Source organism: Rattus norvegicus, chromosome 2 (assembly GCF_036323735.1).
Source record: "Rattus norvegicus strain BN/NHsdMcwi chromosome 2, GRCr8, whole genome shotgun sequence".
In the NCBI taxonomy this organism is placed as follows: Eukaryota; Metazoa; Chordata; class Mammalia; order Rodentia; family Muridae; genus Rattus; species Rattus norvegicus.
In genome coordinates, this window is record NC_086020.1 from 149,764,381 (window position 1) to 150,052,738 (window position 288,358).

General features: G+C 39.0%; 2 protein-coding genes, 1 non-coding gene and 1 pseudogene across 7 annotated transcripts; 1 reads left to right on the forward strand and 3 right to left on the reverse strand.

Moving 5' to 3' along the window:
• The first annotated feature begins 42,445 nt into the window (after positions 1 to 42,445).
• Positions 42,446 to 193,001, forward strand: Mme (membrane metallo-endopeptidase). Of its 5 annotated transcripts, XM_039101719.2 has the most exons (24): positions 42,446 to 42,642; positions 72,172 to 72,325; positions 111,871 to 112,040; positions 112,725 to 112,760; positions 138,744 to 138,905; positions 139,791 to 139,871; positions 139,974 to 140,069; positions 140,172 to 140,290; positions 141,750 to 141,815; positions 150,560 to 150,694; positions 152,402 to 152,503; positions 154,340 to 154,476; positions 154,585 to 154,678; positions 155,953 to 156,081; positions 156,933 to 157,031; positions 158,001 to 158,081; positions 158,568 to 158,671; positions 169,906 to 169,964; positions 173,669 to 173,788; positions 175,415 to 175,548; positions 175,650 to 175,715; positions 179,133 to 179,228; positions 179,551 to 179,627; positions 187,899 to 193,001. In XM_039101719.2, the coding sequence occupies exons 3-24, from the start codon at positions 111,881 to 111,883 to the stop codon at positions 187,996 to 187,998; spliced, it is 2,253 nt and encodes a 750-aa protein (XP_038957647.1). In that variant the 5' UTR covers positions 42,446 to 42,642; positions 72,172 to 72,325; positions 111,871 to 111,880; the 3' UTR covers positions 187,999 to 193,001. The 5 variants fall into 5 exon arrangements, with proteins under 5 accessions (XP_038957647.1, XP_038957646.1, XP_063137363.1 ...); XM_039101718.2 differs by lacking the exons at positions 42,446 to 42,642; positions 72,172 to 72,325 and adding an exon at positions 107,066 to 107,528; XM_063281293.1 differs by lacking the exons at positions 42,446 to 42,642; positions 72,172 to 72,325 and adding an exon at positions 107,631 to 107,790.
• Eif5-ps3 (eukaryotic translation initiation factor 5, pseudogene 3) lies at positions 59,086 to 60,311 on the reverse strand (annotated as a pseudogene).
• On the reverse strand, positions 60,870 to 60,995 carry LOC120101244 (small nucleolar RNA SNORA28). Its single transcript, XR_005501623.1, has one exon. It is a non-coding gene; the product is annotated as a small nucleolar RNA SNORA28 (small nucleolar RNA).
• Positions 193,002 to 195,549: 2,548 nt separating the features above from the next.
• Positions 195,550 to 213,855, reverse strand: Tmed2l1 (transmembrane p24 trafficking protein 2 like 1). The gene is made up of 3 exons (XM_063282808.1): positions 213,262 to 213,855; positions 198,551 to 198,656; positions 195,550 to 195,697 (listed from the first exon to the last, which is right to left on the reverse strand). Exons 1-3 carry the CDS (start codon positions 213,836 to 213,838, stop codon positions 195,550 to 195,552), a joined length of 831 nt encoding a protein of 276 aa, XP_063138878.1. The 5' UTR covers positions 213,839 to 213,855.
• Positions 213,856 to 288,358: the final 74,503 nt, after the last annotated feature.

Genomic DNA, 288,358 nt, shown 5'->3' on the forward strand with positions numbered 1-288,358 from the left:
TAATGGAAGCTATGGTCATGGTTAAGTTTTGTGGGTAAAGGATTCATAAGAGAATATATGTCATTTCTAGATGCAGCAGTCGTCACTCATGCTTTGTAGTCTTGACTTCTTCCAAAACCATTGTCAAGAGAGCCTATACATGGCTGCCCTTTGTGGATTTGGGCTTTACTTAGCAGATGATGGGAAATTTCAAACTTACCCTGAATGCATTTAAAAAATTTTTCTGCTTTAAAATCTTTCTCCTCTCCTTAGCAAAGTACGTGTTAATGCTAAAAAGTGCTCAAAATGAGCACAATAAATATGATATTGTCTTCCACTGGTGCACACTTGCCAAAATAAAAATTTTATATTTTATGGGGAATGATGAAATACAAGTAGTTAACAGATTAATCCACACAGAAGTTTATTTGTAGAAATGTGTACCAAAATATACTCAGATGAACATACTGACATAATTCCTGAAAATTTTAACACAGATTTCTGGAAACAAACAAGCGAACAAAGGTCCAGAGTAACCTGGAGTAAGCGGAGGAACCAATCAAACATAAAGACTGCGTCGGAGAGCACCTGGTACATTCCAGGCAGTTTCCCTTTTGTGTCAAAAAAATGATGAAGATAATAATAATGACACCTGTCATGGCAAAATAATGAATGAATTATTTGAATAACAGGTTTTTTTAAGAGTTATAGAAGCTGTAGTTCCAAGATTAAGATACTAACATGCCTGATTTCTTCTGAAACTTCTTTTCTTGGCTTATAGATAGCTGGTTCTTGTTGTATCCTTGCATGGTCCTTCCTGGTGTGTGTAATTCCTCTATCACTGCTTTTTATAAAGACACCAGTTATCTTGTATTAGAGCACCACCCCAATGACCTCTTTTAACTTAATTAATTTTTAAAAGATCTTATCTCCAAGTATGGTCACAGTCGGAAGTCCCAAGAGGTGAGAATTTTAACATTTGAATGTCATGTACATAGTGTAAGCTACACTAACCAATATTTCTAACAGAATACCAATAGTTTCTAGGAATGGGTAGCAAGTAGCTCAAAATTATCTAATATTTGCAAGGTTGGTGCAATATATCGGTGAGTGGTAGCTGACTGTTACACCAGACTTAGGTTATGTAAGGAGTATAATGCTGTAAAAGCTTTATAATTTTTATTTTTAAAAAGCAAAGGCAATAGGTCCACAGTTGAAGGCTTAGGAAGTAGAAGCTAAGACCATTTTTGAAGTCGCCAAAAGGATACGCCCTGGTTACAAACACAGGATTTAGAATCAGAGTTTGCACTGCTGCTTCCCCTCTAAAATAGTAACATCTGTTTCTAGGAGTCCTTTAAGCAGTAAAATAATCATGTCAAATGCTCTAGGTACTCTAAGCAAGAGTTCTAGGATCAACTATGTGTATACACAAGTCTCTAGAATGTTATACACAGCTTCTAACATTATTCCATTGGTTTATAAATGACTTAAAATAAGAGGAATAATACATTTAGATTTCTTACTGCCAATAAAGCACACACTCTATTTTCTAGCCCTTTTGGATTTTCATCTTATCCAGTTACTACACTAGATATGTTAAAATAGCACTTCTATACTCACCAGAAAAGCATTGTAACTGCTACTATATTGTTTTGTCTGAGTATTATCATATTTGCCAATGTTATGTTAAAATCAGAAATGATAAGTAATCATAATAAGGAACAGCAGCACTGAATAATCTTGATTACCCTCAATGTATTTATTATTCAATGACAATATCAAAACATACAGAGGTACGCATATTTTCACATGTTAAAATATTTTGTTATTTACATTTTGGAAAAAGTAGATTTCATTTTTTCATCATAACATATAACAGGGTAGAAGAGATGCCGTGGACTTTATTTTTAAGCAGAAGTCTCAATCAACAGCACCAGTAGAAGCCACTGTTTATTTTTACTTAATAAGAGCAAAGCAGTAAATTTGCTACAAAATCAAACTCCACTAAGTCTTATCTCAGCAACATTCCTGTACATTTCAGAATAGTTTCTCCACACTAAGAAAGGTTGTGACTTGGTAGAACTCCTAAGCCAAGTTGTAATTCTAATCCTCCCACCATCTAGCAGTGCAAACACAGACAAGCTCTTGAACCACATCTCTACTAGATGTGACTCAGAATATCTATCTTTTCATCTAAAAAAAAGAGAAAAAAGAAAAGAAAAATGCTTTTGAGGTTTCAGTGGAATTACAGGTGCACAAACACAAATGATGTAGACCATGTGTGGTCCCCTCTCACCTACTTCAGAAACTTGTCCTCAAAAAGTAGGAGATGCACAAGCATCCTTGGTTCAGTTACCAAAGACAAATGGACTCTTCTAAACAATGAAACTAAAATAGAAGGTAGCACCAATACATCTTTTGTCCTCTTGAAGCATAGATTCTGAAAGAAAATTTAAAGAAGATTAAACATGAACCAATACATGGTGTGTGTGTGTATGTGTGTGTGTGTGTGTGTGTGTGTGTGTGTGTGTGTGTGTGTGTTTTGCAGGGCACTGTGGAGTGTGAGGATAAGATTTTGGAGGGAGTTATTCTCAAGATAACACCTGACAGAAGTTCACAAAGTGATATCCCCTGGATGGGCTGACTCCTGGAAGATGAACTGACTGCTTAACCTTGTGAGCCCAGAGCTCATAAAGTAGACTCCCATTCATTCAGTGTGTCACATCTGATCTTTACCAATTCTCTGGTGAATGAAGGTATCAGAAGCAGATAAACAGTGTAAAAACTGCAGCTTACAGAAAGGAAGTCTGTGTAAGAGCGCATGGACGCTGAGTCAGCAAACTCTGACTCCCCACCCCCCCCCACCTCTGACATTGAGCAATGGTTCGATGGAACGTTGTGTTGTTATTTTGATTTTTTTCTATCACTACACATGTATTCATGGAATGTGTCTCATTCAAAGTCTAATTTAGACCTTATCAGGTATTGGATCTTGGGCACCTATAACACTTAGAGTGTCTACCACAACATAAATATATTAGAGTAAATTAGCAAATCCCACATTTAAAAGACAAACTTCTGATTTTTTGTTTTGTTTCATTTTTTTCTTTTCAGTGATCTCAGTTAATTAGTGTCTGAGTCCTTGAACTAAACTTTAAACTATTAAAGCCCTTAGAGAGCTTCAGAATCCAGGGTTGGCTACCTTTCTACAAAGTGCTAAGAGGCATACAATGTGTAGAATTGGCCCCACTACCAGGCACATGAGATCTCTGATCTCTCTGAAAAGAGTCATCTCATCATAATATAACTGAGGAGTAGAAAGCTTGACCAAAGAATCAGAAACATATGTGAGGACTAGAAACTGAACTCAGAATGTGACTCCCTAGTGTGATGCCAGTTCACTGGCTCATTGAGAACTGGCAGTAATATAAGATGATTAAAAGAAAAGAAAGAAAGAAAATTGCCAGGTTTCCCTCTCAAGTATACATCTGATTTTTATATTCGCCAAACCCAACAGAGTAAAGCAGTGAAGCCTGCTGCTGGATATGTGAAATGGAACCCACAGGAATTATTCCTCTTTTTTGTTACCTGACTTCAAGGTATAATGTTCTGGAAAACCTAAGGTTTTAGTTTATTAAACAAATGTTGACACTTTCTGGGAAACTCTGGTCTCGTGGAGTTACTATGTAGCTTTTAAACATAGCCTTGGCATAATTGCTCTGTTTTCATTCAGAGTAATCTAATCCTGGAAGTTAAATTAGACCCTTTTAGTGGTCTATTAACTTTCTCTCACCCCAAAGGGACATGTGTTCAATTTTCTTTGTGTTCCAAGAAAGAAAATTTAGAACAGGCCAGCAAGCTTCTGAGACCCTAATGGTGACCAGGGAAGAGTTTTCACCAGCTTGTAACACTGGTTTAATTTATTCCAAACGTAGACTTGATCCATGAACTAATTCTCTCTCTGCAAATGTAAACTGGTGTACTATCTGGTGTTCTTATTAATTCTCTCTCTCTCTCTCTCCCTCTCTCCCTTCTTACTTCCCTCTGCAGTCCATCCACCCTGTCCTTTCCTTTTGGTTTCTGTCATACAAAGAGAAGCATACCTTTACTCTCCCTCAGTATGCAACACAAGCCTAGGTAATTTCTTTTTATTCTCTGGTCTTCCTTATTTTCTTTTCTCTTTTCTTTTATTGAATATTTTCTTTATTTACATTTCAAATGTTATCCTCTTTCCTGGTTTGGTTTCCTTTCTGGAAACCCCCTATCCCATGCTTCTATGAGGGTTCTCCCCCACCATTCTCTCCCTGTTCCCTACCCTGGCATCACCCTATACTGGGGCATCCACCCTTCAAAGAACCAAAGGCCTCTCCACCTATTGACACCCGACAAGGCCATCCTCTTCTACATATGTGACTGGAGCCCTGGGTCCTTCCATGTGTACTTTTTGGTTGATGGTTTAGTTCCTGGGAGCTCCAGGGTGTCTGGTTGGTTGATATTGTTTTCTTCCCATGGGGTTGCAAACCTCTTCAGCTCCTTCAGTCCTTTCTCTAACTCCTTCATTGAGGACCCTATTCTCAGTCCAATGGTTGGCTGCAAGCATCCTCCTCTATACTTGTAAGTCTCTGCCAGAGCCTCTCAGGAGACAGCTAGATCAGGCTCCTGTCAGCATGTACATCCTGGTCTGGAGGAAATTCAGGGTTCCCCTTTACAGATTCTCTCAGTGCACTCTTTTGACTTCCATGAGAGACACTGCTGCTGAAGAGCCGGCCTCAGTAGCTTTCCTTAACTTTGGAGCAACATTCCATAAGCCCTTTCTTCTATCCTTGACTCTAAAGCCAGAACCATGTGGCTAAAATTGCCAAGTTCTGCTGCTTGCTGGGTGTGAAACATGGCCTTTTAGCTCATTTGTATCTTCACCAGTTTTCTGGTTTTGATGGTTTGCTTTACTGCCTAATCTTGGCTAACTTGAAACTCACTCTGTAGACCAGGTTGGTCATTATCTCAGAGACCAACCTGCCTCTGCTTCAGAGTACTGGGATTAAGGTGTGCACCATCACACCTGTTCTTAATTCCTCTTCCCTTTTCACAGTTTAATTCCTTTTCACAAGTTGGAAGCTTGGCTGGTTAGGGTCTCCCTCTGATGTCATTATTCCCTTTATTGCACTTAACATCAGGCTTTTCTTTTCTTTCATTTTTTTTCATTTATTTCTTTTATTTATTTCATTTATTTTTATTTTCTTTTTTAATTTTTTATTTATTTATTTTTTTCCATTTTTTTTAAATTTGGGAATTTCTTATTTACATTTCAAATGCTATTCCCTTTCCTGGTTTCCTGTCCATCATCCTCGTAACCCTTCCCCCACCCATTCTATGAGGGTATTCCCCTCCCCATCCAAACCCCCTTACCCTCCCCCAACAATCCCCTACACTGGGGATATAACCTTGGCAGGACCAAGGGCTTCTCCTTCCATTGGTGCCCATCAAGGCCATCCTTTGCTACATATGCAGTTGGAGCCATGGGTCAGTCCATGTATAGTTTTTGTGTAGTAGTTTAGTCCCTGGAAGCTCTGGTTGGCATTGTTGTTATTATGGTCTTGCAAGCCCTTTCAGCTCTTTCAGTCCTTTCTCTAATTCTCCAACGGGGGTCTCGTTCTCAGTTCAGTGGTTTGCTGCTAGCATTCACTTCTGTATTTGGCATGTCCTGGCTGCGTCTCTCAGGAAAGCTCTATATTTGTGTTATGTCAGCATGCACTTCTTAGCTTCATCCATCTTATCTAGTTTTGGTGGCTATATACATATGGGCCACATATGGGGCAGGCTCTGAATGGCCATTCCTTCAGTCTCTGCTCTAAACTTTGCCTCCCTATCCCCTCCTATGGATATTTTTGTTCCCGTTTTTAAGAGTGAAGCATTTGCATTTTGGTCATCCCTCTTCTTAAGCTTCCTGTGGTCTGTGCATTGCATCTTGGGTAATTCGAGCTTTTGGGCTAATATCCACTTATGAGTGAGTGCATACCAAGTGTGTTTTTCTGTGATTGGGTTACCTCACTCAGGACAATATTTTCTAGTTCCATCCATTTGCCTATGAATTTCATGAAGTCATTTTTTTGATAGCTGAGTAGTACTCCATTGTGTACATGTACCACATTTTCTGTATCCATTTCTCTGTTGAAGGGCGTCTGGGTTCTTTCCAGCTTCTGGCTATTATAAATAAGGCTGCTATGAACATAGTGGAGCATGTGTTCTTGTTGTATGTTGGAACATCATTTGGGTATATGCCCAGGAGGGTATAGCTGGGTCCTCAGGTAAAACAAAGTCCAATTTTCTGAGGAACCTCCAGACTGATTTCCAGAGTGGTTGAACCAGCTTGCAATCCTATCAACAATGGAGAAGTGTTCTTCTTTCTCCATATCTCCACATGTATCTCCACAATTTCAGACGTTAGTCCATTATTTTCATGGCATAAACATGGCAGCGGGAAGGTAGACATGGTGCTGGAGTAGAAGCTGAGAGTTGTACATCTTGATCCACAGGCAACAGTAATAAGCAGTGATACACAGGCAAGTATTGAGCATCTGAGACCTCAAAGCCTGCCCCACAGGAATGCACTTCCTCCAACAATGCCACACCTACTCCAGCAAGGCCATATCTCCTAATAATGCCACTCCCAGTAGGACTGTGAGGGCTATTTATAGTCACACCACCACACATACTAACATCAATCCCACGAGTATAATCTATCAAGAAAGAAGTCATTCATTTTCCCAACTAAAAATAAAGTTAGAACATGAAAGTGTTCTCCTTGAAACTCTGCCATGAACAATTTAGACACACACATGCACACAAACACACTCATATTTAATGTGACTATACTTAATACCATGCTTTTCTAAAGTATTGATAGGCAATTTATAAGCAATATAGTTAACTATTATGTGAAAGATTAGGTAGATGACAACATTATCATTATTTCTCCAAAACTGTATATTACATAGAACATTCATTTCACAGAATGAAAAGGGAGATACATGTTTCTAACTTCCAGTTGAAATGAATCTGCAATAAAAATCTGTAGTTAACCAAAGAATATAGGAATCCAAAGAAAATTCAAAGCTTGGGTTGGCCACTCAAAGACTGTCTTTGTTACAAGTGCCCTAAAACACAACAGGGGAAATACCACATAGTGATTTAGACCTCAGTACTAGTTTGAAAACCAAACTTCTTTTAATACTGCTGCATTTCCCTCATGGAGCCATCAGTTGTTGGGAACTAAGTCAGGCTGTGGTTTACCTCCCAAGGTCTCTCTCTAGTGTCTGTTATCACTGGCTACAGAAACAGCATTAGAAGGCCACTGTGAAATCAAGAATTCAGACAATCTGAAACTGCTTGTGTCAGCCTTTTCTTCAGGGTGAAAATAATATTCAATGACTTTCAGCATGTGTTTACCACATCTGCACCCATTTTGGGTCAATCATGAAAAAAAAGAAAGAACTGCTGGAAAGAAATGTGCTATCCATTCAAAAGTAAAACAGGGAAAGCCAGCTGCATGCCAACCCTGCAAATGGCACTGATGAGCTCTGTGGATGGCAGAAAGAGCTGCTTCAGGAAAAGAAGCTCAAACTTCTGAGCATGAAAAGGCTGAGAATGGGGATGGGATAAAAGTGCCTGTCCACCATCAAAGGCAGCTCCCAGGAGCCCAGCAAGGGCCTTTTCCTTCCCGAAAACATATACACAGTGCTTCTTTTCCATAGTGCGTATCAGTGGGTTGATGTGACGGCTACCTCTTCTTTAACTTCATTATTGAATAAAATACAGACATGCAGAGAAAACCACTCACTTCTGTTTCCATTGATTGTTCCCTGTCTGAATTTCCCCACTGCCATCTATTAAACTTTCTTCTAAAGAATTTGTCAACTATTTCTACAACAAAATAATAGTTATACATGTTAGGAAAGAGGTTTGATGAAGCAAGACAAGACCCAAGAGAGAATCTAGAATATACCATAGCTTATTCAAATATTGTTTGATGCTTAAGTTTTCTCTATATGCACAAGTAGACTAAGGAATAATTAACCAGAAAAGGTCAGGTCTCATTGTCTGTATGTGTTTTAGGACATCCATCTCTCAGAACTATGAGGAAGACAGGTCAGTCCCAAGACTCATGGGTACAAATGAGAAACCACACTGGGTCTGCAGTAGACTGCCTTCTCTGCTTTTTGCTCATGCAGTCATAATTCCAGGTTTGATCTAGCAGGGTCCAGTTACGTTTCCTTCCAAGAGATCACAAAGAGCATATCTCCCTGCTTACTTTCCTTGGGTTGGGCCTTGTTAATGAGAAGGATAAGGATATCTACATGCAAAAAGTAAATACTACGTATTTACAGACACAGTCAAAGATAATGACAGAAAATGATCATTAGTACTTTCATTTTAGGCAACTTAAATGTATGTGCTCATGTAGTCCTAAAAATAACTCTATATAGTAATTGTCATTATCAGATGAAAAAATGATATGCAAGAATAATAACTAACCCAAGGTTATACTGTTAACTGCATGGCAGAAGTCAGGATTCAATATTTTAAATCTGTATGTTACTAATGCTTTGTTGGGAAGAATAAGCCCTTTGAAAGCTAGATAAAGAAAACTATTTTTGCCTATAAATACATATGAAGAAATATAGCTATACATAATTATGCTCATTTATGTATGTATACATATATAAGCCCTTTTACATGCCTATGTGTATATAAATGTATATGTGTTTCAGTATCTCCAAAATTGTTAAGGCTTTATCATGAAATGTAGTCAAATTTCCTGGATAAATTTGTGAGAGGTAAATAAATTTTGTCATCTGTATATTTTTATGGGAGAGTAACAGCTCTAGTCACAAAGTTTTAGTGATGATTGAGTAATAAATTTGGTTATGATTTATAAACCACCAAGCACCATGAACATAGAAAATATTCTTTTCTGAAGAGTTCTTAAAGACACGGTTTAACCTAAAGCTTGACAAATACACATGAGGTTCAAAAACATGAGTAATTCCTGTAAACAATGTAATAAACATGCTTTCAAACTATTCTTTACATCACTCAATCTAGAACTATTTACTGAGCCCATTGCCTTGTGACCACATGTCTGGACAGGTACCTGTCTCTGAGCTAATTTGGGGTATTCAGTTTCTTGCTTCTAAGTCATTTGTCTCTAACTCTGCCCTGTGATAGAAATGGCCATGTTCTGCAGCCTGAGCTGTCCCTGGTCAGCATATGTGGTCTTTGTTCACTCATATCCCTCTATGTTGGCTGAGCACAAAACTGTTCCCTACATTCTCCTGTCCATATCTCTGGTTTTGTAGAGGGAGAACAGATGTCCACGGCCTATCAACAAATCTTTGTACACAGCTAACAGTATGAAATAAACAAATAGGCTGAAAGTTGTCCATTCTTAATTTCTATCATTGATGCTTTTTAAGGGATGACTTGCATTTTCTTAAAATCTACTTACGATATCTACTAACCCTGTGAAACTGTTGGGAAAATGATAAGAAACTAATTTGGTAGGATGATTTTGAGAAAAGGTTATTTTAAAAAAAACAGGAATGATGAGTTCTCAGAAAATTGTTTAGTTGGTAAAAATGTTTCATCATTAGCCTAAGGACCTTAGTTCACTATTCAGAACCCACCTTTTAAAAGCCAGACATGAGCTAGGGAATGGCTTAGTAGATCAGAGTGCTTACAGTCCAGCTGCTGACTTTTGGAATACATGTGGTAGAAGGAGAGAAACAAATCCCCAAAATTCTTCTTTGACCATTCTCCTATACTCTGACCCAGTTGTACACCTACTGGTCCTCACTCACAAACTATTTAATTAACTAGTTAATTACTATTATTTAACAGTTTTTTCTGAGATTGAAACAGTCCATCCTGCTCCTTAAAAACGAAAGTAAAAAACTCTAAATAACTTCAGGAAGTTCCTGAAACTGACCAGATTCACAAAGCCCACTCTTACCAGAAGAAGCAATAAAAGCTGAGAGTCCCTCTCTGAGGAGCAACTTGAAGACACTGAGACCAGACCTGTTGCCTTATTGAAACAGAAACCAGCTAAGCTGCCTGCAAGAGTTTAGATCAGAGTCATTTGGTAATGACACTGAAACTTGTTGAGCTGATTATAAGCCGTGCAGAGTACAGGTCCCTAGCTTTTGTGAGCTGTCACCCTTGCTGAGGTAAGCCTTAGTAACACAGCTGTCTTTGAGTCATTTCTGTTCCTGTTAGCAACCCCTGACCCATATTCCTATAAGTAATCTCATTTAAAACTCATAGCTCACAAAATCAGACTTTGGTAGTATTCATACCGTGTTGTTATGTGCTCTGTATTTGGGGTGAGTAGATTTTTATGTTGTGTTTCCCCAAGAAAAGTACCCCCCCATGCTTTCCATTTTTCATACAACAATTACCCAGGCTTCAGTGGCATGATCTTGTAACCGCAGCACTGGAGAGGTAGAGGCAAAGAGATCTCTAGGGTTTCCTGGCCAACCAGCTTAGCCTATTTGTCAAGGACATTCCTTGTGAATTGCTAGTGGGTATCTTTAGGGAAAAGAGCAATGTATCCCATTGAAAACTGTGGATTTGTTCTAATAGCATAGGCCAAAAAAGATGTCCTGTGAACTGTGCCTGCAGTGAGGAGACCTAAGTCAGAGTCATTTTAGCAGCAAGTTAGATGGAAATCTTTACCTAGATGGATGTAGTGAGATAAGTAAGAAGGGATATGCTTCTTTAGATGTCTGCTTGTTTGTTTTAGTTGTTACACTACTCTCTACATTTCTTATTTAATGCAGTCAAAACTCTGATATGTGCACAGTTTTATAATCAGATTGCCAGTAAAATAAATAAAATGTTCTTCTCCCTCTAGCTTTGGGAGCAAGCCTTTTACACTTCTACTTTACAATAGATGTCATTTTTCTTTAGCCACATAATACTCGTGACTTTGAGGATTACCTTTGTCAAATACTGATCTGACACACAAAACCATTCACCTAGACAACAAGTCAGCTTAAGTTCCCAGAAGACAGCACCCATGCCAAAGACACTGGGGGCTTCCCTCAGGCATCCATATTGTTTCCAGGGGCATTTACTTGAAAAACTAATGCATATGACTCTCTGACTTTGAAAAATCTTTCCAACTGTTACACAGCCAGCACCAAAGTATAGCAAACCGAGAGTAAGCTTTCCACCTTTGTCTTTAAGACTCTCTGAGTAAAGGAAAATTTCTAAAGTATGAGTCTTTTTCCTATAGTGTAGTTTTTATTAAAACTGAAAACCAAGGCAGGTTGCCCACAGATGACTTGGATGGTTTTGTAAAAGACAGAAACATTCATTTTCAATAGAATTAGTCCAAGGAGATCTCATGGAGCCGAAGGTCCTGATGATCTTTTCCTCTCTCAAAGGAGCCACATAGTAATCGGAACACTGGGATCCACAATGCTTAAGACCAACTCGTACTATAACTGTATCATGACAGCCTCCACACCATTCAAGTAGGTATGGAGTCTTTTGTTTCAAATAAGATAACTAATAATTTGGGTGTTAGGTTTTTTATTTATTCTTGAGAATTTAATCCACACATATCATGAAATATGTTTCACTATGTGTGTATGTATGTATGCATGCATGAAATGAAATATATAGCTACCTCTCATTTTCCTCCTCCATTTCTCCCTATATTTTCCCAACTTGTACCCTTCTTAATTACATATATTTGTCTTTAATCACCTACTAAGCACAGTTAGTGCTACCCACATGAGCATGGATGTAGGGACATCCACTGGTGTGTGTGTATCTTAGTCAGGGTTTCTATTCGTGCACAAACATCATGACTAAGAGGCAAGTTGAGGAGGAAAGTCTTTATTCAGTTTACACTTCCCCATTGCTATTCATCACCAAAGGAAGAAAGACTGGAACTCAAGCAGGTCGAAGCAGAAGTTGATACAGAGGCAATGTACTTACTGGCTTGCTCATCTTGCTCTCTTATAGAACCCAGGATTGCCAGCCCAGGGATGACACCACCCACAATGGGTTCTACCTGCCTTGATCACTAATTGAGAAAATGCCTTACAGCTGGATCTCATGGAGGTACATCTTCAGGGAAGCTCCTTTCTCTGTGCCAAGCTTGTATCAACTTGTACAGTACAGTATGGGATACCTATTAGAGGCCACAATCTCCAAAAAGAGTAACTTGATTAACTGCCAATAATTTCTCAATAAAAGATGGGGCCTTAAAATAATCTATTGCATGCTTTAGTTTCCCTGTTCCCAAAATAACAACTCTGAAATTTTATTATATTTACAAACACCTTGGCCATAAGCTTTTGCTCATTCTCCAACTAGCTCATGACTGAACGCCCCAAATACTCTAATTTAAGTTCTGTTAGGTGGCTGGTTACCTTTGCTCAGATTCCATGCACCTGGTTTCCTTTAGATCCTGCTTTGCTTGACTCAATCCTAAGAGTCATTCTGCCACTAGGTGTCTCGCTTTCTATTCTACTCTATAGGCCATAGTTTTATTTTGTTTCTTTTTTTAATTGACAGGGGATGTATCCATACAATACACAAGAGATTCTCTTTACAACCCCATCTATGCCAGAATTTTAGCTGGCTTAATCCAAGTCAGCAAGTAATGATGGGTGCTTTAAGTTAGTGAGTGTAGTGACCATGTCATATCCAATTTTTCTCGCATACTTTCCCAGCCTTTTCTTACATTCTTCATGCCCCCTCTTCTACAGTGATGGTCCCTAAACATTCAGGCATGGATTTTCATATAACTGTCTCATTTAAGGCTGAACACCCAGTCTCTGATTCTCAGTACTTTGTCTATATTTGCATCTCTCCATTGGCTACTTTCCACTGCAGTTTTTGCAGAGAGCAGATCAGGTATAAGGGTATAAATAGAAATATTTAAAAGCCAATTCAAAATCACCATTTAGCAAAATAACAATAATAGGCTCTATCACAGGACATATGACTGCCCCAGCTGTGGGCTTTTGACTGAAATTTTGTAGTACTAGGCACAGAATTCCCTCCCCTGGAGCAGACCTAGCTTCACATGCTTTGCTTTATGTGTTTAACTTGGAGTACAAGTAGAAGCTAGGAAGCTAGAAAGGAACCTGCAATGGTGGGCTGGGGGGTATTTGAAGGAGAGATGACAGTAATTATAGGAATAATGAAATTAAGTATGTGGAGTACTCCCTACAGAAAGGATTACGTAGAGGAGGGTATGGGAGTGTGCAAGAAATCAGGGTGAGCAGAGAGCAAACCCAGAGGAAAGCTGTATGAAAAGTTCCATGGAAGCCTACCATCTCACAACCCAGTTAAGAGGCATTTGGTGGGATGAGAGCACACATGTGAAGTGAAAGGAGAGGGCATGGAGCACTAAGCTGGAATGGGGGCAGAAGAATGGAGAAGAGGGGAGAGTTAAACGAAAACTAAGCGTCTATAGAAAAGCTTTATGGAAACCCAATAGTGGGTCAGCTCATTTCACAACACAGCCTAAAACAAAGTTTAAATGGGATTACCCTGCATGGGTGAGCGCTATCTCTCTTATATGAAATGGAATGTTAAATAAGATCATTAGTACAAGGCATGGGATACATCCCTCCTAGTTATTAGTTGGGAAGGCCACAGAAGTATTCAAAATAACATGGGCTATAGCCATTGCCTTTGGTTGTCTCACTGTAACTATGAGGTAAAAGGCTATTGCTAAAGATATCTCACACTTTAGCTAGGAGATATAGATAAACCATTCTCAAGCAGACAAGGAATTTTACTCCCTGCTGGTAGATTTCACAGTGCCAGCCAGTGCTATGAAGGCAGCTGTGAGAGAGAGGCCATCAGTACCCAGCACTGGACACTTTATGTTGCAATACCAACTGGCCCCAACATACACAAAAGTGGCATCACTGTTATTGGGTAACTAATGGCTATCTGATTAGTTCTAATTAGTATTAGTTTTTACTACAAGTTTATAAATAAAACTAAGAGATAATTTGTTTAGATAAACGGGTTTTAAAATATATAGGCAAATATCCAGCTTTCATTGCCCTCATTTTGGGGGGCGGGGTAATAAACTTCTTAATTTATTTAACCATTTATTTTCTTGACAGTGGCTTTAACATTCTCAGTAACTTTCCTCCAGATTTTCTTTTGAAAATATCATTTTATGTTATTTACCTTAACTTCACTGCACTGCCACCCAAATATTCAGAACCCTTTGAAAATGGGTTCATCAATATTTTTAAAGCAAAATTAAACACGACTAATAATTTCACAGAAACAGTGTATATAACCTGTCACAGGAAGAGTAGTCATATGACTTGAAAGTATTTGGCAGGTCTTGTCTGGGTTCCCAGCTTCATATCCCTGTCCATGTATTTAAAAATTAACTCTATAATTTCTTCACAGATCTAATAATTATGGAATTGAACAAACTTTTTGGAAAATCAAGATCTGACTATTAATTCTGACTAGGACATTTTTGGATGGAAAGACATACAAGTTAAGAGGAAACTATTTTGTTAAATTCACTTACTGTTCCAAGCTAATACTCCTAATAGAGGGTGAAAGACAGGGTTAAAAATGCACGCCCTGGGCTAGAGATGGTTCAGCAGTAACGAGCTCAGACTGCTCTTCCAGAAGTCCTGAGTTCAATTCCCAGCAACCACATGGTGGTTCACACATAACCATTTGTAATGAAATTTGATGCCCTCTTCTGGTGTTTCTGAACAGCTACAGTCACATACATAAAATAAGTAATCTTAGAAAGTGGAGGAGGAAGAGGAAGAGGAGGAGAAGGAAGAGCAAGGGGAGGAGAAGGAAGAGGAGGGAGAGGAGGGAGAGGAGGAAGAGGAGGAAGAGGAGGAAGAGGAGGAGGAGGAAGAGGAGGAGGAGGGAGCAGCATTACCCTAGGCATGTTCTAAAACATATTGCTAGCGGGATTCCTAAGAAAATTCAAGTATTTCAGTGAGTTGATGCTAAAAAGAGATTCCCATCGTTTAGAACCTCTGAGAGAGAGTCTCTAAGACAGGAGCCAGTACACTACAGTTACAGAGAGACACTCGACTCTTCTATGGAAGATGCTTCTCAAAAGAAATGACTCTTCATCTGCTCCTAAGAGGCAACCTGTGTGTGCATTTGTTGTTTTTGTCCATAGCTGAAGCTTCATTTACAAACTTTTAAGTGTCAGTTAAGAATAATTACTTCGTTTGTCAATTTACAACTGTCCCTCGATACTGCTATGATAATGTTTGAGCAAATAAAAATGCAGCCATGATACTTAGGGTAAGTTTGTGGGTTTCCCTGGCTCCACAGCAGCCTTCTAAGGATCGCAGCATCTAAGCATCCCACTCTAACTCTTCCCTTACCATATGCCTCTCACTTTTCAACAGCATATTGTAAAGAAATTGAAGGCAATCTGTGTTTCCTTTCTGGGCAGTTGGGAAATGGGCCAGGTTTTTTCTTAGTTAGGCAAGACTATGAAAAATAAAACTTGAGAGAGTTATTGCAATGAATCGTCAATTGAAACTCAGCTAAAAACACTGGAACGTTCAGTAACCATACCATTTTAAAGGAAGAAAAGATAATGTAAAAGTGTGCCATGAAATTTTTAGGATCAGTCATTCAAGTCAATTTTTAAAAATGGAAATGTGGGAACATTATCTTCCAGAGAATGAGTTTTCTGAAAAAGACATAATTTAAACATGAATTTCTTTTTCATAAGTGGGTAAGTTATTTCACTCAGCTTTGGAGTTTTACAATAATGCTGTATTTGTCGTTTGACAAAGTGTCTAAACTCAATAGGACCTCACAAGATCATTGGCTGCAAGATTATTGATTTCCCTTTGCTCCACAGTATGATAAACACCTTCACTGTTATAAGCGCATATTATAACTAGTGGTTATAATTATTGTACCTAATTGTGTCTCAATTACAGAAGAAAATTGCAAGGAAGATAAAAGGAAATGAAGAAAGGAAGGAAAAAAGAGAGGGAAAGAGAAAATGAACTCTAGATACCATAGTCACTCTAGTAAGGTTTAAAAAAATATCTCATTTTTAAGTCCTGAAATGGAAAATAAGTGTATTCTTATTTGCTTCTGGAAAAGTGTGTGTTTTTGTTACTAAGACCTCAGACTTTAAATTAAATTGGTTCATATTTAAATCCTAGCACTGTCATAGAATACTATGGTATTCAGTAAATTTCCAAAGTTCTCTGCATCATCTAACTTTGCTGATAGTAACTCAAGTATGAACCTTTGTGAATATTTAATGAACAAAATGTAAAAAGTCTTGGGAACATGCTCCAGCACTTGGTAAATATTTATTAATGCCACTATTGATATTAAGTACATACATATGTTTTAGTCATAAATGGATTCCATTAAAGGCAGTAGAAATGACTAAGAATTATGAAGTCTTTAGTCTTCTAGTCCTTCAACACATGGTTGAACCCGTCTACTTTAAATAACACATTGTATATAGAGTCACACTGTATTTAGAATCAAGCATCCACTAGCTTTCTTGTTTTTCATTCACTCATTTATACTGTTTTTTTCCTTGCTTTTGTGAGAGAGAAATTCTGTAAAAATAAAGCAATTCCTGTTCTGACTGAAAGAAAATCTAAGGTGAACAAAGAGTCAAACAGCATAGGATCAAATAAGCCTAGCAGTGGTTGCAGAAATCAGCTTTACCACCCCATCAGCACATTCTTCCCTGAAAACTGCTGTTCCCATAGGACCATATGTTATCACGGCTGATGTATCCTAGTAGTACTGACTCATTGGATTAAATATCAGACACTTATTTTCTCAGGACTCTGGAGATCTGAAGCCAAAGGCCAAGGTAGCATCAGGATTGGATGCCAGTCCCTGTCTTGTGGAGAGCTATCTTTTCACTGTATCTTCTTATTGCTTTCCTCCTGTGAGTATACTGGAGGGAGTACACATATAGGTTATCACTTCCACATTCTTTCCACTCTACACAGAAAAACCCGTCCTTTGTGTCATTTAAACCATAAACATTAATTTTTTATACACCTGGAGGCTGGCTAATTCTGCTTCTGGATAGTTGACTGTCAGCTTGTTGTTTCATACAAACGCAGCTGAAATACAGACCCAACTAGCTCTGTTTGGAAGGAACCTAGACCTTTCTTCAGGGTCCCAGTCTAATGACCTAATACAAGGCATAAACTCCATCCTTATGAGTTCTGTGGATCAAAATCACAGAGCATTTTCCCAAATGCTTCAGTGGAACATCTATTTACACAACTGTGGCATTGTATTAGGTGTGACACTAGTGTCGGAAGGCAGAGTGATTGCAGGAGTCTCGCTATTGCTTAATGGCCAGCTGAATTCTTGAGTTTCACATTTAAAAGACACTTTCCAAAACAACAATGCATGTGCGCACACACACACACACACACACACACACACACACACACACACACAGACCAAGTGTTTCTAGAAAACTTTATACATCATATCTAAGTCATGAACTAGATCTTTTGTAATAATCTTCTCTAAAGAAAATATGCCTTGGAGTCTTGTAGCAGCAATATATTTTAGGGATAAAGGTATATAGGTGGGACGATGACTCTATAGATGAAGAGTTTCTAAATGTGCAAGCTGAAGAACCTGAATTTGTAATCCTAGCAATGTAAACACCATGTGCATCAGTGTGAATCTATAATGCTAGTTCTTTGAGGAGGATTCTGGCAGCTAGCCTAGACTAAGCACTGAGTATGATATTCAGAGAGAGACTATGCCTCAAAAAAAAAAAGGTAAAAGCAAAAATTAAGATAGAGAGATAGCTCAGCAATTATGAGTACATCCTGCTCTTGCAAAACTCTGGAGTTCGGTTAGCAGAACCCACATCAGGCAGCCTACAACTCCAGCTCTAAGGGATCAGGTACTCATTTCTGGACACTGTGGATTCCAGCATTCTCACATGTACATACTTATACCCTACCACATGCATATACATATAATTAAAAATAAACTTTAACACCACGTGTTGATCTCTTATACACACACACACACACGTGCATGCTTGTGCTCTCTCTCTCTCTCACATACACACACACACACACACACACACACACACGCACACACACCAATTAACACAGTGCACACATACGAAATGGTGACATGGCAAGAGATGTCTTTTTAATAAACTGAGAGCTCTATTCATGGCATCTTAAGATTAGTCTAAGTAGTTGGGTAAGGATAAAATTAGATTTTTCTGTGTTCATTAGAGATTGTGACCTTCAAAACTCTCTATTTTCTAAATATACTTTTCTGTGTGACATGGTTTTCTTATAAGTTCCTGTTACCAATTCTTTGAAAACAACTGACATCGCTTAACCTCAGTTGTGAGATAAGTAGTCATAAGACATTAAGCAGGTCATAGTATATTTCCATGTTAAAGTCAAAAGTCACTTTTGTTCTGTGAATTCTGATTAATTGCCCTGATGGAGAGGCATTTCTAAGGAGTGGGGAATGGTGTCTGCAATATCTCTTCTCTTCTCTTTCATCTGAAAAGATTTGAATTAGGAGATACCCTGTAAGGTTTAAAATAGAATCTAAATCTGAGAAGCATGTGAAGATAAAGATTCTACTGAGGCATGGGACAGTTCAAAGCAGAAGGATCATCACAAGCACAGAAGAAAATGGAGCACACTTGTTACCTTAAAGGGGGGAAGAAAGCATCCATTTGTAGAAATGAGCTCTTTAACCCCAGACAGCTGTGAGCCATTTGTCACCTCTCCTAAAGCACAGCAGTATCAACCCTGAATGTCAGCCTCACAGGGTGGGCTTCCATGAAGTGAGTGCACAAAGGGAAGTGTCTCAATGACATTCTAGTTCTTATGATCCTCAGGAAATCCAAACAGCAGAAAGGCAATTCTTACAAACTCAACAGATAGCACGCAAAGGGTATGAAAAAAGACTGGTGGTGGGATGTTCATATGGCAGAGGTCTGAATATTAGGTCCAAAATTTAACTTGTTCCCTTAAGAAATTAACTTTTGTGACTTCAGTTTATCATATGTAATGGAAGTGACACATCTGATATTCAAAGAAGTCATGCAACACCCAGCTTCTGGAACATCACAGGTCTTAATATATACTATTTCTCCATATAGAAGGATAAACCATACACTGAATACTTTGATGAACTTAGAATGATTTTTTATAGTGTTGCTCTTACAGTCTGTGTGATTTGCACTGAGGTAAATATAACAGAGGTTTTCTGGGATCATATGTTGTACCCGTGTACAGTACTTTGTACTTCAAGCCAATCAAACAAGACCCAGGACTGACAGAGCAACCAGGAGTAGCCACGAAGACTCTGAGCTACAATCCTTTGCACTATTTACCCTGCTTAGTCTGCAGCCTCATCTTCTGCTCAGCCTAGAGCTCTGGTTCCCACTCTACAATCATCCACAGTGACAAAGACTATCGCCTACTTTCCCTCATTTGTTTTTCTTCTCTCTGTGCCCATGTGGAATTCTTCATGTGATCTCATGCACTCTTGGTAACAGAGTGGCATCCTCACTGAATTCCAACCTTCTGGTCGAGGTTCAAGAGGGGAATATAGATTCAGGTAACATCTATGTTGCTTAAATGCTGAAGTCTTCCTACTCCATATTGCTAGTGTCGATTCATCTTCTATCCCATGCCCATCCTAACTCTTCAGCCCACACATTCATTCAATGCTACCAAGAATAGCCATCTCAGAAAAAAAGTTTCAAAACAGATACTAAAGCATTTACTTCATCTTGCATGTAATTCTGAGTGTAAGGTTGACTGGATCTTGTGGAATTGGAGAAATATAAAAACGCTTTATGGACTCTGAAAAGGAAATAAGTAAAGGCAACAGTGCGATTATATTTGAGGTACTTAGTAAAGACAACTGAAAAGCTTATTTTGGATAAATAAGTGTGCTGTCTAGTCCTATGTCAACTTAACACTAGCTAGAGTTAGCTGACAAGAGGAAACCTCAGTTGAGAAAATATCTCCCTAAGATCCAGCTGTACCCTCGCTATCCTGCAGTTAAGAGAGTTGGCCCCAGGGTTACTCTCCAGCTGCAGCACTCTGGAATGAAGGCACCCAGGCAGTACAGTAAAGCTGGCTCTGGTGGTGAGTGTGAGTCTATCTGAGAATATAAAAGGAAGAGAGCTGTCCCTGCCCCTTGCTGGCTGTAGCATTGGGTGAGGTAGACAGGAAATGTTGGAGAGGTTACCCTGATGTGGGTCCAAGAGAACTGGCAAGCTAATCAACTCAGCTGCCACCCAGGCCCAGGATTTGAGTTGGCTTACCCCAACATCTACCTCATCGATGAACTGCTATAGCCCATGAAAAGGCCAGCTGCAGGATCTCCAAGACAACAGAATCTCCTAGAGGATTTCTCATGAGGATACTATATTGATGGTGTAGCAGAATCCAGAGGACTTGAATCAGGCCAATGACTCATTGGAATGAACATTTACATCAAGTAAAGATGTGTGGGAAATAGTGTATACAGGGGATACACTGGCACACTACAGCTTCCACAGCAAGACGTTTTATGTTTTGGGTTTTGTTTTGTTTGTGCTCTTTTGTGGGGAGGTTTCAAGGATAGAGGTCAGCTACAAAGGGAAGAGGAAATGAGTGGGATTAGGTACATAATGTGAAACACAAAATATCAATAAAAAGTTAAAAGTATAGCCAAAAATCCCAGCTGTAAGGAATTTTCTTAATTGGTGATTGATAGGGAAGGGTCAGCCCATTGTGGATGGTGCTGCTCCCGGGCTGGTGGCCCTTGGTTCAAAAGAAGTTTGAGTAAGCTGTAGGAAGCAAGCCAGTAAGCAACACTCCTCCATGGCCTCTACATCAGCTCCTACCTCCAGGTTTCTGCCCTGACTTCCTTCTCTGATGAACAACAGTAAAAACCCTGACTAAGACAATAAGCATAGAAATTGTGTAACTGTGCTTAGCTCTCCCTTTGTGTCAATTTGTAGCATTCACTTGGAATTTTTCCATGTATTTTAAGGCCCAAATGTGGGGGTTCATCCCTTTGAGTGTAGAAATAGAAAAAATAAAGTATCTTCTTAAATCTGGGTTACATGTCTAATAAAATTTCCAGTAGTGAATAAAGAGTTTGTGAATAAGTTCCAATGATACATATCTAATGGGATCTAGTGACATAGTACAAAAGTATAATTGTTAATTTATGAATTCAATATATTTTGGCCAGAAGAAATCGTCTCACCATATTCTCAACTTTTCCCATACTGACATAATTCTCCTCATCTTTCTTTGAAAAATGTCAACCTCCTTGCTACACAGAATTTTGCAGAAACTAGATATTCTCATTAATCTAAAATTCAATAGGTATTTTGTCATAGATATTACATATGCACGCACATATCTATGACAAATTAAAGACAAGCTCTTTTGAAGTGAATTTCCTCTGATTGTAACAGCCTCAGCGATCCGTAGTTGGGATTCATGGCTCCATTATCATTGTCCTGTTGATAGATGAGTGGATCTGTGGATAGAATGATCACATTGCCAGAATGCCAAACCTTCTGTCCTTTTGCAACCCTCTGCTTAGTCCCCTGTTAGCTGCTGAGACATTATGCAGCAGCCTCAGAAACACTCTAAAGGAACTTTCCCAACTCCTTCCAACTCTTCACTTTCGTGTTCCTGAGTGGAATCTACTCTTTCTTCCTTCCCATTCTGCCCTTCTGAGAGGCTACCCTGCTCAGAGCTAGAAATTCATCTCCCTTACCTTGAAAATGCTGGTCCTCTATATCCACCTCCCTGCTATAGACCAGTTTTCCTCCTACCAGCTTGTACCATTCAGTTTAGGACCACATGCCACTGCCTCCCCGGAGAAATGAAAACCTAGAGAATTCTTTCTCATCTGCCAATGAGAAATCATGAGATGAGAATGGGGTACCACATTGCATCTCATCCTTTCTCTCTCTTTCAGTTCCCTGTTTTTATTTCCTTCATTCTGTATGACATAATTACCTTCCCACATCCCAGACAGCTTATACAGGTTTCTTTCCTGCCAGTACAAAAGGGCCATCATGAAATAGATGACTTTGATTTTGTTTGCTGGTTACTGACTGGTCATTCAACCACAAAGAACTTCCTGTTTTTTCTTCTTGTTGTTTTGAGTTTTGTAAGTTGTTTAAATCAATGCTGCATTATTTTTCAAGCAGTTCTGCAGATCATGGGAAGTTCTTTTTCAATAGGTTTCATAACCTGTGACAAGCGACACCCAAAGGCCTCTTTTCTCAGATGTTTGGTATATGTGTGAGAAAATGAGAGAGAGAAAGAGAGATCTGGGGGCAGATGTAATTAATATCTTCCTCCTCATCCCCTCTGTTATCTTTTCTTCTTCTCTCTCTATTATGTCCCCATCACTGAACTTCACCATATGCCTAGCTTGGGTTTCCTCATACTTCTTGCCACTACAGAATAATGAAGCTTCTTACGTGGTAGTTGATTTTTCAAGGAAACTTTTAACATAGCCTGAATGGAAACTGGAAGGTATTCCTAAATCCAACTAGCTTCCAAAGCCTCAGAATGCAAATCACTTGCATCTTATTGGGCATGCTGGTGCTTGTGACCAATAAAAGGGGAAATAGACTTTAGTTTCTTTCAATGTTTTTATTAACTTGTTTGTCTATTCACTTTATATCCCCATCAAAGCTACCCCTCTTCCTGGTACCCCCCGTCATAAGTCCCTCCCCACATAACACCCTCCCCTTCTCCTCTGAAAAGGGGGTGGCTCTCCTGTGTATCACCCTACCAAGTCATGTCACTGCAGGACTAGGCACAGCCTATGCCATTGAGGCCAGACAAAGCAGGCCACTTAGGGGAACAAGATTCACAGGCAGGCAACAGATGTAGGGACAGCCGCTCCTCCAGTTGTTGGGGGAACCACATGAAGACCAAGTTGTACATCTGCAACAGATGTGGGGGATAGGTTCAACCTCTGCTTGCTTTTTTGGTTGGTGGTTCAGTCTCTGAGAGCTTCTAGGGGTACAGGTCAGTTGGTTTTCTTGGGGGCAGACCTAACCCCTTCAGATCCCTCAATCCTTCCCCCAACTCTTCCACAAGATGCCCCAATCTAATGTCTGGCTGTGTTTCTCTGCATCTCTTTTCATCAGCTGCTAGGACAGTTATATGAGGCTCCTCTCTGCAATCATGAAAGACTATCATTAACACTGTCCGGAATTGCCGCTTGCCCGTGGGACGGGTCTTAAGTTGAGCCACTCATTGGTTGACCATTCCCTCCATCTGTGTCCCATCTTTGTCCCTGCACATTTTGCAACAGCCTACAGATTTGAAAAATATCTTCACCAACCTGCATCTGACACTAATATGAAAAATAAACAAAGAACTCAAGAAGTTAAACACCAACAACCCAAATAATTCGATTTAAAAGTGGGATACAGAGATAAACAGAGAATTCTCAATAGAGAAATCTCTAATAGCCAAGAAACACTTTCTTCTTCTTCCTCTTCTTCTTCCTCTTCCTCTTCTTCTTCCTCTTCTTCTTCCTCGTCTTCTTCCTCTTCTTCTTCTTCTTCTCCTTCTTCTTCTTCTTCTCCTTCACTCCTCCTTCTTCTCCTCCTCCTCCTCCTTCTACCTCCATCTTCCATCCTCCATCTTCCTCAGTATCGTTTATCCTCTGCTCATTGCTTCTTGTTGGCTCCCTTTTTGTTCATATCCTCAGGAATATTTCTTCACATTAGTATTGAAACACTTGGTACTGTTTGTACCACATGGTAGCTATCAAAGTATGTTTGTTGAATGAAATGTTCCAGACACATAGCTAAGTACACTGTATGAACTGTATGAATAAAGTCATATTACTGTCATACAAGATTTACTGAGGCTAAGGTGGTGGCTATCTGTATTGAAAGTGGAAGGTGAGAGAGGCATGTGAGTCTATTTGCTTTGTTTTTAGGAACAAAGCCAAGATTCAAACCCAAGTAACTGAGCATCAAACTTCAAGTTTTCTCCCACTTCCAAAAGTGTCTAGTATTCAGGGAAACCCAACAAACTCTGTCTTGCCTATCAACAGCAAGGGATGCCATTTCCACACTTTTTTAAAGAGATTTTTCTGTTTTTTCTCTCTCTCTTTAAATTTTTTATTATATACTTCTTTATTTATATTTCAAAGGTTATTCCCCTTCCCAGTTTCCTGTCCATATGCCTCCATTCCTTCCCCTCCCCCTCCCTCATACGGGTATTCCCCCTATACATCCCCCTTATTGCCCTCTCCCATATTCCCCTGTACTGTGGGTTCAACCTTGGCAAGACCAAGGACTTTGCCTTCCACTGGTGCCTCAACAAGGCTATTCTCTGCTACATATGCAGTTGGAGCCCTGGGTCAGTCCATGTATAGTCGTTGGGTAGTGGTTTAGTTCCTGGAAGCTCTGGTTGGTTGGCATTGCTGTTCTTATGGGGTTGCAAGCTCCTTCAACTCTTTCAATACTTCCATAATTACCGCCACGGGGGTCCTATTCTCTGTTAGTTGGTTTGCTGCTATCATTGACCTCTGTATTGGACGTGCTCTCGATGGGTCTCTCAGAAGAGATCTATATCCAGTCCTTTTCAGCATGCATTTTCTAGCTTCATCAATCTTATCTAGTTTTGGTGGCTGTATGTATATATATATATATATATATATATATATATATATATATATATATATATATATATATGTGTGTGTGTGTGTGTGTGTGTGTGTGTGTGTGTGTGTGTGTGTGTGTGTATGGGCCACATGTGTATCAGGCTCTGAATGGCCATTCCTTGAGTAGCTGCTATAAACTTTGCTTCTATATCCCATCCTATGAATATTTCCCCCCTTTTAAGAAGGAGTGGGAGCATCTGCATTTTGGTCATCCTTCTTCTTGAACTTCCTGTGTCTGTAGATTGCATCTTGAGTAATTCCAGCTTTTTGGCTAATATCCACTTACCAATGAGTGCATACCAAGTATGTTTTTCTGTGATCGAGTAACCTCACTCAGGATGATATTTTCTAGTTCATTTCATTTGCCTACGAATTTCATGAAGTCATTGTTTTTGATAGCTGAGTAGTACTCCATTGTGTAGATGTACCACATTTTTTGAATCCATTCCTCTGTTGAAGGTCATCTGGGTTCTTTCCAGCTTCTGGCTATTATAAATAAGGCTTCTATGAACATAGTGGAGCATGTGTCTTTGTTGTATGTTGGAGCATCTTTTGAGTATATGCCAAGAGAGGTATAGCTGAGTCCTCAGGTAGTGTAATGTCCAATTTTCTGAGGAACCTCCAGACTGATTTCCAGGGTGATTGTACCAGTTAGCAATCCCACCAACAATGGAGGAGTGTTCCTCTTTCTCCACATCCTGGCCAGCCTCTGCTGTCTCCTGAGTTTTTTATCTTAGCCATTCTGAATGGTGTGAGGTAGAATCTCAGGGTTGTTTTGATTTGCATTTCCCTGATGACTAAAGATGTTGAACATTTCTTTAGGTGTTTTTTGGACATTCGATAATCCTCAGCTGAGAATGTTATGTTTAGCGTTGTAATCCATTTTGTAATAGGGTGATTGGGCTCTCTGGAGTCTAGCTTCTTGAGTTCTTTGTATATCTTGGTTATTAGCCCTTTATCAGATGTAGGATTGGTAAAGATCTTGTCCCAATTTGTTGGTTGCTGTTTTGTCCTAATGACAGTGTCTTTTGCTTTACAAAAGCTTTGCCATTTCATGAGGTCCCATTTGTCATTATTGATTTTAGAACATAAAACATTGATGTTTTGTTCAGGAAATTTTCTCCAGTGCCCTTTTGTTCGAGATGCTTCCCACTTTTTCTTCTATTAGTTTCAGTGTATCTGGTTTAATGTGGAGGTCCTTGATCCACATGGACTTAAGCTTTGTACAGGGTGATAAGAATGGATCAATTTGCATTCTTCTACATGCTGACCTCCAGTTGAACCAGCACCATTTGTTGAAAATGCTATCTTTCTTCCATTGGATGGTTTTAGCTCCTTTGTCAAAGACTAAGTGGCTATAGGTGCCCACACTTCTTCTCAAAACAATATACTTCCAGGCCTTACTTTGTGATATTTCTGTGGCTCCTACTGCTTCCTTGTTCAGGCCACTATTTGCCAAGATTATATTGACAAATCCTACTCTTGAACTTCCACAGTGACCGCTCCTGGGCACACCACACATTATATACCTAAGCACCCACTCATCAGATCTGATTGAAAGTCCATAGAAACATGTTCCTTAATCTCTTTCCCCTGAACAAATAGCTCAGCTACCTTGCCCTGCTCAAACCAGATCTCCAGAGAACATCTTGATGTCTTCATTCCTGCCTCTTTCTCCCATCATATCCAAAACAATGGGCTATGATAGCTTCTGTACCCCATATAACACACATGCCTCTTTCCATCCCCTCAGGATCGGGTGAGTCCAGTTCATCTTCAATATATGCCCACATTACTACTCTATTGAATGTGTATTTATCTCTCTCTCTCTCTCTCTCTCTCTCTCTCTGTGTGTGTGTGTGTGTGTGTGTGTGTGTGTGTGTGTGTGATAGGTTGTAGCTGTACCTGTGAGTACATAGAAAACCAGAGGTTCTCTCCAGGTACCTTCTATCCATTACATCTTGTTTGCTTGTTTTTTTAATTGTTCTTTTTCCAATCTGTCGGTTGGTTTTATTTTGAGACACGGTTTCTCACTAAACCTGGAGTCTAATACTTAGGCTAAACTGATTAACCAGAAATCCCAAAGATTCTCCTGTCTCCACATTTTTGGCTCCAGAATTACAGAGAAATATTGCTATGTCCAGCTCTTATATAAGCATGGCAGACACCATGAAGGAGGAGCTGCAGTAGGCAAGTAAGTTTCCTGGGGACCACCCATCCTTTTGTACAGGGTTGTAAATAAAGGGTAAATAATTTTACTATGAATATAAGAATAGCTGTTAGATGATTAGCCAGTTTAGTTGAACATGACTTCAAAGATGAAATCGATGATCTGTTTCTTGGAAAATACACATTGGCGTCAGCTGAACATAGGAAAAAACTTGCTGTTGTAGAATGACTTGCTTCAATTTTGTTAATCAATGACAAAAGATTTTTTGTTTTGGGTTACAATAAGCTTACAGAGAGAATGATAGCTTGGAAATGTATAGTTAGGTGAGTTTCAAAAGAATAACATATAATCAATACTCATGTTGCTTTCTTTTTTATTTTACTCTGTTTTTGAAGAATATGTTTTTGAGGTCATTGTTTTTAGAGAATATGTAATTTGTGGCTTTAAGGCAATCTTTTTCTTACACAGAGAACTTTTTTTCTTGGATGGTATAAAAAGGTTAAGAGAAAAAAGTGACTTGTTAGAGTCAGCTCAGTGTTTACTCCATTCACTAAATATGTATATGTGTACATGAGCCTACTCATTGGATTCTTCCCACTCCCCCAAATATATATATATATATATATATATATATATATATATATATATATATATATATTAGTCTGTAGCATCGTTTTATGTGTGTGTGTGTGTGTGTGTGTGTGTGTGTGTGTGTGTGTGTGTGTGTGTGTAAAATGGTTGGAGCTTTGCTCCATCTGCTCAGTATGTGACTGTATATGTCTCTTCATCTTACCAGTCTGTCGTTTGTCTGTCTGTCTGTCTGTGTGAAGTTGTTGGAACTTTACTCCATCCTTCAAACGTCTGTCTGTCTGCCTGTCTGTCTGTCTGTCTGTCTGTCTCTCTCTCTCTCTCTCTCTCTCTCTCTCTGAGTGTGTGTGTGTGTGTGTGTGTGTGTGTGTGTGTGTGTATTTGTGTATGTGAAGTGGATGGCCTGCTTCATCCACCAACTGTATATAAGTGAATGCCTGCTTGATATTGTCATCAACCCTCCATCCCCTCCTTGGATCTCTGAACACATTTTCAGAGCTGGTCTTCTTCAGGTACTAGAGATCAAACTCAGGTCTTTAGGCTTATGCAGCAAGCAATGTTACAGAGTAAACCATGTCTCCACATCCATTTTCCATGGCACCAGACATCTGGCATACCAGCAGAGGAGATGGCGAGAAAATAGGATGGAATGCTTAAGGGAAACCTTGAATACGTAAAGAGAATGCATCTTCAGCTAAAGAAAGAAAGACTAGCCTTCTAAGGGCATATATTCTAAACCTTGTACCATTAGTTTTTGACTCACAGAGATGATTAAACATTTCAATTTATTTATTTTGTTTTTCCTCATGTTTTCTTTCTTAGAGTTCATCAATAATGTAAGCCCATAAGAAAGATAGAAAAAACAAACAAATCAGGATACTTTCTTCCCCTCTGAGTATCCAGGACTACTCATACACCTGTTTATAGTAGGAACTCAATACTGACGGAATTCAAAGATTTAGAACACTACAGTAGGACAGAAAGCAAACCCTGAGCTTTGAATTCCAAGCTCTTATTGAACGTCTGGTTAACTGTAACTATGGGCTCCACTATTGCAGTGGTTTAGCCAGAATACACAGAGTATAGCGGACTCATGCAGCTGCCTTAGTCAATATGAAATGTGGGCTATGATACTTTCATCTGCCCAAATCAAAACCATTTGTTTTTATGATATAATGACATATGTATTTTGATTTTCAAGCATAGCTTCTGGCCCATGACTCTTTTCTAAGTATAGAACACAGAAATTAGACTTTCTCTTCCTCCCAATTTCCCAGATACTCTAATCGTCCCCATTCTTCTGTCCTCAACTGACCATATGGAAATTGTCTGACCTAACCTTGTCTTACAATAAGTTATAAGACACTCCCCATTCCAGAGAGATCTGCCTCCTACACTGGAGGAGAGAATGTTCCGGAGAGGCCACAGAGAATCTAAAACTGACATTTCCTGTATTTCACAATGACATCACCATAAAAATGCAAAGGACAGATGTCAGAACTTCAGGACAGCTGGACCTGCTCTAGAGAGTGCTTTGCCTGCAAAGGGCTTGGAAGTTCTTCAGTTCTTCTTCCATGGTTTTGCCAGGAATCTCTTCCCTGTATACTGAGATGCATCCTTTACCATAATGTAAGTAAACAAAGGTGGTTTCCTGACTTCAGTGTACTACTTCAGCAAGCTGATAGAATACCAGGGAGTCTGTGACCTGATTTGTAACGAGACACAGGACAACCTGAGGCTTGTGATTAGCATCCAAAGTAAGGGAAGGGGTAGTCCCAATTATGGAATCCTTATTCTGCTGGATTACAATATTATCTCCACCTATCTATATCAAAACTCAATTAAATCCTTGAGGGTAAATGTATTACTTACTAGAAATCTTTACATACCTTTTAATGTTACAGAAGTAGTGCTTTAAAAATAGAATATAGAAAAAAACTGGCTTTTTTTCTTTTCTTTTTTTCTGAAGCTGGGGACCTAACCCAGGGCCTTGTGCTTGCTAGGCAAGCGCTCTAACGCTGAGCTAAATCCCCAACCCCAGCTTTTTTTTAATATTCCTTATTCCTTACCAGGCAAATATTAACTAGCAGTCTTATGAAAATAGTAACTATCAGAATAATATGTATTTTTCCTTCCAATTTTTATGTATTTCATATCAATGAAAAGCCCCAAATGTCTTCTAAAATCCAAGTACAAATGTCCTTACAGACAGCAAAATATGAAGAAGTGTGAATAGACACTTATATTATGCCCTTAAATGTGCACTCAAAATTAAGGAAAGTTTTATTTCAACTAAACTTAAACTGTTGGGTGTAGATAAGATCCTTGGAGTCTGAGGGTAAAAGTGTGATTACAGAGAGCAACATGATTCTCAGGTTGGAACACCATTAGTGCCCATAAATGGGAATTGTGCAAGCAGGCATCCTGCAGAGTATGCTTTTCTTGTATACGTCTTACCTGGCAGGATAAGAAGTAACCTCCTTCGACACAAAGACAGTGTCCAGGAAGGTGTGATTGGTTCACACATAATAAATCCAACTCTTGCTTCTCAACCATCTTCCCAAGTCATCGATGCTTGATTAGTTTACATTGCTTTCATTTTAAAGCCCACATGATGAGGATGAAGTAGAATAAAACTTCCTTGTGTTCTCAGCAGTGATTTCTGTTCCCTGAACCGGTCTGGAATGACATACAATGACCACAGTCTGAAGACAGCCCTACAAAAGCAAGCATTATGTCTGTGTTCTCTGTCCCACAGCGGGCTCTAATTTTCACTTTTTATTTGCTTACAAGTTACTTCTGACAAAAGCTATATTTAGCTGAACTATGTGATTATATTTGCAAATCTGTTGCCCCCACATACATATATTTAAGAAATTGTCTCGAACAAAGCTCCACATTCAACCCTTTGTACGGAAAAGTACGGTATAAAGCAAGGAGACGGGCTATGCATGCTTCTGCAATGAGCCTTTACTTTTTAAAGTCCTATAATAAGAATGGTAAGTAAAATAGAGCAGGAAAAAATTATTTTTATCATCTGGCCTACATGTTAGATGATCTGGCAATCCAAATAGAGAAAATGCTTCAGAAAACCACCTGCCCGAGGAAGACGCTACGATAGAATTTGATGCTTCTTTTGCTGTTGTTTCAGGGTAAAGTGATTCTAAATGACTAGCATAAGCTAAATTTGGCTTTAATGATTAATTTAGACTAGAAAGAAGCTGCTTGTCTCAGAAGTGCTCAGGAGATAGAATTAGAGGTATGCTGTGACAGGGTTAGTCCCTGGCCCTTCCCTCTGATCGCTGAGTGGCCTTGAACAAATTGCTTCACATCTGAGTCTCCTTTGTAAAACTTGGGTACTGCACTCAATGATGCTCACACTGTGTGACTAAGTTCAATTCCCCTGAACACTTATAGTAGAGAGAACTATCTCCTGAAAGTTGTGCTTTGACCACACACACACACACACACACACACACACACACACACACACTATTCTAGCCTTCATTAGTAAAGCTTCTTATTGCAGCGGGCAGCAGTTAATTCAGAGTCTTAAGTGGTCAATGTGTCTAGAATCAGTAACAGCAGAGTGCTTGGAAATAATTGGGATGTCTATATTATCATATTCAAAGCCTAGCAAGCACCATAGAAGAAGAGACATGAAGAATGTAAAAGCCAGAGAATAGAGCAAGATGTCTCCCAGGCATGACATGAACCTTCCACTCACTAACTTATTACAACCATGGTTACCTGCATGACCTATATAAGACTAGGCCCACTGCAATACCTCTGTAACGGGTTATTTTGGTAGTTTGTGGCGACTGAAGGGGGCATTGCCACTTTCATTGGTGTTATAGCTACCAAGTTTTCTGTGCTCCAATAACCTCCCACTCATGCTCAGGTTAACAACCCTAATTAAACACAATGGGACTCACACACACATGCACACACACTCACACACACATGCACACACGGGGGAGGAGGAGGGTAGCAATGGACTAGCCAGCGGACTTCTTAGGAAGAAAGCTTTCAAAAGGATACAGATTATGACTGAGAACAATGGGTAATGAAAGTGACTGAAATTTATTATGTAAATGTTGGAAACTGTAGGAAATATAGGAAATGTAGAAATTTTAAAAAAAAACATTTAAAATATGTGTTAGCTTTTCTCTTTGCATCTCAAGTTGCTATTGGACTGGATTTCAAGATGAATGCATTTTCACTTATCAGAATAATTGAGTATGCCTAGACCTTAAGATAATAGACATTCAATATCCTGTAAACATTTGCTTGTTTCATGAGAATATGTTGTCTGGGTTTGGCAGGGCAGCCACAACAAGTTCCTGGATGGATTAAACATCAGGAATAGATTTTCTTGAACCTTTGGAGATCAAGGTCAAGGTGGCCTCAGGTTTTAAGACCACTGCCCCCTCACTTTGTCCTTCCACAGTTAGCCTTTCCTCTTTTGTTCTCAGTTCTTGTGTCTCTTCTTGGAAGGATATCAGTGACAGTGGGTTAGGGGACATCCATATACTTCTTCTTACCTAAGTTATTTCTCTTAAAATGCTACCTCCATGTATAGTCACTGTCTAGGATACTGCTATTAGGTCTCCAATATATCCATTTTTGAGAATGCCTACAATCAGCACCTATAGTTGAGAATCCCTCTTAAACAAACATGAGAGTTACTCAGATCAACTCTGGTATGGAACTAACAGTTCTCCTGCAGGCCTAATAAATTCTTATTAGATTAATTGATTGGGTTATTTTTATATAGGAAAAAAACTTAAGGCAGAAATTCCAGATGTTGGGAACAGGAATCAGGCTGCATTTTGTGACAAGAGGCACAGGAGCAATTTTCCAAATCCCACAGATGTGATGATCCTGTGAATGGTACATGGTCTTCTTATCTGCCAAAACACAGTTAAGTACTCCACTAACACGGTGTGGTTCTTCCTTTGCCCACATACACTATGTTCCCATCAGGGCAAATTATTTCAGTGAAAACAGAACTGTGAAGGCTGCATTGGTAATCACTGAAATCTACAAACAGGCCTGGGTTCTCTCTTGAGAGATTTTTTTTTTCTGGCCTTTCAGAGATTTGGAAAACTTATCAGGAAGTGTCTCGCCTACCTCTGTATGGACTCAGGCACACTTGTCACTAGCTGTTTGAGTTAAAGTTGCTATTGCTATGAAAAAAAAAACACCCAGGACAGAGCAAGTTGGGGAGAAAAGAATTTATTTGGCTCACACATCCACATTGCTATTCTTTATCACAAGAAGTCAGGATAGGAACTTAAGCAGGGCAAGGAAGGAGAGGAGGAACTGGTGAAGAGGCCATGGAGGAGTGCTGCTTACTGACTTTCCCTAGAGTTTACTCACATGGGGCTTTCTTATAGAACACAGGACGGCCAGCCTAGAAATGGCACCATCTACAAAGGGTGTGGATCTTTCCCATCAGTCACCAGTTAAGAAAATGCCCCACAAGTTTGTCAACATCCAGATCTTATGAAAGAAATTTCTCAGTTGAGAAATGTCCACTCTGATGACTCTAGTTTGTATCATGTTGTCATAAAACTATCCATCACAGTAGCAAAGATAAAAGCCTAAGCAAACCCACTTACTGGAAGCTGTAATCAAATGTGGAGACTTCTAGAGTTCCCCACATAAGAGGACATTTGAAGAAAAAAAAGTCACTGTGAATGTTCAGGTGCAGTGGTAGCTCATATCTGTAACCATAACACTTTGCAGACTAAGGCAGGGCATTTGCCATGAGTTCCAATCAATCTAGTGTATGGTAAAGAGTGATACCTTAGCTGGAAAGGTGGAAAGAGGAGGGGAGGACAGACAGAGGAAGAAAGTCTTTATAATAGTTTAGAGGGGTATTTGTGGATATATCCCTCTTCAAGTACGCTTTTAAGGTGTCCCACCCATCCAGATTATTGGTGTGTCAAACGAGGAATGGTTTAGCCAGTTATATTTCTTCCTTTTAGTTCTAAAAATTGAAGGACAAAGGCCTTCATAAAAATATGTAGGACAAAATGCCAGTCTTTCTTAGATTATTGTCATCTTCTCTTTGTAGTCTCACAGGGAAGCCAAAAGAAAGAAGGAAAGGAACTGGTTGTCAATATTGATTATCAGCTTGACAGTTCTAGACTCAGGAGAGAAACCTCTGGGTACATATATAATATAATTTATAGATAAGGTTGACTGAGGTGGGGAAGACTTAAATGTAGCCATTAGCATTCTGTGGGTCAGAGTCCTGGACAATAAAAAGTCAAAGTGAGTTGAGTTAAAGCATTCATCTCTCTGTGGCTCATAACTGTTGATGCTGTATGACCAATGGGCTCATGACCCTGTCATGGCAACCTTTCCACCTGATGGATTGTGTTTCAAACTCAGAACCCAAACAAAGCCTTCTTTTCTGAAGTTGCTTTTGTGGACCTAATAGTTTACTCTAATACTGGATCTCGAATCACTCTGGAAATGAAAAGGTAAGGTAGTATCCAGATTAGTTTATCTTCTGGGCATGCCTGTAAGAGATTGCCTAGGTTGAAGTAAGTGAAGAGGGGAAAACCCATTATAAATGTGGGAAGAGCCATTCTACAGACTGGAATCCTGGAGTGACTAAGGAGGAGAAAATTAGCTGAGCTTGAACATTCAATGTGACCAACCTCCTCAAGTTTCTGCTATCATCTCCATTGCAATGACGGACTTTGTAGTGTTCCTTCCCTGAGTTGCATTTGCTAGGTATTTTTTTTTTAATTAAATTGAGTATTTCTTATATACATTTCGAGTTTTATTCCCTTTCCCGGTTTCCAGGCAAACATCACCCTAACCCCTCCCCCTTCTGATCCTCCCCCCATTGCGGCCCTCCCCCCAACAATCTATTTCACTGGGGGTTCAGTCTTAGCAGGACCCAGGGCTTCCCCTTCCACTGGTGATCTTACTAGGATATTCATTTCTACCTATGAGGTCAGAGTCCAGGGTCAGTCCATGTATAGTCTTTAGGTAGTGGCTTAGTCCCTGGAAGCTCTGGTTGCTTGGCATTGTTGTTCATAAGGGGTCTCGAGCCCCTTCAAGCTCTTCCAGTTCTTTCTCTGATTCCTTCAACGGGGGTCCTCTATTCTCAGTTCAGTGGTTTGCTGCTGGCATTCGCCTCTGTATTTCCTGTATTCAGGGTGTGTCTCTCAGGAGCGATCTACATGCGGCTCCTGTCGGCCTGCACTTCTTTGCTTCATCCATCTTGTCTAATTGGATGGCTGTATATGTATGGGCCACATGTGGGGCAGGATCTGAATGGGTATTCCTTCTGTGTCTGTTTTAACCTTTGCCTCTCTATTCCCTGCCAAGGGTATTCCTGTTCCCCTTTTAAGGAAGGAGTGAAGCATTCACATTTTGACCATCTGTCTTGAGTTTCATTTGTTCTAGGCATCTAGGGTAATTCAAGCATTTGGGCTAATAGCCACTTATCAATGAGTGCATACCATGTATGTCTTTCTGTGATTGGGTTACCTCACTCAGGATGATATTGTCCAGTTCCGACCATTTGCCTACGAATTTCATAAAGTCATTATTTTTGATAGATGAGTAATATTCCATTGTGTAGATGTACCACATTTTCTGTATCCATTCCTCTGTTGAAGGGCATCTGGGTTCTTTCCAGCTTCTGGCTATTATAAATAAGGCTGTGATGAACATAGTGGAGCACGTGTCTTTTTTATATGTTGGGGCATCTTGTGGGTATATGCCCAAGAGAGGTATAGCTGGATCCTCAGGCAGTACAATGTCCAATTTTCTGAGGAACCTCCAGACTGATTTCCAGAATGGTTGTACCAGTCTGCAATCCCACCAACAATGGAAAAGTGTTCCTCTTTCTCCGCATCCTCGCCAGCATCTGCTGTCACCTGAGTTTTTGATCTTAGCCATTCTCACTGGTGTGAGGTGAAATCTCAGGGTTGTTTTGATTTGCATTTCCCTTATGACTAAAGATGTTGAACATTTCTTTAGGTGTTTCTCAGCCATTCGGCATTCCTCAGCTGTGAATTCTTTGTTTAGCTCTGAACCCCATTTTTTAATAGGGTTATTTGTCTCCCTGCGGTCTAACTTTTTGAGTTCTTTGTATATTTTGGATATAAGGCCTCTATCTTTTGTAGGATTGGTAAAGATCTTTTCCCAATCTGTTGGTTGCCGTTTTGTCCTAACCACAGTGTCCTTTGCCTTACAGAAGCTTTGCAGTTTTATGAGATCCCATTTGTTGATTCTTGATCTTAGAGCATAAGCCATTGGTGTTTTGTTCAGGAAACTTTTTCCAGTGCCCATAAGTTCAAGAAGCTGCCCTAGTTTTTCTTCTATTAGTTTGAGTGTATCTGGTTTGATGTGGAGGTCCTTGATCCACTTGGACTTAAGCTTTGTACAGGGTGATAAGCATGGATCGATCTGCATTCTTCTACATGTAGACCTCCTGTTGAACCAGCACCATTTGCTGAAAATGCTATCTTTTTTCCATTTGATGGTTTTGGCTCCTTTGTCAAGAATCAAGTGCCCATAGGTGTGTGGGTTCATTTCTGGGTCTTCAATTCTGTTCCATTGGTCAATCTGTCTGTCTCTGTACCAATACCATGCAGTTTTTATCACTATTGCTCTATAATACTGAATGAGTTCAGGGATAGTGATTCCCCCTGAAGTCCTTTTATTGTTGAGGATAGTTTTAGCTATCCTGGGTTTTTTGTTATTCCAGATGAATTTGCAAATTGTTCTGTCTAACTCTTTGAAGAATTGGATTGGTATTTTGATGGGGATTGCATTGAATCTGTAGATCGCTTTTGGTAAAATGGCCATTTTTACTATATTAATCCTGCCAATCCATGAGCATGGGAGACCTTTCCATCTTCTGAGATCTTCAATTTCTTTCTTCAGAGTCTTGAAGTTCTTCTTGTACAAATCTTTTACTTGCTTGGTTAAAGTCACACCGAGGTACTTTATATTATTTGGGTCTATTATGAAGGGTGTCGTTTCCCAAATTTCTTGCTCGGCTTGTTTCTCTTTTGTGTAGAGGAAGGCTACTGATTTATTTGAGTTAATTTTATATCCAGCCACATTGCTGAAGTTGTTTCTCAGCTTTAGTAGTTCTCTGGTAGAACTTTTGGGATCACTTAAATAAACGATCATATCATCTGCAAATAGTGATACTTTGACTTCTTCTTTACCGATCTGTATCCCCTTGACCTCCTTTTGTTGTCTGATTGCTCTGGCTAGAACTTCAAGAACTATATTGAATAAGTAGGGAGAGAGTGGGCAGCCTTGTCTAGTCCCTGATTTTAGTGGGATTGCTTCAAGTTTCTCTCCATTTAGTTTAATGTTAGCAACTGGTTTGCTGTATATGGCTTTTACTATGTTTAGGTATGGGCCTTGAATTCCTATTCTTTCCAGGACTTTTATCATGAAGGGGTGCTGAATTTTGTCAAATGCTTTCTCAGCATCTAATGAAATGATCATGTGGTTTTGTTCTTTCAGTTTGTTTATATAATGGATCACGTTGATGGTTTTCCATATATTAAACCATCCCTGCATGCCTGGGATGAAGCCTACTTGATCATGGTGGATGATTGTTTTGATGTGCTCTTGGATTCGGTTTGCCAGAATTTTACTGAGTATTTTTGCGTCGCTATTCATAAGGGAAATTGGTCTGAAGTTCTCTTTCTTTGTTGGGTCTTTGTGTGGTTTAGGTATAAGAGTAATTGTGGCTTTATAGAAGGAATTCGGTAGTGCTCCATCTGTTTCAATGTTGTGGAATAGTTTGGATAATATTGGTACGAGGTCTTCTATGAAGGTCTGACAGAATTCTGCACTAAACCCGTCTGGACCTGGGCTCTTTTTGGTTGGGAGACCTTTAATGACTGCTTCTATTTCCTTAGGAGTTATGGGGTTGTTTAACTGGTTTATCTGTTCCTGATTTAACTTCGGTACCTGGTATCTGTCTCGGAAATTATCCATTTCCTGCAGATTTTCAAGTTTTGTTGAATATAGACTTTTATAGTAAGACCTGATGATTTTTTGAATTTCCTCTGAATCTGTAGTTATGTCTCCCTTTTCATTTCTGATTTTGTTAATTTGGACACACTCTCTGTGTCCTCTCGTTAGTCTGGCTAAGGGTTTATCTATCTTGTTGATTTTTTCAAAGAACCAACTTTTGGTTCTGTTGATTCTTTCTATGGTCCTTTTTGTTTCTACTTGGTTTGATTATTTCTGAGTTTGATTATTTCCTGCCTTCTACTCCTCCTGGGTGTATTTGCTTCTTTTCGTTCTAGAGTTTTTAGGTGTGCTGTCAAGCTGCTGACGTATGCTCTTTCCTGTTTCTTTCTGCAGGCACTCAGCTCTATGAGTTTTCCTCTTAGCACAGCTTTCATTGTGTCCCGTAAGTTTGGGTATGTTGTATCTTCATTTTCATTAAATTCTAAAAAGTCTTTAATTTCTTTCTTTATTTCTTCCTTGACCAGGTTATCATTGAGTAGAGCATTGTTCAATTTCCACATATATGTGGGCATTCTTCCCTTATTGTTATTGAAGACCGGTTTTAGGCCGTGGTGGTCCGATAGCACGCATGGGATTATTTCTATCTTTCTGTACCTGCTGAGGTCTGTTTTTTGACCAATTATATGGTCAATTTTGGAGAAAGTACCATGAGGAGCTGAGAAGAAGGTATATCCTTTTGCTTTAGGATAGAATGTTCTATAAATATCTGTTAAGTCCATTTGGCTCATGACTTCTCTTAGTCTGTCTACGTCTCTGTTTAATTTCTGTTTCCATGATCTGTCCATTGATGAGAGTGGGGTGTTGAAATCTCCTACTATTATTGTGTGAGGTGCAATGTGTGTTTTGAGCTTTAGTAAGGTTTCTTTTACATATGTAGGTGCCCTTGTATTTGGGGCATAGATATTTAGGATTGAGAGTTCATCTTGGTGGATTTTTCCTTTGATGAATATGAAGTGTCCTTCCTTATCTTTTTTGATGACTTTTAGTTGAAAATTGATTTTATTTGATATTAGAATGGCTACTCCAGCTTGCTTCTTCCGACCATTTCCTTGGAAAGTTGTTTTCCAGGCTTTCACTCTGAGGTAGAGTCTGTCTTTGTCTCTGAGGTGTGTTGCCTGTAGGCAGCAGAATGCAGGGTCCTTGTTGCGTATCCAGTTTGTTAATCTATGTCTTTTTATTGGGGATTTGAGTCCATTGATGTTGAGAGATATTAAGGAATAGTGATTATTGCTTCTTGTTATATTCATATTTGGATATGAAGTTATGTTTGTGTGCTTTTCTTCTCTTTGTTTTGTTGCCAAGACGATTAGTTTCTTGCTTCTTCTAGGGTATAGCTTGCCTCCTTATGTTGGGCTTTACCATTTATTATCCTTTGTAGTGCTGGATTTGTAGAAAGATATTGTGTAAATTTGGTTTTGTCATGGAATATCTTGGTTTCTCCAGCTATGTTAATTGAGAGTTTTGCAGGATACAGTAACCTGGGCTGGCATTTGTGTTCTCTTAGGGTCTGTATGACATCTGTCCAGGATCTTCTGGCTTTCATAGTTTCTGGCAAAAATTCTGGTGTGATTCTGATAGGTCTGCCTTTGTATGTTACTTGACCTTTTTCCCTTACTGCTTCTAATATTCTTTCTTTATTTTGTGCGTTTGGTGTTTTGACTATCTGACGGGAGGTGTTTCTTTTCTGGTCCAATCTTTTTGGAGTTCTGTAGGCTTCTTGTATGCCTATGGGTATCTCTTTTTTTAGGTTAGGGAAGTTTTTTTCTATGATTTTGTTGAAGATATTTACTGGTCCTTTGAGCTGGGAGTCTTCACTCTCTTCTATACCTATTATCCTTAGGTTTAATCTTCTTATTGAGTCCTGGATTTCCTGTATGTTTTGGACCAGTAGCTTTTTCTGCTTTACATTATCTTTGACAGTTGAGTCAATGATTTCTATGGAATCTTCTCCTCCTGAGATTCTCTCTTCCATCTCTTGTATTCTGTTGGTGAAGCTCATATCTACAGCTCCTTGTCTCTTCTTTTGGTTTTCTATATCCAGGGTCGTTTCCATGTGTTCTTTCTTGATTGCTTCTATTTCCATTTTTAATTCCTTCAACTGTTTGATTGTGTTTTCCTGGAATTCTTTCAGGGATTTTTGCGATTCCTCTCTGTAGGCTTCTACTTGTTCTCTATGGGAGTTCTTCACGTCTTTCTTGAAGTCCTCCAACATCATGATCAAATATGATTTTGAAACTAGATCTTGCTTTTCTGGTGTGTTTGGATATTCCGTGTTTTCTTTGGTGGGAGAATTGGGCTCCAATGATGCCATGTAGTCTTGGTTTCTGTTGCTTGGGTTCCTGCGCTTTCCTCTCTCCTTCAGATTATCTCTAGTGTTACTTTGTTCTGCTATTTCTGACAGTGGCTAGACTGTCCTATAAGCCTGTGTTTCAGGAGTGCTGTAGACCTGTTTTCCTGTTTTCTTTCAGCCAGTTATGGGGACACAGTGTTCTGCTTTCGGGCGTGTAGTTTTTCCTCTCTACAGGTCTTCAGCTGTTCCTGTGGGCCTGTGTCTTGAGTTCACCAGGCAGGTCAATTGCAGCAGAAAAGTTAGTCTTACCTGTGGTCCCAAGGCTCAAGTTTGCTCGTGGGGTGTTGCTTATGAGCTCTCCATGGCGGCAGCAACCAGGGAAATCTGCCCCGCCCTTTCCGGGAGCTTCTGTGCACCAGGGTTCCAGATGGCGTTTGGTGTTTTCCTCTGGCGTCAGAGATGTGTGCAGAGTGCAGTCTCTTCTGGTTTCCCAGGCATGTCTACCTCTCTGAAGATTTAGCTCTCCCTCCCACCGGATTTGGGTGCAGAGAACTCTTTATCCGGTAGGTCTCTTCAGGTTCTGGCGGTGTCTCAGAGGCAGCGGTCCTCCTGCTCCTGGACCCTCCTCTGCGGGAACCCAGAGGCCGAATACAGTTTCCTTTTGGGCCAGGGATGTGGGCAGGAGTGGGCAGTGTTGGTGGTCTCTTCTGCTCTGCAGCCTCAGGAGTGCCCACCTGACCAGGCGGTGAGGTCTCTCTCCCAGGGGGTTTGGGAGCAGAGAGCTGCTGCGGGCTGGGATCTGCGGGTTTGGGACTTCCGGTAAACATAGGAAGTGCCCAGTCCTAGAGGAATTTTGCCTCTGTGTGTCCTGAGTTCACCAGGCAGGTCTCTTGCAGCAGAAAAGTTGGTCTTACCTGTGGTCCCGAGGCTCAAGTTTGCTCGTGGGGTGCTGCCTATGAGCTCTCCGTGGCGGCAGCAACCAGGAAGAGCTGCCTTGCTAGGTATTTTGAATCAGTGTTAAGGCAAATTACTAATACAGCTAGGTATTTTGTCAAAGAAAGAAGGAAAAACAACTAACTAGAAAAATCTTGTGGATCCCTTCTTATAAGGATACTATTCATCCATTTTGGACTGCTATAACAGGATACAGTCATTTCTCAGAATCCATGGGAGCCCAGCTTCAGCTCCAAGGACCTCAGAATTTGCAAGCTTAATAGATGATTAGTCCTGCGTGTAAAATACTGCAGAATTTAGTTATATCTATCCACATCCTTTTGTGTGTATCTTTTAAAAGCATCTCTGTGATTTGTAATACAATTTCATTTACATTAAAGTATTATGAAAATTGTTGTTCTACCTGCAGAGAATGACAATCAAGAAAAGAATCTACATGTGTTCAGAAAAAAAGTCAATATTCTTTTAAATATGTTTTAATCTACATCTAGTTTAATCAAAGAATATAGAAGAATAAGGTAAGCTAACCCTACTTTAAACTGGATAATTTGTAAACAAAGTAATATTTTAGTTAGGGTTTTACTTCTGTGAACAGACACTATGACCAAGGCAACTCATAAGGACGACATTTAATTGGGGCTGGCTTACAAGTTCAGAGGTTCAGTCCATTATTGTCAAGACAAGAGCATGGCAGCATCCAGGCAGGCATGGTACAGGTGGAGGTGAGAGTTCTACATCTTCATCAGAAGGATGCTAGTGGAAGACTGACTTCCAGGCAGCTAGGATAAGGGTCTTAAAGCCTACGTCTATCTGACACACCTACCCCAAGGTCACACCTCCAAATAGGGCCACGCATATTCAAACCATGACAATAATTATGTCTGTATTTTTAGAAATCACGGAGATTGTCACCTGGCAATGTAGTAAAAAACTTCTAGGTTCATGTGCATTGCCTAGATCAGTTTTCTGAGATCTCTTTTGAAAGAGCACTAATTTGATGAGCACCTAAGATCTCCTGAGTCAATCTCCTCTCAAAGGCCTCATTTTGGAGGCTAGCCTTCTGTGAGATGCACTGGATATCAGAAACAAACATACAGGCTGTAGCAGACACTATGATTTTCAAAAAGTCTCCATCATGAACTAATGACTTCTTAGAGGTCCCATTCCCTAATGTCACTATTTTGAAGGTACACTAATTTTTAACCAAGAGCACAATGTCTTTTTCACAGAACATTACAGATCATGAGAGAAACAGACTTTCTTATTCAATATCTTTATCTGCCCCTTAGCTTTATAAATCCAGTATTTTGAATTTATGGGTATAATTTGCTTTTAATAAACTTCAAATATTATAGTGAAAATGTACATTACACTACACAACTTTTGAAAGAAATCTGTTGGAGAGTGCTGACAGACCAGACAAGATTCTGAATGTGAGCTATCTGTGCCCTCTCTCAGCAGCTAGGCAGAATAGACTGGAGCTAAGTCAACAAAAAAGAAAAGTCGGTCTTCAAGGAAATGTGTAAATGACCTTAGCACTAAGATACCCTGGAGGACTGGCAGGAACAGGGAGTCCCAACAAAGTTAAAACAAAGCTCCTCCAAAGACATGACAGGCTTTTAACCGTGGGAGTGAAAATGCTGGGCAGGGAATTTACAACTTCAAAATCACTGAAAGGAGAACAGAGAGACACTCTTGGAGACAAGATTCAGAAGACCCAAATTGGGACTATGTGGAATGTGGCCATGATACAAAAGCATGTGGTTTTCAGCTTTGGAACAATGCTATGGCCCCCTCACCAGGAATGAATGCTGACTGTTGATTGTTGTTGCTTCAAGTTGAGAAGTGGGATTCCTTTGTTCAACAAGAATTTTTGCTTGCACTGGTAAGAGAGAAACTGGGATGGATTTGTGACTCGCTGCTGGGAAAAACTTTCATGTGTTCATACTATCTGACTTGGGGGCCTTCATAGTCCACAAACCCTTCACTGTAAGTAGTTTGGCTTCATCTTTTAAAACATCATTTAGTGCTTGAATTTGCTTGAAGCCCGAGAATCTGATCTTTATTGCTAGAACCCGTGTTTTTCATCCATTTCCTTACCCACATCCACATTTAATTTTCTATGTGCCATGATTTATGTTGTTTTCACAGGAATAACTAAGGTTAGTCATCTGAGAAAAAAATCAATAAGTTGTAAATAAAGGAAGACTTAAACATCATTGAGTTCACTTACATGAATAAATATTATTTCACTTTTTCTTGGTTATAGGATTACTCATATTGATATGTGACTATTTTGTTGGTATACACCGATTATATTTTTGTTTAAGCAATTTAGGAACTTGAGTATGGCATAGAATAAGGAATATTTGTCAAAAGCATACATTTCTTACAAAGATGCACATTGATATGTATATAGATTGTAAACACAGAATGTTATATAATGATGGATAAAGTGGATTTATTCATGGTACAATTACTATTGTAAGAAGTTAAGGAAGATTTGAAAGCATAGTGAAGACCATTAAGCAGCCCAAAGTATGTAATGTGAGAAACAGCCAGAAAAGTGAAATTTTTTTCAGCTGTCAGAAAACAGATCTATTGACCATGATAGCTGTCTCCAAATATTTCAGGTTATGTTATAGAAGGAGGCTCAGGTTCTCAGATATAACCTCAGGATGAGGCAGTAAACAATTCAGCTTTCTGAAAGACGGAGTGTCAGTGACACATACCAGCCAGAGTGAAAGTGTCACTCAGTGTGGATTCCATTATGGCCACCACATACATGTGTACAGAATACCGCCTATGCCAACGGTGCCTCCATAATAGTCAAAGATAAACTTTAATGAGTTTGTAATTTGATTTTCTTCTTTTATCTTTCTATCTTACTCCACACCTGAAGAATCTTACTACAAAGCTCCAGCTGGCCATGATCTTCTTTACTGAACCTCCCAAGTGATGGGATCACAGGAGTATGTCACCATATCCAACACTATGGGATTTTTATTTTAAGCTTCATGCTATACAATATAATTGAATTCTGGAGAACTGGTGAAACTTTGGATGAAACAGAAGAATCCAAGCAAATATCAAGAGTATCAATTTTTTTAATAGAAATGAATAGCAGGTGTCAGGATCTCGACATTGAGGCTGGATCTGCATTCAATAGTACAGTGCTAGCCTAGTATGCAAAAGGCCCTGGATGAAAGGAGAGGGGGGGGGAGGGAGAGAGGGAGAGAGGGAGAGAGAGAACACAACGATGAATTCTGGAGCCAAGTAGTAAGTGCTTAAATGTGATCTTCACGCATGAACATGAGGTTTGGGCAACATATCTGATAGCAATAGCATCTGCTTTGTAAAGTGAGAGTTAAACCATTAATTTGCTGGAAAGAGCTCATCCCAATGTCTGATCACAATCGGCGATTGATAAGTGATTAACAACTTGAGGATCAAACTACTTTGTCAATATTGTTCCTAAAAGTTTGAGACTGAGTCACATTTTTGTGGAAAAGAAAAAAAAAGAGCCTTTTGATATTAGTTAGCCTAATCTAGTTATCTTGGTACTGGATGTGATTTTTAGTTAAAAAAAAAAAAAAAGGCTCAGGAAGCACAAAATTCCAGGGCCAGTTGCCGATATTTTTTACCTCGCTATTCATGCATAGCTACAAAACCAACAAAATTTACAACAAATTCACTTCACTTCTGCTAGGATGGTTACTATAATTTTAACAGCATTGTTTCAAAGATAGAAGGACTTGAGGATCTGCCAGCCTGGGTTAGTGAGATAGCTCAGCTGATAAAGGTGCTTGGTGCCCGGCCTCGCCACCTAAGTTTAATCTGTAGCACTCACATGCTAGAAGGAGAGAGTCAATGCTTGTAAATGTTTCTCTGACTCCATTTGTGCACCTGCAAACAACCAAGCAAACACACACACACACACACACACACACACACACACACACACACACACAAACACATGATTGATTGATCAGTCTGGATATTTTGCAAGCTCAATGTCACCCAAACTGAAATCTTGATCATCCTCTTCTTGCATTCTTAACTGTGAAAGTCGTTAGCCATTTCCAGAATCATCTTTTGAGTTGGCCACGCTACCCCCACTTAATTTCCACCAAACCCTTCTCTTTCTTTGTAAAGCTACGGACGTCTTCTTAGAACTTCTTGATTTCTGGCTGAATTATTGTGCTCCTTTCTCAGGCTTCTGTGTCTCTCCTCCTTTCCATTCAGCCATGAAGAAGACATTTCAGGACTGTAGAGCTTACCCATTTATACTCCCTGTTGCCTATAGCCTAAGACCTGGGCAAGGCGTTTACCGATCTTTACGTTTCATTTTACCTGGCCATCCTCAACAACTTCTTCCATGCTTGTTTAGCCTTGAAGGCTCTTGGTGGTTCTACCTCCCACCTCTTCACAACCAACAGAGTACCAAAATGTCTGGCCTCCATTCATATGAGTCACCTCCTGCATGCCCTTCTTTCTCTGGTCTGAAAACCTCACATCTGTTCTATCTTTATTGCCTAACTCTAATGCCATCAAGTTCTTTGCCTTCAGCTTCCCTCCACAAAATCCTCAACACTGGACTTAGCAGCATCTTAATAGCCACTAATGTTATAGCTGACTTACAAACAGCAAAGTAAATGAATAAATGGCTCTCTATGATGATATGATCAGGTAAGTTTTAAAACAGATGATAAACCCTATTTTTATGCATCTTAATTTCAACTACTAGCCCAGTTCTTAGCATAGAGTGAGCACTCAAAGAGCCTGATGAGGAAGCATGTGAACACTTTTTATCTCAGATATATATATCCATTTTCTTTTCTAACAGCATACAAATCCAAGGCACTTCTCTACCTTGATAGAAGCTACCTATTACTGTTATTGGTTTCTCTCAATGTATTTGTGCATGCAAATGCCTTCTCATGATATATCAGTGAGTGCAGCTAAAGGAGATGAGGTCTACCAGCTAGTCAATCATTTGATCCTGTCCAAGGTCAGTTAGTCTCTAGAATCTTCCATTCCAAAAATATAAAGCAGAAAAAACAACCACAATGACAAGGCAAAAGGGGTAGTTGTATCCAGGAATTACAGCTCAGAAGACTGGAAAATGTACTGATGTGGGAGGAACTCTGGGACCGATGAGAATTACACATATCACTGGATAGGCGGCTACTTCCATGGTGCTATGAGAACTGAATGATAAAAGGAGATGGCCACGAAAAGATCTAGAGTACAGAGAACAGTGAGGGCAGGCAAGCAAACAGGGCAGGGAACATAGGCAATGATGCACTAGCCAGGTAAAGTATGATTTCATGCTCAGAAGGCTAGCCACATTCTAAAGACAAGGATACTGATCACCAGGACATGTATTAATTCTGCAGACTCATGTATTTTGGAAATTGAAGGCCCAGTTTTGCTAAGTGAAGTCTGACTGTCTTGAGAGTTTAGGTTCAAAATGCCAAGCCAAATAGAAACCTTTTATGATGATGTTAACTCTGTCTTATATACTAGTGCACCTTTATAAATATGATAAGAAAATACACTAAAGCCTTTAGTACATTAGTAGTCTTAGAATGATTATTCAACCCATTGTTTTTAAATTATATATCTATAATTTTTGTTGAAGGCGTAGGCACATGCTGTGACAAGAATGTGGAGGTTAGAGGACAGCTTGCAGGCATCAATTCTCTCCTTCCTTCCACCATATGGATTTCAAGCTCAGTAGAAAGCACCTTCACCAGTGCTTCACCATTTTGTCTGCTCTTTCAACCATCTTTAAGACTAAATTTATTATATTTTTTCTCCTACTTACAAATTAAGTTTTTCAAAAAATTTTTGTCAACTCAGAACTGAGACAGAATTATTTAACAAATTTCATTATACTGACATTGTAATAGGTCACACTGTATATATGAATTTAAGTAAAATTAAAACTCATACATAGGAATATAAACTTTTTAAAAGTCCTTTAAAGTTTAACCATCCAAATGAGTGACACTTCAGTGTTCTGAGAAGACATTCTTCAATTGGGCACTGTTTCCTGCTGGGCACTGAAACAGTCCATCAATTCTTCAAGGCTTCAGTAGACAATTAAACAAATCAAAAACTGTAACTGTGAAGCTGTTGAGAATCCTTCAAAAAGAACAGGGCAACCACAGTGAACAATGAACAGATACGCCCTTGTTCTACCTAACAAATCATTCCACCAGGGGTCAGCAACCACCAAAAGACTAATTAAAATGTTAATAGATATCCCATTAACTTTCTCCCTTGTGCCAGAGTAAACTTGAGGTGATATGGAATTTAATTACAGATGTACTCAGAGACTTTTTTTTGTCTTCCCTTTTTCAAATCTTATTCTTCTCTCATTCATTATATCTGGACTGTAGTCTCTGTTTCTCCCATTTTCCCCTTACACCTCTCCTCTCCCCCAGATTCACTTCTCTTCCATTTTCCTTCAGGAAAAGACCAAGCCTCCCAGGGATATCAACCAAACTCTCAGAATAAAAAGATAGAGAAAGATTATGCACAATCCCTCATATGGAGCTGAATAAGGCAACTCAGTAGGAGGCAGAGGGTCCCAAAAGGTGAAAGAGTCAGAGATACCCTGACATCCCCACTTTCGCTGTTAGGATTCCCACAGAAACCTTAAGAAAAAAATATCATAATTTATATGCCAGGGGACCTAGCTCAGGCCCATAAGGTCTGTGTTTGCTATTTCAGTCTCTCTGATTCTCTATGAGGCCTGCTTAGTTGATTTTGTGGGCCTTGTTCTCTTGGTATACTCAATCCCTTGCCTCCTATAAACCTTTCTCTTCTACTTCTCTCACTGGGTTTCCTGAGCTCTGCTTAATGTCTGGCTGTGGGTTTCTATATCTGCTCCCATTAGTTGCTGGAGGAAAGCATACTGATGATTAATTGAGCTAGGTACAGATCTATGAGTATTGCAGAATTATCATTTCATTGATGGATTTTTTTTGTCGTTAATTTTTAGCTTTTGGCTTGGTTGGTTGGTTGGTTGGTTGGTTGGTTGGTTGGTTAGTTGGTTGGTTAGTTGGTTGGTTGGTTGGTTGGTTGGTTGGATTTTGGTCAGTTGAGTTTGGTTCTACCATAGGTCCCTGGGTGATCCACCTTCCAGTTCCAGCCATTGTGTGGGCCTCAAGTTAAACTAGTCATTGAGTGGTCATTCCCACCATTGTCCCAGTGCATCTTTCAGGCACGACAGGTTGTAGGTCAAAGGTTTTGTGGCTGGGTTGGTGCCTCAGTCCCACCACTAGAAGCCTTGCCTGGTCACAGAACATGACTGGTTCTTGTTAGGGTCAACCTCATAGCTTCCAGGAAGTTTCTACTGCACTAGGTTTCCACATGGCCCTCCCAATGCCACCCTCCAATTTTAAATTTCCTAATAAGATAATGCAGATTCCACAAGAAGGTATTACTTCAATTAATGCATACAACAAATATGCCAATTGCCTTAAAGTCCTAGATTTCAGATATATTAAATGTGAATATGGACAAGTCCATTCCAAGAAACCCAATTTTCTCCTTAGTTCGAAGACAAGATCCACGTTTTTGAAGAACAGTTCATGGCAGAGGAGTTAAACTAGAAATCTTCCTTATGTCTAACAGTGGAATCAGAAATCAGTAAAAGAATTTGGGTTGGTGAATTCCCTCATCACCAAAGAAGCTTATCACCAGGAAATTCTTCAGTCCAGACACATGATAGGATGCACACTGGTGATTTCCTAAGATTGATTTTCTACTCTAGTTACACTTTCCCTGCCCGTGTGGCAATAATAAACATGTTATATATGCCCAAAGACCTCATTAGAACTGTGGAGACTAGATATCAATTCATCAAGAGAGTTCCTAGTTTTAGAAGAGGTGCTGCGCCTGACTGGGAATAGGCTCTCATTATTAACAAGGAAGCAAACAATTTGTAGTGTGCTTTGTGCCTTTGAGATCTGTGATTGATTAGACTTCAGGATTCTAAGAAGGAATATGACCCAATTAAGCTGGGGGTTTATAAAACACAGATGAGGGAGAACTGAGGATTTCATTTTAAACCTACCCCCTGGGGTTTTAATAAAATATGCAGCTGCCATTGGTTGACACAGGATGCCTTCTTTGTGCGTTCCTAAGAAAGCTGGACACGCTTTAAAGGGTGTAGAATGTCTGCCTTATCCCATGGGCCCATATCTGTTGGTCATTTTTGGAAAGTAAGCCTCAAACAATAAGCAAGGAGAGTTTACATTTATGTCCAGCATAACAAACAGATTTCTGGTTCCCTGCTAAGTCCACTCAATTAGTGGTGGCTGCTTTTCTGTTCTGTGTGGAACAGAAAAGCAAAGTAGGCTGGCTTTGCGGGAAAGGGCATGGCAGTTGACGTACATTTATCACAGATGATGAAGGAAAAGCACTGTCTCTGACACTGTGCACATGCTGATCTTCAGGGAGTCAACAGAACAAAACTGAGACCCAAGGATCACTTCAAGGAATTATGATAAAGGATCAAATTTCCATACCAGAAAGGAAGACATTGTAAAGTGTGTGTGTGTGTGTGTGTGTGTGTGTGTGTGTGTGAGAGAGAGAGAGAGAGAGAGAGAGAGTTACTTTTAATGTCTTCATAGTAAAGCTTTGTATTCATGCGTTCACCTGTGCAATAAATATTCATTTTTGTTTATATACACTATTTTAATTCAGAAGTAAAAACAGCCCTATCTATGGAGTACATGGTGTTTTGACACAGACTCTTAAATCAAGCTGTTTAACTTATCTATTACCCAAATGCTGTTTTGGGTAATAATACTTAAGTCTACTGCTGTACAGTTTTCAAATGTTAACAATGGTTGCCACTGTTATGTTAGCCCTAAATGTCTGTCTTTTCCTCTATTTTCCAACCTCTCACTCACTCCAGCCTAAGCTAACCAACATTGTAACTCTCTATTACGTGGAGTTCAACATTTTGAGATTCCACGCAAGTGTTAGTCAGATTTTTGCAGTTAAGACAGATACTCACAAAAATAATTTTAAAGGAGTAAAGGTGTATTTTAAGCCGTGCTTTTATCCCAGACTTGCATGCCCCTGTTGCTTCCCTTCTCTGTGCATAGTGAGGCAAAGCATTGCAACAGGGAGCCTGAGGTGGGGCAAAACCCACAGGAAGCAGAAAGATGGGGTTAGACAGGACCAGCAGCTAGGAAGAAGCTTCAAAGGCCTACCTCCCGGGTCTCCCTTCCTCAAGCTAGGCTTACGTCCTTCAGCACATGACCTGGAGAGATCATTTCAGACTTAAATCATGCAGCATGTCAATGAAGTCCTGAAGCGTACTTCTTTCAGTGTCTGGCTTATTGTGATTAATATAATGTCTCTGGATTTATCTGTGCTGTTGCAAATGACAACACTGTCTTTAAAAAAAAACGTAAGAGCATTCCACTTTATGAATCTATTGCAACTTTTTTATTCCGTTAATTTATTTTTGAGCATACAGGTTATTTGTGTTCTTCTACTAATTATAACAGCATAATTTATATACAATTTATATATAGTACATATATAGTACACATAAGCAGAAATTATAAATGGCATGTTATGTTTAATAATAAAATGATAAATAGTTTTGGTTACGTTATTTCATGAGCTTGAAGACATAACAAGAAGCAAATCACCAACACTTGCATTCTATGTGAGGAAAAACAAAAATATAGTTAAAAATTTTACATGTGTGGATGTACTAAAGGCTAAGACCAAATAAAAGCACGGTTATTGAGGTTGCCTTTCATATGAAATAGTAACGAAGGAAGGCTCCCATGAAGGTAGCTTGGGAGGCAAGCCTGAAAGGAGTGATGAGACGGTAGACCCTTGTGGAAGAGCAAGACATCCACAGAGGTGAACCCTCAGAATGTCTGAGAGACAGCAAGGGATTCCACGCTCTGCCTACTAAGGTATATCATTGGAAAAATATCAACATTAACTCGGAGAGGTCAGAGCAGCCAATGAGGATCCTGTTCCTTAGGACATTGAATGGTGCTGTCCCTCATTCTGAAGCAGAGTTATTGAAAATTCTGAGTTCTGAGTTCTGAGGACAGTAGACACCTGCACAATGAAGCAATAGGCAGAAGTTAACAGATGTCTTCTCATCTCCTTTGTCTGTGTATGTATCTGTCTATCTGATTTTAGTGCAGCATATGCACATCTGTGTGTGCCGATGTTACACATTCACGTACTCTGAGGAGGTCAGAGGAAGACATTGGTCTTTTGGTCTATAACTCTCCACTTACTTACTTCTATGAGAAAGGGTCTCTCATGGAGCCTGAGGCTGGGCTGGCAGCTAACAAGCTACAGCAATTCTTCCGTTTCCACACTCCATACACCCCATTAGCACACACCCCTGCACAGTAGTAGGATCATAAGGGGTCACAAGGCCACAATCCACTTTTTACATGGTTGCTGGGGATTCAAACTCAGGTTCTCCTGCTGCTGTAGCAAGCACAATTACTCTGAGCCGATCTTGCCTCTTTAATATTTAAATACATTAAGTTGCTTGTGTTGTAAATTTAAAATAGTTTGTGTTTTGATTTAAATCTGATTAATAGAAATTCTCACAAAACTACTATATAGGTACAATAAAGTCCTTGTTGCATAGAGGAAGAAACTGAGCAGCCTGCTCACATCTAAACAGCTAGTAAGAGATGCAGACTCAAAGGTAGGCAGTCTGGCTCCAGAGCTTGCTGGTTAATAATCTTCTGTGCTTACAGGCATCGAGTATGTCTTTAAACTGGGCAAGATCCAGCTCTAATGTTGAGAAGAAAGAACAATGAGACAGGGTCACCAATAAAGACAGTGAGAAAAAAAATGAATACGACAGGAGAACCAAGAGAAAGACAGACTAAAAACCATGAGAAGAAATTGTTTCAAAGAGGGAGAGAAAGAAACATCATGATAGTTACTGCTCGAAGGTCAGGTGCAGTGAGCCTTGAGAAACTAGCCTTGAATTTGACCACACAGTACACTAAAGGTCTGGATAAAAACAGCTTTGAGATAAAGGAAGGTTCAATTCAGGATGTGTTCATAGGATGAGAAGAAAGAGCTGGTGAATATAGACAACTCTGTGTGTGTGTGTGTGTGTGTGTGTGTGTGTGTATCTCTGTCAAGACTATGTGTATGTGTGTCTATGTGTATGTGTGTCTATGTGTATGTTGTCTCTATGTGTGTCTCTCAGTGTGAGTATTAGGGCAATGGGTAGTAGTTGAGGATGGAGTAGGAACATAAATTCAGGTTTGTAATATAAAGCAGACAATCTAATGAAGAAAAATGATGACGGAGAGGAAAGAAAAAAGAAACCTCATACTTGGCTTTCTAGTAGTTCCAAACATTTACATAGGTGTTTGCCATATAAATGGTCTGTGTCTTTCTGTGAGAAAATGGATTATAGCCTCCTTTCCAAGAATGTTATATCATACCTTCTCAGGTCTCATGTATGAGAAATTTGTCTAAACTACTGAACTCTAAATCACACATAAAGCCCAGATTTTAATAGCCATGTGGTAAGGACACTCTGACAGCTTTTGAACTAGTTTCAGAAGCCTTGATAGTCAATACCTAACATAGCTGCTTGAATACAAGGACTTTGCCAAGTCTCTCAGATATGTGCCATGTCAATCAAACTATTTGGAGAGCTATATGCAATTAGAACTCACTCCGTGCACCCCATCTACACTTGGCTATATTCCCTGTGAGACTAGTTCTTGCCATTTGTCTAAGTGAACAGGGCCCCCTCTGCTATATCTCTGTCTGGCAATAACCCATGTGATTCATTTCAATTTAATCATAGACAGTACCACTCTTTGTTTGTTTGTTTGTTTGTTTTTAAACTCCAGATTTTATTCCTCTTTCAGTCCACTCTCCAACTATTCCACATACCATATATCCTCCCTGCCCCTCCCTTCTCCACAAGAATGTCCCTATCCCACCCACCCCACCAGATCTCTAAACTCCCTGGGGCCTCAAGTCTCTTGAGGGTTAGGTGCATCTTCTCTCACTGAGGCCAGACCAGGCAGTCCTCTGCTATATATGTGTTGGGGACCTCATCTCAGTGGGTGTATACTGCCTGGTTGGATCCAGTGTCTGAGAGATCTCAAGGGTCCAGGTTAATTGAGACTGCTGGTCCTCCTATAGGGTCGCTCTCCTCCCCAGCTTCCTCCAGTTTTTCCCTAATTCAGCCACAGGGGTCAGCAGTTTCTGTCCATTGGTTGGATGCAAATAGCTACATCTGACTCTTTCAGCTGCTTGTTGGGTCTTTCAGAGGGCAGTCATGATAGGTACCATTTTTGTGAGCACTCCATAGCCTCAGTAATGATGTCAGGTCTTGGGGCCTCCCTTTGACCTGGATCCCTCTTTGGGCCTGTCACTGGAACTTCTTTTCCTCAGTCTCTTCTCCATTTCCACCCCTGAAGTTCTTTTAGACAGGAACAATTATGTGTCAAAGTTTTGATGTAGGATAGCAACCCCATCCCTCATTTGATGCCCTGTCTTTCTGCTGGAGGTGGACTCAACAAGTTCCTTCTCCATGCTGTAGGACATTTCATCTAGGATCCCCTCTTTGAGTCCTGAGAGTTTCTCACCTCCCAGGTCTCTGGTACATTCTGTAGGGTCCTTCCAACCTCAATCTTCCTTAGGTTGCCTGTTTCCATTCTTTCTGCTAGCCCTCAGGCCTTCAGTCTTTATCCCCCACCCAATATCAGATCATCTTCCCCACTCCCCTTCTGCCCCCAACTGCTTTCCCTTCCAGACCCCTTCCTCCCTCCCCTTTGTGGTTGCTTTCTTCTCCGTCCCAAGTGGGAGTGAGGTGTCCTCACTTGGGTCCTTCAACTTGTTGACCTTTTTGAGTTCTGTGAACTCTATCATGGGTATTCTGTATTTTTTTTTATTTTTTGGCTAATATCCACTTATTAGTGAGTACATACCTGGCATGTCCTTTTGCGTCTGAGTTATTTCACTCAGGATATTTTCCAGTTCCATCCATTTGCCCACAAAACTCAGGATGTCCTCGTTCTTACTAACTGAATAGTATTCCATTGTGTAATTGAACCATATTTTCAGTATCCATTCTGTTGTGGGATGACTGGGTAGTTTCCAGCTCTTGCTATCACAAATAAGGCTGCTATGAACATAGTGGAAAACATGGCCCTGTGGTCTAGTGGGGTATCTTTGGGTAAATCCCCCAGAGTGGTAGCTGGGTCTTCAGGTAGATCTAGTTCCAATTTTCTGAGGAACCTTTAGAGTGATTTCCAGAGTAGTTATGCCAGTTTGCAATCCCACCAGCAATGGAGGAGTGTTCATTTTTCTCCACATCTAGACAACATGTATTGTCACCTGAGGTTTTGATCTTAGCCATTCTGATTGGTGTTGTGTGGAATCTCAGGGTCATTTTGATTTGCATTTCTTTGATCATTAAGGACTTTGAACATTTCTTTAAGTGCTTCTCACCTATTCGAGATTCCTATGTTGTGAACTATTGGTTTAGTTCTATACCCCATTTTTTGATTGGGTTGTTTGTTTCTTCTGGTGGTTAGCTTCGGCCCCAGCCTGTGGGAGGTTCAGCGGAGACCTGAGGAGGGGCTGAAAGAATGGGGCACAAGAGGTGCAAAGGAAAACAAGTCATTTGTCTGATCAAGCTCTCAAAATTTATTTCAGGGCACTGGCTTATAAAGACAAGGAAGTGGGAAGTCTACAGGGAGCCCAAGACAAATTCATCACCATCACCACCCTCCCATTGTTCTTTTGGTTCCTGTGACCATAAATTGCAAGTTGCAGGTGTTCTAATAAGAATAGGTAACTGGCTAGGTCTCCCAGAAACAGAGGCTATATAAATGGGCCTGAAACATTCCTGAGAACACTGCTGAAACAGAGGGTGTGTAAGTGGGCTTGGCTCCCCACAAGCTTCTTGAGTTCTTTATATATTTTGGATATTAGTCCTCTATCGGATGTGGGGTTAATGAAAATTTTTTTGCAATCTGTAAGTGCTGATTCATCTTATTGACTATGTCTTTTGCCTTACAGAAGCTTTTCATGAGGTCCCATCTATCAACTTAGAGTCAAAGCCATTGGAGCTCTGTTTAGGAAATTTCCCCCTGTGACAATGAGTTCAAGGCTCTTTTCCACATTCTCTTCTATTAGATTGAGTATATCTGGTTTTATGTTGAAATCCCTGATTCACTTGGATTTAAGCTTTGTGCAAGGTAACAAATATGGGTCTACTTCCATTTTTCTACATACCTATAGCCGGTTAGACCAGCACCATTCATTGAAGATACTTTCTTTTATTCATTATATATTTTTGGTTTCTTTGTCAAAGATCAAGTGGGCATAAGTGTGTGCTTTTATTCTTGTTGCTCTATGGCAATGATTCTCAACCTTCCTATTACTGCAACTCTGTAACACAGTTCATCATGTTATGCTGACCCCCCAACCATAAAATTACTTTATTGCTATTTCATAATGGTAATTTTGTTACTGCTAAGAATAACAATGTAGACATTTTTGGAGATAGAGGTTTGTCATGGGTGCCATGACATATAGCTTGAGGACCCCTGCTTGATGAGCATTCTTTATCATCAATATTTTGTCATATATCAAAGGATATCTTGTTCAAAACAAACGTTCAAGAAATCATCCTTAATTCTCACCTTTCCACAGCAAATGCATGAGAAAATATTATTGGTTTTAAGACCCATACAATCCTTTATCAGTATAAATCTATTTTCATTACTTCATCAATATGTGAGATTTTCATAATTGCAACTACTTACTTTATGGTTTAAATTTGGAAATCACTCTAGCATTCCCATTGTCTTCCTGATTTCTCTTCTCTGGACTCTTGTTTTACAGTCATCACTTCTAGTCTTGTCCTCACTATTCTTTTATGAGACACCTTTTTTACTGGTGCTAACACCAGATTGCAGTATGCATTTTGTGGTCTAGCTGTGGTTCCAAGTCCTGCGATTCCTCCCTCTCAGAGTGTCTAGAAGCAGCAGCATACCGGGAAGCAGAGTCCAGAATGGGTGGGGTCCTGCAGGACCCCTGTGCTGCTGGGAGTGAGTGCGGGGAGTCGGGGAGGTGGGAAGGGTGTTGTTCTCCGAGGATCTTAGTGTTACAGTTCTTCTATGGAATGGCTTAGCTTCTGTGCATAACTTTATTAAGGGTGGGCTTGTACGAATACACTTTATTTAGGTAAACCAGGGGTTAATATGGGCCTTGGAGAGTGGAAGGAATTTTCAAGGTCGATGAAAATCTTTGGTTAGAGTTTTAAAGTTTTGTGAATACCTCATTTGCATGGAGAAGCATTCCAGGAATCTTGCTGGGTGGGTTCTTAAAGGAAGGCAGCTAGGGAGGAGGCTGAGGGGGGGAATCGAACTTGCTGTTCTGCCAAGGACTACAAGACTTTCCCCAGGTAGAGGGTATGGGGATTAAGGTTTTCCAGACAAGATCAGAGAAGGGGAAGCCATGCTAGTACAAAAAGTCCTCCATTTTGCACCAACTCAGAGAAGCTATCTGTTCTTGGTAGACTTCGACCTTAATTAGCAGGGTTTCCCCACACTAGGTCATTTACTACATGGAAACAAAGCTCATCTATGTAAACTCCATCCAACTTAAATGCTTGAAGTGTTGAGCTGTAGTAAGTGTTTCTTGTCCATCTTTCCAGCAAGTCTCACAGGGTCTTTAACCTGGAGAATCCCATACCTGTTCCTGCATCAGCAGCCTTAGTAGAATGTCCTTCTCCAATTGGCCAAGAACTGGAAAAGTAATCCCTGTGCACCATGTCTTCATCCAGGATACAAGACCCGAGTAGTGAAGAGAGCAGATCCTGACTTAATACAGGGTTCATATCCTACTTGGTGAAACCTCCAATATTTGTACAATCTAAAATGTACACAATGTGGGAGGGTCATTCATTAAGGAAAAGTACTATACAAATGTGCGTGCAGAGTTAAACTTTGAAAGAGGATGTTTATTTAGAATGAGAACAGAAATGTCAGCAAGTTTCTGGGCCTTGGAGACGCAGAATCCTACCTTTGCCTAGTCTTTAGGCAATGTAGGAAATGTCTTCATGGAAAGGTCTCTGGATGCCCATCTGCCGTTCTGACCCTAAATACATCTCAACTTTCCTGAAGTCCCAACATCTCAGGAAGATTCACGAAGCTGATTGCCTTTTCTTACAGGGCAGAAGTCTGTGTGGTCTTGACTGTCGCAGAAGGGGATGGAAGAAAACTGTGTGCTCTACAAAGGATTTTGTGAATTTGACACTCAGTACAGGAAACACACACACACACACACACACAGAGAGAGAGAGAGAGAGAGAGAGACAGAGACAGAGACAGAGACAGAGACAGAGACAGAGACAGAGAGAGAATGAGAATGTAAGCAAGACTGAACCAAGCTAAGAAAAAACCATAATGGACAGAGTAAAAACAGAAATGTGTAAAATGGGAAAGAATATTTGCAAACCATGTGTTTGAATAGAAATCAATCTTTACAATAATAATACCCATAAATTCATAACAAAATTGCAATATTCTAATTTTTAAATGATGTAAGGACTTGAAAGAATAGTTTTCCTAAGAACACATTTAAATGGCCAATAGATTGGTGGGAGGATAGTCAAGTCACAAATTCCTATGGAAAATCAAATCAAAATCACATTGAGGTGTCACCGTATGCCTGCCAGGATGTCTGTTATCAAAGCGTGAGGAGCCATTCAAGCCACCTTTGTTAGGAGTACAAAATAGTGCATCAGTGCAGAAGACAAGAGTTTCCATGCAGAGACAGTGCACTAACCAGCAATTCCACTTCTGCACACTGGTCAGAAAGCATTAAAAACCATCATGTCACAGAGTATTTTTATATTCAGAGCAACTACTCACCACCCAAGATTTAGGAACAGTTTCAATGTCTATTAACAGATGAATTGACAAGAAATGTGAGTAAACATAAAATTAAATAGCATTAAGCCGTTTCAAAAGAAAGAAGTATTTTAATATATAACGATACATGTAATCTTAAAAACATTATAGTGGTGATAAGATTAATAAACTCATAAAAAATACCAGCATGGGTGCCCTTTACTAGTCATCAAAGTAGAATTTGTATAAATTAAACTGGGATGGTTGACATCAGGAACTGCATGGAGAAACGGTATACTAAATATCCTTATGGAAATAAAATGGAAAAAATAGAAGAAGGCTGCATCGCATTTCTTATAATGCAAAGCTGTTTTGGATCACTAAGAATCTATAAAAAAACATTTAAAAAAAGACTTACAGAAAGATAAACAAAACTGATAAGAAAGAACAACTATGCTGAGTTGAATAGGTGTGGTCTATGGGAGGGTCACTATTAAGACTGAACCCCCCAGTGAACGTGATTGTTGGGGGGAGGGCGGCAATGGGGGGAGGATGGGGAGGGGAACACCCATAAAGAAGGGGAGGGGGAGGGATTAGGGGGATGATTGCCCGGAAACCGGGAAAGGGAATAACACTCAAAATATAAATAAGAAATACTCAAGTTAATTAAAAAAAAAAAAAGAGTTTGGTCTTATTGGAGGAGGTGTAGCCTGGTTAGGGTGTGTCACTCTGAGGGTTGACTTGGAGCTCAAGCTCTGCCCAGTGTGAACTCAGTCTCCTCCTTGCTGCCTGTGAAAGACAGTCTCCTCCTGCCTGCCTTCAGATCAAGGTGTAGAACTCTCAGCTAATTCTCGGGCACCATGTCTGCCTGGATGCTGCCATACTTCCTGCCATGATGATAATGGACTGAACCTCTGAAACTGTAAACGAGCCCCAATTAAATTTTTCCCTTATAAGAGTTGTCTTCGTCATCATATTTCTTCACAGCAATGAAACCCAAACTAAGACAGCAACTAAAACAGGTTTCTGTTACTTTGATCTGGGAGAGCAGGGTACCTACAGATCATCTTACAGGGAAATAAAGCACAACAATCATGCTGCCAAGGTACTAAAACTCTAGGGTATCTGTTTAAACCAGTGGTGGCTCGCAATCTTCTAACGCTGTGACCCTTTAATACAGCTCCTAAAGTTGTAGTAGGCCCAATCATAAAATTATTTTCATTACCACTTCATAACTATAATTTTTCTACTGTTATAAATTGTAATATCTGATATGCAGCATAGCTCATTAAAATGTTATTTTTATAGATTCTTAGCGATCCAAAATAGCTTTACATTATAATAAATGTGATACAGCCTTCTTTTATTTTTTCCATTTTCTTTTTTTTGAATGACCAAAATCAAATCTTTACTTTTTATAACTGTATAAATGTGATCCAAATGTGTCCACCACTAGTTTTTCCGAAAGAAACATGCTATAAATGAGCAAACTATAATTGCTCACTGATATGTATGAACTCCCTAGATGTCTCATTGGGCTTAATTATAGGTCACTCACAGTAATAGCTTTTTAGTATCAAGTGTAGCATGATGTTAAGTCACTTTAGCTCTTACACATACATGTTGCACTTCTGGCAGATAATGGAGAAAAATTTGCAGCATTACACTGTTAAGCTAAGTTGCATCCATCCTTTTAAATGGTGTCAATGTCAACATCATCATCCTTGTTGTAAGACTTCAGTTTCAACTTTTGGTACACTAGCAGTCTTAGAATATATCACTTCAATATTTTCATCTTCGTCTTCTTCCTCACCACCAGAAGAATCTTCCTTCGCTTCCTTCAACCATTTAATCAATGGCTCTGCTTTGCCACAAATCTCTTTGGCAAGTTCTTTTGAGACATATTTCTTAGAGGCCTTTTCTGACCAGCTGATAATGACCTCTTCTTCTAAAATGTCTGCATCATACATCTCCTTCAAGATATGTGGAATCTTGGAGATCAGCTGAGCTTGATGCATTGCTACCACATATTCCAAACCATGAAGGTGGTACCGCTGGGCCTTTTTGTTGTTAGGACAAAAATCTTAAAATGGCGCCTGTATTTCTTAATTTACTCTCTTATCTTCTCATCAAAGAGAACTTCTGTCAAAACAAGAGGGCCCATGGCTTTTACATCTAGTCTTTCTGCCTCAGCCACAATGTCTTTATCAGACAAATCAACAATGCCCTTTTCTTTCTTTTTTTTCTTAACAACATCGAACAGGATGTTAACATGCTTTTCTACAGTTCTTTCCAAATCATCGCTAAGTGTCAGACCTTTTGCATGGTCACTGATTTCATCCATTCTGGGCCTTTGAGCTTCCTCAGTTGTATCCTCCCCCCAATCATCGTCTTCCTCTTCTTCCACAGCATGTGGAGGACTAATTTCATTTGGTGGTGGAGGTGGTGGTGTCTCACTGGTGGATACAGAGCCATTTTCCTTGTCCTTGCCCTTTCTATCTTTCTTTTCTTTTTCTTTCTTTCCTGTACCAGTGTCTACAAGGAAGTGAGAGTCGCTTAGCTTTATTCTTTATGTATTACTATCAGACTCAAATCCTACCCTCTCACCATTGTAGTTCTCTGCAGAAAAAGCCAACATGATAAAACACAGCTTGGAATTCTGAAGGGAGTGTCTGGTAAGCAAGTAAGAGGACTTGTTCCTGCATAAGAAGGAAGTTCAGATTCTCAGCACTCATATGGTGGCTCACAACCATCCATAACTCCAGTCAGTTCCAGGGGATTTAATACCTTTCGCTGGTCTCCTGGATACTGCATGCATGTGGTACAGACATACCTGCCCACAGAATACCCATGCAAAAATACACTTCAATAAAACAATCCTGCATGCCTTTCATCCCAGCACTTGGGAGGCAGTGGCAAGCAGGTGATCTCTGAGTTTGAGGCCAGCATGGTCTACAAAGTGAGTTCCAGGACACCCAAAGAGATTACAGAGAAACCTTGCCTTGAAAAAACAACAAAAAAGAATTCTGAAGGTATTCAGACTTCAAATAAATTTACTAACTTCATGGCATAGATTATAAAATAAGGTGAAGCAGTACGTATTGGAGTTATTAAAGATTAGGAGGTTTATATTAGGTAGTTTCCCCCATGAATTTAAACAAAACCACATCTAAAACCAGATCAACAATTAAGAGAGTTTGTTTGAGCCTACAAAACGGCTTGTCTTACGGGGAAGAGAACACCGGAATAGGTCAGACTTTCTTCCTATAGCAAGCTCAAATTGTGTCAGACAGTTTTGTTCATCTGCCACAGAGTGTTGCATGCAACCCATTTTATTTTCATAAGGACATTTAATATACAGGTTTCTCCATGCAGTTCCTGATGTCTACCATCCCACTTTAATTTATACAAGTTCTACTTTGATGACTAGTAAAGGGGATCCATGTTGGTATTTTTATGTGATTATTAATTTTATCATCACTATGTTTTTAAGATTACATGTATTGTTATATATTAAAATACTTCTTTCTTTTAGAAACTCTAAATGCTATTTAATTTTATGTTTATATCACATTTCCTTGTCTATTCATCTGTTAATAGACATTGAAACTGTTCCTAAATCCTAGGTGGTGAATAGTTGCTCTGCATACAAAAGTGCTCTGTTACCAAAGGGGTCACAGCCCAGAGGTTGAGAGCCACTAGTTTAAACACAAGTGCAAACTGGAATATGAGTGAAAACAAAATGAAAAGAGCTCAGTTTAAAAAAGGAGACAGAGAGCTTCAGATGAGAAGACAGGAGGATATGAATGCTTTGTGTGCATAAGTGTTGAGTCAGAAATACCAATGAGCCTAGCCTGTGCAGTCTGGTTGTTTGTGGAAGTCTACTGACTGAGAAAAATTATTGTCAGCACTATAGTACCTACAATCTGGCATGAAAACTTAAATGTTCCTAAACGTTTATTAAGTCAGTTTGTCAATTTTCTTAAAATTGGATTCTGTCACATTATAGGAACTCTATTAAACCCTGATATCATTTTAAGAAAAGAGTATTTTAATTTGAGAGTCTAAGAAATTCCTTCACAGAGTTGACTGGGTTTTTTTCCTCATAGTTGTTTCTCCCCTCATTTCCTCCCTTAACTCCAACTCCACTCCCACTCCCTACTGCATCCTTCCAGTTTGCACAACCCCAGTCTACCAATAAAATATATTTTATTTCCCCTTCCGAGAAGAATCATGTGCCCTGCTCCCAGACCCTTTCTCTATACTAACCTCTTTGGGCCAACAGATTGTAGATTGTAATTTGGTTATCATTTTTTAATGGCTAATACCTATATGAGTGAATACATACTATTATTTATCTTTCTGGGTCTATGTTAGTTACTTCAGAATGATTTTTTAGAGTTTCATCCATTTCCTTGCAAATTTCAGAATGACACTTATTAAAAGAGCTGATTAGTATTCCATTCTGTAAATGAACCTCATTTTCTTTATCTGTTCTCTTATAGAACATCTAGGTTGTTTCCAGTTTCAGACAATTATTAGTATAGCAGAAGTGAACATGGTTGAGCAAGTGTCCCTGTTAGGATAAAGCATCATTTGGGTGTATACGCCCAAGAGTATATAGCTTGATCTTAAGGTAGACCCATTTCCATATCATATTTCTGAGGAACCTCAGATTTCCATAGTGGCTATACAAGTTTGCACTCCCATCAGCAATGGATGAGTGTTCCCCTGGTTCCCATACTTGCCAGCATAAGCGATTACTTGTGGTTTTGATCTTAGCCATCCTGACAGGTATAAGACAGAATCTCAGTGTAGCTTTGATTTGCGTTTCCCTGATGGCTAAGGATGTTGAACATTTAAGTGTTTCTCAGTTATTTGAAATCCCTCTATGTTTAGATATGTTCCCATTTTCAAATTGAATTATTTGATTTTTTAAGATCTAGTTTCTTGAGTACTTTATACGTTTTGGATAGGAGTCTTTCATCGGATGTGAAACTGGTAAGAAAAACAAAACAAAACAAAACAAAACAAAACAAAGCCATTCTGTTGGCTACAACTTTGTTTAATTGACTGTGTCCTTTGCCTTACAGAAGCTCTTCATCTTCCTGAGGTCTTGTTTATTGGTTATTGATTTTAGTGCTTGTGCTACTATTATTCCATTCAGAAAAGTCTTCCCCACGTGCCAAGGAATTCAAGGCAGGAAAAGACTTTCTAAATGGAAGAATGATAGTGCAGGCAAAGATTTCTGTTAATCAACATGCCTGTCTTTATGCCAATACCATGCTGTTTTTATTACTATAGCTCTGTAAGTACAAGTTGAGGTCAGGACTAATGAGATCTCCAGCAGTTCCTTTCATCATTCAGAATTGTTTTAGCTACCTTGACCTTTTAGTGTTTCCATATGAAGTTGAGAATTTTCAATTCAAGCTCTGTAAACTGTGGTGGAATTTTGATGGGGATTGCACTGAATCTGTAGATGGCTTTTGGTAAGACAGCCATTTTTATTATCGATCCTGACAATCTATGAACATGAGAGATCTTTTCATCTTCTGCTATCTTCTTCCATTTCTTTCTTCAGAAACTTGAAGTTCTTGTCATACAGATCTTTTGCTTGCTTTGTTAGAATTTCCCCGAGATAATTTATGTTATTTGAGGTTATTGTGAAACTTGCTTCCCTGACTTCCTTCTCAGTCCGTTTGTCATTTATATAGAGAAAAGGCTATAGATGTTTGTGAGTTAACCTTGTATCCAGCTACTTTGCTGAAAATATTTATCAACTGTAGAAGTTAACTAGTTTAGTTTTTATGGTCACTATATATACTGTCATATCATCTGCAAATAAAGATACTTTGAATTCTTTCTTTCCAATTTGTATCCTCATGATTCACTTCAGTTCTCTTACTGCTTTAGCTTCAACTACTATATTGAATAAATATGCAGATACTGGAAACCCTTGTCTCATACTGAGTTTAGTGAAATTGCTTGACTTTCTCTGCATTTAGTTTGATGGTAGCTATAGGCTTGCTTTAAACTGCCATTTTGGTTTTGTTTTGTTTAGGTATGTCTCTTGTATCCCTAATCTTTCTAGTACTTCTTAGATTTCAGTACTTCTTGTTGTTAGATTTTGTCAGAGGACTTTTCTGGCTCTAATGAGATGATCATGTGATTTTTCTCTTTCAATTTATGTATATGGTAGATTACATTTATTAATTTTTAGTAGGTTGAAATATTGCTGCAACTCTAGGGTGAAGCCAATTTGATCATAGGGAATGGGCTTTTTGATGTGTTCTTGGATTGAGCTTGCAAGTATGGTATTAAGTATTTTTACATCTATATTTATAAGAGAAATTGGTCTGCAATTCTCTTTCTTTGTTTAATCTTTAAATGATTTGGATATCATGGTGATTGTGGCCTCATAAAATGATTTGGACATGTTCCTTCTGCTTTTATTTTGTGCAATAATCTTTAACTCATCTTTAATGGGCTGCTAAAGTTCTAGACTAAAGCCATCTGATCCTGGATTTTGCTTTGTTTATTCCTTTAACTTTGGGAAGTGGTATCTATCTGGGATATTATCCATTTCTTTTAGACTTTTCAATGTGATGGAGTACAGGTCTTTAAAATGTGTTCTTATGATTCTCTGGATTTCCTCAATGTCTGTTGTTGTATCTTCTTTTTCATTTCTGATTTTCTTAATTTAGGTCTTCTCTTTCTGCTTTTTTAGTTAATTTGGATAAGTGTTTATTGATCTTCTTTTCTCAAAGAACCAACTTTTTATTTCATTGATTCTTTGCATTGTTCTCTGTGTTTCTATTTTATTGATTTCAACCACATGTTTGATTAATTCTTGATGCCTACTCTTCTCAAGTGTGATTACTCCTTTTTGTTCTAGAGCATTGAGATAGACAATTAAGTTGCTGGTATGAGCTCTCTCTAGTTGTTTGTTTTAATGTGGCACTTAGTGCTATAAACTTGCCTCTTAGAACTGCTTTCATCGTGTCCAATAAATTTGGCTGTACCATGTATTCATTTTCATTGAAGTCTAGAAAGTCTGTCATTTCTTTCTTTCTTTTTGTCTGTCTGTCTGTCCTGACCTGTTTTTCATTCAGGAGAGAATTACTCCATTTCCATGAATTTGTAAGATTTCTGTTACTTCGTTGTTGCTGATGTCCAAACCTGTAGTGGTATGATTGATGCAAGGTTTAATTTCTTTTCTTTCTTCCTTTCTTTCTTCCTTTCTTTCTTTCTTTCTTTTGCCCATTCTTTCTTTCTTTCTCTCTCTCTTTCTTTCTTTCTCTTTCTTTCTTTCTTCCTTTCTTTCTTTCTGCACAAGACAGACTTGTTTTGTTCAATTTTGGAGAGAGTTGTATAAGCATAGAGAAAAAGGTCTATTCTTTTGTGTTTGGGTAAAATGGTCTGTTAATATCTGTTAGGTCCATTTGGTTTATAGCATTTGTTAAGTATAGCATTTCTCTGTCCATTTTTTTTCTAGATGATCTGTCTATTGGTCAGAGTGAGATATTGAAGTCTCCCAATATCAGTGTGTGAGAATCAGTAAGCTATAGCAGTATGTTTTTTTTTCTTTTACAAACTTGGGTACCCTTGAGTTTGGGGCATTGTTGTTAAAAATTGAAATGTTATCTTGGTAGTTTTTCCTTTGATGAATTTGCAGTGTCTTTCCCTATCTCCTCTGATTAGTTTTGGTTTGAAGTCCCTTTCATTAAAGTGGAGACATCAGCTTTTTTCTTAGGTCCATGTTCATGAAATATTCTTTTTCAACCCTTTATTCTGAGGTAATGTCTATCTTTGATGTTGAGGTGTGTATCTTTGAACCAGGAAAAAGATCGTTCCTATTTTTAAATCCAGTTTGTTAGCCTGTGTCTTTTATTGATGAACTTAGACCACTGATTTGAGAGCAATCCATGGCCAATGGTTGTTGATTCCTGTTATTTCATGGTTGCTGTTGCTGGTGGTAGTGATGGTGATGTGTGTGTGTGTGTGTGTGTGTGTGTGTGTGTGTGTGTGTGCACATTTCCCTTCCTTTGACTTTGGTGGTATGGGATTATTTATTCCTTGTGTTTTCATGGATATAGTTAACCTCTTTAGGCTGTAGTTTTCCTTCTAGACCCTTCCATAAGGCTTGTAGATAAATAATGTTTAAATTTGGTTTCTTCATTGAATATCTTAATTTTACCCTCTATGGTGGTTTACAGCATTTATGGTTCTAGTAGTCTGGGCATCTAAAGTTTCTTAGAGTCTGCAGCACATCTGTCCAGGCCTTTCAGAGTCTCCATTGAGATGTCAGGTATAATTCTAATAGATCTGCCTATAAATGTTACTTGGTCTTTGTCCATTGCAGCTTTTTATATTCCAGCTTTGCTCTGTGTGTTTGACATTTTAATTATTATGTGCCGAGGGGACATTTTTTCTGGCACAATCTATTTGGTGTTCTGTATGCTCTTTTGTACCTTTACAGGTATCTCCTTTGTGTTAGGAATTTTTTTCTATGATTTTGTTTAAAATGTTTTCTGAGTCTTTGATATCATTTCTTTTCCTTTTTCTATCCCTTTTTATTGTTAGATTTGGTCTTTTCATAGTATCTTGGATTTCATGGGATGTTTTCTGTGAGGAAATATTTAGATTTAACATTTCACTGATACATCCATTTTTTATATCATATCTTCAATGCCTGAGATTCTTTCTTACACGTCTTATATTCTGTTAGTGAAGATTGCCTCTGTAGTTTCTGTTCAAATTCCCAAGTTTTTCTTTTTTCAGCATTTCCTCAGTTTGTGTTTTCTTTATCCATTCTACTTCAATTTTTTAGGTGTAAAACAATTTTATTCCTTTCCTTGAACTGTTTGTGTTTGTGTTTCCTTAAGGAATTTATAAACTTCCTTTTAAAGACCTCCACAATCCTCATACAAGCAGTTTTGAGGAATGATTCTTGGGGTTCAGCTATTTTGTGATAATCAGACCTGCTGCAGTAGGGTTGCTGGGCTTCAGTGGAGGAGACATGAGGTCCTGGCTGTCAATGATTGTGTTTTGAGGATGGCTTCTAGGATCTCGACTTTGGATGATTCTAGGTCTAGGTCATGATATCTGCTTTTGTCTCTTGTTAGGTGAGTGTTTTGTTCCTTGACTTGTTCATTACCTGGGCTTTAGGATAGTGGTGCGCTATGTACTGCCTGCTGGACTGTCTCCCTGGCCTGCTCAGCTACTGTGTTCCCAGGGTATGCCTGCTCTTGTTGAAGGCTAAATTACTGGGATAAGTTGGGGGGGGGGGAGTTTGGGGAGACAAATCTTTGGGGTGGTGTCAGAGAGAGAAGGGAACAGGGTTTCTGCTACAGAGCTGGCAATGAGAGTAGGGAATGGGACCTGAAGGAATAGAGATAAAGTGTGGATTCACCATTATCCTACCTGTTTTTCAGGGCAGGAGTGTCAGGACCGGGTGCCTGCTGTGTTTGAGGGTTGGGACAAAGAAACAAGACAAAGAAACAAGTGGTAGGAGAGAGGTTAGAAAGGTAAGATGGGAAGCAGGGAAGGCTGCCACAGGTATTCCCCTTCACAGCTGGGGATTTGACTGAGGAAACAGATCTGGGGGAACAAAGAGAAAAGAAGAGACAAGAGTATCTCCAAGTAGTCTACCTGGCTTTCTGGCAAATGGATAGCATTTGGCTATTGGGTAGCAGAGGGTGCTTGCTTGAACAGGTGGCTAGGTTACAGCAATTAGTTGGGGGGAAAAGGTTAGAAGAAAATCTGTGGTGTTCACATGAGGTGGGAACAGGGGTAGGGAAGGCTGCTCCAGTTATTTTGATGAAGAGCTAGGATGATACTGAGGGAATAGACCTGGGAGAACAGAGAGCTGGGGGGTTGGGGGGGACAAAATAGACTGTCTTCATGGCCATGCTGATTCCTCTCTTGACATTTTATGAAGATTTAGAACAATCTGAATTAGTTTCTAAGAACATCTTATGAAATGATAAGGACCTAAGATAGAAGGAATTTAGAGAACAAATATAAAATGAAAATAACATTTTTTCTTCCTAATTCATAACCAGTCTTTCCAAAAGATAAGCTACCTAGAATTTTTTATGTATTCGTTAGAGAATAAGGGAAAGGAACACATACTAGTTTATACAGGCATGTATAACATTTTACATGAAATGAATTAAATAAAAATCTTTATATTGAAAGTATTTGTTGACAAATTATGTTTTGATAATTTATATAGTTTATTTTCCTATCCATAGAATATGCTTGTGATTATTTTTTATGTGCTCCCCAATAATGAATTTTCTTTGGATGATAGGAAGAGCTGAAGATTGACCTCAGGGTTTCATACACTAGGCAAGTTTTCTCCCACTAAGATGTCTTCAGCCCTAAAACTAGATTTTCAGTTGTATGGACATGGTAGGTAACAAAAGATCACTAGTTTTTGTTTTGTCAGCTTTGTTTATTTAGGGAATATAGCAAATATCTCTTCTTATTAGGGTTATTTATGTTAACTTTTCTGTTAAGAGTTTATCAACTTTGTTTTTTCTACTATATTATATATTCTCCCTTCCTCCCTCCCCCCTCTCTCTTTCAATCTCCCCCACCCTCCCTGTGTGTGTGTGTGTGTGTGTGTGTGTGTGTGTGTGTGTATGTGTGTGTGTGTCTATGTGTCCATGTGGGCATCCTCTCACATGTATGCACATGTAGTAGCCAGAAGTCATGTCTTGTGTTTGACTCTATTGCTCTCCAATTTAATTTCAAGATTGAACTTGAATTTGCCCACCTTCCTGTGCCTCTCTTTCCTCAACCTCACCTCAACTCAAGGATTCCTGTGCCTCCAAACCTGGCTTTTCATGTTAGGTAGGCTTTTGTTGTTGTTCATTTATAATACAATGCTTAAAGTATTTGCAAAGTAGACTTATTTGTTTGTTTATTTATTTATTGTCTGTCTGTTTACCATCTATCTATCTATCTATCTATCTATCTATCTATCTATCTATCTATCATCTATCATGTGTATGAGTGTTTTCTTGCATGTAAGTATGTATACCCTGTGTGTGCTTGATGCCTGAAGAGTTAAGGAGGTGAGGTTGGATCCCTGAGAGTTGTGAGCGGTCAAAGAAATGCAGAAAGCAGATCTATGTCCTCTGCAAGAGAAGTACTTATAATCCCCGAGCATTCTCTTAAGTCTCTTAGTCTTTTAAGAAACATCACTTATATGTGACTTTTCAACTTTTTTGCTTTGTATCCTGCCAATAAAGCCATGTCATATAAAAATTATATATGAAATCACATGTTTTGTCCAGTATTTTTATAATTTTATATATAAATCTTTGTTATATTTGGAAATTATTTAAAATTAACAATATGATTAAAGTCTACTTCCCCCTAATCTGTTAGAAAATTATTCAATATTTTTTAGGATTTTATTCTTTTTCCCCTAATCTGGACTTTATAATGGACTAATTCACTAGAAATAGCTATCTCAGTTACAGCACAATTAATCATGTTTCCTTTATCTATTTCTTTTATGACCTAAACTTTGAGTATTTTCATATAATTAAATATTTTACCATACCATAAACTAGTGATCTTTTACCACTTTGCTTTTCCAAAACTGTCCTTGATCCACTTGCATGTTTACTTTTATAAATTTATTATATCAATATTATAACTAAGGAATTAGAGTATTTTATTGAGTGACTTAAGCTCACAGGCTAATAAAGCATTAATTGATTGTTTTACAAAGTTGGCTTTGCCTACATATGAAAGAGGTACTGTTTTTTTTTTTAAATCAAGGTTAATGCCTTTGGAAAACACAAGGATTTCTCTTTGTTTCCATTTTACAAATGAATCTTTTATACATTTTCTCCAGTGTACAATTGCTTCTTTCCAGGAATATGTCTTATAGTCAGGAGGAATTCCATGTTCATTTCACGGCAGTTCTCTAGCTACTATTTATCCCTACTGAGTCTCAGAAGCATTTCTCTTCTGTTTTTAAAAGAAGCTTTTTAAATATTTTCTAAAGCTGTAACCATTTTACCTGCAAATGTTGATAGTTTTGTCCCTGTTTCCTATTTCTCCAGTATCTGTCCCTTTCCCCTCCAAAAGAAAATGGTTTCATAGACTGTCATGGCTGGGAGCCCCCACAGGAGCACAAAAGCTTGTGGTGGTCAATTAGAAGAGAGGGAGAGCAGGGGACCAGAATCTGATGGATGTCCTTTCCAGGACACAAATCAGTGATCTCACTTTCTTCCAATAAGTCACACCCTCTGAAGGGTCTGAAAGCTTTAGCCACTCTGGAACCCACATCAATAGTTTACACTACAGCACAATTTGTGGTCATTTACTCAGAATACTCATTTCTTCCTCCTTTAGCATTTACATTGTTCTTCATGAACACTCTTAAATAATAAAAGTAGTCTCAGATATGATTTTTTTTCTTTTACTGTTTGCATAAGTTGGACTCGTAGGCACCGATTTTGGTATTTTGTTTTCAAATACAAGCATTTAAAGTATAAATTTGCCACTGAGTTATACTTTAAATTTTATCTCATAATTTTTATATGTTACATTTGTTATAAATCATTTGAAAGTACTTTCTAACTCTCTCTGAGAAGCCCATAAACACAGGAAGTCCAAAATGAACTCCATGTGCCTTCATCCACACCTAGTTTCCCACACTTTTATGCCCTCAAAGTCCAACTAATTCTTCAGAACATCTTTTGGTCCTTTACTTCCTAGAACATGGAGGACCTTTTAATATACGGTTTACTTTATTCTTATAAACCTAGTCTATATTTGAATATATTTGTATATACATAGGTTCTTGGGTACTGCAGCTCTTGCTGTACAATCTTTTGTGCTCGGTTTGGTCATAAACCAACTACTCTTCAATCTCTGTCTCTTTCACATCCACCCACTCATTGTTCCAAGCCTTTTCTTATTTCAAAAACTCACTCTTTCTTTCTTTCCATGTCTCTTCTAGTCTTTAGCAGTTCTTTATCTTCTTGTAATATTTTGAATCCAGATCTATTCATTACTAGACAATTTTTCCCCATTCTTCTTGCTTTCCTTCTATGTTGTTTAAATCTTTTTTTGTAGTTTGTTTTAGGGTGAAGTCCTCATTTCTCAAGTCATTTGTGAAGAGTGGTAGAAGTTTCATGAGCTATGGATACATTGACAGTATCCAGAAGCTAAATAAGATAAGAATCAATTAATCTCAAAAGTTACAAATTCACAACACCCTTTTTAAGGTTGTATAAGCTTAACAATTTTTTGGTGAACAAGAGAGGCCTGTAGGTTGGACAGAGAGCCACAAGGATGCAGTTTCTATACGATGTCACCCATGCTGTAGTGTGCTTTTCAATTCAGTGGTATTGGAATCTGTGAGCCTCTTATAAGTAACTAGTCACTCACCCATGATCTTGGAAAGTAACTGCAATAAGCCACTTGATTCACCAAGCTTGGCTTCTGTGGAATCTTTTCTTAGGTGTGTTGTTCTCCAAAGTAAAGAGGTATGTGTTCATGTTTTTTAGGAAAAACAGGCAACATCTCACCAACAAAGATATTAAGGCAAATGAAGGAAGAGAGGATGGAGGGAAAGAGGAAGAGGGGAATAAAGGAAGGAAGGAGGAGGGGGACAGAGAGAAAGAGAGAGGAGAGAGAGGGAGAGGTAGAGAGGTGGGGGGGAAGGAGAGAGAAAGAGAGAGAGAGAGAGAGAGAGAGAGAGAGAGAGAGAGAGAGAATGAGATTTTAGTGCATTATTCCTCTAGTTCCATGAAGTGCAAACCTGATTTCACAAAACAGAAACACTCAGGACATACTCAGGAACACTGTCTTCCATGTTTCTACTAGTATGGCCAATTAAGCCCAACTTTAAGCATTCCACTATTTTACAAAGTCCTCAAATCCACATTTCTCCAAACAAAAATATGGTCAGGCCTATCACAGCAATACCACAGTCCCTGGTACTAACTTCTGTCTTAGTTTGGATTTTACTGCTGTGAACAGACACCATGACCAAGGCAACTCTTATAAAGGACAACATTTAATTGGGGCTGACTTACAGGTTCGGAGGTTGAATCCATTATCAGAATGGCAGGAAGTACAGCAGTGTCCAGGCAGGCAAGGAGAGGGAGGAGCAGAGAGTTCTATACCTTCATCCAAAGGAAGCCAGGAGCAGACTGTCCTCAGGCAGCCAGGAGGAGGGTCTCAAAGTTAAACCCCGCTGTGACACACTTTCTCCAATAAGACCACACCTCCTCCATCAAGGCCATACTACTTCCAACAAGGCCACATCTCCTAATAGTGCTACTCCCTAGGCCAAGCACATACAAAGCATCACAGTGCTTCAATTCATTCTTCCACACAAGGCCATGTAGTTTGTTTTCTGTTTGTACATATGATTTAACATACGTTACAGGTAGAATGCAGCCCATCGATTCTCTTATTATCTTTTCCCAACTGTTTTGTGTCTTTCCACCTGTCTGTTACAGTACCTTTTCAACTGCAACTCACTGGATCATAAAGAGTAATTGAGTCCACCTGCAGTTCTGCAAATCCCTGGCCTCTCAGAGGACAACTGTTTGCTGTTTTAGTATACTTTGTGCTGGATCTTCAAAGAGATGTGCAGATGTGTTTACTTAAATGGTGAGTCTGATTTGTCAAACTTTACCTAGCTTTACCTACTTCCTGGTAGATAATCCCTAATTGACATGCCTGCCCCTGGTACATTGGTAGGAAATTGTTTACATTTCTTACTCTCAGAATGTCTGCTATGCTAGCCCCAAGCTAATCACATATTGCTATAACAATGTGCCTTCAAACTCTGGAAACATTAGTGGTGGTGAAGAGTGGAGAATTATGTGAACTCCTTAGCTTTTAATTAGTCTTGTCCAATATTGTCTCCAGATAGGGAAGGGAATCTTTATGGTGCCTGCCATATTCTGTTGCTTCTTTTTCTCTCTTGCCTTAGTAGAGAGGGAGGGAGGGAGGGAGGGAGGGAGGGAGAGAGAGAGAGAGAGAGAGAGAGAGAGAGAGAATATCTCTGCATGTATTCTCCTGATTCCCATTGCCCTACATTATTATTCTATACAAGCTAGTAGCTGGTGCTTTTTTTTAAATGTATTTTTAAATTTGTTTTGGAAAAAGAGAAGGATCTCTGACTTTTTTCCACCATCTTGCTCCAGGCAACATTTCCCTAAGAAATGTCACTTATTTTAAGATACAATGGATAGTTAACTTAAAAACTTGGATAAATACCTAGGAATGATTGCCATGACAATGATACCCATACTTAAGAAATTTAAATTGCCAAGATATTAATGAAGACCCTTGACAGTAATTGCTAGTAGTTTTGAAGTAGCTCCCTGGAGAATCTGACTCAAGCAACAAAAGAAGTATTTCTGTAGTTTTAGGACGCATTCATTTGTACATTGCCCCCAGAAAGGAGCCGTAGTGTCTAGTCTACTGTTCACTGTCCCACCCTACCACCATGACCCTAGGCAATGTTCAATCTAATCAAACTTTTAGATGAATGAATAAATGAATGAATGAAATGTAATTGTGATAAGTAAGATATAAAGTTAATATAGCAGGGTTAAGAAAAGAGAAAAGTGAGATGGTGTCTCTCTACCTTTCCTGTCATCACACTTGTGGGAGCAAACACTAACATTGTGAGTTGGGAAAATAAAACCATTAGAGAGCTAACTGAAGGGATGGCATCCATTGAAGAATAAGCACATGAAGGATGAGACGAGCCAAACCAAACCCATAAAAATGCCACAAAATAAGCCAACATAGAAACAAAGAGATCTGAAAATAGTGTTAGGGAGAACGGAAACCTTCATACTGATGAGCCACGTGACAAACTTCAGCATTTGACCAATTCTAAATGCAATTCCCTAATAAAAAGCTCATTTCCTGACCTCCAGGGAAGTAGGCAGGACAGCGCCCTCAGAGGCTTGAGATGATTTCATAGAGGGTTCATTTTAAATCCTTCCAGAAGAAGTAATTCTCCCTCCTATTACATGCTCCCAGGTCATTGAAAAGTAGGGCCACTTTCAAATATATATTAGAAGATGTTTCATGATCGCAAAAGTTGACTTGATAAATGTTTAAAATAAAGGATGAGTATGTCTCAGCCCACATTCATAGAAAGATGGAATTTTGTCTAAACCAGAATGATTTGTCAGCATTGTAGAACTGTAAATCTTTTGCTTCTCACAGCATGTTTATGCAATTAAGTGCTATCATGCTTTCACAGATGACAAAGCTTAGATGTAGACGGGCTACTTAATATCTACAAGGTGCCCCAAGGAAGAGACCATGAAACCCAAGTACCAGTACTACCTCATTTGTGAAGGAGATAAACCATCCTCGGGGGATAGTTTAGTTACATGTCTAATTAAAAATCCCAAGCAAGATAAGGAAAGAAGCATACCACAATGAAAAGACAGTTTTACAGCTCGAAAGTACCTGTGTGATCCTTAGATTCCAGATAAATTAAAAATGAGTTAAAAACAGAACAGAAAACTGTATGTACAAGAAAGACACGAAGCAAACAGATGATAAGTCACAAGAAGCATAAACAATTTAAAGAAACAGCACTATGAGAATCCAGTATAAGCGGAATCACCTGGATTTTGGTGGGTAGGCAATGAGACTTGAAATCTAAAAGCAAACTTGTTAATTCCTTGTTCTTTTGAGCAGAAAGTGTATCAAGGGTGGTCACAGCTTTACTGGCACTCAGGATAAGGTTAGTATACTAGGTTCTCAGTACTGCCTTAGGGTTTATTCTTCCATTACCAGATTTTTGGAGTTTCGAGGTTTGATTTACAAGTCTCACACCTTGGAAACTTGTACCAACAACAACAACAAAAAAGTATGGCTTCGCAGCTATAAGACAATTTCCTTGATCTACAAATATCCTTCCTTTAGGTTTGCTGAAATCTGTGACCTTATTATTAAAGATCTTCCTCTTCAGCTGTGTGTGTTCTTAATGTGTGAGTGATGTATTTATTGCTAAAATGGCATACTTACACTAAGCTGTTTTTTCCCCTGTGTGCATAGGAACTTAAGGTAAATGAATTAGCCTCTTTGTTCCTTAGTTCATTTATTCATAAAATTACAAGGTTAATCAGATAATCAAGGATTACTTCCACCTCTGACAGTTGCTAAATTCCTGTATCTTCGCAAGCAGCAAAACTTCTGATGGGATGAATCAGAAGCTGAGATTTAAAAAGCATAAGATAGTTGTCATAATGGTGTTATGGTAAGATTTAGGGAGGTGTTTCTATCCAGGCTGCTGTAACACAATGCATGTACTGCCACTACCTGGGTGTGTCAGACCAAAAAAGTCTGTCCCAGATACCATCATGTCAGCATGGTTACATTTTCGAGGAGGGCCATTTCCCAGGAGACAGTTAAGGCTGAAGACTCTGTTTCTCATAAGAATACTAATCTACTATGGAGTCCCACACTCACAGCCTCACCTAAACATTACCACTCAAACACCCTATTTTAATACCACTTTATTAGGAATTAGGTTCTCAGTATACAGATTTGGAGACACAACATAGCCTAGAATTAAGCTCAAATTTCAAATCTTTCCAAACGTTATGACATCTAAGTGTTTCTTGGGTCGCTAAGATCTCTGAGATCTTACAATCATTTTGGTGTGGACATTTTAACTTATTATTTCACATTTATTTATGTGTATCTGTGTGTAGTTCTATTGACACAGACAAGCCATAACACATGTGGCAGTCAGAAACAGACTTACGGGAATCATGAACTTAGGGGAGTCATGTCTCTCTACTATGTAGGTGCTGGGGCTTGGAATCAGGTTATCAGGTTTGGCAGCAAGTGCCTTTAACTGCTAAAGCATCTCAGGCCTCTAAAGATTGTTTTGTATTAACACATGTATAAAAGGTGTACCAAACTAAAAGCAGTCTGTGAAAACAAAAAGGTACAAAGGTTCTTTTATTCCTGTGTGTTCTGCAATATGAACCCATGAAGGAGCTCTCATTGTGTTCCAATTATTCTGTTACTGATTTATGGGAACAAAATTGACCTTTATATGTTGGACTTACATATTTCAACTTATTAGACCAATTTTTATAATTCTAACAATTTACTTAGAGCATATTTAATCTTTTACTAGGAACAAATCAGGCCATTTGCAAATAATATACAGTTCCATTTTCTCTTTTCCAAGTTTTATAGATATTTTGCTACTTCCTTATTGCCCCAGCTAGGGTTTCTTGATTAATACTGCATAGAAAGAGCACTAGTTAGAGTTCTCATCATGTCCTTTAATGTGCTTGGTTAAACAAAATATTAATTTAATGAATTTTAAACTTTTCATTGTTTTATTTAACATTTAGCATATGCATGTGTGTGTGTTTGTGTGTGTGTGTGTGTGTGTCTGTGCATGTGTGTGTATTGGGAGGGAGAGAGGGAGGGAAGGACGGAAGGAGGAAGGGAGAGAGGGAGGAAGGGAGGAATGCCATGGCACATATGTGGAGGTCAGAAGACAAGTTGAGGGATTCAGTTCTCTCCTCCAGGTGAATCTGGAGATCAAACCTATGTCTAGGACTGAGCAATGTCACTGACTTATGATTCTTTGTCTTATATAGTCAATATTCATTAATATTTACCTATATATTTCCCTACATTGGTCATTACTACTTTTTGTTTTCTGAGCTATGTCCTGCATTCATGTAAGAATACAATTTCGTCGTCTTCCTGGTTGCTGCCGCTGCAGAGAGCCCGTGGGGAGCACCCCACGAGCGAACCTGAGCCTCGGGACCACAGGTAAGACCAAATTTTCTGCTGCAAGAAAGCTGCCTGGTGAGCTTGGGACACAGGAAAGCAGAATTTCTCTAGGACCGGGCACGTTCTGTGTTTACCGGAAGTCCCACACCCGCGGATCCCGGCCCGCAGCAGCTCTCTGCTCCCAGACCCGGTGAGAGAGAGACCCAACCGCCTGGTCAGGTGGGCACTCCTGAGGCTGCAGAGCGGAAGAGACCACCAACTCTGCTCACCCCTGCCCACATCCCTGGCCCAAGAGGAAACTGTATAAGGCCTCTGGGCTCCCGTGGGGAAGGGCCCAGGAGCGGCAGGACCCCTGTGCCTGAGACACCGCCGGAACCTGAAAGAAACAGACCGGATAAACAGTTCTCTGCACCCAAATCCCGTGGGAGGGAGAGCTAAACCTTCAGAGAGGCAGACAAGCCTGGGAAACCAGAAGTGACTGCTCCCTCCACACACATCTCGGACGCCAGAGGAAAAAGCCAAAGACCATCTGGAACCCTGGTGCACTGAAGTTCCCGGAAGGGGCGGCACAGGTCTTCCTGGTTGCTGCCGCTGCAGAGAGCCCGTGGGCAGCACCCCACGAGCGAACCTGAGCCTCGGGACCACAGGTAAGACCAAATTTTCTGCGGCAAGAAAGCTGCCTGGTGAACTCAAGACACAGGCCCACAGGAACAGCTGAAGACCTGTAGAGAGGAAAAACTACACGCCAGAAAGCAGAACACTCTGTCCCCATAACTGACTGAAAGAGAGGAAAACAGGTCTACAGCACTCCTGTCACACAGGCTTATAGGACAGTCTAGCCACTGTCAGAAATAGCAGAACAAAGTAACACTAGAGATAATCTGATGGCGAGAGGCAAGCGCAGGAACCCAAGCAACAGAAACCAAGACTACATGCCATCATCGGAGCCCAATTCTCCCACCAAAACAAACATGGAATATCCAAACACACCAGAAAAGCAAGATCTAGTTACAAAATCATATTTGATCATGATGCTGGAGGACTTCAAGAAAGACATGAACACACTTAGGGAAGCACAGGAAAACATTAATAAACAAGTAAAAGCCTACAGAGAGGAATCACAAAAATCCCTGAAAGAATTCCAGGAAAACACAATCAAACAGTTGAAGGAATTAAAAATGGAAATAGAAGCAATCAAGAAAGAACACATGGAAACAACCCTGGATATAGAAAACCAAAAGAAGAGACAAGGAGCTGTAGATACAAGCTTCACCAACAGAATACAAGAGATGGAAGAGAGAATCTCAGGAGCAGAAGATTCCATAGAAATCATTGACTCAACTGTCAAAGATAATGTAAAGCGGAAAAAGCTACTGGTCCAAAACATACAGGAAATCCAGGACTCAATGAGAAGATCAAACCTAAGGATAATAGGTATAGAAGAGAGTGAAGACTCCCAGCTCAAAGGACCAGTAAATATCTTCAACAAAATCATAGAAGAAAACTTCCCTAACCTAAAAAAAGAGATACCCATAGACATACAAGAAGCCTACAGAACTCCAAATAGATTGGACCAGAAAAGAAACACCTCCCGTCACATAATTGTCAAAACACCAAACGCACAAAATAAAGAAAGAATATTAAAAGCAGTAAGGGAAAAAGGTCAAGTAACATATAAAGGGAGACCTATCAGAATCACACCAGACTTCTCGCCAGAAACTATGAAGGCCAGAAGATCCTGGACTGATGTCATACAGACCCTAAGAGAACACAAATGCCAGCCCAGGTTACTGTATCCAGCAAAACTCTCAATTAACATTGATGGAGAAACCAAGATATTCCATGACAAAACCAAATTTACACAATATCTTTCTACAAATCCAGCACTACAAAGGATAATAAATGGTAAAGCCCAACATAAGGAGGCAAGCTATACCCTAGAAGAAGCAAGAAACTAATCGTCTTGGCAACGAAACAAAGAGAATGAAAGCACACAAACATAACCTCACATCCAAATATGAATATAAAGGGAAGCAATAATCACTATTCCTTAATATCTCTCAATATCAATGGCCTCAACTCCCCAAAAAAAGACATAGATTAACAAACTGGATACGCAATGAGGACCCTGCATTCTGCTGCCTACAGGAAACACACCTCAGAGACAAAGACAGACACTACCTCAGAGTGAAAGGCTGGAAAACAACTTTCCAAGCAAATGGTCAGAAGAAGCAAGCTGGAGTAGCCATTCTAATATCAAATAAAATCAATTTCCAACTAAAAGTCATCAAAAAAGATAAGGAAGGACACTTCATATTCATCAAAGGAAAAATCAACCAAGATGAACTCTCAATCCTAAATATCTATGCCCCAAATACAAGGGCACCTACATACGTAAAAGAAACCTTACTAAAGCTCAAAACACACATTGCACCTCACACAATAATAGTGGGAGACTTCAACACCCCACTCTCATCAATGGACAGATCATGGAAACAGAAATTAAACAGTGATGTCGACAGACTAAGAGAAGTCATGAGCCAAATGGACTTAACGGATATTTATAGAACATTCTATCCTAAAGCAAAAGGATATACCTTCTTCTCAGCTCCTCATGGTACTTTCTCCAAAATTGACCATATAATTGGTCAAAAAACGGGCCTCAACAGGTACAGAAAGATAGAGATAATCCCATGCATGCTATCGGACCACCACGGCCTAAAACTGGTCTTCAATAACAATAAGGGAAGAATGCCCACATATACGTGGAAATTGAACAATGCTCTACTCAATGATAACCTGGTCAAGGAAGAAATAAAGAAATTAAAAACTTTTTAGAATTTAATGAAAATGAAGATACAACATACCCAAACTTATGGGACACAATGAAAGCTGTGCTAAGAGGAAAACTCATAGCGCTGAGTGCCTGCAGAAAGAAACAGGAAAGAGCATATGTCAGCAGCTTGACAGCACACCTAAAAGCTCTAGAACAAAAAGAAGCAAATACACCCAGGAGGAGTAGAAGGCAGGAAATAATCAAACTCAGAGCTGAAATCAACCAAGTAGAAACAAAAAGGACCATAGAGAGAAACAACAGAACCAAAAGTTGGTTCTTTGAGAAAATCAACAAGATAGATAAACCCTTAGCCAGACTAAGGAGAGGACACAGAGAGTGCGTCCAAATTAACAAAATTAGAAATGAAAAGGGAGACATAACTACAGATTCAGAGGAAATTCAAAAAATCATCAGATCTTACTATAAAAACCTATATTCAACAAAATTTGAAAATCTTCAGGAAATGGACAATTTCCTAGACAGATACCAGGTATCGAAGTTAAATCAGGAACAGATAAACCAGTTAAACAACCCCATAACTCCTAAGGAAATAGAAGCAGTCATTAAAGGTCTTCCAACCAAAAAGAGCCCAGGTCCAGACGGGTTTAGTGCAGAATTCTATCAAAGCTTCATAGAAGACCTCATACCAATATTATCCAAACTATTCCACAAAATTGAAACAGATGGAGCACTACCGAATTCCTTCTACGAAGCCACAATTACTCTTATACCTAAACCACACAAAGACACAACAAAGAAAGAGAACTTCAGACCAATTTCCCTTATGAATATCGACGCAAAAATACTCAATAAAATTCTGGCAAACCGAATTCAAGAGCACATCAAAACAATCATCCACCATGATCAAGTAGGCTTCATCCCAGGCATGCAGGGATGGTTTAATATACGGAAAACCATCAACGTGATCCATCATATAAACAAACTGAAAGAACAAAACCACATGATCATTTCATTAGATGCTGAGAAAGCATTTGACAAAATTCAACACCCCTTCATGATAAAAGTCCTGGAAAGAATAGGAATTCAAGGCCCATACCTAAACATAGTAAAAGCCATATACAGCAAACCAGTTGCTAACATTAAACTAAATGGAGAGAAACTCGAAGCAATCCCACTAAAATCAGGGACTAGACAAGGCTGCCCACTCTCTCCCTACTTATTCAATATAGTTCTTGAAGTTCTAGCCAGAGCAATCAGACAACAAAAGGAGATCAAGGGGATACAGATCGGAAAAGAAGAAGTCAAAATATCACTATTTGCAGATGACATGATAGTATATTTAAGTGATCCCAAAAGTTCCACCAGAGAACTACTAAAGCTGATAAACAACTTCAGCAAAGTGGCTGGGTATAAAATTAACTCAAATAAATCAGTTGCCTTCCTCTATACAAAAGAGAAACAAGCCGAGAAAGAAATTAGGGAAAGGACACCCTTCATAATAGACCCAAATAATATAAAGTACCTCGGTGTGACTTTAACCAAGCAAGTAAAAGATCTGTACAATAAGAACTTCAAGACACTGAGGAAAGAAATTGAAGAAGACCTCAGAAGATGGAAAGATCTCCCATGCTCATGGATTGGCAGGATTAATATAGTAAAAATGGCCATTTTACCAAAAGCAATCTACAGATTCAATGCAATCCCCATCAAAATACCAATCCAATTCTTCAAAGAGTTAGACAGAACAATTTGCAAATTCATCTGGAATAACAAAAAACCCAGGATAGCTAAAGCTATCCTCAACAATAAAAGGACTTCAGGGGGAATCACTATCCCTGATCTCAAGCAGTATTACAGAGCAATAGTGATAAAAACTGCATGGTATTGGTACAGAGACAGACAGATAGACCAATGGAATAGAATTGAAGACCCAGAAATGAACCCACACACCTATGGTCACTTGATTTTTGACAAAGGAGCCAAAACCATCCAATGGAAAAAAGATAGCATTTTCAGCAAATGGTGCTGGTTCAACTGGAGGGCAACATGTAGAAGAATGCAGATCGATCCATGCTTATCACCCTGTACAAAGCTTACGTCCAAGTGGATCAAGGACCTCCACATCAAACCAGACACACTCAAACTAATAGAAGAAAAACTAGGGAAGCATCTGGAACACATGGGCACTGGAAAAAATTTCCTGAACAAAACACCAATGGCTTATGCTCTAAGATCAAGAATCGACAAATGGGATCTCATAAAACTGCAAAGCTTCTGTAAGGCAAAGGACACGGTGGTTAGGACAAAACGGCAACCAACAGATTGGGAAAAGATCTTTACCAATCCTACAACAGATAGAGGCCTTATATCCAAAATATACAAAGAACTCAAGAAGTTAGACCGCAGGGAAACAAATAACCCTATTAAAAAATGGGGTTCAGAGGTAAACAAAGAATTCACAGCTGAGGAATGCCGAATGGCTGAGAAACACCTAAAGAAATGTTCAACATCTTTAGTCATAAGGGAAATGCAAATCAAAACAACCCTGAGATTTCACCTCACACCAGTGAGAATGGCTAAGATCAAAAACTCAGGTGACAGCAGATGCTGGCGAGGATGTGGAGAAAGAGGAACACTCCTCCATTGTTGGTGGGATTGCAGACTGGTAAAACCATTCTGGAAATCAGTCTGGAGGTTCCTCAGAAAATTGGACATTGAACTGTCTGAGGATCCAGCTATACCTCTCTTGGGCATATACCCAAAAGATGCCTCAACATATAAAAGAGACACGTGCTCCACTATGTTCATCGCAGCCTTATTTATAATAGCCAGAAAATGGAAAGAACCGAGATGCCCTTCAACAGAGGAATGGATACAGAAAATGTGGTACATCTACACAATGGAATATTACTCAGCTATCAAAAACAACGAGTTTATGAAATTCGTAGGCAAATGGTTGGAACTGGAAAATATCATCCTGAGTGAGCTAACCCAATCACAGAAAGACATACATGGTATGCACTCATTGATAAGTGGCTATTAGCCCAAATGCTTGAATTACCCTAGATCCCTAGAACAAACGAAACTCAAGACGGATGATCAAAATGTGAATGCTTCACTCCTTCTTTAAATGAGGAAAAAGAATACCCTTGGCTGGGAAGGGAGAGGCAAAGATTAAAACAGAGACTGAAGGAACACCCATTCAGAGCCTGCCCCACAGGTGGCCCATACATATATAGCGACCCAATTGGACAAGATGGATGAAGCAAAGAAGTGCAGACCGACAGGAGCCGGATGTAGATCGCTCCTGAGAGACACAGCCAGAATACAGCAAATACAGAGGCGAATGCCAGCAGCAAACCACTGAACTGAGAATAGGTCCCCCGTTGAAGGAATCAGAGAAAGAACTGGAAGAGCTTGAAGGGGCTCGAGACCCCAAAAGTACAACAATGTCAAGCAACCAGAGCTTCCAGGGACTAAGCCACTACCTAAAGACTATATATGGACTGACCCTGGACTCTGACCCCATAGGTAGCAATGAATATCCTAGTAAGAGCACCAGTGGAAGGGGAAGCCCTGGGTCCTGCTAAGACTGAACCCCCAGTGAACTAGACTATGGGGGGAGGGCGGCAATGGGGGGAGGGTTGGGAGGGGAACACCCATAAGGAAGGGGAGGGGGGAGGGGGATTTTGCCCGGAAACCGGGAAAGGGAATAACACTTGAAATGTATATAAGAAATACTCAAGTTAATAAAAAAAAAAATAAAAAAAAAATAAAACAGCTAACACTACAAAAAAAAAAAAAAAGAAATGTTCAACATCTTTAGTCATAAGGGAAATGCAAATCAAAACAACCCTGAGATTTCACCTCACACCAGTGAGAATGGCTAAGATCAAAAACTCAGGTGACAGCAGATGCTGGCGAGGATGTGGAGAAAGAGGAACACTCCTCCATTGTTGGTGGGATTGCAGACTGGAAAAACCATTCTGGAAATCAGTCTGGAGGTTCCTCAGAAAATTGGACATTGAACTGCCTGAGGATCCAGCTATACCTCTCTTGGGCATATACCCAAAAGATGCCTCAACATATAAAAGAGACACGTGCTCCACTATGCTCATCGCAGCCTTATTTATAATAGCCAGAAGCTGGAAAGAACCCAGATGCCCTTCAACAGAGGAATGGATACAGAAAATGTGGTACATCTACACAATGGAATATTACTCAGCTATCAAAAACAACGAGTTTATGAAATTCGTAGGCAAATGGTTGGAACTGGAAAATATCATCCTGAGTGAGCTAACCCAATCGCAGAAAGACATACATGGTATGCACTCATTGATAAGTGGCTTTTAGCCCAAATGCTTGAATTACCCTAGATCCCTAGAACAAACGAAACTCAAGACGGATGATCAAAATGTGAATGCTTCACTCCTTCTTTAAATGAGGAAAAAGAATACCCTTGGCAGGGAAGGGAGAGGCAAAGATTAAAACAGAGACTGAAGGAACACCCATTCGGAGCCTGCCCCACATGTGGCCCATACATATACAGCCACCCAATTAGACAAGATGGATGAAGCAAAGAAGTGCAGACCGACAGGAGCCGGATGTAGATCGCTCCTGAGAGACACAGCCAGAATACAGCAAATACAGAGGCGAATGCCAGCAGCAAACCACTGAACTGAGAATAGGTCCCCCGTTGAAGGAATCAGAGAAAGAACTGGAAGAGCTTGAAGGGGCTCGAGACCCCAAAAGTACAACAATGTCAAGCAACCAGAGCTTCCAGGGACTAAGCCACTACCTAAATACTATACATGGACTGACCCTGGACTCTGACCCCATAGGTAGCAATGAATATCCTAGTAAGAGCACCAGTGGAAGGGGAAGCCCTGGGTCCTGCTAAGACTGAACCCCCAGTGAACTAGACTATGGGGGGAGGGCGGCAATGGGGGGAGGGTTGGGAGGGGAACACCCATAAGGAAGGGGAGGGGGGAGGGGGATGTTTGCCCGGAAACCGGGAAAGGGAATAACACTTGAAATGTATATAAGAAATACTCAAGTTAATAAAAAAAAAAAAAGACGGAGAAAAAAAAAAAGAATACAATTTCGTGTTTCTTTTACTCTAGGGCTGTTGGTAACAGATACTTTTTAGTTATCTTCTTTCTCCTAACACTTCAGATCTCCTTGGCTCTGGTTCAGCACTTCAAGTGTAATAGGTAGGTGCCCTACTACTGATCTCTATTGTTGAGCTCACCCTCGTCACACACACACACACACACACACACACACACACACACACACACACACACACACGCCCAACCACTGAAAAGCAACTCCCCAGAAACTTTGAAGTTTGCTTTTCCATTTTATTTAGGCATCCTTTCCTCATAAAAATTTAACTATCAATCAGCCTTACTGTTAGCTCTTAGAATTTAAGATTGTTATTTCTCTCACTGTGAGCAAGCCAAAGCAATCATCGATGGAGGAAAATAATTATTTTATATAACTTTCAGTTCCAGTCAGACATAACTAGTAGATACATAAAGAGGCAAAAACATAAACAAGAGACGACACAGAGGAAAAGGTGAGCATCCTCGCCCACACACACTGCACCACCCCCTACTCAGTTAAAGTATTTCCTCTGCTCTGACTTTCAACATGGTTACTAAGTTGTTCATAGAGATAACAGGCTTCTTCCCTTCCTCCCTTTCACTTTTCTCCCTCCTTCCTTCCCTTCCTTCCTCTCCCCCTCCCTTCCTCCCTTCCTCCCTTCCTCTCCCTCTCTCTTTCCCTCCTCTCCCTTCCTCCCTCCCTCCCTCCTCCCTCCCTTTCTCCCCTCCGTCTTTCCCTTCCTCTCTCTTTCAGTGGCTTCATCCCTTTCTTCTTTCTCAGTTTTGGCTTTTGAAACTGTGATTTGAAATCTTTTACAACTTTTAGAAAACTCTTAGACATTATTTCTGAATATTGCCTCTTCCATATTCTCTGCCCTTTCTGTGGCTCTAGTGATGAATATTCACACATGATGGGTGCTGTTCCCACTCTAGCTGATATTTTTTCTCCTTTGCTAGCCTCTTGGATTTGCAGTACTGCATTCTAGTTCCCTGCTTTTCCTGAAAACCTATGTATTTGCTCAAAATTGACTCAGCCCCCCCTCTTTACTTTTAGTTGCATACCAATATCTTCATGCCTTTATTTAATATATTATAATATAATAAGCACAACTATTTTAAAATGATTTTTTGACCATTCCATCATTTATTGCAACTTGTTCTGCTTCTGGTTTCTTTAGTTTCTTTAAAGATTTGTTTCTGTTCTTTTTTTTCCTGTTCAAAGACCTAGCTATTTTTGATTAAATGCTGGGAAAAATATGTGTATAAATTATGAGATAGTTCTAAGCCTGGTGTATTATATTCCTCCATAGAAGATTTATGTTATCTTCTTGCTAGCAATCAAAGAGTAGAACCTTGGATTATTTTAACCCAATTTTAGGGATATATATCTGTGCTGAATTTTTAAAAAATATATATTTTTTTAACTTTTACTGACTCTTTGTGAGTTTCACATCATGCATCCCAATCCTGCTCCCCAGACATGTTGCAGGGATTCTCTCTCAAGTGCTAGAGCAGGGAACAGGGCCACCTCACTGTCTTTCATGACCCTAGGGTCAGCTCTTCCACCACCAAGGTTGGCTCTGCTTTTGTCCTGGTGAGGTACAGTGTCTGCTCTCCCTACTGCTGCAGCAGTGAGGGATAGGGCTAGCTGTCCTGAGCTTATGACCCTGTGGGCAGATTCTCAGAGGCAGGGGTGGGGCTGCAGTGTGGTGTATCACCTCTGTATCTGTGCTATCCTGACAAGAGTCAGAGCCAGCTTTCCCCTACTTACACCCACCCACCCACACACACACACACACACACACACACACACACACACACACACACACACCATTGCCAAAACCAGCTCCACTGTGCTGCTTGGTGGAGGCACAGGTCCTGCCTGCTCTCCAGAGAGCTGTGTCAAGTGAAAGATAAGACCTGCTTTCTGAAGGACTGCATCTAGTGAAGGGCTGAGGCTGTTATGCACAGCCTCTGGACATCCACATGGTCCCCAGTAGATGACTTGACAAGGGTAATATGAGCCATGGATATCATTACTAACCCCTGCCACTGCTTAGTGAGAGACTCCGACAAGTCCCTCCGTGGCAGCTCAGACTAAGACCTCACAATGGCCCCCGGTGGCAGAGCTGGCTGCTTAAAACAAGGTTCTCCTGTCCCCCTCTAATCTCCGGCTCCATCTTTCTTCATAATGCTCAAACTGTTTCACTTCTCTTTCTCTCCCACCTGCCTACCACATTCTTGCTCCTTGTGGTGGTTCCTGCTACATGCTGGCCATGTGACCGGCAGACCCTGGGTGACAGCCTCCATATGTGTGGTAATCGGGTTTCTATGGCCTACCTATGCCATGCGCTAAAAGGCAAATCTGTGGGTGGCATGGTGGTCCACAGGTGTCTGTCTTCCTCCTCTCATGCTGCACTGACTGAATTTAACTCTATTTGATTTAATTTTAAGGAATCCTAGGCATAAGATAACTTTGGCCATTAAGCTAAATATTAAGCTGGAATAAACAAAGGACTGCCTTCTGCCGTGCGGGACTGATTTAAGAGCAACACCAACAACAGGTGTCTCTTTGCCCATTGTCAGGGTTTTTTTTTTTTTTTATTTATTTTTGTTTCTTTGTTTGTTTTGTTTCAACTTAATAAAAGATGGGATTGTCTGGAACCTCAATTGAGGAAAATGATGTCATCAGACTGACCTGTGAGTGAGCCTGGGAAGCATTTTCTTCACGCATGATTGTGTGGGAGTGCTAAACCCGCCCTGGGCAGGTAGTCCTGAGCTGTACTGAAAAGCACCCTGCAAGAGCTCAGTTTCTACCTCCCGCTTCCTGTCTGGGCTTCTCGCAGTGACAGAGTGAAACCTGAGACTTGTAAGATGAAACAAACTCCTCCCTGAATTGTTTTGGGTCTCTTTTTATCACAATCAATAGAAATCTAAGATCATTTCTAAGAAGGTACAGTTACAGCTGTGGTGGTTGTGTGGGTTTTTTGTTCGTTTTCGGTGTTTGTTTTAACCTTAAAGCATAGCTCTTTGGAGTTTTATCACAAAGTTAAGGCCTGGCTAGCCTCACTTTTGAAGGATTACCATCCCCCCTCTCCCTTCCCCGACCCCCCCTCCCTCACACACAAACCTCTCCTGTCTCTGCCTCTTTGTCTTGTTAAACTCTGCAGAGCTGTCAAAAATACTGCTAAATTCCAGGCACTCACACAGCTCTTCGATCCTTGAGGGATATCCCTAAAGCAGAAAAGGAACCGCTCAAAGGAGAGTTGTAACTTCCTGGTTTCCCTGTTCCGGTTCTTGACACCCTGTGGCTTTGGCCATTTTATCTCTTTCTATTACTGTGTTGCTTTTCACAAGGGGAGTTTTGTTCTGACTTATGTATTGCTAAGCATTTCTCTTTCCCTGAATCCCCTAGGTTCTCTCGCTCATTACTGTTGACTCTGATGGGAACTTAATCCAAACAACTGTGTTGAGAACTGAGTCACAGTGACTCCACTCTTGTGACTGAATTGGCACTAATTATAAAAAAGTTAGAAGAGAAAGTATGACCCTGCATTGCACATGTGCCTGTTGGAGTGTGCTTTCTTGCCCTTCTGCCTTCAGATAGCACTTTAAGATGACGTTTGCCCCTTCAGCCTCATGTTTACCAGCCTCCTTAACATGAGAAGAAACGTACTCTTAATACTTAAAACCCATCTTGTCTGTGGCATTCTATTATAGCAACACAAAGTAATCATCTATCTATACATATTTTAAATTTTTCTCAATCACGAGATGGCTGAATAAGTTACTGACAAAATTGTGAGAAAGGAATATTTTGTATATTTTAAATTAAAAGAGGTCAAAGCATTTTAAATTGCACTTTAACTCTCCAAGGTCTAAATCAGACAGAAGTGCTTATTTTTTCAATCAGATTAAGGTAATCTTTTGTTCATTATATAACCGATTTTCTTATGCAAATCAGTCTTAGCAAATGTTACACCATTTCATGTGTTTCGGGAGACACAATTATATTTTCAGGCTAAAGGAGCCAAATAGGGAAAGAATCTTCAACAGAACGTTATTTACAGTCGGTTCATGAAGACTGCTGTTACTGAGAGATGGTGAGAATGTACAAATGCGGCAGCCAAAGTTAATCCCATCTCGCCACAATTTCCAGTCCTGTCACTGGAGTGACTAAAGCTTTCTGACCCCTGTTTGATTCCAGCCAGATCACTATAACACAATACCTTTGATAAGGGGATTTACACACAAGTTCCTCACAGTTATGATGGCTCCAATGTCTAAGATTAAGGTGCTGCTGATTTGGGTGTCTGGTGAAGATCTGCTCTTCACTGATGAGAGTCCATGAATCTTACAGACCACAACTAAACTTGCTCCAGTTGCCTTTATAATGATATTATCTAATCACCTTGCACAAGCCTCACCTTTTAAAACTATTATGTATTCAATCTGGCTCCAAGTCTCAGTGCTAGTGGAAAGGCCAACACTGTCATTCTAGTATCTTAGTTTCATAATGTGCAAAAGGAGAGTAATACCTAGTCAGAAATATTTTAGAGTGGAAGGAAATATCATTCAGAAATTGTTTAGCACTATGGTCATATGTAGTAAATACTTAATAAAAACAAAAACAAAAAGTCAACATTAACCATTATGCTAGGCCACAATTTATTTGTTTGTTTTTTGTTTTTTGTTTCCTTCATCTTTATTAAATTGGGTATTTTTTATTTACATTTCATTTGTTATTCCCTTTTCTGGTTTCCAGGCCAACATTCCCCTAACACCTCCCCCTCCCCTTCTATATGGATGTTCCCCTCCCCATCCTTTCCCCTTTACCTATCTCCCCTCAACAATTCCATTCACTCTCCACAGCTTTAGATGCCCCGGAACTCACTTTGTGGACCAGGCTGGCCTTGAATTCACACAGATCCTCCTCCTTCTGCTTCTTTAGTACATGCCCTATCAGGCCTGATCTGGGCCACAATTTACTAGCCTTAGGTCTATTGATATTTTTGACTAAACAAGTCTTTTTAAAATAGAATTTTATTGTACAAGTAAGATGTTCAAAGGCCTCCACTAAATTCCAGCAGCGTCCCTTCAGTTCAGCAGCCAAAAATATTGCCAGTGTACCCAAACATTGCTGTGTGTCACCTAAGAAGAAAAGCTGCCAATGAAACCTCTGCACAGTAGGTATGCTCACCACACCCAAGCGGAAATAATAATGTTAAAATTGGATTTTAGATGCCTATACTAATATACTGAGATTTTTTTGTTATTTCCCCTATCAATTTCAGAATACAATTTATCTCTATCCTAGATTTTCCCTCTGTAAATCTATATCAACAAAAACATACATGAACATGTAAACACACACACAAACACACACACATAAACATCAAGTATATGGTATACTTGGTGGTTTAGTTTTTTGTTTTGTTTTGTTTTTACATTTGAAAGAATCATACACAAATAAAGCAGAAGTCATCTCTCTAGCTCTGGTAAAGAAGATAATAAGTTACTGTTCAGCCCATGGGAGCATAAAATTGACCATCCATAACATCTTATAGTGAAGATTAAGCTTGCTAAGGGCTTTGCTTCTCCAATCAATGCCTGGACAAAATACTACAGAGCCAAGAGTACTCTTGAACATTATTGAAAACCTGCAGAGAACCGCTCAGTGACTAAAATATATCCAATGTTTTACCTCAAACAACTTAGGTTCGAATAGATAGCAACAGATGATGTGTCTGGCTCATGCTTAAGGAATTTATTTCTTAGAAATAAATTCACAACCATATTAGCCTTTGGGTTAACACAAGAGAAGTTGCTTGTGCCATGATAGAAACACAGCATACATGTGCCCAATGGAAAGAAGTTTATCCCTTGCTTTTATTCATGTCCACTACATGGATAATGAGGAACTTTATTCCATACACAGAAACCCAGCATATACATGAGTTAATGATGTGTCATATTGATGGGACTCCTCTGCCTGTTCCTCTATTCTATGATGACTTTGAACATTCACTTGGCAGAATATTCACTCTCCAGCTACTTAATGACCACCTAGGTATCCCCATCAGTTTCTGGGGTTGCTGTAACAGCACAAAAAAACAACACAAATCTATTTTCTTATAGTTGAAGTTAGTTGTTTTGGAATGTTCCCTTCCTTTCTCTTTCAGCTTATGGTTCTTGTCAGAGACTCTTGGTGTCACCCTGGCGTGTGTGCATTGCTGCATCTCCCTCTGTTCTGTCATGGCCATTTTCTCTCTAGTGCCAGCATGCCCATGTATCTTCTACTAAGAACTCCAGTGGATAAGTGAAACCTACTCCAGTATGATCTCTTCTTAGCTAATCATACCTGCAACAATGCTCATTCCAAACATAGTTCCTGAGGTTCCAGGAATGAGTTTATTTTAGGGGAACACTATTCAACAGGTGGTATGTATATGACAACCCATGCAGATGCAAACCATTGTGTTTGTGAGTGTGTTAATTAAAAATGTAACTAGTTTAGGAATTCTTTCATCACGACACATATGTAGATATAGCTAAAGTTTCACATTCCTGTTTTCTCTCTTCAAGCGTTTTCTCTCTTCCTATATTGTAGTCTGCTGTGACAATAGGTGGCACCTGGGTGGCCTTATACATGTTTGTGAAATGATATGAATTGATTCAACTTCATGTAGATCCTAAGGACTAATGGAGAGCAGCCCCTTAAACTCCAAGTGAAGAAGAGTGAAATAGGGTACAGTCACATAAAGCTTTCATCAAGACTGGAGAGATGGCTCAGCGGTTAAGAGCACTGACTGCTCTTCCAGAGGTCCTGAGTTCAATTCCCAGCAACCACATGGTGGCTCTCAACCATCTGTAATGGGATCTGATTTCCTCTTCTGGTGTGTCTGAAGACAGTGACCATGTACTCACATACATGAAATAAATAATCTTTAAAAAAGAAAGAAAACTCAGTTAATACAAAGCTTTCATCAAATCCAGGTTGTATTTGTCCTACTCTTTCACCTGGGATTGTATAACAACAAAAGAAGTGGCACAATAGGACCTCACCCAATTCAGCCAGTAAGTTGTATATTGACAATATAAGGAAAATTCACCTTCTGAGAATGGGTAGTCATCTGATGGAGCAGGCGTATGCTGAGGAAAGCCAGTCAGTAAAAGAAGCAGTCCAGAGTTGGGCACGATGGTGCATGCTGTTAATCCAAGCACTCTAGAGGCAAAGGCAGGCAGATCTCAGTGAGTTTAAGGCCAGCCTGATTTACAGAGCAACTTCCAAGCCAGCTAGGGCTACACCATCAGACCTTTCTTTGTGCTCACAACATATTTTCCCATAGAGATTATGTCTAGCTATTATTATAATTATGGGGGACTTAATTATAAATCTTTTATAAATTAAATTATGAATGTTAATTCAAATACAAAAATTGAGCCTATATGCCTCTTTGAAATTTGATTAACAAAGTCAACTTTTACAACTCATTTTCCCTTTAAAATGCTTCTTGAAGAGACAGTTCACAAAAGCGACATGTGAAGCAGGCATATGAAAAGATTCTCAATTTTATCAGTCATTAATGGAATGCCAATTAATCGTAATGACATTGCAACACATCTGCTAAATTTGATGCTAAATTTGAAAGACTAACCCAACCAGGTGTAAGGAATTGAAGACAAATAGCACTCCCAGACACTGTTGGTGAGACTTCAAAATGCTACAAGTGCTTCTGAACATAGCTTGTCAGTTAAGAGGGGATTATGGCTGCCATATTACATAGCCAGTGCATTCCAAGTGGTATTACTCAGAAGAAATGAAAGCATACACTAATGTAAGAACTTGAACATGAATTTTCATGGCAGCTGCATAGACATCATCAATATAAATAAACTGTATAAACATTTGTATAAATATACAAATGAGAGTCTAAGTATTTAACAAGAAAAAGAATGAAATGCTGCCACTTTGGAGATGAACACTAACTTAATTTTACTGGCTAGAAGAAAAAATGAAGTTTAGAAAAAGCATGTTGTGTAATTGAACCTATAGAAAATGCAAACTAACATAAGGTATCAGAAGAGCAGGGAAGGTCAGGATACAGGGTCAGTAAGAGACACGTGGAAGATGACAAATGATAACATTGTCTTGATTGTGATGATTCTTTCATGGGTCTATAGACTTGTCAAAGCTTACCACACTGGGCACATGATGATATAAAGTACAATGATTAGAAATTATATAAAAGATGATATAATTCCTCCTAAAACTTGGATATAGAAAGTTGGTCTGATAGTGTCGATATTATGACATATGATGTTTCATTTTGAAGCACCCCTTCTGACATTCTCCATTGTTATAGGCCTACCATACAGTTATTTTTTTAAGGGTTTATTTACTTTATGAGTACACACCAGAAGAGGGCGTTGGATCCCATTACAGATGGTTGTAAGCCACCATATGGTTGATGGGAATTGAACTCAGGACCTCTGGAAGAGCAGTCAAGTGCTTTTAACCTGTGAGCAATCTCTCCAGCCCCCATACATTTCGACAACACAAGTTTTACTAATTTTGTTAGCACAAGAGAAGTATGAGAATGCAGAATTTCATAACTAGGGAATTATTTTTAATGTTTTATCTGTGAATATGGGGAGAGTAGCTAACATGAGGAGCAGGGCTTGAGTCTGTGCATCCCATGTGGAGGCTAGAGGTTGATCTCAGTGTCTTCCTTAATTATTCATCTCATCTGGGGACAAGGTCTCCAACTGAACCTGGAGCTTAATATTTCAGCTGTGCTGCCCCTGAGGTCTTTCTGCCTCTACCCATGTCAGCACTGTATGTTGATTTGCTTCATCAATGCTACACAAATTAGATTTACCAGGGGAGAGGGAACCTCTATTGAGGATTCACCTCCAACAGATTGGCATGTCTTTGGGTATTTACTTAATGAGTGATTGATGTTATGCTGAGCACACTTTAGACTGTAACTTTCTAATGCTATGAGAGAACATTCTAACCAAAAGCAGCCTGAGAAGGAAATTTTGATTGGCTTATACTTCCACATCATAGTCTAACAGTGAGGGAATTTCGAGTAAAAATAGAAGAGGGAACCAAGAGGCAAAACTGATTCAGAAGCCATGGCGGAAGGCTGTTTACTGACTTGATTCCCCTGTCTTACCTCAGTTTGCTTTCCTATACAACCAAAGATCATATGCTCAAACGTGGCACCACCCACAAAGAAATGTGCCTTCCCACGTCAATCATTATTCAAAAAAATGCCGAGAAGACTTACTTACAGGCCAACCTGATGAAGGTGGTTCCTTCCAAGGAGGTTCCTGTCCCCAGGTGAGTCTAGTTTGTGTCAAGATAACAAAACAATTCAACACACTGGGTTGTAGATAGATGTGCCCAGCATTTATTTGGATACTAGGGATCCGAACTCATATCCTTAAGCTTGTACACTGAGTACTTTTCTAATCAGGCATCACTCCCCCAGCCCCCAGGCACTATTTTGAATGTTTTTTTTTAACAGCTGAATATGCAAAAGAGTATGAGTTTCTACAAATTTGTACACCCAAAGATGGACAGCCAGGAAGTCAACGTAAACAGTGAAAAGAGATGAATTTAAAATGAATTAATGTCTTTGTACATATATTGTTTAAAATGTTTATAAAGTAATCTTGAAAAACAATATAATGGAGTCTATGGTGGCCAAGGTTGGGTTTGAGGATTAGATGAACAGAAGGATTTAAAAGGTTCATGAGGTAAGAATTTAGTCAGAAACCTATTTTAGTGAGAGTCCTAAGTTGTCAAAGGTTAATTGGATGTTTTCAGCCTAGACATACTGAGGCAATGTTGAGAGCAGGCATACAAGTTCATAGGAGCATAGGCATATGGAAGGTCTTGTAAATAGAAGGAAGGTAATAAACCTGTTGGATAATTGGTATAGGTTCGAGTCCAAAGTGAGATAAAATAATGAGTACTTCTAGCTACAATCTGAAAGAAAGGGTAAAAAGGAGAGATGCTGTTTTACGTAGTAAGGAAGGTAGGGTCAGTGATAACACCGTGTTGTGGAAACAGAGAGCTGAAAGTTTGAGAAATATATGGATTAGACATTAATGAAGAATATAGGGCTAGATAAAGGGAGAAACTGAAGAACAGCTTCAGAAAGAAGAGCGAGGGAACAAGGTAGTGTTGACGGTGAACAGCTAAGAGATTTCTTGAATTTCAGAATGTAGAGCACACAAACAATACATTTGAAGGGTGATGCTCCCCAACGGCAACTGGAGGGATCATGTGATTCTTCCTGTGGTCCCCTCAAGTAATGCCAATCATTCCCAGCTAGAACACAAAATTACAGGAGATAACATGAGCATCCTGGAAAATGTTTTGTCTTTACTTTTATTAACAACTGCTTCAATAAGTTATTGGAGAAAATAGTAACACCTCAGCTGAAGGAATCTTGCCAAATTTTAGAAGAGGTTCGATTACCTTAGGCCATATTAAAGTCCTGGCACTCACTCACCTTAACCAGAGTGTCATTGGTCCCAAGCTTTATGTTTGTGACACCAGTCACCTCAGCAGAAGAACTTCACAGAAAGTCTCCCTACAGGCCCACGAGCAGCTGGAAATGGGCAAAACCAGGGGGCCAGGGAGAGCTTGTTTTGTCTCAGTAATGTATCTTCTGTTTTGACCAATAACCAGTAAAAACCAGAAGGGGGTAACAGGGTTGATCAACTCCTCTGTAATAACTGTGTGATACGGCGAAAGCAAGGGGAACAAACCATTCAATGCTTTTGGTACTGACTTCCAATTATATACAATTATGTACTAGTCAAATGACTCTTATTAATACTTGCAATTTTTTTCTGGCTTACCTTGTTTTAAAAGTAATATGTATTAATGTGCATTGCATAAGTCTGTGATATAGCATCACAGACATTAGAAAATGTTTTGTCACAGTGAAAAATGCATTCTTCTTAGGAATTAGTGCTCTGATTTTTAAATATTGTAAAAGTATAGCTAACCTTCTGTACCTTCAGATTCTACATCCATAAATCTGGCCAACAATCACACACTCAAAAATAATTTAACAATAGGAAATGATACAAATTAAAAGCAGGGCAATAATTGGATGGGGTTTACATTGCAGCAAGTATAATAAATCACAAGTAGGTGATTTATGGAATGCAAAAGGAGCCTGTAGGTTATGCACATATATGCCATTTTCTGCACAGGAAACTTGAGCATCTCTAAATTTGGTGCAGGAGGTCCTGGAACCAATTCCCACTGATATCAAAGGATAGGTGAATATACTGAAAAACATATGTACACATACAGGCATGTGTAGATCAGGGTTGACTTTACAGAATTCTTTTCATTTAGACTTGATACAGGTAAAAGCGATGATCTGAGCTGATACGAATGTTCATTGCAGGGAGGAATCCTGGATAGATTTAAAATGATGAGGCTACAGATGAACTCAAATGGATTGGTATGATATGATACATAAATAAAGTATACTACACGAGTCTACAATCCACATATATCTTTTCACTTGGCACATTTCCTGGAAGTGTTGTGGACTCAAGAGACTCTCGAAATTGATTGCATATAGAATGATAGCTTTAAGGCAAAACGCAAACCTTCCAACTCCGAGTTTCTAAGAAGTCGTGTTTCACTATGTGGCTTGTGCTGATTAGACTGTTTGGGATGAACACGTCTGCCCCAGTTGAGAGTTAGACATACAGAGGAATTTAGTTATTAACTGTGTCAACCCCAAATAGCTGTCTTCCAGATCAATAGGCAAGCAAGAAAGCAATAATAACAACAAGCCTTAGTATGCCCTTCTTATGGCTGCTGATGTGGTGGACTGAGATTCTCTTTCAGGGGCAAGACTGCCACAGGGTCTGTGTCTGAGAGTAAATTAGATGTGCATGCACCTTGGTATGTGGTGATGGTATACTGAGGGCTCAAGTCCAGCCTTGCTTGCTAAGTTAGAATTGGTTTCAGTTTAAATTGCCAGGTGTCTACCAAAATAACCTATGACACCACACTTCCAACTTCTTCCCCTGGGCCTTGCCAGCAAAAAAGTGTGAGTGCATGCCTGGACTAAGACATTAGGGGACAGTGTATCACTCCCCTAGAACTCATCTGTCCTCACGTGAGGGGAAGTGCAGCCTGTCCCGTGGTAGGGACTTTCCTGCCTGGTAATATCAGAACACATGGAAAAGTTTAGGCAGAGAGAAGGCTCCAGAGATTCCATGTTTTGGAATTTAATTTTCAGTCACTCAGTTACAGTCAACAGCTTGGCGAGTGACTGTTTTTCATATAGCTCTTTAGTGATTGCTATTTTTTCCTGTACAGCATGTAAAGTTAGGATGCTGCGCAGTCTGATTGCTCCCCTCACCACAGCTAATCATTTGATTCTGCTAGGTAACAAATATCTAGATGGTTTGTAAGATTATCAAAACAAACCTCCCATTGTTATGTTAGAAACACAATGTCTTTCACTGTACCTCTGTTACCTTAGTCACACCTCGCCATCACCACCCAATGTCCCTGTTCCAGGGAACCGGCAGAACTAATGGGACATTCACAATATCAAGACTTGAGTGAGAGCTCTTTTCATCTTTACCTTCTAAATAAATAGATTAATAAATAATAAATAATAAATAAATAATTGCTAAGTCTTCTCTTAAAAAATATCTTCACTATTTGCCTCATTTTTTCATGTTTAGTTTTGAGGAAGATTCTCCTGTACCCAAGGATGACTTTAGACACACTGTGTCCCAAAGAATGACCCAGAAGTTCTGAACCCTCTGCCTCTACCTCCAAAGTTTTGAGCTTACAGTCACATACAGCCTACTATGTCTATGTGCTGCTGAGTTTGAAGCACGGAACTAGGCATACTAGGCAAGCGCTCTACCTACTGTGTTAGAACACATTTTGTTTGATTTGATTTGAGATCAAGTCAGGCTTTGCCAGATCTCTCCAGACAAAAAACATAGTGAACATTCTGTATTTTGAATCTTGTGCAGAACTCAATTCTGGTGCCTTTAGGTAAGCCACTCAAAAACGCATTACTGGAATGTGAAAGAAGGAAGAAGAGACTTTAATAGTTTCTTGAGAGAAGGGTGTATTTTAACACCCGGAGGTGTTGAAATAAAAGTGTGTTCTAACACAGTAGGTAGAGCGCTCGCCTAGTAGGTTCAGCTCTGTGTTTCAAACTCAGCAGCACACAGACATAGTATATGCCTGTAAGCTCAAAACTTTGGAGGTAGAGGCAGAGGGCTCAGAACTTCAGTTTCTTCCTCTTTTATTTATGTTTAAAGAATCTTACCTAAGGATTACTATACTAGCTTTCTGTCCTATCTCCCCATTTTCCTACTTCCGTTTTCATCATAGGCATTTAGATGAGTGTCTCTGACTTACTTGCTAACTTTGCCCAAGATTCTGCTATGACTTTGAATTGCACACAATAAAATGCAAATGTTTGCTTCATGCTGGTGCTTCTTCTTTGTGTTGAATTGTACCCTTCTCTCAAGAAACTGTTCCTAGCTCCCCTTCCTTAGGCATCTTTCACATTCCAGCAATACCTCCTTCGAGCGATTTACCTAAAGACATCAGAATATTCTATTGAGTTCTTCCACACAAGATTCCAAATACAGAATGTTCACTGTTTTCTGTCTGTGGAGATCTGGCAGAGACTCCCCTTCCCTCAAATTAAATCAAATGTGTTCTAACACAGTTGGTAGAGCGCTTGCCTAGTTCTGTGTTTCAAACTCAGCAGCAAGTAACCATGGTAGCTTCTGTGCGCCTGTAAGCTCAAAACTATGGAGGTAGAGGCAGACTGGTGAGAACTTCAGGGTCATCCATTGGCAAGCAGTGAGTTTGAAGTCATCCTGGGGTACGTGAGACCCCTCCTGAAAAAGCATATGTCTGTCACATGATGAAACTTCCTGATGAAATGTTGCCCTAGCATATATTCTAAGTTGAAGTTTTCATAGAACTCAATTAGAAAATTACTATATTCTATTTTTATGCCTGTTTGCCCATCTCCTATCCAAGAAACTATGCTTTTTTATTGTAAAATCATTATAACTTTTGTTTTCTTTGCATTTGTATTATCACAAATAAGATTTTCTTACTTACTCAACAGTATATTTTTCTTAGAATTACCCATATTATCAATATATTTACCTACTATTGGTATTTTACATTCTATGTAGTATTCTATTTTAGGTGCATATTACAATATTGTGTCATTTCTACCATAAATAAATATTTGTATTCACTTGTTAAAATTTTGCAACAAACGTTGATGCTATGAAGTCTCAAATGTATCGCCCATGGTTTGTGTGTAACTAAAGGCGACACATTGGACTTACAAATTACATACTTTCTAGATAAAGTAAATGCTTTCAAAAGTGGGTTACTGAAGCGTAACTTTTGATTACTTGATTATAGTTTTTGGTGATTAAACCTAGGACCTTCTCTTGCTGAGCAAAAGACCTTCTAATGTTCATTTCTAATGCTTTCAACATTTTTTATAAATATAAGTTTTTGGGAGCTGGTTGAGATGTCAAAATCACTGGTTGTACTTCCAGAGGACTGCATTTGATTGCCCATCACACATATGATAGCTCACAGCTGTCTGTAACCTCAGTTCCAGAAGATCTAATAACCTTCTTCTGGCTTCCTCAGGTATCACGTGCATGTTACATACAGACAGACTTGCAGGCAACATAGACACACACACACACACACACACACACACACACACACACACACACACACACACAAAGACACAGACACAGAGTGAGAAACACACACCTGCACACACATGCAAATATGCTTACTGCATTAAAATCAGCAATTCATGTAAAACTAAATCTTTCCTGTTTAATGATGTAGGAACATAATTATTTTTTTTTCTATCTAGATGTCAGAGGTTATTTGAGGAAGTTCAAATCTTGATTTCCAATAAATAATTTATTAGCCCAAACTTTCCAGATTGTCAGAAATAATAAACCTTCATCTCTCCCCAACTAAAAGTTGATATCTAGTGCCAATTCTGCATATATGAAATACTGGGGTTCATTAAAGGAAACTTACAAGTGAAAGTCCTCAGAAATAGCCTCGGAAGTCAATTTCTGATGTTCTATGCCTTCCTGTCTCTTGACTCTCATCTTTTCTGTGGTCAGCCATAGAAACCAGAAGTCCTTTTATTCCAGCTCCTTTGAGAAAAGACTTGCTTGTGAGCAAGGAGTGTTAGGAGGAACTTGGAAACTGCCAGCCAGAAAATCTGCACAGACAGGTCTGCTAGCTTTCTCCTCTCAATCTACTATCATTAGACAGTGTCTTTGGTGTTCAATGTGTTTCCTCAAGACTCGCCATGCAAATTGAGCATAAGATAAGGAAGTCAGTCTTGCCTGAGATGGCTCAGTCTTAATAAAGGCACTTGCTGCCACTTGAATTCATTGCTCTGAGCCCACATGTTCGAAGGAGAGAACTGACTCCCACAAGTTGCCTACTGACAATACAAAGGCTTCATGTACACACCCCAACACACCCCAAAGTAATAAAAAGGATTGGCTACGTTCAATCTTTGCATTCCATTGAGTTGGTGTTACAGAGTTCTTGATTACCTCTTCTTTTGTTGCAGTGTCTGTCATGACCCCCCAAAATGGGCACATGTAGAGATCTATTCTTTGAATCCTTATTATGCTTTATTAACCCATTTTCCCTGAGTCAATTAAGCATTCCTAACTAGCAAATTATGGGATCACTACTAATAATATTGCTTTACAAATTTTGCTACCAGGTTAAAGGTTTTCTAACTTTTTCTTCAGTAATATTCTGGCTATTATTTTTTTCTTTGTTCTTTCAAACTTTTCATAAACTGCCAGTTATAAGACAATTTTATTAAACGTGTTTTTGACCAATTTGAGAAAATTTGCATTTTTATTGCTTTGAAATCTTTTGTATTAAGTATTCAGTTTTAGCTACCTGCCTCGTCTGTCAATTACATGGTCATTAGTATCTTTCTCAGAAGACTTTCTACTTGTCAGGAAGTATTTACATTTATCTTAATGATACTACATTTAAAGATACTTTCACTGAGGTTAGTCTTTTTCTATAATTTATGAAACTTTTTTGTTCATTAATTTATATGGAGGTTGGGTTGGTAAAGAGACACACACATGCTGTGGGGAATGTGTGGATGTCAGAGGACAACTAGCAGGAACTGGTTCTTTCCTTCCATCATGTGGATTCCCAGGATTGAATTCAAGTCATTAGAATTGGTCTCAGGTGCCTTCATGTGCTGAAATAGCTTGCCAGCCCCGGGTTGTTTAAAACTTGAATTTTTAAAACATTTTTTATTATATAAAAACTCAATTAACTTATTAATATTGGTGCAACAATTATATTGTCTTAGAAATAGGAGTGATGTGATTTTGTCATTATTTATTTAGTTTGTTACTGCATCTTCTTTCACTGAGGCCAGACGAGAGAGTCTGCTGTATGTGTCAGGGACCTCATATCAACTGCTCTAAGCTGCCTGGTTGGTGGCTCAGTGTCGGAGAGATCTCAGGGGTCCAGGTTAGTTGAGACTGCTGGTCTTCCTTAGGGGTCACTCTCCTCCTCAGCTTCTTCCAGCCTTTCCCTAATTCAACCATAGGGCCCCCCAGTTTCTGCCCATTGATTGGGTATGAGTATCTCCTTCTGACTTGTTGAGCTACTTATTGGGCCTCACAGAGGGCATCCATGCTAGGCTCCTGTCATACATGTCCTTTCGGGTCTGAGTTACCTCACTCACGATGATATTTTCTAATTCCATCTATTTGCCTGCAAAATTCATGATGTCCTCATTCTTAATAACTGAATAGAATTCCATTGTATAAATGAACCACATTTTCTGTATCAGTTCTTCTGTTAAGGGACATCTGGGTGGTTTCCATCTTCTGGCTGTCACAAATAAGGCCGCTATATGAACATAATAAAGCATGTGCCCCTGTGGCATGTCAGGGCATTTTCTGGGTATATCCCAAGAGTGGTATAGCTGGGTCTTCAGGTAGATCTATGTCCAATTTTCTGAGGAACCTCCAGATTAATTTCCCAAGTGCTTTACCAGTTTGCGATCCCACCAGCAATAGAGGAGTGTTTCTCTTTCTCTACTTCCTCTCCAACATGTGCTGTCACCTGAGTTTTTGACCTTAGTCATTCTGATTGTTGTAAGGTAGAATCTTAGGGGTTCTTTTTGTTTTTTGTTTGTTTGTTTGATTTGCATTTCCCTGGTCTCTAAGAACTTTGAACATTTCTTTAAGTGCTTGTTGAGTTCTTTTTACCAGTGTTTTGTTAACAATTTTCATGTCTTCATCTGTTTTGTTATCAAGGCAATATTGGTCTGACTGGATGGATTTATTTATACTCATTCTATTCCTGTTTTGTGGAATAAAGTTGACAAGTATTAGTATTTCATCTTCCTTGAGTGAGTGATGGGAGCGTGTGGGAAAGAGGACAGGAAAATGTGCAGATGAGGAGGAAGGGCTGATGCAGATAAAGGCACATGAATTGCGGATGGGGTTCTAAAGTTCACTTTTTCCCTAGTTGTAACTAACTTTTTCCCTTCCAATTTTTGGGGTGGATAAGTATATAGAAATGTAATTGATAGTTAAATTGTAAAATCGTCATTGAATCTCCATGGCTTCAGAATGTTTATGCTAACTCTGTTGGAGTTCACTGAGATGTTCGGACTTTGGGTAGGGGCAGGTGCAGGCACTTGTTTGAGTGGCTGGACTAATCTAGCTGCATAGTGGTTTGATTTTGCTGTTGTTATTTTGCGAGTTCAATGCAATGAAGTTATTTTTATAAAAATTGTTTGATAGATTTCAGTAGTGACTCCATCTGGTCCTAGGTTTTCTCTTTGTAGGGAAACTTTTAATTACTGCTTCAATCCCTTTGCTCACTGTGGCCCTATTTAAAGTATTTATATCTTCTAGATTTAATTTAGGTAAGTCATTTGTTTAGAGATTTATTCATTCGTCTAGGTTTTCTTCATACTGTTCTCTAATGACCATCTGGATTTCATTGGAATCTGTTTTTACTTATATATTTGCATCTTTTCTCCACTTACATTCTTAACTTCTTTTTCTAATAACTAATCTACTAGTTTTTTTTTATTACAGTGCTGGGTATTAAATGGAGGGTCCTGATAAAACTAGGCAAGAGCTCTAACATTGAGATATTATCTGTCCCCACTGCCTTCTTCTCCTTCCTAAATTCTTAGGATAAAGACTTATCTATTTCATCAGGTTTCTGCCTTTCTCCTTAAGGTAGAAGCATTAAGATTTAAATACTATTTTATATGCCTCAATTGACATACATATCGATATATAGTTATGCCCCCTAGTGTGATGTCAACAAGACACAGATAAAGTTCCCTGTGAGATGGGAGCCTCAACTGAGAAAATTCCTCTATAAGGTCAGGCTCTAGGCAAACCTGCAGAGCACTGCTTGATGAATGACTGATGTGAGAGGGTCCAGCCCATTGTGTTGGGCCGCCCCGTGCGGGTGGTCCTGAATTGTTTAAGATAGTAAAAAGTCACAGGGAACAAGACAGTTAGCAGTGATGTATAAGTGTACAGGTTTCTCTAGGGAACCTCTGTTGCTATATAAGATGACCTGTGCCTCTTTCTGAAGTACTTACCTAAAAGCCTAGTAAATGCAGAAAAAAAAGTCTAAATGTAGTTTTCATTTATCTGTTTTTGGTTGTTTAAAGTCCAATAATAAATTATTTGTAATGGAAGTCTTAGAATCGCATCGAAGAAGCATAGTTTGACATAAATATATGATCAATATGTATAAATATTCCATGGATACCTGAAGAAATGCTCTATAGATTTCCATGATAGAGTCTTTTAACAGGGTTTTTTGTTTTGTTTTGTTTTGTTTTTTAGATATTCTCTATATTATTGCTGCTTGTGAATCTGATTCATCAAATATTGAGAAAAGTACATTGAAAAAACCCATTACCATCATGAATTATTAATGTCTCTTTTTAGTTCTGTAATTTTTAAAAATACCTACTTTAAATGTATGCTACTGGATATATTCCAGAACTGTACAGTGCTGCTAAAATGACTACATTTCAGTAAGGGTAAATTTTAGGGGTTTTTTTTATCTCAGAAAATTCCACACTAACAATCATATATATATATGTATATATATATATATATATATATACATATATGTGTGTGTGTGTGTGCGTGCATGCGTGTATGTGTGTGTGAGACTTAACTATTTCTACCATTTTGCATTCGCTTATACTGTAGCTTTATTTTAAGTTATCTCTCCTTTTAATTTGTTTTGTTTTGTTTTTGAGACAGGTTTTCACTATTAACCCTGGGTAGTCTGGACTATGTAGAGCAGGTTGGCTCTGGGCTCATAGAGATCAGGCTGTCTCTGCCTCCAGAGTGCTGAGATCAAAGGCATGAACCTTGACTTCCCACAAGGTATATCTCTTTTAAACAAAGCCAGCTAAATTTATTTTATTCTAGTCCTTGTCTCCCAATTGGACACACTGTCCAATTACAGTTACAGCAACGGACCTATTTATCTTATTTTACCACTTTATCTCTGCATTTAGTTCATTCTTTTCTACACTTGATCTTAGCAAAAGGCTGACAACTGATATGTGCATTCTTTTCTCATATTAATTTTTCCACTATGTTCTGTTAGAGTTACTTTTATTTAATTCCAGTTTTTCATTTCTCCAAGACTTGGGCTTATGCAGTCTATTTTAACCCTTTTATGGCCCCATTAGCAATCTCTATTGTATAAATAATTAATAAAGTCTAAAATTAATATCATTCTCTTCCATCCCAACAACAAAAGGACTTTCGGATCCTGTGGCTCGCACATCACTTTCCCAGTCCTTCAGTGATCCTTTCCGACACCCACACTTTTTACAGGTAGCTTCGCTGACTGCCCTGTGCCTTCAGAGTGACTTGTGGCTCTTTTCTTAGCTTTACCGTTCCTTCTCCTGCATGAGATAGTCTATCATTTTGTTTCAGAACAAACTCTTTCTAAGCATTTTTCATAGTAAAAGTCAAATGACGGTAATTCAGGCTTTATTTCCAACAGTCTAGCTGAGATCGCTTTATTAGAAACTTTTAGCTCAGGAACTTCCAAGCCAATATTCAAACGTCTACAGTTTGACCTGATCATAAATTGTTGCAGAAAATTTTTTTGCAAACTATAGTTTTTTGGGGGGAGAAAAAAATCTACAGGCTGGCAACGATTTGAAAAGATTTACATTCTCTGGAAATGCTGAAGAAATACATGACTGGCAGCTCAGCTCTGTGCTCAGTTGGGGGTGGGGCCGGAAATGGTGGGAGCGAAGGGAGCGAATTGTTTTTAGCTCCCTTTTCCATTAAGGATATCTTCTCTCCTGCCCAGCTTACTACAGGAATGTTTGGTGTGGGTTTTAACCTTGCTCTGGATGATGCTTTGTCTGAGGTCCTCAGGTCACGCAATTCCCTTGAAAATCTAACTCTAGGTCACTTAGCTTTGGCAAGCTTTCTGAGACAGGTAGGTGGAGCACCATTTCACATGCGCACACCCTTCTGGGCTTCTGGCTTTCCCTGATTCTTTTGGCTTCTGAAGTTTCCCTTTACACTGTCCTTGGTTTAGTGGTGCAATTGGCCTGATCTCCAAACATAGTTTATGAAGCCTTATGTTCCAGACAGGAGCTGTTTCTAAGGATTTATGGTGCATGTTGCCAAGACAGATGCACCCCACTACTGGTAGCTTGCAGAAGGCCGTCAGGATTGCGACTTTCTCCCTCACTCTGATAACTAAGCAAGCAGAAGGACCTTGGACACTTTGCTCAGCCTTTGGTTTCTGTTTACTTCCTAGAAGCACCTGAGAGCTCCTTTAAGACCCTTAGAAGAGAAAGGATTTCAAACTTGCATAACCTCCTCGGAGAAAAGATTTAGCATTCTTAACAAGACCACTATGTTTCTAATGAACTTTAGTGAGATTAAGACTTGTATTAAAGGAAGTATCTGCCCATACTGTCACACGTCTGAGACAGAAGCTCAAAGTCAAAGTTTAATGATGACGTCAGGGTTTTTACTTCTTTTTGACATGGATTCTAAATTCATTATTTTTCTAGCAAAATGTTCTTCCCATAAACATTTCTCCTTCGTGTAACGAGACTGAAATAAAACGATGACATTGTTCTTAACTATTCTGCAAAGGTTTGTCATTAATAACTCTTTAATTAAATAAAAATAAAATCAATTTTCAGCTCAAAGTTGATAGTTGTAATAAGTAATTGTAACCTAGTTTCTATTGTTATCAAAACATTCTCCAGAGTTAAGGGTATTGCTCAATGGCTGCTCAAATACTTATGCATAGCAAGGCCCCAGGGTTCAAGCACTTCCTTTAGGTGAAAGATATTCTTGAATTTTGTGGATATGCTAGTTAACTTTACAAAAGAATAAGATGTTTAAAACTTCAATGAAGATGAAAAAACAAAAACAAAATCAAATGAGAAACATTCAACTAGGTTATGACCAAGCATATAAGCTTAATTTCTATTTCTAGTTGAAACATGGTTTTTTGTAATATTCTGACCAAACTTCCTTCTCTACCAAAACTTATTACTATACTAATCAGACATACATTAAAATTTTAAAGCTCCTTGTTCCATATGAGAAATTTGAGAACTAGTGCTTTCTTTCTCCCTTCCTCTCTCTCCCTATCTCTGTCTGTCTGTCTACACATACATATACACATATATTCTCAATTTGTTTTACTGTAAAATTTAGATGCTTTGATAATTTAACTAAAATATAATAAAAACACGTGTGTTGGTGAAAAACATCTAGATTTCTTCCCAAGAGAATTTGAGTAAATCTCTCTTCTGAGCATCGATCTCTGCAAAAACAATCTGAGTCAAGATGACCTGGGTTCAAATTCCATTTGAAATACTGCCCAGAGTGTTTGCCAAGTCGCCTCTGCTTATCTGTGAGAAGTCACACATCTCTGTTAGCCTAGCCAGGAGGACAAAGATGTGTTTGTAATGCCCACAGAGAAGGAACAAAGCATGGGCACTTCCGTTTGAAGGTGTCGAACTGAACTTACCCACATCAATTGAATTATTTTTTCTGGAAATGTCTTTCCATGATACTCATTATTTCTTTAATATACATTGCTTGTCTTTGTCTTTAGCTTTTTTTCTAAAAAATAAAAAAAATTAAAACAAAACACAAAGTTGGTTAGGGCAAAAGGAGTAAAACATTTTAACATTCAAAGATAGATTCAAGTTCCCGAAAGTCCATTTCTGTTTGGGTATGATCGCACCTATGGACCAAGTGTGATGTTTAAAACTTGTGATTCCAAAAAGGAGAAGGATCAGAAGGATACTCTATATGTACAACTCTGTATGTACTTGACATTGAATAACTTCACTGAAATCCTCAGGCGGGGTGGGGCAGAAAAGTTTAGCCTTTCTGAGTTTTTTTGGTTATAATAGCTGCTAAAGGCAGTTTCCGTAAAATATTTGTCTCTGCACAAAGTCAATCTTTCTTTCTTTGACAAATTCATTGCCTTGGGTTTAAGAGAAACCCAGAAACACAAATAGACAGGGGGTGGAGTGGTGGGGGGTGGGGTGGGGGAAGAGGAGAAGAGAGAAAGGAAGGAGGAAGAAAAGAAGACTTTGAAAAGATAGGAAGGAGAGTGAAGGACAAGGGAAAACAGAAAGAGCAAGAGTGAAGAGTGAGAGAGAAGCATCATGGTCTTGGTCTGTTAGAGAATGAGAGCTTGCAATCAGCACTACAGAATCCCAGAGAGACAGTGTATTATTGTCTTGAAAGCCACAAAGCTAAACAATTCCAAGAATGTCTGGCAAAGCCCTTTTGGGAAGGGCAAGGTGGGGGACTAACTGGGAGAGGGAGCCCCCTCCGCCCCTTTACTCGGTGTGACAGGATTTGGGAGACCTGGCGGAAACCTTCAGGTCACCCGGGGAACTGCTCTCGCGGCTGGTCCTGTGCGGCGAGGCGGGGGGTGAGCGCGAGGCGCGCGGGGCGCGGAGATGTGCAAGTGGCGAAGCTGGACCGAGTGCAGGCGCAAGCTGCTGAGCGGCTGAGGCGAGGGGTGAGTCTGGGGTGAGGGTCCAAGGGATGCGGGCTTCCCGGTTGCCCTCCCGCCCGGAGCCGGAGTGGGGCCTGGAACCTCCCGGGACTCTGGCCTCGTCCCACTCTGCGCGTTCGGCGCTCGGGCGCACCCTGGGGACCGCACCGAGGGGTGGGCGCTCGCCTGGGCTGGGGGCTACTCTGCCTGCGGCCATCCTGGTCGATGCGCTTATTGGTCGGGATGTGTCTGCTCAGTCGCCTCCAACTTCTCCCCAATCACACTGGTGAGTCACCGGAGAGCGAGCGACCGGGCACGGGGAGCGGGGCACCAGTGTCCCTGGGGCGCCGGGAGTCGGTGGGACGGGCAACAGGAGGACGAAGCGGGCGGGGGCCGGGACGCACGGAGCAAGGACAGAGGCCGTGGTCCCGCGCGCCGCGGGCGCCGGGTGCCTGGTCGCCGTGGGCGGAGGAGGCGTGTCCTGCGCGGGAGCCGCCACTGGGACCTGAGAATGTGGGGAGGGGAAGGGACCGAGAGGGCGACCTGGAGGAGGACCCTGCGAGTGATGTCAGGTCACCTCCAGGTTCATTTTCATAGCTTCCTGCAGCCTCCGCCCAGGAGTTCTGTTTGGTGACCGAGAGCAGCGCTGCCAAATTGCACCGGGGTTCATTTGGGGGCTGGGAATTGGCCATTCCGCTGTACAGACACTGTTTTTATTTTAAAAAGCAAGGTTTGTTTTCATTTTAGTTTCTGTCGGATTCTCTCCTCAATTAACTCACTTTTCTAGTTTTCAATTTTCTTAACCTAAATCTCTTTTCACAATCCCACCTCTTCATCGTGCTTCGAACCTTGGCTTCCTATTATATAATTCATGCTTAAATCTGCCAAAGGGTTGGCTGGCGCGGGGTGGGGGTGTTCTTTAGTAGATGGAAGTTTTTAAAGACCCTTTCTTACTTAACCTATCCCGATCTATTTATACTCTTTAAAAATGAGAGTAACTATAAACGGGTATTCCTCTGAGCCTCTCGGTCAAGTCTATTCCTTGTCCATAAGCGGCTCACATGGATTTTATTAAACTGAAAACTAGTAACTGACTTGCAGCGCCAGCGTTTGGAAGCTGCTATCGGCAGATTGGCCCTGAGGGAGTGGAGCTGCACGCCCTTGGATTTTTTTTTTCTTTTCCCTCCTTCTTTCGTTCAAGTTCTCAAAAATGTTTGTTGTGTTTTGGACTTGATGTTGTTTGTCTTGGGTTGTATAGCTACACTGAACACGAGAGCAACGTGGATGGGACTTTTCATGTCAGAACTCACTTCAGGCGAAGGAAACACCTACTAGTTAATGTGGGGGGGGGGGGCTGTCTTCTGAATTCCTTCTTCAACTTCCGTGGACACAATCTAAATATGAAACTCTGCCTCAGTTTCCATTAATGCAAACTAACTCCGAAGCACCGCCACAGGGACTTACAGACATGTATTGTCGCAGTATCACAGTGTGCTCTGACGGAAAATTGCTTTGCTCCACCTTTCTCTTTAACCGATCAGTTATCTTCCAGGTTTCATAATTTGACGTTTGCTGATGCTGATGCTTTGAAGGAAATACATCTTATACCCAAGCAAAAATAACATTGTGTTCTTTTGCTGATGTTGCCAAGTTGAAGTTTGTGGAGTTTCTTTTGAGTCTGAACTCCAGATTCTCTGTTCTCTTATTGTCTGTTTTGGCATTTGCTTTTTAGTTTAAGAGTCCCCCCCCCCCGCCCCCATGTGAAATGTTTTAAGAACCTAGGTGTGCGTTTGCTTCTCCTACTACAAGCATTGACTTTGCACTGCGTTTTGTATTCTGATCTGTCTGTCTTCACATCACCGATCTTTTAAACGTGTTTGGATGTGGTTAGATTGGATCTTAAGGTAACTGAAGATTTCTGATGTGCTCCATCTTGAGGTATTCTGGCTTACATTTTCTTATTACAAGATAATGAATTATCTTGAACTAAGTGGAAATGAAGGGCAAAGTTAATAGGAGGTTAATATTGCAGCATTTCTGCTTTTTACCAGTGCCTAAAAGTAGTACACTAAGAAAAAAAGAACTTCTGAAGAATTGCAAAATCTTTAGAAGAAAGGTTGAAGTATGAAATTTTGATTCAAAGATGATTTCCTTTGATGCAGGTAAAAAAGACTAAATATCTTGTTTACTTTACACTCTTTGTTTCCCTACAGCTACTCCTACAGCCTTAGGTACCTAACTGTCACCCTTGTCACCCTGTTCAAGGGTAAGGAGGGAGTAAGCAATAACCCAGAACTGAGAAATGCCCGCCTACTAGATTTCCCTCACCAAGAAGCTTGGTGGCGCCAAAGAGCACTTTGACTTAAACTGATCCGCGGCCACTGCTCCAAGCTTTACTTTCCAGACTAACTAGCTCTGATTGAGGCTTCTAGAAAGGACAAAAACAAAAATAAACGACGGCGACAACAAAAAGACAAAACACACAGATAAAAAAGCAGCTCTTTATTTAAACATTTAAGGGCAGTAGGGAAATCCTCAAGCAGATGTGCTAATACTCAAATTCTGGGGGTCCAGGGAACCTGTTCTTTGTGCTTACTTCTCTGTTAAGGGAGAAAGTATTAAATTTGTCCCTGTCTTCTCCTTGCCCAGCCACCACTACTATTAAAATAGCGGTACGATCAATGCAATTCTGTATCACCGCCCCGGGAGCCGCGAGGCTAAGCTAACATGAGTTACATAACCATTAAATAAGGCATTTCAACAGTCAGGTACATTACATTCCACTTTTATTGTACAGACACGGTTTTCATTGTCCAGTAAAGTATTTTTATTTGATAGTCCTTGCTTAGAATGTCATGTAATCAGGAGGACAAACGGCTTAAGACTTTGAATCCAGTTTTTTAATGACTATGTGTGTTTTATTATTGATAAGTCACTAGAGAAAACAAATCTCTACCTGCCTGCTGAGTCTCAACAATACTTCAAATTTATAGTCATGTTCTACTTTGCGTAGCGCCTCAGTTTCCATCAAAGGACTTGTAACTGTTCAAGGAAAGTCTTTACTGATGAGAACATTTCTCAGCAATTGCTTCATCTAACAGCCAAATTCTATGGTTAATTTGTATCGAGTCAAAAAAAAAAAAAAAAAAGCTAACTTGTTGTTTAAGGTGTCCTTTCCCGAAGTCATGCAGAAAGGTTGAAGTTTCTGTAAGCTTTGCTCAGCAATTTTTAAAGAACATCTGGCCTCTAAAGAAACCATGGAATCTAACCATGGCCTTATATACCCTGAGTTTTTCACCATAAATTTCTGTATGGATGTCTAAAGTACCTTTTACTTTACATGGCACTGTTGCATGCAAAATTGTGGCCAAGTGTTCTTTAGGTATTGCTTAGCTGTGTCATCTTGAGCAAGCTGATTGGTTTCGCTGTTTTCCAACTTTGGAAATTGGGTTATTAACATCCACTCCACAGAGATTAGGAGAGTGAATGTATAAAACATTAAAAATCGTACTTAACATCTAGCTAGAACTCCAGAAGTCCCACCTATGGTTAGAAGTATTAATATTTTTAATTAATTATAATTATATATTCTGCAACTGATATGCTGAAGGAGAGTTTACTTAATCATGTTTGGGTTTTTTTCCTCCTTCAATCACACAATAAACACTGATGTGGTTATTGTCTTTCCCCCTGAAATATAAGCACATTTTGTCCATTCAGTGCCCATCTTCAAGAATGCTGTCTAACCCATTCAGACATACCTTTATCTGCAGGGGAAGTAATTTTGAACTTTAAAAATACAAGTTGTTTTCAAGGTAAAATAAACTACTTTCAAGTGTTTATTCCTTTCGGTTTTTATCTGTATTTGCATTTTATATTTCTGCTTAGTCAATACTTTAAGATATTAGTCATTGATTTTCTTTTAACTTATAACAAACGTTGGAGCAAGATATGAAGTTAACCTTTAACAGTCCAAAGTTCACGTGAGTGAGCTTAAAACTTTCTTAATGATGGTTTAACAATTATTTGCTCATGACTATCAGAAGTAACGTGAGTATTTAAACAACCCTTTCTGGTAGCTTCAGTGATAGATACACATGTCTATTCTTTCTTAAGAACTCATACACCTGTGTGTGTGTCTCTGTGTGTGTCTGTTTAAGAAGAAAAAAATATAAGAAATTGGTTGGGCCTGGGACCAATCAGATTCAAATGTATGTATATTCTTTATACGTTTTGCTTCCAGCTTTAACATTTTGACTTTTAGCAAGCAGTTTCTGACATACAGGTATCCTTTCTCTGAAATGCATGCATGTGCTTTTTTAAAATCTACTTATGATGTTTTTGTATGTATATGAATAATTCACAGATTTTAGGTGATGGGAAGATCAGAAAGTCAGATGGATATTACTGATATCAATGCTCCAAAGCCGAAGAAGAAACAGCGATGGACTCCACTGGAGATCAGCCTTTCTGTGCTCGTCTTGCTCCTGACTATCATAGCTGTGACAATGATTGCTCTCTATGCAACCTATGATGGTGAGTGGCTCCCAGGCCCACCCAGAACCCAGTGCGAAAGGGGACCGACCCTGTGCGTGTCCTTTCAGCATTGACCTTGACACGCTTGGAGGATGCACAGGTTCACTTGGAGGTCAGCATCCGTATGTTAAAATGATAAACTTAGGATAAAATACACGATCCATACATTTGAGCTAAGTTATTAATTGCAAAACACATTCAGTATCTTCATGTTTGTGAGACCTGTGCAATTTTGTTTGATTAAAATATACACAAATTTTTTTGTCTAGCTTCAGTAATAGCTGCTCACCAATTACTGTTGTGTCACTGCAATTTTAAAAGTTTTCTTGAGAGTCTAAGAACTCAGATTTTGATTTTCAGAAGTTTTTCACAATAAGGATTATTAAAGACTGGCTCTTTAATGAGAAAACATGATTGCAGAATGATGAATGAAGCATTCAGCTGCTTCAATATTTCCAGAGTTTAATTGGTGAATATGGCATAACAGCATACTTTTTTCCTTTTTAACCATCCTTAAATTTAGCATTTGCCTTTTATTCTTCTTTTAGCTTTTTAATTAGTAAAAATAATATACAATGTTTAGTGTTACACTTATTTAATTGGCAGAATTTTTAGTAACAAAGGAAAAAATAACCTGGAAAATGTTATTATCAATACTTATAGATCTACTCTCTTTTTCTCTAGATGGTATTTGCAAATCATCAGACTGCATAAAATCAGGTAGGAAACTGTTTTTTCATTTACTAGTTTGCAGTTAATATATAATACTTAAAACGCAAATGTTAATGGAGATGTCTACTTTTGTCCTGCTCATGTGCATGCTTACTAAACTTATGTCAACAAAAAAATGTATTTAATAGAAAATTAATCAACTGAAATATTCTGAGAGTGCCACTGCTCTACAATGATAATGAATTATTTCTGGTTTTGTGGTACTTGCTATGGGCTTAGAGAGAGAAAGTGAACACCAGACACCAGAACAGTGAGCCTGTAATTAAATGTCAGTCGTTAGAAAAGAATGACATGCAGTTTGTGTGTGTGTGTGTGTGTGTGTGTGAGAGAGAGAGAGAGAGAGAGAGAGAGAGAGAGAGAAAGAGAGAGAGAGAAAGAGAGAGAGAAAGAGAGAGAGAGAAAGAGAGAGAGAGAGAGAGAGAGAGAGAGAGAACACAACTGTACTGCGAGAAAACAAGAAGGGCTCTTGACCCTTCTACAAGGAGAAGAAAGATGTTTCTTGGTACAACACCCTGGGATATGCTCTTTAACCTTTGACAGTTAGCTATGTTCCTATCTGGGTTTTTGTTATTCTTTAAACTTGGCAATATAATGATAGGAAATTACATTGAGGTTCTAGGCTGTGATCTAATGTACTAAGTGTGTGCCCTTTGGCAATGGGTATTGCTTTTTGAATAGATATTTTGCCCTGGGTCTTGATTGTGATAGTCATCCACTCTCCATCATGGTGTTTGACACAGGGAGCCTAAGAAGAACATGGTTGTAGACTGGATTGGAGTCATTTGCTGTTAGCATAACAGCATGCACTTTCCTGTCCAGTGGTTTTAATCAGAAACAAAAACATGTCTCTATTCCCCCAGGGAAATAACTATACAGACACACTGGTTGAGAGATGCCTAGGGTCAGTGAAGAAAAGTTAATATGAGTGAGGTTGCTGAAATTCCCATTTCCTCCTTCCCCTGGTCCTCCCATTCCTCTTTCTCTCTGCCAGTTGTACTGGCATACGCTCCTATTTTGAGAAACTTATCATTACATCCTGACCTGTAATGGTTAGTTCCTCTGTCCTTAGGACACTTGACATAATTCTTAGGTCTCTTAATCCATTTGTTTTCTGTTCTCTTCTCTGACTCTTCTTGTGTTTTGCTTTTGAAGAAGTTGGATTCTGATTATATAGGCAGATGTTTATAAAACTGTATAGGGATTTCCCCCCAGGGATCTGGCAGAGTCCTGTAGTAGGAACCACCTCATGAAATGACATTTGGTGTCTCAAACCTTACATGTGGCTTGATATTTAAGAATATGGATTTTAAATAATGTTTGGAAAGTACCAATTTGCCAAAATTTATCTAATCTTTATTCCTAACCTGGGGATCATGACAAATATAAAGTGTTTCAAGAGCATTGTCTTGGTCAAAACGTGTGAGTGTGGCAGAAACAGCCTTTGTGGTGTAGCTGGGCTTCTTATCACTTTGCTCTGTTGGGCTACAAGCTGTTAAGACACTTTCAGATTGAGAGCCACTATTTCTCCCAGGGGAAAAGGTGAGGACCACATGCGCTTCACCTCACAGACCCTCACATTTGCACTCTGCTCCCTTATGCTCTTATACATGCAGACAGACAGACAGACAGACAGACAGACACACACACACACACACACACACACACACACACACACGTGTCCATAAATCATTTCTGTCACCGAAAAGGCAAGTTCTTTTAGAAGTTGTTTCAAGTAAAGAAATCTCTAGAGAACATCTTAGACTGAAGAAAGGATTATATGAGAGTAAGCAGAACAGAGTAGGTAGAGAAAAGAAAGACAGGAAGAAGTGTGCTGAGAAAAGGAGAGTGTCCTAGTAACAATTCTACAGTCATTTTAAGTGACTTGGAAAGTACAAACCTGAGCACAGAAATCCTTTAGAATTTGGGAGGTAGGCAAGATGCTTACTTTAAGTGAAAGGAGATTCTAATGTTCTCCCAGTGTGCAGGAACTTCCTGACAGGTGCACTTCAAGGACTAGAAGGGAAAACACTCTGAGGGAAAAACTGATTAGTAAAGTCTATGGGTCTTATATATTTTAGATCTGAGCAGCTGTGATTTTGTAATGCATATAAAGTAATGTTTACAATGCATCATTTTACTTGCTTATATGTGAGTGTATGAGGTTGGCCAGACCTCAATAAAACAAACACTACTCAACAAATAACGAGTTAAGGCAAGGCTGGAAATTTTAGCTTAAAGCTATGTCATTTATCATTTATTTGACATTTAGCAGTGTGAAAAACTTAGAATTTGCGCGTGGTTCTGTAAATTTCTGTTTGTAATCCTGAGTTCAGTAACAGACTTCTTTTGTACTGTAACCTTGCTAACTAAAAAGATTTCCCCAAATCTTATGTTTTAAGTCAAAGCTTCTTTATCTTATTGCTGACATTTTGGCACGGGTAATTCTTCACATTATAAAATGCTCAATGGTACTCCCAGTTTCTAGCCACTAGACGCTCAGTAGCAAGTTGCATCTACCTACTGAAACAACTAAAAAGAAAAGGAAAAAGTCTTTGTATATTATCAAATGTCCTTTAAAGGCAGTTGCATAACTTCGGTAGGATAGTGCTGTTTTAAATAACCTGAACTGATCAGTCTTTTCATTTTATGAGTGAAATAATCACCCTCCTATCTGGTTCCATCTATATATTCCTTATACATCACTTTATATGGTACCAGAGCCTTTTAAAAGGTGTGGTGGGCAAGTGTGGGTAAACTAAAGAATTTGAAATGGAAATGACCCAGTGCAGGTATAAGGGTCCTTATAAGACAAAGAGAGCAGAGCATCTGCACCACCACATAAGCAGAGGAAGCAGAGACCTCACTGTTATAACCACAGTTTTACCACTGGAGGCTAAAAGGCAGAGTGGGTGAGTGTCCCAGAGCATGCAGAAGAAATTTAGTTTCTCCAATCCTTTGTGGCATTCAGACATCTAGAACTGTATAATAGTATGTCTGAGGCATGTAGTATTGTGTCTTTATTTGAACAGGTGAACAAACTTGGGCTAGGACTCCAAACAGGCAACATGGCTCCAGAGCCTGCACTCATAACTACTTCTCTATGCTGTTTCAAAAGAGATCAAGAGTGTTTGAAAATTTCAAAACTCTATGCTTGTGTAACAGTTTAGAGGCATAGAGGCTTCCTCTTTTGCAAGCATGTGGAGCTAAAAAATGTAAGACGATGAAGAAAGATGGAATCTAGATGGAGAAATGTTTAAATATCTCTTAGACCCCATCATAATGCAGCAAATCCAGACTAATGCAGTGCCTTCATGTGTGCAAAATGCTAAGGTATCTGAAGAGATAAAGGGAGCACACATAGGTGTACTCTGGCATTTTCCCTTTTCATATAAAGTCATCATGGTGGCTTCATCCTCTTGGCCAGATCAAATCCCAATCCCCTTCTTATAAAGGTCTCATTTCTAGACATCATAGCTCAGTTTAAGGGGATTACATTTCAGTATGTGCACCTCTAGAGGATACGTGCAAAAGCTGTGTACCAAAGAGGAGGATCCCAAGAAGCAATGTTGGTAGGGTAACCCTAAACTCTACAGAATCTAGAGAATCCGGGTTAAGACATAAGAGTCATGGAGTTCAGAAGAGAGAACTGTCCTGTGGTACAGTTCACACACTGCACAATACCAGGGAACCTCAGGGGAAAAGACCTGGAGGACATGAAGGCTTAGATGGAGCACGAGGAAAACTAGATTATAATTTGGGGCTTTCTTTTACTTTACTTCTGGGCTAACCAAGCAAACTTTGATGAGTATTTAATTACTCACACCAGAAAAGGGATGTTCTGTCCACTTGAAATATTTATCATTATTGAATTATTCAGATAATGAATTCACATTCTGATTTAATTATCATTTTTGTATGCCTTGACCTATAACCCTGAAGTAAAATGAATATTCCAATATGTGGTCATTTTTATAACTACCAGATGGTAGTAGTAACCCAGATACCTTAGCACTAACTCGCCTTCTGGCAGCAACAGGGCATCTCTGTTCCCTAAAGACCTTAGTCTTTGTCATCTGCCCATTAACACAATGAATCCTCCATGTAGAGAAATGGAGAAGTACACAAATACAGAAGGACTATAAGCTGACTCTTAGGGTATGCAAACCCTGTAACAAGCCTCTAGAGCAGATGAGGCTGTTTTATTATGTGAGTTTGAAAAAATCCTGCAGGCAGTTAAGTAAACAGAACATGTCTTGGAGCAAAGACAGCCAAAGCAGGCCTTTGTTGGTTTCAATATACCATGCAGAAACTTACTTCCAGGGACCTCTTATATGTTTCCTTAAAATGTCTCTAGTCAAAATTAACAAATCAGGATCTTTCATTTAAATCCTTTTAAAGAAAGGGAGCCAATCCCTACACACACACACACACACACACACACACACACACACACACACACACAGACACACATTCTTATCACCTGTGAAAAAGTTAAAACACTAGCGTACCATAACTTTTTAGGTGTGGCTGAGGGATGAAAATGTAGATAAATTAAATTAATCATTTAGTGTGGGAGGGATAATAGGACCTAGTAGGATTCTTTAGACTTCAAATGTCGAGTTTAGAGCTGTAAGAATCACGTATTTGTAAATATGCTGAATGTAAACTGTAGTCAGTGATTTTTATGAGGGTCCTGGCTTTATAAACACTGAGGAGTGAGAGACATAGTAAGAACTATGTGCTGGTGAAGGGAGGAAGGGTCCTGCTTTGTCTTGCACAAGAAAAGGTGGCCTGGTGCTTTCTACCAGCCCTTTTGTCTGATGTGCATTATATGTTATGAGAGAAGTTAAAAATAACATTAAAAGGAATCATAAGAAGAAAATTCCCCCAACTTAAGTCTTGAAAGTTGTCATTCTTTAAGACCATTTAGCAAAGGGGATGGGGAACTGGGGAAGAGGGTGCTAGTATTTTTATTCTGTACTTAGACTGATTGAAATCTGGATCCTCATATTCTCCTCTCTCTTTTAAAACATCCTTTCATCAGATGTACTAAAGGAATTCTCCAGAAAGACAGAAATAATACCTCTTCCAAGTGTGAGAAAAAAAATTCAAATATAAGAAGTAATTGTCATATTATGAGAATTGACCCACAAGATTACCCAATTTTCACTAGAAAACATTAGCTAGAAAGTATTCTTTGAATGGCTCCTATTGCTTGGTCAGTCATGTGCAGAACATTGGTAGTTTAATCAATGATGAGGTGCCTGGACGGCCTGAACATGTGTACATCCTGCAAGACCACATTGCTCTGTAACATCATAGCCATCTTAGTTTGTATTAATAGGCTATACAGTGTTTTCTGAAATCACTTAAAGATGCATATCTTGGAATAAATCCATTATTAACTGACTGCATTAGGATTATATTGATGAAAAATTTCTGGAAACCCAACCAAGGAGTTTAAATTATTTCAGGATTGGGTATTGGAAGCATTGTTGCCATCTCCAGAGGTTTGACTTGTAGAGATAGGTGACCATCTGTGCCAATGATCTGATACATGCCAGACTGGTGGCCCACATAGAACAGCCACCAGGGAACAGACAGCAGGGATTGTCCTCTGGAGACAGGTATGATGCAAAAGTCCTGTTTTCGGCTTAACTGATAGAAGTCAGCCAGATTTGTTTTTAACCTGTAATTATAGGCTTCTTTGTATTAACTAGATTCTTTAGTATTTTTCCTAGCCCCAACTTTTCCTTCCTAATCAAACAAATAGAAATTTATGTTACACATCTCTGAAATGCTACTGTCACTGTTTTTGCAAATTTGATAGAAACCTAGATATTTGTAGGAAAAAGGAATCTTAGCGAGGAACTTCCTCCATCAGATTGGTCTATTGGTGTGTCTGTGGGTATTTTCTTGATTATTGGTGACTGTGGGAGGGTTGAATCTACTGTGAGCAGATTTAAGGGCCATTTAAGGAACATAACTGAGCAACGGCAAGGAAGCAAGGCAGGAAACAGCATCCCCTCATGGCATCTGCTTGGCTCTGGGTTTCAGCTTGGAGTTCCTGCCCTTGCTTCCCTCCATGATGGACTGTAATTTGTAAGCCAAATAAGCCCTTTCTTTCTCAAGTTTATTTTAGTCCCAGTGTCTTATCAAGGCAACATAAATTAAACTAGGAGATCCACCTTGATTATTAGTTGATATATAATTTAGGAATAAAACCAATTATTAATTGGATGAAAAGAATCAATTCCAGCAAGAGAGATGTGCAGAAAAAGTTGCAAATTTCATTTTAAGAGAGATGTAAGTGTCATGAATAGAATAATTAAAGCTCAGTCATCTGAAAGCTTTCTGCCTTCTTTTTCCACTAAGAAACTTTTAGCATCAGAGAGCTGGTGTGTAAGTTCTGGCCACATCCTGTGTTATTGGTGGGTGATCTTAATTAAGTCATTTTAGGTTTGCTGCATTTCATTTTCCTTATCTGCAAAACTGGAATTAAAAAGCAAAGACAAATGACAGCTCATTTCATACTGCTCTTCCGGGGAGATGCACCATGGGTATAAGCCCAGGCGTATTTTATTTACCCTCTTATTTCAGGAATATAACAAATGTGACATTTAAATCTTTTCACTGAAAATCAAATAAAATTATTTTTTAAATAAACGTTATGACAGCAGAAGCATGCTCAACAAGAACGACTCGTAAGACCATAGAGAAAAAAAGAGAGAGTGATTTTGAATACTCTAATATTGAAGATGTTTTATCCTTCCTTGATATTTTCTTAGATGGCCATAGTCTAGTTTACATAGGTGAAGAGAGTGTAGGCTTTGGCCAGGTTAAAATGAGCTCAACCAGAAATGAGCACATAAGTCTACTTTCTGTAAGAGAAAAAGGAAAAAAATTAACCCAAACAGAACCTCCCAATGCCCAACCTCATTAGGAAGCCTAGCTGGTCTGTGCTCATCCATACTGACCTTTAATACTCGATCTTTCTCCACCTCTGATTAAAATTTAAAAGTAATGCAGAGGGCTGAGGCAGAAGGACAATGACTGAATCCCTTTTTCAGAGTGCGGTGTTTGTACAAGGCATATTAGCATTAGCTGGGAACTCTCAGAAATGCTCATTCCCAGGGTCTACCCAAGCCTTACTGAATTTGCTGTTGTGATTTTAGCAAATTCCTAGTATGTTGACCTGTGCCAAGAAGTCTGAAAAGCAATAAAGAAATTATGATTTCCAACTACAGCACCTTAGTAGAATAATTTGAGAAGCTTTTGAAACATGCCCATATAGCCACACATAACACTGTTTTTCCAGTTCAGTGTTCTTTATGTTAGGAGGAAAAGAAACTTAAGCTACTAAATAGATATTAATGTGCATAGGCATTGCCTAGACATTGGTATTTTTTGAAGAAGATACATCCTATTATCCTATTAATATGAAGGCAAATATTTACCTAGAGCAGGGACTAGCTTTTCATCAAGGAAGAGCATGATAAGACCAGCAAAGTCAGAGGACATGTGTAGGGCTAACACAGCAGAGTATGATGGGAACATGGCAAGACTGAGGCATTGCAAGGATGCATGTAAGGCTAAGTTAGAAAGGATGTGTATGAGGAGCTGAGGTGGTGACGAATGTGGAAGTGTTGAATGTTGGCATTGACAAGTGAGGTGATCATTATCTGTGCTGTGTAATCCATTTTAAAGTATCTAGAGTTCCTTTCTACAGCAATGGGAAATCAGAGAAGGATAAGTTTCAAATGAGACACATGATGTGTTCTTGAATACTGAAGGATCACTGTATATTTTATTATAACCAAAGAATGGCTAGGGACAGGAGCTAAGCCTCTTATTCTGATCTTGATGAGGATTATGGTTGCCTAGTTCAATATTCACATATATTAATACATAAAATAGTATATTTTTGTAGAGTTCATTAGACATAGTGTTCAGAAAAACAGGGGAGGTGGTTAAAAAAAGAAATAAAGAAAATGTTTATGACTTGGAAGACTGGATAGGTGAAGCCACCCACCAAGCCAGCATACCCAAGGAAGAACGTCTAAATAGGTAGGGCAGAATGTAGACAGGAATTTGCCTTGAAGCCATTTAAATTTGAAGTACTTGTAATTTGTTTTCCAAGGAACTTGGGGTTGAAGATAAAGACATCAGCCCATGGGTAATAAGGTTGAGTCCCAGGAAGGAGATAGCATTGTGTAAAGCAACCTGTTTGGAAATGAAAAGAAACTCTTTCAAAAGTGACTGAAAGTTCAGTAATCTAGCTATCAAGATGAGAAGTCACTCTAGCAAATGCCAAGATTGAAATGACCACAGAATATGATTGAACACAGCCAAGAACCAGAGCAAGATAATACTAAAGCAGAGAGAATAAAGTCAGGGATCCTGGTGGAAGATGCAGAAATGGTGATCTCTACAGGCAAGCACAAGTGTTTGGGGGGAATCTGACCAGCAGACCTCTGAGGCAGAGGAGTCTCCTCTTCCTCTGTTCTTCCTCTCTCACTGGGTGTGGGAGTCAGTGATGGAACTGGAAGCATAGGAAACTGAGTGGTCACCACTTCACAGTTTTGTACATAAAGAGGACAAATCTGTTCTCAGAGCAGGCTATAGTGAATGTAAGGTGGGTGGAACTCTAGAAAAGGCCGGCAATCACACCAGGATGCTGAGAAACACACTAATGTGGAGTGAAGTTGATAGTCAGGAGTGTTCAGAGAAATCCTTATCTGGATTGTAGCAGTGCTTCACGCACTGATGCTACCTGCAAAGACAGGTATGGACGAGCTGACTGCAAGGAGGGTGCCAAAGCCTTTAATAAGCAGAAATGAATGTCTCAGGAGTCAGGAGATGACAGATAAAGCAGGTGAGGCTGGGATGATTGAATGGCAGAAACCTTAATAAGTGCTGTAGAGTGCTGACTTGGTGATAATAGAAGGCTGATTTTGCTTGTTGACACTGAGTACTGTTCAAAGGAAGCCATTTTGTTTAAGCCAGAGAGCTAGAAAGAGCCTTCTAGGAGAAGGCCTGGAGATTCAAATCCTCTTATCTTCTTGGAGAAGCTGCCTCCAGAAATGCTTTTCTGATCCTCTTTTCTCTTGGGCCAAACCCTTCGTGCATCTAGAGGTGGGCTTGAGGGTGTCACTTTTCTGAAGGGAGGGGAGCATTAGCTCATTAAGACTAAGGTTTGAGAATCACAGGATGTGCCACATGATTTGTTCACACAGATTAGGGGTTTGGTTTGTGTGCTGCTGCCGTAGGTGATCATATCTCTCAAAAGCATAAGCAGCATGTCCACGGAGGATGCTGGCAGGCCTACTGCGTGTCACATTGTTATGGGACTCTGTGATAATAGAATTATTAATGATTCATTTAAATTTATCCTTCTGTACTTCAGATAAAACTTCAAAATTAATCAGAAAGTTATTAAAGTGTTTGTTTAAACATTTCTCAGAGGCATGATCACTCTTCAGAATTAAAAAAAAGAAAACAAATAGTTGTTGATTTCAGAAATCAAATTGCTCCCCTCCATTCCTCACCCCAGGAGTCTGATTACAGTGTCTTAGCCATGAAGGTAATGAAGGGGTCAGAGTCACTGTGCTGGCTAGATGATCAGGAAGCCTGATGAAAGGAATTATGAGCTAACGACTAGCAAACACCATCATTTCCTTGTTCTTTATGGCTGGATAAATCCCCATTGTATTTCTGTATCCAGTCATCTGTTGGTGGAAACCTAGGCTGATTCTGTATTGGCTATTGTGAATGGATAAATATGCACTAAATACGGATGTTCAGGAATCAATGTCGATTGCTAGCTTAGATTCATCAGGATACATTTTCAGGCCTCGCTTACCTGAAATATATTGTACTTGTGTTTTTAGTAATTGAGAAATATCTAGGATAACTGCCATTGTGTTTTGTACTGGTTTACACCCCCACCAGCACTGGATAAGACACTAGAAAAGTCCTTTTTTCTTAGATTCTAACCAGCATTTGTTTTTGTTTGTTTGTTTTGATTTGTTTTTTTTTTTAAATAATGGCTACACTGATTCCTCCATGAGATTTCCTGAGCTTCATCCACTGTTAGGCTGTGGATGTGTCTGTCTCAGTTAGCTACTGGGCTGTCTCAGAGGACAATTAAGCTAGGATCTTGTCTGCAAGCATAACAGAGTGTCAGGAACTGGTACTTGTCCATGCGATGGATTTCAAGTTGGGACAGTCTTTGGTTGGTCATTTTCTCCATCTTTATTTTTTCTTTTTCGCTGCATATCTTGTAGGCAGAAATCTAAGAGGATAGGGACACCATAGGAAGACCAACAGAGTCAACTAACCTGGACCCTTAGGGTTCTCAGAAACTCAACCTCCAACCAGAGAGTGAGCATGGACTGGATCTAGCCCCCAGCCCCAAACACACGTAGCAGATGTGCATGTTCGTCTTCTTGCAGGTGTCCCAACAGCTGGAGTGGGGCTGTTCCTGAATGTGCTGCCTGTCTGTGGATCCCATTCCCCTAACTGGGCCATCTTCTCTGACCTCAGTGAGAGAGGATGCCCCTAGTCCAGCACAATGTTCTGGGGGAGAAGGGATGAACCTCAGGATAGTCTCCATCTCAGAGGAGAAGGGAGGGGAGGAGCTGTGAGAGGGGGTGGCAGGAGAAGGGTATAGCAGGAGAAGCGGGACTGAATAAATTAATTAAAAATAGCCATGCTAATAGGAGGAGACGGCATCTCGGTGTCCTTTTTTATTGGAGCTCCTTGCAGCTACAAGATAAGGATTTTATATATTTCTTGGCTATTTGTACTTTACTTTTTGAGAACTGTCTGTCTAATTCTTTCTTTTGTATGTTATTTATTAGATTGTTTGATTTGTTTATCAATTCCCTGTCAGATGTGTACCTGGCAGTGATTTCCCCCATGCGGTCCCTATTCAGTTGTTTCTTCTGTTCTTCAGAGGCTTCCTTAATTTCACATAAGCCCATTTGTAAATTCTCAGAATTATTCTTTGAGCTCCTGAAGTTCTTTCTCAAACGTCACTGCCTGTGCCTTATCTTCGTGTTTCCCGCTATGAACTTCAGACTTTCAGGCCTTCTGATACAATCTTTGGCCTGTTGTGAGGTAACTTTTGGGCAGTGTGAGCCATAGAGTCTAGCTATTTCATTCTTTTATGGGTGGAAGTCCAGTGTTCCTAGAACTACTTGTTGACTTATCTGTTTCTATGCCTATTTGGGGCACCTTTGTTAACAGTTTGACGATTGTAGCTGGGTGGGTTTGTAGCCAGGTGGTCTGTCCCACTCAATTAGTCTGTCTGTCTCTGTGCTTGTGCTATGCTGATTTTGTTTCTGTCACTCTGTGTTATAATGTGAACTTAGGTTTTTGTGACACTGTAAAGCCTCTAGCACTGTTCCTTTTTGCTCAGAATTGCTTCAGCTGTTCAAAATTTTAGGACTTTTTGCCCCATTTCTATAGTGACTATCCTTAATTTTGATGGGAGTTACACTGAATCTGTAACTCTTCTGGTAATATAGACATCTTCAGAAGCTAATTTTATTAATTAGATTAATCCTAATCCATGAGTATAAAATACTAAGCACAGAATCAACCACAACTGATGGAGAGCTCTGAAGTAATCAATTGAAATCAATCACTTCCTTCAACCTCAAAGGTCTTGAGGGAACAAAAGAGCAATGTTAGCACAGTATATACCAGGACACTCATTTTATTTAGAGCTACCCCTAAAAGACTAAATAAGCAGAGTGAGACTGCACATTAGCTTTTGGGCAATAAAGAAAAATAGAGGAGACAGAAGTAAATAAAAGGGGAAACAGTAAGCACAAGGAGAAGTGGGGCCAAAGGAAGAGGAAGGAGAGGAACCAACAAAAATCACATCAGACGGGGGCTGGGGATTTAGCTCAGTGGTAGAGCGCTTACCTAGGAAGCGCAAGGCCCTGGGTTCGGTCCCCAGCTCGGAAAAAAAAAAGAACAAAAAAAAAATCACATCAGACAACCTGAAACATTTCTTGCAGTAGGACACTGAGGCAGGGAGTCCACAACCCCAAGCCCACCTATACCCATGGGAGAGCTTGTCTCAAGAATAGAAAACAGAAAGGAAGAGAACACAGTGCAGGCCAAAGGCAGGACAAAGCTGGCCTACAAAATTAGGAATGAAGTAAGAGAACTATAAAAATGAAAGAAGGAGAAATAGACTAAAATTTTATATCCTACACATACATATGGGGAAGGTTAAAGATAGACATTTTTAAAATGTCATTAAAAGTAGCAAAAGGTAAAATGTATAAGAAGAAGATGAAGAGAATTGATGTCCTGTGCCTCAGGAATGTCACTCACCTGAATCCAGGTGCAGAAGTACTGCATGCTTCCCCTGGCCTGGGTGGGGATGCAGTCTCTTAGCCTACTCTAATGGTAAAGAATTCCGCTCTTTGCCACCTTACTTTTCCCTCTCTGCCTGTCTAGATGTCTGATTGCCACTGAAGGAAGAGCCTTTACAATGCTTTTCTGCCTGTGTTGGTCTTTGTGTTGTTTGCCCTACAACCAGAGTATGTGGGCCATGGACTTGTCAGAGGAAGTTAGATTCCCTAGGTGCCTTTCATTCCCTAGGTCCCAAATGCATCTATCAGCAAACTTTCCATTGAGTGTCTTAGACCTTGGCACCTCTAAGCCCTTGCTTTCATTTGTCCCTCTTCCAAGGAGCCACTCTGTGGCTCATACCAGATTTCCACTCTGTAGAACACTGCACAGCTCTGATTCAAAAATTTCCCCTCTAGCAAGAGCAAATAGAACTAGTACAGACCTCTCAAATCGCAAAAGACATATTTATAATCAGACCAGTGATCAAGTCATTACTTACAAATATTTCTCCCAAAATCTCTTAAGTTATTTGGCTTAATTTTCTGGTATAATGGCTTTAATCAGATGAAATTTAGATGCTTTTTCTACTTTCTGTATTCTGAAGCAAAATGAGTTCATTATTCCACAAACACATGTATGGAGAAATTAAAAATTATTTTAACTGAAAGCCAAAAATCCAAATAGCAGCAATATATGAGACTGAAAATTGTATTTTCATCTCATTTCCTTGACTCTAATAATGTAATATACACATAGTTGTGAACACAGCTGTGACTTTCTGAAAACCATGCACATCATATTGGAGCAAGTCTCTGACAGTATGTTGAAAAGAAATGACACAAGCTCAACCTTAAAAGCCAGAATAATAAACATACCCATTTTAAAAGTAGCTGCTGTGAAACTCTGTATACTACATACCAACTAAGGTTAAGAACACAAAGTCATTGAAAACAAGTGCAAGTGGAGAGATGCAAAAAGTTGACATCATGGCGATACTCCACGTGGGGCCTAAGGGCAAGCTCAGCTTCATCAATGCAGCCTGAAACTCACTGGGTCCAAGGTCAGTGATTCAGTGTCTCCATGTCCAGTCAGCCCCATGCCTGATTTGCCTTTGACCCCCCTGCTCCCATCCTTGGGTTTAGTCTAGTCCCTTAAGGACTTCACTCCTGGCTCATTCCCCAGTCTGGCCAGTGAGTTTCTGCTGTTTCTCTGTCCCGAGAGACTGAATCTAGCTGGACCCCTCACCTCATAACCTTTACCCAGAAGCTGAAGAGCTGCAGGCTCCTTTGGGCTCCACACCTGCTGCTGGTGGCCACTTCCTTCCAGCTGCCCTTGGCTCACTCAGCTTCTTCCTGTTGTTCTCTCTCTCTCTCTCTCTCTCTCTCTCTCTCTCTCTCTCTCTCTCTCTCTTTCTCTCTCTCTCAAGATTTATTTATTTATTATATATAAGTACACTGTAGCTGACTTCAGACACACCTGAAGAGATCGTCAGATCTCATTACAGATGGCTGTGAGCCATCATGTAGTTGCTAGGATTTGAACTCAGGACTTCTGGAAAAGCAGTCAGAGCTCTTAACCATAGGAGCTGCTTTCATTCTTGATCACTTACAATCTGTCTAAACCGGTATTCCATCTCACCGGACTGCTCTGACACAATCTCCCCGAACCCTTTCATATAACTGGCAAACATTTAATAAAGAGAAGTGTTTGTTCATCAGAAGGAACAGTTTCTCTGCAGTGCAGCAGAGAAAGTCAAGGGTCTTGCCAGACCATCAGCTAGCTGCTCCTACATCTATGAATTTTAAAGTCTTAAAGAAAAGAGGAACCCATTTTGCCTTATTTAATAAACAAAAATCTAATTATGTAAAAATGTTCAAAATTTTCAGATACTGCCTATTTAACTAAATGAGCACATAAAAGTCACTTTCTATTTGGCATCTTTTATTTATGTGTGGGCTTTAGTTTATAAACAACAGATGGAGATAAGTTAACTGAGAACAAAGGATCTTTTTGGAGTATCCATTATGGACTAGTTTTTATTGTGCAGGGTGGTTGCATTCAAATCTTTATTCTGAGTGTGCTTATAGTTATCAATGTTGTTATATTCTTTGGGTCACTGCAAGATACATTCTGAGTTATTTCTCAGATATTGTGAATGCTGTACTAGGAAGAGGCCTTCTTCAATACCAGAGTACATTACATACTGCACTCAGAACTACCAGGTGGACGCTGTATGGTTTGTGCCTTACTAAAATGTAAGTTTAATAATTTTGACCTTATTCATCATCCTGTTTTCAGCGACTAACAAGGTGCATGGCACACAGTTATTAGAACTTGGTGAAATATATGCCAATGCTCCCCAGTGCCTTATCTTGAAGTCCCCAGCCATTCACCTATGCTGGATAATTTGTCAGGGCACATGATACACAAAGTTGGACAGGGAAGAGGTATTTTTAGTCACCTGTGGTCCTGTCTGGAAGTCAGGTTTCTTAGTCCTGCAAGAACCTGTAAAGGTTCAAGTTTCTGGCTGATGCATCTCCTTTGCTAGTCGTTATCTCTCTTTTTTGTCATTTAATTTGCCTTACTAACCCTTCCTCCTAAGCTAGAATGGGCCAATGAGGAAACAGTTTCAGTAGTCATGCATGTTCCTGAGCCCATCATTTTTCTGTTGTAGAAAGAGTTTTTCGCTAACCATCTACTTGGAGAAGAACTGCCATTTTCTGAAACTAAAGTCACAACCAGTCTAGGTTTCTCTCTTCAATGGCAGCTTGCTCTGCACCCATGATTCTCAATGTTATTTCTGCTTTTTTTTAATCTAACCCCTGAGTTCTCATTTGGGATGCCCTTATATAGCTAAGCACGGCTGCTTTCAACAACTACAGTCCTCTATCCCTGTCTGCCTTATTCATAAAATGTCAATTCAAATTCCTCGTTCATGTAAGTAAACTTCTATCTTGTTTCTGGGAGCACATTGCAAACAACTAACCTTAGGTGACATGTAAAATAGGTATTTTCATGTCACTTGAAAGTTAGAGAATTGAAAATGAGCCCCAAGCCTTACCAAAGAACTCTTCAGAGCTGCATGACAGACAGTGTATTACACTTTCCTTCTTGCAATATAAAGAAAATGGTCTTGTTTAAGATGAAAGCCTGCAGTTGTCTGCGCTTTGGGATAGCATCTGTGTTCCCTCAGAGGTTTACTCAGTGACACATAATATTGGGTCAATGATGGTACTCAAAAATTTTGGTGAAATAAAATGAAAAGTTTTAGAGTCTGTCCACTATTCCTGAGGAGAAATCTTTCTTTGGGAGAAGGCAAATGAGTTAGCATAATCCTTTAGGTCTTCAGTAACAGAAAAGGACTATTTACTTAGTAAAAGTAGGAATGTGGGGGGCTAAACAGTCTTATATCACCTCAGTTCTTGGCTTATTAGTAGATACGCAGTTTAACAGCACTCACTAGGGAAGAACCATTTTACCATTTGACAGCATTCCAGAAGCATCGTGACCTGGTCTGACCTCTCTTTGTGCCACTCCCTAGCAAAAACTGATGCAAGAGCGGCTGCTTTGAGCTCCTCTTGGTAATTGCATATCACTGAAGTCTGTTGGTCATCTTCGACCAACACATGACTCAAAATAACCTGTTTAAACAGGACGTACATGGGTGTGTCTAGGAGCTTGGGATCTACCCCAAGTGTTACCAAGGGAACAGGGAAGACTTTGCATGACCTTTCACAGTGTTTAAAAAGGAACATTGTTATTCATTATCATTATAAGCAAACTTGGTAACTTAGTTTAAGCGATACATTATTTAAATGACAGCATTATCCCTAATAGCTTTTTGCCAGCAGTCTTTCAGGATTCAAAATGCAAATTACACCTGGAAAAGCAAAACTATTTTTACACTCATGGCGCTTCAAGTTAACTGTAACACTATTACACTGCTTTTCTCTTTTACCAGCATGTGTTTTGGTTGGGAATTTTAAAGAAGTCCCTAGAGAAAAATTACTGTTGGCCCTCTTTTGGCTGTGAGCCATTCATTGAAATGGACTACGAGATAACCCTGAGGATTTTCATTTATTTGGGGACAACCAACTACAGATTATCATTGTAGGACCATTAAAATGGAAGGTGCTGAAATCCAGGGCCAAATGAGGTGAAAAGCTGCGTTGGTAAATTAGAAGAAAATAATCTCATCTGGGTGTCTAAGAAGACAATGCTAAGTTACATAGCTTGAATTTTCTTCCTCCATTTATAATTGTCTCTAAAGCTCTCGAGAGTTTGAATGTGTGTGTGGTCTGGATGTGTGTGTGTGTGTGTGTGTGTGTGTGTGTGTGTGTGTGTGTGTGTGTGCGCGCGCACGCACGCGCGCGCTTTACCTGGACTTATGGCAGAACAGCAGCATATGTTTCAACATTAGAACTGACATTAGCTTCAAAACATTAGAACATCAACTTCAAATTAGACTGGCAGTCCGTCTCAATTCACCTTTGCGGCATTGGGTGTATAACTCTGCTGTCCATAGATTTCTTTAAAATTAGTTACCTGAATACAGATTGTGGGTCTTAAGTAAGTCTGAACCCCTTTCCCATTTACAAGTGGTGTGACTTGGGATGCAAATAACTTATTCAGAATGCTTATATATCAAAATGACAATGAACTATTTTTACTGTAAGCAATCTAAATAATTACAAACTTAAAAGTTTTTATGAAAATGCCTATTATGAAGTTCCATGTTTGGTAAACATTGACTTCTCTTGTTGTTACTATTATGGTGATTACATTTAAATGTCATTGAAAACCCTCTAATTTTCCTTTTGTCTGTAAATCTGATGGTGTATGGATTCCAGGCTCACTGTGTATAAGCTTGTGTCTGTGTGCATGTGCAGGCGAGCATGTGTAGATGTTCATATCCATTTTGATATAATTAGTCTTCATTATCAATTTCACTGGGTTTAGAATTTCCAATTTAGACGTTGAGGCACAGCTCTGGGTGTATGTTGGAAGGTGTTTCCAATGAGGAGTAACTCAAGGGTAAGACCTGCCTAGAATGTGGATTGCCTCATCCTCACATGGGTTAGCTTCCCAGACAAAATAAAAGGTGAAAAAAGAAAAGCAGAGTGGCCATCATCTTCTCTTGACTTCTCTTCCACCATGCTGTGGACTGAACTGTTCTGCGCGCCTTCCCCACCATCCTGAGCTCAGTTTCCTGAAACTGAGCCAAAACAAATCCTCTCTTTAGTAATTTCTGTCAGGGATTTTGGTCACGACAATGAAGGGTAACTAGTGCACAGCCTACGCACTGGGTGTGAATTAGCCAGTATTGAAAAGTAGCTCTAACATATGACCATTTGACTTACTTCTTTTCTTTTTCCTTTGTAGTGATGTAAAGAGAATAAGCCTTCTTTAGAAATTGTCCTTTGAATGTTGCTCTTTTCTCAGGTTAGTGATAGCTTGAGAGCTTGACTGACACTTTCCCAAATTGCTGGCTAGCAGAGCCAGTTCCCAGGCAGCCATGTGATCACGACTTAAGTTTGAGTCTAAACTACGATGCTACATAGCTTGGCTGTATTAAATGTATTTGATACTTAATTATATTTTTCATGTGTGATGAGTTTATCAGGCTCCACTTCTAATGTAAGTCAGGGAACATTTGTATATGAAGTATAGTTATAGGCTAATTATTCTTCAAGGCAGGGCACCAAAAATAGATCTCTTTATTGAGGGCACAGAGGTCAAGGTAAATCAGCTGTGGACAAAGACTTTCCATAGATCTTCCTCAGTGTTTGAATAGTTGTGTGGCCATGCTCAGTTCTGTTTTTGTTTTTCTCAGAGTCTTCTGTATCCCAGGCTATTCTTGGACTTGGTGGGCAGCTGTAGGTTATCTTGACCTTTTAATCCTCACCGTTTGCCTACGTATTCTGAGATTGCAGACATGAGCCACCACAACAGCTTTAAGTGGTGCTAGGGATTCAACCTAGGGCTTTGGACATGCTGGGTAAGCAGTACAGCAACTAAACTATAAAGCTTCTCAGACCCAGTGATGACTTTTCGTTGTGTTCACCAATTAAACAATTGTAGGTCTCAGCATTAGATTGCATGAGTTGGAGCATAAAGAGCGGCTCACAGAAGTATTTGAACTTAAAGATAAACCAGTGTGTAGGTTAATTCAGTACCTCCACATCCCATCTTTCTTCAGCCAAAGCAATGCAAAAGCAATTTGAAGGCAGGGATTTTCTTCATTACAAATTAGAAGTAGATTGTGAAAGAATCGAGAGTGAGTGTAATGAAAGCTGATTCTTATTAGCATGAGGGTCATTTTCTTTTCAGGAATGGTCCTCTAGATTCTAGTTTGCATAGTGTTGCCTTCTAAATGGTGCTCACTTTCCATTTCCCTGTGCTCCCTGTGTTCATTTGGTCGAGGGCTAAGGTAGGGGTGCAGGGGAGGAATGGAGTCGCCATTACCTTCAGACTGTTGTCAAAGGAGGTTTGTTTTACTTAGTTTAAGTTGTCTCATAACTAATATCAGGCTTGTTGTCTGTTAATAAAGCCCTTATTGATGGGGGAAAGAAGGTTTGGTCATAAATGAATGCCTTGAAGTTTTTACATCTGCTGCTGGCTGTCCTAACTTTTCTTTGACCTCCTTTGGATACTTTTAGTGATTTCAGTTACTTTAAGTAGAAATGTTGTTTGGGACCAGGTATCAGACGGCTTAGAGCAATTTAAAAAGAACAAGCTGAGCACATATTTTTTTGCTTCTGTTCAATTCCCTAAACCCCACTTCAGGGCAGAACAAGAACAGTCAATGGAGAAAATTTGCCACAGACTAAAGAGAAATGTCTGTTTGGTGTATGTGTTATAAACAGATACCTGATCTAATTCTTAATGACAGAAAGGTTTTTTTTTAATGACATAGTAATTGGGAAATAAATGTTGTGTATACTAGGTTTTGTTTGTGTTGCTCATCTCGATCATTTTCATAACTGTTTCCCCAAAAAAAATCCAATTATCTTCACTATTTGTGAATCCCATGTTTGATAATTTGCCTTGTCACTAAAATTTACTTTTAACCCCCAAATCAATAACTCAGGCTCAGTCACAGATATTCCTAGATGTATGGAAAACAGAAGGGTGTTGCCATGTCTCTTCACACCCGTCCTCTCTGAGCCACGTGAGCAGACTCTAACCTGGGGTCTTTGTGCAGGCCTTCAGTGGCGTGTCAGGGGCGAATGGTGTATACTCAGTGAGGTCCGTACATAGAAACACACAAATCAAGCTTAGGTTCTGCTCACCTGACTATGTTTTCTAAGGTCTATGATTCATTCTACACAAATTCAGTATTGGTTTTCATACACAAGAACCACCATCAATAACAAGAATCACCCATATTTGCTTGGAAATTACCAAGGATTTATTCTCCATTCTTTTGGGAAAGGATCAATGACCTGCTAGGTAGGAATCGGGTTTAAAAAAAATGAAGCCTATGAGAAAGTACTGCCGTACTGTGTGTTGTATTCATTTGCTGCTACTGCAGTCATCCTGTAAGCTTCCTTTCTATCATTGACACTCGCCCTAGGAGTGCGTGACAAATGTGGGGGTTGTTTTTTACATTAGTGTACATATAGGACCAGAAAGCTGTCATATAGTAAGTGTTCACATATAAACATTAAAATATTGGTCACTGGTAGTGCCCTAAATCCTATTCTTAATTAGCATACTATTAATATTCTTGAAGAGCAAAGAACAGAAGGGAGAGACCATGTGACATGGGATTCAAAGATAGACCAATGATTGCCCTGCCTTTCATGTGATATTGGAGTTACAATATCTCACTGGACGAGCACTTAGCCATTGACTTACATTCCCAGCACTGCCTCTTATAAAGATAGGTGTGGCCGAGTCTTCAGCGTTCTGTCTTTTAACAGAAACCCCACTATATGTAAGCATGTCTGAAAGACTGGTAGAATGTTCTACCCAACTTTCTTCTGGGTGGCCTAGCATCCTCCTGAAATGCCACCAAAAGTGTCTCGGCTATTAATGAGGAGAGGTGATTCTCACCACAGCACAATTTGTGCCGCACAAAGTGCAAAACCAGGCTGCTGTGTGAGGCCCTGCTTGAGACACAGATCGAGAAAGATGATAGCAGACAGGAAAAACAGCATTTTCCTACATACGTCCTAAACACCCAGAGGAAACTGGATCATAGAGAGGGTATGGGCAGGAGAGAGGTAAGTATGTGAGGCCTATGGGAGAGGCCTTGGGTATGAGACACAGGTGAGGTTCCTAGCAACACAGGGGAAGCAGAAGTTACCACATAGTATATAGTGACATGTGAGTAGTTTTACACTTGCAGAGGAAACATCACTAATTTAGAAAATACTGAACATTTTTATTTTCCGATAGTTAATCTTCTGGCCCCTGTTTCTTTGTTGCCTTATCTACTGAATATTAGAACCAATAAAGAAGCCTTAAAAGTTCTGGAATCATTCACAAGACTGAAGTAATTGGTCCTACAAATCCTACAGGTCTGTGTGTTTAAATGGCTTTTGGTCATTCATTGGGTTGAAAGTACTTTTTGCTCATTCAACTTTTTGCTGAGAACGTTGGGTCTCCTTAATCCAGCGTGCCCTAAATACTGGTCAGAAAGATCTCTGTTCCCATGTGTTCCATTCACCCTTGTCTCATTCCTGCTTACTCCATGCTGCCATTTACACCAAATTCTTACTCCATCTGGATGTTCCAGGCCTGACACTTTGCCCTTTTTTTTCTCTTACAAACCTGTGACTAGAGCATGGCATGGAAAAGAGAAGAGGAGGACAGAGCAAGGACAAATAGAAAACAGTTGAGATGCAGTAGAAGAGAAGTCAATGGGAGGCTCTGCTTGTCATGTGCCCCAACATTCTGAGCCATGGAAAGCACCCCACTCTCTTTGTCTCTCTCTCATGCTCTCTCGCTCTCTTACTCTCTCTCCTCTCTTCTGTCACTCTCTGTGTCTCTGTGTCTTTCTCTGTGTGTGTGTCTCTCTCTTCCCCTGTCTCTTCTCTCTCTCTATCTCTCTCCCCCTTCCCCTCCCCCTTTCCCCCCTTCTTTCTCTCCCTTTTCCCCTCTCACCTCCTCTCCTAATATCTACTAGCTTCTGGTGCTATGAAAATTACTTAATCATTTACAACTAAATAGCAACTAAACTTTTGAATTCAAAGCAAGTCTCTCTGACTTAAAGACCAAAATGTTTCCCTAGCTTATATTCCATCTCCAAGCCACATAATATACCCTCGGTAATGAATACAGTAATTAATGACTTCCCAGATGCTAGCTGAGCTTGTTTTTTAAATTCCCTGAGTTAAATAAGTTGGGAGAATGTTACAAGAAGATTAGTTAGGGAAAAAAAATCGTGTACCATTTATCAGCCCAGAACATTCAGAATTGTCACTTATAAGAAATAAGCTCATTATTAATGGAAGATTACTTTGCTTTTCTTTATGTGACTATTTTAAAAATTAACTTTTTCATTATTGCAAAGCTAATGAATGCATATTCATCTAATACAAATTGGGAGATAAAGATAAGCAAATAATACAAAATTAAACACACCCACACCCCCTCCTCATAGATATAACTGTAATAAGTACCATGGTATCTATCTTCCTAGACTTTCAGGGGTTTTACATAGGTCTTTTTAAAACATTGTAGTGTTTCCCCTACCACTTTACATCTGCTGAACAACATTCTGTATCAATACATTTGCCCTTTTATGCTTACTTATTGAGGTTAATAATTTTGTTTGACTTTACAACATAGTTGTTTATTCAAAAGTCAGAAACTGATGCTTAATGAACCAAAAGAGCACGGGTGTGGCTGTTTGTGGACATCTAGCAATTCAAAACACAGCTCAAAACAGAAAGACAATTATACCCCGTTTAAAGGTTGTGCATGTTTTCTACGGCCCTTCTACTCACATAGCTATTGCTGACTTCAAAGGAAAGTCAGGACAGAGGAGGTCCAGAGGATAAGGTGTAAAATGAGAACCAGCTTATGTTAAGAGATTAAAGGGAAGTTCATCAAAGACTTAGCTTAAAAGTGCTAGTCTGTGACTTGCCTTGGCCTATGGCCCCCAAATATTCAACAGAACAGAACTTTCTTTGAAGTGATTAGAAGTGCTGATACTCAGAGAGATCTCTGGTCAATGGGATTTACCAAGTAGCACTGGAAGGAGCTAGCATTGTTGCCTATTCTGAGCTCTTTGCTTGTCTCTAAATGCTATTTCTTTGGGAGAGTGCAAACACTAGGATTAGAGAGACAAAAACAAAACCAAAACAATAACAACAAATTAAAAAAAAACCGCTGGCCTGAGAGTGAATATTAATCGATTTCCCTTAATGGTGATGTGTGGGAAGTTCACATGCGCTCAAGGACTGACTTTTTTGGTCTCATAAGAACAGAATCTCAATTAACACCATTATTTTTAATCAAGGTGTATGATGGAATATGTGGTATTCTAAGCAATAAACTTTGCCTACTACTCCCACTGCTCATTGTGCAAGTTTATTACTTCTTTATGATTTCTCAGTCGTCTCTGTAATCCTATGGTGTTCACATAAGCCACCCACTTCCCTAGGAGTGAAGGAGTGGACTCTTTCCCAAATGTCAGTGGCTTTTACAACAAGTACTTTCAGTTTTGAAAGCCAGAAAGCTCCAAAAAAATTGTGCATAGTATGGTTCTAGAAGATTTTCAGTTAGTGTGTTCAGAATCCACATTTCTGGGATTTTTTACCTACATGACAGTCTTCTTATTTGGGGCATTGATTCACTTTCTCTTGCAATCTTGATTTTCTTCAGAGTACAGAAAAAAATATTTTCTTCTCTATGATTTTAAGGTGTTCTTGACTTGTCTTGTTGTGTTAAGACTAGAATTCTTCTTGGGGAGTCTTGAGGGAGCAGTGTTTTGACTCCATGAGAACAGTACCATCATAAGAGAAATGGAATTAATTCCAATATTAGCTGCCATGGAGATTGTGGGGATGGTTTTTGTCAAGGTGGAAAATTCGAATTGGGCTTTTAAAATGCCTGGAATTTCAAAGGGTGAAAAATTGCAAAAGATACAGTAGCAGCAGACAGGGCTGGAACAACCAGGTCAAAGTTTTAGAAGCAGAAAACTGAGCTGCTTCACAGCAGAAACTGATTTGATTGGGTCAAATGACTCGTGTGAGGAAATAAAGACAGAAGCTTCATTAGCTGTACCAGATTAAAATATGCTGTGGAATCTGTGAGAGTGTTCGTTGTACTTGTTTTGTTTTGGGTTTTTAATGAATATAAAAGACTGCATTGAAACCTTGGCTGGAAAACACCAAAATGTTTTGAGAAACATTAATCTGCTTACAGAATGCAGGGTGGACTACAGTGAATGGGGCTGGGGCCAAGGCTTGGCGGAAAGAACATGGCCTGCCATTGAATGAAGAGTTGAAATGGAGCAGATAGAACAGATATGGAGACAGTTAAATAGGAACTGGGATGCCTTGTGGGAGAAGAGGACTCAGACCAAGTAAATAATTACACTCCATTAAAAAAGTCAGTTGATAGATATACAAAGAGATTATGACATCAGTAAAATGGTTGGGCAGAGTGTGTCCACAATGAAAAACTCAGAGAAGCTTCATTTGAACACAAACCCTGAGTGAGACATTGAGCTCAGGGGAGTATAGAGAGGGTCATTTTCCTTATAGGTAGAAGTCACAAAACTTTAGGGAAGAAGTGTGACAGGTTCTAAGTCTTGAGTCATAGAAACTGAAAGGAAACAGAGGGGGAATCCAAAATGTGGGATGAGTAGGTAGGGAGGAAACACGGAAGTATTCTGGCACACTGGGTAGGCTTGTCTTGGGGGAACAGGGATAAGTAAAAATTTAGAAAGGGTAATGGGAAGAGGATGGCTTCAAGACCAAGCTAAAGAGTTTGTCATTAACTTGAGAAATGACAAGCCACTGACATTTTTGTGGACTGTCGTGGCTAGTGCAAAGGGGCCGGTAGGGGGTGTAACCTGAAAAATGAGCAGCATATATAAGAGAGAGCAGGGGGGATGAATGAATCAGCAGGCAATGAAGACGGAAACGGGTAGACACCAGCATGGAAAAGAGGTATCAGTAAACAGGTTAAGGGATTATAGTTAGCAAATGGGTGGAACTCAATCCCGAGAGTCTGTGCTAATTATCATACATAGCATATATAGCACATATAAGGTATAAAGCATATATAGCATAGCATGGATGTGGGGAGATGGGTGTTTGGGGGTTAATTCCAAAGAGGTTTAAGAATTATACACGAGGTACTCAGCAAGCAAACATCCAAAAGTTGGATAGAATTAGGAGATTGAAGCTCAGTTGTAAAACTAATTTACCATACCAAGACCAAAAAATCCACACAGCTCATAGACTTTTTGAAGTTATTCATTAATTTACTAATTAATTAATCAATGGGTTCAGAAAGTGAAGTACTTTCAGAAGCTCACTTGAGTACATATACTCTGCTGACATAGATGAATTCTCAATTGCTCCTTTGTTTACACCACAAAACAGTTCAAGTCACTATGAGAAAGGAAGCATGATGGAATGTAGGGTGAGGGGAATCATGTGCTCTACTCCAAGTGTGGAAATATACGAGCCTTGTGACTTACTCCAGTCTTCAGAATGTAAAACATGCATATTTTACCAGTTATAGCATCTAAAAGTATGTGTCTTACACACTGTAAATACCCTGTGCTTTCACCACAGTTTTCAAAGACGTAAGAGTGAACTTCAATAACTCTCATGTGCTCACAACCAATATCGTAACAGACTCGACATAAACAAGTGCAAATCAGGCATGAATTTTAACTGCAAAACTTTGTAAGACTGCAGAGATAGCTCAGTGGGTAAAGGCTCCAAACTACAAACCCGGCCACTTGAGTTTGATCCAGACACACATTGACCACAAAGAGAGTAACCAACTCCTGAGAGCTGTTTTCTCTGTGGCTCACCTGTGTACACACACACACACACACACACACACACACACACACACACACACACACACAAATATATAAAAATGTAAGAGAAATTTGCAGAACTGTAAGCAAAATACAAAGATGACAAACTGACCTTAGATCCTGACTGAGCCAATAAATATCCATTAGCAGTCAGACTTGCATCCTTTGGAGTTTCAGGGATATTTTGAAAGGTACAGAACCCGGTAAAGCAAACAGCAACTAAAAGTTTCCAGAGTGCAAAATGACATTATGTTAACTCTAGGCCACCGTGACCACAACAAAGTAGGCCTACAATTCTTTTTTTCCTTGAAGTAGTAAGTAGCAAGAGACTCAATTATTGGAAGCCAGATTCAGGAAGACATACTAAAGAGAGCACTTAGAATGGTGGACTTGAGCCATCCAGAAATATAATGAAGCCACTATAATAGTAAAGGGAAAAGGGACTACTGACAGATGCTATCATGATGCCATCAGAATAGACTATTATTTAAATGCAGAGAAAAGAGCATCTGTCCAGCTGACATGTCCAGCTTGCTTAAGCAATACATCTTTCATTGCGTTTGGTCCTTTCTCTGGTCTTGCAGCTGCTCGACTGATCCAGAACATGGATGCCTCTGCTGAGCCATGTACGGACTTCTTCAAATATGCTTGTGGAGGCTGGTTGAAACGCAATGTCATCCCTGAGACCAGTTCCCGATACAGTAATTTTGACATTCTAAGAGATGAACTAGAAGTCATTTTGAAAGGTTAGTGTTGACTGTGTCTGTGAATTCAATTTCTCTCCTCTTACATCCATTTTTTAAAAGACGTAGCTGCTGGACATTATAAGAAATTTTGCAAAGGATTAGGGTTGATAATTTCCTCCAGGATTTGCAGACCTTCATTGAGTTACCCAGAGGGTAGTAGACACCAAAATGGATGTGTTGGCATATCTTAACATTCTTGCTTTAATTTTATATACACATGACCTAAAGCTCAAGTGATGACATCATCTCAAGTGATGGTGTGCTCATGTCATTTTACAGAAGAGCAATCTTTAATGGTTACTATCAAATCATTTCTACTGACTCCCCTACTCAGCCCTGTGCTGTGTTAAAGTTGCTAACAATTTCACCAAATCTTGTCTTCCATAAAAGTGGAGAATGCTTGGACACATCACTATCTATCCCTACTTCTCTTCTCCTTTAGAAGTTGCTTTGTACAAAAAATATGTTCCCTATTTTAATGCCTATTCAGGAAAAACAACCCATTTGGATCATCAATAGCACATTCACACAAAGAAAATTACCTTCTAGTCATCAAGAGGATTGTCCACACTAATTCCCCAATTCCTTCCTACTATTTGTTTTGTTTTTAATCTGAACTTCCAAAAAAAAACTGGTACCTGTGGCTGAGAAGCGGACGAGCACATGCGTCCATACATACCAGCAGTTCCCTCCAAAAGACTTGCATGTAGCTTAGCTAGAGGAGTAAACTCTACTTATGTTCTGAGAATGAGGACTGGATTATTCTCAAGATTTTAGAATGAAGAGGGGAAAACATTTATTTTTATTTAGAGCTATGTTGAAATGCTAATGACAGCTCCAAATCAACCATTGTATTGATACACTTTACTAAATGCTTGATTTCAGATGTCCTTCAAGAACCCAAAACTGAGGACATAGTAGCAGTGCAGAAAGCAAAAACTTTGTACAGATCATGTATAAATGAATGTAAGTGTTCTCTGTTTGTAATATGTATACATATATATGTAACAAAATATGAATAGAATATGCAGACCCTCATTCTGAATTTGTTTTCATTATCTCACAAAGCTGCTATTGATAGCAGAGGTGGGCAACCTCTGCTCACACTGTTACCAGATATATATGGGTGGCCAGTAGCATCACAAAACTGGGAACAAACATATGGTAAGGCAATTTTCTTTATTTTTTAAATTAATAATTTCCACTTTATAGTACTGCTAATGAATCACAGCTTCAGAAAATATGTTTCACCTTCTGTTCCTTTAGGTACTTCTTGGACAGCTGAGAAATCTATTGCACAACTGAATTCTAAATATGGGAAAAAGGTCCTCATTAATTTTTTTGTTGGCACTGATGATAAGAATTCTACCCAGCATATAATTCATGTAAGTATGTGCATCAGGCAGCCAACACTATCTCTAACTTGTAATGAAATTTCCATGTGTGTTATTTTCATTGATATTTGAGTAATGCTAATTCTTCCTCTCAGTGCATGAACGAAGGTGTAATAAATCCCTGCCCTGGCTCTCAGCCCTAAGATTCCATGTTGAAAGGATTTTCTTAGCTATAAGTTTTCGACACGCAGCCCAGTCTGTTGCCTCTATTTAAGATAACTCCCCAGGATCCTCTTATTATGAAAATAGCCGCCAGTTTCTTTGTATGCTTTATGCTTTGGTTTACATAAAGTAATGTAGGTCTGGAAACCAAAAATCCCTCACTAATTTAAAATAAAAATCATAAAGAGGGTTTGAACACAGTTTTCATTCTCACTGTGCTTTTAATTTCAGTTAAGATAAATAAAATACCGTCCTTTTAATGATCCTTCATGTGGAGTTGTCCTATAGCTCTTTCAACAGAACAGTGTGTGTTTGTGTGTGTGTGTGTGTGGGTGTGTGTGGGGGGTGTGGGGGTGTGTGAGTGTGTGTGGTGTGTATATGTGTGTGTGAGGGGTGTGGGGATGTGTATGAGGTGTGTGTGTGTGTGGTGTGTATATATGTGTGTGTGTAGTGTATGTGTGTGTGTGTGGTGTATGTGTGTGTGTGTGTGTGTGTGTGTGTGTGTGTATTTCCTCTGGATGGGATTGGACTCCTCAAAATTCATGGATTCCCGTCTTCATCTATGAGTGCCCTGATTTGCTATCTGCATCCATTCTAATGCACTGAATAGAAAGCAGTCTTACAAGGCAGTCAGTATGTCCACTTGTACTTATCATCAGTGCCCAAAGTGGAGCACATACACAGAACAGCAGAGACTCTCTTCTCATATGCCCAGCTAATGTCTGCTCCTGCTAAAACCCCTTCGAACACACATATCTTAGGGGGAGTCTTCTCCATGCCTCTTTGGGAGACAATCTCAAAATTTGTTGCAAAATTTACACTGGCAAATAGGTACACTGTAGTGGTTTTCTATGCCTCCATCTCCACAGACCCAAATAAACTTGGAAGAATACAACCTACTTCTACCAGGGTGGGGCAAGCAAACATGGCTTGAAAGGGACCATATTAGAATACCCAGAAGCTGGGAAGTTCTGTAAATGGGTAATTTCATAGTTCACTGGGCCAAGATCCTCCTTATATCTTCTGTTCTGAATTAAAAATCATTCTCAGTTTATTTTTAATTCTAGTTTTCTTTGGTTTCATTACATATCAACAATGAAATCCCCCAGATTATATAACTACCCATGTAGTTATCACTTACAAGTACTGTAGAAATTGTTCCTTAGCTGTTTACTTCATTTCCACTTGTTGCCCATACAAACAGTACAGAGAGAGGGCCTAGTCTATTCTATCCAAATGTTTTGTATTTGCTGAGTAATTTGTTTTCCTTGGTGTATTTTTTTTATAGTTTGACCAGCCTCGACTTGGCCTCCCTTCCAGAGACTACTATGAGTGTACAGGAATATATAAAGAGGTAAATAAAAGCAGGGGGAGAAAAGAAGCCGACATAGATACTGAGTCATCTGTGCAAATGTTTAATCATGAAAAGGACTAAAGTCAAATTTAAAACTCTTTACAATTTTTGCTGTGGAAAAGCCAAAACCAATCTGTGCTGAAGTTCCTTTGATAGAATGAACACTACGACTCAACTAGTAGAAATCAAACAAGAAAGCTTGGAATTCTGCCCGCAAATTTTGATTCTTAGTTTTTAAGTCACATGATCTATTTTTAAAATTCACCCTAAGATGTTTCCATTCATGTCTAAAGTGGATCATTTAAAGAAAACAAAAAGTGTCTGATGAATCAAATCACAGAACACTGGGATGAACAGGTCTGGTGACACGTACTCTTCTAGAACTTCCTGATTCTATTGTCAGATAACTATGTCAAAGGGATATCTGCTTCCTTCCCAAAGCACGCAAGACACGGAATCACGTCATACATGGCTGCTGTTGACCTGGAAAACATTTTACTATCTCCACCTAGCTTTCTTGCCTTAGGTTGATGAGACTGTGTTCTTGTTTCCTGATGGAAGGAGCTCCATCAGACAAAATGAACAGTCAAATGTGATTAGATGTCTGAGGGCAGGCTTTTGTCCTACAGATGCTTTTCTCATAGTTCTTTTAACACAGAAGAACTGTCTTAGCTGGGTCTGCTTTTCCTGACCCTAAAGAGTAACATTTTGATAGTATGACTGGGATCATTTCTTAGCTGAAATTAGTTAAAAAGTTGCCGTGCCTTGCATTCATGTTATGTTCAAATAACATGAAATAAGCTATGTGTTGGAGTAGATACACAGTACAGAAATTAAGAAAAGTACCTACAGCATGATACTAAAGGCCACAATTAGTAGTAAAGATAATTAAATGGAGGTAGGATATCAGAGTGATCTAGTGGCTCTGTGCGCTGCAGCTGTTGGCTTTAAGAAGTGTCAGCTGCTTCCTGTTTCGGAGTTAAAAGTGAGGGAGGAATGTCAAAGCATATCTTAATTTTCAACTCAGGACTTGTTCATATTTACAGTTTTAGATTTTAAACTGTTGTTTCCCCCTCAGTCCTTAGATAGCTTTTATTTGTTTAACATTTCTGATCTTAATCTATGCCTGGTTATCAAGGTGGTGACATTTCTTCCTTTTTCCCCTGGATAAGATTTTTATTAAGAAGAGAGTATAGTCTATGAATTTTTTTTCAGTGTTAGTCACAATGTCAAACATATGACAAACTGGCCGTTTGGGGTTTGCATCTAATGCAGATGCATTTTTACTTAAACCACAAGGGTTTTTTTTTTTTTATGTGAAAATGTGAATTGTCCATTCTGTTAGAGAATTGGGGCCTTCACTTAGTCACGCACATTTCTTTCTTGGCCTATAGATTTAGAAACTGAAGTTTGCATTTGCAAAAGTCTGTGCAGCCAGAGCTGTTCTAGTCACTCCATGGAGATAGAGCATAATTTTCCAGGTCTCTGTAGCCGTCATCTAGACGCTAGATCCTAGAGGATTTGATTCACATTGGCTTTCTTGTCTCTATAGGCATGGAAGTTTGTATTGGACTGGATTTTGTCTAAGCCACAATAACAAAAACACTCAAAATTATAGTGCGGGAAGCAAGAGATCATACGTTTCTGTCTCCCTTTCCAATCTCAAAGCAGGCAGATCAAGTGAGATAAGACACATGGGACTCCCTGAGCTCTCAGCTGCCTTTAATTTTATTGTCCTACCCTCAACCTTTTCTGGAATTCACATTAGTCTGCCAGGTCAGAATTGGCTTGTTGTGCAGAACTCATGTATAAGGTCAAAGGGAACTGGAAAAAAGGGAAGTGATGGACCATTTCCTCTAAGTTCTTAATTAATAGGTTTTGATATTTCTAAGAAAGGGTTTGCACCACTGAATATAAAAGAGGGTGGAAAATGCCAGCTGAATTTTCTCCTGATTTTCATTCTGTTGTAAATTGGATTGTTTCTTTATTTATAAGTCAGGCAGTTCAAATTTTTGTTTGTCTGAATGCTACTGATTTTGTGTATTGGCTTCCTTTTACTCTGTTCAGTTCTAACACTATTTTTGATGACACCTTCTATGCATGAGAACATCCAGTTGGCAAACACTGTCTCAGTGTTCTCTACTTCCTTTCCCACACGGATACTGTTTATTTCTTGTGCTTGCCTTAACTTTCTGGCTAAGACTTTTAGAACTATCTTGAGGAGACATCCATGTCTTTTTTTTTTTTTTGTCAAATGTATTTTATTACCAGTAGTGGAAGTTATAGGTAGTTGACAAAAAAATAAGGTAAAACATCTACAACTAAAGATATCAAAGTGCTGGGTACAAAGTACATCAGAAGAGTGATGGTGAGACATCCATGTCTTATTTCTGATCTTGGATGGAAAACACTCAACTTTTCATTGTGGCCTTTATTGCGCTGAAGTATTTTTTTTTAATTTATGCTTTTGAGAATTTTTTTCCATCACTGGAGATGATCATGTGGTTTTGTACTTTATTTTGTTATTATATTGTTTAATGTCTATTGATCAATTATTTCTGGATGATACCTGTATACTTTTTCCTGACATAAATTCACCTTAATCTTAATCCTGGTCTTTTAAAAATGTTCTGTCAAACACTTATCAGTAATTGGCTGATGACTTTACTCTGGTCATCGTCTCAGTTATTTACCCAGTGTTTTCTTTTATCTTAGTGATTTTGCCTGGCTTTAGAATCAAGTTGGGGTCATAAAATTGGTTTGTGACTTTTCTACTCTTTCTACTCTTCATGAAACAGTTTGAAAAATATTGCCACTGGTTCTCCTTTAAATGCTTAGTCAAGCAGCAATGAAGCCATCGGAAGTAACATATGTCAGCCTCCTTTTTTCTTGAACATTCTAAAATTTCAGATAGATCTAATAATATGGACAGGGACATTTGGTTTTCATCAGATGAGTTTCTCTGGAACTGGAGGGGGTTTACAGACTCCAAAAAGCAATGACAAGAGAAAAGGAGACTGACTCAGGCTTGTTGAGTCCTTTGTGAAGAGAATGCACTAAGGTGGTATAGATGAAGTACATCCAACATGAATAGATATGCAAAATGAACAGAAACACAGATTTTTTTCACCAATGCATACACTCTCATGAATAGTCTTTTGTTGGTTTATTGGATTTGAGTTCCATGAATCCGCTATGGTTTTGCACATGGAAGACACATCCACATTCTCTCTCTCTCTCTCTCTGTCTCTCTCTCTCTCTCTCTCTTTCTCTCTCTAATATATATACATATATATACATACAATATCTTCTCTTCTCTCTATATATGTAGATGGATATAGATATAGATATAACAAAAGTGTAAATATCTATTCTGAGAAAACAGGGTAAAGGGTAACATTGCCCATAAAAGATAATCATTCCCATTCTTGGAATGTCAACCAACTATCTCATATGCAAAAGTCCTCTTTAAAGAGAAATAATCTTAATTGTCTTCAAAACAAAAGACCCTCTTCAGAAAGGCCCCTGAGGTTTGAAGGATTAATTTCAAGACTTCTTTTTCTCTTAACTTTTTACTAAATCAAGGCTAATTATCTTGGCCTCCTTTGTTAATAAATTTGTAAAAATTGGCTATCATTATAAATATTTTTGTGCTGTGTACTAATGTTTATCTGACAAAGAGAATAAGTTAGGGCACTAATTCTTATACCTGCTCTATATGTACCAATGACAAGGTTTTGGACAGTCACTTCAATACTTGGTTGAACCAAGTATTCATTCAATAAATAATTAAAATAAAATGGGAAAATTCAATGAGAAGTTGAATCTGAGAAGGGAAAAGTTGGAGATTAGGAGGTATGGATTCAAATGAAACAAGGCAATGGGTACAGAGAGAAGGGTGGGAGCTATGAATTAGTTTAGAACTCTTCTAAAACTGGTAGGCTTATGAAACATGGAGGCATGTTCGGGATAAGGATAAAGGGCTTGAAACATGGCCATAGTAGATAAAAGCCAGAAAGAGATGACCCAAGGCCTCTGTGTCTTAAGTCAGAGAAAAGACAGACTCCTCTTCCCCAGTCCACTAAATTCCAGGAAAGAGCACAAGCTGAGATTTGTAGTCAGAAAGATGAGCAGGCTCAAACAAATTGAGATTAAACATGGAGGGGGTTTTACTTGCTTGATCACTCAGAGTGCAAACTAATAAAACCTGCCATGGTCTGGAGATGTTCTGATCAAGTACAAATGAGTAAAACCTTCCTAATATACTTCAGTATAACATCAGTATTTTTATTTAATAAATATTCCTTAAATTCATGTCAGTGTGACCATATTTGTGCTGTCATTGAACTCAAGTAATGCAGGAATAAAAAAGACATAAGAGAGAGGGGAACTAGTGGAGGGACAAAATGTAAATTGAGGAAATATGATACCAATAAAATGGTGATGTGATAATGAGTGGGTGAGCAGATGAGCCATTTAGATTCCATGCCAGTTGGCTTTTTAAAAGCTCTCTCTGGCTGCAGTGTGTAAACTGTACTGTAATAGAGAAGAACTCAGAGGAGGTCACTTGGTCATTTATGTGAAGGAGTATGGTGGACTCTGATGAGGGTAAGTAGATCTAAAGTAACCTGCAAGATGGCCCACTTGTTATAGCACTTTAAGCTTCTCAGCTAGTACATATGGCCTATGTAGTGTCTCTGTTTGGTGGCACTGACATACATATGATACAAGGAGAACTATTGACCTCATTTTCTTCTTTCTGGATTCCAAGAAAGAGACTAAATCCAGAGGGTACATGCATTCAATAAAACATAAAGGGCCGTTTTATTTTCAATTTAGTAAATTTGAGAGGAGAATTTTTAGAGATTGAAAGCAGTTTGTGAAAAATCTGGTTCACAGCATATACAGTAAAACATTGAAAATCTTGTATAAACTTCCAGGTTCTTTCTGATAACCCAACAACCTCAGGCCCCTACGTGATCCCCTTGGGTCCTGTGTTCCTATTTTAGAGTTGTTTTTATGTTCTGCTATGTCTCATGTCTGGTTCCTAGGAATAGTTGTGTAATTCTATACGCACAATCTCTCTGTAGATAACAAGTTTCCGCCAGCAGCTGTATGCTGCTTAATGGAAAGTTTCTGAGCCTTTTAGATGGGAAGCATCTTTCCTACTTGGTGTTACATCTTTCTTATTTAGTACACTTTGTAGGTTCCATTAGTAAACATGCATAACACACAATATTCCCCAGCATTGATAGCTAGCTAGAACACAGTTATATGACTTCTCAGTTACTTACTTATAGGTTTACATTTTGTAGATTTTCTTCTAAGGAAGGAAAATACAGACAACTGATAAGAGCTGAGTGTCACAAACGTCTGACTAGGAAACTCCTGTTCTTCAGAGGTCACCAGCAGGGTGCCCAGATGTCAGCCAATCTGACTGGAGAACTTCTGCCTCTTTCCCGGATCTGGATGTCATTCATTAACAGTGATCTTAAAGTCTGAAGGGCAGCAGTAAAATGGCCTTGCTGTGTTCTTCTTTAGCAATTCTAATAAATATCAGCGTTTTCCCAGCTTTACGGGAATCTCCTCTTCTAAAGAGCTAGTTTATAAACACCATTATCTGCTGTTATAATATGGAAATCACTCTAACCAAAGCAATAACCCATGATATTAGGATTAGTCAATATTATTTTTTTAATGTGTGGTTTAAAACCCCACAAAATTACTGCTATATGGATTTTACACTGGCTCTTGAAAGCAATTATCCCTTTAAAAATACCCTTGTCAGTGCTAGGCTGGCTTTCTTTCTCTCTTTCTTCCTTTCTTTCTTTCTTTCTTTCTTTCTTTCTTTCTTTCTTTCCTTCCTTCTTTCTTTCTTTCTTTCTTTCTTTCTTTGCCACAGAAGAGAGCTTTAATTTTTTTTTACATTTTTTTGGATATTTTTTATTTACATTTCAAATATTATCCCCTTTCCCAGTTTCCTGTCCATAAAACCCCTATCCCATCCCCCCCTTCTTCTATAAGTGTGTTCCCCCTCCCCAGCCACCCACCCCTTCCTGCTTCCCTGCCCTGACTTTCCCCTATACTGGGGGGTCCAGCCTTGGCAGCACCAAGGGCTTCTCTTCCCATTGGTGCCCAACAAGGCCATCCTCTGCTACAAATGCAGCTGGAGCCATGGATCTGTCGATGCATACTCTTTGAGTAGTGGCTTGGTATTGTTCTTATGGGGTTGCAAACCCCTTCAGCTCCTTCAATTCTTTCTCTAATTCCTCCAATAGGGCCCCAGCTCTCAGTTCAATGACTTGCTGCTAGTGGTAGGTTCTATAGTCTTTTTTTTTTTTTAACAAAGGGCTACTAGATATTTTTGGGTTCTTCTCCACTGAGACAATCCTTGATTTACTATCTCTTCAGAGCACAGCCACTAAACATGAGAGCTCATTCTTATCCCTGCCCTGACAACTGTGTTCTTCTTTAAGACCCAAGAAAAGAAAGCTAAATTTCACTTTCAAAAATACCTCAGTTTCTCCAAATCTGTATACCTGGCATCATTTGGCATTTTACATGTTGAAAAATAAGAAAAAGATAAGGCCTTCAGTTAGACTCTTGCTACAGTGGGTTTGAGTTTTAAAGATACTACAGTGTGTGTTTTAATAAGAAGTGGTGGCCATGCTGGAACACATCCATCATAGCTCTGTGTCCCGGGAGCTAGCAATCTGAGGCTTCACCAGTTCAGCAGGACTGAACTGTTGTTTCATGATGTTATCCACTAAGGTTCCACAATCATCAGATACACTTATAAAGAATAAGAACCAGATTGCAGGCTCAGCAAAGTACCTAGAAGGATTCTTCTTGTTTTCTCACATCATTAACAAAAACTTATCTCGTATAACAAAGAGAAATCTCAAAAGAATAATATCAGAAAATTCAAATTATCATCTCCTTCAAAGGCAGTAGTAATTACCTGCTGAAAGCAGATGGATTTATATGCTTTGAAATATAGTTAATTCAAAACACTACATTCTTTTTAAGATTTATTTATTTACTTGTTTGCTTATTTATTTATTTTTTATGTATACAATGTTCTACCTACATGTGTACATGTCAGAAGAGCACACCAGCTCTCACTACAGGTGGTCATGAGCTCACCATATGGTTGCTGGGAATTGAACTTATGCTCTCTGGAACAGCAGCCAGTGCTCTTAACCTCTGAGCCATCTCTCCAGCCCAACACTACATTCTTATATTTTGGACTATGTGGTCCCATTAGGGATGAACCCAGACATGTTTCTTTACTTCAAAGTGAAACAAGAACTCTGATTAGCTTGAAATGGGAACAAACTTAATTTGGAAATGACCAATACAAAATTATCATTTCATTTCTAATACCTCAGTGATTGGATTTCTAAATACAAATTCACCCCCATACTTTATCCTATTAAAATATAGACAGAAGCACTACCTAGGTAATTGTAACATTACAGTGTATCCCTCAACAGAGAAAACACACATATCCAGAGAACTTGGTCTGTTTAGCATTTTTTGAGGGTCATAGGTAGCAGAATGTTTGATTTTTGATATTCACAGTAAATACACATTTTTAAACTCTTGCTTGATTTCACATTTTCACTTTACTATTTTTTTATGTTTGATGGTGAACACCTATAAATACACATGCCTTTATATTCAAATTGAATATAATGGTGTTCTTTGTGCTTGTAGTCCTTTCGGAGGGATATGAGATTCTTCTGAAACTGAAAGTGGTACACTCTTTTAGCGCACATTGTAGCCTTCATTTGTATTTACCCAAATACCAAATCTTGGAAGCATCAAAGATTCATTCACTTATCCCAGAATTTTGTGTCAGAATTCCCCTGGTAACAGTCACTTACCTTACTCAGAAAGTTTCTGCTGGAAACTTGAATTAGGGTCAATTTCAAAAGAAATAAGAAGATCACAATGTATTTTTGATGCCGACATAGAATGAAGGCTAATGAGTAGCAGGTGACTGAGACTTAGCAGAAGTGGCATTGAATTCTCCTGGTCTTGATGTCACTGAATTCAGTTAAGGCATTTGTACAATCCTGAAAAGGTTGGTAATGCAAATAGCATATAGTTCCTGCTTACAAATTAAATCATATCTGAAGATAAGATGTAAACATATTGAGTCTTTGGAAGAGATGGTATCTAAATCTATGGCATCTAATAGTAAAACGTCAAAGTAATGAGGGTATAATGGAAAAAAAATTACAACCTTTTGTTGTTTGTTGGATGAACTCCTGAGAGCAGCCTCAAAAAAACTTAACTTGACCCAAGATGAATCTGGGAAGGTGTTCTGATAATATTTTATGAATTTGTAACTCTTCATAAATGGTTGAAAAATACTTGCATATATACATATATATACATATATATATATATGCAAAGCCAACATGAAGAAAAAGTTTAGAAAAGAAAAAGAGGTAATATGTATTTAACAAGTGCTTTACAACTGTATTTTTGTGAACACAAAATAACATTTTTAAAAATAACCTAATCTTCATAGACAAATGACCACAAATTAAAACATTTAAAGTAATATTTTATTGCTGTGTCTCAGCTATAATTAAAAAAACCTGTACAAGCACTTAGAAAATATTTCCATTTGATTGTTCTTTTTCTTCTACCAAAATTAATATTTTAAAACTTCTATGTACCACAATGACTATCAGAAGCTTCCCCAACAACATATTATTTCTTTCTTTCAGGCTTGCACAGCATATGTGGATTTTATGATTTCTGTGGCCAGACTGATTCGTCAGGAACAAAGATTGCCTATTGATGAAAACCAGCTCTCTTTGGAAATGAATAAAGTTATGGAATTGGAAAAAGAAATTGCCAATGTAAAACATATTTTTTTCTGGGATACTGAATAATGTCAACCACTTTCTGCTTCATTCCTTCCTTTCTAGGTTGTTTTAAAAAAAATCGTAGCTCTTTAACCCAGTGATAAAAATGCATAGTCTAGTAATGGGTCATTAACTTCCAGAGCACCTTTGAAACTATAGGATTTCCTGAAATCCAAAAGACACACCAGGGTTGACAACCAGTTAAGAAGCTGTGTGTGGGCCAGTTGCCTCAAAATATTTCATGGGGAGTAGGAGATGTCCTAGTGGTTCAGGAAGACACATGCAAACACACGGCAGCTTTTCTCAACAATTTTACTTTATGTTAACTTGAAATACAAAGTGTCTGTCTAGATCCTCTCTGTCCTGCTAGGGACTTAGTCAGAAGTCAAAGTGATGCCACTGATTTCTGACTCTGAAACTGCTGAAGTCAGGAAAACAGAAAGACCCAAGCAACAGAGCCAAGGGTATTTCTGCCTTTCTCCTGGTTCCAGGCAAGCCCTTGGAGACTGAACTGGCACTCTGTTCTCTGAGTCTGCCACGCAGGCATGAGCAAGTAAACCCTGGCTTCCATCAATATTCGGGGTTGTGATTGAACCTGGCCTCAGAGTTCCTTACAGTGTAAGCTATTTTCTTATGTCCCCATGTGCTTACCACTGCCATCTGGCCTCTGCAGAAGAGTAAAGAATAATGGTCATGGAGAGTGATTTTATATTTGCCCTGGCTACATAAAAACAACCTCTCCACAACCAGAGTCAGCTTGATTGGAGGAGCAACTCTGTGGAGGACATTCGATAGGTTACTTGTAGTTCTCAGAGGAAAACTGAATTGCTAGAGGAGAATTTCTCGCCCTGGGAATTGATCACACCTATGTTCTCAGACCATGTCCCCCTTGGCCAGCCTTGGCTCTACAGTGGTCACTATATTTCCTGGTACATACATTGTGTTAGGTTTCCCCCACAAGTCAACATTATTCTTGTATCACAAGTGTTTATCTAGTATTGTGCATGTTGTCTTGTATGAAGGAGATATTCAACATTGGTTGTCTTCATCAATGAATAGATACGTTAACCCGAATATTGAAGGTCTTTTTGCTCAGTTCTCATTTCATACCATCCTCTTTGTGTCTCTCCATACTTAAAATTGCCTTTATTCTTCTCAAGCACTAACTTAGGAGTTGCTGACATAATTTTATCTTTCAGACTAAGTGAACAAAATTAACTCGGAAGCAATTGAGTATATGTCATTAGTCAGAAGGAAGGGTGGTCACAAAAGTAGGGTGGCCATTTTCTTTGACCAACTTGCTACCTACCTGCTGTAGACTAAAAATTTGCTGTGACAACTGCCATAAATTATTGTAAGATCTTTTGCATTTTCCTCCCCCCAGCTTAATTTTAAGTAGAATACTCAGTTACAAAATTGAGGGCAGAAGCCAGTATTTGAGAGATAAATTGGAGACGACTATATAAAAAAGTTATGATGCAAAACAGGTGCAGACCCAACTGAACTGATCATTAGCCACAAATGTTACTTAGGTGGCTTGGACGGTTACCAAGATGTTAAAAGATTTTTGAAGAATTTTAAGCTTTACGATCTGGTTAAATTTTAATTATTACAGCAAATTATCTCATGCTTACCCTATATTTATTTTCTATCATATATGATTATATTTTTCTAAAACCACAACCAACATTATATCCGTAGGCCACAACTAAACCAGAAGACCGAAATGACCCAATGCTGCTTTATAACAAAATGACATTGGCCAAGCTCCAAAATAACTTCTCTCTGGAGATCAATGGGAAGGTAAGTAGAAAGTTTTTAAATTTAATGTGCCCTTTTCTTATACCCATCCCTGATATTACAACTTTACATTTTACTTATTAAAATAAGTTAATTTCAAAATGAATGCTAATGACACTCATCATTTGACAACATGAGAAGTCTTGAGGTAGAGAGATATTTAAAATTGATATTTCTGAATTTAAGACAAATGAGTTTCAAAGGCAAAATTTATTTTAAGGGAAATTACAAGATTTTAAAAACTGTAGCCGAAAAGGGTTTGAAGAAGGTGCATTGAGAGGCCTTTGCATTGTCATTTGGTGTGAATTGTCAAGCAAGAAGATATTAAATTTCTTTTAAATTCTTAAAACAGACTAATTTATTCATAGAACTTTCCATGTTCTCATTCAGGCCATCTATGGAAGTATTCAGAATCAAAGTTAGAAACAGAATCAGGAAATAAGAAGAAAATCTGTCTTGGAATCTACTGAAGAATAGGACTTACTTATTTTTGTTTAGCTGGTTTCTAACGCCCTGCTTTGTGCTTTGAGAGGGTGTAATAGTAGCAGTAGCAATAGTGTTTGGTCTACATGCTTGGGACATGAACCTTGTTTTTAGAAATACATCAAAACTTCCACAGTCAACATTCTCTTTGTATCAAGTCTGTAATACTGGACTGATTCTGGTCAATGTTTTGCATGAGTTGGTCATTTCTTACATACACTTATTGACGTAATATATTAAGTAAACATGTTTTGAAAGACTTGTCCAAAGCAGCAAAGGGAAGCACGTACTTAGTCTAGCACTTCTTGCACAGTAAGGGACCTCTGTATATATAGATGAGAATCTAAGAGTCTGACGCAGTTAGACACTCAGTTCCCATATAAGGTACAATAGACAAGATTCCATCAGTTAGACATTCTCAATTTAGCTGCTGCAGTTCAAGTCCCATGAGCTTCTCTATAGAGCTAAGGTGAATAGCTCAAGGCATGTTCCTCTGTCTGGTTCCTCACCATCTCTGCTATAGCAATGTTCTGTTTGCAGCAGGAACTCTGCTCAGATGCACATATCTGTGTTTGAAATGATTTTTAATTCAGATCCACTTTTAAAAAAAAAAACAGTTCATAAGGACTGAGTAGCTGAAGGGTTTTACAACCCCATAGGAGTAACAACAATATCAACCAACCAGACCCAGAGCTCTCAGGGACTAAACCACCAACCAAAGAGTACACATAGAGGGACACATGGCTCCAGTTCTTTATGTAGCATAGGATAGACTTATCTGGCATCAGTGAGAGGGGGGCCCTTGGTCCTGTGAAGGCTTGTTGCCCCAGGATAGGGAAATGCCAGGGTGGTGAGTTGGGAGTTCATATATGAGTGGAAGAGCACCCTCATAGAAGGATGGGTACAGGTTTGCAGAGGGGAAACCGGGAAAGGGAATAACATTTGAAATGTAAATAAATGAAATATCCAATAAAATAACAGTTTACATATACTGCATTTTATAGACCAATGAAGTTTTATTTTTAAAATTACATTTTTCTTCTTCTTTAAAAATATTTCTTAAAGAAGAAATGACAATGAGCTTAATCTCTAATTGTGTACTCTGTATGCACAACAGAGATGTTTTTGTTCTTAAGCGGTTGGTCTAATTCTACTATCTAAATAATCATGTTGCAGAGCTAATCAAAAGATGATTGAACCAATTGACAAAAATCCCCCAAGCACAAACTGACTATCATATTAAGCATTTTATGATGCAGCTGATGCCCTTTACTGTGTGAACTTCTAACCATACTTCTTGGAACCCAAAAGAGAAAGCCATAATTACTAAATGTTTTACGCCTGCTTTTTCCCCAGCCATTCAGCTGGTCAAATTTCACAAATGAAATCATGTCAACTGTGAATATTAATATTCAAAATGAGGAAGAAGTGGTTGTTTATGCTCCAGAATATTTAACCAAACTTAAGCCTATTCTTACCAAATATTCTCCCAGGTAGGTATGTCAGAGTGCCCACGTCCTCAAATATGCATTTCATATCAGTCTTTAGAAGCTTTGCAGCCTCATCTTTTTTGTTGCTGGGTGGTGGGTTTTTTTATACAGAGATCTTCAAAATTTAATGTCCTGGAGGTTCATAATGGATCTTGTAAGCAGCCTCAGCCGAAACTACAAGGAGTCCAGAAATGCTTTCCGCAAGGTGAAGACAAAATCTCTCTTTTCTTAAGACTTAAAGCCTAAGGAGATACATGGTTATAAATGTTTGCCATGTACTGTTTGCTAGAATGTACTGATCGTTCCCAAGACACAAAATGCCCAGGCGTGGTTATTTTGCCCTTGTGTAGGAAGAGGTCATTCTTCTTGGACTTCGTCATCCTATGCTGGCCTGTTAGGACATCATGAGTAATAGCTCTGTAAGGAGTTACCCACGATTGTATCAAAGAATACATTAATTTGTTGTTGCCAGTGTGTTTCATTCCATCATAGAGGTACCTTTCTCTTGGTTTTGATTGACTTGATTTTCAGGCGCCCATGGCACATGGGGGACATACAAAGATAGACTTCTTTGTCATTGTGTTCTGTGGGGAAGTTAGAACATCTTATCTATGCAGTCATTTTAGTCCGGGTATAAAGAAAGGGGTCAGTAGGAAGTGAAGAAGGGAAACCCTAATATACTGGTTGATGTTCTGCCAAAGAACAGCCGCTTAGAAGTTCCAGTTTCTTCACCAAAGATAAAAATCAACCAATTTTGATACAGATCTGGGATGTGGCTCAATTGTGAGCATTCCTGAGCATCACTTTTACAAAACTGATAAGTAAACAAACTAGTGAGCACGGCCGCTCACACCTCCAATGCCAACACCAGAGAGATGGAGCGGGCCCAAAGGCCAGCATCATTCTCAGCTACATCATGAATTTGAGAGTAGTCTGGGCCACGTGAGACTTTGTCTTGAATAAATAAAGACTGCAAAAAAATATATGCTATTTCAGTAAATTGCCATTGCCTAAGCCAATCCCCCTATTGATACTAAAATTTATATATACCCAGTTTTCCTAAGTAGCTGAACTTCACTTAAGCTATTAAGAGACGATATGCGTTTTCTCGTGTATATGCTTTCCTTTCTGTTCCTTTATTGAACATTTCTTCACGTTTATGTTTGTATAGAAGGTACAAAGTTGTATTTTTCTCTCCCAAAGCTTTTCTGGAGGTTATTAACTTGTAATAGCTAAAAGTTCTACTGGGACAAGCCTCTGGAAAAATACCTTGTTTGCCGAAGCCCAATTTTTAAAGTAAAGCATCCAGTCAGATTACATTTTATTGTGGCTTAGGGACAGCTACTCTGTGAAGAGAAGCAATGAGCATTGCAGGAAGTTCAGCCAGACTTAAAGACCAGCATCTTGCAGACTGTTTGTTCTTACGGTTCACCAGCCCTGCCTCCTGGTCAGATGCTATTTGCCTTTTCTATTTTATAGGCCCTTTACGGGACTACATCCGAAACTGCAACCTGGAGACGGTGTGCCAACTACGTCAATGGGAACATGGAGAATGCTGTGGGGAGGCTTTATGTGGAAGCAGCTTTTGCTGGAGAGAGCAAGCACGTGGTAATGCTGTAGCACAGCACATCAGCATCTAAACAGCACCCTAGCAGCGCATTTGTTCGCTCAGCAGCTACAATCGTTCACATTTTTTGCCTACTTTTTATTAATTAGGCAAAGAATCTGTGGATCATTACATTCCGCAACGGTACATTCCGTTGTTCTCAACCGATTTCAACTTGTACTTCTTAAAAGTCTAGTTATGTCTCTGCCTTCCCCACGGAAGTCTAGCTGTGTCTCTGCCTTCCCCATGGAAGTCTAGCTGTGTCTCTGCCTTCACATTGCTTAATTGAAAGCACTTACCTGTTTCTCAGAAGCAGTGACTTTGAAATACACTGTCATGTATTAGACTTAAAAAGTTGTCTGTTGTCCAACTGACTATTTCCTTAAATACCAAAAGAGCAAGCCACAGTTTATTTGAAATATTAGAAAATAGATAGCGTATTTTCTAATTGCTAATAAAATTAAGACAGTGCAGTGTAATGACATAGTAAAACAACTTACTAAAATGCTGCTTCTTGCTTTATTGAGCCAACGGTGACATTGAGAGCTAATATCCTATTTGTCTACAAGAATAGCAAGAACTAGCACATTTTGAAGATGATTTTAGCTTTGTGTATGTAACACAATCTATTTAACTAAAAAATTTGAATAATAGCAGTATTTCTTCAAAATATAATGATCTTATACCCATTTTTGGGGTCAGAATTCATCTGTGAATGTACATTTCTGACCATACTACTGCATCTATAAGTACAGCATGTAGCTTCATTTTAAACTGTAATAAAGAATGAATGAACTCCTGGACCATATTTCTATATTAAACTATTAATAAGCTAATATCCTTTTGCTTTGAGGTTGAAGATTTGATTGCACAAATCCGTGAAGTTTTTATTCAGACTTTAGATGACCTCACTTGGATGGATGCTGAGACAAAAAAGAAAGCTGAAGAGAAGGTAAAGAGCAGTCAGGGCCATCGAAGCAAATCTACCTGTAGGAAAAGATCAACTTTAAAAATATATAGGAAAAGTATAAACAAAAGTTGCCTAACAGCTCAGTTGGTAAATGCTTGCCTTGTAAGCATGACCTGAATTCAATCTGAGTTTAATCTCTAAAACCCATGTAAAAAAAAAAAGTAGACATGGTAGAACAGGTTTGAGTTCCGGTGCTGCTAAGGTGGAGAGGAGCATGGCTTTGAAGCTCATGAGCCAGCCAGCCTCTCGTGGAGTTTCAGGACAGTCCGAGACCTGTCTCAGAGAAGTGTGGGGAAATGGTAAATAGAAATATGTAATGGAACAATTAAAATAAATATATTTAAAATAATAACATAGAACTAATGATAAACAGTGGGTGAATATGAGGTGGATCACAAAGAAACCTACTCCTCCCTCATGCAGTTGATGTCATTCATTTAACCTGAGAGGAGCTGCAGTGACTTTGGGGAGCAAGGGGAGCATAAACACCGAAGGAACCAATATTCAGGAGTGTATTACCACAAAGCTCATGGAGCCCTTATCTGTTTTCTCAGCTGAATCAGTGAAGTGGAAAGATAATTATATCCTCCAAGATTGGGAGCACTAAATGTTACCCGTTCTATAAGATTGAAAAGTCTGGAGAGAAGAAAAATCTCATAAAATAATATTGCACATGGAGCAACGGAGCAAATGGGAAAGCTGCAGCCTGAAAGGACAGACAGGGTTAAGAGATAAATTTCAAGCCTGTTTTTATTTTTCATTTTTTTTATTTTTTTTACCTAAAGCAAAGAGCCATTGCAAAGAGCACTGGTTGACACTGTCAGGTGCTCCATTTGTAAATAGCACATCAGGTTATTTAATTGCTGGTTGTGGACATATGAATGTTTGTGTTTGAAGGCTGCGGTTATACAGATAATTGTATCTCTGCTTTCAATGTTGTAATTTTCACAGGCCCTGGCAATTAAAGAAAGGATTGGCTATCCTGATGACATCATCTCCAATGAGAATAAACTGAATAATGAGTATCTTGAGGTAAGTCTCCGCAGTGATATGTGGAGCTGGTGGCAAGGTCACTGTAGCCTGGAAAGGCCAGACGTTATATAAAATAATCTAAAACTGTAGATCCCATTTATGGTTCAACACTGATACCCCAACTATGCTTGATTTAACCTTTCTTGTCGTACGAGATCAAATAAGTATAGTATATATCTAAAATACTACAAACGCTGGGTACTGAATAAAGAGGGTGTGGTTATACACATTTATGGTATGCAGAATGATAGCAATATTGTGAGATCACCCTGACCTTTGCTTTATTGCATTGGTTATAAGAGAATACACTGAAACTGTGATTCAGCTAGGAAGAGGACTGAACTATAACATGTAACAAGGCTAATAAAAAAGCATCCTTTGTTAAGTTTTTAATGCTGTTTCTTAACTGTATTGACTTGTTTTGTAGAGAAATTATGATGGTGATGGAATTAATATTTCTCCCCAAATCATTTTTACACAATGTAGTTGAACTACAAGGAAGAGGAATACTTTGAGAACATAATTCAAAATTTGAAATTCAGCCAAAGCAAGCAGCTAAAGAAGCTCCGAGAAAAGGTGGACAAAGATGAGTACGTAGTCTATTTTCTAATTGTTCATTTTGCAACAAGGCTTCTCACTGCTCGTTCAGGCTCCGTGGCCACAGCAATGCCTCCGTCCCTTAGGAAGTGCTGAAAACACTGTGTTGTGCTGTAAGAATCCAGGAACTTCCACTGAATGCCTTTCTTCCCTAAGGCATCCTCACACTTAACTTCATCTCTCAGGTGGCTTTTTTCTAAATTTTCCTTTGACAAGGTCCTCAGAAACATCTTGGTTTAAGGTAACTAAGCTTTTAAGCCAATGCTTTGGCCTTACTCTGTCTCCAGAATACTCTTCTGCTATTAGGACCTACTTTTTCTATCAGTCAAGCATCCTGTGAGCCTCCCCACCTCCTTCTTCGATTGTTTCATGTGGCACTCTGGAGAAGCTGCACAGGAGATGCCAAGAGTGATCTTGAGGAACAGCCTTTGGATACTGCTGACGTGTGTTCCTACTCTCATCAGTACTTCACACTATTAGTTTTGACCTTTGGTCCTCAACTAATAGATAATACCTGGAGGCTGACCAGCAAGTGTGCTGACCGCTCAAACTCACAGATCTGCTTAGTTTGATCTTCTTCTCCCAAAGCCTTGAGCCCTGTAGAACTGGAGCCATCCTCAGCACCTAACACCCAGTTCAGTTGCATTTAAAATTGTTGAATTGCTGAGAAACTGAAAACTAAACGCTCCAACTTGATTTGAATATCATCTAACAAGATGCTTTATTCATTCTGTAGCTACTGTTTTAGAAAAATGACTCGTCCAGTTATCACTGGGTACTAGGAAAATAAGAGACAGACAACATCAGACAGTTTAGGTGCAGCGGAAGCAGGGTGAAGTGATAGCTGTACCGCAGGAAGGAACTGTGTCAGGAAAGACCCAACGGTACATGAAAGAAAGCCTAGTGCACAGCACAAGTGCTCAGGTTTGAGTCATTTCCAAGGACCCTGTCAGTAAAAGTAGCTCCCAAGGTCTTGGTCACTCAGGGCCAGCCTCTTCTCTCTCTCTCTCTCTCTCTCTCTCTCTCTCTCTCTCTCTCTCTCTCTCTCTCTCTCTCCATTCTTTTCCTCTGCATTAAATGCAAAGGTTCAAATATCTGACTGCACACTGAAACTGCTGGGATCATGTGGGCAACATTTTTAAAAAATTACTGATGCCCAATTCAGTGCTCCTAGATCATGAGATATTTGCTGTGAGACTGGAGCCCAGACACTAGGGTTCTTGCTAAGCACTGCCCTCCGATATGCTCTTCTGAATTGGTATTTTTGTACCATTCTTATTTCTGTATTTACAAGAAAGAAAGAAAGAAAGAAAGAAAGAAAGAAAGAAAGAAAGAAAGAAAGAAAGAAAGAAAGAGAGAGAGAGAGAAAGAAAGAAAGAAAGAAAGAAAGGGAGAGAGAGGGAGGGAGGGAGGGAGGAAGGAAGGAAGGAAGAAAGGAAGGAAGGAAGGAGAACGGAAAGAGGAGGGAAAGGAAGAAATGTTTCTCAAGGTGATGTATTTAATTTTGTGAAATTTATGAAGGCTGTAATGGCATTAAATAGTTAGGACTGAATCCTGTACTGTAATAAAAGTGACCTGTATTTCATTCCTGTTTCTCCCCATGAAAGCTTCTGACTTATGTGGCACGAGTTTTTTTTTTTTTTTTTTTTTTTTGTTCTTTTTTTCGGAGCTGGGGACCGAACCCAGGGCCTTGCGCTTCCTAGGCAAGCGCTCTACCACTGAGCTAAATCCCCAACCCCGTGGCACGAGTTTAATAGGAGAAAAGTAACCATTGTTGTCTCCTTCCTTGTTTCATGTGTCACCAGGTTCAGGACCTCAGTGATTCACAATGTCAGAAAGATAAATGTATGACTCCCACTTCATTCTTGTACCCTGAAGTCACATTCCATAGTCACACTCTCATTTCCAAACACGTGCATGAGGAATCCATGGTCACACCCATATTGAAAGGATAGGGTCCACACTATAGACTGTTATCCAATTATGTTACAGTGTTCGTTACAGAAATGCTGATGCATACAAATTTCAAGTTACCAACTACCCTAAATAAATTCAATTAACCAGGAACTCCTAGGTCATTTCTTTTCCCACTCCACGTGCTCCCAGTGCACACGTGCATATACTTTTTGAAGTCTACTGTCCTTATTACATATGACTATTTGAATCTGGCCCAAGTCCATCTGCTGAGCTCCACACTTAATATCTAGCTGATTAGCACGCAATTCTGCATAACTATATCATTAACCACACAAGAGAAACACTTTCCACTTAAGCAAAAATTAATCTTGTTCCTTGTATCTGTCTGTTTTCTAAAAGCTTGACTTTTATTCCCACCCAGACAGAAACCAGGGCCTCATCCTGATCTCTCTGGTCTGTTCTATTTCATCTATAGTGCGAACTGAAATCTCTATCCAGAGCAAAGTACCATATTCACCCACAGCTAGTTAAATATTATATAGGAATGTATAACAGTTCGGTTTAATCATCTCCACTTTGCTCCCTTACCACATTTTCTCTGGTGCTTTAATTTTAAAGACATTTTTACTTTCAATTGTCCTGTGTTTTCAGCTCATCTTCACACTGCTGTCCCCCAAGGTCTCGAGGATATAGCTTGAGTCATGTTCTATCAAATAAAACCCTTTTCTGTGTATCCTGTTGCATAGATCAGGAAATACAAATTTTTGAAACTGTCCAAAGTTCCCATAGCTCCCAGTAGCTCTCCAAAATTCCTTCATAGTCACCCAAACTTCCACCTCAGTCCGAAACACTATCTGTATGCAATACTTTAAAACAACTGTGCCCCAGCCTTTCCCTCATTGCTTCTGAACTTACAGAATCCTTTTTGTTTTCTTGCTTGTTTGTTTTGTTTTGTTGTTTTGAGACAGAGTTTCCATATATAATCCTGGCTGTCCTACGGATTGCTATGTGAACCAGGCTGGCCTCAAACTTACTGAGATCTTCTTTCCTCTACCTCCTGAGTACTGAGGTTAAAGATACGCACCATCAAAGCTTGTAGCATCCTTTCTCCCCTTGTTCATCTAACAGTAATCTCTCCATGGCTTGACTCAAATGTCATTCCCTTTATTCCCTACACCTCGGTGGCTTTCTGTTCACCCATACAGAACTGTATCTTGAAAATTTCAGTCAAAACACCAGTATAGTTTGATGTTGTTCAAGAAACTGACTTGTGCAGAAAGAACAAACCAACATTAATTATTAGAATGTGGGCCCTTTGCACATGCTGTTAGAGTGTGCAAGTGCAATAGCCAATTTGTAATAATGTTAATAAAGCTAATTTAGCAGATAAAATAAAAATGTTTCCATCTCCACATTTACCTCCACAACTGGTGAAGTTATACATCACTATGCTGTTTTCTGTTAAACAAATTTTAAAACTTAATCTCCAGGAATGTGCATGTGATATGTCCAAGTTAATCATTTGGCTAAAAAGCCCCCCTTTACCCTTGGGAACAGCTCACACCTGCAAAGAACAGGGATTTGAATAATTTTAAAACTTCATATGGTTTCTGGATGCCTATGAATATTTTTTCTTTTACCCTGATCATGATGTCTCTTGAGGGTTTGGTGCAATTGCAGAGGAATTTCAAATATGTCCAGCTCAGAAAAAATAGCACCGAACTGGGAGTATAATAAGTGCTGGCAAGATTACTTAATAACACATCTAAAATCATTTACTTCTACTACACGATTGTTCACTTAGTGTTAATAGAACAAAAATAAACCTCAAGGCCCAGGGAGTGTGTGTTCATGACCAACAAAACAATAAGATTTCCTTGTGAGGTTTTTAGTGTTGATACTGACTTTAAAATAGATTACTAATTGGTGAATCATTCTCTGAGGATTATAGCTAGAAGTCAAATAAATGATGAATTGAACAGAGTAGCGACTAAAAGCAAAACAATAATCACTGGCCTGTTTGTTATTTTCCTTACCTCATGTCTGCTGGGTTTTCTGATTGGAATAAGCAGATGACGGCAGCCTGAAATCAGTAGAATCCAAGAGATGAAAATACAAGATCAAGATTTCCTATACTTCCGTCTAACTGGAGAAGACATTTTAGAATAATTCTGGTACTTCTATTATATATCATTTCTTGGGAGGACCATGCTCAGATGGTCTAGTTTCCACAGCTCTCTGTGACTGCAGAATTGCAATGTCTTTCATGCTCCCAGTTGCAGGGCAGGCTGGGTTAGTCTTTGGTATGAGGAACACCCATTGATAGCCTATATATTTGCTGGGTTCCTATCATGTTCCCAGCATTGTGCTAAGTCCTAGTGGTTCAACTTAAAAGTAAAACAGACCGTCACTATCTGTGTGAAGTTACCTTCTTTTTTTTTTTTTCCATCTTTATTAACTTGAGTATTTCTTATTTACATTTCGATTGTTATTCCCTTTCTCGATTTCTGGGCCAACATCCCCCTAACCTCTCTGCCTCCCCTTCTATATGGGTGTTCCCCTCCCCATCCTCCCCCCATTACCATCCTTCCCCCAACAATCACGTTCACTGGGGTTCAGTCATGGCAGGACCCAGGGCTTCCCCTTCCACTGGTGCTCTTACTAGGATATTCACTGCTACCTATGAGGTTGGAGTCCAGGGTCAGTCCATGTATAGTCTTTGGATAGTGGCTTAGTCCCTGGAAGCTCTGGTTGGTTGGCATTGTTGTTCATATGGGGTCTCAAGCTACTTTCTAATCAGGCATACAAACAATGCCTTTATGTCATTAGGTAAGTCCAAAGGGTTGCATAATAGAAGAAATTTTGGTTCTTCCTTAGGATTTTATGATTGCCTAGTATTAGGAAAAGTAGATACTCTCACTTCAGTATCTTAAGGCTTTTGTGCTCAGACAAATCCAATCATCAACTGTTCTTTAATTATGGTCACTACTTTATGCAAAGCTTGGAGTTTCGCTCCCCTGAATTTTTTGTTTGATGCTTAAAGTAGAACGTCTATGGAATAAGAGAATAGTGTGAGCTGTAGAACTGAGATGAAGTGGCAGGGATGCTGGGACATTGTGGAAACTAGGCAGACCTACATAAGAAGTACTGATACTTATTTATTAGCTCTGTAGAGTTAGTCATTGAGCTTTTTTTTTTGTGGCTTTTTTTTTTGTTTTTTTTGGTTTTGTTGTTGATGATGGATGATGTTTTTTACTTTTTCCTAAGTTTTTTTTAATAATATCTATTTTTTCCTTCAAAGAGGGGTAGGGGGATAAGATGGGAGAGAAAGAGATAAGGCCCTTTTTTTCTATTCACAAGATAATGACATTAGTCACTGGACTGAAATTTGTCTATCATGTAAATAGCAATTAGGTGCTGGAACCGATAGGACATTAAGCAGATCATCTTCCCTTTCATTTAAATATATTTTCCCCAGTTATGTTACTTAGTGTATACATGCATTAGGACAAAGAGTTTAGTAGCTATGCAGTGACTCAGTTTCTATATTTGCAGATTGAAGGTACTATCTATATGGTCAGGATGATCTGAAAGACCAAGAAAGACCATGGGATCAATTTGAGAAAAAATTAATAATTATAAGAATGTAATGATCTGAGATTTCAAAAGCATTCTTCTTTTACCCACATGAGGAAGGCACACAGAAAAGTCTATTTATACTGCTGGTTTTAAAGAAGTTGCTCTCAGACTAGATGCTGAGTATTGAATACTCCCAGGGAGAAGGCTATTAATGGTCTCGTTCTTATTTTAAGCTTTAAACTTTCTCAGAGGAGCTGAAAGGAGGTTGGTTCTAAGGGTGTTTGCAGACTAGCTTCCCTTTGTCTTAAAGGCTGCTGAACTTTGGTGTCCATATCTCCTCTCCTTGGCTGCCAAGCTCTGGGTAGAAAGACATGGCAGACAAGCATTTGGCGTCTCTGTGTATTTAGGTTATACCTCCGATTCTACAAACAGTCTATTTTTGAGGACCACAAGTTGACAATTCAAAACAAATTAAGCTTACCTGACAAAACTACATTCCAGAAATGAAAAATAAATAATAATAACTATATAAAAATTAATTTCTTGGGCAGCAGAGATAGCTCAGCAGTTAAGAGCATTCACAACCATCTGTAACGACATCTGACGCTCTCTTCTTCTGTGTCTAAAGAGAGCAACAGTGTATTCTTATACATAAAATAAAAAAATCAATTTCTTACTTACCTACTTTCTCCTTTCCCATACTACCACCCAACCAAACAACCCATGCTCACGCATACCCAAACCACTGGAAGCAAGAAGAGAACACAATCTTGCTTTTTCTCCCAGGTCTAATACTGCACATAAGATGCTCCTAGGGTCTAGACTGTACACATAGAAGGTACCTTGAAGGGGCATACACTCACCATTACTGTAGAACAATAGCACTTCCATTTGTTTTGGGCTTTGTTTTCTTCTTTATGTGCATTTTATCTTCCATGTGCTATTGTCATGATCAGAATAGTTTGAGCTTTACATATAAAAGCATCTCCATTTATATAGATGCATTGAATCAAAGAGACTTAGAATTTGTATTACAACACTCTTAAATTTGAACAATATTTTATTTGCATTGTTAATTTATTTTTTCTATTGAGATTTGAGGTATTTCATAACCGACCACAAATATCAGACACTGAGTTTGTTTCTGTTGTTACCCTACTTAAGAAGTAACAAGTGATATAATTATAGCACTTCAAGTTCTGACCATGACCTGGAACAAAATGCCCTAGGCTTTTGATTCTGTATAATTCTCCAGAGTAGACGAAGGAAACATCATTAAAGATTTTGAGGGGAAAAAGGCAAAATACTACATACTAGTGCTCAGTAAGCCCCACCACCATAATTCTAATTTTATGGGAGTGTCTCATGATCATAAATAGTCACCTATTTTCTAGAAGACATAACTCCACATCGACAATTTAATATGTAAAACTCTCCCAGCGGGAGAGTCACAAACATTAATCAAAATGCAATCTTAAACTCTTTACAGTAATGTGTCAGAAGGACAAAAATGCACTAAAATGCAAAAGATGATACCCATTTTTATAAAAGCAATAAAGCTACAAGGTAAATATTGTGTGAAGTCCATGTTTCCATGTCTGTGTCTTTTAGGCAGACACTTGAAGTGTGTTGTCTGAAGCCTTAGCTTAGAACATCTGGTTCTTGTCCTCAGTATAACACATTTCATCCTAAAACAATTCAAGCTGTACTTTTCCTGGTTTACTGTTAGGACTCTTCATTTGTTCAGAGCCAAATAATTTATAATGATTATTTGTCATTACCCATAAAATACACTATTGCCACCAACTCAGAATTTACAATTAAGAAATTAACCCCAAAGTCGCTGAGATGTGAAAAATTCATAAATAACTTTTGAAGCAAAATTTGAATAATTACAAACTGTTTAATTACAAGTTTTATTGTCAGATTTGCTATGACAGTGTTGAGAATACACTGTGTTTTCTTAGAATTATCTGGGCACATCTTCTATGCTGACCCTTTCACCAACTCCAAGGAACCGTCACTTGAACCCAACTCATGTTACCTGTGCAACATATGCAAGACTCTTCTAAATTCACTACATCTCCCTATGTCCATTTTTGTCCATACGAACATCCTTTCTCTATATTTGTTAGTCACATCAATGAGAATCAATTGTTCTGTGTAGTAGTTCTGGTTCCTCCACTTTAATCTAGTAGTTCGTGTTCACAAGTATTTGCCTTTCTGGTGAGTCATTACAAATTGTGTAGTAAGCGAGTACTGTTTAATTAAAGCAATAAGATATGTTCTTGTAATCATCAACTTGTGGGAGATGTTAAAATATTCATGATTCAGTTCTGATGAAGCTAGGGAGGACTGATATGTCAGTCCCTTCTTGTGTAAAGCATTTACCGTATTAAAACAATAGCAATCACACACTAACAGGGAACGATTCTTCACCATTTCCAGTCTTATTATTCTCTGAAAGAGAAGTTTATGAAAATATGAACTAGACTGCTGGGGAGTCATGCATCATGTAAAGTTTTAATCAAGTCATTCAAAAAAAATAATAGTTGTTCACATGGTTGTTACATGCTGGTCTCTGCCAGCTATTTTTAAGACCTTAAGCTAGTGCTTATACCTGACACCAGCAATAGTTACTTATATTATGACTAATATGCTGACTTTGTACTGCTTAACTGGCAGAGACTAGATAAAGCTGATATAAATCACATTATTGGACTACTGTTGTTTGCTCCTAGAAGGATGATAATTATTCCTTGGCTGTTTCCCTGAGGTAGAATAACTAGTGAGGCCTCAAGACAATACCCATGACTGCCTAAAGTGTATGCAGGAATGCTAAATAAAAGGTTATTAGAGATCAAGCAGTATCCACTTTCAGTGGACATATAATCTATATGAGCTCACTATGTAGGAATAATACTTATGTTGCTCTAGTATATGATGATTGATAGGCACCTTCCATAGTGCCTAAGCAGAAAAACGTAAGAACAATAGCTCTTTCAACTTTCAAGTGATCATGAGACCAGTTTTGGTTTTCTTTTTTCTTTTTCCTTTCTTTCTTTTCTTTTTTTTTTCTTTTTTTGTCTCAATATTTTGTAAAGTTTTCTTTTTTTAAAATTTTTTATTGTTTATTTTATTTATTTACATTTCAAATGTTACCACCTTGCCCAGTTTCCCCTTTGAAAACCCCCTATCCCATTCCCTACCCCCTGCTTCTATGGGGGTGCTCCCCCACCCACCCACCCACGCCTGCCACACTGCCTTAGCATTCCCTTATGCTGGGGCACCCAGCCTTCAAAGGACCTCTCCTCCCGTTGATGCCCGACAAGGCCATCCTCTGCTACATATGTGACTGGAGCCCTGGGTCCCTCCATGTGTACTCTTCAGTTGGTGGTTTAGTCCCTGAAAGCTCTGGGGGCTTCTGGTTGGTTGATATTGTTGTTCTTCCTATGGTGTTGCAAACCCTTGCAGCTCCTTCAGTCTTTCTCTAACTCCTCCACTGGGGTCTCCATACTCAGTCTGATGGTTGTTTGCAAGCATCCATATCTGTCTTTGTCAGACTCTGGCAGAGACTCTCAGGTGACATCCCTATCAGGCTCCTTCAGCAAGCTCTTCTTGGCATCAGCAAAAGTGACTGGGTTTGGTGGCTACATATGGGATGGATCCCCTGGTTGGGCAGTCTCTGGATAGCCTTTCCTTCAGTCTTTGCTTCATTTTCTGTTCTTTTAGACAGGAGCAATTCTGGGATAAATTTTTCAGAAGGGTAGATGGCCCCATCCTTCAACTGGGGGCCATGCCTAACCTCTGGATATGGTCTCTACAGGTTCTTTCTCCCCTCTGTTGAGTATTTCAGCTAATGTCAACCACATTAAGTTCTGGGAACCTCTTCCTTTCCTGGCATTTGGGACTTTCGGTTGGCTTCCCCGAGTTCTCCATTCCCCATTGCTACACATCAATATTCAATTTCCTGACCCTCTGTACATCTTCTCTGTCTCCTCCAACAACTGATCCTGCCCCCGCTTTTTCCTCTCCCCTCCTCTCTTCCTCCCAAGTCCTCCTACTCTCTACCCTTGTGATTATTTTGTTCCCCCTTCTAAGCAGGACTGAGGCATCCACATTTTGGTCTTTCTTCTTCTTGAGATTCATATGGTCTGGAAGTTGTATCATGGGTATTCTGAGCTTTTTACATAATATCTCAAATGGCTGAGAAGCACCTATAGAAATGTTCAACATCCTTAGTCATCAGGGAAATGCAAATCAAAACAACCCTGAAATTCCACTTTACACCAGTCAGAATGGCTGAGATCAAAAATTCAGGTGACAGCAGATATTGGCAAGAATGTAGAGAAAGAGGAACACTCTTCCTTTGCTTGTGGGATTGCAAGCTGGTACAACCATTCTAGAAATCAGTCAAGCAGTTCCTCAGAAAATTGGACATAGTACTACCTGAGGACCCAGCTATACCACTCCTGGGCATATGCACAAAAGATTCGCCAACGTATAACAAGGAACCATGCTCCACTACGTTCATAGCAGCATTATTTATAATAGCCAGAAGCTGGAAAGAATCCAGATGCCCTTCAACAGAGGAATGGATACAGAAAATATGGTACATTTACACAATGGAGTACTACTCAGATACTAAAAACAATGACTTCATGAAATTTGCAGGCAAATGGATGGATCTAGAAAATAACATCCTGAGTAAGGTAACCCAATCACAAAAGAACATGCATGGTATGTAGTAACTGATAAGTAGATATTATGCAAAAAGCTCAGAATACTCATGATACAACTTTCTTTTCTTAATTTTCTTATATAGCCTTGAGTAACGATTCTTTATGAATTACTCTTATTTCCACAACTAGAGTCCTTATATTTGGACCCTGTGTTTTATAACCTCTAGACTCTGTGCAGACCCTAAGTCATGATGTGAACTAACAGACAACTTTACTTAAAACCTTCCTGGATTTTATTTTACAGGCATCTGAAAATATACCTTTCCTCGATTGCTATAATGTTAAATTTTTATAAGTATTTTTCTGAAGATTTATTTTATTTTTAATCATATGTGTAGGGGTATGCACACAGGGTTGCAGGTGTCTTGAGAGGCCAGAGATATCAGATCTCCCTGAAATGGAGTTTCAGGCACTTGTGGCTGTCTAATGTGGATACTGAGAAATGTACTCTGGTCCTTTGAAAGTGCAATTCCTACTTTTAACCTCTGCCCCATTTTTCTCAGAACCGTGTTTATAAAATGGGACTTGAGGAGCAATAACTTGAAGTTCATTGTTCCAAGCTAAGGTATCTGAGTTCTCAAACAGACTCATTAGGAACTAAGATTGAAAATGCTAAAGCCATCTAAGTTTCATTAGCCTATGTTTCATATACTGTAAACAGTTCCAGAATTGTTGAAACAATTTTGTATCAATGTGTAAAACTAAGTGAATCTCAATATAATTTTAGCCTACTATAGTTTCTGAAAAATGTAATAATATATTTTGAATCCATCAGATGCCACTGAAAAATTCAGTGCAAATGAAATCAACAGACTAAAGACCTGGATGTATATTGAATATTCAAGACATAAAAATATTTTCCAATGAGTTTTAACTCTAGCAGGCTAATGTTAATTTGTTGCTCATGCTTCACAGAAAAAAATTAACATTTATTTTTGTGACAAGTGGACTGAGTGAAACAAGTTAACAAGTGTTTATGTCTTCCATAGGTGGATAAGTGGCGCGGCGGTAGTCAATGCATTTTATTCCTCAGGCAGAAATCAGATCGGTAAGTTATATCCCTAAATAATTCCTTAGAGTTCCTCAGCTTTTTCAGCCCATAGCTTGCTGTATAACCAATTTTAAAAAAAAGATGTTATTTATTTATTTATTATATGTATCTAGGTGAGCACACTGTCACTGTCTTCAGCTACACCAGAAGAGGGCATCAGATTCCATTACAGATGGTTGTGAGCCACCATGTGGTTGCTGGGATTTGAACTCAGGACCTCTGGAAGAGCAGTCAGTGCTCTTAACCACTGAGCCATCTCTCCAACCTCTGTATAACCACTTTTTAATACCTCTCTAAAAGTAAATCCGATATTGAGTTATTGGTTCACGTCTTGAAGTACTTCTGGATCCATGTACCTCACTGGAATGGAAAAATTAAAATTGGTCCAAATCACATTAGGTAGTTGTTTCTTCCATAACATCCAATCTGTAACATAAATTGTTATCATTTCCTGTGTACTTCTTGAAAGTCCCTTTTAAAAATTACGCTGAATCTTAGACTTCCTGAGCATCGGCCCTTTAAAAGCTTTGGAAGTTCCAAGAGACAACTCTTCGTAAACCCAGTTCTTTTGGTAATTCAATAGCTTTAGTGGAGATTCCCCTATTATATGTTTTCTCCATTCCAAAGCTTCCAAGGAATTAAAAATGTGGAAACATCCTCAGAGCTTAGTCAGCCTTAAGTGTAAACTTGACAGAGACTAGAGTTATCTGAGAGGAAAGTCTCAATCAAATTTGCCCTATAGATGTGTCTTTGGGGAGTTTGTCTTGATTGTTAATTGAAGTAAGTGGAGCCAGTGTAATACGGTGCAATCCCGGGACATTAGGGACCTGGAGATCAGAGAAGTATGTTGTCATTCAGGGTGCGGAAGAGGGTACCATTTGGCTAAGAGCAATGATGGCGTCCTAAATTTCCTTAGCAAGACAGGAATGGTGGCAACTCTTGCACTTTGTTTAACTGACCACCTGGCAACCTGACAATGCATAAGTGACCTGTTGGTCACTATCAATTCTATGATATTTACTAGTCAAGAGGTAAAGTCAACGGAGTAAATCCTCCTTAAAAAGTTAAAGGGGGCTCCTAATCTGCTAAGCTGAACTTGAAGACTAGTATTAATATGAGCCATAAAAATCCTATCACTTGTTTTAAGAACGGCATCTAAGGCTGTAATTAAGTCAGCTGCATCTCTGTAGTTAATGTTTAGCCTTGATAGCACATTTCATAAGAGCATTTTATATAATGGGTGGATTTTAATCACAGTACATAGTGTGGGAGATAATGCTCAGTTTAAGTTAATAAAGTACTGCATATAATTTTTACACTTTCAGCTAAAAATAATCTCTTGACACTGTTTAGCTCAGGCAGATACATGTGAGCTATGATTTTCACCAAAGTTCTTCCAGGACAAAGGTTTATTATTTTTATTGTTTTGTCATTTGAAAGGGGTGGAAATGGCAACATTCTAACATATTGAAAAAGCTGGTGAACAAAATCCTTTACAGTATTTTAATGTCACCTCTGTAAATATCTAATGTTTATCCCTGAAGCCCATGAAAAGTTAGGTCATATTTACCATGTTTAAAAGAAAAAATATTTGCTACTTTGCATTAACTAGACTTTAAATTTCTTTTCTCTTTTAATTACTTAAGTTCAGGCCTTTCACTTATAGTCTTGAAATCTTGTATAGGAAATTTCCAGAGTTTTACATGTAATCTATGTTTATACTACAGATTCTTTAATGATTCCAGAACATAGTGCTAATATTACCTAGTGGGTACTAGAATTTTAAAACAAGAGTGGTAAAGTTACTGAATTACAATCATCCATCTTCATTCATTTCTAAAGGCAAAGATTAACTACCTCTGGACAACACTGACTCAAAACAATCATCACTTACATTAAATAGAGGGAATATATTTTAAAAATTGCAATATAATAGTGTATCTTCCAGACAAGGTATTATCAGGAACATTTGTTGTAAGAAGACAATGCAAAGATCTAGGGGTGAACATTAGGAGCCCGGAGAGCAGGGATGAATGATGACCAGGGAGCGTCAGAAGGTACTGTTTAACTGCAGAACAATGACCTCCCACAGCATCTCAGCAGGAGAGGGCTAGTTAGATCTGCTGCATTTTAATCTGCCTACTGAACAGAATATGAAGGTGGATTAAATTAGGACTGATGAAGGTGGAACAGGTGAGGTTTCTAAGAACATCTCTTAGGAATCAGTCATTCTTGGAATGAGGAACTAGTGTGAGGGAAGATGCTCTATCAGACTTCCCAGAAGAAGCATCAAACTGTTATTTTAGATGGATGACGTACCATCTGATCTTTGCCTACATGTGCTGGTCAAGCTTAGTAGAGGGAAAGATCACCAAAGCTCAAGAGAAGAGGTTCATTATTGGGGGTTACACACGGTTGACACTTAAGTAGAAGGGTGAACATGTTCGATGTTTGATATACTCAATTATTTGTGAGACATAAAAAATGGAGAAAGTTTTCAATTTAATATAGATGCTATGGCAAATACATGAAGGGACTCAAGACCCCATATGAAAAACAATGCCAACCAACCAGAGCTTCCAGGGACTAAGCCACTAGCCAAAGACTGACCCTGGACTCCAACCGCATAGGTAGCAATGAATAGCCTAGAAAGAGCACCAGTGGAAGGGGAAGCCCTTAGTCCTTCCAAGACTGAACCCCCAGTGAACGTGATTGTTGGGGGAACGGTGGTAATTGGGGGAAGGATGGGGAGGGGAAGCCCATATTGAAGGGGAGGGGGAAGGGTTAGGGGGATGTTGGCCGGGAAACCGGGAAGGGGAATAACAATAGAAATGTAAATAAGAAATACTCAAGTTAATAAAGATATAAAAAAGTAGTATTTATCTACTAAACTCTTTAAAGAAAATAATTTTATTCTTTGAGACTTTCATATATAGTAAATTTTAAAGGCAGTTTAGTCTATTGAAATATGTAATTATTTGTTTATAATTGATCATTGATTTAGTCAACACATTTTTCTGGGTACTAATCATATTCTAAGCTCTATCAGGTTTTGGGGTTCTAAAGATAATGAGCAAATGGACTAAAGAGTACATAAGTAAATGTGTGTACAAACAAATGAGTATCCAATCTCAGAGGGCTGGGATTTGAGGTGCCAGGCTGGGAATAAGCAAATCAGATAAAGGACTCCACCATTTAATAAGAAAATAAATAGAATTTAGAGTGATCACAGGAACCCTAATGAAAATAAAATGAGGTTAAATGATGAAGGGATACCGTTGACTGACCAATAGCTTATTTTAGATAGTATTGTGGACAGATAATTATTTCAAAGCTGGCACTGAACAGAAATGTGTATTTCTGAGTAGCTCTTCCTTCCATATATTTATACAAGGGAAAGAACTTCCTGAGTTTGGCTTATACATTTTCCATTCCCCAAACCCCTTACAGAAAAAAAATAAAATCTTAAGCGAGATTGGCAGGTGAATAGTGATGAATAAATCATAAGTCACATGCGGTGCTGGCTCAGTCACTTTGCCACCATCAATAATAAATGACTGTGTTGGTTTCTATCACAAAAGACTTTTGTTATCTACCTGAGTGAAACTGAAATAGTGGAAAACAGGGTATCAAGCATGATGCCATCATTGACAATGCCACTGATAACCTTCACAAATCTTCCATCATCTTCTCTCCTTTAGTCTTCCCCGCCGGCATTTTGCAGCCCCCATTCTTTAGTGCTCGGCAGTCCAACTCATTGAACTATGGGGGCATCGGCATGGTCATCGGACATGAAATCACACATGGCTTTGATGACAATGGTAAAGTATAGGTAACATTTTCCTTTGGCTGAGATACATCCTCCTGAGTTTAAGAATTATAATTTGTCAGAACAAAATTCCCATTTCTTTATGTAGTTAGAAGCAAGTTTAGCCACATAGTATTCTATTTAAAGTGTTCTTAAGAAACTCAAAATGTTAGTGGGCAGTAAGTAATCTGTGTTTTACATTCTAGCAGAATAGTCACATTGAGGAAGTACTGTAGCATTCCTGCACTCAGTAATGATGCTCGGTCCTCTTGTGTATGTCTTAGCTTTCCAGATTCATAGAGAGCAGGGTCTGAGTCTTAGATATACAGTCAGAAGATGTCACTCATTCAAGCCGCTCAGTGGTCCTTAAGCTGCTTGTAGGCAGGAACTTCGGTTTTGGAGGTTTTTTCATTGTGCTTGTTTGTTTTTTAATCTCATGGTCAATGTGCAATATAGAACTTTGTGAACAGTAGGCACATAGATGTTTATATGCATCCCTAAACAACCAAGAATATTTATTGTTTTAATTATAGTCAAACAAAATTGAAATAAAGACTGAAGACACGTAAAAAGGACATAGCAAAAATTGTAATGAATTTTAGTTTACTACACAGAATTCTAGAAAGCCAGAGAGAGAGAAAGGGAGAGAGAGAGAGAGAGAGAGAGAGAGAGAGAGAGAGAGAGAGAGAGAAAGGGAGACAGAAAGAGTAACACCTTAAAGAGAGATTTACAAGATATTGGTTACTCAATCATTCAGTGCAACTGTTTAACAAGTATCATTTTTCAAATGAAAACATGGAGAGACACATAACACATTGTGCAATGCTATAAAACCTAGAATTGGTGGAATCAGTGTGTAAGTTCAAATTTTGTTCCATAACCCTTTTCTTATTCACAGTATTCTAAATATTTAAAAGATGATAAAATTAAATGTCAAAACATATAAAGTATGTATGAATGTATGAACTTATTTGGAGATACAAAAAGGGAAAGATCAACGTCCTTTAAATCTGGGAAGAAAACTCCAGGAGAGAAAAGAGATGCTTCTCTTTGTGTTTAGAGTAGAGGGAAACAAGGAGTTACTTTTGCATAAAGAGCTTGGGAACATAAAATGGGTGCCAGAAAATAATTGTCGACCTTTTAAAGTCTCAGCATATCAAATTAAACAGTCATGGTTCAGAAAACATCCGGAGTAACAAGGCATGCATTCAGGAGTTTTTATCTAATAGCCTCATCTGCAGTAGCATGAACCAAGTAGATGAAGTACCTCTCAATTCCAAAACACATTGACAGATAAAATTCAAGTTTTCCCAAGGAAAGCAGGAGTCATGACAGTGAGCAGTTTCTCTCATTGTCTGCCCCATTGCATAGTTATGCACATAACAGAATTTTAGTCCTTCCCACTTTAAATTAGAGATCTCATATGCAGGGACTGAATTCTATATTTGTGTCAATATTCTTGCTATGATTTTATAGTTTTGCAAAATGCCACTGAGGAGCTGAAACAGTGAGTTGTAAGTTGTTGTTTTTTTTTTTTTACATTGGCATGTGAATCTATTTCAAGAATTTCAATTATAAAACAGAAAGCGTAAAAAAATCTTGTAACAAATCTTCTTTTTGCTACATGAATATATTACAGGCAGAAATTTTAACAAAGATGGAGACCTCGTTGACTGGTGGACTCAGCAGTCTGCAAATAATTTCAAAGACCAATCCCAGTGTATGGTGTACCAGTATGGAAACTTTACATGGGACCTAGCAGGTGGACAGCATGTATGTACCAGCATTCTTCAGAAAAGCTTTAGATATGCAATCATAAGTGAAATGTCAGTGCTTTCTATAATAATCCTAATAGGGAATCTTTCTTTAACCAGCTCAATGGAATTAACACACTAGGAGAAAATATTGCTGATAATGGAGGGATTGGCCAAGCATACAGAGTGAGTATATTTTATTTCCCATTTTGGTGAGGGGAGGGTTCATTTATCAGATTTACCCACTTCCTTAAAGCTTTTTATAAAAGACATGTATAGGCAGAAAATGAAGGCTTGAAATAGGAATCAAGAGAAAAAGTTAGCACTGAGAATTACAATAGACACAAGAAGATATAGAAACCTGGAGAGGACACAAAATATTTCTTCGGAGTGAACCTGCAGTAAGTTTCTTAGTAAAGATGTCCATGCAAGTGATTATTCTAGGGTCATTTATCAGAATAAGTGGGACCCTCAACTTCCCAGCAGGTCAGGCAGCCTGTGAAGGTGATAATCTGCATAAACTGCAGACATAACATTAAGACACAGTCTGCTCACTGAGAAACAGTTAAGGACCCGATTGTGAAGTGGCTCCAGTTACGGCCATGTAGCTGGCCCAACTATTATTTTCAAGAGTTATTATATTGTTGTTGGAATATTCATTAGATTCACAGTTAGCCTTCCATTTAAAGTTGCGTACAAGTACTTTTTTGCTTATTTTATGAATTTTATGGGTGAGTATTGTATTTACATCATTTCACATCTTCCTTTCCCCTCAACTCTTCCTGTGTCCCCAAGTCTCTCTCTCTCTCTCTCTCTCTCTCTCTCTCTCTCTCTCTCTCTCTCAAATTCATGACTTCCTCTTCTTTACTACTATCTTATATATGTATGTATGTGTGTGCATGTGTGTGTGTATGAGCACACACATGCTTGTGTTCACATGTGCACAAATACATGCAAAACCTACTGAATCCCTGTAGTGCTGCTTGCATGTGCATGTGTTGGGATTGACCATTGGGGATTGGATAGCACTCATCAAAGGACTCATCCTTATGTTGGCTGGCACTGTCATTATGCAGGCCTCGTTTAGACAACCATCTTATTTAGGTTTCATGAAGGCAGCTTCCCTGTAATATCCAGAGGGCACTACTTTACAGTAGGGGTCTGACTCTCACAGCCTTTCCACCCAAGTGCTTTTAAGAACCCTGCTTTGTCTGTAGCACCATTTTAGGTGCTAAGGATGTAGCAACACAGCTTCCATAAAGGATGTCGGTAATCGAGAATGTGAGTACGAATGAGAAGTTGATCCAGTGAATGCCAGTGTGGAAGAGAAAGTAGGGAATTCCTCAAAAGGGTGGAGGGATGGGGCTTTTAGCAGCAACAAAGAGGAATGAAGATGAATTCAAGTGTGGCTCTTGACCCTGAGCCAGCTCATGTGTGAGAGAATGAGCAGTCTACTTGAGGTGACATAAAGGGTAAGGGGTCTGCGAGAAAGAACGAGGTTTTCGCAGCTGGGTAGAGTGGTTGTGGGCTCATAGGATTCTCTGGTCATTCATCACTGCATTGCTGAGAGTAATGGGCGATCATGTCAGGAAAGTAGAAGAATCACAACAGAACAGAGAGGTGATTGATGGAGCCAACAGTGTGCCTATAACACAGCCTCTTCAAAGTTTGAGGCCTAGAAGATGAAGTCAGACAAAAATTCTAGCTGGTGCATTGCTACTACCTTGAATGTTGGGTAATTAATGCTTCTGTTTCTCACTAGGTGGCAAATAGCATGCCTTTTACCTCTCTGGGTGCTGGATTAATTTTTAATTTCATATAAGTATTCTTGAGTATTTTTCTAGATATAGCTAGATTCGCTAGAAATGGTTTGCTCCTTTTTGGACTTGTTTGTACAACTTGTTAGTTGCAACTAAGATATAAGATAATGCTTAGTTTAGAGCTAATTAATTCCCGCTACTGAGGTTAAGTCTTAACCTGTGGATATTGAGTGTCCCTATCCTTAGCCTCCTGTGCCCCATGCATTGTTATCTGTATTCTCCTTGGTGTGATCTCCGGATTAACACAAAGCTGCCTATTCAAAGGCAACCTGCTCTGATCTTGGAATTTTCTTTCAGAAATTTTCCTCCTTTAGTACTCTGACCAGTGTTGCCCCATACAGTCTATTTCTTTTCAACTCAGTGCGCCCAGCCTTTGACTGACTTTCCTCTCCCTTCACTATGCCATAATGCTCTTGGGAAAGTAATATAAACCTGCTAAAGAACTTGCCTTTGTTATAACCATCTCTCTGGCATGGTATATGGTGTGCTGTTTTCAGTATTATGCAAATCATCCTATCAAATGTTAGCCCAACACTTTGTTGATTCTGCAGCAGTCCCCTGTCACTCTGTGTCGACTTGAAGTGGTGTCAGTAATTAACAATTTTGATGATTCTGGTATCCTGCTCTCTTTAAGGAAGCTGAAAATTGCGGTAATAAAAGAAAGTACAACGTACAAATATTTATAACACTACATGAGTTTTTGCATGTAGTCACTTGCCTCTCTCCTACACTGGGAACTCCTACATGGGAAAAGCCTTCCATATATACCAAAACCTTTAGATAGTAAAGGCTCATTGTTCTATGTTAATGAAGAGAAAGAACTTAATACATTTTTTACTAATATAATTGATGAATTTCTTTATAAGAAATTAGAAAAGGCTAGCCAAGTGGCTCAGTTCATAAAGGCACTGCCACCAACCCTGACAACCTGAGTTGAGTCCCTTAGACCCACTGGGTAGAAGGAGGGAATTAGTTCCTGCATGCAAGCTGTCCTCTCAACCCTACCTGTGTACCACAGTATACTCATGTATACTCACATAACACTCATGTACACGCCCACAAATTAATTAATTAATTATATTGAAATTTTTAAAGAAATTGTACATAACCTTTCAGAAAGATTATTACTAATCCATTTGTATATTGTTGATAACAAAGCAAAATTAAATTTCTCAATAGTGAATATAAATCTTTAAGGTTTCAGAACCTTCTCTGATATCCAGGTGACCAGAATGCCTTTTACATGATGCTTTGGAAGTTGTCTATTTTGTCCTATACTGATAGGACCAGAGTAGCTGCCCATCCTTAACCTTGGATCATAGGACACTAAAGCCCTAAGGAATCTCAAGAGAATCCCTTAAACTTTTGGCGAGAATCACTCAGACTAAATCTGGTGTGAGCCTAATTTTCTAAGAGTTGTAACTAAGCTAAATAGAGCAATTGCAGATGACTCCCTTGGCAAGTCATTCCTCCAACGGGTTGGACTCACCCATCTATCCATAGAACAATACTAAGGTAAGATTCTCATCATGCATTCAAGTCATCCTTTCATAAAACTGACATGCCAGGCTCTTGTCATCTGCTAATCAGTCTCTTATTCTTTCTGACCATTTATAGATATATTCTAGACTTTTTCTTAATCCATGAAAGTGTTGCAGGTTGCCATATCTAAGTGTATTATTAGAGTCATTTAATATAAAAGGCAAATTACTTGGTAACATAGCCTTTTGGAATAGGCTTTTGTATAAATTTACAAATTTTAGCCTTTTCTTTTACTACCTAGGCCTATCAGAATTATGTTAAAAAGAATGGTGAAGAAAAATTACTCCCTGGACTTGACCTCAATCACAAACAACTATTCTTCTTGAACTTTGCCCAGGTAGTATGTCTTTCATGGTGAATAAATGTGAAAATACTTTTGAGTTGTAATTCCATCCAAGCTGGATATCACATGCTGATTTTTTTTAAATCAATTTGGGTGGAACATTTGATTTGACTAACTTGCATTATTTGCAACAAGAATGTCAGACCATGTTCACTATAAATGATTATGTTTCTGGATACCTTTCAATGTGCATTATTTGAAGAGTTAATGGTTGAATGCAAATTCCAAATTAATTTCCCTTTTCCACCAACCTACCCATAGTGCTCCATGGTAATACCTGAGCATGTTGTTTTTCTTTGTGTATTCATATTTCAAGGTGTGGTGTGGAACCTACCGGCCAGAGTATGCAGTCAATTCCATTAAAACAGATGTACACAGTCCTGGCAATTTCAGGTATGTGAATACCTGGTTGTGAATAGTAGTTAAGGCTACACCAGTGTGAATTCTGTTACTTCCATGTTTCAAATGTGCCTTTCTCTAATTCTTACTCTATGATACTTAAGAATGCTGTTAATGTATCATGTGCGTGCATGTATTCATACATTGATGTGTGTGATGGCATGGATGTATATGTTTTGTGTGTATGCTTATATTTGTGGGTATGTATGTGAATGTATGTGTGTGCCGTGTGTGCACATGTGTGTGTCCATATATTCTGTGTGCATGTGCATGCCTGTGTCTAAGCATATGTCAAAAATAAGACTGAATAGACCACACCAGATAATGCTTCCACAAGCACGGCTCTGGCTGTTCTGTGCTTCAGAATACATATGTCCTAAGCTGAGTACTAGGTGTACTGCAAAACAGATGTTACCTGATGGAACCTGATGCAGCTAGTAGAATATATTCCTAAGAGGCTCTGAATATGAGTTTCAAACTCCAAAGACAGATTTATAGTCTACATTAAGAGAAGCTTTTAGTAGTTGGAAGTTCTCTAGCACTGAATAACCTTATCCCCAATACTGCAGGAGTGAGTACACTGCAGACCAGATCAGAGAAGAGCCCAGCAAGGCTACTAAGGGATGATGTTTCGGGTGGAGGAGTGCAAACATGTAAGAATGAGATCGGAGTATTGGAAAGGAATCAACCTCAGAATGTTGAATTCTACATCCCATGTCTGTTAGGGCAGGCATCCTAATACAATTCCTTTCCCTCGTATTGTAACATTTAACACACACTTGATGATCAATAGTATCTTTGAAGAAGAAAACCAAAAAAAAATTAAAAGCTAAAAATTATGTACTTTGAAAAACAGAGTTTGAGAACAAAAGAGAAGTTATTACCTACTTTTTAACTCAACCTAAAATGAATGGGAATACATTAATTTTTCTAGCTACTGAGAGGAGCACATTTAATTGTAAAGTCATAAGTAGCATCTTTAAAGATCTTAAACTTTGGTGACTGCATTTGTTTTCCTCTAATGCCATCACTGACTCTGTCACCATACATCCACTGCCTTGACAATTCCTTAAAAATTCCTTCACACAACAACAGATTTTTGCTCTCCTTATAAAGCAAGTTACAGCTGGTCCTCTTAACCCATACTAACTGCTTTTGTGTAACTGCAGAAAGTTTTTGTGGTTTAATTCAAGAGACTTTTAAACGTGTTTCATTGTTGTTTGTTTAATTGATTGATTCCCAACACTGCCAAATTAAAAAGATGTATTTTGTTGTTGTTGTTGTTGTATTGTTGTTCTCCTCTTCCTCTTCCTCCTCCTTCTCCTCCTCTTCCTCCTCCTCCTCCTCCTTCTCTTCCACAAGTTCTCAGAAGTTAAAAAATATAGGAATCTAGTTCTGGGGATTGTGGGGAATGTTTATAAATGTGTGTGAACCAGTTTGTCAGCTCCTTGCTCCGTATATTCCCATGAACACAAATAGATTGTTTACCTTCAGGTCTTAAGATCAAGGTTCAGAATGTCCTGCAATCTTTGGAGAATAAGATGTTGCACATTAGTTTTTAATAGGCAAAAGTTGTGTCTTTTAAGCCCTGATACTTTAACTTGACCACTGAATTTAAAAGATCTTGATTTAAAATACATCTCTAATATGTCTGCTTTAACACAGTATCATGGACCATAATTAATGCCCTTTGTTTTGAGAAGACAGGTCACTGTTACTATTGTTAGTTATGCTTTAGTCTCTTAACCTAGTGAAATCTTCCCAGCTAAAATATCCAGGCCAGTCTATCCCTGTGCTGTTGATGATGCCCAGTCCATCCCTATGCTGGTGATGATGTCTAGTCCATCCCTGTTCTGGTTATGATGTCTAGTCCATCTCTGTGTTGGTGATGATGTAGTCCATTCCTGTGCTGGTGATAGTGTCTCTCCACTTCTCCTTTGGCTGTGTTTTGTTGTTTTATTTTTGTTTGTTTGTTTGTTTGTTTGTTTGTTTCTGTCTCATGTTTGTCCGAGCCATAGGTCTAGCTATTTTTCAATCTCTGACTTCAATTTCTTGACATAGGACTAAGTTACAGAGAGAATTGCTGGAAGATTCCTGTTAATGGATAGAATTGCCTGTTACTTAAACATATTTGAAAATTATTATTTATATATTTTAAAGATGAGACCTTGCTAGAATAAAACGTTTTCTGCAGGAAATTGTGGACTTTGAGGGCTAGAAAAATGGATCATAATTAAGAGTATGTACTATTCTTATAGAAACATGGGTTTGGTTCCAAGCACACATGTGAAGAGGCTCAGAAACAGATTTGACTCCAGCTCTAGCCAAGCCAACTCCCTAGTCTGGCTTCTGCTGGCACCAAGCATGCATATGGCACATATACACACATGAGGAAAAAAAAACTCACGAGGATAAAATAAAGATTTTGAAATCTTTTTAAGAAATTTGTTATGGACATAGCACCATTTTCAAATCAGCTTATAGTTTCATGCTGAAAGTTGCTTATTTCTTTGTTTGCATAGTTTAAAATGCCAATGAGTGTTGACTAAGTAACATGGGGAGGTAAGCATGTGACTACGTTTGTCTTAGGATTTTATTGCTGTGAAGAAACACCATTACTATAGCATTTCTTATGAAGGAAAATATTTCATTGGGGCTGCTTATGCTTTCAGAGGTTTAATCCATTATCATGGCAGGAAGCATGGCAGCATATAGGCAGACACGGTGCTGGAGGAACCAAAAGTTCTACATCCTGGTCTGCAGGCAGCAGAAGGAGACTGTGTACCATACTGGTGATAGATTGAGCATATAGAAGACCTCAAAGCCTGCATCCACAGTGACTTACTTCCTCCAACAATGCCACACCTAGTCTAACCAGGCTGCACGTCCCAATAGCTCTACTTTCTGTGGCCAATCATTCAAACGTCTGAATCTATGCAGGCCATACGTATTCAAACCACCACAGCATTATACTCCAATATTTTCATATAAACATGTAAAATAATTTGTATCTTTAATTTTTTGCTTCTGACAGCAAAAATACTCTATTCCTCATCCATACTAAGAGATGTGTATGTATATTTTAGAATAAATGGAAGGGCAGCCTTTTAACAGGGAAATTACTATTTTCTTTGAAGGTAAAGGGATTTCTTAGGCAAAGGTTGAGGTTACATTTAGTTTTGGAAACAGGCTGCCTCCTGACCATTCAAAGTAAAACATACTTTAAAAGAATTTTAAAAACTAATAGTCCTTGAGTTATTATTCAGAATTGGTGCCTGGTGGTTTATCTAAAAGTATTTTCAAATAGTGAAAGAGTATTGACCCTATACTTAAGCTGCTACACCATGAAAAAAAAGAACGATTTCAAAGTTGAAATACCAATACATTTAAAAGAATAATCTTCCCAATATTTTATGTAGCTATTATGGGTACTGAGTTTCCTTTTATCAGTTCATATGCTCAAGGTAACAGTTCTTTTGAAATGTTTTTCATATGCCTTAAATATTATTATCAACTCCGGATATTTTATAACTATCAGGTTGGTTTTTGATGAGTTGTCTTGCCAGTGTATATTCATCTACATATTATTCTGTGTGGTGGAATACATGCTCATCAACATGATTTTGTCAGGAAAGGATCATAATACTTAGGAAATTGTAATGATTGGATAGTTGCTTCATGAATGGAACCATTTAACTTGGAATCTAAGTCAATAATTTAAAAGAACTAATAACAGATTGTCAGAGGACCTACTAATTAAAAACATATTATTAAATAACTTTGAAAAATCCTTTTACTAGCCATGTCTGTGTATGTGTTTGATCCTAACACTTGGGAAGCAGAGATCAGCTGATCTCTGTGAATTCCAGGTCAGTCTACAAAATGTATGCCAGGGCACTAAAGCTACATAGTGGGATCTGTCTCAAAAAAGAAAACAAAACAAAAGAAAACAAAAGAAAAGAAAAGAAAAGAAAAAATGTATTAACTTTTAGGCATGAGTAATGTATATATTTAGGTCTAAAAGTCCATCTTCAGTCACATAGGTAGATGTTCAGTTCCTTAGATCTTGACGTTTTTGATACAAATGATTATTTCACAGGACATAAATAATACTAGTACAACTGACTATTTTACATAGTAGAGTAAAAGTTTTGCATGAGTCAAGTTAAGGAAACAAAGTTTTTATCTCATGTTAATAAAAATACGAACAAGAGTCAGAGTTTTAATGTGGCATAAAAGTCATGTAAATAGTGTATGCAATACTAATAAAATATGGCCTCACTCTTAAGGAAGAGATTTGTTGTATTCAAAATGTACCCAATCTTCAAAATGATTATTCATATCACCTATCCAAATATAAATATCATCAAACATTAATTACAAACCTGGGAGAGAAAGAGAAGCCCTGGCGTGCTACTGACCTGATTATGGAGAATCAAATAACATGGAAGTCTCGGAGAGGAAAAGAGGAAATACAGCAGAGATGACGAGCTGCTGGCTCATGTGCCGACTCTATCTACATTGCTAACTCCCAGGGCTCTATTCCCCAGACTAGTCTTTCTTTGGGCTGTTACATGCTTTTAATTTCAACAGAGGCAGGTGGGTCTCTTCCAGTTTGAGGCCAGCCTGATCTACATCATCAGACCCTGTTTCAGAAAACAAAAAATAGAGGAAAGGAGGGAGGAAGGGAGGAAAGCAAAAGAGAATGAGAAAAAGAAATGTATAATTAAGGCATGAATTTGGACCTTTTCAATGATCTACTTGTATCTCCAACACACATTGAGAAAGGGGCTCTATTTAAGTAGCAACAAAACATTAAGGTTCTTCCATTTTTCATATACACAAACCATCAACCAGGGAGCTGCGTCCTCTGAGTAAGGATGCCTCTGCCACCATCACTTTCTCTCCCCAGTACCTAAGTGATTGACATCTCTTCCCCACTGAAAGAGTGATTAAGTGTAGACCACAAAAGAATCAAGACCATCAAAACTATTAACTTCTAAGATGTTTTCTTATTATATGAGATGAGATATTGCTGTGTAACTCAGGCCAGTCTTAAACTTACTGTCTCATTGTAGATTCCTGAGCAGGTAGAATTCTGGGTATGTAGCACTATTGTCATCTTCCAAGGTCCTTTTTACCTAGGCAATGACTTTGGCTCCATTTATGCAACTGAATTGCCCAACCCCTTTCTCTTCCTACTCTTTGTCCTCTTCTTACCTTATCAATAGCAACAAACAACAACAACAGCAGCAACAACAACAACAACAATAACAAAATGTTCTCACAATTCGAGAAACAGGAAGTCTAAGTGGTAACATAGCTTGTGGTGAGTGGTATCTTTGAAGCTGCAAACTGCAGTCTTTTGTATGCATCTGCTAGTTGGAAGAATGGGCTTGGGTTTTAATATTTAAGGTATGAGCTGCTTTAAAATAGTCATATTAAGTTAGCTCTAAGCTTCTAACTAAAGTTAGAAGTAAGTTGGCAGTTTGTCGGTGTATTATTCTGTTTTCTAGATGAAAGAACCCAAAGTCATCACATGGATCTAAAGATTAGGGTGTAGCCTTGAACTCAGGCCTGATGTTGGCTTCCAATTCCTTGTCATCTGGGTGTATAATGTTGGTAGAGCCTCCACTCTTCATATTCAGATTCTTGAACATCCGCGTGCCATTTTGTCATAGGTCCTGTCATAGCCTTTGCTTAGAGTAGAGAAATGCTTGTGTCCTTCTTATAAACGTCAGAACTGCATCCAAGTCCTATAGAGGTCAGTTGTCTCCTTCCAAAGTGTATTTCTAGGCATAAAATTTTCAGCATTGAACAACCTCAAACTCCTGTACCAAGAAGATATATCTCTAAGACTCTCCTTAACAGTCCCAAACTACAAACAGGGCAAATGTTTGTCTTTCCCAAGGACAGGGAATGGAGGCCATGAGGTGGGGTGGAGCAGCAGCCCATTGTGTTAATGGATGATGCATTGGGAAGTCAGGCTTAGAAATAGCCCATTTGGATCTTCTTCCCTTTAGGGAGAAGGAAAGAAATGTTGCCTTTCCCTTCTAGTTGTTCCACACTAATAAACTGCAAATGCCCGTGAAGTTTATTCTTCATTGTCCTTTGACATGTGGTTCTGTTTCATGACCAAGGGGTGTGTCATTCATTCCGCGTGTGCTGAGTATGCATGTGTGTATAAGTCACTTAATTGCCTTTGAACATTCAACAGAGAGCAGGCTACCCACAGCCATTTACTCATAGAGATGACAGCCTAGTGATTTTATAACAGTTTTAATAAAGATAGGACAAGTCCAAAGGGTTAATTTTGATATTATTCAGAGAACCCTGCTGTCACAGTTAGAGTTATCATTGGTGTAATGAAACATGACCAAGGCAACTTAGAGAGGAAAGGTTTATTTGTCTTATGCTTCCAAATCACTGTTCTTCATTGAAGGAAGTCAGGAGAGAAACTACGAAACAGGAGCTAATGCAGAGGTCATGGAGAAGTGCTGCTTACTGGCTTGCTTCTCATGGCTTGCTCAGTCTGCTTTTGTATAGAAGCTAAAACTACCAACCCAGGGGTGGTACCACCCACAATGGGCTGATCCCTCTCATGTTTGTTCCATCAGTTAAGAAAATGCTCTATAGGCTTGCCCACAGCCCAGTCTTGTGGAAGCATTTTCTTGATTAAGGTTCCCTCCTTAGACGACTATAGCTTGTGTCAAGCTGACACAAAACTTTCTTACACAGCTACCAGGAGATGATGCTGAAGGCAGGAAGGTGTTAGCCATGTCCTGACTGAGAACTGATTTCCCATGGTAGTGGGCTCCATCACAGCAGCAAGTCATGATTGATATGAGGAATTAAAATTATATTTGTCCAGCATAGTTTGAGCTACATGAGGAATTTGAAGGAAAATGCGCTACATGGTTTGGATTCCCTTTAGGTGTTGCTGGAATTAGGGATGAGAATTATAGATTCTGATTTAAGTTTGTAAGGATCAGTCAGACTTCTGAATGTAGAATGTCTGGAGGGGAGACAAGTGCTGAGGTATGTACATGCACTTACTCACCACATACAGTGGTTATCCACTTACCTACCACATACAGTTTACATGCACTTGCCTACCACATATAGAGAGCTACATAGTCACTTGTTCTTTCTCTTCCATCACTGAAAAGCACTTGCCTCTAAGCTTCACCTCTTGACTTTAAAAGAGTGTAGTGTGGCCTCTGAAGGAGGAAAAGGAAATCAGTGCTGATAGGATAGAGTTATGTCTGTCTTGTTGTATTGATCTGCTTCTTCCTTCAAATGCTACTTAGTTCGGACAGTGGGTTGGATGGCTTTGTTTTGAAAAAAAATGGGCATTGTTTAAGTTCCTGAGGCTGAATCTGGTTTCTGACATATAAGGAGTCCTTTGGGAACAACAACAGCAAAAACTTCTCTATGTTCTTGACTAATCAAATCAACAAAAATCTAATAACAAAACATGGAGAGAGATTAATAGAATATATTATCTAATATATACACATACAAATGTGAAATTGTCAAATAACAGTCAAAATTTAAAAGTATTATATATACTTAATAAAAACATTTAAATAGCTTTTGAAAATTATTTATCATTACGAGTATGGTAAAACAAACTATTAAAACACTATTTAAATTGTTATCTGAGCATTCACAAGGAACAATGAAAAGTCATGATTGTGTCTTTTCACTAAACTCTTCTCACAAAAATTACACTTTCTTCTCTGTATCGTTCCAATTTTAGTATATGTGCTGCCAAAGCGAGCACAAAAATTACACTTTCAAATACTGTTTATCTTAAACAAACTTGCAACATACCTTTAAATTGTGAATCCTTTTTATCTTGCAATCTAGTGACATTGTAACAATAGCTTTGATAAATGTATTAGATGCATCTTACAGATAAAAACAAAAAAAAACCCCAAACAACAACAAAAACAAAACGAGAAAGTCTTCAAACAGACTCCAAAGTCTGTGTTCTTAACTCCTGCATGGTTAATACCTTCCTCCTATTTAAACACCGAGTTAATGAGAAGGATCTACCTCATAAGTTTCTGTTTCTCTTTCGGTTTCTGATTTCACTCATTTGAGATCCATAGAAAGCTTCTGCACTGGAATTGGAGAGATGCCTCAGACTTATAGGCCAGGCTCACAACAAAAAGGACATGAAGACTTCTCTGTTTTCCAGTGTGATATGGACACTGAGTGCCCAGTGCTGACGGTAACTCTTTTTTGTTTGTTTCAAAGGATCATTGGGACTTTGCAGAACTCTGCTGAGTTTGCGGATGCCTTTCATTGCCGCAAGAACTCATACATGAATCCAGAAAGGAAATGTCGGGTTTGGTGATCTTCACAGGAAGTGGAGCATCCATGGCAGGACTCGCCAAAGCCACAGAAACAGGAAGTCTTCCCTCAGAGAACGTGGGCCCCGGAAGTTTCTTCAGCTTCTTGGGGGAAATTCACAGAGATGAGCACGAGCTAACAAAAATGAAATTAGATTATTAAAACCGCTGTGAATGAAAGGGGAGAAAACCTACGATCTAGCAAATCAATCACTTCACTGTGTAAATAATTACCTTCCAACGGTAATATTACCGTTCACTTCTGGTTCTCACACAGACTGCAGCTTTCATGCTGTCTGTAGAGAACAGTGTTAACACTTAAAGCAGGTTATGACTTCTGATCAAGAGGAGGAAGACGCTGAATACAGTTGGGCACCAAAGTACAGATTTGCCTCTCAGCACTCACTTTTGTTTGCAACATTCAGCTCCTTCAAAATTCTCCCAAAGAACCCCCATGCATACTGTGGCCTTCAGGCTCCTGCAGTGTGGAACTCATTTTACCATGCATAAATTATTCATTCATTCCACATCATTTTAGTTTGAGCACTCTTAGAGCTTAAACTAGAGAGTCTGAAATGGTTCCGCCATTTACCCACTTGAGTGATGTTGAGACTCTTCAGCCCCCTACAGATTTTTGAGCAATTTCTTGCTCTCGCTGCCCCTCAGACTTAGTCTTTTAAAGGATTTGTAGTAATGTATAAAAAACATTCTATATTTAATTATTAACTACACATGACCAAATAAACCATTGCTATAGGTAATCATTGAATATTGACATTATATGGCCAAGATAGATAGTTAAGAAGATCTGTAACATGATGTGCAGATGAAAATTTGAAACTTTTTAAGCCTGTAAATCATATTGCTGAAAATCTTCAAACACAAACTCTGGGGTGAGCATTACCATTGAACAGTTGTCTTGAGATGCATAATAGTTTTGGTTTACAAACAGCGTTTTGAAGATTAAGTCTGGCCTCAGTGGCTAAGAAAGGGCCTAACTCTTATCTGTGTTACTCCATGCGTCCTTGTTCTTCAGGTTTGTCATCCGATGGAAATATTTTGATAATAAATTGAAGTTATGAGTCCCTACTAGGCCTGTGTGCACACCATCTAGCTCTAGAAAGTCCATGTCTGAATCAAGATGGGAGGCCGCCACTGGATCTGTTTCTTCAATTCTACAGCTCATAGACACTAACTGAATTTTCTGAGGCGCTCATATGCCTCTCTCGTCCCTCTGCTTACTTTAGTGATTTTCACTATTCAGTATACACTTTACACAAGATTCATTTCCACAGTCCTTATTTTTATCAAAAGTTGAAAATGAAAACATTTCTATCCAAACTATTAGTTTTCATGCCTCTTGAAAAAAAAGCCACTTACTTGCAAAAGTATTACAATATAATATATAAAATTATATAGCATAAAAACTACAGTTTAACAAACTGACATTCTCTGAAGACAGTACCCTAGCAAAAACCTATAAGAAATGGAGCACTGTATCTTCCTGCCATCATCATATAAGTTCTGGGATATCCAGATCTCCAGCATGACGCACTAGCTCGGCCCCTTTTTGTCTTTCAACCATGCATTCTTTCCTATGTTACTTCTCTCTGCCTTACATTTTGTAAGATGTAGCTATATGGTTGGTTTGTATGTGAATCTATCATTGTCAGATTCTGGTTCTGTTGTGTGACTACACTACAAATACTCCATCTTTATTGTTGATGAACTCTTAAGGAGTCCATGAACTCCTGTCTATTCTAGTTTGGATTGTTACAAATGATACAACTATGCATTTTGAACTGTGCTTATATATTCATCTTTACTTGAAATATCAGTGGAATCACTTTTCCAAACATCCAAAACTATCATAAATATTGAAGACACAGTTTCAGACTAGCCACAAATATCTTTATCTTCTGCCCTTTTAAAACAAACACTATTGTCATGGATAATACTTATATTACTATTTCTTTGAAATCTACTTAAATATACTTGAGTACTACTAATAGTGGCAGTAGAAGATTTCAGTTAAACAGCTCTCTCTGGGTTATTGTGATCCATGTCCTGTCATAGCAACCAAAGAGACAATTGTGAAGAGTAACTAGTACAAACTCTAAATGACCACAAGCATCTCCACTGGTAGTCCATTAGAGCATCAAGCTTCCAATCCCAAGGAACAGCAACTCTGGTGCCTAGAGCCCTGCTGTACATACAGCATACAACATATTCTTTGTGCTAATGGACACATAAAATTAGCATGACAATTTTTCCCTATTTCTCAGACATTTAGACATCATTGGTTGTAGCTGGTACTCAGAACCCTATGTTCTCTCTTAATTCCTACCAGCCATTTGTCACATTACTTAAGACTGACATATAATCTTACACATAAATTTGCTTTCACCATGTTTAAGTTCTGATTGGGGGGGAGAGGTGGGTTATAAGCACAGACAACAAGGCTTGAGAGCTGTTGTAGCTCAGCAGTGAAGATGAAGCTCCTGACAATATGTGTTGGCAAGGAGTCTGCTTCCATAACACACTGTCAGTGTGAAAGCAAAAGGAAGCTCCCCAGGACATTAAGGGCTTTTTCTAGTCCTACTCTGCCACGACTGCCAAAGTGACCTTGGGCACATGTATATCCCTTGGGGCTTCTGCCTCTTTTACCCAAAAAAGAAGACAATAAGATTCCAGCAGTTCATACCAATGCTGCCTTCCCTTTAACCTGTTACCCAGGAAACAAGCACCAAAATTCTAACATGCTTGGGGATGTGATGCTGTTACTATTAGGCATGATGATAGGAAAAACATTTGCAAACTTCTTTAAAGTGTTCATAATTCCTATAGCAATAGGTGGAGCTCTTAGAGTAGAAGGCATCTGTCATTTTAGAAAGAAAATATGATTCTACTGTGTCAAAAGAAGTATATTAAGAATTTTTGAAATTGGGTCCTATTTTCTAGGATAGAAAATAACAAACATCTTCGTAATGTTGTTTCTATGCCTAGTTGACTGTTCCAATCTCACCGATATGCATGTAAACCCACATACACCATTTATGCCTTGAAAAAATATTGAGATAAGATAGGACATTGTTTTCTATGCAGTCTTTTACTTCCTTCATAGTTTGAAACTAAGTCTTTTTAAACAAATAATATGAACTATTTTACCAACACTTTATTTTAAAGATAACCAGTTTTCTGGTTAGGTGTTTCATTTGGCTACCGAATGTTATCAGGAGGCACAATTATAATTGGACAGGCTGAAGTCAAATGTGCAGATGTGAAGAGCTGGGCCACTCGGGTGATTTAGTGAACAGAGAGCCACGTGTGACTGTTGTTAAAATGGCATGTTTATTGCATCCTAACTTTTTCTCTAATTATATTTTCTTAGTGTCAATTCCTTTGTACTTTGCATTTTCTCTAAAACAATGAAAAATACCCCTGCCATTTCCAACTTCATAGACAAAATGTGCTTTAATTTTGTTTTTAAAGGGGGATATCGGTTGTGCAGGAGAAATTTGGTAGAAAGATAAGTATTGGCTCTTGCAAGCAATAATCATGGTCTCTCATCTTAGAGAAACAAAGGGACTGGAAAGTCTTGTGTTCACGCTTGATGTTTATGCTCCAGGGTTTTTCCACCAGGAAATAATCAAACTTTACAGGTATCTGCATGTTAACATTTCATTGTACTCTTATACACTTGACAATATCTTTAATCTGATACATTCTAAGACTGTTTCTCCTTTTCTGGGAAGACAAATTCATCCAAGAACTGACTTATGATTTTACCTAGTGAAGAACTATCACATACTGAGAATGTTGTGGATCCTCAGAAACATAGAATAAAGGATGTAATACTGCGATGTTCATGGAGTAGTATGGTACCAGAGAGATATAAAGGAAAATCTGAAGGGAAAGTATTTAGATTTGTTCAATGAAAATGTGGGGACATCAAGTAGAATATTCATTATCATTTCAACTTTAATGTTAAAGTATTGTTGTATAAAACAAACATCAGAATGTTTACTAAAATTACTTTGATGGTAGTATTATATGAAATTCATTTTTATATATTTGGGTTTCTGAATTTATTATCTTCCTGGAATGAGAAAGTATTGTCCTTTACAAGGTAATTTTACAATGTTATTTGTAGATAAATGTGGTGGTTCATAATTGAAATTCCAGGACTCAGGAGGCAGAGACAGTAGGATTATTGAGAGGTTAAAACCAACTTGGAATGCACAGTGTTTTAGACAAGCCTGGACTCTACAAGGAGATACTGCTTCAACAACAACAAAACAAACAAACAAAAATTGTAATAACTATTTGGAATATGAAAAGGAATGTAGATTGCAGGGAATAGGGAAGAGGGGGGGAAATGGCTACAAATCAAATCTGTCATAAAGCAGAATAGGAAACAAACCCTTCAGTTTGGTGTGTCAGGCAGATTAAGGTTTTGGTCAAGAATCTCTTCTCTTGAGACAGTCTCATTTTCTTAAGTTGCTGTTCAGTACAGAGAACAGGAATTTGATCTTCCTCTTCACTGTTCCCAATGTCTCTAGAAGAAAGAAGCACATGCTGTAGAAGGAATCCCCTAAGAAAACACTACAGAGTTGAACAGTTTATGCACACCTTCTTTGGCATTTTGCCCAAATCAGACTTTAGCACTTGCCAGCTCAGACAAAGGTTCAAGACAGTTCAACACAGAGCCCTCAATCATTCATTGTCCAGATCCAAAGGCTCTACCTGGTAGATGAGGTATTAACCCCAGGGTTAAACTAAAAGTTAGAGGTTGAGAAGAGAAGAGACAGCAGGACAGAAGCTAACCAAGCTGACTAACTGCCTCTGTGTTTATGATTTGTAAGACTTTGATTGCAATTGTGAAAATCAAACTCATGCTACTTTAACTAAAACTGGAGAGTTTGTTGATCTGTGTCACCCTGTGTGTGGCAGGTGTAGAGGATGTAGCTTTTTCCGAAACATCAAAATAAAGCTGGGAGAACCATCAGCATCCTGCAGGCCTGGGGAAGGACAGACTTCTAACTGCACCACACACCCAACACATCTTAAGAAAAGCCAACCGTCCTGTTCTAGAACACACCTCTGTTATCAAAGGTCATGGGAAAGGTGGGAAAAGGGATAGAAACTGTGATCTTAAATCTATAATGCCTTACAGAAACTAGGATATTCAGTCTCTTCTGGAGCATTTCCCCAAAACACCTCTCTAGAAAGAAAGGAAAACAGATGACCATTACACTGATAATATGAAATAACTTCTCAAATGCTTCAAAACATTTATACTGTGCATAAAATCTTCAATAGCTTAGTATAGCCTTCAAATAAATGCCATCCTAATTTGTCTTAGCAAAATAAGTATATTTGCCTTGAAAACTGGATATTTAAAAAGTTATCATTAATGAAGAATGATAGGCAGTTAGTGCCATATTTATTGTGATGTAAGTATATAGTTTCTCTTTAATAGATTAAATTGTAGAATAATACTTGTAGCCTCATTTTACAAACAGTATACTGAAATAGAAGTTAACTGTTTCCTCAAAATCACTGTTACTGATATAACCAAGTTAACCCTGAGGCCCAGAATCCACATAAATATACCATCAAAATTCTTTTCCCTGCTATGAAATGAATTAAGTCACTCAAAATTGACATTGTTTATGAACAATAATTCTTTTTTTCTTTTTTTTTCTTTTTCTTTTTTTTGGAGCTGGGGACTGAACCCAGGGCCTTGCGCTTGCTAGGCAAGTGCTCTACCGCTGAGCTAAATCCCCAACCCCAATAATTCTTTTTTTCAACTTGGACAACTTTATTGGATAGTTTTTAATTTACATTTCAAATGTTATTCCCTTTCCTGGTTTCCCATCGATAGTTCTAAAGACATAGATCATTTAAGAAATGTTAATAGAAAGCAATATACTTTAAAATTTTATTACCTTATGTGACCCTATATTGTTTGTACCTTAATCAAAAAACTGTTCAATTATCTCACATTTTCAAAAACATAAATCATGGAAAGAAAAAAACCATTTTGCTAACACCATACTTGCCTGACATTAGCTTTATTTTCTTATTGATCAAACATTAGGCTCTGAAGTGGCTACTAATCTACGATGTGTTTTCTTAGTCCATAAACCTAAGTGAAAACAGCTGACCTTTTCATTTATTAGTCACTAAAACCATACACAGACCTATAAAGGCATATAGACAACACCAAACTTGAGGATTTTCTTTCTAGTGTGTGGAAAATATTTTAAAGAAACATAAACTTTATGTTTGGCATTATGAATGGAATCTTTATGAAGTAGATAAGGAAATATCCCCATTTATTGTTACTTTATTCACAAAATTAAGCATACAGTAAGTAGAAGCTTTCTAAGCATAATACCAGAATTTACTTGAGAGGAATGGAGTAGAGGGAATGTACAGTGTTTACCCACTACTCATTATTCACCGTTGGATTTTTTAAGGATATTACGGCAACCAAAGTCTTCCTCATCTACTGACTTTTTGTTCTTCGTCGACTGTCTTTTGCTGCTGTTGAACTGAATGCGTTTTCTTGTTACTTTGAAAGATGCCTCCCAATCGCTTCTCGGCCTTTTGGCTAAGATCAAGTGAAAGACGCCCCCCCACCCCACGCATCCCGTGCATGTATTAGTTTTAGGGTAAAGATAAAGATTCTGCTCATTTTTAAGAATTTAGAATCTATTCCATTTTAGATCCTATTGCTAACTTACTGCACTGAACAAATAGCTAATTTATCTGCATTGTCCCTGTCAAAGAAAGCAAATCAGGAATGGGGCTTTCTAGGAACCAGAAAGTGAGCGGATGCTACACATAGCAAATGCCTTAGAATGGAACGCTAGCTCATGAAGTCATGGAAAAGTCTCAGCCTGAAAAGACAAACTGACTCAGAGACATGGAAAGTTGAGGCAAAGACCAGCCAAAAGGCTACACCATAAGCAAAGGCACCTACTCAGCATCCATTTCTCCCCCTGACAATAGCCAGGATCCCAGAAATCAATCTGGAAAGGACTCCTTGCAGCTACTAAGAAGCTATTTTCAGCCTTACTGAAGCTTAATGTTCTGATTGTTACCTCTTAAAAATACGAGACTTTTCTCTGAAAGATTCTTTTTCACCATATTATCTTTCATGTTGCTGAAATGAGTTGCATGATTGATTGCTTTGAATCATTTTTCTCACTAGATACTTTTGAAATGGAAAAGACAAGAAGTTCAATTCTTTAAGGAGGGATTTCTTCAAAGGGAAAAGGAGCAAAAATGAGAACACACTCAAAACAAAATTGAAGCTTAGAGCAAGATGAAATTTGGGAGACACAGCTTATAGTTGATTATCCTAGCATCTCCTATACTTTGTGAAGAAAATATCGTTTGGCAGCAGAGACCCAGGGAAAATTGTTTAATGCTCTGAAGCTCAGTGTCCTTAGAAGTCAAACTTTAAAAATGTAAGACCATTTTTGTCAGTTGGATAGTGGTGTCTCTAGAGAACCTTGCCACCATCACCCAGCAATGTCCATGGGTTAACTCCCCAAATCTTGGCACATGAAGATCCCATGGCAAAGGGCAGTTAAAGGCGAAAGATGGGACCGGATTGATTCATCAGTCGACTCTATGAAAGTAGATGATCCTGGCTTGTTCAGGGAGGCCTCATCACAAGAATCTGTAGAACTAGATGAGGGGCAGAAAAAAAAGGCAGAATGATACAAAGTAAGGAAAAGTGAAAGTGAGAGAAAAGTACCACATGCCTTAAGAAACTAGGTGGAAAAGCACACATAAATAAATAGATAATAAAATTCATCTCCTAGAGCCCCTAAACACTGTCCTAAACAGTGACATCCATCACACAAGATTTCTGACCTAAAGAACAAGATAAGTTTATGTTATTTTTACCACTAAGTGTATGAAATTTTCTACAGAGCTGTAGAAAATATGCAAGCATATAGTCAATACATGAAATACAGAACTAAACATTTTCAAAATAATACTAGATTCAGATATTGTTTTCTAATGAGGAAATATATTAAACTATAAAATGTGGTCATAATTATGATTTTCTATTTGTCTATTACTAAATAAATAGCTGTATATCAATTTCAGGAAACAAATAGGAGTTTATACTACTCTAAACTAGAATAGGCAGATATAGGTGATTCACTAATGCAAAGACTAAGACCATTGGCCTTTATAAAATACATATTTTCTCAAACACAGGTTAGCTATTAGGCAAATAATGGACTTTGCCTAGCACACAGCTTTTCTTCTCAGCACACAAACTAGTCAGTCATTCAGAGGACCTTCCTTACAAAACACTAATATGTTAGGAAAATATTCAAGGCATCATCCACTAAAGTAGCTAAAATATAAATTGTTTAGTCAGTTCTTTAAGAAAATAGAGAAATTGATAGAGAAAATGTGATACATTTACACAATGGAGTACTACTCAGCTATTAAAAGCAATGACTTCCTGAAATTCTTAGGCAAATGCATGAAACTAGAAAATATCATCCTGAGTGAGGTAATCCAGTCACAAAAGAACACACATGATATGCACTCACTGATAATTGAATATTAGCCCAAAAGCTCAGAATACCCAAGATACAGAATCTAAAGACCACATGAAGGTCAAGAAGAAGGAAGATCAAAGAGTGGACACTTCAGTCCTTCTTATAAGGGGGAAGAAAACAGTCACAGGAGGAAATGCAGAGATGAAGTTTGGAGCAGTGACTGAAGGAAAGTCCATCCACAGACTACCTGGGGATCCAGCTCACATACATACAGTCACCAAACCCAGACACTATTGCTGATGCCAAAAAGTGCTTGCTGACAGGAGCATGATATAGCTGTCTCCTGAGAAGCTCTATTAGAGCATGACAAACACGGAGGCAGATGCCTGCAGCAAACCACCACTGGACTGAGAATCGGGTCCCCAATAGACGCGTTAGAAAAAGATCTGAAGTAGCTAAAGGGGTTTACAACACCATTGGAAGAACAACAATATCAGCCAACCAGACCCCCAAGAGCTCCCAGGGACTAAACCACCAACCAAAGAATACCCATGGAATGACCTGTGGCTCCATCCACATATGTAGCAGAGGATGGCCTTGTTGGGCATGAATGGAAAGAGAGACCATTGATCCTGTGAAGGTTCGATTCCCCAGTGTAGGGGAATGTCAGTGCAGGTAGGCAGGAAGGGGTGTGTGAATGGGTACCAGAACACCCTCACAGAAGCATGAGGAGGAGGAATCGGATAGAGGGTTTCCGGAGGGGAAACCAGGAAAAGGGGAAAACATTTGAAATGTAACTAAAGAAAATGTCCAATAAAAAAAGGAAGAAAATAGAAACCGAGGACTATGGAAACTCTCATCATGTGGCAGCCTCAAAGGTTTCATGGTTTGTTTATTTGGTTTTTTGTTATTATGTAACATGTGTAAACTATACATTGTTCATAGCTCCTTCAACACTTACTGAGTTCTGTAGATAGGAAAATAAATAAAACTTGGACAGTGACAAGCTGGAGCCAGCCCTCAATTGCTCATTAGAACGGACTGTTAAATTTTCAGGTTTTTTTTTTCTTTTCTTTTTTTTTTAACCATTCTGGCAGCTAGAAATCTACCAACACCACAAGTCAGGTCTGACTAGTTTGCTTTTTTCAGATAATCAGTCATTCGGCATTTGGACACTATCCCTGACAAAAGGACACTCACAGTCCAGAAATTGAAATCAGGGTCATAATCTTTACAGACTAATCTTGACTGTCAGATTGACTAGATTTGGAGCCATGTAGAGGACACAGCTCTGGGTGCATTTGGGAAGGTATATAACTGAGGAGAGAAGCTCCTTGGATACGGATAACAGAGTACCATGACTTTGAGTCTCAGAGAGAGCAAAAGGGGAACGGGAGAAAGAGCTGAACTCCCACCTTGGCTATTTTCTGATATGAAATGTAGCTTAATTGACTTCCTCATACTCCTGTTACTGTGTATATGTCACTCGAAGCTGGTTTGCACCCTATCCTGACTCAAAGTGAACCCTCTGGTAAGTTGTAAGGAAAACAACTGACTCCATTTAAGTCACACATAGTCTGGAAGATGAGTTTTATATATTTGTAGCTTTTCATAGAGATAGCAAAAATTTCCTCTTGAACCAGAATCAACCTAACAACGTCCCAAAACATAAAAGTAAAATTGTATCCTTTTTGCTTCACACAATACAGCATGTGGATTAATGAACTTGAAGATGTGAACTTTAGTAAGACCTGCAGATCAAAGGTTTGTAAACTTTAGTAAGAGCTACAGATCAGTTTGTGTTTCTTCCAATGACACTGCGAGGCTAGATAGTAACGGAAAGTAAAACCTTTAGGAATTAGGTGTCAGGTACAAAGACATGACTAATTCATGACTGGGCAGTACCCTTATTAAAGAGACCCAGAAAGAACCCTACCACCACTGCCCTTCTAGTGAGAATAGTGAACTCTTAAACAGGTGATAGAATCCTGAAAGACCTAGGACCTGCTAGTCTTACCACTTTGGACTCTCCAGAATGAGAAAACCCTGTTGTTCATATATAATCCAGATGACGGGAGTAGCAGCCTGTACTGATGTACAGTAAAAATAACTAGAATCAGACACTGTATTTAGCAACAATAAAGGCTGTAGAGTTCAATACGGAAGAAATTATCTTTACTAGTGAATGTTCGCAACGTCTTAGGAAGATGCTCCATTGGGTAGGTTTAAATTCTGGAAATATTTCTCCAAGAGAAAGAGTAGGATGGGAATCCCAGGAAAAGAGCACACCATGAGAGAACATTGGTAGCCAGGACTGTTTTTCAAACACCCAATGGTTTCATGTCAAACTATCCTGAAGGAAAAAATCACTTCTCAAGGAGGTTAGAAACCAAAAATGAGGGCTGGGAATTTCAAGCTAAAGCTGTCATTTGGAAGCTCATTGACATTTTAAAATGTAATTTTCTGCCCAAATCAGAAGATGTGGAGTATGAACTTGGAGACCCACTAAACAGCCACAGAGCAGAATGTATACTGTTATCTGCATCATTGTACCTTCCTGACTTGTTACAGCACCCAGGATATTGTGACTTTTTTTTTGTTTGAAATTGGTAGCTAAATTTATGTCATTGGTTTTTTTCTTTTTTTTTAGTTAAAAATAGAATACTTTATTGAGAAATGGTTACAAATAGAATGAAGAACTGTTACTGTTTGACTGAAAACAACAACAAAAAAGTTAATGAGTAGAATTTTAAAGGTATAGGTAAGGCAAGTTCCAAGTCAAGATAAAACACTTCTTTCTAAAAATCCTAGTACTTCAGATCAGAGCAGCCTGCTGCTCCATTAAATAGAGAGTGCCTACCTCTAGATACTTCTGGGTCTGGTATGCTACTGTTGAGGATACAAAGGATCCAACACATGCACTGAAGCAGAAGGACTAAGTAGCACCTAAGGCTACTTCCCACCTAGACATGTGTCCTGTAGCATCTTGTTCACCATCTTCTACAATATGGGGCTTGGCCTTTCACTTCCCATGGCATTTCTTCTCATACTTATCCATTCCGATTTCAGCTTTCCTGAGAATGAACCTAAAATCTGTAAGTTCTCTACATGAGCCTCACGCTCCAGGTAAACTTCATTCTTTTCTCATCGTGAGTTTCACAGTTTGTTAACTCTCAATTCAAAATCTCTTTCTACGGGAAGCTATGTCATTGTTTTTAATCTTGTTATCAAAAATCATACTTCTTAAAATATTTCATTACATGACAGCTAAACCTGCTCTAAACCATTTCTTGATCATGGTATGAAATGTTTTTACATTCTTTCATATGGTATCTTGTCAGATTCAAATGTTAAAAGAAAAACTAATGGCAAAACAGAAAATTAGAAAATAAAATTTAAAAAAGAAAAGAAAATTTATTTGTTTTGTCTTAATTAAAGTCAAGAACAAGGTAAGGTTGACAAGGAATGTGATTTTTATTCTGTCATAGAGTCTTGAGTCCAAAGCAACAGATGTTATTCACAGAAAGCCCAAGGCTGTGCAAAAGGAGGCATGGGCCTGAATGAATTAAAGAAGCTAATCTGCAATGAATAGAGTATGCACTACAGTGCAGGCCTTTCTTCTGTGGGTCATAGCAAATGAGTCACAGTGGAATGATGGTGCCACGTGAAGGGTGACTGGCTTGGAACCCTATCAAATAAGGCCAAGTGAGTTCAAGAGAATAGATTTTAGACCTTGGATAGGAGAGGCAGAGCTCATAGTAAAGAAAATATGGCAGTAAATAGTATCAGTTACTATCTTAACAAGACTTACACAGAAACAAGTTCCAAAGCCTCTCAACGTCCTCCAGCTATGTCTGAGTCCTAAGGACCACACACAGTCTGTATCAAAGGGAATCGGGGAATCTTGTCTACTGAAGCATTCTTCCTCTGTGCCTTGTTTTCTGCACATTTGTCCTATTAATGCCCACTTCTGGTGCAGCAGTGACACTCCAATGCCTCCAAAGGTGCAGCTGCTGTCCGCACCAATGACAGTCACTAGTCCCCATCCTTAGTGACTCAGTTCTAAGCGCTGCTGCTAGAAATTGAGGTCACTGTCATCTGACCCACGGGTGTGATATCTTGCTGCTGCCAAAGATTTCAACACAGACACTATTACATCTACTGTGATAATGTTGAAATACCGTGTTTCCACATTCCATGGAAATTTCTCCAGGGGTAATAATTACATCCTTATTAACCTATCAGTGTGCATTATGTTTGTTTTCTCTCTGGAGATTCCCCTTCTACTTCAAGTCTGCTTTTATCTTGTGGCTCTGCTGTGAGTAAATGAACTGACCTCAGAGTCTCCCTTCTCCCAATCCAGACTTTTGAGTCCTATGAAGCACTCCACTTCACTGAAACTTCCATTGGGTATGCCTTGCATTTTAGATAGCTATGAAACCTAACCAGAAGGTGGCTATGTGCTATGTGTTTCCAACAGGTGTCATCTGATAGACTGATTTCAGCTACCTTTCTGTCTCCAGTCCATCTTGTTTATAAGACAAATGTAAGATGGGAAATAGAGGCACAGAGGAAGAAACAAAAGAGACCGTGTCTCAACAGAGTGAACAACAATCACTCAGTCATTATCAGAGATGTTTCCTCTTGTCCTAGGTGGAAACCAACCCAGACACCCACAAATGAACAATGTACAGAGACCAAGAGATTTTGGAATACTCAGTCATAAGTGGGACATCTTCATCCAACCTCTCCCCTCATGCCCCAGAAAGTTAAGTGGAAGAGGAGGCCAAAAGAATGTAACAGCTTGGGGGTAGGGGCTAGATATATGACTCCAAGAAGACAGTATCTTCAAGAAACAACAGATTAATTCACATAAACTCATAGTGATTGTGGCATCAAACCAAAGAGCCTGAATTGGTTCACGCCAGACTGGATCTCAGTGCTGAGAGGGGAAGTAGACATGGGATCCCATCTCTAACTAAGAAGCTATCTGCAATTGACATCCAATTGCAAAGGAAAACTTAATTGTCTCGCATGGAGAGTCACTATGTATATTTCAGGGCAGGCCCCATGCTTAGCAGCAGATGGCAACACAAAATGAACTCAAGTGTGTTTCATAAGATTTTTGTTTTCTATTCCTTTGCTAAGACAAATTTTTGTCATACTGCTTTTTTGCTTATATAATATAGGTTTTAATTTTGTGTTTTATGAAACTCCTACATATGCGTGTTTTTCTTCTTTTTTCTTCATTTTCACCCTTCTTTTCTGTGTGAATTATTAAGACAGAGGGTGGGGAAGAAAGAGAACACATGGAATTTGCTGGATGGAGAGATGGATAAGATCTGAAAAGAGATGACAGAAAGAAAACTATGATAAAATTATTTTATGAAAATAATTTCAATTTAAAAAAAGGAATGACAAGAACCAACCCCTAAAGCAATGTACATTGTACACATATGATCTAGGGCTCACATATATAAACAAATTAAATAAAAATAGCACAACAAGGGGCTGGGGATTTAGCTCAGTGGTAGAGCGCTTACCTAGGAAGCGCAAGGCCCTGGGTTCGGTCCCCAGCTCCGAAAAAAAGAACCAAAAAAAAAAATAGCACAACAAAAAATTTTCATGCCTTAGTTCTTAATGATGAAAAAATCATGACAATGCTTATCTAACGTGCAGATATTTCAATTCTTTGGGCGTGGGCACTGGCAGGATCTCATGTTTTGCTGGATGCCCTCACATCCATGCACATATAGGTAGCAATAAATGGACTTCGTATATGCTAGTTTTAAAAATGAGACATAAATGTAGTAGGTGCATGTGTGGTTGGAGAGGGTTAGGAGAAGTTCAAGAGGTTAAACTGGTCTGGGTGTGATCATAGTTCATAATCTACACAAATGAAATACAACAGTTTTTAAAAGGTGTTTACTGATATTTGAGGATATTTCAATGGTATTCATTTGCAGGTAAATATACTGAAGTGTATTGTACATATATGACAAAACTAACCTCTTATGACATTGAAGCATGGACCAAAGATCCTGCAATGGTTAATATTAGCTACCAGTCTGATCAGTCTAGAATCATCTAAGATACATGCTTCTGTGGATGTCTGTGAGGAATTGTCAAGATTTGGTGAATTGAAGTGGGAAGCAATAACCTATATGTAAGTAATGTCATTCCTAGGGCTGGGTAGAATCTTAGACTGAATGTAAAGGAAGAAAGAAAAGGAAAACTGAGCACCAACATTCCTCATTCTCTGCTTTCTGGCTGTAGATATGATGTAAAAACCTGCTACAAGTTGCTGCCACTGTGCCCTCCTCACTATGATGGACCTGTGAAAGGTAAGAGTAGACAAACCCTTCCTTAAGTTACTCTGGCCACATACATATACATCCACCAAACTAGATAAGATGGATGAAGCAAAGAAGTGCAGGCCGACAGGAGCCGGATATAGATCTCTCCTAAGAGACACAGCCAGAATACGGCAAATACGTAGGCGAATGCCAGCAGCAAACCACTGAACTGAGAATGAGACCCCCGTTGAAGGAATCAGAGAAAGGCCTGGAAGAGCTTGAAGGGGCTCAAGACCCCATATGAACAACAAGGCCAACCAACCAGAGCTTCCAGGGACTAAGCTATTACCCAGAGACTATACATGGACTGACCCTGGGCTCCAACCTCATAGGTAGCAATGAATATCCTAGTAAGAGCACCAGTGGAAGGGGAAGCCCTTGGTCCTGCCAAGACTGAACCCCCAGTGAGTGGGATTGTTGGGGGGAGAGCAGTCATGGGAGGAGGATGGGAAGGGGAACACCCTTATAGAAGGGGAGGAGAAGGGGTTAGGGGGATGTTAGCCTGGAAACCGGGAAAGGTAATAACAATTAAAATGTAAATAAGAAATACCCAATTTAATTAAGATGGAGAAAAAAAATGTTACTCTGGCCAAGTGTTTATTACAGCAATTGGGAAATTATCTATTAGAGAACCCAACATGGAAGTTGCTAAGCCTATCTCATTCTTCATTCCTCTCATCCTCTCTTACTTAACTCCAAAGTTTGGTCTCAGCACATAGTCAACTGGCTAGAGGCTACAGTTTTCCTTCAGGAGTGAACACTGACTATATTGCAGCCAATGTATATGAAAAGTATTTACATCTTCAACTCTGTGTCACATCATTTAGAAACAAGAATGCTTTTGCACCAAAGAGCAGAGTAACAGAACTTCCAGATATGCTAATGAGCAAGTTTCAGGCTGAGATGGTAGAGCAAACGCACACAAATAATCAGGCCCTGGTTAATCTCACCCCAGGCTGTTAAGTAAGAAATAAACAAACTGCATACATACATAATATATACACACATACATTCATATACATACATGCCACAAATCTACCATATCTAGTATTCAATGACTCTCTGATTTAAAATTTATATCATTAATGCTGTTGATATTCCTAGAAATCAGGACATCTAAAGAACCTTTTAGACTGCATCTATTCTTACCTTTAGATGGCCTATCCTACTTTATATTAAATATACTGAGATTCAATCATATTTTATTTGGAATATAAGCTATGTGTAAGTATATAGAAGTTCATATATTTGAGTCATTTTTTTATTAACTCGAGTATTTCTTATTTACATTTCGATTGTTATTCCCTTTCCCGGTTTCCGGGCCAACATCCCCCTAGCCCCTCCCCCTCCCCTTCAATATGGGTGTTCCCCTCCCCATCCTCCCCCCATTACCGCCCTTCCCCCAACAATCACATTCACTGGGGGTTCAGTCTTGGCAGGACCAAGGGCTTCCCCTTCCACTGGTGCTCTTACTAGGCTATTCATTGCTACCTATGGGGTTAGAGTCCAGGGTCAGTCCATGTATAGTCTTTGGGTAGTGGCTTAGTCCCTGGAAGCTCTGGTTGCTTGGCACTGTTGTTCATATGGGGTCTCGAGCCCCTTCAAGCTCTTCCAGGCCTTTCTCTGATTCCTTCAACCAGGGTCCCGTTCTCAGTTCAGTGGTTTGCTGCTGGCATTCACCTATGTATTTGCTGTATTCTGGCTGTTGTTTCTCAGGAGAGATCTACATCCGGTTCCTGTCGGCCTGCACTTCTTTGCTTCATCCATCTTGTCTAATTGGATGGCTGTATATGTGTGGGCCACATGTGGGGCAGGCTCTGAATGGGTGTTCCTTCTGCCATTTGAGTCATTTTTAATTTACATCATATTTGACTCCAAAACTGTGATACACTTGTTCTCCAATAAAACAATCTCTAGATTGTCACAAAATAAATTTCAGTATGATGTATATGTCATACTGTGAAATAGAAAATGTTTTAAAATACTTAATTCACAGATAGTATGCCCACACAGGTCCCAGCATTCATTTGCCCTGTATCTCCTCAAGTTCTGTAGGCCCAAGTTTGAAAGCTCTTAGGTAATCTACTAATGTGACTATAGGAACAAAACGGGCATATTTAAAAGACTACAAATATTTTAAAAAGCATTTAGCCTCCATAAGGAAAAATATTTACAGTAGATGAGATGCCAAGTAAAAACTAAAAATAAATATGGGTTATTAGATTAAATGATCTCTTAGGAGTAGAAGTTCACTATGTTGAGCCCTTCCTATTAAAGGTTAGACAGCTTATTCAATCTTGGCTCCATATGACCCATCCAAAGAAAATTGTCCATGACATATGTACCTGCCACATTACTCTCAGGTGCATCCAGTTAGAGACAGTACTGAGACATTTATGAAAGAAACAGTGCTTCTTCTAAAGATGATCCACAAGTGTCTCCTGATCCTAAACAAAGAGCAAGAAAATCATAGCTAACAAATTCGATTCAGCATAGTCAGACAAGTATCCACTGTACTGCTCATATCTTTATCTTCCAACATTTCTTTTATAATCCATCTTGGGGCTGTTACTGATGACATGAAATGGTTAAGGTCATGGCATCCCAGAAATGCTCATTAGTAAGTTTACTGATATACTATGTAACAGTAAAAATAAACCACATTCATGTCAATATAAGCCTCCAAGATGTCTGTTACTGTGGTTAACCTGATAGCTAAGAAGCATATTCATCACTGGGCTTTCAGAAGGAAGAGAGAGGTTGCTTCCTTTCTGACACTAATAAAACTCTGTATTTATATGGTAACTGTCTATAAGAAACCAGCTTTTTTAAGAAATACAAAACTAATGTAATAATCTCTGTGCTCTAATGCCTGTGGCTCATGAACAATGTAAACACAAACAGGATCACTTTACATTCCCACCCTTGAACACTATGATATAACTCATCTTTAATCCAAGGTTATAAATAAAGACATTATCTAAGGCCAGCTTTAAAAATCTGTGAAAAGTATTTTAAAAAAAAACATGGCTCATTCTAAAATCAACTGGGTTTGGCAAACAGCTTACTAATTACAAACCTATTTTGTAATTTGGAATTAAGCCAAGCCATTAAGACAGTCTACACAAAACAGTCCAGGCTAATAAAGAAGAAACAAAAAAAAAAATAGGATGAACCCAAGATGAGGAGACCAGATGCCTAACACCTGGCAGTTAATGAAGACCAAAATCAAATGGTAAAAATAGCTAGAGGAATGATTGGGGCACATAGTAATAAACTCCATGAAGATTATTTACAGAAAAAGAAAGAAGCCTGCTAGAAGGAAAGAACCCAAACTTCTCAAACTAATAAATTCTATTTCAGACAACTAAAATCTAAGTCACAAAGGATTTCAACTAAAACACTACATTTCAGTTAGAAGGAAATGGAAGAAAGAGCAGAAAATTCACATCTCATAAGTATGGAGAGAGAGAGAGAAAACTGGCAATTAAAAACTTCAGTGATCTTCTTGCTGTTTCTTAATCACTGCCCAAGGAAAGATACTATATCAGATGTAAGTAGACCTGCCTTGAACCATACTGTGTGTTTGAGGCAGTCAGGTCATCTCAGTGTGCTTTGATTTCCTCTAAGGGACTTAGACAAGGTCCCACCTCTGGATGGTAGTTCAGAGGAACGTGTTTGAAGTTTCAGAGTGAGTAAGTCAGGGAAATGGCAAGTTATTATGAGCAGAAATAGCAAAACCCACGAGAGGCCTTGTTTGTCATTTCAGATTAGCCTGTGTTGTTACCTAAACACAAGCTCCTATTTTCCTCATTAGGACATTGTTCCATAGGCCTAGAGGACAATGAAACTATCTGCATGACACTGTGCAAAATTGCTGTTGTTTTTCACTGTTCTTTGTCTTGAGGTAGATTCTTATTAGTATAGACATACCAAAAATATTCCTACTCTATCAGTAATGGTCACTGATTCCTCTTCTCTCCATCAGAACCAGTACCACAGTAAGGGAAGTAAGTCAGTCCTTGACCTTGATGCTCTGCATCCATGGCATCAATTACTTTTTTTCCTCAGTATCTTTGTTCTAGTTTCACCTAAGCATATATGCAGGAATGTCTATGAGACATGTCATCGTGTACACAGTAGAGGCTTCCCTGGGAGGAAGAAGCAAGGTTTACAAGGGCAAACACCTTTCTCTGTTCACACCTAGAATAAGAGCCTTAAATGCACTAGGTGACTGACATAAAGCAAAGAGCTAATGAAATTCACTATGTCATATGTCTATAGGACCCTCTTGACTCATCCAGTGAATGACCCCCAAATGTTATTGGATTTTTACATGACAATCTTCCAAATCAAAGAAAAACATTTACTAAGACCAAGTGCTTTAGGTCTAAATTCTAGGACTCAGAATAGAAGACAGAGAGCAACTCAGAGTTCTTCCATTTTCACAGTCCTCAGATAGCCTTCTTCTTCAACCCTTCAATCATTTATTCTCAAACACTTTAATATGACACTACTGAAGTTTTATTTGCTTATGGTCACTAATCTGGGTAATTTAAAACTAAAGAGATTAAAGAAGGTCAGAGGAACTGGAGTGAAGTGTGCTTCTATTTTTGAGTTCTACTAAATTACAGGTGCAGTTCCAGGAATGTTGTGTAGTGTCTCATTGGAGCTACAAGCTGTCAGATTTTCCATTTACAGACAAGGAAAACAAGCTTTGCAGATGTCAGATTGCTCAAAGTTAGTTACTCAGTCGGAAAAATAGAAGGACCAGCATTAAAATCTAATTTCTATTTATCTCTTTCCAAAAAATGTTCATGGGGTCAGAGAGTTGGGTAAGAGCACTAGCTATATGAACATCAGGACCTGGTTTCAAATTCCCAGAACACGTGTAAGAGCTGGGAATGACCACCTGTTCCTACAACTCCAGCATTAGGTGGAGGATACACATAGATCCAAAGAGCTCACTAGCCAATTAGCCAAACCGAAAGGACAAGGTTCAGGTTCACTTAGAGACCTCCACCTCAAAGGACTAAGGCAGAGAATGCAGAAAATGATAGAGCAGGTACCTGACATCATCTCCTGATTTCAACCTTCCTATATTGCTTTTGACTCAGACAGATAGACACACAAACACGCACGCGCACGCATTTTAAAACCATATTTACAGTTGGGGAAAGTGTTATGTGAGTTTAAAAGATTCCAGCTCTCTAACTTCATAGCTTGTGAACTCTTCAGTTTCTTCCCGTAGACCCTGTCATTTGCTCCCTTTAGAACCCAACTCAAAACTCCCCAAACTATCCAGCCACACCTCACAATTTCTTAACAATGGTGTAGCGCTGTTATTGCATTTTATCTTCCACAAAGCTGTTAAAATTCTAACTCCAGGACCTGCAAATGTATCCTTATTTGAAATTAAAACCTTCACTACACTCAAGTTAAGATGAGGTCATTGGTGAGTACATATCATGCATGTCCTTTTGGGTCTGAGTTAAGTCACTCGGAATGATATTTTCTAGTCGATACATTTGCCTGCAAAATTCAGGATATCCTCATTCGTAATAGCTGAGTAGTATTCCATTGTGTAAATGAACCACATGTTCTCTATCCATTCTTCTGCCTTGGGACATCTGGGTTGTTTCCAGCTTCTGCCTATCACAAACAAGGACGCTATGAATATAGTGGAACACATGCCCCTGTGGCATGGTGGGGCATCTTTTGAGTATATTCCCAAGAATGGTAAAAACAAAAGTACAGAATGCCCAGTAATAGAGTCCATAGAACTCAAAAAGGTCATCAAACTGAAGGGCCCAAGTAATGATGCCTCAGTCACAACTGAGGAGTGAGGGGTTGAACTGGGAGGGAAAGGGGACTGGAGAGAGGGGGTAACATGATATGGTATTGGGTGGCAGGAAAGGAATGAAGCCCTGATGGCCAGCAGAAAGAATGGAAACAGGGGACCTCAGGAGGTAGGAGGTTGGGGGACCCTCCAGAATATACCAGAGACCTGGAAGGTGAGAGACTCTCAGGACTCAAAGGGAGGGACCCTAGATGCAATGACCTACAGTGGGGAGAGGGAACTTATTGAACCCACCTCCAGCAAAAAGACAGGGCATCGAGTGAGTAATGGGGTTGCCATCCTACAGTCAAAACTCTGACCCATAATTGTTCTTATCTGAAGGAACTTCAGAGATGGAAATGGAGAGGAGCCTGAGGAAAAGAAGATTCACAACAGACCCAAGGTATGATCCAGCTCAAGGGGAGGCCTCAAGGCCTGACACTCGTACTGTGGGCATGGGACACACACAAAAAGGGGCCTATCATGACTGCCTTCTAAAAGACCCAATAAGCAGCTGAAAGAGTCAGATGCAGATATTTGCACCCATCCAATGGACAGAAGCTGCTGACCCCTGTGGTTGAATTAGGGAAAAGCTGGAAAAAGGTGAGGAGGAGGGCGATTCTGTAGGAAGACCAGTAGTCTCAATTAATCTGGACATCCAAGATCTCACAGACACTGGAACACTAACTGGGCACCATATACCAGCTGAGATGAGGCCCCCAACACATACACAGCAGAGGACTCCCGGGTCTGGGTTCAGTCAGAGAAGATTCACTTAACCCTCAAGAGACTGGAGGCCCAGGGAGTTTAGTGGGTAGGGGTAGAAGGGTGAGTGGAGACATCCTTGTGGAGGAGGTGGTGGGGAGGAAGTATGGGATGTGGAACAGTTGGAAGGTAACCAGGAGAGGAATAAAATCTGGAGTGTAAAAAATATTAAATAAAAAAGAAATAGAAATAGCCAACAAATATTTTAAAAAGATGAGGTCTTTGGGGCAGCTCCTAATTTGATACAATTGGTGTCCTTATAACAAAGATATGGAGATACTTATGTACAGAAATGTGTCTGTCGTAGCTCAGCCTAACCTGAAACTCTTGACCTCCTTCTGTCTACCTCCTGAGTGCTAGAATTAGCTAGCACATCAGCCTCTTTGCATGATGATGATGATGATGACGATGACGATGATGATGATGATGACGATGATGATGATGACGACGATGACGACGTCGACGACAACGATGATGATGATGATCATGGTGATGATGATATTGTTGTCTTGAAACACACAGTGGCTCTATGTCCTAAATTAGGCTTAAACTCCCTGTTTAGCAGAGCTGATACTGAATTCTCAAACCTCCTGCCTATACCTTCCTGAAGTGGAAATTTCTGGTTTCTTTGAAAACCCAGTTGTGAGACATTTTTCTGGAAACTATCTTATGAGAGGATGTTTTTGTTAAAGTAGACATGTGGGAGGATGTTTTGCTAAGAGTAGACACATGGTGTTTTTGTGAAAGCAACCTGGAAAAAGGGCATGCGATGTTTTGCTAGAGCAGATGCTTGAGAGAACATGCGATGTTTGGAAAGTATATAAATAAAGCCCAATGGACAGTGCACAACACTAGATGGTATTGGTACACCTTGCCTTTCTTTACTGGTCATCGTTGGGCTTTGCTGATGAGGTGGTCTTTGTTGATCATGCTGAATGATACTGTTGGTCATTGTTTGTCATAACTTCATAGAAACACGCCAAGATTCTTCTGGTTGTGTCCCAGAGGCTTCTTGCCACTTCAGCATGTGTCTGAATGACAGAGCCTTGAGGTTTCTTCTGAATTGGTGCGCCATTGCTGATTCATTGAATGGTGTTTGCCAGTGAATGATTCACATCCTCCTTTACTCTATTAACCTTTCCTTTCCACTACCTTTAGTAGGTGTTGGGATAGAAGGAATGTAAAAGTATTTAAGAACTCTTATTAAAAGTAGATTTTGCAAAATCTAAGCCCACACCTTCCAAAGGCTGAGGATAAAGGTGGGTAGCACCTTCCTCTGCAAGTTTTACTGTTTAGAAGACTTTATGTTTTAAATCAATACCATAAGAGAATGAAGGCACAGGGGAATTGGTGTGTCTATAAGCAGAGGAATTCTGGATTGTGAGCTAGTCACTGAAGCAGGGCGATGGAAACATAAAGAAGATGCTACCTCACAGCCCTCATACCCCAATCTTGGACTTCTAGGTTCCAGCACTCTGAGCCAATACTTTTCTGTTGTTCCAGCTACAATGTTTGTGATACCTTGTTATAACAGCTCTGGGAAACTATAAGAGCATCCATTCAGTAAACAGATAACGCACAGACAGGGAAAGAAAACAAGCAAACCATACAACCCAACAGTCCTTGGAAAAATCAAATAAAAACTCAGAAGGGAAATGCAATCCAATATTTGATTAATACACATTTTTCTACAATATTCAAAAATGAAAGCTACCAAAAACAGCCAAGAATTTTGGTTATATTAACTTCTCATAATGTAAAAGGTTTTTTGTGAGAAATTATTTTAATGACATCTAAACTTGTATGTATTCTCCAAGAATCATGCATAGGATAGTGAAAATGTTAATTTCTATTCACAGAGAAAATTGATATTACTCAGAAATGGAAAGATCCTTGTCTAATGAATCTCAGCCATCAATCAGTTCAGTGCAGACAGGTTACCATGCAGTGAAGACAGTAATGACACAGGCAATGGCAGGGACAAGCAAGGTCAAGCCTTAGAGGTAATTTTACACTATCAGAATAGCTTCCAGTGAGCCCCGGCGGTCCATGCATTCACATGCATAGACAGATTGCTTAAATATACAAGAACAGAGTTTAAATAGAATCTTAAAATATTGAATTTTACAGAGTGGAGATATAGCTTAGTGGGTGACAGAGCTTGCTGTGGGAGCTGAGGAAATAACAAGCCAACCAAACAAACAAACCAACAAAAAAGTGAGAACAACTCCCTAACACACTCATAAACCCAAATACGGCTGCGTATGCCTGTAGCCCAGCATTAGAGGCAGACAAGAGGATCCTAGGAAGTCCTGACCTGTCAGTCTCACAGAAAGAAAACGATGCAGGTTAACTGAGAGTCATAGCATACAGAAGCTAGACATAGACACACAAACAGACATATACACACATAAGTTTTTAAAAATAAAAAATATTTCACTTTAGTCAACTCAATTTGGTTTTGTGATAACTATTGAAGTTCATTAGCAAATTAGTTTAATAACTAGAAGTAAAGTAGCCACACTTCCATGGTCTACCCCAAGAAAATAAAAGAACCCATAATAATTGGATACAAATTTAAATGAAGTGCCCTAGTCTGTATTTTCTTGTGTCTGTCTCTCACTAGCTACCAATCAAAACATTTCATCTAGCACCACCTCGTTGAAATGTATTATTCAAGAAACTGTTTAAAAATTTACTAAGTAGCTATTAATTTTTTATTTGTTCAACAAATATTTCCTTTGCTTCTAGTGTGGCCCAGACACTGTCCTAGTACACAATGGTAAACACAACAGGTGTAATTTCTATCCTCATAAAAATGACCTTGAGATCACACCCACAGTTGTTTTATAGCAAAACTACTTAGAAGTAAAATATCCCCCATATGCTGTTTATGATTATGGCAACGGCACACCTACACACAATCTCTTGATAATAATGTAAGATTCAGCACAGGCTTCAGAGTCAACTGTGATCTGACAATCAGATCTGAATGAAGTAAAAAAAATGCAGTCTGTCACAGATGCCCATGATCTTCTTGCCCAGAACCTCTTCTGAAGATTTCCCAATTTGCATGGTACACCCACAACTACAGACTAGATAGCTATGCTTCACAACAAAGCAGTCCACAGGTTCCATCCAAAACTACAGAATAGGCAGATTGCTTCACAGTGAATCAGTCCCCAAAGCAGTGACATCCTGCCTAACATTTCAAATCTAGCATGGATTATCACTACTATAATTGCAGTAAAAGCCAGAAACAACTAAATCAATAGTCCATTAAACCCTAGAAAAGGAAGACATAAATTTCCCTATTCCCCCATTTATTTCATCCTGTGACTCAGGGCCACCTTCGGCTTCAACTTTCTAATCTGGGATTTTGATATTTCTTCTGTTTTTGTTTTATTGGGAGGTTTCGGGGAAGTCTTGTGGGGGAGAGGATATGGGTAAAAATGTGTGCATCAGTGTATTAGTGTATGTTGGTGTGTGTGTGTGTGTGTGTGTGTGTGTGTGTGTGTATGTGTGTGTGTGTGTAGAGGTATGAGTGTGTATGTGTGCTGGGTCATGTACACGTGGAGGGATCAGTATATACATGTGTATTTATACAGGTGTATGTGTGTATATGTGGAGGTGTGGGTTTATGCCAAGGGTCAAACTCAGGTATTAATTTTCAGGTGGCATCTGCCATTTGTTTTGAGACAGAACCTGCCACTAGAATTTGGGGCTGTCTGACCAGGCTACGCTCATTGACTTTTTTTCTTCCTTCCTTTCTTTCTTTCTTTCTTTCTTTCTTTCTTTCTTTCTTTCTTTCTTTCCTTCCTTCCTTCCTTCCTTCCTTCCTTCCTTCCTTCCTTCCTTCTTTCTTTCTTTCTTTCTTTCTTTCTTTCTTTCTTTTCTTTCTTTTTGAAAGATGCATGGCCACTGCCAGCTCATTAATCATTTCTTCTAGCTTGTTCTGATGAGCTTCTTTCTCCATGTCTTGTCCTTTAGGAGCCTCCCCAATGTCAATGGTGAACATCACTATCTTTGTAGTCAGAGTGGACATCCTATTACTAAAGCAGAACTTGTATGTCCCATCCATGTGGGCTGCAAACGTGTACTTCCCTCTGGACTCCCGGTCTCCTCTATAGATTCCTTTATTATCTGGTCCTGTGATCTCCACGTCGATGTCCAGGAAACCACCCTCCGCCACCTCCGCCACCTCGAAGATGAGGCCCATCTTGGTGCCCGAGGTGACCCGCTTGAAGAAGCACTCCTTCGTGTGCGCGTCGATGCTGACGAAGTAGCCCGAGGCCGTGGCCAGCAGCGCTGCCAGCAGCACCAGCAGTTCTGCCAGCGTCACCATGATGCAGCACCGGCCGAAGCCGGGACGCAGACTGTGGCCTCCAGAGCCGCCGCCACCTCTGACGCCAGCTCATTGACTTTCAAGCCCCAAGAGTCTCTCTGTCTTCTCCTTCTCAGCATAGGAATTGCAAATAATCCTCATGGGGCTTGACACGGGATCTGGAAAGCAGTCACTACTGAACCCATTCCCCAGGCCTCCTCTGTCTTATGCAGCGCTCCACTTCCCTTCCACCATTTTCAAAACAAACATGCATCCAAAAATAAATGAAACAATACTTTTATGAATCTCTTAAATATGAAGCACACTCACTGAAAACTTCAGCAATAGGTGCTGATACACACACACGCACACACACACACACACACACACACAAATATATACATATGATGACACACATTATCAGCACCCCTTTTCTGGTTCTGTCTTAGTCTTACTATGTTATCGAACTCACTCTCCAAGCCCCTCTCTACTCACTGCTCTTATCATGCAAAGCAACTGACCCATTTTTCTTGTTACCAGAACTTTTCCAACTTACTTCCTGTTTAGGAGACTATCAAGATCTTTTCCTAAATAAAAGCAATTTCTTCCCAAAGATTTTTGTTATTCGTTAATGAGATTTTCCCCTACTCACAAGACTATTAGTCAAACTGTTTGGAAGAGCATAAAAAGGATATAATCATATTGAGAAGACTTAAGTGGGCACGCAACATTTGGTAGGATTTTAAAGGATTAGGAAGTATCCTCAGGCTCATTCCAATGATGACATGGGTGTATCCTGAGCAGAGGAGATGTTATAGGAAAGAATGGAGTAATGTAAGAATACAGAGCAAAACAGTCTAGGGATCCCCTGATTACAGTCCCACGTCAGGTTAATAGAGTCCTGGTTGTGAACGAAGCAAAGTTTTGAGGTGGTTACTCCAAAATATTGTTCTTTGTTGTACAAGTCATCTGTATTTTTCAAATGTTAGTTCTAAACTAGGCTTTACAGCACATGCCTACAATCCCAACAGTTAGGAGGCTTAGACAAAAGGGTAATGAATTTAAGGGTAGCCTTGCATATATAAATATATGTATATGCATATATATAGCAAGGTCTTATATTTACAAAAAAAACTGCTATAGAAGTTTAAACTGATTCAACATACAATAGGAGCTTAGTATGACAGGCACATAGGTAAGAACTGATGATAAGTGTTCAAAACACCAATATACTGGAAGAAAATAGAGCAGAGTTTCCTACCTAGAGTTTGAAAGAAAATAAACCATGTGTCGCCGAGTTTGCCTGAGAACATCCTGTCTTTGCAGAAATGAAGAGGGGTTGGTTAACTGGAAACTCTGTTCGCCTCTATCAACAGCAGACTTTGTCATCGGCATCAGTGTGCAATAACAAATGTTGTGTGCCATGGACATGATGCTGGGAAGTTCTCTCAGAGGAGAATGACATTGCTCAAGTCCAGATGCGCCGTATGATCACAGCTGTGGCAATGGCAAAGAGCACATGGACTCGAGAGCTATTTACGAGGTAGGAAGAACAGATGTTAGTAATTGAGTTCTTCAGAGAAGTGAGGATGAAAAGGGGACAAGTGAACTCGTCACAAGATGAGTTAGAGAGCGAAAACTTGTACCACGACCCACACATCACGGAGTAGAGACAAGTGTGGAGAACAGAGGCTGATGGAACCTGATCCTGGGACAAAGAGTTTTTTAGTCAATTCTGAGTTCCAGGTTGATACTTATTTGCTGTTCTGTCTCTACAGCACAGAGCTTCCCCTTGTTGTTCCCCCACTGAACATGAACTCAACAGTGTCAGCCCTCTCAAAAGGGGAGGCAGCAAGATAACGTAGGGTTTCCACCTCAAGCAGCCTAAGGATGTCTTTCATGGTTAGAGGGCTGGAACTGAGCAGTTCATGACACCACTGTTAAAAGTTGATGAGCCCAGCAAAGCAACACTCCCCAAACAAGTCTTAATACACAAATTGTTTAAGAAGCAAATGGTTTTCCAGGAGAGCAGATCTTGTCTCCAATTAATTGAAGTGTGGGAATTCTCTAGAACAAAGGGGAAAATTGTTAATTTTCACTATTTCTCCCCAAAGCGAAGTTTTTCTGGAATGATCTCAAAATTTAACTTGGCTTATCTATACGCCTGTGGTCATAGATTATCTCAACTGTCACTTTCAAATTGGTAAAATCTGCTATGTTTCCTACAATATACTTGGTGCACATCGGCTAGAATGAAGCTGATACATCAACTTCTAGCGCCTCCTCATCTCACCCTCAGAGCAATTGTGAGTAAAGGCATCTGTCTCTGCCCCACCCCATCTGACAGGCACAGATATTTTTGCACTAGGGTATTTAATAGAAACAGTAAATGCTTTGGAAATGCCATTTTGCATTGAGGACAGCAGGGAATTAAAGTGAACAGTCTGTGAGACCTGATAGATTTAACAGGCTATAAGTTCCTTCAAGAGAACCAGCCTAGTTCGCATCATCATCCATGCCCCAAAGCTCCCTATGGTCCTATCTGTGTTCTTAACAATCTTTATTTTTTTATATCCCATGAAGGAAATTGCAGGCATTTCCCACTTTCCTCAGACTTCCCAATGTACCTCCACTCTCTGCTCTGGATACCACTTCAATAATTAAAAAGGGTGAAATAAACTTGGACGTAAGTCTCTTTATTGATATTGTCTTCTCCTCTCTGGATTGGGGGAGAAATGTACTCCCTCCCTTACCTGACAATTATTCACCATATCCTGGTCTATCAGGGATCCTCAGTCTTTATCCTCTCAATGATGGGGAGATCCGTTTTTATTCACCTCTGCCTTTTGATTTTCCTGGAGCCTATTTGAAGTTCTTCTGCGCCCAATCGATAATCTTATTTCTTTAGCGCTAAAGCCCTCCTGTGGATTCAAGAACATTATTTTTCTTCTTATTTTCTATGCCTCCTTTTCATAATAGTTTCTGTATGTGTGGCTTTAAATATTATCTAGTAGTCTTGATTTTATGTGAGCCTGTGCAGGTCTCTCTAGAGATCTAATTTTATGTATTTCAGCATACACTGTCACTTCGTTGTCTAATCTTATATGAATTGTAATGTGTTTAAAATAGACCTAAAGACTCTTCCTTTGGGACCTGGCCCTTTTCTTATGTGTGTCATTTCTCCTAGTGCCTAGTGTCTTTCTCACTCCTCCTTTGCTCTAAAATGCCATAGTCAATAAACCACAACTCTTTAACTCCTCGGACTTTACATTCTAATATATCCTGTGTCTGAAGGTCGTTATTTATTTTCCTTTTCTGTTATCCGCGCTCATTTTGCATATGTTGCCAGAATATCTTTTCAATAACCAACCTCGTCCCTCCTGATCTGTTGAGTACATACCAACAGACCGGTGCTGTACCTCGGGATAACGTGCACAGTTCACAGAGAACATTATTTTACTTACCCCTTCTGAATAATATCCTTTCAGTCACATCTTTATTTAACCTTTTTATGTATAGCATTCCCCCATGGCAGTACCTACTTCTGCTTCACTGTCATTACATTCCTCCAAATAAGATGAAATGGGTAGTAAACCCACGTCTCATACAAACATCAGGCCGGCAATAAAATATGGAGAAAAGAGTAAAAACTAAAACCCAGGATTCTGTAGTGTTTAAATGACCCTAACTTCAGAAGGAAAACTGTGGGCAGGTTTTATTGCTCAAGGAATCCACAGCTCTTTCACCCTATCCCACCTTCCACACTGACACCTCAACTAAAAAGTATTTTCTACATCTGATTCATCTTCCAGAAACCCTTGTTGAAATCACTATCTACCTTCTCTCTATCTTTACATTTGTGTATCTGTCAGTCTCAGGATCTTGACTATACTTCTGGACTACTTCTCAGTCCTTCTGAAGGCTTGGCTTTTAAACTATTACTTTTTTTTTGCTGCCAAACTATTACTTTTATGAAGTTCAGTGTGTGCTAACATTTTGATGTAAGAAGTCAAATATACTGAATAAAATACTTCAGAGTTGAAAGCCAGTCACCAGGAGCACTGACACATCTGAAAGCAGAAGCCCAATACTTCTGCTCTGAGCAAACCGCCTACAGGCCTCAGGGCACTCAAACCCAGGATCAGTCTGAGAGAGGACCCTGGAGTTTCTGCCTGCACCTGGAGCTGAACAGGACCCACAGATCTCAGGGGCCAAATCCCATGAGGGAGAGAGTTGCACTCTCAGAACGGCAGACATTCCTGAGAGCTCAGGGAAGACGTCCAATTCTGCTTATATTCATGGCCCAAGAGGAACCTGCCTAGTGCCCTCTGGGCACAGGAAGCTAGGAGCAGTGAGGGACAGGATCTTTCTGTTTTTTGCCTGTGCCCAGAGCTGAAAGCCAGTCAACAGAAGCACTGACACACTTGAGAACAGAGGTAAGACCAACTCTTCTGCTCTGAATGACCTGCCTGCAGGTTTCAGGACACACAAACCCAGAAGCAGTCTGGTACAGGACCCTTCCAGTTTCTGCCTGCTCCCAGAGCATAACCTGTCCCACAGTTCTCTGTTTCCAGATCTGGCTAGAAGAAAACAGGTCTACAGGAAGGCTGACACACAAGATTATAGGACGGTCAAGCCACTGTAAGAGACAGCAAGACAAGCAAACACCAGAGACAACCTGATGGCGAGAGGCAAGAACAGGAACCTAAGAAATAGAAACAAGATTACTTGGCATCATCAGTCCCCAGTTCTCCACAAAAGAAAATACTGGATATCCGAGCACACCAGAAAAGCAAGATTTAGCTGTAAAATCACAACTTATGATGATGATAGAGGACTTTAAGAAGGACATGAATAATGCCCTTAAAGAAATGCAGGACTACACACCTTAAGATGTAGAAGCCCATAAGGAGGAAATACAAAAATCCCTTTAAGAATTGCAGGAAAACACAAGGAAACAGGTAAAGGAATTTAAAAAAAACCATCCAGGGTTTAAAAATGGAAAAGAAACAATAAAGAAATCAGAAATGGAGACAAACCTAAAGTTAGAAAACCTAGGAAAGAGATTAGGAGTCATAGATGCAAGCATTACTGAGAGACTACCAGAAATAGAAGAGAGAATCTCAGGAGTAGAAGATACACAGCGATCAAAGATAATGTAAAAGGCAAAAAGTTCTTAACCCAAAACATCCAGGTAATCTAGGACAAAATGAAAAGGTCAAAACTAAGGATAGTAGGTGTAGAAGAGAGAAAAGACTCCCAACTTAAAGGGCCAGTAAATATATTTAACATTATAGAAGAAAACTTGCCTAAAATAAAGAAAGAGATGTCCATAAACATACAAGAAGCCTACAGAACTCCAAATAGATTGGACCAGAAGAGAAATTCCTCCCATCACATAGTAGACAAAACATCAAATGCACAAAACAAAGAAAGAATATTAAAAGCAGTAAGGGAAAAGGGTAAAGTAAAATATAAAGGTAAACCTATCAGAATTACACCAAACTTTTCACCAGAAACTATGAAAGCCAGAAGATCCTGGGGAGATGCCATTCAAACCCTAAGACAACACAAATGCCAGCCTAGGCTACTGTATCTAGCAAAATTCTCAATATAGATGGAGAAACCAAGATATTTCATGACAAAACCAAATTTACACAATATCTTTCCACAAATCTTGCCCTACAAAGGATAATAGATGGCAAATTCCAACACAAGGAGGGAAAATACACCCTAGAAAAAGCAAGAAAGTAATCTTCTTCCAACAAACTCAGAAGAGAGACATACAAACATAATTCCATCTTTAACAAAAAAAGAAAAGAAAAGAAACAACATTCACTATTCCTTAATGTCTCTAAACATCAATGGACTCAATTCCCAAATAAGAAGACATAGACTAACAGATGTAAAGAGGACCCAGCATTTTGCTACATACAGGAAACACAACTCAGTGAAAAAGACAGACACTACCTCAGAATAAAAGGCTGGAAAATACCTTTTCAAGCAAATGGTACCAAGAAACGAGCTTGAGTAGCCATTCTAATGTCAAAGAAAATTGACTTTCAAACAAGAGTTATCAAAAAAATAACACTTCATATTCATCAAAGGAAAAATGCAACAAGATGAAAAATCAATTGAAAATAGCTATGCTCCAAATACAAGGGCACCTATATTCATAAAATAAACCTTACTAAAACTCAAAGCACAAATTGTACCTCACACAATAATAGTGGGAGATTTCAACACCCCAGTCTTATCAATGGACAGATCATGGAAACAGAAACTAAACAGAGACATAGAGAAACTAACAGAAGTTATGAGCCAAATGAATTTAACAGATATTTATAGAACATTTCATCCTAAAACAAAAGAATATACTTCTTAGCACCTCATGGTACCTTCTTCAAAAGTGATCACAAAACAGGCCTCAACAGACACAGAAGAGTGAAATAATCCCATGCATCCTATCAGATCACCATGGACTAAGGATGGTTTTCAATAACAACGAAAACCACAGAAAGCCCATATAAAAATGAAAGTTGAACAGTGCTCTATTCAATAACTTGTTCTACGAAGAAATAAAGAAAAAAAACTAAAGACCTTTTAGAATTTAATGAAAATCAAAGAACAACATACCCAAATTTATGGGAAACAATGAAAACAGTGCTTAGAGGAAAACTCATAGCTCTTAGAATCTCCAAAAAGAAACAGAAGAGAGCATACATTAGCAGCTTGACAGTACAACTAAAAACTCTAGAACAAAAAGAAGCAAATACATCCAAGAGGAGTAAATGGCAGGAAATTATCAAACTCAGGGCTAAAATCAACCAAGTAGAAACAAAAAGAACTATACAAAGAATTGACAAAACCAGAAGCTGATTCTTTGAGAATATAAAAAAGATAAATAAAACCTTAACCTGACTAACCAGAGGGAACAGAAAGTTTATCCAAATTAACAAAATCAGAAAGGAAATGGGAGACAAAACAGAATCTGAGGAAATTTTTTAAAAAAATCATCAGATCCTACTACAAAAGCCTATAATCAACAAAACTTGAAATTCTGGATGAAATGGACAATTTTCTAGATAGATACCAAGTACCAAAGTTAAATTAGGAACAGATAAACCATCTAAACACTCTCATAACTCCTAAAGAAATTGAAGTTATTAAACGTCTTCCAAACAAACAAACAAACAAACAAACAAAAAAAGTCCAAGACCAGATGAGTTTAGTGCAGAATTCTATTCAAAGCTTCATAGAAGACCTAATACCAATACTGTCCAAAATATTCTACAAAATACAAACAGAAGCACTACCCAATTCCTTCTATGAAGCCACAATTACACTTCTACCTAAACCACACAAAGACCCAACAAAGAAGGGTCTTTTGACCAATTTTCTTTATGAATATCAATGCAAAAAAAATCAATAAAATTCTCACAAATTGAATCCAAGAACACATCAAAATGATCATCCATCATGATCAAGTAGGCTTCATCCCAGGGATGCAGGGTTGGTACAATATATGGAAATCCATCAATGTAATCCACTGTGCAAACAAATGCAAGGAAAAAAACCACATGATCATCTAATTAGATGCTGAGAAAGCACTTGACAAAACTCAACACCTACATGTTAAAAGTCTTGGAAAGATCAGCAATTCAGGGCCCATAGCTAAACATAGTAAAAGCCATATACAGCAAACCAGTAATCAACATCAAAGTAAATGGAGAAAAATTAGAAGCAATTCCACTAAAATCACGGACTAGACAAAACAGGCCACTCTCTCCCTATCTATTCATATAGTACTCGAAGTCCTAGCCAGAGCAATCAGACCAAAAATGAATTCAAAGGGATTCAAACTAGAAAGGAAGAAGTCAAAATATCACTATTTGCAAATACTTACATGACCCCACAAGTTCCACTAAGCCTGATAACTTCAGCAAAATGGCTGGATATAAAATTAACTCAAGCATATCAGTAGCCTTCCTAAACTCAAAGGATAAACAGACTGAGAAAGAAATTAGGGAAATGACACCCTCCGAAATAGTCACAAATAACATAAAATACCTTGGTGACTCTAACCAAGCAAGTGAAAGATCTGTATGACAAGAACTTCAAGTCTCTGAAGAAAGAAATTGAAGAAGATCTCAGAAGATGGAAAGATCTTCCATGCTCATGGATTGGCATGATTAATATAATAAAAATGGCCATTTTGCCAAAAGCGATCTACAGATTCAATGCAATCCCCATCAAAATTCCAACTCAAGTTTTCATAGAGTTAGCAAGAGCAATTCGCAATTTCATCTGCAATAACAAAAAACCCAGGATAGCTAAAATTATCCTCGACAATAAAAGAACTTTTGGGGGAATCACCATCCCTGACCTCAAGCTGTGATACAGAGCAATAGTGATAAAAATTTTATGGTATTGGTACAGAGACAGGCAGGTGGATCAGTGGAAGAGAATTGAAGACCCAGAAATGAACCCACACACATATGGTCATTGATCTTTGACAAAGGAGCTAAAACTATCCAATGGAAAAAAGATAGCATTTTCAGCAAATGGTGCTGGTTCAACTGGAGATCAGCATGTAGAAGAATGCAGATCGATCCATGCTTATCACCCTGTACAAAGCTTAAGTACAAGTGGATCAAGGACCTCCACATCCAACCAGATAAACTGAAACTAATATAAAAAAATGGGGAAGAATCTCAACCACATAGACACTGGGGAAAATTTCCTGAACAAAACACCAATGGGTTATGCTCTAAGATCAAGAATTGACATGAGACCTCATAAAATTGCAAAGCTTCTGTAAGGCAAAGGCCACTGTCATTAAGACAAAACAGTAACCAACAGATTGGGAAAAGTTCTTTACCAATCCTACATTTGATAGAGGGCTAATACCCAATATATACAAAAACTCAAATAGTTAGACTCCAGAGAGCCAAATAACCCTATTAAAAATGGGCTAAACAAAGAATTCTCAGCTGAGGAATATTGAATGGTGAGAAACACCTAAACAAATGTTCAACATCTTTAGTCATCAGGGCAATGCAAATCAAAACAACCCTGAGATTCCACCTCACACCAGTCAGAATGGCTAAGATCAAAAACTCAGGCAACAGCAGATGCTGGCGAGGATGTGCAGAAAGAGGAACACTCCACCATTGTTGGTGGGATTGCAAACTGGTACAACCACTCTGGAAATCAGTCTGGAGTTTCCTGAGAAAATAGGGCATTGTACTATCTGAGGATCCAGCTATACCTCTCTTGGGCATATACCCAAAAGATGCCTCAACATATAAAAGAGACACGTGCTCCACTATGTTCATAGCAGCCTTATTTATAATAGCCAGAAGCTGGAAAGAACCCAGATGCCCTTCAACAGACGATTGGATTCAAAAAATGTGGTACATCTACACAATAGAGTACTACTCATTTATCAAAAACAAAGACTTCATGAAATTCATAAGAAAATGGATGGAACTAGAAAATAACATCCTGAGTGAAGTAACCCAATCACAGATAAACACACATAGTGTGCATTCCCTGATAAGTGGGTATTAGCCCAAAAGCTCTAATTATCCAAGATACAATCTACAGACTGTATGAAGCTCAAGAAGAAGGATGACCAAAGTGTGAATGCTTCAGTCCTTCTTAAAAAAGGGAACAAAAATATTGATAGGAGGGGATATGGAGGCAAAGTTTGGAGCAGAGACTGAAGGAATGGTCATTCAGAGACTGCCCCACCTGGGGATACAGACCCAATATATTCAGCCACCAAAACTAGATAATATCTATGAAGCCAAGAAGTGCATGGTGACAGGAGCCTGATATCACTGTCTCCTGAGAGGCTCTGCGAGAGCATGAGAAATGCAAATGCTAGCAGCAAAACATTGAACTGAGAATGGGGTCCCCATATGAGGAGTTAGAGAAAGGATTGAAGGAGCTGAAGGGGCTTGCATCCCCATAAGAACAACAATACCAACCAACCATAACTCACAGGGACTAAACCACTACCCAAAGAGTACACATGGACAGACCGCTGACTTCAGCTGCATATGTAGCAGAGGATGGCCTTGTTGGGAACCAGTGGGAGAAGAACTTTTTCATGCCAAGGCTGGACCCCCACCCCCACCCCCAGTATAGGAGAATGTCAAGACTGGAAGGGGGAGTGGTGGGGGAGGGTGTACACCCTCATAGAAGAAGGAGGATGGGGGATGGGATAGGAAGCTTCTGGATGGGAAACCAGGAAAGGGAATAACATTTAAAATGTAAATAAAAATGTCCAATTAAAAGATACTTAAACTTTCAACCTTTATTTTTCCCAACTCCCCACAATACAAGAAGACAACTATTTGCCATAGAGGCTCACCGTTGTACAGGTAAACTGCTTCCCCTATAGGTGAAATTACACAAACTGTCTACACACCTGAGCCATGCAGCAGACTCATACAACTTTCTCTTTCCTGGTAATTTCTTGTTTATCTGGAGTTAAAAACTTTATCATTTTGCCATTTGTTTGGTTTCTTAAATACTAAACCATATCTCAACCTTTCATTCTTTATTGAATGTCTAAAGCAAGACTTCTTAAACTTTTTCTACCTTGATACTCTACATAAAAATTTGGAAACTTTTATACAACTCAGGTATATGAATATATAAAGTGAGTAGTCAAACCAAACATTATATATATATATATATGTATATATAGAGAGAGAGTTTTATGTATATATGTATGAAGTATAATTATATAAAACAAAATTATATATATATATGTATATGTATATATATATATAATCTGTGGTTGTGGTTGATTTGAATGAAAATGGGCCACATCAGCTCATATATTTGAATGCTTAGTCATTAGGAAGTGGAATTATCTGGAAAGGATTAGGAGGTGTGGATTTGTTGGAGGAAATATGTCACTGGGGATTGACTTTGAGGGTTAAAAAATCTGGACTAACTCAAAAACTGTCTCTTTCTCTCTCTTCCTCCCTCCCTCCCCCCATCTCTCTCCTCCCTCCCTCCCTCTTTTCCCCCCTCCCTCATTTCCTCCCTCCTTTTTTCCCTCCCTCCTTTTCTTCCTCTCTTCCTCCTTTTCCTCCTTTTCATCCTCCTGTCTGTGGATCAGGGTGTGAAACCCTCAGCTACTGCACCAGTGCCATATCTGCTTTCTTCCTACCATGATGATCACGAATTAACCCCCTAACACTGTAAGCGAGTCCCCAGTTGAATTTCCTTTTTTAATATTGGAGCTGCCTTGGCCATGGTATCCGCTAAAACTCAGTGTAGCAATGCCTTTTAGTTCACAGCAATAGAACAGTAAGTTAGACACCTCTTACTAAAACAAATGAATATTTACCTAATAATGAGATGATGTGCTTGTTCATTAATACATAAAGAATTAAGCATTAGTTTAATATTAGTTATAAGACATCAAGCATCATCATTTTCCAGAACTTACTAGTACTGTGATTTTATTATCATCAATTCTAAGAATTCTGCTTGGCATTGGCATAAATACAAAGTGGCAGAAGCAAGATTAGAGTCATTAAACACATTAGAAATTCTATCCTAATCCCCAGTTAAAATTCATTGAACAGTAGTTTATAAAACTCAAGTCAGCAAGAGAAACAGGAATCTTACAAATCAATTATAACATAATACAATCTAAAAATATAATAATTTGATACTTTCATGCTAAGCAACAACAGTATGATGTGTCACTGCTTCCATAATAAAAAGATTATGTTTCCGTAAGAACAGAAACTTTTGCAGGTCCCGGACAATAAATAACTGCAGTTGCTAACATACAGTAGCCTTGAAATTTGCTATTGTTCTGGCAGCACTCATCCCCATGGCATAGTGTGGTGGGGCACACAGCTAACAATGGGAAGTTGTGTTTATCAGCAAGCCTGCAGGGAAGTCACCGAGTGTAACAAGGTTGTGCACTGCCAAAAATACCCTGAATCATTTTGCACTTGATTTTGAAAAATCTTTTAGTCATCATGCATTTCAAAACCTTTACTGCTACTAAAGTTTTCACAACACCCACATTCATTCTGTGACCCCATATGAGCCCTGACCAACACTTTTAAGAAGCCGGGATCTAAAGTTCTTTGCCAGTCTTCTAGCTTTTATATCTGCTTCATTAATTCAAATTCTTATGGCATTTTCCAACAAGCTTCATTCTACATGAGTTGCACCCCATTCTCAGTGTAGAATATTTTACCAAAGTCTCTTCTGTTACCATAGAAATTCCCTGTGTCTCTCCAGAATATACCCTGAGTACAGCTAAAAATAACCTGGGAGTATCAAAAACAAAACAAAACAAAAAAAACCCAAAAAACAAAAAACAAAACAAACAAACAAACAAAAAAAAAAAACCTGTGGTCTAGCATCATCCCAGATCATTGAATTCAAATATTTCGTCATGTTCCTGCATTCATGGGCAGCTGCGGGTGAGAATCATTGTCTGCCCAAGCTCTTTTAGATTGCTTCAGCATTGGTGAGTACCTTCCCCAGAAGCTTCAACGACACATGCATAATATAGCAAAATCTCAGATTTGCATCCCAGAATACAATGCTGTCCTTTCTGTTTGTCTAAGAACTTTCCAACCTAAGAACTTTCCAAGTTACTGAGTTCAACAGAAATCTCTTTTTTCCTCAAAAATAAAGACATTTTTAAGGCATTCCTCCACTATGGTTTAGCTGAACACTGCTGTAGAGAGGCACGAAGCCATTTTGTTTTGTGATTTTTTTTTTTTACTATGAACTGCTTTTCTCAAAAGGTGTCCATAGACTCTTCCATTGTTTCTATATTCTGAGACCTTTTCATGATTGCCCTGGCCTCAAACTATCTTTATCCATTTTTTTCATGTGTTCATAGCCTTGTCTAATCTTGTAAACTGAATCTTTCATTTCAGAGAAACTTTTCTTAAACACCTCCACCCATGGCTTCATTCATTTGTGTTTGTTCTTCTCTAAAACTCACATATTTTGATGATCAGATGCTCTTACCTTTTTCTTTTTCCTAGTCCACTTTCAATTATTTTGGGTCATTGGGCATTCTGGATAGATAGCTCCACTCTAATTTAAATATTGCATCCCTGATCCCAGCTGCCTCAGAATGTGGCTAGTTTTGAAGACAGGATCTTTACAAAGGTAAGAAGTAAAATAGGTCATTAAGGGTGCACACTAGTTCAATAAGTCTAATGCTTTGATAAAAAAATAATTGATTTGGGCACAGGAACACATAGAGAAAAACAGTATGTGACCAGAGAGGTGGCCACCCACAGACCTCAGAATATGCCAGTCACACTGGTCTGTGAACCACATACTTCCAGACTCCAGGTTTGTGAGAAATTTGTGCTCCTTCGGCCACCCAGACTGTGGGTTCCTGGTGAGAGAACACGGTCTGGTTTACAGGAGATTTTCTCAGTTCTATTTTCCAATAGCTATCAAAGAGTCTTCTATAAATATTTGCTATCCCATTTCATAGCTTTAAGACTCCTCTTTTGTTCCCTAAATGATCCATTTGTAATAACATCTTGTTCATGCTTCAAGGACACAGTATCTTTTCCTCTTCTCCTGAGGAAAGAAGTACTTGGTACTTTTCCTTTCCAGGTTTCCGTATTTATGCAGTTTCCCTACTGTATGGGTGTCATTATCTTTCAGACTGGAGGTATGTTTTAGTTATCTGTTTGCTCATATATATATAAGTAAGGCAATAAAAGAGGAGATTTGACGTCGGTGGGTGCTCAATGGGTTTTGTTGACTGATCTCATGCCCTTTGATCCTTAACTCAAAGGTTCGAGGCTGTGCTTATAGACAGAGTCTGACATGAATGTGTCTGTATTTTGTTTTGTTTTTCATTTGGATCCGTAATGCCTTTAAACTGGTATGTTGTTCTCAATTACCCACAAACATCACTGCTCCTGTTTGAATTCCTACCTACTGCTTTCATTAAATCAGTGAAACCTTTTCTCTTGAGCCTAAGTTTGAAGTCACAGCCTCTGGGGTGTGTTCCACAACACAGCTGGGGTCCAACTCTGTCTCCTTGGATATCAAGTTCCACTACCCTCTCAGTGCCTCTGCCTGGCTTCCTGTGGTAGCAGACTTGATGTATATGTGGAATTCCTGATAAAAAATGCACAGAGCAGGCAGAGATTGGGGCAGATTATAAAAAAATGAATATTTTAAACCTCAACATTTAAAGGGACAGCAGTTCAAGTAAGGAGGGAGATTATAATTTGATCTCCATGAATAACGAATTTTGAGTGTTTAATTGTTAAAAATCATTCACCATAGTTCTTCCTCTCAAAGGAAACACCATGTCATGCAGTGTGGCTTTAATAGACGTTCATATTATTTCAGAGACTACCATTTGTTTCTTGTGATGGAACATTTTTCAAGCAGAGACAAAATAAAAGGGAAAATAGAAACCAAGACATACTTCCGTGAAAGAGGAAGTATCTATGCATACAGATTCATTTGAATCACATGATCGTTTAGAAGACAGCCTGATAAAGCATTCATGTTGGTATATCTGCTAAGGCATCCACGAACAATAAATCATTCACAGCAAAAATTGTCAGAGCTGTTTTCAAAAGTCTAAGTCCTTGAGATGTTTGCTGTGTTTGGTCCAGTATAAGTGCTATTGCAAAGTACCCCTTATGAACACCTGGATTTCTGTCTGCCCATTTCTGGGAACACAAACTCTAGGAACACAGTCCTAGGTGCTATCCTTGTAGCATCCCATCTACAAGGGATTTTGTTTCTCCTTCTTACTCAGCTGCACATGCTGGCCCTATTAAACATGATTAGCTAACTCTTTGTTCCTATTAATCTTTCACTCCCTCGATGATTTGAGTACTGCGGGCTTTTAATTATTGAGAGAGCCCTGGGAGTTGCCAAATATAGACTCATTCATGTGAACAGTAAACAAACTATGTTTGGATTCTCGAAAATTTATGAGACTCGAAAGACCTTGGAAAACCAGATGGATTTCAAGAGCTCTGTCTCTAACTACTCCAAATAGACATTATGGTTGAGGGGCAGATAGGGGGGTAGACAGCCATCTAATAACTATTCCATACAAACTGTAGCCCTAGGGGATATTTATCTTTGCTATAAAAACCCCATCTGTGAAATGGGCAAAATAATTGCATCTACTTTAGAAGGCTTTTGTGAGAGCCCATCGAGATAATTCATTTGGCACGCCTTAACAAAAACAGCAAGGTTAAACCTGGCATCATACGAACTCATGAAAGACCAATTGTTCATTATTTAAGAAGCTAGTTAGACCTTCACAGTGGCCAACTATGATGCTGAAATATAATAGTTGAATTAAACTAGAAGTATTCAGAATTTGTATCTGAATAAATTATTTTAATATAACACTTGAAAACAATTATAAGAAAATTAAGCTTATAGATTCTGAATTTTTATTATTGTAGAAACTACTTTAAAAGTAGTCATGAAATCCTATATTCAAACCAGTTTTTCAAGAGTCCTTAGGGGCTGGCAAGATAACCCAGTGGGAAGACCCACTTGCTGCCGCTACTAATAAGTCCAGGTTGATCTTTGAGACCCACATATCTGGAAGGAGAAGACTGACTCCCACAAGTTGACATCTGACCTCCACACGAATGTTGTGGAACATGTGCACCCACCCACAAACATGTATGTACAATATAATTACATAAAATGTAATTTAAAAAATCTTTAGATTGAAAGAAAAACTTTAATTAAATGGGTTTCAAATTAAGTCCTCTACCCTTACCAACCATGGGGTTCATGGCTGTATGAAGAATCTATACTTTGCTAATAAAGACAAAGGCCATGAAATAAAGACATAAACTGCACAAAATAATGGAGCCAAAGGAGAATAGCTTCATCACTTTTATCTTTCTTTTCTGGGTCAAAATAAAGTGTTTTTCAGACAGGAATCTTTGATAAAATCCACTTTGTTTCACTTTCCACAAGGTCATTTTCTTTGGTCCAAGTAAGTTGATAAAGTCAACATACCAGTTATTACTGTTTCCTTAAGTCATTGTAGAAACTGGCTGGTTTAAAATTAATCTAGGATTGATAAGATGGCTCATGGGTAAAGATACTTGCCAGCAAGCCTGTCAACCCAAGTGCCAGCTACGTGGCTGAAGGAGAGACCTGAGTCCTGAAAGTTGTCCCCTGGTCACCTGCCCTCTGCATAGTGTGTGTGTATCTATCTATCTATCTATCTATCTGTCTGTCTGTCTGTCTGTCTGTCTGTCTGTCTGTCTGTCTGTCTATCTATCTATCTATCTATCTAGAGAGATTAGGCCAGGAAAGATGATTCAGTAATAGAGTTAAGAGCTGTTTGATCTTCCAGAAAAGCCAGGCTCAATTTCCAGCACCCACATGGCAGCACAGTCATTTGTAACTCCATTTCCAGATGATCCAGCATTCTCTTCTAGTCTCTGTGGGCACTGCACATATAGGGCACAAAGATATATTCAGGCAAAAATAATTGCACACACAAAATAAAAACATTTAAAAAATGAATCTTCATTAGCCTTTTTCTTATCATCATCTACAGATCATCGCTCCTGGATATTAATACATCAGGAAAAAATGAAACAACAAAAATTCATTTGAAGCATGGGGCTCATGTTATTATATATATATATGTATATATATATATACATTTTATTATATACATTGAATATACATTCAATATATGTATTTAAATGAACACTAACATATATAAACTCTATGCCACCCTATAATATGATGAACAAAACTATTTTGATTTCCTAATCCCAGACATTTCTAAAATCATTTGAGCCTGGAATCCATTTTCTCAGCACAATTTTATTGTCTTTAAAAAGTGCAGTGAATGAAATTGCTGTCTGGGGACACATGATTTACATGTGGTCAGGGCCTGTCTGACATGTTAAAACAGAGTGAGCACTACCAGGGCATGTAGAGCAATAGAACAGAGTGGACGACTCAACAATAAACCTGTAAGGTTCTACAGGATTCAATCAGAGACTACTTCCTGAACAGAACTCCCATAGTAGCACAAAAACAAATCTTAGGAATTAACAAATGGAATTAGATAAAATTAAAAGTCTCTGAGAAGCAAAGAAAACAATCACGAGAATGAAAGATAGCACAGAACAGGAAACAGATATCTTTGTCAACTATACATCAGACAGAGTATCAATATCTAGGATCAGTGAACTGCTACAAAACTTAAGCAGACCTGCAATATCATCCAGTCAATAAGAGAGCTAACAAATTCAACAGATGGATCTCAAAGAAAGAGATATGAATAGCCAATAAATACTTAAAAGACGGTCTGCAGTTTGGAGCCATCAAAGAGATGTAAATTAAAAAGTCATTGAGTTTCCATCTCTTATTGGTCAAAATGGCTAACACCAAGAAAACAAGCAACAAATCCTGGTAAGGGTGTGGGAAAATGGTACCCTTACATACTCTTGGTGCTAAGTAACTGGTGCAGCCACTATAGAAGTAGCTTTAGATGTTGCTCAAAGATTTAAATATCTATATACTATCTACCTATTCCTCTCATGGTATATACCCAGAGAACTCTAAGTCAGCGTACCATAGAGACACAGAATGGTTACTGTTGACTATTCAGGATTTCAAAAAGTTGAATCAGCCTTCACATCCATCAACAGATAAAGGAGAAAAATATGATATATACAAAATGGATTATTTTTCAGCCACATAGAACAATAAAATCTTGATGTTTTTAAAAAATTGATAGGCTGGAGATTATTATGTTTAAACAACATAAACCAGACTCAGTAAGACATATGTTTCTTTCATATGTCGAATATATGAGGCATGAAAGCAGAAAGTAGAAATATTTAAGGAGATGAAGGGGCCAGCAAGGCATGGCAGAAGGGGGGGGGCAATAGAGGCGAAAGATGAAAAAGAATGAAGTACAGATACATATGTGTATGGAAATACCTAAATAAAATCCATTGCCTTAAATGCTAAATTAAAATAAGGCTTTTTTTTTAAAGCCTGCTGGGTTTTGGTATTTATAGAACAGTCCCAGGTGTCACTTAGTGCGAAGTTACAATATATTAGGGAAAGTCAGCTGGTGGTACATGTCTCTAATTCCAGCACCTGGGAAATGGTAGCAGGAGGATCAGGAGCTCAAGGGAAAGGGCTTCTATCCCTTCCCTTGGAGGAGCCCTTTTACTGCTTCACAATCATTGCTCTCAGTAAAGTAAAACTAAGGCTTAGTATCAAAAGTGGAAGGAAGCAGAAACTCCAAGAGCTTTCTCTTCTGCTAGCCTGGGTTAAGAATTTGTGCCTCTGTTTCACTTAGAAAATTATGACAAAGCTGAAAATAGGGCTGGGCAGCTAGCTAGACAATTTTTCTCTCCAAACTAAACCATGTTGCAACCCAGCCATTATCATTGATAGATGATACTGTAGTTCTCCGTGAAATATCTTTATTATATTTAACTGAACTTGAGAAGTTATTAGGAATGTTATTTTATGTTTCTCCTCAAAAATTTGATATCATCTATTATTCATTCTACAAGTTTTACACGTGTAGTTTAATTTAATCATCACATCTACCTTTAAAGATAGGTCTTACTGGGCCATTTACAGATGTGGAAGTTGGAATAAGGAAGTTCAAATAACTTCTCAGAGGTAATGGACAAAGAACTCACTCTCATTGCTAATGAGTCTTGTATAGATCCATGTGCACTATAAGAGAGAGATTGATATAGCATCAACATAATTTCATTGTACTATTACCATAACCATTAATTCTCATGGTATATTTGTACTTGGACAATTTTATCATTTACATTTAATTTCATCCTTTATTGTTTGTATCATTTTATACAACAGCCTTATTTATGCAAAATAAAGGACATTAAAAACATTAATCATTTTAGTGATCAAAAACTCAAGTGACAACAGATGCTGGCGAGGATGTGGAGAAAGAGGAACACTCTTCCATTGTTGGTGAGATTGCAAACTGATACAACCACTCTGGAAATCAGTCTGGAGCTTCCTCAGAAAATTGGACATTGCACTGCCTGAGGGCCCAAATATACCTCTCCTGGGCGTATACCCAAAAGATGCCCCAACATATAACAAAGACACATGCTCCACTATGTTCATAGCAGCCTTATTTATAATAGCCAGAAGCTGGAAAGAACCCAGATACTCTTCAACAGAGGAATGGATACAGAAAATGTGGTACAACTTCACAATGGAGTACTACTTAGTTATCAAAAACAATGACTTCGTCGAAATTCATAGACAAATGTATTGAGCTAGAAAATACCATCCTGAGTGAGGTAACCCAATCACAGAAAACACATATGGTATGCACTCACTGATAAGTGGATATTAGTCCAAAAGCTCGGATTACCCAAGACATAATCCACAGATCACATGAAGCTCAAGAAGGAGGATGACCAAATTGTGAATGCTTCAGTCCTTCTTAAAAAGGGGAACAAAAATATTGATAAGAGTGGATACGGAGACAAAGTTTGTAGCAGAGACTGAAGGAATGGCCATTCAGAGACTGCCCCACATGTGGCCCATATATATACAGCCACCAAAACTAGATAAGATTGATGAAGTTGAATTGCATGCTGACAGGAACCGGATATAGATCTCTCCTGAGAGGCACAGCCAGAGTATGTCAAATACAGAGGCGAATGCTAGCAGCAAACCATTGAACTGAGAACAGGATCCATGTTGGAGGGATAAGAGAAAGGATTGAAAGAGCTGAAGGGTCTTGCAACCGCATAAGAACAATGCCAAGCAACCAGAGCTCCCAGTGACTAAACCACTACCCAAAGACTATACATGGACTGGCCCATGGCTCCAGCTGCATAGATAGCAGAGGATGGCCCTGTTGGGCACCAATGGAAGGAGAAACCCTTGGTCCTGCCAAGGTTGGACCCCCCAGTGCAGGGGAATGTCGGGGTTGGGGGAAAGCAGGAAGTGAGATGGATGGGGAGGGGAACACCCATATAGAAGAAGGGGAGGGGGAATGGGATAGGGGATTTATGTCTGGGAAACCAGGAAAGGGAATAACATTTGAAATGTAAATAAAAAATTATCCAATAAAAGAAAAAAAAAACATTGACAGTAAGTAAGATATTCTAAAGAGTAAAAATCAGACATTTCAGTCTAACAACACACAGGTGTATTTTTCTTGTCTACCACAGGTTGGAGGATTTATATGAGTTTTATTATCAGGTAATTTCTGGTTCTCTTGGAAAATGTGAAGATCTTTGAAATGGTGAGTGGGAGCTGAGGAGAGAAGGTGCCTTTGGTCAGGGCGTAAGTGTTGTAGTCTCCTTAGAGTACTTGACATCTTTCCATGTAACTATTCTACGTCCATGTTCTCAGACACCAAGACCTAAAGCAGACATAGACTGAGCTAAACATGCCCAGCCACTCTCACTTCTGGAATTCTGCAAAGGTACAAATTATGCATTTTTGCTTCAGAGGTTGATATGAGCTGATTCTCTGGAAAGTACCTATCTGATGGCTTTGCAGCCTGTTGCAACCTGACTTTTTGGTAAGAAGACACTGGCTACTATGATAGTACCCTGATGATGTAAACATCTGTACCTCTGGGACTTGAACAAAAGTAGTTGAGGAGGCCTCTTCATCTGCACCAGTGCTGTGCACTGAAATGATTAGAATGTCACAGGGAAAGGTGTTAATGTTTACCGTTCCCAGCTGAGGTAGGTCTTAAAGATCAATGTACACAGGAATTGATACAGTCCTTTGCTCTGAAAAGGCCATTAGGTGTCCTGACTGACAGTCTCAGCCAACCTCATTGTGTTCAGCACTCACTGCCCATTCTTCAGCTCCATTTAGGCCACTGAAGAAATAGGGAGTATTCTGGAAAGTTTGGGCAACCCAATGCCTTTACTTTCTTATCTTTCAATAGAAACAATAGTGAATGCTTCTCTCTTGTGTATGCTGAGGGTTTAAAAGCAATTGCGTCACAACCTTGAGTCGCTGAACCAACTCTAGAGTTTCCATTCTTCTTTCAGTGGCATCACTGAGTAACATTGTGGGCTGTGGAGGCCGGCAGAGGCAGCAGAGGCAGCAGCGGCGTTGACCAGAGAGGAGGCAGCAGTGTTGTAGTTGCTTGTAGTCAAAAGACAAAGTCAGAGAATACATTTATTCTGTAGTTCTTAGCCTTTTTGAAATAGTGTTACACTGAGTACATGTTTCATTCTTGTGGCTTTAAATGTTGTAGATGATAGAAAAATAGGTAGATAGATAGATAGATAGATAGATAGATAGATAGATAGATAGATAGATAGATAATTTTTAATGACATTCCTTGAGGACACCACATGAAGGAATATGGTTTGCACTGGTCCACACTCTAAAAAAATGTAACCAAAGATCCTTCAATCCACCCATCACAATCTTTTTGGAGCACTGTTGTGGATTGCCCCGGTACTGTTTATATAGTAATTCTGCTTCCTCAGGAAGGGCTGCCCTGACGAGGAGTGGATCACATGGTCAGATGATTCCATGTGAACCTTCATCTCTTTTTAACTGGTCAATAAAGAAGACAGAAACCAATCTCTGGGTGAAAGATAAGGTGGGATTTCTGGGTCCAACGAGGCAGAGGACAGAGAGAGAGAGAGAGAGAGAGAGAGAGAGAGAGAGAGAGAGAGAGAGAGAGAGAGAGAGAGAGAGAGAGAGAGAGAGAGAGATTCAGATCAGACTGTGGAGCAGATAGGAAGCGACAAACATGTAGGTCTTGGGACTGGGACCCTTAGTTTGTAGCTGCCACAGGCGGTGGAGCCTAAGGAGGATGGGGCACAAGATATTCTTCACCTTACGGTTGAGTTATCTGGCTGGATTTAAAATATTAAGTCTGCTTGATGTTTTTCATCAGCAGCGACTCAGGTGCTCAGAAAGGGCACAGTCATGGGGTGACCTTAGAGGTTTGTTGAAGCTAGCCATGGGAGCTGGGTGAAGCGGCCTTTGCCTGCACTGGGCAAGGAACACAGACTGAAGAAGCTTGGCGAAGGTAGCCATGGGGGCTGAGTGAGGACGCTGTTGCCACTACTGGGAAAGAAGCAAGGGTTCATTTTAAAATTACATGGAACAGAACACTATCTTTTATGTGTGCTGTGTGATGTTCTATAGAATTTTTTATATTTGTTTTTTAATGTTCTATTCAGCTGATGTCTCTTTTTTCAGAGGCCTTGTAATTTAAAATACATATATTTATATTCAAAATAAAAAATTAATAGAAATATATATTCTTGTTGATATATGTCAAGAATTAATGAAAAAGGAGGCTATGAATTTGAGAAGAGGGAGGAAGAATATATGGGAAGACTTAGAGGGAGAAAAGAAAGGGAAGAAATGTGATTATATTACAGTTTCAAAATATAAAAGAAATGATTTTTTAAAAAACAATATCAGTAATTCAATTGCAGGTACTTCCTCTTTGGTAATCTCAAGCAGTCCAACCTATGATCAGACATTCTCCCTTCTAATAAAGTTGTTGGCCACAGGATGATTGAAAAGAAAAAAAAGAAAAAGAAAATGAAAAGCATCCAATGCCACCATTGCTGAACCAACGCTCTGCTCTTCTAGTTCCTTATTTTAGACTTTTAATTCAAATGTACCACAATATCAAACTGTCTTCCTCTCCCCTCCTCACACAGAAATTATCCTACATACACTGCTCTGCTTCTTGCTTTCCTCCTGTAACCCTATATCTTTCCATATTCATGCATGATGTTTGCATGTTTATAGTGACAAAGTATTTTGTTACTTAAATATGCAGGAGCTATTTATTCAGTCCTCCCTTGGCACTGGTTGTACAAGTAACCAACAAATATTGCAGTGACAATTCATGCTGTATTGTCTTGCAAATGGGAGGAGGAACTACACAGTAGGCTTGCATTGTCCGCAGGTAAACGCAGCAGTAGTTTTGACTGTTGATACCAAATTTCCTTCTACAGGGCATGAGCCAGTGTATACTTCAACTAGTGCATTCTTTTAGCCCCTCCCATTTGTAAAATGAGCTGGAGATCCTTTACCTTCTTATTTTTTTAAAAAATATATTTCTAATGGGATGTTTGTGCCATACAGGCATTTTTGGTTTTTAGTGAGTTTTACTTTATATCTGAATATTTCAGTTATAGAAAGTTTTACCCATGGACTACTAGGTCTTCAACCAGTGTGAGACTTAAGGGTCTCTAAATTTATCCACCTTTATAGTCCCTTTGATATCAGTCAAAATGGATACGCAGCAACACCCTGGGTTCCATAACTATTGGAGACCTGTACAACTACTACCAGGAAATGTAGAGAAATCCCCACCCCTTGTTTCTTTGCTCCAAGTCCCTGTTTTTGTTGGGAGGTGGGTGTCTCCCCCTGCCCCCATCATATATGCTGCATAATTCATACCCTGTCTTTAATTTATGGCTGATGGATTTGTAAGTTTGTCGCAAAGTGGGGATGGAAGCCCAAGTCTGGCCTAGCAAGACAGGGGAAATGTGGGGACTTGAGGGAGTGGGGTCAGGCCAGTAGGCCAGCCTGCAAACTGCAGCATACCCAACACACATCTGTTCTCCCCTGCAGTATCTGCTTCCAACCAAGTCTCCTGAGGTATATACAGATCCTTTGTGAATTTGATTCCAACTTCTAGGGTCCAATTCTTCAGCTGCTGCTTCTCTCTATAAGAGCACCTATGTGCTTCTCAGTTCCTGGTTGTTTCTCCCTGTCCTTTAACCATTTCTGTCCCAGTCACGTGCCTTAAGTATCTCTCTGCAGTCTCTTGGCTATCTCTGGCTCTTGCCTGCAGTGCTACTGACAGTTTCAGCTCTCATCTTCCTCTTGGAGGTTATAGGTACTCCCACTTGGGGCTGCAATTTACTACCCTCTCTCTCTTCCTCCAGACACTTAGATTTTATTACTATAGCTTTGCCTCAGTACAAATCAATGGCAAAAAAAGAAAAAGAAAATGGTGCCCTCGATTTCCAAATTCTTACAGATTGTAACACTTCTGCAGCCACGAAAACAAATGAACCCAAATCTCTTATCACTAAGGTTCTACTTTCCACTCTTAAAAATATTTAATCTCTATCATTTCTCTGCGCTCTGCCTTCAAAGAAATCTCTCAAGATTATGTTCTAAACTCTTATCTTGGGATTTGTAAGTTGTCGTTGGGTATGGCTTTTAAATCTATAAAATACGCAATGAAATTTGGCTTTAAACTTGTAACAAATGGCCTGTAATTAAAAATTTGGAACATGAGTATGTGTGTGTGTGTGTGTGTGTGTGTGTGTGTGTGTGTGTGTGTGCGTGTGTATGGTATATGTGTTTGGTATATGTGTGTGGTGTGTGTGTGTGTGTGTGTATGTGTGTGCGTGTGTGTGGTATATGTGTGTGGTGTGTGTGTGTATGTATGTATGTATGTGTGTATGTATGTGTAACTTGGATTCAACTGTGTGTGTGTAGGGATGCAACTTGAATTCAACTTTCTCTGTGTGTCTGTTGTAAATTGGATTCAACTCTGTATATATATGTGTATGTAACTTGGATTGAACTCTTATATTTAAGGATAGATCTACTGGGAAAGAGATGCTTTTAAATAACAACTATGTGGCTCTCTTCCATCTTGCCGTATGATATGATCATATGTAAGCAGCCACATGACTGGCAGCCATCTTTACTAAAGTTAAAGAGAACATGCTATGTGACTTCCATTTGAAGATGACTACATGCTATAAAGCAACAATTATAAAACTTCTAAGTCATAATCAGATCTCAGTTTTTCAATCCATCTCCTGGTTATTTGTAAAACGCAACAATAACTCTCAGATATTTTAGATTGGTATGGATAAAAATTTAAGATTATACTTGCTACAAGATACTTTAAATTGTGATTTACCTCTGGTTTAGGATATAATGTATATAATGATACAATTTTAAAGTTATAGCAGTCTACTCTGAATAAAAACTGACTTAGGTTGCATATCTAACTACTTATATCTTTGTTAACTGTGCAACACCAAGCTGCTGTAAAATATAGTTAACTAACAACATATGATTCTATTAATAATCAATATTAATAAATTCCTAAGGTCTACTTAGATTTACACTGTCTAGCTTTTTTGTCTTTAACGCTCACTTTAAGCTTTAGCCATTTGGATAAACTGAGTCATACAAAAAATAAAAAATAAAAACTACTGCAATATTCCATAATATTGCACCATAGAAGATTAGTAAATTCCCAGTCAATCTGTAATTCATAAACTATATCTATAATTCAAAGTTTTATTTTGATAAAAGAACTTTAATTCAATGTTATTTTTAATAGTCAAATTTAACAGGAAGATATAAAATCTTAATCTTATAAAATCTACCAACTAATTATAAACTGTTAAAGACAAATAAGAAATGCAAGTTAATAATCAGTAACCTATAAATGATCAAATATTTTAATGTCTTCAGAACTATACTTGTAGTCATGCTCAGTAGCAATGTACTTAATTACAGGAATACATTTTATTTATCTTCCTGTACGTGTTTTCAAAGTTAAGCCAAAAACAAGTTCTAGTAACAAGCAAGGTTTGTTTAGCTGAAATATATTTAATATAGTCCTCAAACCCTTTATAAATCTGCTTGAATATGGCATCAAATGTTCAATAAAAAGTTTCCCATGATAGAACTGCCAGCTCCTAGCACTGCCCTTAGGTGTCCTTGCAGTGAGATGGTAGAAACCACAGGACTCCACTTGGAGCTTGTTTTAAATTTGGCAAAGCCAGATAGTGGGTGAAAAACTGCCCTTACCTCACCTACAGCCAGAACCGTGTCCAAACTGTAGGCATGCAGGACTCTGGGGAGTTGACTGCTTTACCTAGACAAAGTAAGCTGATCCCCACAAGCTCCTACTCCACAGGAAAGTCCGTTGGATCTTCTCATCCTGGCGTCCAAACACTGATGCCACCTTAGAACCTCTGCCCCCAATGACCACAAATGAACCTAGAGTGATTGTCCAAGTAGCAGGTACCACTCTGTCATTTTTGATTGGTTGGAAGCTTCTTCGTCTGTACTTTCTGCTTACTTAGGTAAAATACATGCTTCCAAGGTCTCTGGTATTGATGCCTACATTAGTGCTAGCTTTGTAAGTTCAGCAGCAGCAACGTAGGCTTTAGCTGCTCTCTCAGCTCTCTTCATGTAACAATCAGGCCCTAGGCCTTACTTTCTTACAGCTCCTACTATTTCTGGATACAGTTTACCTTGATACCACAAAACAGATTTCAATGTAACTTTTTACTATTCCTTTATTTAAAAGAAAACTGCTTCATAGTGACTGCTCTCAGTAATCAATCACTGGTGTCTTATGGTGAATAATTGGATAGAAAAATAAAAAAAAAGTTTAAAGTCTGAGTGAGGTCTGAGGATAGAAAAGCTTGAGTTGAGAGGATCTGGGGAAATGTTTGGAATATGTAAATGAAAGTTATAGAGGTCTGAGGACATGAAAACTTGGGTTACCTGGGTATGAGAATGTGTTTTGAGGTATATGAATGTAATTTGTGAGGGTATGAGAAATGGCTTAAAGTATATGGAAAAAAATGTTTCAGATTTCTTTCCCTCTCTGTACTATTGTTATATTAAGAATCAAAAGTTCAGAGTTTCAACATTAATAAATGGAGTTCCGCTAAACTATTAATCTGGTAAAACACTTCAACTATTTTATAGTCTCAAACTCATTTGGTTGTCTTCTAAGTATAGAATTAAAAACTGGCTCTCATTGTGCTAAAAACACAATTTATATATGCTCATTCTTCTGGACAGACAAAAGACTGTTCATGCTTTTAACCAAGAATAATTTTTGAGTCTCTGAGTTTTTACTATGACTCAAATGTATAGGTCCACTGCTTATTCTGCAATGCGGATTTCAGCAAAGACTAGGAACAATGGTAATGTTAACACATCCAACTAAACCTTATCACATTTTGTAAACTTAAAAAAATCACATATTAACTTTAATTCACCTATCACAGGTCAAATGGATTCCAGGTAAGTATTTTCAATCAATAGCCTGTTTCCCACACCTGCCTATTCCTGAGGTTAGGATTCCCACCTGCCTCCTCCTTTCACTGGTCTCTGGACTTCCCTCTCCCAACTACCAGGACCATGGGACTAAACGTTTCAAATGTACACCTAAGAAAAAAATTGCCCCCTAAACTCATAACTTTTTCATCTGTGTGTGTGTGTGTGTGTGTGTGTGTGTGTGTGTGTGTGTGTGTGTGTGTGTATCTGTTTCAGTCACCTGCCAGCTTCAGGTATTCCCTCAAAATGTGTATCCTAGACAGCTTCAAAATGGCTAGCCCCAAGTGGTCCAGCCTCACAGATTTCTTCAACTACTGCTGCCTGCATGTCCCTAACCCCAAATGGTCATGCCAAGCCTGGACAGCAAGTGAAATAGTTTGCTCTTCTAGGATATGGTCAGTATCCCAGGTTTCTTGGGTCCCAGTTTATGCTTAAAGACAACAGGAAGTAGTCTAAAGAATATGGTGCCCCCATTCCTTACTCATCACCTTCCTATTTCTTCACCTTTTATAGTAAACAAAAGGGAGGAATGCAGAAACCAGGTGCCCCTCCCCAGCCTGCCTTTAGCAACTCAGCACCAGCAGTCACTTCATTACCAAAAGCCAAATGCAATAAGCATACTCTTTAAAGGTCTGGACTATGACTACCCACTCTCTGTCGCTCTGTCTGTCACTCTCATTCTCCCTGTCTCTGCCTCTCTCCCACCTCTCTCCCACCTCTCTCTCTCTCTCTCTCTCTCTCTCTCTCTCTCTCTCTCTCTCTCTCTCTCTCTCTCTCTCTCCTTTCCCCCTCCTTCTCCCCTCTTCTTCTCCTCTCCCTCACCCCCTTTCTCCTCCCCCCATTCAGAGGCAGCTTTTCACTGCCCCCACTCACACTCACAATATATTTCTTGTGTAGTTTGTTTCATGGTATGATCTGTAAGGGTCCAAGCATTTCTGAAGGAAAACCCCAGAACCAAATAGTATGCAAAAGCAAAGAGCGTTTATTGTGCAGAAATGACCAGTATGCTGGGGTCAGCCATTCATACAAAATGCCGACCTGGGCAAAGCTTGCAGACTCCTTTTAAGTGCAATTAGGGGAATTTCAGGAATGGTTAGGTCTTTTTAAACATGATTGGCTAAATAAGCAGCAATTATATCAGTTCATTTCTAATTGGCTGCTGTAGTAGCTTTACCATTTTGGGTCAGGTCTTAGATAAATTGCAGGAATTATCTCAGTCCTTGGGCTGGTTATCTCTCTCAGCTAGATGTCAGGGCCATTGCTGAGTAATGGCTCATTGTCTCTGATTTTTCTGAGAAGCCTTGCCTGCTTCCTTGGGAAACTGAAACTTAGGCCTAGTTACAAAATGGATTTTCAGTCACACTTCTCAATCTTTGTGGCATTCCTCGGCCTTGACCAATCTGCCAAGGTACTCTGCCATAAAACCTAAACAAATTATGCTGAGAAAAACAAAATAAGGAAGATAGGATTTTTGGGCTTGCATTTCCAGAGAGATATACTCTGTCATGGTGGGGAAGACATGTTGCAGACAGAGAAGATACGCGGGGGCAGGATCAGAAAAGCTGGTGGATCACATTGAACATTGATCTCAGAGCAGAGAGAGACTGCTAAGTGTGGTCATGCTATAAGACACCAAGGCCCACCACCCACCCAATGAAATACTTCCTCCAGAAAGGCCCCACCTCCTAAAGGTTCTTTAACCTTCCCAAACACTACTACTACCAGCTGGAAACAGGTGTTCAAATCCATGAACCTGTGGGGGACATGTCATATTTAAACAATAGCATTTGAAAACAAAAACACAAAATTTATGTTCGTTTTATAGATTCTGACTTTAAATATATAGTCTATAAATTAGAATGAATATAGAACGTTAGGTAAGAAGAAAATTAAAATATGTTAGGGAAACATGACCGATTTCTTTTTTTCTTTCATTTCTTTTCTTTTCTTTTCTTTTTTCCGGAGCTGGGGACGGAACCCAGGGCCTTGCGCTTGCTAAGCAAGCACTCTACCACTGAGCTAAATCCCCAACCCCATCTCTTTCCATTTACAATTGTAAAGCAAATACTAGTAAAAATTGCTTGAGACCCAATAGAAAATAACTTGCTTTTACCATCAATGAATGAAGCATCTCTAGAGGAATTTACTACATTTCTAACTCACTGAGGTTTCTCAGCCCCCTCCCCCCATTTTAGAAATCAGAATATCTAGAATGAGAGCAGGTATCTGATTTTATAAAGTGTTATCTGATTATTGAAATGTAGGCATGCCCAAGAAAGTTAATAACCTCATAACTAGGTACCTCTTGTTTCTGGCCTGAAAAACAAAAGAAGAATGGCCAAGTGCATAACTTCACAGCTATGGCTGGGACTGACATATTGCTTTTATTAGTTAAAGGATATATAAAAGTCAAAGTCATCCACAGATGTCAGGAAGATCTGAATTTATAAGCCATTGCCTCGACCATCAGAATTGTTTGTTCACGGCAGGTTTGAATCCACTCCTTTGGCTAAATGTTACTCCAAGAAAAGAGAAAACTACAGTCCTTGAATGTTGAAAATCATGCCAAGAACTTCGTTTATCAGAATCTTTTTTCCTGTGGGCTTGGTTTTATCATTTGTTTTCAAATGGGTTCTAACTATGTAGCCCAAGCTGGCCTTGAAGTCCTCCTACCTTAGCTTTCTGAGAAATGAATTACAGGAGGCGGAACACAACTGGCCACTGTGACTGCTGAGCAAAGTCTACCCGTGGGCCACAGAAAGTGGATATCATGCTCCTATCTTGACAGATAGAAAAACTGAAGAGCACAGAGATTATAGAACGAATCCAAAGACACTCAGTATGTAAGTTCTGGAAAAGCACTCAGAGACCATCAAGTCAAATCCTTCTATAGAGAAGAAAAAGCTGCATCAGCTCATTCTCTGTGGCTGTTAGAAAAAGCCCATGATTGCTTAAAGACAAAATAATCAAACAACTTCAGTCTGCCTACCTTTAATTTACATTGTATGAAATACTATTTCAGACATGTGTGAGAAGCCTATCTTTCCAACCACAGCTCCCTGTCTTTTTATCTCCTTTTATCTACCCTGGAACTTAATCCACATGTTCTATCTTCCTCATGGTGCCTGCTCCTGCCATGAGACTGAAAGATGCCTGTTTTGTTCTCTACCATACCCCCAAAGCTTGCAACACTTAAAATGCTCAGCCAGTGTTTGCTGAATGAATAACTGAATTAGTGATTTCTTCATGCTTACTGACCAGTACCTCTGCAACTGCTTCAGGTTGACATTTTCTTTTTATTTCAGGTTCTACATATGTTTGGTATAATTTCTAGTCTAGTATAGCTCTGTAATAAAATCACTTCAGGGACTAGAGAGATGGGTCTGTGGTTTAGAGAATTTGCTCTTGCAGAGGATCCAGGTTCTGTTCCCACACTCACCTGTTAGTTCGCTACCATCTATCACCCTAGGAATTCTGACCTCCACTGGTGCCAGGCATACTTGCCGTATACATAAATACATGCAGGCGATCTTCCCAGTTGCTGCCGCCGCGGAGAGGACTTAGGCAGTACCCCACGAGCAAACTTGAGCCTTGGAACCACAGGTAGGACCAACTTTTCCCCTGCAAGAAACCTGCCTGGTGAACTCAGGACACACAGAGGCAAAATTCCTCTAGGACCGGACACTTCCTGTGTTTACCGGAAGTCCCACACCCGCGGATCCCGACCCGCAGCAGCTCTCTGCTCCCAAACCCCGTGGGAGAGAGACCTCACCGCCTGGTCAGGTGGGCACTCCTGAGGCTGCAGAGCAGAGGAGACCACCAACACTGCCCACCCCTGCCCACATCCCTGGCCCAAGAGGCAACTGTATAAGGCCTCTGGGTTCCCGTAGGGGAGGGCCCAGGAGCGGCAGACACTGCCGGAACCTGAAGGAAACAGACCGGATAAACAGTTCTCTGCACCCAAATCCCGTGGGAGGGAGAGCTAAACGTTTAGAGAGGCAGACACGCCTGGGAAACCAGAAGAGACTGCACTCTGCGCACATCCAGACGCCAGAGGAAAACACCAAACGCCATCTGGAACCCTGGTGCACGGAGGCTCCCGGAAAGAGCGGCACAGATCTTCCCGGTTGCTGCCGCCGAGGAGAGGACTTAGGCAGTACCCCATGAGCAAACTTGAGCCTTGGAACCACAGGTAGGACCAACTTTTCGCCTGCAAGAAACCTGCCTGGTGAACTCAAGACAGAGGCCCACAGGAACAGCTCAAGACCTGTATAGAGGAAAAACTACACGCCCGAAAGCAGAGCACTCTGTCCCCATAACTGGCTGAAAGAAAACAGGAAAACAGGTCTACAGCACTCCTGACACACAGGCTTATAGGACAGTCTAGCCACTGTCAGAAATAGCAGAACAAAGTAACACTAGAGATAATCTGATGGCGAGAGGAAAGCGCAGGAACCCAAGCAACAGAAACCAAGACTACATGGCATCATCGGAGCCCAATTCTCCCACCAAAATAAACATGGAATATCCAAACACACCAGAAAAGCAAGATCTAGTTTCAAAATCGTATTTGATCACGATGCTGGAGGACTTCAAGAAAGACGTGGAGAACTCCCTTAGAGAACAAGTAGAAGCCTACAGAGAGGAATCGCAAAAATGCCTGAAAGAATTCCAGGAAAACATAAATAAACAAGTAGAAACCCATAGAGAGGAGACACAAAAGTCCCTGAAAGAATTCCAGGAAAACACAATCAAACAGTTGAAGGAATTAAAAATGGAAATAGAAGCAATCAAGAAAGAACACATGGAAACAACCCTGGACATAGAAAATCAAAAGAAAAGACAAGGAGCTGTAGATACAAGCTTCACCAACAGAATACAAGAGATGGAAGAGAGAATCTCGGGAGCAGAAGATTCCATAGAAATCATTGACTCAACTGTCAAAGATAATGTAAAGCAGAAAAAGCTACTGGTCCAAAACATACAGGAAATCCAGGACTCAATGAGAAGATCAAACCTAAGGATAATAGGTATAGAAGAGAGTGAAGACTCCCAGCTCAAAGGACCAGTAAATATCTTCAACAAAATCATAGAAGAAAACTTCCCTAACCTAAAAAAAGAGATACCCATAGGCATACAAGAAGCCTACAGAACTCCAAATAGATTGGACCAGAAAAGAAACACCTCCCGTCACATAATAGTCAAAACACCAAACGCATAAAATAAAGAAAGCATATTAAAAGCAGTAAGGGAAAAAAGTCAAGTAACATATAAAGGCAGACCTATCAGAATCACACCAGACTTTTCGCCAGAAACTATGAAGGCCAGAAGATCCTGGACAGATGTCATACAGACCCTAAGAGAACACAAATGCCAGCCCAGGTTACTGTATCCTGCAAAACTCTCAGTTAACATAGATGGAGAAACCAAGATATTCCATGACAAAACCAAATTTACACAATATCTTTCTACAAATCCAGCACTACAAAGGATAATAAAGGGTAAAGCCCAACATAAGGAGGCAAGCTATACCCTAGAAGAAGCAAGAAAGTAATCGTCTTGGCAACAAAACAAAGAGAAGAAAAGCACTCAAACATAACCTCACATCCAAATATGAATATAACAGGAAGCAATAATCACTATTCCTTAATATCTCTCAACATCAATGGCCTCAACTCCCCAATAAAAAGACATAGATTAACAAACTGGATACGCAATGAGGACCCTGCATTCTGCTGCCTACAGGAAACACACCTCAGAGACAAAGACAGACACTACCTCAGAGTGAAAGGCTGGAAAACAACTTTCCAAGCAAATGGTCAGAAGAAGCAAGCTGGAGTAGCCATCCTAATATCAAATAAAATCAATTTTCAATTAAAAGTCATCAAAAAAGATAAGGAAGGACACTTCATATTCATCAAAGGAAAAATCCACCAAGATGAACTCTCAATCCTCATCTTCGGTTGGTTTATATACAAGTGTGCAATTTCTAGGCTTGAAAGTAAAATGATGCTATCTGGTGCTGGATAGAGGAGCCTTATTTTTTATTATGGCAGCTTGCTATTTTTGTAACATGGTGATATGGTTGAACACAATAAAGTACAGTAGTAACTGAAAAAAAAAAGATATAAAGACAACAGTCCAGATAGTCTCATATACATAGATGGTTTTCACAAACGTCAGAAATCCACAAAGTATGAGATTTAAAGTTATTTATCTTTTTTTGAGACATATCTGCTCCTAACTGTTCCCCTTTGGTGGACTTAACGAAGAATGTGAACATCTCTACCTTCAGGTGAGGAAATAATTTGTGGCTAGGCAGCCACTTGACAAAACTGCCTGTTTCATCTGCAGACTATACTGTCCAGAAAAGGACAAATTATGCAGAATATTTGACTGATAAACTCTGCCAAGACAGGGTGATTAGCCCTTCAAAATCTCCATTTCAAGAGTCTGTCAGTTGATTTTGGGCCCGAAGACTGAAGACTTGCACTCACATGTTCCTAACAGGCGACTGCACTAGTGGAGATTTGTCTCTACAACCTCTCAGTTCTGGAAGCCATGTTAGGCTTCCTATGTGTATAGATATTTGGTCGTTCTCAGATTTCTGATGGGGTTGAAGACTGATTCTAGTTTCATAGCCTATCAGGCTGTTTAACTCTGAAAATACATATTTTATTGGATAGTTATCAGATAGTGTACAAGCTAGCAAGATATAATATAGATTTTAGGCCTTTCTTAAATAATGGATAATAATGGAATGGATAACTAAATATTCTGTATAACTGATGTAGTGTTGGACTGGGTGTTAGATATATTTTATGCTTTTAATTACAAAATGATAATAGTTGTGCTCAGCTTAAAAAAAAAGAAAAGAGAAGAAAAGAAAAGAAGAGAAATGAAAAGAAAAGAAAAGAAAAGAAAAGAAAAGAAAAGAAAAGAAAAGAAGCCACGCTACGGATCAGCAGCAGCAGTATTGTGTGTTTATCTCTTATGGGTGCAGCAAACCATTTGGGAACAGTTTATGGAGCAGAAATTCCAAATTAACCCTTCACTCACTGTGTCATGATATAGAACCATGGCGGTCTCGCTGTCCCGCCGTGTTGTAAACTTCGATTCTTTTAATTGGATTCTTTAGGTTGTTTGTGCATTAAGGACGTATTAGGTAAAGGGAGTAAAGAGTGTGAAGGTGTCTATAAAAAAAATGATGGAATTTTCCCGATATTTTTCAGCATCTAATGATATAATCATGTGACTTTTTTCAGTTTTTATATACTGAATTATATCAATGGATTTCCACATATTGAATCATCCCTTCATGTCTTGAATGAAATCTACTGGACTAAGATGGATGATGTATTGATGTGTTTCTGCATTCAGCTTGTGATTATTTTACTTTTTTTTTAATAAATGATCCTAAGAGAAAAAAAATAAATACATGCAGGCAAAACACTAGAACATATAAAATAAAACAATGTAAGATATACAGGACAGCCAGGCCTGGCCAGAGAATCCCTGTCACAAAAAATATTAAAAATAAATCCTTTAAAACTTTAAATATAATATCTTGTTAGGATGTGGCTTTTAGCTCAGTAGTGGGGTGATTGCTGAGTAAACGAGACTCTGTGTTTACCTTCCATCATTACAAACAACCAGACAGATAAACAAACAGATATAATATTCTCTTGTTCTGCTCCTTATAAGAGAAAGGTCTGCCAAGAGCAGAGCTTTGGAAATCATGATCACATGGTTCGAGCCTTCTCTCCCCTGGCATCGTCCTGCTTCTATTTTCCTTTCTATGTAATTCTCCTTCATTCTCATTTCACACAATTCAAAACACTGTTGTTTTAGCATATAAATTATACTTTATAAACTACGTATGAAATCGTACCCCAAGCCACTGAGGTGTTTTCATCCCTGTTCTGAGATGTGAAGCAATTGTCACCTGTAGGTGTAAAGGCTGTAATTCAAACTCATATTTATGTCCATTAAAGAGGAAGCTGTCTCTGCGTGTTTTTGATGTAGAACTGACAGCTGCTTACCTGTGGGCCCGTGTGCTGCTGTTTGCAGAAGTCCTGTTCCTAAATGCCTTGCCTTATTGTGCATGTGCATAGAAAGCAGAAACATCCAATTTCTTTACTAAATCTCATTAAACATGGCTCTCTTAATTACTGTTCGATTGTTGTGACAAAACACCATGACCAGGGTAACTTAATAAATAAAGCATTTAACTGGGGGCGTTATTACATTTTTCAGAGGGTTAGTCCATTATCATCATGGAAGGGAGCACGATGATAGGCATGTAGCCATAGTGCTAGAGAATGCAGTCATGAGATACACAGATATCCATGCAGGCAAAACACCCGTCCACATAAAACTAAAATATGATTTTAAAAAGAAGTCCATAATATATATGTACATGTAGCTCTCTCTCTCTCTCTCTCTCTCTCTCTCTCTCTCTCTCTCTCTCTCTCTCTCTCTCTCTCTGTGTGTGTGTGTGTGTCTTTTATCCACAAAGTTATCCCATGATCCTTTATGACATCTGAAGCTACACTTATGATTTATCAATTCCAGACAGACAGGAAGAATGATGAATAAATGGACATGCCCAGTTAAGGAGATTTTCCAAAGTCTAACTCTTTAATTTCTCCAGAGCCATGTCAAATGCAGCCATGGAAACCTTTTTCCACAGCCCACACTGTCATTTCCTCAAGGCTCAGCCACTGGACAAGCTTGCAACACTCTCTAACATGAAGAACTCACATTTCTAGGATGGAAATATGTATGACTAACTTACAACAAGATGCAGTCCTTAGTCATTATGAGACCAACTTCCAGTCCTTTATTCCCAATCCCCCAAAGTCTGTTTCACTTATCCTCTGCTAAATAACACTAAATGTAATAGCCTAAAGACCAATCAGTTATCCTTCAATATGGCAGACCATGGTGGCAAAGATCCTATGTCCCACAAGGTATCCCACAGGGAATGTTCACTCAGCTGATCTGCACTTGGAGTGTGACTGAGGATAGAAAATCCTAACAAGGTCTCTCTCCCCCAGAATCCCTTTGTATGTGACAACTTGCCACTTAGGTGTCCATCCCAATAGCCACAGTGCCTGGGTATTAAAAGGTGTGTACCAGGAAGGAGTAAAGGGGAGATGGTAGTCTGCTAAAGAGCCAGCACAGATTATACCTCCCACTACATTCTGCTCATGAAAACAAGCCCCAAACCAACCCAGATATGAGAAGAGAAATAAGCACCCACTCTGAAAAGAGTCTATGACTGTAATCTATTAAATGATTAAATAACCCTTTTGAGGTTGGACACTCTCCTTTTAAAAAATCCCACCCTCCATATACAGCATCATTTCAGAACCATCTCATGATAATTTCATGATAGTCTAAGTTTACAAAGATGTCCAGATCTCAACAATTGCATAAGATCTCAAAAATTAGAAGTTATGAGCACAATCCAATTACCACTTTCTAAGCATGGAAGCTAAAAATTATGGATGTAGACTTCTTTTTAAAATCATATTTTAGTTTTATGTGGACGGGTGTTTTGCCTGCATGGATATCTGTGTATCTCATGATTGCTTTGCATGGAGACATCAGATAAGGTGTCAGATCCTCTGGACCTGGAATTATAAATGGCTATTAACCATATCTGAGGGCTAGAAAATGAACCAAGGTCCTCTACAGGAGTAGCAAGTGTGCTAAACCATGAAGTTATTTCTTCATCCTCCTCCATAAAAAGATTCATTAAATTATTAGTTGTATGTGTATTTGAATGCTTGTATGAGTTAATGTGCACCCCGTGGATGCAAAAGCCTGTGGGAACCAGTAGAGGGCTTCAGGTTCCCTGGAACTGGAGTTACAAACAGCTGTAAAGTTCCCTGTGGATGTTAGGAAGCAAACCTAAGTCCTCTGTACCTTTCAGAACCTTTGAGCCATCTCTCCAATCAGACATTGGTTTCTTATAAGAAACCAACATAAAAATTTATAAAAAAGAAAGAACTGAAGGAAAAGAAAAGAAAGTGAAAGAAAAAAGGAAAAGAGGAAAACAAAAGAAAGAACAGAAGAAAAAGAAGAGAAAGATTTCTATTTTTAATATAGTTAACTTCTAGTAATTAGTTGCAATTTGTAGTGTGCATGTGTGTGTGGCAGTGGGACACGTGCATAAAGTGTATAGACATAGGAAAATAAAACCTAATGATGTTTATAATGTCTTAAAATTTTTAAACTCATTCATATGCAAACATAACCCACAGACCTCTTGAAAGTAGCAGAAAATGGTTGAGCTGTCTCTCTCATTCCCCTCTCTTAATAAAACAGACAAAATCACTAGGACAGAAACTCAACTTACAGTAGCTCATGCAAAAGGTATTTTTTGGCTTCTGAGTCTAGGTGTCCAAATGTTGGTGACTCAATCCTTTATTTCCATCCTTGTGGTTGACTCCCAGGTGTTGACTTCATTTCTTCCCCTTGCCAAAGTGAAAGGGGCAGTTGTTAGTATCCTGCCAAATTATCTGCATATGATCTCTGTAACAGATATGGTTGGAGAACAACAACAGGACTATAGAAAGCAAACTTATGGACCCCCTAGCTCAAAGGGTAGATGCTTTCAGAAGAATGGTCATGTTTCCTTTTGCCTTGTTCCCTTGCTCTTTATGGAGCTGTAGCAGCTTAAACACTTGAAGTCATTCTGGGAAGATGAGGACTGTCTGTGAGCTCACCCCACCAAATCAAAAGCCATCTCATTTCTGTGTTCAAAGAACAGCTTGTTCTCCTACTATGGTCAGTGGGAACTCCTTTTTGCTTGTTAGTCCAAACTCTAGTCAAAGTCTTGCATGTCGTCCACACATTTGGCTCTGCATGGTTTCTGTTGTCTTTATGTCAAATGCCCAAATCACTGGTAATGTAACCAGGGAATTTATAAACGTTCATAACAAATGGCACTTTACAGATGTGATTCAATTAAGGATAGAGAGATAATCTCAGATAAAACAAGGATCATTGTAGGAAGCTGGGAGAAGACAGAGAGGTAATAAAGGAAGCAAAGTGGTGTCCTTTCAAGAGGGAAGAAGGCACTCCAAGCCAAGGAATACAGATGGTTTATAGAAGCAAGAAAAGCTAAGGAAACAGATTCTCTCTTCCTGCTTCCAGAGCAGCCAGCAGCCCTGCTGACATCTAGATTTCAACCCAGTGAAACTGATTTTGACTCTGGCGTCTAGAACTGTGAAAGAACAAATTTTATTACTTCAGCCACTAAGTCGAACTCGTGAAGCATAGCGGCTCATCTCTTAATTTGGCTCAGTTTAGTTACAGCTTTGTTTGATCTGTGGCTGAGGACCGACCATAGTGGGATGTGGCCCAAATGAATGGGAAGGGATTGCATGGCTTTCCCAAGACCACACAAAACCAAGCCACATAACATTTCCCCAAAGTGAAATCATTTTGTTGTAAGAAGTGACTAAAAAAGATGGTTTAATGAATCAAAATGAGTGTGCCAATAGTAATTATTATAGTCTAGCATTGCTAAAAATAAAAATGCTGAGAGTGATAAGGAAGGAAAGAAGAAATCAAGGAAAGAACTTTGGGACTTAAAGCTGCTCCCATGGAGTGGAGACTTACAAAAGCAACAAAAACATCAGTCATTACTGCATCATCTCTAAAGAAGAATCAGGAGGAAGGGGCAGCAGGTACATTACAATCAGTGGGACTTACCCTCAGTTCAAAACTATAACAAACATTTAATCTTGGATTTTAATAGTGAAGGAAAGGATTATAAAAGGATTTATAAACTGTTCCAAGAACTCCATGACATGAAAATATATATGCTGAGATTCTAGGAGGTCATTATAAGATCCTGTGGGAGGAAATTATGTATTCTTTTATTATTTAAAGTTCAGTGGATGTCAGTTTTCTTCAGGAATGTGCTGCTCATGCCCTGATGGATAACCCTACACCCAGCCACACCCACTGGACTTGGTTCTCTGTTTTTAAAGAGTATATGAAGCTGAGAAGAAATCACGATAGAGAGGCATCTGGGAGGAGACCAAAGGATTTGAGGGTGAGTTTTATTAAAACACAACGTGTCCATATATAAAATCATCATATTAAAAAAGTGCAATTGTATGTATGTATGGTCATGAGAATGATCTTTAAAAACCTTAAAGTTTTTCAAATTATTTGCATTAATCTAAAAACAACATTTTAAAAAATTACGCAAGAGATACTATTATCTCTTCTCGACTATTTGAGTTATTGGTCTAGGACAATTTTTCTTTTGCTCTGTCTCCAGCTACTCCATGATTTTCATAATTTATAAGTCATGTGAATCTCAGCAGTGCAACTACACTCAGGTCTCATGACCTCCAGTTCTAATGTTACCACTTGACTCTGGAGCTATACGAAAGCACTGTCAATTGTGAGAGTTTAATTGTTATGAAAAAGTAACTCTTTCCTCTAGAAGATACCTAGGTAACAAAAAAGGGTTGTACTTTCAAAACAGACTTTCTAAATATTATATCCTTCAAGAAATATATCATATATCCATGCACTAGAAATATAGCAGGACTTTCCATGAAACTAGGGAATCCAGCCCATATACATACAGCCACCAAACCCAGACAATATTGCTGATGCCAAGAAGTGCATGCTGACAGGAGTCTGATATAACTGACTCCTGAGAGTCTCTGCCAGAGCATGACAAATATGAGGCAGACACTCACAGCCAACAATTGAACTGAGAACGGGGTCCTTATTGGAGGAGTTAGAGAAAGGATTGAAGGAGCTGAAGGGACTTGCAACCCATAAGAACAACAATACCAATCAACCAGAGCTCTCAGAGACTAAACCACCATCCAAAGACATGGACAGACCCATGACTTCAGTTGCATATGTAGCAGAGGATGGCCTTGTTGGGCACCAATGGGAGGAGAAGCCCTTGGTCCTGCCAAGGCTCAACACCCCAGTGTAGGAAAATGTCAGGGCAAGAGGGCAGGAAGGGGTGGGTGGACGGATGGGGGAATACCCTCATAGAAGGAGGGGTAGGGGAGAGGGGGTTTATGGATGAGAAACTGGGAAAGGGGATAACATTTGAAATGTAAATAAAAACAACATCCAATTTTTAAAAAGGCAAAAAAAAAAAAGAAAGAAAAAAAGAAAAGGCTATGCAATTTCCACATGGGTTCCTCCTGGGCAGTGATCACAACCCTTAGCTGCCATAGCAGGAAGGACCATGGTGAGAACACAAATGTGTTGTATGCACTGTCTCCACTAAGAGCCCTAATACTTAGTGACCAGCAGTGAGGAAGTATTCAAGGTGACCCCAGTCAAGTCCTTATGGAGGAAACCTTTGAGATGGCCCCCGGCTCTGTCACTATCTAATCGCAGCATAGAGAGGGACGGTAAGCCAGAATCATCGAGCTTAGTCTAATCAGCTCATAGTACAATGAAAGGCAATAATAAGTTATGATTGTTTTGTTCCAGTAGGTATTTTTTTGCAGCTGTAGACATTTGAAACAAGGCAAATATTCATAGACCTGAATCCTGGGTGAGTAAAAGGATGGGATATATTGCCCAAATAGCATAACTTTATGTGTCCTGCCACTGGGTTTTACCATGACACCTCTGATTTCACTTCCTGATGGATTATAATGTTATTACTTCACCAACCCAATCTGAAAGGCATGGCAAGTGTTTCATAAAAGTATATAGGAAGAGAAATGAGAGAAAGGTGGAGTCTGGGAGATGACCTCAGGTGATAAGCATGACAACCCCAGGACTCCACTAAAATCTTTCATAGGATGTATTTGCAGCCCTAATCCAAATCAAGAGACATTTGAGCCATTTTCCAATATTTAACACTTTATTTACAAACCTTTAAAATTTTCAAATCTCAACAGTCACATCTTGAAATTGAGTCTCATATCAGATCTGGAATGAGTCCAATTTTCTGGTCATGCCATGGGGCTTTGAAGGAGGTCAAACAACCATGGGGACTTACTTACACTCAAAGAAGGACTAATACAACTCTGTTGTATACAGAATCCTAAGAAAATCTGGCACAGAAGACAGAAAATGAGGTTAAAACAGATATTTTAGAGAAAACATTTTTCTTATAGGGTGACTCCTTCCCCACAGTTCCAAATGTCTTTGAATTTTACCAATAACGAGTGCCAGGATACAGACGTCTGGGTGATGGAGCCTGTTTTCCGGCATCCGGTTTACGTATGGTTATCCCTGTCTTCACCTTAGGGACAGTGAGTGATAACTGAGTCATATGTTGTTTTCTGGCCTTAGTCACCTGTGGTCTGGCAGTGACTGAGATCTGGGATTTTGCAACAGCTGCTCATGTCACCTGGGAAAGGAACTGGGCATGCAATTGGATAATTTTTATCATCTTATGACACAGGCTTTGCCTGGCCTAAGGCCATGTTTCTCTACTAGAAAAAAAGTGTACCTATTGGAACAAATATACAGCCATTTTTAGATAGGGTCTCATGTAGCCCAAACTGGTTCCAGACTCACTGTGTAGCTGGAAATGGGCTTGATCTTCTGTTCTTCCTCCCTGCACCTTCTGCATGCAGCCATACCTGACCAGTGTGACATCTTCACTGCGTCACATGACAGGGTCTCGACTCTTTATGCTACAGTCTTAAGTTTTCCTTATACTCTGCTTCAAATGTAAGATATTCCTTTGTGGCAGGGAATAGATACAGTGTCTTACAGATGTTTCCATCATGTGCAAAAATCATCAGAGAGTAGTATGGAGATAAAGGCTAACTTTTTTCTTCTCAGTTTATTTTACTATAATTTCCTTATGGTTTTAGAACACAGCATTGCATCTCCATGCAACACTTCTATACCCAAAATCTCATTTAGGCAAATGTTGCAGTCACCTTCTGCCCTTGTCATCCAAGATCTCACTTTCAGACCACCTTCTAGAGGTCTTCCTAACCCTTTGATCTTATGTTTGCTTTTCCTAGGACCCTTTCCAGCCTCTCCTTGGAAAGAGGCACAGTGTCGTCTGGATCACAGCCATGGGAGAAACACTGATTATGTGATGACCACAGGCACTCCCTGTTCTCTGCAAACAGCACACAACAGTGGGGAAGAATACTATGGGGGAATGCTCACTTTGTTGCTGTGGGAACCTGTGTTAACGTGTATGGATGATAAGACTATGCACTTTTATCCACAGATACAGCAACTTAACCAAACATATTTAGCTGCAAGCATCTGAGCCATCCTTAAGTCATTCTAGATGACAGCTAGAGGTCATAAAATTCAAAATAGCACTAACTAGGAACTCCTCAAAGCTTTCCCATGTAAATGCTTTCATGTATGCTTATTTTGAAATTATGCAAAAGGTGACAAAAGGAAATGACAAGGCAAACAACAGAAAGTCATTTACATGTATGTAATATGGAAAAATAATAGATTTAAATTTTTATTATGCCCTTAACTAGTGAAATGTTCTGTTTGCTATTTCCATATCCCAAATACAGAATAGACAGAACATTTTCAATTAAATTTATTGCAGTAAATTTGTGTGATTGCCACTCAGATACGCAGCAAGCAATCTACTTTTAATGGTACTTCTTGTTCTTTTCAAAGCCAGAGGCATTACCTGTTATCACAAGTTAATGACTCTAGTATTAGTAATTCTTCTACTGTAACCTTTATTCTTTAATTATGTAGAGTTCAGAAGGCTTTTGGTCTTGTCTTGATTAAATCCAAATGCTAAGATTATCCCCTATCTTGTTATCAGTGGGTATCCAGGAGGAAAGAAATAAATAAAACCCTAGGGAGGACCAATTAAAAGCAGAGAATAAAATGGAGGTTTAAGAAAGGCAATTAAGAATCAAAGAAAGAAAACAAGGAATGGCCTCCCCCCCCCCCGCCTCTGTGTGTGTGTGTGTGTGTGTGTGTGTGTGTGTGTGTGTGTGTGGTGTGTGTGTGTGTGTGTGTGTGTGTATGTGTGTGTGTAAAGTTGGAGACTCTAACTGGAGACAAATCTAGAAAATGGCCTTAAAATATCTTTTCCTTCCCTATTGAAGACCTTCACAGTTTACAAAGGTTAGCCATCCATCCCTCTAAGATCACTTAGAATTGACATACCTACCTCTCAATTAGGGTTTTACTGCTGTGAGCAGACATCATGACCAAGTCAACTCTTATAAGGACAGCATTTAATTGGGGATTGGTTACAGGTTCAGAAGTTTAGCCCATTATCATCAAGGTGGGAACTTGGCAGCATCCAAGCAGGCCTGGTGCAGGAGCATCTGAGAGCTCTACATCTTCATCTCAAAGAAGCCAGGAGCAGAATGTCCTCACACAGCTAGGAAGAGGGTCTCAAAACCTACCTGTCCAATGACATACTTCCTCCAACAAGGCCATATCTACTATTCTGGGCCAAGCATATTCAAACCAATAGACCTACTTACTCATATTCAACCTGTAAAAGAGTAAAGTCCAAATGTATTGTTCAGTGCTCCAGTCAGAGAATAGATAGGAAGATGAGAAAGAAGAAAATTGTAAGTGGCTGACAGTTATCTAATTTTAAATTATTAATGAAAAATGACACTGAACCTAGAAAAAAAGTTGCATCTTTCAGATGGGCTACAAGACATCATTCCCATAACACTCCTGAGGTCATGACCTATAGGAAGGGCATCATTGTACACAGTCATGTGATCTGTAGAAAGAACATCATTACACACAGTCACATGCGAAGCCAACATGTCTCCGTGATAAGACAGCATTCCATCAGACTATTGTTCTGAGGAAAGACATACAAAGATTATTCTGAAAATTCTAGAAAGACATGACAATCCCACAGACCAGACCAGATAATTGCATCAGTATGTGACCAATGTAGAAGAACATTTGATTCATATAATTTTTTTCTCTGTTCAACACAACTGATCTTTTCTAATTACCATGAGTTGACCCAACAAAGGGCAGAAGAAATGTTTGCTTTTGATGACACATTGTTGTATTTAGAAAAGGCAATTTAGGGGGTTGAATACTGAGAGAAGAAAGCTGGGGACATATACCAGACCCTATTCTTGGCTCCCACTTGGAAAGAATAAGATGTTTGGAGCAATACCACAGGCATCCATCCACTAAATGCCCATGCTTTTTAGTCTACTACAATGTTTTCTACAAATCATACACAAGATGTTCCAAAATGGAAGACCAATTGCCAAATTCATGACAATTTCCTTAAAAATGTTGTTTAGTCATACATGCAATATTGTCGAGAACATCACTCAACTTTTGCCCAGTTTTCTTTTGTAACATTTTTATTTTCTATTTTCTATTTTAATTTATTGCTCTCAGTATATTCTGCCTGCAGTTTCCCCTCCCTCCGTTTCCTGCAGGCCTCTCCCACCCACCACCTTGTCACACTCTTCCAATTTCTTCTTTAAAAACCATTAGCAATTCCTGTGTGAAATTCTTCCTACTTTACCTTTAAGGTAGTTTCACTCAACCCATGAGATAAAATGTCAATTTGTTATGTAGATAATTTTTTACAACACAAACATCTCACACATTTCAGAAAGATAGGGCAAGAAAATACCCATTTTTATCTTAAGTAGTTATATTCAAAAATAGAAAAATGAAGATATTAAAAAAATGTTCTAAGAAATGGTTAGGACAAAGTACAAAAGAATATCACTTGTGTTTGAGCCCTTGGAATGTCAACAAAGACAAGATTAATACACTAGAAGATATTGCTGGAGAGTCCAAACAGATACCCCATACAACTGGCATATGAGCACTGAAATATTGTTTTCCACTGAGATTGTACATCTGTAGGAATCCAAATACCATCTTGACCTCAGACCCCCCAAAAGAAATGATACTATTTGTGCTCTACCCAGAACAAGATCCATCAAGGAAGATTTCTTGATATAAAAATAGTTTGGAGAGACCTACCAGAAATTCTCATCCACATTGAGCAGTATCTCTGGCTTAGAAACTGAGCAGTTCAAGAAGCTAAACAGAAAAGAATTTAAGAGAACAAGAAGTCCCAAGGGACCTGTGGTTATTTCAATGAAAATGGCCCCCATAGGCTCATAGGGACTGGCAGTATTAGGAGGTGTGGCATTGTTGGAGTATGTATGGCCTCTGTGGAGGAAGTATACCACTAGGAGTAGACTTTGAGGATTCAGAAGCTCAGGTCAAACCCAGTGGCTTATATTCTCTTCCTGCTACATATGGATTCAGATGCAGAACACAGTTACCTCTCTACCACTATGTATGCCTGTGTGACACCATGAGTACTGCCATGAAGATAAATTAAATCCCACAATTGTTTTCTTGGTTATTTTATTTATTTACATTTCAGATGTTATTCCCTTTCCAAGTTTCCCCTCTGCAAGCCTCCTATCCTACTCCCTCCCCCTGCTTCTTTAAGGTTGCTCCCCCCAACTATCCACCCACTCCCACCTCACTTCCCTGGAATTCCACTACACTGGTCATCAAGCCTTCACAAGACCAAGGGCTTCTCCTCCCATTGATGCCAGATAAGGTCATCTTCTGCTACATATGCAGCTGGTTTAGTCCCTAGGAGCTCTGGGGGATCTGGTTGGTTGATAGGGTTGTTCTTTCGATGGGATAGCAGAATTTTAAGCCAGCCCCATTTAAAGTATTTGTTTATAAGAGTTGCCATGGCCATGTTGTCTCTTCACAATAAGAGGAATCCTAACTAAGATAGAACCTCAAGAATTTTAGTGCAGAAAAAATATGCCTTATGGTTATAACCAATAACATAGTGAGTATTTAAAATTTTTGAGCCAAATAGTAGAAATAAAATCAGCAGTGGTTATTTAAAAATATTGAGTTGAAGTTTAGAGAGCGGTTGAGATAAATTAATGGTTGTCATAATATATCAGCAAGAAATTCCAGTTATATTTAATACATGTTTTGTGGCTGATGTCTGCAAGGTTAATGATAGCCTTCCAGAATACAGAGATTTGTATGTTTGAGCTTCAAGGGTCTTGAAAGCCCTCCTAAAGGCCCTAATTTTACAGAGGCAGAATACAAAGTATAGGGATAAAACATTTCAATAAGATCACATATCTAGATAATAATTCAACTAACTTTGCAGCAAAAAGTGATGATTCTTCACTCTAGACCAATATTTTCCTGGTCCTGAGGCACATAACCAACTCAGATGCTACTAACACACATAGACACACACACACACACACACACACACACACACACACACACACACACACACACACCACCTCTTAAAGTTGAAAATTCTTGGGAGGTATGTGGCTGACTTAAATGGTGAGTTTCATGTATCAGCTTAACTGAGATAAAGAGTAGCTGGCTTGTATTTTTGTTTGTTTTATTTTGTTGTTGTTCTGGATACGTTTATGAAGACATAAACAGAAGAAACTAGCATTTGAACTGAATTATGGAGCTCCACCCTTAACAACATGAACAGTTAATATCTAATCTATTGTGCCCTGAATAAAACCAAACATGTAGAAGATGAGTGAATTCTCTTTCCTTTCTTGATTGATACTTTCATATTCTTCTGCTTTCAGACTTCAGAATCTCTGCTTTGTTTGTTTGTTTGATGGGTTGGTTGGTTGGTTTTTTGGTTGATTCCTTTTCTGATCTCAGGAATCTGTGACTTAAACTAGAGCCCACACTATTTTAGATTTTTTTCTCGCACTTTATGGTTTTCAGACCTTGGACTGTGAGTTAACCATCAGCTCCCCTAGTTCTCATGTCTTTGGGTTTGAGCTCCATAGCACCCTTGCTTTTGTTTGCCACACTATAGATAGACTATCATGGAGCTCCAATAATCTTGTGGGCCATATATTAAAGCGTGTATAACTCATTTTTTATATATCCTTTTTATATTTTTTCTCTGCACAACCTTGACCAATAAAGATTTTCAAAGGAAAGTTCTAAATGTAACACTTGTAGCTTGGTTTAGGACTTCTAAGCAGAAGAGGCTCTCTCTGACTCTGTTGCATGTCTTTGGGACCCTTGTTCTACTGAGCTGCCCCGTCTAGCCTCAGTAGGAGGTTTCTAGTGTTACTGCAGCTTGATATGCCAGAACTGGTAGATAGTCATGTGACACCTCCCTTTTTCTGAAGAGAAATTGGGAAGTAGTGAATGGGGATGTAGGAAAAGAAAGGAGAGAAGGGAGGGAAAACTGTAGTTGATATGTAAAGGAAATCAATCAATCAATTAATTATTAAAAATCTGATGATCATTTTAAATAATATATATACATATATATATTTGAATAATGAACTAGTCAGGGAATAATCCATAGCTTTCGTCCAAGGTATTTATTCATAATAACTCAATCTCGAAGTCATTATTTTGGTGAACTTGAGTGTGAATGGTAAGCCCACGGTTACATCCAAGTTCTGTGGTTGTTTGTTATGGACGCATCTGTATGTTAAAAACCACAGTCACACTATTGGAAAATCTAAATAAAATGGACCCCAAGGTGGCAGAATCTATATGGTAGCACTCAATTATGAGAGTCTAGATGAGCTTGGTTACTGTAAGAATATCAGAATCAAGGTACCAGAAAGAATAGTCTAACTTCCCCATATGTGGTGTTGGCCAGTGAATCACAGTGTTTATAAGTATAAAATAGACTACATATCTACTCAAGATCTATAGAAGCAGAAAACTCAACAAAAATAATGTTTAAAAGTCATAATATCTAGACTTGTGTTATTTTGCTGATTCTTAATGTTTTGAATGAGAGGAAGCTAGGTTCCCTCAAGGAAGGATTCTTCCACAGCAACAAAATCTTATATAGTAAGAATTGTGGCTTGTAGTATCATAACTGTATGTCAAAGAGGAACAAAAAGCAATCACACTATTTAGAAACACTATGCATGAGTTCTAGACTGTATTGACTCCAGGAAACCTAAAATGGCATTCAGGTCAGAGTAGATATTTACAGAAGTTGTAAGCTATTAATAGAATTTGGCGTGGATTGAATAGAATGTAGGAGAATTTTAACCATGCAACACAGCTGCTCTGGCAAGAGATCATATCCAAAGTCCTAGGCTCCTGTGACCTAGCCACACACCTTTAATCCCTTTGGCTTGAATATAGACACACCACCCTTAGTACACACCTTTAATCCCTAAGGGCAATTTAGTGAGTGCAGTTGAATTGAGGTTAGGCAATGCGGTAGAGTTCAGTTGAGTCTCTCTAGTGTTAATATTAACATGCTTTCAGTCACACACAAATATTTTTATTATGTGAGTTGATATTATGTCCATTTGTATTTAGAGTTTAAATATTATTTAAAGAATGCCAGATTTCCCAAAGCTCTGAGGGACTAAACCACCAGCCAGAGTACACAGGGGTATCCGTGAGAGATACCCATGGCTCCAGGTGGAGATAGAGCAGAGGATTGCCTTATCTGGCACCACTGGAAAGGTAGCATCTTAGTCCTGTGGAGGCTTGATGAGCCAGTGTAAGGGAATGCTAGGCAGCTGAGGCAGGAGTGGATAGGCAGGTGGGGGAGCACCTTCATGGAGGCGGGGGTGGGGGGAGGAGGAGGGGATATGAGCTTGTGGAGAGAAAACTGGGAGGGGGAAAACAATTGAAATGCAAATAAATAAAAAACATAATAATAAAATAGCCAATAAAAAAGAAAAAAAAAAGGAAACAGGCTTAGAAAACCAAGGGAAGACAGGCAGTAAGCAGCACTACTCCCTGGCCACTGTATCAGCTTCTTCCTCCAGGATCCGGCCTCATTTGAGTTACTGCTCTGAGTTCTTTGATGATAAGCAGCAATGTATAAGTTTAAGCTGAATAAATCCTCCCCACTCCCCAAAAAAAGAATGCCTATGAATGACAAACTCTAATGGATTTGTGCTGATGAACTACAGTGTAAACATGATTTGATTAAGGGAAACCCCTCTGCCTGGTAAAACAATACCTCTTGGTATATCTACGACAGTGTAGGTATTTCCTTAAAAGAGATGACCATTTCAGCCAGCAGATAAGCAAAAAAGATCTAATCTTACTACTATAGATAGCATCATGGAGCTGTTAAAGGCCTTGAGAGAATTAAAAGGTGAAGAAAAAAAGTACGTTTTCATTTTCCTTGAGCTCAGACATCTTCTTGTCTAAGTGATCACAGGTCCTGGTTCTTACAACTTCAGACCTTGGAACTTACAGCAAAGTGTGCTGCTATCTCTCAGGCCTTTGATCTCAAATTGGGATTTACATCATCAGCTAATTATGCAGTCTGGCCCACAGGTGAATTACTCCACTAAATTTGTTCCTTGTTCATGTTACAGAGAAAAGACTTCTCAATTTCCATAATGTTGCAAGCCAGAACCAAAAATAAATCTTTGGCATATATATGTGTGTGTGTGTGTGTGTGTGTGTGTGTGTGTGTATCAAGGTACTGGAAAGAATGGTCTAACTTCTCCATATGTGGTGTTGGCCAGTGAATCACAGTGTTTGTAAGTGTAAAATAGACTACATATCTACTCAAGATCTATAGAAGCAGAAAACATAACAAAAACATTATTTAAGAGTGAGAATACCTAGATTTGTGTCATTTTTTTGCTGATCCCCAATACTTTGAATGAGAGGAGGCTAGGTCCCCTCAAGGAAGGATACTTCCACAGCACCAATAGATATAGATACAGGTATAGATACAGACAGACAGACAGACAGACAGACAGACAGACAGACAGACAGATAGAGTTAGAAGCTGAATATAGATATAGATCAGTGGATACAACTTGTTCTGTTCCTTTGAGGAAAACATACTTGAAAATTGCTAACTCATTTAGTGATTCTTGGGATTCTTTTTTTTCATCTTTATTAAATTGGATATTTCTTATTTACAGTTCAAATGTAATTCCATTTCCCTGCTTCCAGGCCAACATCCCACTAACCCCTTCCCCTCCCCTTCTTATGAATGTTCCCCTCCCCATCCTCCCACCATTACCGCCCTCCCCCGCAAGAATTCTGTTCACTAGGGTTCCAGCCAAGGCAGGACCAAGGGCTTCCCCTTCCATTGGTGCCCTTACTAGGCTATGCATTGCTACCTATGCAGTTGGAACCCAGAGTTGGTCCATGTATAGCCTTTGGGGAGTGACTTAGACCCTGGAAGCTCTGGTTGGTTGTCATTGTTCATATGGGGTGTCAAGCCCCTTCAGCTCTTTCAGTCCATTCTCTGATTCCTTCAACAGGGATCCCATTCTCAACTCAATGGTTTGCTGCTGGCATTTGCCTATGTATTTGCCATATTCTGGCTGTGTCTCTCAGGAGAGATATACATCAGATTCCTGTCAGCCTGCACTTCTTTGCTTCGTCCATCTTATCTAGTTTGGTGGCTGTAAAGGTATGGGCCACATGTGGGGCAGGCTCTGAATGGGTGTTCCTTCAGTCTCTGTTCTAAACTTTGCCTCCATATCCCCTTCTAAGGGTATTCTTGTTCCCCATTTAAAGACACAGTGAAGCATTCGTATTTTGGTCGTCCTTTTTGAGTTTCACGTGTTCTGTGCATCAAGGGTAATTCAAGCATTTCAACTAATATCCACTGATCAATGAGTGCATACCATGTGTTTTTCTGTGATTGGGTTTCCTCACTCAGGATGATATTTTCCAGTTCCATCCATTTGCCTATGAATTTCATAAAGTCATTGTTTTTGATAGCTGAGTAATATTCCATTGTGTAGATGTACCACATTTTCTCTACCAATTCCTCTGTTGAAGGGCATCTGGGTTCTTTCCAGATTCTGGCTATTATAAAAAGGCTGGTATGAACATAATGGAGCTAGAGTCTTTGTTATGTGTTGGGGCATCTTTTGGGTATATGCCCAAGAAAGGTATAGATGTGTCCTCAGGTAGTTCAATGTTCAATTTGCTGAGAAACCTCCAGACTAATTTCCAGAATGGTTGTACCAGTCTGCAATCCCACCAAAAATGAAGGAGTGTTCTTCTTTCTCCACATCCTCGCCAGCATTTGCTGAAACCTGAGTTTTTTAACTTAGCCGTTCTCACTGGTGTGAGGTGAAATCTCAGGGTTGTTTTGATTTGCATTTCCCTTATGACTAAAGATGTTGAACAATTTTTAGGTGCTTCTCAGCCATTTGGCATTCCTCAGCTGTGAATTCTTTGTTTAACTCTGAACCCCATTTTTATTAGGGTAATTTGTCCCCCTGCAGTCTAACTTCTTGAGTTCCTTGTATATTTTGGATATAAGCCATTTATCAGTTGTAGGATTGGTAAAGATCTTTTCCCAATCTGTTAGTTGCTGTTTTGTCCTAATAACAGTGTCTTTGCCTTACAGAAGCTTTGCAGTTTTATGAGATCCCATTTGTCCATTCTTGATCTTAGAGCATAAGCCATTGGTGTTTTGTTCAGGAAAATTTTTCCAGTACCCATGTGCTCGAGATTCTTCCCCGCTTTTTCTTCTAGTAGTTTGAGGGTATCAGGTTTTATGTGGAGGTCCTTGATCCACTTGGACTTAAGCTTTGTACATGGTGATAAGAATGGATCAATCTGCATTCTTCTACATGCTGACCTCCAGTTGAACCAGCACCATTTGCTGAAAATGCTATCTTTTTTTCCATTGGATGGTTTTGGCTCCTTTGTCATAAATCAAGTGACCATAGGTGTGTGGGTTTATTTCTGGGTCTCAAATTCTATTCCACTGGTCTATCTGCCTGTCTCTGTACCAATACCATGCAGTTTTTATCACTATTGCTCTGTAATACTGCTTGAGTTTAGGGATAGTGATTCCTCCGGAAGTCCTTTTATTGTCGAAGGTAGTTTTAGTTATCCTGGGTTTTTTGTTATTCCAGATGAATTTGCAAATTGTTCTGTCTAACTCTACTAAGAACTAGATTGGAATTTTGATGGGGATTGCATTGAATCTGTAGATCGCTTTTGGTAAAATGGCCATTTTTACTATATTAATCCTACTAATCCAAGAGCATGGGAGATCTTTCCATGTTCTGTGGTCTTCTTCAATTTCTTTCTTCAGAGGCTTGAAGTTCTAATCATACAGATCTTTCACTTGCTTGGTTAAAGTCACACCGAGGTATTTTATATTATTTGGGACTATTATGAAGGGTGTCTGTTCCCTAGTCTCTTTCTCAGCTTGTTTCTCTTTTGTGTAGAGGAAGGCTACTGATTTATTTGAGTTAATTTTATACCCAGTCACTTTACTGATGGTGTTTGTCACTTTTAGTAGTTCTCTGGAAGGACTTTTGGGATCACTTAAATATACTATCATATCATCTGCATATCATATACTGCATATCATCTGACTTCTTCCTTTCTAATTTGTTCGCTTTAATCTCTTTTTGTTTTCTGATTGCTCTGGCTAGGACTTCAAGAACTATGTAGAATAAGTAGGGAGAGAGTGGGCAGACCTGTCTAGTCCCTGATTTTAGTGGGATTGCTTCAAGTTTCTCTCCATTTAGTTTAATGTTACCTACTGGTTTGCTGTATATGGCTTTAACTATTTTTAGGTATGGGCCTGGAATTCCTGTTCTTTCCAGGACTTTTATCCTGAAGGGGTGTTGAAATTTGTCAAATGCTTTCTCAGCATCTAATGAAATGATCATGTGGTTTTTATCTGTCAGTTTGTTTATATAGTGGATTAAGGTGATGGTTTTCCCTATATTAAACCATCTCTGCATCCCTGTATCCCTGGAATGAAGCCTACTTGATCATGATGGATGATCATTTTGATGTGTTCTTGGATTCAGCTTGCAAGAATTTGACTGAGTATTTTTGCATCAGTATTCATAAGAGAAATTGGTCTGAAGTTCTCTTTCTTTGTTGGATCTTTGTGTTGTTTGGATATAAGAGTAATTCTGGCTTCATAGAAGGAATTCGGTAGTGCTCCATTTGTTTCAATTTTGGAATAGTTTGGATAGTATTGGTATGAGGTCTTCTATGAAGATCTGAGAGAATTCTGAACTGAACCCATCCGGACCTGGGCTCTTTTTGGTTGGGAGACTTCTAATGACAGCCTCTATTTCTTTAGGAGTTATGGGGTTGTTGAAGTGGTTTATCTATTCCTGATTTAAGTTTGGTAACTGGTATCTGTCCGGGAAGTTGTCCATTTCCTCCAGATTTTCAAGTTTTGTTGAATATAGACTTTTGCATTAGGATCCGATGAGTTTTTGAATTTCCTCTGATTCTGTAGTTATGTCTCTCTTTACATTTCTGATTTTGTTTATTTGGAAACACTCTTTGTGTCCTCTGCTTAGTCTGGATAAGGGTTGATCTATCTTGTTGATTTTCTCAGAGAACCAGTTTTTGGTTCTGTTGATTCTTTGTATAGTCCTTTTTGTTTCTACTTGGTTGATTTCAGCTCTGAGTTCGATTATTTTTTGCCTGCTACCCCACCTGGGTGTATTTGCTTTTGTTGTGTCCCGTAAGTTTGGGTATGTTGGACATTCATTTTCATTAAATTCTAAGAAGGCTTTAATTTCTTTCTTGATTTCTTCCTTGACCAGGTTATCATTGAGTACAGCATTGTTCAACTTCCATGTATATATGGGTGTTCTTTCCTTATTGTTATTAAAGACCAGCTTTAGCCCGTCGTGGTCTGATAGGATGCATGGGATTATTTCTATCTTTCTGTATCTGTTGAGGCCTGCTTTATGACCGATTATGTGGTTAATTTTGGAGAAAGTACCATGAGGTGCTGAGAAGAATGTATATCCTTTTATTTTAGGATAGAATGTTCTATAAATATCTATTAAATCCATTTGGTTCATGATTTCTCTTAGTCTATCTATGTCTCTGTTTAATTTCTGTTTCCATGATCTGTCCATTGAGGAGAATGGGGTGTTGAAATCTCCTACTATTATTGTGTGAGGTGCAATGGGTGCTTTGAGCTTTAGTAAGGTTTCTTTTATGTATGTAGGTGCCCCTGTATTTGGAGCATAGATTGAGAGTTCATCTTGCTTTATTTTTCCTTTGATGAATATGAAGTGTCCTTCCTTATCTTTTTTGATTGAAAATTGATTTTATTTGATATTAGAATGGCTACTCCAGCTTGCTTCTTCTGATCATTTGCTTGGAAAATTGTTTTCCAGCCTTTCACTCTGAGGTAGTGTCTTTCTTTGCCTCTGAGGTGTGTTTCATGGAGGCAGCAAAATGCTGGGACCTCGTAACAAACATATCCATTTTGTTAATCTGTGTCTTTTTATTGGGGAATTGAGTCCATTGATGTTGAGAGATATTAAGGAATAGTGATTGTTGCTTCCTGTTATCTTCGTATTTGGAGACAAGATTATGTTTGTGTGCTTGTCTTCTCTTTGTTTTGTTGCAAAACGATTAGTTCCTTGCTTTTTCTAGGGTGTAGCTTACCTCCTTGTGATGGGCTTTACCATTTATTATCCTTTGTAGGACTGGATTTGTAGAAAGATATTGTGTGAATTTGGTTTTGTCATGGAATATCTTGGTTTCTCCATCTACGTAAATCAAAAGTTTTACTGGATAGAGTAACCTGAGCTGGCATTTGTGCTCTCTTAGGGTCTGTATGACATCTGTCTAGGATCTTCTGGCTTTCATATTCTCTTGTGAGAAATCTGGTGTAATTCTTTTTGGTCTGCCTCTTTATGTCACTTGACCTTTTTTCTTTTACTGCTTTTAATATTCTTTCTTTGTTTTGTGCATTTGGTGTTTTGACTATTATGTGACAGGAGGAATTTCTCTTCTGGTCCAATGTATTTGGAGCTCTGTAGGCTTCTTGTATGTTTATGGGCATCTCTTTCTTTAGATTAGGAAAGTTTTCTTCTATGATTTTGTGCAAGATTTTTTCTGGTCCTTTGAGTTGGGGGTCTTCCCTCTCTTCTATACCTATTTTCCTTAGGTTTGATCTTCTCATAGTGTCCTGGATTTCCTGCATGTTTTGGGCCAGTAGTTTTTCCATTTTCCATTATCTTTGACAGTTTTGTCGATGATTTCTCTGGAATCTTCTGCTCCCGAGATTTTTTTCTTCTAATTCTTGTATTCTGTTGGTGAGGCTTGAATCTACAGTTCCTTGTCTCTTCCTTTGGTTTTCTATATCCAAGATTGTCTCCCTTTGTGCTTTCTTTATTGTTCCTATTTCCATTTTCAATTCCTTCACCTGATTGATCCTGTTTTCCTGTAATTCTTTCAGGGATTTTTGTGTTTCTTCTCTAAGGGCTTCTATTTGTTTTCTTGTGTTTTCCTGCATTTCTCTAAGGGAGTTCTTTATGTCTTTCTTAAAGTCCTCCATCATCATGATCAAATTGATTTTAAATCTAGATCTTGCTTTTCTGGTGTGTTTGGATATTCAGTGTTTGCTTTCGTGGGAGAATTGGGCTCCAATGATGCCATGTAGTCTTGGTTTCAGTTGCTTGGGTTCCTGTGCTTGTCTCTCGACATTAGGTTGTCTCTGGTGTTACCTTGTTTTGCTATTTCTGACAGTGGCTTGACCATCCTATAGGCCTGTGTGTCAGGAGTGCTGTAGACCTGTTTTCCTGCTTTCTTTCATCCAGTTATGGGAACAGGGTGTTCTGCTTTCAGGCATGTAGTCGTTCCTGTCCACTGACTTTCAGCTGTCCCTGTGGGTGGGAACCAGAAGGGCCTGCCCCTATTTCTCCTGGGTCCCTGTGCACAGGAGGTCCAGATGGTGCTAGGTGTTTTCCTCTAGAGTCAGAAATGTGGGCAGAGAGTAGTCTCCTCTGGTTTCCCAGGCGTGTCTGCCCCTCTGAAGGTCTAGCTCTCCCTCCCACGGGGTTGGCTGCAGGGGGTTGTTTGACCTGGTCTGTTCAGATCCGGGCCCAGTCTGGACCGCAGGGCTTCTACAGCTTGACTGTCCCTATCTTCCTGTTCCCTATACAGTTTCCTCTTGGGCCAGGGATGTGGGCAACGGTGGGCAGGAGAGGCAGTGTCTCCTGCCCTGCAGTCTCAGGATTGCCCACATGTCTGGGTGATCAGTTCCCTCCCATGAGGTTTGGGAGCAGGGAGCTGTGGGTGATTCTTGTAGATCGCTCCTGAGAGACACAGCCAGAATACAGCAAATACAGAGGCGAATACCAGCAGCAAACCACTGAACTGAGAATAGGACCCCCATTGAAGGAATCAGAGAAAGAACTGGAAGAGCTTGAAGGGGCTCGAGACCCCATATGTACAACAATGCCAAGCAACCAGAGCTTCCAGGGACTAAGCCACTACCTAAAGACTATACATGGACTGACCCTGGACTCTGACCTCATAAGTAGCAATGAATATCCTAGTAAGAGCACCAGTGGAAGGGGAAGCCCTGGGTCCTGCTAAGACTGAACCCCCAGTGAACTAGACTGTTGGGGGGAGGGGGACAATGGGGGGCGGGTGGGGAGGGGAACACCGATAAGAAAGGGGAGGGGGGAGGGGGATGTTTGCCCGGAAACTGGGAAAGGGAATAACACTCGAAATGTATATAAGAAATACTCAAGTTAATAAAAAAAAAAGTCTATGTAAGCAATATTCTACACAAGCTTCATCCCTTAGAAATCTGTATTCATGCAAATTCTCTATAGTTCATTTCTCCTAAGATAGTTTCAGGTTTAAATAGAAAATCACCAGATAAGCTCATGTGGATATCATAGACTAATACTGCTAAGTTTCAACCCATGGGATAATTTAAAAGAAAATTAAATTTCTGATCAATGGACTGAAGTTATGGCTCAGTTTGTAATCAGCAGTTCTTTTTGCCTTTCTTATATTGACCCTTAAATGTATGTTTTTAGGATAATGTAGAAAGGATTTGCTCTAACTTTATTCTTAATACAGTTTTATGTATTTTTCATAAGCATAGTTTGATGTTGTTAGAATTAGAGAATAAGGAATAATTTCTTCAGTGCTCCATAGAAAATGTTGAGTCTTAAAGAATTTGCATAACCTGAAGCAATTGCCTTCCATGAATGGTTACTCTATAACTAGCTCCCATATAGAGTAGCTTATAGCAACTTTGAATAGATTTTTACTAAATTGAGGGACTTCTGTCATTTATCTTAATTTTAAGACTGCTTGCAATATAAAAAGTCTAAACAAAGCAACAAGATAGTGAATACTGCTAAGACCAGGTCAAAGGGAAATTCTTGAGCAAATAACTTATTCATATGAACTAACAGAGGAAAATAAATCACAGATGGACCATTAAACTCTGTGAATGAGTAATGAAAAGATGTTTATTTGTAGTTTCATTTAGTAATTCTCACTAAAAGTCAACTTTAGAAGTACTAATTTCTATGGGCACTGAGGACGATATTTTATTTGCTAATTCTGAGAAGATGTTCCTAACATTTTAAATTCCCAGCATTCTTCCTGGCATTAATAAGTCACACATGCATGTTTAAAATATAATCTTATTAACTCAGAGCTATTGTTTTACCCCACTAGCAAGGCAGTTCAAATTCACCCACTTCAACTTAATCCTGATTTCATATCTACTGGCCCAAAATTTTTAAATGTTATATAATATCAAAGCTCAGTCTTTTGGTCTCTTTTATGTCTAAACCCACCGTTTTGTCTCTTATAAAAGTACCAAACACCATATGTACTCTGATTGCTAATACATTTGTACCTCCAGATAAAAAGATCTCACTTGGAAATTCCTATCTTTTATATTTAAACTCCTAGTCAATGGTTTTATTTGCATGAAAAGAAAGAAAGAGAAAAACCTGATCACTTCTAAAACTAAATGGACACAAACAAGTCTGTACTTAGACCTCCTCTTCTTGTTCAAGTCAGTTTTTGTTTTATTTGTCACATTCAGTCTAAGTGGAAGTTGAGTTTGTTCTGTTATCAAAACAAGTCTAGATCTTAGTATAAACTCATTATATACAAGTAAATATAATAGGATTTAGAATGACCAGGAGAAATACATTCTGGATATCTGTGTGATGGCATTTCCAGAGTTTAACTGAGGTGAGAAGACACATCCTGAATGCGAGGCACCATTCCATTGTGGGGCAGTAGACTGTGCCACCAGACAGAAGAACTGGTAAGGTTGTAGCAAGTTCAGAACCCCAGTAAATATCATAATTGAGAATGGCAAGAGCTCAAGTTAGCTCCTGACCAGGTTTCTGTCCTGGAGCACATGACCACAACACCCCACTTAGAGGATCATGACAATTGGTCACAGTAGCATAAAAAACTAAAGTACTCCATGCTTATGAGTTATCTAGATAGGCCTCAAGCCTTTAGCAAATGAACTTTTTCTGGGTATCCTTTCATACAAAAGGTATTTAATCTCTGGTTTACTCTGAGTTAGAGGTATTCATCCTCTTCTGCCATGAATGAAAAAACAGTTTAAACAATGCCAACCAACCAGAGCTTCCAGGGACTAAGCCAGGGAAAGGGAATAGCAATCGAATGTAAATAAGAAATACCCAAGTTAATAAAGATGAAAAATATATATATACAACACACACACACACACACACACACACACACACACACACACACAAACCAGTTTAGATAAGCAAGGATTTCCCTCTTCATCAAGGACCTCTTTCAGTCCCTCTGCACTTTTGGCACTCACTCAAAGCTAAGATGGATCCACCCCCTAACTGAACCCCAGGTTCGTCAAGGGTGTGTCGACTCCTGCTCCCAACTTCTCAAGGTAGTGTCCTTGGGTTTACATTTTTGACTTCTGGAACTAAGACAGTTTGTTACAAAACATAAGAAATTAACATGCTTGGATTAGGAACATGACCCAGTTCCTAACTTTGCCTCCTGAAAGCATAGAAGCAGTGGTACTCCAGGAAGTATATTGTCTAGTGTTCAAAAGCACTTTCAGCTTCTAAATATTAGAAGATAATAGACTTCCTTGGGAAAATGGCTCATTCACCAGACGAGCCATGAGTATAACCCTAAACAATAGGGAAGTGCTCAGTAAAGCTATTACACTGACTCAGAGCTTCTATTGATATCATTCTGCAATAGTCATTGCTTAGTCTCAAGTTCTACTTTCACTCTCTCCTGCCTTCACTCTCCAGACTCACAATGTCTGTGTCTTCTTACCTTTCCAATAACATAGAGATGCATTTGCTTAAAGGGCTTTTAGCAGTGATGTTTTCACTGCCTAAAGCACATTCCAAGGTATCTGCTTGGCCATTCCCTTACCTCTGTTAGGTTTATAGACCTTTCCAAGTACAAAATTTCACATTGCAATTCGATCAGGTCCCTGCAGTCAGAATAAACAACTACAATTCAGATCACATTGACTTACTACTGCCCCTAGGAGCAGTAGGAAGGAGGAGAAGGTGGGAGGAAGCAGAAGAGGAGGAGGAAGAGGAAAAAGAGGAAGGGGAGAAAGAGAAAGGGGAGGAGGAGGAGGAGGAAGAGGAAGGGGAGAAAAAGAAAGGGGGAGGAGGAGGACGAAGAAGAAGAAGAGGAAGAAGAAGAAGGAGGAGGAGGAGGAGAAGGAGAAGGTGGAGGAAGAGGAGGAGGAGGAGGAGGAGGAGGAGGAGGAGGAGGAGAAGAAGAAGAAGAAGAAGAAGAAGAAGAAGAAGAAGAAGAAGAAGAAGAAGAAGAAGAAGAAGAAGAAGAAGAAGAAGAAGAAGAAGAAGAAGAAGAAGAAGAAGAAGAAACCTGTCATAGGATAAGGCACACATCTCAATAAGATACAAATGATATCACACCAGCCCAGTTCACTCTGTAAGAGTCATGGGCTATGTGACATCCATATACATAAGTGTGGATTTAACAATCAACACATGTTCCGCAGCCATCGGAGGGGAAAAAAAGGAATGTATTGTACTTCAGAAGATATACACTCAGAACATTATGCTAGCAGACTAAACCCTGTTGATCCTTTATATTAATAAGTAGTATTTTAAATACATACATAGTTTTTCACATATATGGAGATTTCAAAAGTAGGAATATTGGGTCACACTGAGCTCAAGTTCATGCTTCCCAAAAATCTCTGAAAATTAAGGGGCTTTCTGCTTGGAATGGTGGCACAATATAGAGTCAAATTTCTACCAGGTAGGTTTTGCTTTTTGGTCTGTACCTGGAGACACTTGAATGTATCACCAAAGAGAGAACAAACGCTTCAGAAAAGAGTGAGTCAGATTAAGCTCTAAAAGTTGGTCAATTTCATATATAAACTTTAAATTTTCGATGTAGTTTATGTTTGAAAATGCATAGTTATAGATAACTTTAATGACTGAATATAAAAGCATGAATTTAAAACTATATGTGAGAATCTTGCTTAGCAAACAGTAACAATAACCAGAAAAAAAAAAACCTTAGTCCTTAGAATCGCATCCCTTTGTCCCAGCCTCTAACTTCAACAGGCACTTCCTGGGAACCATAGCAAGTAGATGATCTTCAGACCTTCCCTCTTCCTCCTCTCCTCCAAATCCAATCCCTCAGTCTTATCCACAGCTCTGTACAGACCACCTACAACAACTCTCTATATTCTTCCCCCCACTCCACCCATGTGCAGAATATCAGACACAATTTCTCCTAAAGCCACCCCAGCCAGGAAAGATCTCAGAGCACTCTCTACCAGGCAACCCTAACCCATTACAGTCTCCTAAGAACCAGAGAGCAAGAAGAATGAAGGAAAGCAACAGCCTCCCAACAAAGACAAGACCAGATGCCAGCACCTAGAATTACAATTGTCCCAAACCCAGAACCTTAGATGCCAGCAAAAAGCAATCAATGACAGCCAGGACAAAGCATCACCACTGTAGCCCAGCCACCCTACCACAGCAGGCCCTGAGAAATGTAGTATAGTTGAAGCATAAGACAAGGACTTTAAAACAGCTATTATGGCTGTGTTGGAAGTCCTTAAAGAAGAAATGCATAAAGCCATTGAAGAAATATCTGAAAACATAAACAGTGAAAGAAATGAAGAAAACAGTTCAAGACTTGTCAGTGCAACAGCATCAAAAACTACATAATATCTTGTGGTAACTCTAGCCGAGCAAGGGAAAGACTTGCATTATAAAAAACTTGTAAGACTTTAAAGGGAATATCAGAAGATGGAAATATCTCCCATGCTCATTAATTGATAGGATTAATATAATCAAAATGACCATCTTACCAAAAGCAAGGTACAGATTCAGTTAAATCCCCATCAAGTTCCAAGAAAATTCTTCACAGAACTTGAAAGAATACATTTTCAGCTTCAAATTGAAACACACATAAAGACAAAACAAACAAACAAACAAACAAAAAATAAGATAGCTAAAAGAGTCCGCATGATAAAAGAACTGCCGGAGCTATCGCCACCTCATACCTTGAACTGTACTACAGAGCAGGTCTAGTAACAGTAATAAAAACAGCACGGTATTGGAAGAAAAAAACAGATATGTTGGTCAGTAGACTAGAACCACAGACCCAGAAATATGCCCATACATTATGGACACCTGTTTTTTTTTTTTTTTAATAAAGAAACCAGAAATGCCTACTGGCAAATTCTTCAAAAGCTGTTCTGGTTAATTATATGACTTCATGTGAAAGAATGCATATATATCCACACTTTTCATCCTGCACAACACTCAATTAACTATAAATGGATCAAAGAACTCAACATCAAGACATGTACGCTGAACCTGATAAAGAAATTGAGAGATAGCCTTTAACTCATTAGCACAGGTGAAGACTTTTTGAACAGGAACCTGATTAACACAGATAATGGAGTCAATAATTAGTAATTGGAATGTCATAAAACTGAAAAAACTTTCATACAGAAAAAAAATCATTTAGACAAAGTGGCAGGTTACAGAATTGAAAAAGGTTTTTACCAATCACATTGAATAGAGTGGAAATATACATATAAAGAATTCAACAAACTGTATATGAAGAAATCAAATAACCCAATTTTTAAAATGAGGTACAGACATAAACAGAAACTTCTCAGAAACAAGAAGTGTTCAACATCCTGAATCGAGAAATGAAAATTAAAACTAGGTTGAGATTTCATCTTATACCAATCACAGTGACTAAGATCAATAAAACAAAGCACACCTCATGCTGGCAGGAATGTGGTGTAAGGGGAACAATCATCCATTGCTAACGGGAGTACAAATCTGTAGAACCACTATAAAAACCAATGTGACTGTTCGATGGGAAAGTGGGAACAGATCTACTTCAAGATGCAGCTATAGACATCTTAGGCATAGACTTAAAAGATACGTCATCCTATTCCAGAGACATCTGCTCAACCATGTTCATTTCCCTCTAGTCACAATAGCCAGAAAAACATGGTATATCTACACAATGTAGTATTACTTAGCCTTTAAAAAATGAAACTCACTGTTAAAGGGATGGACTATAAAAAAACTCATCATGAGTGAGATAATTCAGACCCAGAAAGACAAATATAATAAATATTCACTAATATAGATTTTACCTATAAGTCATTGATAAGTGAACTATGATCTACATAAAGAGGTTAGATAGAGAGTAAGGGGACTATTGGGGATAGATGCATCTCCCTAGGAATTATAAACAGAATTGATAGTTTTGGATAGACATGGGAGGACAGACTGGAATGAACAGATCAAACTGGGGGGGAGGGGCAAGAGAAGAAATAAGGGAGAAATAGCTAAAACTAAGGGACATTTGGGGATTCATATGGAAAAATATATTAGAAACTTGCACATATATTTACATATTAAGTTTTCATACATATTTAAACTTTCATGTATATTTATATATGAAGTTTTCATATATATATATGAAAGTTCTCTAAATAAAATCACAAAATTAGAAATGAGACAGCACCCCAATTGGATATTTCTTATCACCAAATAAGGCTTCCAATACAAGGAATGAATTATATCTAATTAAGTTGTTGTCCAAAGTGATGGGAACCCTCAAACAATACAGACTATTGTTAAAAAATATTGCAGGCCCTATTGATGAAGACAACAACTATACTACTCATTAAACATGAGGATTTGAGCTGTTGACTCTCTTGAGCCTTCATTTATATGGATTCATAGGACTGAATAAGTATTGGTATGCATTCATGGTACTGGAAAGTGGTCTTCATGCTATCAAAGAGCAATGTAAGCGTCAACTCAACAACAAACCCTTAAGAGCTAAACCTTCAGAGAGGCAGACAAGCCTGGGAAACCAGAAGAGACTGCTCCCTGCACACACATCTCAGATGCCAGAGGAAAAAACCAAAGACCATCTGGAACCCTGGTGCACTGAAGCTCCCGGAAGGGGGGGCACAGATCTTCCTGGTTGCTGCCGCTGCAGAGAGCCCCTGGGCAGCACCCCATGAGCGAACCTGAGCCTCGGGACCACAGGTAAGACCAAATTTTCTGCTGCAAGAAAGCTGCCTGGTGAACTCAAGACACAGGCCCACAGGAACAGCTGAAGACCTGTAGAGAGGAAAAACTACACGCCCGAAAGCAGAACACTCTGTCCCCATAACTGACTGAAAGAGAGGAAAACAGGTCTACAGCACTCCTGACACACAGGCTTATAGGACAGTCTAGCCACTGTCAGAAATAGCAGAACAAAGTAACACTAGAGATAATCTGATGGCGAGAGGCAAGCGCAGGAACCCAAGCAACAGAAACCAAGACTACATGGCATCATCGGAGCCCAATTCTCCCACCAAAACAAACATGGAATATCCAAACACACCAGAAAAGCAAGATCTAGTTTCAAAATCATATTTGATCATGATGCTGGAGGACTTCAAGAAAGACATGAACACACTTAGGGAAGCACAGGAAAACATTAATAAACAAGTAAAAGCCTACAGAGAGGAATGGCAAAAATCCCTGAAAGAATTCCAGGAAAACACAATCAAACAGTTGAAGGAATTAAAAATGGAAATAGAAGCAATCAAGAAAGAACACATGGAAACAACCCTGGATATAGAAAACCAAAAGAAGAGACAAGGAGCTGTAGATACAAGCTTCACCAACAGAATACAAGAGATGGAAGAGAGAATCTCAGGAGCAGAAGATTCCATAGAAATCATTGACTCAACTGTCAAAGATAATGTAAAGCAGAAAAAGCTACTGGTCCAAAACATACAGGAAATCCAGGACTCAATGAGAAGATCAAACCTAAGGATAATAGGTATAGAAGAGAGTGAAGACTCCCAGCTCAAAGGACCAGTAAATATCTTCAAGAAAATCATAGAAGAAAACTTCCCTAACCTAAAAAAAGAGATACCCATAGACATACAAGAAGCCTACAGAACTCCAAACAGATTGGACCAGAAAAGAAACACCTCCCATCACATAATTGTCAAAACACCAAACGCACAAAATAAAGAAAGAATATTAAAAGCAGTAAGGGAAAAAGGTCAAGTAACATATAAAGGGAGATCTATCAGAATCACACCAGACTTCTCGCCAGAAACTATGAAGGCCAGAAGATCCTGGACTGATGTTATACAGACCCTAAGAGAACACAAATGCCAGCCCAGGTTACTGTATCCAGCAAAACTCTCAATTAACATAGATGGAGAAACCAAGATATTCCATGACAAAACCAAATTTACACAATATCTTTCTACAAATACAGCACTACAAAGGATAATAAATGGTAAAGCCCAACATAAGGAGGCAAGCTATACCCTAGAAGAAGCAAGAAACTAATCGTCTTGGCAACAAAACAAAGAGAATGAAAGCACACAAACATAACCTCACATCCAAATATGAATATAACGGGAAGCAATAATCACTATTCCTTAATATCTCTCAACATCAATGGCCTCAACTCCCCAATAAAAAGACATAGATTAACAAACTGGATACGCAACGAGGACCCTGCATTCTGCTGCCTACAGGAAACACACCTCAGAGACAAAGACAGACACTACCTCAGAGTGAAAGGCTGGAAAACAACTTTCCAAGCAAATGGTCAGAAGAAGCAAGCTGGAGTAGCCATTCTAATATCAAATAAAATCAATTTCCAACTAAAAGTCATCAAAAAAGATAAGGAAGGACACTTCATATTCATCAAAGGAAAAATCAACCAAGATGAATTCTCAATCCTAAATATCTATGCCCCAAATACAAGGGCACCTACATACGTAAAAGAAACCTTACTAAAGCTCAAAACACACATTGCACCTCACACAATAATAGTGGGAGATTTCAACACCCCACTCTCATCAATGGACAGATCATGGAAACAGAAATTAAACAGTGATGTAGACAGACTAAGAGAAGTCATGAGCCAAATGGACTTAACGGATATTTATAGAACATTCTATCCTAAAGCAAAAGGATATACCTTCTTCTCAGCTCCTCATGGTACTTTCTCCAAAATTGACCATATAATTGGTCAAAAAACGGGCCTCAACAGGTACAGAAAGATAGAAATAATCCCATGCGTGCTATCGGACCACCACGGCCTAAAACTGGTCTTCAATAACAATAAGGGAAGAATGCCCACATATACGTGGAAATTGAACAATGCCCTACTCAATGATAACCTGGTCAAGGAAGAAATAAAGAAAGAAATTAAAAACTTTTTAGAATTTAATGAAAATGAAGATACAACATACTCAAACTTATGGGACACAATGAAAGCTGTGCTAAGAGGAAAACTCATAGCGCTGAGTGCCTGCAGAAAGAAACAGGAAAGAGCATATGTCAGCAGCTTGACAGCACACCTAAAAGCTCTAGAACAAAAAGAAGCAAATACACCCAGGAGGAGTAGAAGGCAGGAAATAATCAAACTCAGAGCTGAAATCAACCAAGTAGAAACAAAAAGGACCATAGAAAGAATCAACAGAACCAAAAGTTGGTTCTTTGAGAAAATCAACAAGATAGATAAACCCTTAGCCAGACTAACGAGAGGACACAGAGAGTGTGTCCAAATTAACAAAATCAGAAATGAAAAGGGAGACATAACTACAGATTCGGAGGAAATTCAAAAAATCATCAGATCTTACTATAAAAACCTATATTCAACAAAATTTGAAAATCTTCAGGAAATGGACAATTTCCTAGACAGATACCAGGTATCGAGGTTAAATCAGGAACAGATAAACCAGTTAAACAACCCCATAACTCCTAAGGAAATAGAAGCAGTCATTAAAGGTCTCCCAACCAAAAAGAGCCCAGGTCCAGACGGGTTTAGTGCAGAATTCTATCAAACCTTCATAGAAGACCTCATACCAATATTATCCAAACTATTCCACAAAATTGAAACAGATGGAGCCCTACCGAATTCCTTCTACGAAGCCACAATTACTCTTATACCTAAACCACACAAAGACACAACAAAGAAAGAGAACTTCAGACCAATTTCCCTTATGAATATCGACGCAAGTATACTCAATAAAATTCTGGCAAACCGAATTCAAGAGCACATCAAAACAATCATCCACCATGATCAAGTAGGCTTCATCCCAGGCATGCAGGGATGGTTTAATATACGGAAAACCATCAACGTGATCCATCATATAAACAAACTGAAAGAACAGAACCACATGATCATTTCATTAGATGCTGAGAAAGCATTTGACAAAATTCAACACCCCTTCATGATAAAAGTCCTGGAAAGAATAGGAATTCAAGGCCCATACCTAAACATAGTAAAAGCCATATACAGCAAACCAGTTGCTAACATTAAACTAAATGGAGAGAAACTTGAAGCAATCCCACTAAAATCAGGTACTAGACAAGGCTGCCCACTCTCTCCCTACTTATTCAATATAGTCCTTGAAGTTCTAGCCAGAGCAATCAGACAACAAAAGGAGATCAAAGGGATACAGATCGGAAAAGAAGAGGTCAAAATATCACTATTTGCAGATGACATGATAGTATATTTAAGTGATCCCAAAAGTTCCACCAGAGAACTACTAAAGCTGATAAACAACTTCAGCAAAGTGGCTGGGTATAAAATTAACTCAAATAAATCAGTTGCCTTCCTCTATACAAAAGAGAAACAAGCCGAGAAAGAAATTAGGGAAACGACACCCTTCATAATAGACCCAAATAATATAAAGTACCTCGGTGTGACTTTAACCAAGCAAGTAAAAGATCTGTACAATAAGAACTTCAAGACACTGAGGAAAGAAATTGAAGAAGACCTCAGAAGATGGAAAGATCTCCCATCCTCATGGATTGGCAGGATTAATATAGTAAAAATGGCCATTTTACCAAAAGCAATCTACAGATTCAATGCAATCCCCATCAAAATACCAATCCAATTCTTCAAAGAGTTAGACAGAACAATTTGCAAATTCATCTGGAATAACAAAAAACCCAGGATAGCTAAAGCTATCCTCAACAATAAAAGAACTTCAGGGGGAATCACTATCCCTGAACTCAAGCAGTATTACAGAGCAATAGTGATAAAAACTGCATGGTATTGGTACAGAGACAGACAGATAGACCAATGGAATAGAATTGAAGACCCAGAAATGAACCCACACACCTATGGTCACTTGATTTTTGACAAAGGAGCCAAAACCATCCAATGGAAAAAAGATAGCATTTTCAGCAAATGGTGCTGGTTCAACTGGAGGGCAACATGTAGAAGAATGCAGATCGATCCATGCTTATCACCCTGTACACAGCTTAAGTCCAAGTGGATCAAGGACCTCCACATCAAACCAGACACACTCAAACTAATAAAACAAAAACTAGGGAAACATCTGGAACACATGGGCACTGGAAAAAATTTCCTGAACAAAACACCAATGGCTCATGCTCTAACATCAAGAATCGACAAATGGGATCTCATAAAACTGCAAAGCTTCTGTAAGGCAAAGGACACTGTGGTTAGGACAAAACGGCAACCAACAGATTGGGAAAAGATCTTTACCAATCCTACAACAGATAGAGGCCTTATATCCAAAATATACAAAGAACTCAAGAAGTTAGACCGCAGGGAAACAAATAACCCTATTAAAAAATGGGGTTCAGAGCTAAACAAAGAATTCACAGCTGAGGAATGCCGAATGGCTGAGAAACACCTAAAGAAATGTTCAACATCTTTAGTCATAAGGGAAATGCAAATCAAAACAACCCTGAGATTTCACCTCACACCAGTGCGATTGGCTAAGATCAAAAACTCAGGTGACAGCAGATGCTGGCGAGGATGTGGAGAAAGAGGAACACTCCTCCATTGTTGGTGGGATTGCAGACTGGTAAAACCATTCTGGAAATCAGTCTGGAGGTTCCTCAGAAAATTGGACATTGAACTGCCTGAGGATCCAGCTATACCTCTCTTGGGCATATACCCAAAAGATGCCTCAACATATAAAAGAGACACGTGCTCCACTATGTTCATCGCAGCCTTATTTATAATAGCCAGAAAATGGAAAGAACCCAGATGCCCTTCAACAGAGGAATGGATACAGAAAATGTGGTACATCTACACAATGGAATATTACTCAGCTATCAAAAACAACGAGTTTATGAAATTCGTAGGCAAATGGTTGGAACTGGAAAATATCATCCTGAGTGAGGTAACCCAATCACAGAAAGACATACATGGTATGCACTCATTGATAAGTGGCTATTAGCCCAAATGCTTGAATTACCCTAGATCCCTAGAACAAACGAAACTCAAGACGGATGATCAAAATGTGAATGCTTCACTCCTTCTTTAAATGAGGAAAAAGAATACCCTTGGTAGGGAAGGGAGAGGCAAAGATTAAAACAGAGACTGAAGGAACACCCATTCAGAGCCTGCCCCACATGTGGCCCATACATATACAGCCACCCAATTAGACAAGATGGATGAAGCAAAGAAGTGCAGACCGACAGGAGCCGGATGTAGATCGCTCCTGAGAGACACAGCCAGAATACAGCAAATATAGAGGCGAATGCCAGCAGCAAACCACTGAACTGAGAATAGGTCCCCTATTGAAGGAATCAGAGAAAGAACTGGAAGAGCTTGAAGGGGCTCGAGACCCCAAAAGTACAACAATGCCAAGCAACCAGAGCTTCCAGGGACTAAGCCACTACCTAAAGACTATACATGGACTGACCCTGGACTCTGACCCCATAGGTAGCAATGAATATCCTAGTAAGAGCACCAGTGGAAGGGGAAGCCCTGGGTCCTGCTAAGACTGAACCCCCAGTGAACTAGTCTATGGGGGGAGGGCGGCAATGGGGGGAGGGTTGGGAGGGGAACACCCATAAGGAAGGGGAGGGGGGAGGGGGATGTTTGCCCGGAAACCGGGAAAGGGAATAACACTCGAAATGTATATAAGAAATACTCAAGTTAATAAAAAAAAAAAAACTTGAAGAGGGCTGGAGAGAGAGATGGCTCAGCGGTTAAGAGCACCGACTGCTCTTCCAGAGGTCCTGAGTTCAATTCTCAGCAACCACATGGTTGCTCACAACCATCTGTAAAGAGATATGATGCCCTCTTCTGGTGTATCTGAAAACAGCTACAGTGTACTTATATAAAATAAATGAATAAATCTTAAAAAAAAAAAAACTTGAAAAAAAAAAAAAAACAAACCCTTAGATATACAAGAATGACCTGCCTAAGGGTATACTGGTACAATATGGCACAAACCTTTTGGAAGTAACTAACAAATATCTGATTTGACTTACAACCCATTCCACAAGATGGAATCAATATCCACTACTACTTGAGTAGTCAAGAACCTGAGAATCAATAGACCTGGGTCCTAGGGGAAAACAAAACATTACTGTTCTAATAAATGAACAAGCAATAAACCAGTTCCTAATGACTTAGCCATCATCAGAGATGCTGAAGCAGATGGGAATACATCAGAGACCTGCAGCCAGAAAATATGAAAAGAGTGAACACTCAACCCTAAACAGGGTATCTGCATCACATCCAGAACTCTGTCACGGCTCAGGAAACCCTATGGGAGAAGAGGTGGAAGGGATGTAAATAACTAAGGAGTTGGCTTACATATGAATCACAGAGACTGGGTCAGCATGCATTGGACCTGCAGCAGTCTATATCAGATTCAGTCCTAGAGCTAAAAGGAGAAGGGGACACACATACCTATCTCTAACCTGATAGCTTTTGCCAAGTGACAGTCACTTGCAAATGAAATTTTAGTTTTCTCCAAGGGAGTCTCATTTGAGAAACAAACCATTCTTTTTTGTAAATTTATTTATTCACTTCACATCCCAATATCAGTCACCCCTCACAAAGATCCTCCTTCCATTCCTCCCTTCCCTTTTCTTTTGAGCAGGAGCAGTACTTCTGTGAGTATCACTCCCCAAAAATGCCCATTCTACCCCCAAGTCACTGTGGGACTAGGCACATGCTCTCCCACTGAGGCTACACAAGGTGGCCTAGTTAGGGGAGAAGGACCCACAGGCAGGCATTCAGGCAGGCAACAGATTCAGGGACAACCCCACTCCAGTTGTTGTGGACCCATATGAAGACCAATCTGCACATCTGCTACATATAACAGAAATAGAAAGGGTTAGTTTATCCAGCAATAAGTCTCAGAAACTGAAAACATTCTATATAAGAATTTACAGGGCTCTACCCAGAGGTGAACTGACACCATCCCATAGTTCCCTGCACACAAATCCCGTGGGGAAGAGAGCAGACCACCCAGGAGTGAAGATATCCCGAGGTCGCAGAACAGACTGCCACCTCTGCACACCTCGGGCCACATCCCTGGTCCAAGGGGAAACTGCACAGTGCCTCTGAAAGGGGCATATAGGAACAGAAAGCCTCCAGTACCCACAGTTCTGGTCTGCACCCAGGACTGAACTGATCCAGCCAAGCAGCACCCTGCACCCAAATCCCATGGAGGAGAGAGCTGGAACCTCAGAAGTATGGATACCCCTGAGAAGTCAGAGGAGAATACCCTTTGCCCATGGTGGACAAAAGGGAATTATAGTGCCAACTGTGTCCAAGGGGTTCAAGGACCTACACGAGCAATCAGAGGCAGGATCCTTTGATTCCTGCCCATGCCTAGAGCTGGAAGACAGTCTCCAGGAGAGCAGCCACAGCTGAGAGCAGAGAGCCTATTCTCAGGAAAGGCTGAAAGAAAACAGAAAAACAGTTATACAGGAATGCTGACACAGAGGCCTACAGTAGGGACAAGTCACTTTCAGAAAAAGCAAGACAAGCAAACACCAGAGACAGCCCAATGGCTAGAGGCAAAGGAACCTAATCAACAGAAACTAAAACTACTTGGCATCATCAAAGCCCAGTACTCCCAACAAAGAAAATACTGGATATCCAAACACACCAGAAAAGCAAGATGTAGATTTGAAAACTCATTTTTCGATAATGATGGGGGACTTTAAGAAAGACATAAAAAACTCCCTTAGAGAAATGCAGGATAGCACAAGTAAATAAGTAAAAGCCCTTTGAGAGGAAACACAAAAATCACTGAACGAATTACAGGAAAACACAACCAAACAGGTGAAGGAATTAAAAATGGAAATAGAAACAATAAAGAAAGCACAAAGGGAGGCAACCTTGGATATAGAAAACCAAAGGAAGAGACAAGGAGCTGTAGATACAAGCATCACCAACAGAATACAAGAGATAGAAGAGAGAATCTCAGGAGCAGAAGGTACCATAGAAAACATTAACAAACTGTCAAACATAATGTAAAACGTAAAAACCTCCTAGCCCAAAACATACAAGAAATCCAGGACATAATGAGAAGATCAAACATAAGAATAATAGGTATAGAAGAAAGTGAAGACTTCCAACTTAAGGGGCCAGTAAATATATTGCATAAAATTATAGAAGAAGACTTCCCTAACCTAAAGAAAGAGATGCCCATAAACATACAAGAAGCCTACAGAACTCAAATAGATTGGACCAGAAGAGAAATTCCTCCTGTCACATAATATTTAAAACACCAAATGCACAAAACAAAGAAAGAATATTAAAAGCAATAAGGGAAAATGGTCAAGTGACATATAAAGGCAGACCTATAAGAATGACACCAGACTTCTCACCAGACACTATGAAAGCCAGAAGATTCTGGACAGATGTCATACAGACCCTAAGAGAGCACAAATGCCAGCCCAAGTTACTGTATCCAGCAAAACTTTCAATTTACATAGGTGGAGAAACTAAGATATTCCATGACAAAACCAAATTTATCTTTCTACAAATCCAACCTGACAAAGGATAGTAGATGGAAAACTCCAACACAAGGAGAGAAACTACACCGTACAGAAAGCAAGAATATAATATCCTTGCAATAGAACCAAAAGAGAGACATACAAACATAATTCCACCTCTAACAATGAAAATAACAGGAAGCGACTATCACTATTCTTTAATATCTCTCAACATCAACTGACTCAATTCTCCAATAAAAAGATATAGACTAACAGACTAGATATGTAAAGAGGACCCAATATTTTGCTGCATGCAGGAAACACAACTCAGAGACAAAGACAGACACTACCTCAGAGTAAATGGCTAGAAAACAACTTTCAAGCACATGGCTCGAAGAAACTAACTGGAGTTGCCATTCTAATATCAAATAAAATTGACTTTCAAACAAGAGTCATTAAAAAAGATAAGGAAGGACACTTCATATTCATCAAAGGAAAAATACACCAAGATGAACTCTCAATCCTAAATATCAATGCTCCAAATACAAAGGCACCTACATTCATAAAAGAAACCTTACTAAAGCTCAAAGCACACATTGCACCTCATAGGATAATAGTTGGAGATTTCAACACCCCACTGTCATCACGGGACAGATCATGGAAACAGAAATTAAACAGAGACTTAGAGAAACTAAAACAAGTTATGAACCAATTGGATTTAACAGATATTTACAGAACATTCATCCTAAAAATAAAAGAATATACCTTCTTCTCAGCACCTTAGGGAACCTTCTCCAAAACTGACCATATAATCAGTCACAAAACAGGCCTCAACAGATACAGGAAGATAGAAATAATCCCATGCATCCTATCAGATCACCACACACTAAGACTGGTCTTCAATAACAACAGTAATGAAAGAAAGCCCACATATACATGGAAGTTGAACAATGCTTTACTCAATGACAACCTGGTCAAGGAAGAAATAAAGAAAGAAATTAAAGACTTCTTAGAATTTAATGAAAATGAAGACACAACATTCCCAAACTTGTAGGACAAAATGAAAGCTATGCTAAGAGGAAAACTCATAGCTCTGAGTGCCTGCAAAAAGAAACAGGAGAGAGCATATGTCACCAGCTTGACAGCACATCTAAAAGCTCTAGGACAAAAAGAAAAAATAAACCCAAGAGGAGTAGAAGGCAGGAAATAATCAAAATCAGAACTGAAATTAACCAAGTAGAAATGAAAATGACTATACAAAGAATCAACAAAAGCAGGAGCTGGTTCTTTGAGAAAATCAACAAGATAGATAAACCCTTAGACAGACTAATCAAAGGTCACAGAAAGTGTATCCCAATTAAGAAAATCAGAAATAGAAAGGGAGACATAACAACAGAATCTGAAGAAATTTAAAAATCATCATATCCTACTACAAAAGCCTATATTCAACAAAACTGGAAAATCTAGAGGAAATGGACAAATTTCTAGAAAGATACCAGGTACCAAAGTTAAATCAGGAACAAGTAAACCATCTAAACAACCCCATAACTACTAAATTAGTAGAAGCAGTTATTAAAAGTTTCCCAACCAAAAAGAGCCCAGGTCCAGATGGGTTCAGTGCAGAATTCTATTACACCTTCATAGAAGTCCTCATACCAATACTGTCCAAATTATTCCACAAAATTGAAACAGACAGAGCTCTACCAAATTCCTTCTATGAAGCCCACAATTACTCTTATACCAAAACCACACAAAGATGCAACAAAGAAAGAGAATTTCAGACCAATTTCTCTTATGAATATTGATGCAAAAATACTCAATAAAATTCTTGCAAACCAAATCCAAGAGCACATCAAAACAATCATCCATCATGATCAAGTAGGCTTAATCCCAGGAATGCCTGGATGGTTTAATATATGAAAATCCATCAATGCAATCGACTATATAAACAATTCAAAGATAAGAACCACATGGTCATTTCGTTAGATGCTGAAAAGCATTTGACAAAATTCAACACCCCTTCATGATAAAAGTCCTGGAAAGATCAGGAATTCAAGGCCTATATCTAAACATAGTAAAAGCAATATACAACAAGCTAGTAGCTAACATCAAACTAAATGGAGAGAAACTTGAAGCAATCCCACTAAAATCAGGGACTAGACAAGACTGCTCACTCTCTCCCTACTTATTCAATATAGTTCTCAAAGCCCTAGCCAGAGCAATCAGACAGTGAAAGCAGGTCAAAGGGATACAAATTGGAAGGGAAGAAATCAAAATTTCACTATTTGCAGATGATATGATAGTGTACTTAAGCAACCTCCAAAGTTCCACCAGAGAACTACTTAACCTGATAACCAACTTCAACAAAGTATTGCGGTATAAAATTAACTCAAACAAATCCTAACCTTCCTCTACTCAAAGGATA

Excerpts from the sequence above, each read along its gene's own strand:
- Mme (XM_039101719.2), top strand. The coding sequence starts at position 111,881 with ATGGGAAGATCAGAAAGTCAGATGGATATTACTGATATCAATGCTCCA. Across the intron at positions 141,816-150,559 it reads GTACAGGAATATATAAAGAG|GCTTGCACAGCATATGTGGA; the intron begins GTAAATAAAAGC and ends TCTTTCTTTCAG. Across the intron at positions 158,672-169,905 it reads GAAAAGGTGGACAAAGATGA|GTGGATAAGTGGCGCGGCGG; the intron begins GTACGTAGTCTA and ends TGTCTTCCATAG.
- Tmed2l1 (XM_063282808.1), bottom strand. The coding sequence starts at position 213,838 with ATGGTGACGCTGGCAGAACTGCTGGTGCTGCTGGCAGCGCTGCTGGCC. Across the intron at positions 198,657-213,261 it reads AGAAAGAAAGAAAGAAAGAA|TGTCTGATTCTAGTTATTTT; the intron begins AGGAAGGAAGAA and ends TGCTAAATACAG. Across the intron at positions 195,698-198,550 it reads ATTCTGGAGAGTCCAAAGTG|TTCTACAGATTCTTGTGATG; the intron begins GTAAGACTAGCA and ends CCCCTCATCTAG.